Here is a 246297-nt window from a genome sequence, read left to right as displayed (position 1 = left end):
ACGATATGTAGCGCTCTTCTGCAAGGTTTAACTGTCAGTGCAATATGGCGATTTGTAAAAAAGAAAAATAGTTTTTTGTCGCTGAAAGTCTCTTCTGCAGAAAACAATGGTGGACTGTGGCCCCACACCGGCAGGAGTTTGACGGGTAAATTCAGTGACAAACAGGCTGTCCAGTTAGGATCGCAGTGGAATATATTTCTATTGTGCAACCTGTGACGTCAGTATACTGTTGTGAACCTTTTAGATGCTATGCACACATCTCTCTCGGGACTGGACCCACACCATAGCTATGTGTCATTGCGTCAGCAATGGTGCCTAGGTGAACACGTTTTTCGACAGGAATTTCTCACATGTCAAGTATGAAAGGGATGCCGCCACCTCACGCTTGTGGAACTGAAGTGGGCACCTGTGTGTGGCTTGCACATTGGAGCCTCTGATTCATCATGATTGACTGTAGTTCAAAAGCGTTTTTTACCTGCACTGTGTGTTTGTGCAGTGCATTATTTTCGGCTGTTTAAGCGTTGTGCATATGATGACAGAGCATTATATATGCATTATTTCAGTAATTTTCGAGTTGATTACATGTCTGTACATAAGTGCACTGCATTATTTTGCCAATTTACGAGTAGTTTTCATGTTTGTGTGCTGTGTAGTGCATTATTTGGACAGTTTGAATCAGTGAACGTGTCTGCAGAGCGTTTAACATGCGTCATTTCGGTAATTTACGAGTAGTTCGCGGGTCTGTAGGCTGTGAATTGCGACTCCAAGCACGTCAGAGCATGTGTTTTGTATCAGTGTAATAAATACACTACATGAAATCTGTCCCTAAATAAACTGTTCCAAAAATAAGTAAAGCACACTCCTTCCTCTCTCCATTTGCCCATCACAGGTTGAGTCATTTTCGCGCCACTCTTCCCCCTCCTTCTTGGATGACTCACACAAGGGATGACAGCACTCTCTGGTGGCGGTACTGTGTACTAGGTCAGTTGGACTCTGGACCTCGTGGTGAACACACTTGATGGTGGTACTGCCTCTAATTGTTTAAATAAAGACAGCGTGCAAAGTAAAGACTTATGTCCAGCACAGGCTTAGTCTTTTTCCCGACATTTTCCCCCACCCCAGACCGCTATCTTGGATTACATCACAGGAGGGATGACAGCGCCCTCTGGTGGCAGTACTGTGTACTAGGTCAGTTGAACTGCAAACCCCATAGTGAACACTCTTGATTGTGGTACTGCCTATAATTATTTAAATAAAGACTGTAAATAAAGATATGTCCAGCACAGGCCGAGTCCCTTTCCTGCCAGTTCCTAGGAAGAGGTGGTGGTATGGTGACTTAAGTTAGTGGAGGTAGCCCAAGTGCCCTTTTTTCCCATCATTTTCTTAGGTTAGTGGAGGTAGATGTGGTGTGTTGCATTGTCCTGATGGAATTTGAACTTCCTGCCATTTTCTGGGTGGTGGTGGTCGTGGGGGGTTAGGTTAATGCAGGTAGCCCAATTGACCTATCTTTCCGCCAAAAGTAAAACTTCCGTCCAAAAGCCGCCTTCTTGGATAATGGTATCTGCGTCATCAGCTGACATCATGGCCACCATCTTGGATGACATCGCCGCCATCTTGGATACCGGTACTTGGGGTGACATGAACTTTGCCCTACTACTCATGGGAAGGCAAACTGAGTAAAGGCACAGCAATCAAAACAGATGCAACAGGAAAGACTAGCAACAGTTCCACAGTGAGCATCAAGAAAATACACAAAAGGTGAAATGACTCTCAACGAGTCCTTTCCCTATCATCCTTGAAGGAACAGACTGCAGGGAAAGATTCATGTTGTTCAGGTCAAAAGCTGTCCCAGATGCAGTCAGTCACTATTCTGGCACGTCTGACTGATGAGGAGGACATCATGGAGTTAGATGCCTTGGACCTAGGCAGTCCCTCGGCACCTCGGCCCCTCCACTCCCCTTCACTTTACAAGTGCTTCACCTCCCCAGTGCAATGATAGGGGTAAATTAAAACCAAACTAATGAAATTGCTCCCATACTACAGTGGAACATGAATGGGTGGAGAAACTGGAACTCCAAGTACAGGCATGCCCCTTGTGCTTGTGTTTACAAGAAACATATTTTGAAGATACTGTCGCCCCTGTGCTGCAGGGCTATATGCTACACTCAAGGATGTCCTGACTACGGAAAGAACCAAGGGAGGAATCGCTGTGTTTGTCAATAACGCACACCACTCCTCTGCTCTCCCCCTGGCTACCAACCTGCAAGCAGTTGCAGTTGAAATTCATGTGTATCAGAAGATCGCTATTTGCTCGATGTATTTCCCTCTGCAAGATGCAATAGACTGTAAGACTGTCATAGAACTTACAGAACAATTCACCCAGCAATTTCACCTACTGCGAGACTTCAATCCCATTATGCCTTGTGGGGCTCGATCTCTGCTCGCAACCGAGGTCGGGTTTTGGAGAGCCTCATGACGTCTCACGAGCTGTGCATCCTCAACACAGGCACTGCAACTCATTTCTGTGCTGCTGCTAGGTTAAGCTCAGCCATTGACCTCTCTTTTTGCTCTCCAGGCCGCTTTGGCTCTGTTCAGTGGGAAGTTATTCACAGCCTGCATTCCAGTGACCACTTACAACTACACATTCACCCACTGAATAGAAGCTACCAAAATGTATGATCAGCAGGGCAGGCTGGACGGTGTTCTTTAGCTGGCAGCTGACTTTGTTTGAACACCGCAACAACGTGAAGGAATGAGTGGACCACACCACATGAGTGATCCATTAAGCCACTGACTTATCCATTCCGAAGTCTTCAGGTCATCTTAAGAGGCATCTTGTACCTTGGTGGACTGATGGTGCTGTTTAGCTATCTGGGACAGTCGTGCGGCTCTCCGACGGTTTAAATGCCGCCCAACAGCGGACAATCTTACAGCCTTTCGAGTCGCGAGAGCTAAAGTTCGATGAGTAATTAAGGAGAGCGAGAAGAGATCATGGCAATCGTTCCTGGACTCCATCAACCATTTCACTTGTTCTACGAAAGTATGGGAAGCCATCGGAAAGATTTCCGGTAAATCCAGTCGTTTACCAGCAGTGCTGAAACAGGAATGTCTCCAAACGACGCCTGGAGACATCGCTCAGACGCTGGCAGAGCATTTTACAAAAACTACTGACAATGCAAGCCAGGATTCGGCGTGTCGTCGCTACCATGTGACGGTAGAGAGTGGCAAGTATGAATTCAGATGCAACATATCTGAGTCCTACAACTGCCCTTTCACTGTATGGGAGCTGGAATCGGCGCTGTCTGAGACTCATGATACAGCATCCAGTTACGACCAAATCTGGTACTGCATGTTTTGACATTTGCCAGCAGTGTCAAAGGAAATCCTCGTCGAACGTTTTCATTTGACATGGCTGACAGGTCACTTTCCAAACTCATGGAGAGAGGCAATTTTGATACCTCTCCTCAGACCAGAATAGTAGGCACATGTCCCGCTAGTTACCGGAGTATCGCCATAACGAGCTGTGTAAGAAAGACCGTAAAGCGAATGGTTAACCATCGTCTGATCAAGTTGTCAGAGACCAGACAATTCCTTATCCACTTCAGTGTGGTTTCAGAACATTTCTATCCACTGTCAACAACCTGACCCAGCTAGAGGCTGCTGTTGAGCAGTCCCTGACACAGCGGCGGGTTTGCCAACAGTACTTGCATATGAGGGATTACTAGACATCAACAATTTCCTATATTTACTTCTGAAGGGAAAAGGACACACCCTGTGGCCTTTATCAGAGCGTTTCGAAATGTTTTACCTCGTACCTGGACCGAAGCCCAGAAAATTATATTTGTTGTTGGATACACACAGGGTGACGTTCTGCTATGGGCTACGGACATGGCGGAACGTTGCCACTATCATGAACAGTTTGAGAAGGCATTTCTGGATAAGTATTGGTCTGTGGCCGTACAAGAGAGGCTCAGACGTGGAGTATTTAATCCAGCTCCGTTGAATAGCAAGTACGGAAGCTTAAGGGGCTATTTTGAAAAATATTTGAATAAAACTGGGTATTAGACGAACCCGTTATCACAAGTAGACTTACTGAAATTTTAAAGAGTCATTTTCGTGCCAACATTAGAGAAAAACTCATTATCATCCCGGAACATGACACTGAATTCTTTCTGTCTGTACTGGACTCAATAGATTTAATATATGAAGACAGACCAGTAAAGCCGAAGCCTGTTAATACACCGATAGCGACACAGAGATTTATGGACCAACAAGTAAACAACGGATTCGTATTACAACACGGATTGCAACCTTATCCCACAGAGACCTATGGTAATGGTAACGGCAATCACAGCGGCAATGGCTAAAGCCATAAATACAAAGGTGGATATAAAAGAAAAGGGCATAAATTTAGCAAAAACAGTTACACTGGGGGACTTAGCGTATTTGCCAGCCTGTACAATATGTACAGACACAAGCTACCGGCAATAATCAGCCGATCGCTTGGCAAACGCAAAACAATAACAGACAACCGAATAACCCACAGACAGCGGAATTCGACCAGCCGAATAACCCACAGACAGCGGAATTCGGCCAGCAAAGTAACACACATATATAATTCTTCATGCTTTCCCGGCGATCTGTTGACAATCCGGCCGGATGTTCGCGTCGTTCTCTCACGATATTTCAGTAGCGTGCCTCGCTGTCTTCTTCAGGTGCTACCTCAGAGGCAAAGAGAATCTCAGTCGAGAGCCTCTGAGGTCAATAATTGTCGTAACTATACACCAAGGGTCAACGTAGCGGAAGTTACGCCTAACCTAGAGGTCGATGCCACCGCGACGCCAGAAAACTTGAATCGGTCGCGGTAGGACACCGTTCTGTGGCCTTGGAGAGGAATGGGGGCACGAGCTTGAACGAGATTTGCTTTATCATATGCGATGATGGCAATGATGTGAGAGATGATCTGTATCATGGTACCGAGCGAGGTGGCGCAGTGGTTAGCACACTGGACTCGCATTCGGGAGGACGACGGTTCAATCCCGTCTCCGGCCATCCTGATTTAGGTTTTCCGTGATTTCCCTAAATCGTTTCAGGCAAATGCCGGGATGGTTCCTTTGAAAGGGCACGGCCGATTTCCTTCCCAATCCTTCCCTAACCCGAGCTTGCGCTCCGTCTCTAATGACCTCGTTGTCGACGGGACGTTAAACACTAACCACCACCAACACCACCACCAATGTATCATGGTAGTGAGGGTAAGCAGAAAAACTTGACGGAGAACAAGGTACAAGCTACTATTAAATCCAAAATATTTGACCTTGATGCACCCATTGTACTTGACACAGGTGCTACGACTAATTTGATTTCACAGGGATTCTTTCAAGAATTGAAGAAAGGTGGACGTATACCCACAATCCCAGTACAAAACTGCAACGTGTAAACTGCCACTGGTCGTAAATCGAAAGGAATCAAGAAACAAACCTTAATTCTCGTACAATTATGGCAGTTTTCTGTACGAAGCAATTTTTTGATAGTAGAGAAATTAATAGTTGATTGATTAATCGGCATGGACACATTTAGGACATACCAAGTAGAAATTGATATAGGAAAAGGCCAATGTCATTTCACTATAAGTAACCAATTATTCGTAATAGACCTGATCAGGGGAAGTAAAAATAGATGTAAAACTAAAGTTACTCTCGACCTTGAAGTTCAATTGATAAATCCCATAGTTATGTTTGTCAACACATACAATAATGAACCGTCGTCAGCAGAGGAAATAAGCGTGTACACAATAAGAACAAAGGTAAGTGAATCAAAGTGCTTGTCTAAAGAGCAGCAAGCGGAGCTTAAGGAACTGATACTTGCTTATGTACATGTATTTGAAAAAAGAACAGGTATTATTAAGGATTTCGTATACAAAATGGAAGTGTATCCTCACGAAACTTTATGTTGCATCTCATACCCTGAACCGTGGACAAAGAGGGAAGCAATAAGAAAAGAGATTAACACAATGCTTGAATGGAACATAGTACAGCCTTCATTTTCCCCTGATTGTAGTCCTATCTTGGCTGTGATTAAGCCAGATGGCAAGGTGCGCTTGTCCCACGACGCACGTAACATTAATAAGATTATTGTACCAGTCCGAACACATCCAGATAATTGGGAGGAACAGCTTATGAAATTCCACAATGCTAAATTACTTACTATAATCGACCTCTGGTCTTCATACTGACAAATAAAACTACCTGAAGAAAGTCGGAAGTATACCGCCTTCGTATGTGGAGGCAGGAGCTTCGAATTTCAAGTATAACCGTTTGGATTGAACGTAAGTGTAAGTGTATTTATCTCTGCACTTAAAGAGTGCTGGGGCCCGAACAAGAGTAAGGTAACAGTATACGTGGACGACCTTTTAGTCACTAAACCCACTTGGGTAGAACATTTAAGATTAATTGAACAAGTATTGAGCCGTTTTTCCGAATATGGAGTAACAGCAAATCTCAAAAAATCTAATTTCGGACAAGAAAAGGTAAAATTTTTAGGACACACAATTTCGTCGGAAGGCATACTGCCAGATCCTAAAAACCTGATGCCATTAGGAACTGCCCTACTCCGCAAAACAAGAAACAATTAAAGGCCAACTTAGGCCTAGCGTCATGTTTCAGGAAATTCATCCCCAACCAACTTATGAACAGTGATGCCTTACTCAATCTTCTCCGGGAAAACAGACCTTGGGTATGGGACAAGCAATGTCAAACCGTTTTCGAAAACATCAAGCGAGCCTTATTCAATGCTAATATTTTATCTCAACCAGACATGAACAGAGATTTTTGTTTATGCACCGAAAGGAAATCTCATCCCTAAAGTAATTAGCTTCGCCAGTCGCACCTTATCCGAAGCTGATCGTTCATATTCAGTCACGGAGTTAGATGGTTTGGCTGTAATTTGGACTTTTAAAAAGTTTGAATATTTCCTTTGGGGTAAGCACACGAAAGTGTACTGTGACCGTCAGTCCCTGTCGTTTTTGATAACTTGTAAGTCGCTACACCGACGGATAGCCAGATGGTGTATGTATCTTCAAGAATTCGACTTTGAAATAGTATACATAAAAGTAAATCAAAACATAATAGCTGACGCATTTTCTCGACTACCACAAGGCTTAGAGGACTTCGACGATCTTTTAGAGCAGGAAGGTGAAATAAGAGGTATGTTGGTGGAGGGCAAAACACTCCGACCATACTATGTCCACTTGTGCAAACATATGCAACAATTACATCCGGAAGACACATGCTGGAGTAAGGTAAGAGCAAAACTTCCGCCTGACGGCGATGAAAATTTAAAAAAGTTTTTTCACTATTCACAAAGGTGTTGTGTTCCATAGGAAGCCTCCCGAACTAGAGAAATGGCGCGTGTGTTAGCCAGATGAATATGTGGATCATTTTATCTTACACACACACAATACTTGTGGGCCATTATGGTACTGCAAAATGCACTGATAAAATAGCTAAATATTGTTATTTCCCCAACCTTAGACGAAGAGTACTACATGTGGTAAGAAAGTGTATTGTTTGCCAGAAAGCAAAACATTCTATCTCCAGACAGATGGAACTACATCCCATTGTGGCTAAGAAACCTCTAGAGAAGGTATCATTAGATGTGACTGGACCCTATCCCAGAGGAAGAAGAGGAGTAAAATATATAGTAGGCTTGTATGATATTTTCACTAAATATGTAAAACTGTATGCTATACAGAAAGTTACAGCCAGTTCCATTATAAGACGAATTAAAGAGAATTATTTTGCAAGAGTAGGAAAATCAGAAGTCATGTTAACAGATAATGCCTCATACGAGGGAGGACCCAAAAAAACCGGAATTTCTTTCTAGGAAGCATATACTTTATTGTTTTCAAATACAACGTTAATCTCCTTCGAAGTACTCTCCATTAGCAGTAATACACTTGTCCAAACGTTCATTCCAGTGTTCGAAGCACCTTTTAAATTCGTCCTCTTTGATACCTGCTAGCACTTTCATGACATTGCGTTTTACGTCTTCCACATCCGCAAAACGCTTCCCTCTCAAGTCTCTTTTCATCCTCGGGAATGGGAAGAAGTCCGAGGATGCTAAATCCGGCGAATAGTGCGCGTGGGTCAAGGTAGTCGTCTTCGTTGAGGCCAAAAACTGGCGAACGCTGAGAGCCGTGTGCGCGGGAGTGTTGCCGTGATGCAGGAACCACACGCCAGAATCCCACAAACCTGGACGTTTACACTACAAACTCTTGCGAAGCCGTTTCATAACCTCCAAATAGAATTGGTTTATTGTCTGGTTTTCAGGGACAAATTCAGAGTGTACAATCCCTTTGATGTCAAAAAACAGATCAACATCGTTTTCACATTCAGTTTCACTTGTCGAGCTTTTTTTGGTACAGGTGAGCCAGGTGACTTCCATTGTGATGACTGTTGTTTACTTTCTGGATCGTACCCATAGCACCATGACTCATCACCTGTAATGATTTTGTTGAAAAAATGTGGATCATCTTTGAATGCGTCCTTCATTTCGAGACAGGCTTGATCACAACGATCCCTTTGATCTCTGGTAAGAAGCTTCGGCACGAATTTTGCTGCCACTCTTCGCATCCCCAAATCGATGGTCAAGATGCGCTGAACTGAGCTCCAGGACAACCCGGGCAAGTTCTCGAGTTGGTCGACTGTCCTGCGTCGATCTTCACCGATGAGATCACGGATTTTGTCGATGTCGTCTTCGCTTCGAGCAGTTGAAGGTCGACCAGAATGGGGCTGATCTTCAACCACCATTTCTCCCTTTTTAAACCGAGAAAACCATTCGTACACTTGCGTTTTACTAAGAGTATGGTTTTTGTAGGCTGTCTAAATCATCGCAACAGTTTCTGCTGCAGTCTTGCCGAGCAAGAAACCAAACTTCACTGCTGCACGTTGTTCGTAAGAACTAGCCATTTCCTCGTGTCACGTCTGCAATGTAGGCACACTCAAAGAACTGCCAAAGAAACCACACTTCTCACTGTTGGGTGACGCTGCGTGGCAGAATGACTCAGCAGAGCTCCTACTACAGCCCTCTGGCGACGCAAACTCCTACTACAAGTACATGATGCAGCATTACGATTCCGGTTACTTTTGGGCCCCCTCGTATTTTGCAGGATCTAAGTGGAAAGACTTCGTAGATTCCAACCGAATCAAACACATTATAGTATCCTAATTTCATCCCAAAGCGTTCCCCATATAAAGGGCATTTAAGGAATTCAACAGGTTTGTGAGGACCTATATACCTCGTAAACACGCCAAGTGGATTGAATATGTCACTCCTTTCTTATAAGTTTACAAGCTTTCCCATACATCAAATGCATTTGCACCAAATGAGCTATTGTTCAATTACAAACAGGTAGACAAATGGGAAAAACCTTTACCCAAGATACCAATATTGGAATTACCACAGATGATAAAATACGACAAGCAGTAATCGACCTTGAAACCTGGGCTAAATGTAGGAAAGGAATTTACGACAGAAAGCTGAAATGCACAACACGGTTTTACGTAGGACAAAAGGTGTTACTTAGAACACATCCCAAATCCACAAAAATTGGAAAAGTGAACCGTAGGTGGAAATTACTATACACCGGATCATACATAATTACCAAAATTCCCTACCCGGGAGCATCCAGATTGGCACACGTGAACATGGGTAAGGACAAGGGCCTTTACGCACACAAAGACTTGAGAACGTTTATATATTGAAGAAGGGCTGTATACCCTCTTGAGTTGTACATATGTATAGTAATATTAAATTTTGGATGATGGAAAATAAAATTCCGGAATTTATGTTGTTGTTGATAAGGAAAATGTTTGTTCAGTTTTTTTCTCATATGTCAAATGTATAAATGATAAGGTAAGTTGATGTAACAAGGAAGAATTTTACTTTTATGTGTCTAGAGACGACGATACTTTAAACACAACACTTCGATTTGCGCGTAGCCCAGTTGTAAATGAATAAACGAACTTGTGAAACTCGGTAGCAAAACACAACTCGCCGCGACTTTAGTGGTAACAGAACGATGCAGGGTATGCGCATTGGGAGGATAGTTGGTCAACAAACTGCAAGCGCGTGCACGCCAGACACAGCTGAAAGTGTTGGAGCACCCAAAAGAAACAAACTCAATGAGCTACTTCCAGTACTAGTAGTTTTAAAGCCTACTGCATAGAATGAGACATAGAAAATTAAGGGAGAGTCTATACTACAACTACGACTATCTACACAATACACACAAACAAAGATAAGCTAAGGGATTATATAAACGGAAAGGAAATCCTAAACTACGAGATATTTACTGAAGTTACGCTACCTTGTACATTATATCTACATATTTACAAATTTAAATATTGCAAGTACACGCACTAATTATATAATTGAGGACCAGAAAACTCTTGCTGCAGGTAAACAAGCGAGTACAATACGAGTGGCAAAATGATAGGAGTTCGCTTCATGCCTATAATACACCTTATCTTTAAGATTTATAAGTTAAGAAGAGACGCACACATGACTGGAAGTAGCTCATTGAGTTTGTTTCTTTTGGGTGCTCCAACACTTTCAGCTGTGTCTGGCGTGCACGCGCTTGCAGTTTGTTGACCAACTATCACGATGCTGACCTAAGGTGGAGCACTACCAAATAATCAAGGATTCGAAAACTAACTACTGTAAGCGTCGACTACTCATGAACGCGTCAAACAGGTGATTTACATTGAAAATTTTATTCATGTTTGCTACTTATATAAACACTATTTTACGCTCATTGTACATGACATATAGTATTGATGATACATCTCTGTATGCATCAGCATATGAAATGGTTATCCCTTATGTGATGAAAATTTTATTCATGTTTGCTACTTATATAAACACTATTTTACGCTCATTGTACATGACATATAGTATTGATGATACATCTCTGTATGCATCAGCATATGAAATGGTTATCCCTTATGTGATGAAAATATTCAGTAAATATTCAGGTGCACTTTAAACACTGAATAAGGTTTAGTTTTAAGTTAGTATTAAGTTTTTTCTTCCAGGGAACGATGCATCGATAAGTCCTAAAGTGAAGAAAGATAAATGCTTATCGAGTGTGAGGTACTGTACCATATTAACATAAGCAAGGACTGCACCTCAAGTAAATATGGTTGTAAGTTTGTGATATATATGAATGTGATAGTGTGAAAATATGTGTAGAAGAATACAACTACAGTACGTAGCATATCACGATGCTGACCTAAGGTGGAGCACTACCAAATAATCAAGGATTCGAAAACTAACTACTGTAAGCGTCGACTACTCATGAACGCGTCAAACAGGTGATTTACATTGAAAATTTTATTCATGTTTGCTACTTATATAAACACTATTTTACGCTCATTGTACATGACATATAGTATTGATGATACATCTCTGTATGCATCAGCATATGAAATGGTTATCCCTTATGTGATGAAAATATTCAGTAAATATTCAGGTGCACTTTAAACACTGAATAAATATTCGGTACGATTGGTATCGTCAGGTTTGCGTTGTGTTTGTAAACAACAAACTATTTTGTTATTGAGATCATAATTAAGTCTAGTAAAGAGACGTAACTGAACACATAAGTGCCTTTCGTGAAATTTCCTCAACTCTGTAGTTTGTAGATCCTTCCTGGCGAATGCTAGGGAGGCGAGGCCACGCGTAGTTATTTAAGCAGCACGTAGAATCTATTGTAGCGACTATTGTTTACCTCTTTGATTCTTTGAAATTGATAAATATGCTCCGACGAGAAATCACTGTGGTTTGGAAAGAAACGTACGCCAATTTATGCCATAAGGGAAAAACGAATCTATTATTGTATGAAAGTTATGTCAAGAATGTAAAACCAAACGAGAGTAAAAGTGTACTCATATGATTGGAATTTAACAAAGTAACTAAATTATAATTTAACAAAATGTACTAAAAAAAATTACAATCAGACTATAATCTATATAAGCAAATGAATAGGATAAGTTTATTCTTGTGGTTGTATTTTTTTTTTTTTTTTTTTTTTTTGTCATGGCTATAGTGTGTGGAGAGGACACCACAGACATTTTGTGTAATGCAATAGTGTGAAAGACGCTCAAAAACAAAGCGCAAAAACATACGAAACCTACCTGCAAACTGTTAAGTGTGCATGTGAGATATGTGGGTGTGCGCGTAATGAACTAAAAAATGACAATACTTCGTGTAACATGAATTCTCTGTGCTCGACAACGTCGTAAAAACATGAATTTTCTGTGCTCGACGGCGTCGTAAAAACATGAATTTTCTGTGCTCGGCTACGTCTTAGAAGCGGCTAGAAACTTACCTTGTCGGCGGATGTCGGATTTACGGCTGGTGTCCCTACTGAACAAGTGCGAGCGACGAGGTGAAATACTTTCCTCGGACCGTTGGTACGGAAACCAGTTGTCACCGCATAGAATATTTCACAAAGGATCACGCCGCTGAACACGAGCTTCACGAGTTTGTGCAGTCAAGTCTATATGAACGCATGACACGGGCACTCTGACTTTGTATTAAACACGTGAATCGGACGTCGAGCTGCGCGCGCGTGCTTCGGAAGCTAAGCACTGGACAGATAACTGACTGACAATAATGGGACTGTGCGCTTACAGCAAGCACTTCAATATGAAGGAGAATTTATGTACGTATGTGTTAAGGGAGCTGACATAGCTATATAAATTGTTAATCATTGAGGATAGCTCCGATGGCCGAGAAATAAAGACTATGCCCATACCGGCCAGGGTTATCAACCCACATAAAGAGAAATTACTCAGACACTCTGCACCTTCGTCTGACGTCAGTGCACAGTGGGGGTCAATTATAATGTAACATATTATTATTATTATTTCTCTTTTCTTCCTCTCGTTCTTTTCTAAGTTATTCTGTACCAGCGATACTACAGTGTCACAAACAAAACACGGAGATGGATGCTCTTCAATATTTTAATTCCTTTAGATCTTCTGTTCGTCTCTATACGCAATAGTAGGCGGGCGTATTACGAGTTCCGACGATTTTATATTGTTTAAAAATGTGTATTCCAATTGTGCATTAAAAATTGTTATCAAGTTAGCAAAGTTTATTCGCACAGTCATTATTCATTATTAATTATTCATTATTAGTCACAGTTCATTATTCCGCGACGCGCCAAGAATCCTGCATCAAGAGGATCGAAGCTAACAAGAAGAATTCGCGTGAGCAGAGGAGGGACGATCCGGAACAGGTATTCTCATACCAATCCCCATGCACAGTAGCGGTAACAAAAAAAGGATGTACGTAAATTCACGAATGTTAAATGCTGAATATATGTATTAAGTATTGAAGGTCTGTTTATATTAGTACCAGTTAAAGTTCGGCCAGAATATGAGTACTTCCCAATTTTATCAATTATTCTTTCAAAATTTTCCTTTTTAATTATTTAAGCAGCAAATTTTTATCAGGATTTCCAATATATATCACATTTTAGTCGCCCCCGCCACTATTCAGTCAGCGTGTTCTTTGATATCAGTAAGGCGTATGACACTAGTTGGAGACACAATATTCTCGCGCCACTGCATCAATGGGGCTTTCATGGCGACCTCCCCTTCTTCATAGTGTCTCTCCTGTTGTTTTATAGGACTCTAGTTGGTAACTCCTTGTCAGGTCGTTTTGAGCAGGAGAATGGAGTCGCTCAAGGCAGTATTTTAAGTGTTACCTCTTCGCCGTAGTCATAAACGGTAAGGAGTCCTGTACAATGCTCCTTATTTGTGGACGATTTTGCTATTTTCTGTTCCTCCTGTAGTGTTCAACAGTGACCTGTCAGTTGCAACTCACAGTGCAGAGATTAGAAGAGTGAGTTTCAAAGATAGGTTTTCAGTTGTAGATAATTGTGTGTGCATTCATTTTAATCATTCTCGTCAGATATTTAATTTACCTGAGTTGCATATGAGGGACACCACCCTACATTTTAGAGACTTAGTGAGATTTCTGGGCCTCATTTTTGACGCTAGACTGTCGTCGTTACCACACTTGAGAGACCTGAAAACCAGTACCCAGAAGACACTGAATATCACAAAGTGCCTTACCTACAGGTCTTGGGGAGCCGACAGGGTGCGTCTGCTCCAGTTTTATAGGGAATTCGTGCGTTCATAGCCAGATTATGGAAGCACAGCATATGGGTCAGCGAGGCCTTCTTACCCCGAGGTAACTGACGCTGTCCACCATGAGGGGATAAAGCTGACCACAGGTGCTTACAGGCCAGCCCTGTACCCATTTTGTGTGCTGACGCTGGAGAATCATGACTCACCATCCGATGGCAGCTCCTCTTGATGCGTCAGGCATCTAAGTTCCTTGCAGCTCTGACTTCATCTACAGACCATGCTGTTGCTCATCCACCTTTGTAATGCATTCTCTCCAACTGTCCACGAGCAACAAGGCCATTTGGGATCCACGTGCTTCATGTACTGGTGTCACTTGGTATGGGGCAACTACAACCCCAAATCCAGGGTTTTAACCATCTGCCACCATGTTTCCTGCGGAGGCGCAGAGTAATTTTAAATCTGGTGCAGTGCAGGAGAGATTGCACTCCTGCATATGTTTTAATACATTGTTTTGTGACATTTTAAATGAGTACCACAACTCCACAGCAGTCTTTATGGATGAGTCGAAACAGGAAGAGTCTGTTGGTTGCTTTGTTGTTTTACTTGTTGTGTAGAGATACCAATGTTGACAGCCATATGGATCTTGTCGTGGCCCATGGTCACCTTGTTGTTGTTGTTGTTGTTGTTGTGGTCTTCAGTCCTGAGACCGGTTTCATGCAGCTCTCCATGCTACTCTCTCCTGTGCAAGCTGCTTCATCTCCCAGTACCTACTGCAACCTACGTCCTTCTGAATCTGCTTAGTGTATTCATCTCTTGGTCTCCCTCTACGATTTTTACCCTCCACGCTGCCCTCCAATACTAAATTGGTGATCCCTTGATGCCTCAGAACATGTCCTACCAACCAATCACTTCTTCTAGTCAAGTTCTGCCACAAACTTCTCTTCTCCCCAATCCTATTCAATACCTCCTCATTAGTTATATGATCTACCCATCTAATCTTCAGCATTCTACTGTAGCACCACATTTCGAAAGCTTCTAGTCTCTTCTTGTCCAAACTAGTTATCGTCCATGTTTCACTTCCATAAATGGGCTACACTCCATACAAATACCCTCAGAAACGACTTCCTGACACTTAAATCTATACTCGATGTTAACAAAATTCTCTTCTTCAGAAACTCTTTCCTTGCCATTGCCAGTCTACATATTATATCCTCTCTATTTCGACCATCATCAGTTTTTTGCTCCCCAAATAGCAAAACTCCTTTACTACTTTAAGTGTCTCATTCCCTAATCTAGTTCCCTCAGCATCACCCAAGTTAATTCGACTACATTCCATTATCCTCGTTTTGCTTTTATTGATGTTCATCTTATATCCTCCTTTCAAGAAACTGTCCATTCCGTTCAACTGCTCTTTCAAGTCCTTTGCTGTCTCTGACAGAATTACAATGTCATCGGCGAACCTCAAAGTTTTTATTTCTTCTCCATGGATTTTAATACCTACTCCGATTTTTTCTTTTGTTTTCTTTATTGCTTGCTCAATACACACATTGAATAACATTGGGAAGAGGCTACAACCCTCTCTCACTCCCTTCCCAACCGCTGCTTCCCTTTCATGTCCCTCGACTCTTATAACTGCCATCTGGTTTCTGTATTTTACCCCTGCCACCTTTAGAATTTGAAAGAGAGTATTCCAGTCAACATGGTCAAAAGCTTTCTCTAAGTCTACAAATGCTAGAAACATAGGTTTGCCTTTCCTTAATCTTTTTTCTAAGATAAGTCGTAAGGTCCGTATTGCCTCACGCGTTCCAATATTTCTACGGAATCCAAACTGATCTTCCCCAAGGTTGGCTTCTACTAGTTTTTCCATTCGTCTGTAAAGAATTCGCTTTAGTATTTTGCAGCTGTGGCTTATTAAACTGATTGTTCGGTAATTTTCACATCTGTCAACACCTGCTTTCTTTGGGATTGAAGTTATTATATTCATCTTGAAGTCTGAGGCTATTTCGCCTGTCTCATACATCTTGCTCACCAGATGGTAGAGTTTTGTCCGGACCGGCTCTCCCAAGGCCGTCAGAAGTTCTAATGGAATGTTGTCTACTCCCGGGGCCTTGTTTCGACTCAGGTCTTTCAGTGCTCTGTCAAACTCTTCACGCAGTATTGTATCTCCCATTTCGTCTTCATCTACATTCTCTTCCATTTTCAGAATATTGTCCTCAAGTACGTCGCCCTTGTATAGACCCTCTATATACTCTTTCCACCATTCTGCTTTCCCTTCTTTGCTTAGAACTGGGTTTCCATCTGAGCTCTTGATATTCATACAAGTGGTTCTCTTTTCTCCAAAAGTCTCTTTAATTTTCCTGTAGGCAGTATCTATCTTACCCCTAGTGAGATAAGCCTCTACATCTTTACATTTATCCTCTAGCCATCCCTGCTTAGCCATTTTGTACTTCCTGTCGATCTCATTTTTGAGACGTTTGTATTCCTTTTTGCCTGCTTCATTTACTGCATATTTATATTTTCTACTTTCATCAATTAAATTCAATATTTCTTCTGTTACCCAAGGATTTCTACTAGCCCTCGTCGTTTTACCTACTTGATACTCTGCTGCCTTCACTACTTCATCCCTCAGAGCTATCCATTCTTCTTCTACTGTATTTCTTTCCCCCATTTGTGACAATTGTTCCCTTATGCTCTCCCTGAAACTCTGTACAACCTCTGGTTTAATCAGTTTGTCCAGATCCCATCTCCTTAAATTCCCACCTTTTTGCAGTTTCTTCAGTTTTAATCTACAGCTCATAACCAATAGATTGTGGTCAGAGTCCACATCTGCCCCTGGAAATGTCTTACAATTTAATACCTGGTTCCTAAATCTCTGTCTTACCATTATATAATCTATCTGATACCTTCTAGTATTTCCAGGATTCTTCCATGTGTACAACCTTCTTTTATGATTCTTGAACCAAGTGTTAGATATGATTAAGTTATGCTCTGTGCAAAATTCTACCAGACGGCTTCCTCTTTCATATCTTTCCCCCAATCCGTATTCACCTACTATGCTTTCTTCTCTCCCTTCTCCTTCTCTCGAATTCCAGTCACCCATGACTATTAAATTTTCGTCTCCCTTCACTATCTGAATAATTTCTTTTATCTCATCATACATTTCATCAATTTCTTCATCATCTGCAGAGCTAGTTGGCATATAAACTTTTACCACTGTAGTAGGCATGGGCTTCGTGTCTATCTTGGCCACAATAATGCGTTGACTATGCTGTTTGTACTAGCTTACCTGCACTCCTATTTTTTTATTCATTATTAAACCTACTCCTGCATTACCCGTATTTGATTTTGTATTTATAACCCTGTAGTCACCTGACCAAAAGTCTTGTTCCTCCTGCCACCGAACTTCACTAATTCCCACTATATCTAACTTTAACCTATCCATTTCCCTTTTTAAGTTTTCTAACCTACCTGCCCAATTAAGGGATCTGACATTCCACACTCCGATCCGCAGAACGCCAGTTTTCTTTCTCCTGATAACGACGTCCTCTTGAGTAGTCCCCGCCCGGAGATCCGAATGGGGGACTATTTCACCTCCGGAATATTTTACCCAAGAGGACGCCATCATCATTTAACCATACAGTATAGCTGCATGCCCTCGGGAAAAATTACGACTGTAGTTTCCCCTTCCTTTCAGCCGTTCGCAGTACCAGCACAGCAAGGCCGTTTTGGTTAGGGTTACAAGGCCAGATCAGTCAATCATCCAGACTGTTGCCCCTGTAACTACTGAAAAGGCTGCTGCCCCTCTTCAGGAACCACACGTTTGTCTGGCCTCTCAACAGATACCCCTCCGTTGTGGTTGCACCTACGGTACGGCAATCTGTATCGCTGAGGCACGCAAGCCTCCCCACCAACCAGGAACTGGGTGCAACCTATACTTGCAATGATTAAGAATACAAAGAGAATGGACTTTCTCATTCACCATATTGACAGTCAAGCACAGAAATGTTCACTGCAAAATTGAGCACTAAATGTGCTAAGGCATCAGTTTTGTAGCCCTCGCCGCTGCACCCTGAGTATTGGTGTATCTGCCTGCTTGAGACTCGACTGCTCTCTGTCTCCGCCTCCCTTCCCTTACCTGGTTGTGTGCGCCTGAGCGTTAGTGGCATTCTCGAATAGTATGCTTGGCTGACTGAGAATGCAGTTAATAACAGATTATATTGTTATACATGTCTTCTGTTTGGTGGTGAAAAGGAATGATGCAATGAGGGCATTTTTACAATAAAGAAATTTGACAGGAAAGCACAAAAGCATCAGATATCAAAACGTCACCTGCAGAACAAAGAATCATTTCAGTTATTGGGCAAAAGTAGAATTGAGCACGTCCTTTCTGAGGCCGCTCGTCTGACAGCAATAAAATACAACAAACAAGTTGCATCCAGCATAAGAGTATTGGCTCCTCTTATTCAGGCAACTGTATTTCTTTGTAAACAAGAACTAGCCTTTCGCGGCCATCGAGAAGACGAATCCTCCAGCAACAAATGTAACTATCTGAAATTGTTGGATTTACTAGCTCAAGGAGAGCAGGTAATCCGAGACCATCTATCATCATTTTCTACCTTTAAAGGAACTTCTCCAGATATACAGAATAATGTAATAGAAATGATAACTCTGACAGTTAATGAGAAAATAAAATCTGAAATTCAGAACTGCAATTTCATTTCGATGAAGGCTGATGAAACATTAGACGTGTCATGCAAGAGTCAAATGAGTATAATATTCAGGTACTGTATTGCAGACAAAATTGAGGAAAGATTCGTTGGATTTTACGATGTTTCTGGAGATAAAACTGCTGAAGGTTTGTCAAAAATTATTCATGGAGTACTGAAAGAATGGAATGTGGAAGGAAAAGTGGTTAGTCAAACATATGATGGCGCTTCAGTAATGGCTGGCAGAGAAAGAAGACTACAACAATTGGTGAAGCAGTTCTGTCGCTATGCGCTTTTCATTCATTGTTACGCACACCAGCTGAATTTGATACTGTTACATGCCTCCAAAATCATACGACAACTACACATGTTTGTAAGTAATCTTACTGCATTCCATTCGTTTTTCAGCAAATCATCAAATCGAACTGTATTGCTAACTGAGAAAGGATTTAAACTGCCACATGTAAGCAACACTCGCTGGAACTTTCGTTCCAGGGCAGTTTCAAGAATATCTAGTCATTTCTCAGAGCTATACAGTGTTTTTAATTATGTAATTGATGATACAGACTCTCAGTGGGACCCAGAATCTTTGAGTTGTGCTGTGGGAATGAAACGACGGATGGATGATACTACGTTTGTCTACTTGCTTTGCTCCTACCAAGGGTGCTTTGTTTATGTTGATCATCTCTTTAATGTTCTTCAGTCAAAATCTGTCAGTATAACTGCTTACCACGACGAAATAAGAACTGTTTTGAGAAACTTACGACAGTTAAGCACGGAAACATTCGTTGATGAATGTATTAAATGGAGCTTGTGTTTGAATGGCAAATTATCATTCTGTGATAGTCAAAAGACATCTCTCAGGGCACTAACTTACGAGATACTGGATTTGTTCATATGGAAAGAAGGTTTCAAGACATTCCCCAAATTCAGTTTGTTGAACTTTTGACCGTAAAGTGTTTCCCGAACTATCAAAAAGAATTCCCAAAGTTGAAACTGCTTTAATTATTAGAACAGTGCCCTTTTTTCAAACAAGAACAACTTGAAAATGAACTGTGTAACATATACGCTGATGAGAAAAAACACTTATATCCAAGAATTCTCTTAAGGTACATTGTCAACAATGATTTAGACTCCGTTTATGAAGAAACAACGAAGTTCCTGCGTTTGGTTTTGACCCTACCCGCAACTACAGCAAGCAGTGAACGAATCGTTGAGTACTCTTAAACGAGTGAAAAATTATTTAAGGAATTCAATGCCCAACATCCAGCAATCGTGTTCGAGCACGTTAGCAGTAGAAAGGACACCACTTGGAGAGCTATGCAGTGATCAGATCTTTGTAGACCGAGTTATAGACTTAATCGTGGAAAGAAAAGACAGGCGCATTGCACTTGTGTACAAGAAAATATAAGTGCTTCTTCTCTTGCTGCTGGAGTTCTACAAATCTGTTATCATTTCTTGAAAAAGTTAGTTATTATTATTATTAGTGGCGTTGGTAGTGGTTGTGGTAGTAGTAGTTGTTGTTTTACTTGATGCATTTTGTTTCATTTTTTAAATTATTGTTTATTGTACTATTTTGTCTCCCTATAATAACTGCAGAGTCTCCCCAACCTTTACGACCACGCTATGCCACTGGTTAGTAGTACATGAGTATTATTGCGGTATTTGTTAAGTGTATGTATTGCAAGTATATTTTTACCCTGTGTGCTTACCAGAGTGAGCATGCATATCCCACTTGACCGTATCCTGTATTGTTAGTCCCAGGAGTTCTAGACAGTTATCTTTAATTTGAAATATCAGTTCCAAGGCACATTTCCATTAATTCTGATTCCTTAGTGCTGTTACCGAGATGCTCCCACTGAGATACTGAGTATAGAGATTAGCTAGAAAAATGTCTATGCTGGAACATGGAGGTCTGTATACACCAATAACTATAAAATGTGTTGCCCATTGCATATAACGATCATTAAAGAAAGTTCAATAACATCGTCAACTATGAAATAATTTACGTCTAAAGCACTGTGGCATAATTACAGCCACTTTTTGCAACCCTTAAAAAATGACCATCAGGTTTGACCTCTCTACTGATATCTGAGCAAAGTTTTCTATTAATGGGTGCTGAGAATTTTTCTTCAGGATACCATTTGTCAGTAATAACTAGCTGCCTTCTGCGTGTAATGTACGTCTGCCTGTTACTGCAGTGCAAGATAACTCAGCAACCAATATCGTCACATCGTCCGAGCCTCTGGTTTAAACTTTCCACCTGGCGCCAAACAATTGGGGACGATGCTGTAGAATGCTGCAACAGCTTTCACATCTCGTGAGAGGCTAACTGTCTTCACCAATTCAGGCATCCACATGTAGGTACTGCAATTGGCCTCACAAGTCGGGATAGTGAGGAAGTGGGTAAGTCGGGTTTTGGAAACAATATTTTAAGAAATGTCGCGTATTGGGAACTTCACCAGATATTGTGCTATATTTACTTAGGGATAACATGGGACTTTACCAAAATGGTTTTTGCGATTCCAGTTTTTAAATGGAAATCCGCCCATGAAATAGAATGAGTTGTGCAGGAAAAACGATTTTAGGTTAGATTAAAAATTTGCCTTGAAACCTGGTAGACAATTTATGTTATTACATAAATGACCAAAGATTTGTTACTGCATATTGAACTCCTTTCTGAGCCACTGACAGATTTAATAATGGGTAACAAAGTTCATTTTTCCCTTTAGAGCTGCAGGTACAGACCTCGCTGGTCTTCTTAAATTGTGGCGGTTTCTTTCTGACGAAATGCATATGCGAATATACTGTATGTATTATGATGACGCAGTTAAAATGCACAGTTCCTTGAAGAGGTAACTACATGACGTCTGTGGCTAAACGCCACATATTATTCTTACTGCTCACTTTTGTGCGATTAGTATTTTCTTTCTAAGTGGTGAATTACACCAGAAACTTATTTCTTAAGACACTATTGAGTGGAATATATGCAAATGGGTGTACCGTGTTCTAAAGTGGGACAAATATTGAAAAGGAAGAGATTATAGTGATACGAAATTCAAATTTTAATGGAGGTAAAATAGTAATACCACATAATATTTTTAATTTATTTAGCTATATCGTTATGATTTTTGTGGGGGGAGGGTGGATTGGTGTGACACAAAATATTTGCTGTTCCATGACCCAAACGGACCTAAATCCGCCACTGGTTACAACTCAATTAATAAGATGCTTAGATGTCGACTAGTATCAGTTTGCTAAATTTGTTGTGAGAACCAAAAACGTAAGCAACGGCAGTACCGAACATAATTAACCCCTCTACTCGATACTTTACTTGATTTCATCTGATTACTTAATTGCACAGATAGTAGGAAGATACCTGGGCTGGCCGGACTTATAATGCATCTACTCTGTTGGAAATGGTAGTTCTGTGCGTAGTAGGCCTAACAGTAACACAATTGTTGCAGTTTCCACGTCACCCAAGTGGCGTGCAGCTCAGTGCGTTACCCTTTTTGGTAAGCAATGGTTCGCGCCAGTAGCCGTATAACAACTGTTGTAGGCAGATGCAAAAACACAATTTTCACTCAGAAGGAGGTGTGGCGTTGCACACTTTACAAGTGAACTGAAAGTTTTCTGTATTGTTGGGACTGCGAAAAACTTCACAGCATCTGACATGTCATCGCAGCATTTTTTGTCATTTCACAGTTTGGCACTCATTTGATTCTATACCACAGTAAAGATATCTATCGTGAACATTTAGAGACATCTCTAACAGCCTCAGTTGCCAAAACTGTCTTGCACTAGATGGATTTACGCCTTCGGTGAACGACTCTCCTACAACCATGTTATTCAAATAAGTAATGACAAGTAATTCACAGCTCCAACCATATTTTGCCTTGAATGTTCCACATGAACCAACTTAAAGTCCCTGCAGGTCAGTTTATTGAACACAGACACGTAACCCCAAGACCTAAGAAAGTTTTTAAGCATTGATGGACAATCTTCACATTTCCCATTTTGCATACATTGCTACTTGTAGCTTTATGTTCACTGCAAATGGGCACCGGTTATTACCATTTACTTTTCCTGAAATGAAAATTCTTTAAAATCTTCAAGATGCTTGCAATATATAGGATTATTTCTACAATTTCTTCCTTTCCAAATACTGCCATGTATCTGAGAGCCAATGTAGAAATTTTTCTCACGACCCTAAAAGATAATTTCTGCACAATATTCTATAACAACATTTGTCAGCCAGCTGTAATCGAAGAGAGATTTATAATCCTCGCTTTAGAAGAACTGTTTTCTTGACCATCAACCGTGTCACGGAAAACAGCAACTAACAAAATTCACATTGCATCTTTTTTTCATGGTAGTTTGGATACTTGACCAAGCTGTTCTTTAAACATACATTTACACAGACAGGAACGTTATTACTTCAAAAATGGCTCTGAGCACTATGGGACTTAACTTCTGAGGTCATCAGTCCCCTAGAACTTGGAACTACTTAAACCTAACTAACCTAAGGACATCACACGCATCAATGCCCGAGGCAGGATTCGAACCTGCGACCGTAGCGGTCGCGCGGTTCCAGACTGTAGCGCCTAGAACCGCTCGGCCACACGGGCCGGCTAACGTTATTACTTCCTGTGCACTTAATTTCTTTGTAACTGCCACAGAATACTGAACGACCGTGACATCCAAATTCTGTGTGAACTAAGAAGATTTTGTCTTATCTTTTTCTTTGCCATAATTCCTCTGCGTTTGACCTGGCATTATTTTCAGGTGACTTCTGTCTTCTCTTCTCTTTTGATCCTCCTGCAATTTCTTCCGCTGAATGGGAAACACTGATTTTTAACACTCTGAGAACAGATCGTATTTGGGTCTCCATGATCTGTAAGAACCGTCCGACTCCCTGTTTCCTGAAGTTAAGGAGTATTCCCATTTTGATCCACTTGAACCAGTGATCCACTGCTGCACTGGTGCACTCATTGGTGCACCTCTCAATGCCTTCTCCGCCAGGTAGGAGATCTATGGCAGTTCCAGAGCACAAAGGCACAAATGACATATATCTCCTTAAAAAAAAATGCGTAACAAAATCTTCGTCATGGAAAGGATTGTGGACGGTATATTTGTTCAAGCTACATTTGTTCTCTTAATTCTTCTTATTTACAATTTGTACAGAAAGCACATGACAGTTATAAGAGTCGAGAGTATATTATTCAGTCAGTGTCTTGAGAAAGCAGCAGAGGAAATAAAAGAAAAATTCCGATTAGGAATGAAATCCAGGGAGAAGAAATAAAAACTTTTCGGTTTGCTGAAGATGTAATTCTGTCAGGACTTAGGGAGCAGTTGAAAAGAATGGACAGTGACTTGAAAGGAGGATATAAGACAAAAATAAACAAAATTGAAAACAGGGTAATGGCGTGCAGTCGAATTAAATTAGTTGTTGCTGAGTGAATTAGATTTTGAAATTAGACACTTAAAGTAGTAGATGAGTTTTGCTATTTGGGCAGCAAAATAACTGAGGATGGTCGAAGAAGAGAGGATATGAAATGTAGATTGGCGATGGCAAGGAAAGCGTTTCGGAAGAAGAGAAATTTGTTAACGTCGAGTATAGATTTAAGTGTCAGGAAGTCCTTTCTGAAAGTATTTTTATGAAGTGTAGACATGTATGGAAGTGAAACATGGACGATAAGCCGTTTAGACAAGAAGAGAATAAAAGCTTTTGAAACGTGGAGCTACAGAAAAATGTTGAAAATTAGATGGGTAGATCACGTAACTAATGAGGAGATACTGAATAGAATTGGGGAGAAGAGGAACTTGGGACACAGCTTGAGTAGAAGAAGGGATTGGTTGGTAGGACACGTTCTGAGGCATCAAGGGATCACCAATTTAGTCTTGGAGGGAAGCGTGGGGGGTAAAAATCGCAGAGGGAGGCCAAGAGATGAATACACTAAGCAGATTCAGAAGGATGTAGGCTGCAGTAGTTACTCGGAGATGAAGAGGCTTTCACAGGATAGAGCAGCGTGGAGAGCTGCATCAAACCAGTCTTTGCCGGCCGGTGTGGCCGAGCGGTTCTAGGCGCTTCAGTCTGGAACCGCGCGACCGCTACGATCGCAGGTTCGAATCCTGTCTCGGGCATGGGTGTGTGTGATGTCCTTAGTTAGGTTTAAGTAGTTCTAAGTTCTAGGGGACTGATGACCTCAGATGTTAAGTCCCATAGTGCTCAGAGCCTTTTTTTTTTTAACCAGTCTTTGGACTGAAGACCACAACAACAATATTTCTTCTACCTTAGTTTTGGTAAGCCAGTAAAATCTACTTCGTTAATATAACATATAGATGCTGGCATAGGATCATCAGACTCGCTTTCAGAGCTATCTGTTGAGTAGCCGGCCGAAGTGGCCGTGCGGTTAAAGGCGCTGCAGTCTGGAACCGCAAGACCGCTACGGTCGCAGGTTCGAATCCTGCTTCGGGCATGGATGTTTGTGATGTCCTTAGGTTAGTTAGGTTTAACTAGTTCTAAGTTCTAGGGGACTAATGACCTCAGCAGTTGAGTCCCATAGTGCTCAGAGCCATCTGTTGAGTACAGTGAATGGTCATTCATGTGAAACTGACCTAGCACGTTCAACTTCTTTGCAGAAACCATTGTAGCCATATCCATCATAATAAACTTTATGTTGCACTTTGGAAGCCCTCGTTTCTCGAGGTGCACTAATATACTCGTAATCTTCAAGAAATGAGCACAACAAACATGGAGTGTAGCTGAACACTGGTCCTTAAAAATCAGTCAATATCAGTGTACAGGATGATCACGCATACTTCTAAGGTAACACCATAAAATTTTTCTAATACGGCCTATTCACGAGCCCGCCTCCAGTCCACCTCGATCCTAGACACAGGTAACCATTTGGCGCCTCCTGTAACACAATATTGTTTAAAACATCCAAACGAAGATGCAGCTGAACTGGCGTCATGCTCAGCAATTAGCATTGCGAACATCGAATGTCTTCCTAAATATTAATTACTCCTGCGCTGTAATAAATTCTGCTTTCCCTCTCTCTCGGCTGCGAACGAACTACGCATCCTGTTGCGTCGAAGTACAAGTACAAAATTACATTCCTTATTGTTTTAACAAAGTAATCTGTTCGGAGCAACACATGAAGATCTGAAGCGGCACCGCTACAAGCTGAATGCACTTCTCTTCTGCATTTTGATTGAGGCACCGCACTAGCACATGCAGATAATCGCTCTTATCCAACTCAGGATAGCAAAAAGCTTCTGATCTGGTTGTCTGCAAAACACGTAATTCCTGTACATCTTACATATTACCGTTTAAATCAATATTTTCTTTGCAGAAGCAATTTAATTTAAGATATCACTGTCTTGGAGCGACAACTCTTAGAATACTTTTCATTCCTTCTCTGTTGGCACCTCTGGGAGCATAGAATTGTTTATCCTAATTTGTGTAATTTCCATCTTCATTAGCTGTAGTCACATAAACACGCAAGATTCCTTTGTTAAGAATGCAGCCAAACTTGAAAGCCGTATAGTTGCTATATCTGTTCTTTCCATAGCAAACATGATTAAAATACGATTTGTATTGTGCATTCCATTTGTGTAATCCTTTAAAACATATGACACAAGGTAACTTCATCTCAGTAAGCTTTAGTGTCAGGGTGGAAACTTCTCTTCATCAATGTTGTACATGCTTTGTAGACCACAGGTAACAAATTCTAACTCAAATACATTTACTTTATTATTGAATGACGGTGTCTAATTATTTCTTAGTCACTTTCGTGTCAAAGATTGCATTTACTTTACGTAAGTGTTCTTTCGCCAGTATATTTGTAAAGGTCTGTCTTGATCACACAAATTTTACAATTCGATATTACCGGTTTTGGCTACTGCTATCTTCAGATCTGTTACAAATAAAAAACCTACTAAGTTCAATTAGCTGATGCAAAATCTATAACAGGCCTGCTAATACATAATAAAAAAATCTATTTATATCATTAACAGCCATACAGATAATAAGACATTTTGATGTATGTATCAACGTCAAAATCTATACTTGTTGGTACACACTAAGTGCTAGTGATGGCCAAGATGCGTCTGCTATGTATACAAATAACTGAGGCTAGCAGAGGGCACTATAACTAGGGTATAAGAGTAACTAATATTTTATAGTTAAAATGCAGTATGCATAGTCATTAATAAAAATTACTTCGCATGGAATAATGAGCATCTGACAATATAATATGAACTGACATACAATATGTGGAATTACATTCACATTTAAAATCAATATAAGAGGTATAAAGAGTAATAATGGGAAGCTCCTTGCCTGGCATAGTAAATAACATGCAGTTGCGTAAAAGCCAGAACCAAAATTTTAAAAATAACACCACATCTATATCGCAACCTTCCAGTATAACAAAACAATTAAATCATAATTGTAAGTGTAAGGAAATTAACAAAACAGTGACTATTAAATAAAAACTCAATAGCCGGTAACACGTCCATAGTGGGATCTCAATGACGCCACTCGTGGGTTCCATGTCAAGTTCTTGTTCTCCTATGGAAGAGCTTGCGGAAGGAGGCTCATGTAAGAATGGCTGTTAATCATATAAATATTTTTTTTCTTATGTATCACCAGGCCTGTTACAGATTCTGCTTCAGCTCAGTGAACTTCCTTTGTTTACACCACAGTTTTCTTATTTGTAACGGATCTGAATGTGGCAGCAACCAAACCGGTGTTATGGACTGTAAAATTTGTGTGGCCTAGACGCGCCTTTACAAATAAAGTACCACATCATGACCGCGGACTCATTTACAGACTGTATTACTTCAGTTGATACCTTTCACCTGACCGGGTTCAAGGCGCAAACGACAGAAGCCGCCGCTTGCGACAACAGACTGAGGGACGCCAGTGGCGCCGAACTGCAGGACTTGTATACATTTGTATCACACTTACAAGGGAACCTCCCCATTGCACCCCCCTCAGAATTAGTTATAAGTTGGTACAGTGGATAGACCTTGAAAAACTGAACACAGATCAATCGAGAAAACAGGAAGAAGTTGTGTGGAATTATGAAAAATATACAAACTGAGTAGTCCATGTTGAAGATATGCAAAATCCAGGTGCGTGTTAACCAATGAGCCCCGTGGTCCCGTGGTTAGCGTGTGCAGCTGCGGAACGAGATGTCCTTGGTACAAGTTTTCCCTCGGGAGAAAATTTTAATTTTTTATTTTCAGACAATTATCAAAGTTCAGGCACTCACATATAATCAACTTCGCTCTCCAAAATTCCAGGACATGTTCAGATTTGCTTGGACATATGCAGGATTTGACGGTCTACACACGGAAAATTTTGAAAACGTTAAAAACATATGTTTTGACAGAGCACAGACAAAACTGTGCGACTGTGAAACCGTTGCATTCATTTGTTGCGGTTTATGTGACAAACTCTTATGTTTTCACACTTTTTTTGGGTGTGATTATCACATCCACAAGAAAACCTAAATTGGGCAAGGTAGAAGAATCTTTTTCCCGTTTCACCAAGTGTACAAGTTAGGTGGGTCGACAACATATTCCTGTCATGTGACGCACATGCCGTCACCAGTGTCGTATAGAATATATCAGACGTGTTTTCCTGTGGAGGAATCGGTTGACCTATGACCTTGCAATCAAATGTTTTCGGTTTCCATTGGACAGGCACGTCCTTTCGGCTACTAATCGCACGGTTTTGCGGTGCGGTCGCAAAACACAGACACTAAACTTATTACACTGAACAGAGACGTCAATGAACGAACGGACAGATCATAACTTTGCAAAAATAAAGAAAGTAAACTTGTAACTGTAGGGAAGATTTGAACCATGAACCTCTCATTCCGCAGTTGCTCACGCTAACCACGGGACCACGGCGCTCCTGAACTCGGACTCTCCTATATGTTGCCTATCTTGCACGTGGACCACTCAGTTTGTATATTTTGCTTAGTTTTTTCATAGTTCCACACAACGTCTTCCTGTTTTGTCGATTTATCTGTATTCAGTTTTTCAAGGCCTATCCACTGTGCCAACTTATAACTAAATCTGAGGGGGTACGATGGGGAGGTTGCCTTGTTAGTAGCGAAAACTGATACAGCTGAAATGTACACGGGAAAAATGGCGGGAAAAGGGAGACGCCAAGTGATAAGTTGCTTATGTGGAGAAATGTCGTCGGGACGGCCCTGCCTTTCATCATTTGTTGTATTCCGCCAGTATTTTTCTGCTATCATTTATGAAGTCGACGCATAATTACCTTTCTACACTATGTGATCAAAAGTATCCAGTAGCCCAAAAACATACACTAATGGCCATTAAAATTGCTACACCACGAAGATGACGTGCTACAGACGCGAAATTTAACCGACAGGAAGAAGATGCTGTGATATGCAAATGATTAACTTTTCAGAGCATTAACACAAGGTTGGCGCCGGTGGCGACACCTACAATGTGCTGACACGAGGAAAGTTTCCAACCGATTTCTCATACACAAACAGCAGTTGACAGGCGTTGCCTGATGAAACGTTGTTGTGATGCCTCGTGTAAGGAGGAGAAATGCGTACCATCGCGTTTCCGACTTTGATAAAGGTCGGATTGTAGCCTATCGCGATTGCGGTTTATCGTATCGCGATATTACTGCTCGCGTTGGTCGAGATCCAATGACTGTTAGCAGAATACGGAATCGGTGGGTTCAGGAGGGTAATACGGAACGCCGTGCTGGATCCCAACGACATCGTATCACTAGCAGTCGAGATGACAGGCATTTTATCCGCATGGCTGTAACGGATCGTGCAGCCACGTCTCGATCCCTTTATCAACAGATGGGGACGTTTGCAAGACAACAACCATCTGCACGAACAGTTCGACAACGTTTGCAGCAGCTTGGACTATCAGCTCGGAGACCATGGCTGCTGTTACCCTTGACGCTGCTTCACAGACAGGAGCGCCTGCGATGGTGTACTCAACGACGAACCTGGGTGCACGAATGGTAAAACGTCATTTTTTCGGATGAATCCAGGTTCTGTTTACAGCATCATGATGGTCGCATCCGTGTTTGGCGACATCGTTGTGAATGCACATTGGAAGCGTGTATTCATCATCGCCATACTGGCGTAACACCCAGCGTGGTGGTATGGGGTGCGATTGGTTACACGTCTCGGTCACCTCTTGTTCGCATTGACGGCACTTTGAACAGTGGACGTTACATTTCAGATGTGTTTCAACCCGTGGCTCTATCCTACGATCCCTGCGAAACTCTACATTTCAGCAGGATAATGCACGACCGCATGTTGCAGTTCCTGTACGGGCCTTTCTGGATACAGAAAATGTTCGACTGCTGCCCTGGCCAGCACATTCGCCAGATCTCTCACCAATTGAAAACGTCTGGTCAATGGTGGCCGAGCAACTGGCTCGTCACAATACGTCAGTCACTACTCTTGACGAACTGTGGTATCGTGCTGAAGCTGCATGGGCAGCTGTACCTGTACACGCCATCCAAGCTCTGTTTGACTCAATGCCAAGGCATATCAAGGCCATTATTATAGCCAGAGGTGGTTGTTCTGGGTACTGATTTCTCAGGATCTATGCATCCAAATTGCGTGAAAATGTAATCACATGTCAGTTCTAGTATAATATATTTGTCCAATGAATACCCGTTTATCATCTGCATTTCTTCTTGGTGTAGCAATTTTAATGGCCAGTAGTATACATTTTTCATAATTTCTGCATTGTGTTGCCACCTACTGTCAGGTAGGTACTCCATATCAGCGATCTCAGTGGTCATTAGACATCGTGAGAGAGCTGGATGGGGCGCCCCGCGGAACTCACGGACTTCGAACGTGGTCAGGTGATTGGGTGTCACTTGTGTCATTCGTCTGTACGCGAGATTTCCACTCTCATAGACACCCCTAGGTCCACTGTTTCCAATGTGATAGTGAAGTGGAAGCGTGAAGGGACACGTACAGCACAAAAGCGTACAGGCTGATTTGTCTTTTTGTTTACTGATAGAGACTGCCGACAGTTGAAGAGGGTCGTAATGTGTAATAGGCATCATCTATCCAGACCATCACACAGGAATTCCAAACTGCATCAGGATCCACTGCAAGTACTATGACACTTAGGCGGGAGGTCATAAAACTTGAATTCCATGGTCGAGCAGCTACTCATAAGCCACACATCACGCCGGTATATGCCAAACGATGCCTCGCTTGGTGTACGGAGCGTAAAATTGGACGATTGAACAGTGGGAAAACGTTATGTCGAGTAACGAATCATGGTACATAATGTGGCGATCCGATGGCAGGGTGTAGGTATGTCGAATGTCCAGTGAACATCATCTGCCATTGTCTGTAGTGCCAACAGTAAAATTCGGAGTTAGTGGTGTTATAGTGTGGTCGTGTTTTTCATGGAGGGAGCTTGCACCCCTTGTTGTTTTGCGTGGCACTAACACAGCATAGGCCTACATTGTTGTTTTAAGCACTTTCTTGCTTCCCACTGTTGAAGAGCAATTCGGGAATGGCGACCGTATCTTTCAACACGATCGAGCATTTGTTTACGAGGGGTGTTTGAAAAGTCCGTGCAAAGTCCGAGAGGTAGCCCCACCGGCGCGTATCGAAGTCATGTTTAGTTAGTAACATCTTCGGAAAGAACACATACCAAGTTTCAGCCATATTAGTCTATTCCTTTGTGTTTGGCATTCGTGTGAAACAAGGAAGTCGAGTGATTGTTAAAAAATGGACCAAAAAGAATTTCATGTGATGATTAAACATTACTTTATGAAAGGCAAAACGCCTCAGGAGGCTAAAGAGAAGTTTGGTAAACATTACAGTGACTCTGCACCTTCGATTAGAACAGTTTATAAGTGGTTTCAAAATTTTTTGATTGGCCGTATGGGCACAAGTGATGCTGAACGTTCTGGACGCCCTGTGGAGGTTACGACTCTAGAAATCATTGATAAAATCCATCTAATAGTGATGGATGACAAAAGAGTTAAGGTGCGTGAGATTGCTGGTGTTGTGGGCATCTCGAATGAACAGGTCCATAATATTTTCTATAAACATTTGGGCATGAGAAAGCTATCCGCAAGATGGGTTCTGCGATTGCTCACGCTTGACCAAAAACGATATCGTGTGAAGTATTGCAAGGATGGTTTGCAGCTGTTCAGGAAGAATCTGCAGGACTTTAAGCGTCGTTTCGTCACTGTGGATGAAACGTGGATACATTACTATACTCCTGAGACCAAACAACAATTTAAACAACGGGTTACCACGGGAGAATCTGCACCAAAAAAGGCGAAGACCATTCCTTCGGCCAGAAAGGATATGGCGATTGTCTTTAGCAATTTGCAAGGGGCAATCCTCATCGTCTATCTGGGAAAGGATAAAACTATTACAGGTGCATATTATTCATTGTGACTGGACCGTTTGAAAACCGAACTGCAAGAAAAACGCCTGCGATTGGAACGGAAAAAAGTCCTTTTCCATCACGACAATGCACCAGCACACACCTCAGCAGTTGTGGTCGCAAAATTAGTGGAAATAGCATTTCAACTCGTTTCACATCCCCCCTATTATCCAGACTTGGCTCCCTCAGACTACTATTTGTTCCCCAATTTTAAGAAATGGCTGGCGGGACAAAGATTTTATTCAAACGAGGGGGTGATTGCAGCAGCTAATAGCTATTTTGCATACTTGGACAATTCCTATTATTTGGAAGGGATCAACAAATTAGAACATCGTTGGACGAAGTGTATAAGTCTAAAAGGAGACTCTGTCGAAAAATAAAAAAGGTTTACCCCAAACACGTAAATAGTTTTTATTTTTACATGGACTTTTCAAACGCCCCTCGTATAATGCACGGCCTGTGGCAAAGTGGTTACACAACAATAACATCACCGTGACGTAGTGGCCTGCACAGAGTTCTGACCTGAATCCTATAGAACACTTTTGGGATGTTTTGGAACGCCGACTTCGTGCCAGGCCTCGCCGACCGACATAGATACCTCTCCTCAGGGCAGCGCTCCGTGAAGAACGGGCCGCCATTACCCAAGAAACCTTCCAGCACCTGATGGAACGTATGCTTGCGAGAATGGATGCTGTCATCAAGGCTAAGGGTGGGCCAACACCATATTGAATTCCAGCATTACCGATGGAGGGCGCCACGAACTTGTAAGTCTTTTCAGCCAGGTGTCCGGATACTTTTGATCATGTAGTGTATGTTAGACCTAATGGAAACAAATAAACCTGATCTCCCTAAGGATGTTCGTCTCAAAACTGGTATCAGTGACCACAACACAGTTGTAGCAACAATGAATACCAAAACAGAAAGGGCAATTAAAACAAGCAGAAAGATATTTAAATTCAGTAAACTAGACAGCAAAACAACAGTATCGTATCTCCATGAGGAATTTGAAACCCTTAGTTCAGAACAGGAACATCTAGAGAAAACATGGCTCAAGTTTAAAAGAGTAGTTGACTGTACACTGGATAGATATGTACCTTGTAGGAAAGTTCATAATGAGAGGAACCCTCCATGGTATGCAGTCATTGTAGAGGAAATTCTAATGAAACAGAGACTACTGCATATTAGGTATAAAACAAAGGATAGGGCTATAGATGGAGAGTAGTTAAATGAAACACATTTAAATCTCAAGAGGGAAATGCATGAAGCATTCTATGACTACCATAGCAGAATATTGTCAATATATCTTTCACAAAAAGAAAGTGTGCTTTTTGTAAAGGCTTTATTCACATCAATGTTAGTGTTCAGTCACTCACAGGTCAGACAGGAACTGAAATTGAGAGCAGCAGAGCAAAAGCAGAAGCGTTTAACTCCGTTTAGAATTGTTTCTTCACAATAAAAATCCATGAGTATTGTCCCAATTTGATTCTTATACCACCAAAAAGGTGTGTGATGTAGGAATTAGTTTCAGTGGCATTGAGAAAAAATTGAAATTGTTAAAACTGAACAGTTGACTGCCTATCAGATTCTATACCCAATTTTCATCGCGATTAGCCCTTTGTTGTCCTACAACCTCCCCACCATGACATGGGGAAGTCTCCTCACAATGATGCCCACCCCCTCCCTGACCAAGTGCTCTGGGCGAGGGGACCTGTGTGGGAAAATCTCTCTGACCACTGAGTGCATCCTTCGCCCAAAGTGTATCTTTGTAAGATGGATACATTTCGATTTATGGCTGCCAAGTAGAGTGATGTACTTTCGTCTTTGTGCCATATGGTAAATAAAGGGTGTTTTAATAAGCAGCATATCATTATTAATTGTCATCCTTATCTTATACCAGAGTAAGATTCTACAAGCTAAGATCTGCACAAATATATTTACTCCCATTTAATTACTATAGTTGATACCAACTTGCAAACTGCATGTGTGGAAACACTTTTTACTGGTCTTTGAAGCTGTTTGTAGGAGGATGTATATGAAAGTATCTATACCCTGTGGAAATACTCGAGTGGCATACACCACAGAAAGCCACAAAATCTATTTTGTTTATTTATTTCAAATTCCATGAATCCATATAGTGATGAATCACAAGGATGTGGAACAAGTCAGGTTTACATCTTCATAGATGTATAACAAACATTTGTACAATGACAAGAATGTAGCAATCTGGTGAAATAAGCTTAAAGGGTGAACTAAAACTATAAGATACAGTTCAAATAAACAGGACTTAAACTACTGAAAATAGCTTTTGGTACAGTAAAAAGAAAATTCGTACATTGATCAGCTTAGGCAGCAACGGCGAATTACAACTAACATAATATAAACAGAGATTAGAATATAAATAGGAAATACAATAAAAATTACAAAGACAATCACTGATTAGGCCTACTTTTCAGATAATCCCACAGAGAGTAGAAGGACTTATCAATAAGGTATTTTCTTAATTTAAATGTACGTGGGGAATTAATGTGGGCTTTGATAACAGATGGAAGAGAGTTGTGGCAGATTAATGAACACCTTTTTGTACAATACTTAGATGCTATAGATCTCTGTGTAAATCATTTTTAGGCCTCGTATTGCGATCATGGTATGCATTATTGGATGTTAAAAGAGAATGATTATTCAACACAAAAATTAACAAAGAAAATAAGTACTGACATGTGTTGATTAATATTTGGAGCTTTAGAACAGGTTTCTGCAAGAATATCTTAGATGAATCCCTCTCATGATTCTAATTGGTCTCTTTTGTCCAGTAAAGATCGTTTTGGCTCAAGGCTGATTACCCCAAAAAATTATACCATAAGACAAGATGCAGTGAAAATTGCCAAAGTAAGCTGCTTTGATACCATGCATGTCACCAACAGGGTAATTACGTGCAGGGCATAAGTTGCTACACTTAGTCTTTTACAAAGATCTAGAATATGTCCAGACCAGCTTAACTTGTCATCATTTATAATGCCCATAAACTTGACTGTCACACTGTAAGTTGATTGCTCAAACATCGAATACTCATATGAGGAATTCAGTCCCAGCTCGTATAAAACTGCAGGTTTACATGTGACACATATTTCAGAAGCCGAAAACAGAATTTCGAAAACGGTTTCTCGCTCTCGCGTTTACATTTTACGGCCTGAAGTGGATTTGCTAGCACAGTCTGATGTGACATCTGGAAACCTAGTATTCCAGTTTCTGATTCAGTGGACACAATCGCTATGTCTCTTCAGTTAAACATTAGAAGTAGACAGTTTCAGGCTCAGTGTAATACTTCCACTTCTCCTTCACTGACGAAAAAACCTGACAGCCCTAGTATGTTTCAAAGACAGTTGTTCACTTACGTGGTACCGAAAATCGATTGTGAAGTGGAAAACAAGCAGCAAGAAGTGGATTTCCAGAATCGATTTTGAACTGTGTACATGACTAACCAAAAGCGGTATAGGGAGAGTGGTTTATGAAATCCGCTTTTGGGAGTCCCATGTAAATATGGTTAGAGACACAATAGGTATACCAGTACAATAATTGCCGATTCCCTATCACCTCTGCTGTACCATAATACCTACTGTGTCCCCAAGAATACCAATACCGTGTCCTGAACTGTTATTTGAAGATGTGTAATATAATATCCAGGCTGTCGCCAATGTCAGTAGTGAAACCAAATAGTTAAAATTTAACCATGTTATATGTATGTTATTTGAAGGCTGTGGCTGCACTTTAAGATTTTTATGAAGTTATATGTACTGCTGAAGTCACCTGTCACTAATATTTTATTAGTACAACACATTTTGGCAGTATCCTGAGATCATCAGATGCATTTACAGTTACTTTCATATTGTAGTTAATATGAAGTGAGGTTAGGTTGCTCTGTTGTGCGTGCTAGTAAGGTTAAAAAGAGGCCTGTTCAGAAAGATAAATATGTTGTAGTGTGTAAATTATGTGATAAGCATGATAATTATTTTGGTAGTGCGTTCGCCTATATTTTTGCTGGTAAATTCGTAGTCTGGCACACAGAGCACAGTAACAAGAACATCACATCTTAGTTAACACTTTCACAATCATTTGCTTACATCAATCCAAAGAGTCTTAAAGCTAAGATAAACTAGTTTGTATTGCTAAAACAGTAGTATACAGTGCTTTTCAACATTTATATCTAGATCTATTTATGTCATATCAAGTACTAGATGAGTATTTGGTAAAGACAATTTTTTCAATTGAATACCCATTCAACATCAAAGAAGTTTTTAAAGAAGGTAATGTTATTACATTCAAGTTTATCGTTTAATAAAATCTTTCCTTGTATTGTGCTATGAATGAATATTTCCAAGTCTCGATATAAGTCCTTTTGGTGTCCATTGTTCTTTTTATGTAATATATGAAACGATGCACAATATCATGCAATAGGTGGCCTGTTTCTTTCGTGTGGGTCATAAGTGGTGAATTATTGTAGTTTTTGGGGTGGTAGACATTTATGTGCTTGCTGTATCTTTTTTGGAAGTCCCACCTGGTGTGGCCTACACAGAGGGCTCTGCAGATACTACCTCCTGTTTTATAAATGCCTGATTGTGAGTGTTTGTCTGTATGTGTGTTAATAGTGTGTCTCAGTGTGTGTTGCAGTTTGTTATGTGTTGTGAAGGCAATGTCAATGTTGTGTAGTCTGAAAATGTTTGCTATCTTGTAGTGTAGTTTCCTTGTGAAAGGAATGCAAGCAGCGAGCTTCCGTTCATTTCCTGTGTGGAAATTGGTTTGACAATTACATTAACTTCTTTAACAACTGATTAATGGAATGCTAACAGCTCTTAAACACTTGCTCAGTGGATTTTCAGAACAGAGGCAATGAGGTTTCCAGTGTCCAGTATAATTTCATCTTGAGTGTAGGCACTTGAGCCTGAGCATCATATTCCATGAGGATAGCTTTGAGCATGGCATAGGGCGGGAAATTAGGCTCTGATTCCAGGTGCAATTGCTGCATCCTTTGTAGCAGTATGAGCACAGGGTGCTGTAAGACCATTGAATTGTTGGCTGTCGCCATGATGGAACAATCCTAGAAGTCCATAATGGCTACATGGAACAATATGTGTGGAATGAATAAAAGTTCTTTAAACATTAAATACACTGCAATACAGTTGTTTATATCGTTTATTAAAAATGAAATTTTTCTGGAAACCAAACACCTTGCTACTTCCTTTCTCAAATCCAATGAGCAAATGAGCACTTATGTGAACCAAAATCCAAAATTCGTTACAGAATAGCTTTAATATATCATCTTATTTAACTGATGTCACGTGCAAGTTAAAGTCTGGAGTCTTAGGCAGACACTTGGAATTTCATGGTGTCATACTTCGCTGAGGAAGTCCTGACAAGAGAACCAGAGACAGTGTCTAAGTTTGTGCGAGTCCTAACACCACTAAATCTGACACTGTCAAAGTGATGAAGAAGTAGTCCAAGGCCTCTCAGTGAAGTCCAATCTGTCTGTGATGCAGAGTGGAAAGCCGTCCATACTGTAGGGACAGATGTCCTTGGAAAGTCTTTCTGGGGCTGCTCACTGCACTGGAACTGACTTCTGGAGCTGGAGCGTGAGCCAAAATAATTTCCTCACTGAGTGATATCCCATGTGTGATTGGCTCAAGTCAATACCCGTGGAAGTAGGAAATCATTCAACCTGTGTACACTGATTGTAGCTGTGCTCCTGTTTAGGTGTGCTGTTCCTGTATCACACTCTGATGATCGGGTGGTGTTTCTCACTGGTTTAAGTAGCCATGGCCACTTGGCTGTCGGTGTATGGCCCATGGTGCTGCCACCATGATATATGCTGTGTGGGTAACTGTTGGTGCCAGCTGTTCATTTCACCACAGCTATCCTCTACCTCTAGGATGGAGGAGGAGAGGTGGAGACAGTTGTCCAATTCTTGTAAGATGGCCATGTCTGCATTCTCCAGGGAAGGGGGTGGAGTGGCAATCTAGGTCGCTTTCATAGATGAAGGTGAAGGCTTGGATCTCCGTCGAACAGTGTCCTAAGGCCAGGAAATCTCTGCTGTCAGTATAGGGCCCTGAAGCAGCCACATTTGGTAGACATTTTGTGGTATCAGGAACCTACCAGGAGGTCGACTTCGACCATGACACATCCCAGAAGTCGAGTAACTGAGGCTAACAGCCAGCAAATGTGGTCTTGCATGCACATTATGATACAAACTGGCTCGTGAATTGTAAAATGGTGGCTGTGGGACAGCCTGGGATGTGAATTGGCCACCGGGGAGTGAATGAAAGACAACTGGGTTCGAAGGAGAAGGCCATGGAACCATGCAGCAGGGGATGAGTGGATGTCTCCTCTTGAGCTGTTGGACAATAATAAGAAAGAAAGAGACACAGAATTCTGCAGTGGAGTGGTGGTGACTGATCTTACTCATCTGGATCTTGAAGGTATGTACAAATCTTTCTGCCAATCCGTTCGAGACAGGATTAAACGGTGCAGCATGCACAAGGGCGATGCTCTCAGGGACACAGATGTTGGTAAATTCAGCATAAGTGAACTGCAGACCACTTTCTCTAACAACGGTCTGTGGAAGCTCTTATAGAGAAAATAAAATAATGTGGGCAGAGGAAATGGGAAATTGGTTCCTGTGTCAACAGTTATGAGCCATGAAGAGTCAAAGAAGGTGTTGGAGAATTGGAGATGTACATGGGATCAGGATACAGAGGTGATGGGCGAAAAGGAGTAGTGATGGGTAGGGGAGGCCTGCTTGCTTTGAGAGGATGAGCAAGAAGAGGTCAAGGCAGTAATGCCAGTGTCCATACCTCACCAAAAACGTGATGATGAGCTGGTTCTTTGGTGAGCTTAAAATATTACTGTAGGTAAAGGACTAATGCTTATGGAAATTTTCGGTAAAAACCTGTTTTTCGCGTGTATCTGCACCTTTTTTGAATACACGAAAGTCTTTTTGTAAATCTCTGTGCTCAAAAACCATATGATGTGAAACTAATTGCAAAGAAATTACCGATATAAAATCAGCCTGTGGCTGAAAAAAAAACACTTTTACACTTCTCTTTTGTAAAAGTGAAGCTCTGTATGTTTTTTAAACGTCTTTTTGCTCAGACTGCCATTGTGAGCAGATGCACATTTCTAGTTATTCGGTGTTAGCTGGCTGTATACTTAGGATCAAATCTAAAACAGAAATGGAAAACCTTTGCATATTATCCTTAGCCCAGTGTGTATAATTCCACATTTGTGTGCAAATTGAAGTTACTTCACATCTCTCTGGTTGAAATAACTAAGTCAGCACATTATTGTGGTAGGAGGCAATGGCGGAATGCAAATTGTATTTAGTCGTTAGTTTGATATTGCTCTGAGCAAGTTATGGTTCTGAGATTTGATGCCAGTCATTTTTGACTGAGCAGCTTCTCTAGAATAAATGATAATTAATTGAAACCCTCAGCTGCCGACAGGTGTTGTTGATATACCTCGATGGGGACAGCTGAAAATGTGTGCCCCAACTGGGACTCGAACCTAGGCTCTCCTGTTTACATGGCAGACGCTCTATCCATCTGAGCCACTGAGGAACTGCCCATACCTCAACACATGTCCCAGTTACAGTCCGTGCTTTATCAAATAAATTGTTACCATCTCTTCATTCCACATGCCACAGTGCTTTCAGAGACACTCCATTATCCCTTTTACAAGAATGAACACTGGCAGTGTTCCCCAAAAAGTGAGAAAACCTCCAGAGACTTAAAACAGGCTCTGCTTCAGCCCACCTGCGTCACTGTGTGTGCCTTGGCACAAACTCTCCTCTTGGTAGCAGACGCTTCCGATTACAGCACAGGAGTGGTGTTCTGCCCAGAAGAACTACGGCCAAGTCAAGAAAGAGACGTTAGCAACCATTTTTACCATTAAGAAATTCCAAGACTTTGTCTGTGGACTTTCCATTACCTTACTGATTGACCACAAACCCTTATTGCCTATCTTAAAAGCCTCAGCTACAGTCCCTATAAAAACAGAAGACAGCTGCAACGATGGGAATTATTCCCCTCAGAATGCTCCTGTGACATCCGCTACAGATCCACTAAACATCGTGGCAACACTGACATCTTGTCATGCCTACCAGTAGGTCACAACCGGACTTCAGTGCTGACCCAGAAGTGTTTTTCCATATGGACACTTATGTCAAAGACAGTGTCACTAGTGTCCATCTAGATGCCTGCCTGCTTAGCCACCACACCAAAGAAGACTCCATACTCTGGGCCCTTCGTCATCATATCCAATGGCGCTACCCAACAAGAAGAAGACACTGCAGCTTCAGACTTTTGGGGGACGCTAACATAGTCCTCCACCATGCAGAGTGTCGTTCTCATCTAAGGGGACAAACGATGTACATGGATTGTCATTCCTCACTCCTGGCATCAGGTACTTGCAACGTTACATGAAGGACACTGGGAGGGTGGTGCTGATGCGCTACTCTCTTTAGAAATTTATTAATTACTTTGATTGAACTACTACGATTTTCTGAAACCAAATGACGTTGTAGCCTTTATGAGGTGGTCTAATCACGTGCTGAAGATGAGCAAATGTTGGCATACTAGTTGAGGTTGTGTTATGATAAGAACATCAATTTACATATACACGTGTTTAAAGCAGACCATAGTTTTTTTAAGAAAACTGAAATGAATAGAGACACTTGTTATCAACCGCAAATAGCACGTTTTACTTACAACTTACTTGTAATTACTTTCATAATGAGCATGCTATTTGAAGAAACCCAAAGTTGATCAAAACTGTTTAAGAACACATCTATGTCTAATACTAGTTTTATGGAACCCCTAAGACGTACATAAACTATTGAATTATGGCCGATATTTCAGATAAAACAAACAGTAATGCACTTATTTATGGTTACATTCAACACAAAAACAAAAACATGTAAGATGTTTCTAATTATTCTTGCACTGTGACATGTTCCTTTCCTTGTATCTTCCATCTCCTGCATGAGAATTAGAAGCAAACATGAAGCATGTATTAACGATTTTGTCACATCTCTAAAGGTAATGTAGTTAAATCAGTTTATCTCCATTTCTTACGATTATTTTATCAGTAAATGAACAGCTATTTACACCTCCTTTTCAGTCGCCATCATATTGCTATACCAAAGTGCTCCTCTCCTCATGTGTGGTGGAAATGTTCTTGTATGTATGATGACAGCAATATTCATAATTTTCAGACGCAGCTCACAGATCTTTTTTGGTAATGACATTTTTTCTTTGGCTGAAAGAGAAAACTATAATAGTTAAAAGGAATACTTTTTAAGAATGACGTTTATTTCAAAACTAGCTAGTAAGGTGATGCTAGATGGGACTTCTAATTCAAATGACTAAAATATATAAGATTTAAACTCTTTATTCCTTCATAATAATGTCTGTTTGTAAGCTTTTTTCCAACAATTTTGTCATTAGTTTCAAGTGTCATGTATTTAGATATATGTATAACTATTGTATGTGGAAGTGAAAACATAAATGATTAAAACCTGTGAATCAGAAAAAAATCACAATGCAACGAATTAAGCATCCCAAAACTGTTATGATAAAATGTAACACAGTTAAAGTGTTACATACCTCAAATTAGTGAGTCACCTACCCAGTGAAAAATTAATGTGCTGCACATCACTAAAAGTATGCTCTTCGATTGCACAAATTTTATCTGCTAACTAGGAGGAGAAATCCATTTAATGACGACTCCATGCTTTATGAATGGAACAATGACATGTTGTTGGCGAAGGCATGTGGTACTCACTTCTTATACTGGGAATATTGCATTGGCATGGATGTTCTGATGGGTTCTAAAGGTGGTGCTCATCTGTGTTGTCGTCAGAGTCTGTGTATTATGCAGACAAGATTAAGAAGAACTGGTCTTGTACTCCATGCTGTTACAAGAGTAGTTTGTGTGTGAGCTCACACAGTACCATGTATGAGTAAAGACAATGCCACAACTACACAACTATTCAAACAATGAACAATAGCTGGCTATGGCAAGTGATACTGCAAGTGGATGTCAAATCCAGAAGTGTACCCAACCAATGGCGCTAACAAAAACAATCAAATTATTTCTTTCTCCTGCAGTCAATAAAGACCTTATGTATTCCCACAATATTAATCGGAAAGTTTGTAAAACTTAACAACAAAAGATCGAAAAACAAAAATAACTTTTACCCTACTTCTGTATTGGAGAAAGGGAAAGTAAAAATTTTACATGTATACATATGTACATCTACTGTAATATTAGGATTTTCTTCATATTTGTGTATGGTTGGGTGTAAAACTATAAAGAAATATCACAATTCAACAAGAACTGGATAACAGATTTATGTAATTAATACCTATTTCTCTTTTGTTTATTTTTGTCATGATAGTATAAAGCAATAATTAGAGTGAAGTTGTGATCAAAGAGGTTACCATCATAATTAATTAAACATATCATTATATGTTCCCAGAGAGCAGATTAAGATACAAAAGGCTGTATATAAAGTCTCTGCCCATGTGGCCTTACTAATAGTGACACACGGCCTTCCCTCTTATATTTGTATATGTAAATTTTCTGTGATAACCAAAATTGTTATGTACAGGCAATGCTCAATTATGTGTGCTGTATATCTTTGTAAACATCACACAGTAGGGGTAGATGTGGCGGTAATTTTTTAAGTTCATTAAAAGATACACTCTCTGGCCACTATATATTAATTAGTAGCTGTCTGTCTGTGTTGAAATCTGAAAGAGACAAGACACATATGAAGACTTGTGTAAAAAATGTATGCATGCCACGTATTATTAATCTTGGGAATGTGTTACATAAAGGTTGTGTGTGAAAATATATTTGGGACAGTTTTAAAAAGTTGTTTGAATATTTATTTGTTAGTTCATGAAAGTACATTACAATAAATGTTTGGACGATCATAAGGACCTGCAAGGACACCAGTAATAATGGAGGGAAATACCAATGTGTCACAGCAGCTGTGAAGAGGTACAAGAAATCATTTGAAGAAGGGACATAAGTACATTTTTAATTTTTATATCTATTTATTCATAATGAAGTATTATCGTTCAGTCTGCCCCCGGTAGCTGAGTGGTCAGTGTGACAGACTGTCAATCCTAAGGCCCCAGGTTCGATTCCCAGCTGGGTCGGAGATTTTCTCCACTCAGGGACTGAGTGTTGTGTTTTCCTAATCATCATCATTTCATCCTCATCGACGCGAAGGTCGCTGAAGTGGCGTCAACTCGAAAGACCTGCACCAGCAGAACGGTCTACCTGATGGGAGGCCCTAGCCACACGACATTTCATTTTTTTCATTATCGTTCAAGTTTTTCTCCATTAGCTAATGCGACTGTTCGGATAGCCAAAGCCACTCCTTTATTCAATAATATATTTCAGAAAACTTTAAAAAATTATTTAATTCGTTAAATAATATTCCCTTATAATTTCCAAATGCTTTTCCCATAATAAAAAGATAAAACATCGCAGATAAATTGTTATACTAAAGTGAACCATTTAGTTTATACACTGGAAATTCATCAGTTTTAAGAGTTTCTTACATTACAACCAACACATATTGCAACTATGTACACTACTGGCCATTAAAATTGCTACATGAAGACGAAATGCAGATGATAAACGGGTATTCATTGGACAAATATATTATACTAGAACTGACGTGATTACAAAATGGCTCTGAGCACTATGGGACTCAACTGCTGAGGTCATAAGTCCCCTAGAACTTAGAACTACTTAAACCTAACTAACCTAAGGACAACACACACATCCATGCCCGAGGCAGGATTCGAACCTGCGACCGTAGCGGTCGCGCGGTTCCAGACTGTAGCGCCAGGACCGCTCGGCCACCAGCGGCCGGCAGACGTGATTACATTTTCACGCAGTTTGGGTGCATAGATCCTGAGAAATCAGTACCCAGAACAACCACCTCTGGCTGTAATAACGGCCTTGATATGCCTGGGCATTGAGTCAAATAGAGTTTGGATGGCGTGTATAGGTACAGCTGCCCATGCAGCTTCAACAAGATACCACAGTTCATGAAGAGTAGTGACTGGCGTATTGTGACGAGCCAGTTGCTCGGCCACCATTGACCAGACGTTCTCAGTTGGTGAGAGATCTGGAGAATGTGCTGGTCAGAGCAGCAGTCGAACATTTTCTGTATCCAGAAAGGCACATACAGGACATGAAACATGTGGTCGTGCATTATCATGCTGAAATATAGGGTTTCGCAGGGATCAAATGAAGGGTAGAGTCACGGGTCATAACACATCTCAAATGTAACGTCCACTGTTCAAAGTGCCGTCAATGCGAAAAAGAGGTGACCGAGACGTGTAACCAATGGCACCCCATACCATCACGCTGTGTGATACGCCAGTATGGCGATGATGAATACACGCTTCCAATGTGTGTTCACTGCGATGTCGCCATACACTGATGTGACCCTCATGATTCTGTAAACAGAACCCGGATTCATCCGAAAAAATGACGTTTTGCCATTCATGCACCCAGGTTCGTTGTTGATTGAGTACACCATTGCAGACGCTCCTATCTGTGATGCAGCATCAAGGGTAACCACAGCCATGGCCTCCGAGCTTAGATTAGATTAGATTAGATTAGTTTTCGTTCCATAGATCCGTGCTGAGGAGATCCTCGTGGATGTGGAACACGTCTTTTTTTTTTAAAGCTGAAATAACAATACTGATAGTATGAATATATACAATACTTCATTTGTTGCTACTAAAAAATTCGTCAGTGGAGTAGAAGGAGTTGGCTACTAGTAAGTCTTTCAGGCTCCTTTTAAACTGATCTTTATTTGTAACTAAATTTTTTATGTTTACTGGCAAATTATTGAAGATGACTGTTCCTGAGTAGTGGACCCCTTTTTGAACTAAAGTAAGTGCTCTTAAGTCCTTGTGCAGATCATTTTTGTTCCTGGTATTGTATGTATGAACTGAGCTGTTTGTTGGAAAAAGACATATATTATTTAGGACAAATTTCATTAATGAGTAAATATACTGAGAGGCAGTAGTTAGTATACCCAGTTCTTTGAAGAGGTTTCTACAGGACGACCGTGAATTTACTCCACAAATAATACGTATTACAAGCTTTTGGACTCTGAAAACTTTTGTTTGACTTGAAGAATTACCCAAAAATATTATACCATATGACATTATGGAATGAAAGTAGGCAAAGTATGAAAGCTTTTTCATTTTTATGTCGCCAATGTCTACTAACACTCGAATTGAAAATACAGATTTGTTAAGGCGTTTCTGCAGTTCTGTGGTGTGCTCTTCCCAACTGAATTTATTATCAAGTTGTAATCCCAGGAATTTAAGACTGTCAACCTCTTCTGTCTGCTCTTCTTTGTATTTTATGCATATGCTGGGTGGAAACCTCTTACAGGTTCTGAATTGCATATAGTGAGTCTTTTCGAAGTTTAATGTCAGTGAGTTGGCTTTAAACCATTTATTAATATCCATGAAAATATCATTAGCAGATCTTTCTAGAACTACACTTGACATACTATTTATTGCAATACTTGTGTCATCTGCAAACAAAACGAACTCTGCTTCTGGCAGTGTAACTGATGAGAGATCATTAATGTACACAAGAAAAAGCAATGGCCCTAAGATGGATCCTTGTGGGACACCACATGTAATTTCTTCCCATTCTGATGATGACTGATGACTTAATTCACTAGTCCCTTGCACTGGCACCCTTTGTTTCCTGTTAGTGAGGTATGACTTGAACCATTTTGCAGCACTGCCCGTGACACCATAGAATTCTAATTTACTTAAAAGGATGTTGTGGTTCACACAATCAAATGCCTTTGACAAATCACAGAAAATACCTGCTGCTTGTAATTTGTTATTTAATGAATTAAGTACATTTTCACTGTAGGTGTAAATACCCTTCTCGATATCAGAACCCTTCAGAAATCCAAACTGTGTTCTTGATAATATGTTATTTGTGGTCAGATGGTTGAGCAGCTGCCTGTACATTACTTTTTCTAAAATTTTTGAGAATGCTGGCAAAAGTGAAATCGGTCTGTAGTTTGATGGTATCTCTTTATCCCCTTTCTTGAATAGAGGCTTAACATCTGCATATTTTAGCCAGTCAGGAAATGTCCCAGTTATATTTGACTGGTTACACAAGTAACTTAAAATTGTACTAAACTCACAAGAACATGCCTTAATTAAGGTGATAGACCATGCTGCTGCAAACGTCGTCGATCTGTTCGTGCAGATGGTTGTTGTCTTGCAAACGTCCCCATCTGGTGATTCAGGGGTCGAGACGTGGCTGCACGATCCATTACAGCCATGCGGATAAGATGCCTGTCATCTCGACTGCTAGTGATACGAGGTCGTTGGGATCCAGCACTGCATTCCGTATTTCCCTCCTGAACCCACCGATTCCATATTCTGCTAACAGTCATTGGATCTCGACCAACGCGAGCAGCAATGTCGCGGTACGATAAACCGCAATCGCGATAGGCTACAATCCGACCTTTATCAAAGTCGGAAACGTGATGGTACGCATTTCTCCTCCTTACACGAGGCATCACAACAACGTTTCACCAGGCAACGTCGGTCAACTGCTGTTTTGTGTAGGAGAAATCTGTTGGAAGCTTTCCTCATGTCCGCACGTTGTAGGTGTCGCCACCGGCGCCACCCTTGTGTGAATGCTCTGAAAAGCTAATCATTTGCATATCACAGCATCTTCTTCCTGTCGGTTAAATTTCGCGTCTGTAGCACGTCATCTTCGTAGTGTAGCAATTTTAATGGGCAGTAGTGTATTTACAAATATTTGTGATATTTCAAATTTATTTTTGATATATTGCATAGCTTTGACTATTTATTTATCATTTTATGGTGATTACAGAGATATTAGTACCGAGAAGAATATCACTAATCATTTGTTTTGGGTGCTCAGCCCTAGATAACTGTTGATTGTTTTGACCAGGAGGTAGGGTAATTTTGGCTAGTGTTTGGATTTTACCTGTTTTGAATCATGAATTGATATGCTACTCTCATGGGATTGACTAACCTACCTACAATATTGTGAAGTTGTCTGATTGATTGATGGACTGATTTTTATTTGATCCATTTGATTACTTTATATGTGGTGTGTGTACTTATTATATAGGAGTCAATTTGAACCTAATATCTTAAAATATTTAGCCTACATATTACTATATGAGACATCAAATCAACAATAGTGATAATAATGTTGCATAATTTTTTTCTCTATTCATAGTTAGGTCTTAAAGTTATTTACATTACACATGCTACAATATATTTGTGTGATTTCAGTACATAATACAAGGAACAATAGCATTCGTCATTCTTTACACATATACTCCTCTACACTACAACTTTTTTTCCATTAATAATTCCTTAGGAGTATATGGAATGTCTTTTCATTCATACTGTATTGCAGACTCCAGTGGCACACTTTACTAGTTGTACAACTGAGCATCGAAAATTTTTTTTAGCCGGCCGCGGTGGTCTCGCGGTTCTAGGCGCTCAGTCTGGAACCGCGCGCCTGCTACGGTCGCAGGTTCGAATCCTGCCTTGGGCATGAATGTGTGTGATGTCCTTATGTTAGTTAGGTTTAATTAGTTCTAAGTTCTAGGGGACTGATGACCACAGTTGTTAAGTCCCATAGTGCTCAGAGGAATTTGAACCATTTTTTTGAAAATTCTTTTCACTACCTTTCAGTATGTATGGTATTTATTGTGTGATAGGAATGAACATTTGGTTTTTTCCTTGTAATGTATTGCCTTTGATGAATGAAATTATTGTTCTGTATATGTACATTGAAGGAAATTTCAATTTTTTGGATTATTTGATCAATTCTGCATGAGTCTGTTTATTTCATTTTTTAAATCAAGATTGTTCTCATGACCTTTTCCTACAATACAAAAATTCTTTTTATATTATTGCTGATGTAGTTTCCTGAAGCTGTAAATACTCCATACCGTGAGTATGGTTCAAATAGAGTATGGTACATTATACACAAAAGTTGTTTGTTAGCATAATGTAAAACTGTTTCAGCAGACATTACCTACATGTTATCTCCATTGAAGCTTGTCAACTGTAACTCCCAAAACTTTTAAGAGATAACTTCTTCCTGTTTTGTTTCATCTGTGAATACATGTATGTGATCTTGCTTTTCTTTATTCATGGGGACCATAACGTGGTCTACTTACTATCATGGTTAAAGCATTCTGAATAAGCTATTGTACTGTGTTCTTTGTTGACATAGATGCACTTGTTTCCAGTGTTTCAAGATTTTCTTCTTCAGTCACTAATGTCATGACAATAATTTTTATCCTTCTCACTGACTTCACTATTGTTTAAAAATACACTGAACAGAAGTGGACCAAGTGCAGGTCCTTGAAGTACACTGTACACCATACCCCTTATTTCGGATCTACATTGATATTCCGATTTTATACATTGCACTAAGTGTTGTGATATCTAGCTGAGAACTCTTTGGGATACTCTGAGATGAGGGTGTAGAAATGAAGCAAAAATATAATTACTTTTAATTTAGAACACTAATACATGTAACTTGTTGCAGCAGAAGTAGTTGATGCACCGTATTTTTCGGATGATTTCGTCTTTTTCAGCACGTCTTTTATTCTCCTTTTATGAATCTATAAAACACTACGTAAGACAGCTTGTAGTTAAACTCTCACTGTAAGACTGATTCCACAGTCCCTGGCACAAGTTGATTTCTTTCATCAGCCCACTGGGCTGACATCTGCAAAAACATTCTTTCCACAGTGGCGTTGTGTGAGGGAATAGAAAACAAAAACGTGTAATTTTAGCAGTTGGCATTTGTGTTCAGGATCTTTGGTTTCATTGTGAAACCAAATCGACCTTTCTTCCACAAAGTGTTTCGACTCCCATTCGTCTGAGTCACACTTAGTTTCTAAACAGCTCTTCAGATACGTATATTTCTAAAAACAATTGTCGCTTGAGATCTTCACACTGCTTTTAGTCAGGTAAATAATTGTGCTTTCGAGTCATCCAATCAAATACTTGATATTTATTAAATGAAATAGCCTGTTTCTCTAAGTAATCAAATACTGTGGTATAGAAAGCTGTCATCTCTCCCTCATATTTCGAAATCAAATTAATTATTTCTTGGTTAGGGTTCTCATTCTTTAATTTGTTCAAACTCATATTGGCTTGCATGCCAATAAAATTGGCAGTCTACCTTTCATTCAGACTGCCAATAAAATTGTCACTCTTCCTTTCAGTCGGATATCCTTGTGTGTCGATTAATACATTTCTTATTTCAATTATCGAGATTTTGTTCTTCCCCACACTTTTTATTTATTTTTTTCAAGCAGAGCCAAGGTTGACCACAGAAACATGAAGTAACTCATCGGACTACTGACAAAAACCGGAAATTATTTTAAGAGGCCTGTGTTCGATACCAAAAAATCGTTTTAATGGAATCCAAAACTTGAGTATTCTCTCAGCTGCAGGAATTAACGACAGCCATCTTGCTTTTGAATAAGATAGAAGAGTCTGATATTTGACATCAACGCATATGCAGGACTCTTCCAGCTTCTCTGTCCTTACTGTGTATATTGAATAATAAGTAAATATTTTCATGACAATTACTTCAGTCTCGACAATTAAGACCCCCAACAATGCTTGATATAGTATTATGGCAAATATGTGTAGGGCAACGTACCATTCTACATTTGTTCATAGTTCGTCTTTAATTTGATGTAAGACCTTCCGCTGGCTGCATCATTGAAACACTCTGAAGTTGGTATATCTACTTTCTCCACGAAAAGCGATTAATTTATCTAATAAAACTTGCAGTTGTCTCAAAGTGTCTGGACAAAACCTTGCAATTGTCTCCAATGTTTCGTTATTCAGCGAATCAAACTTCAACAGCTTCTGCTGGATTCAGTCAGTTTCAGTGAAGTGTTGAAGTACTGAACAACAAAAGGAACCATCTTTTCAGCTTTGTGGCTGGATGTGTCGGTGCTTGCTTTTGACAAGGAGTGTAGTGAGAGAACATTTTGAACAATCGCTGTAGCTTTGTTCCTAGCTGCAGCCGGCTTTTCGAAGACTTTGGAGTCAGTATACATTGCGGCATTCAGTTTGACGGTACAGTCAAGAGAATTGAAGGATTGATGGTTTTTTACAAATTTATTAGCTGTTGTTAGTTTTGCAGAAGCAATGAGAAATTCTTCCTGGGTATCTTCTTTAATCATTAATGTAGAAGTAGGTTTTGATGTCGACGCTACTGCGACTCTGTTTGTATAGCTCTTCGTAGAAATTTGGTGCCTTACGTCTGCCTTACCTCCATCAGTTACTGGGAAGAAACGTCTACAAATGTCACACAACGCTTCCTGATCTGTACATCCTTTATTGACAAAAGACCACCCTTTTTTGTGTGATCGTCCGAAAAGCGGCACTTTCTCTTTCGATGCTTAGATAGTTTCGTAAGCTATGATACGTTTATTAGAGGGTAAACAGTCGACAATGGAAATGAGCGTATGGCGTCAGTGGCAGGGAGTTCCCAGTCGGGAAGTTCAGCCGCCAAGTGCAGGTCTTATTGAGTGCGACGCCTCATTGGGCGGCCTGCGCGTCGACAATAGGGATGAAATGACGATGAGGACAGCACAACACCCAGCCCCTGAGAGGAGAAAATCTACCTCCAGAGCCGGAAATCGAACACTGACCCCCGTCCGTGGTTGTTGTTCGTATTACATTCAGAAAGAACCGTGTTATCATATCGCTATTCGAATGGAAACTGTCGGATTTTTTAAATTTTTGTATCAATTCACCATCCGGGGCGAGCTGGCAGCAGCATAGGTGCCGCTCTTCAGCCTAGAGTCCGATTCTTCCTCGCGGCACTGCTTAAATAGTTCCATTCCTATACTACTGGAGAATCTAGTATTTTCTCGAACGACGGCGCTAGATCTAGAAGGTGCTTACATCGTTGATACAGGACACGCAACATGCAACGGTATCTGTGAGACGACATCGCCAATACGAACTTGTTGACATAAATAAAACTAGGTCGGGCTGCATTCGCATGCTGTGCTAACAGATGGTGTTACCTCGGCACTTGAGCCAAGCATTCAGTTTGACGGTACAGTCAAGAGAATTGAAGGATTGATGATTTTTTACAAATTTATTAGCTGTTGTTAGTTTTGCAGAAGCAATGAGAAATTCTTCCTGGGTATCTTCTTTAATCATTAATGTAGAAGTAGGTTTTGATGTCGACGCTACTGCGACTCTGTTTGTATAGCTCTTCGTAGAAATTTGGTGCCTTACGTCTGCCTTACCTCCATCAGTTACTGGGAAGAAACGTCTACAAATGTCACACAACGCTTCCTGATCTGTACGTCCTTTATTGACAAAAGACCACCCTTTTTTGTGTGATCGTCCGAAAAGCGGCACTTTCTCTTTCGATGCTTAGATAGATTTTGCAAAATCGGGACAATACTGTGCCTTGTTGGGGTGTCGAAACAAGAAAGTCCATAACGGTGACACTCCCGACTATCGGGATGGATGACGATCCTAATTTTAATTTGATTTCATTATTCATTGGCCCTTTTAATCATTTGTTGTACAAGGTATATAGTATGATATTGAACTGCATGTCCACATTTGCCACAGCTTTCAATTTTTTTTTTCAGTTAGTGCTGAATAGCAGTTTGTGTCGAAAGATTTAGACAAATCCAGAAAAACAGCAGACACAGAGTTTCTTATATCTAATTTACCTATAACAGATATTGTCAGGTAATTTCCCTTTTTGGAAATCATGTTCTGCTGGAAGCATAATACTAGGTTTCTCTTGGAATGTGGTAATTCTAGTATGCATGATCAACCCTAGTAGTTTTGGGAAACCGAAGATATAAGATACTGGTCTGTAGTTATTTGGGTTACCTTTGTCACCTGCCTTATTACCGGTACTATTTCCCTTTTTTAAAATTTTTCTGGAAACGCTCTTTCTCTGATTGAGTAGTACTGTATTTTCTTACTCCATTAACTGAGGTGCAGCCGTTGTCTTGTATGGCAGCTTCCATCGCAGGGTATTGTTTGACATTTGATGACCAGCCAGGTATGTCTAAGATTATACCTTTGGCCGTTTTTGTGGACAACCCCTGTAATGGTAGGTAATGCATAGCCCTACAACTCCCAAGTAGACATTAAACAAAACACAAGAAGTAGATCATGTCTACGTGTATATAAGCTCTTCAGTATATAAAATACACTGTGAAGAGATACAGTTGTAAACATGAGTGGTCACATCGATTTTGGTATTACTATAATCGATGATCTTTCCTTCCAGTTTTAGTCACTCTGTGTTGCGAAATGAAATTATAACATGAAATGAGAACGACTATAATTGAAACTGAATATAATAATAATGCACTACATTAAAGTTTTTTCTAATGTTATAATTGGTTTTTTGGTGTCCGTGACAACGTGAGTACGCTGTTTTATGGCGGATGTCAAATGTGCTCATAATGCAGCTCGACACTGGTGTTGCGCAATGCCCTCTATAAGCAGTTATTCAAATGGATCTTAATCGTCCGAATTTCTTTTCATAAAGTTACTGTGTATTGCCAACGGAAGTCCTTTCGTATATGAATGCGGAACCCCGTTGACATGTGGTGAGATGAGATGGCAGTTTAGTGAACGCTGACTTTCTACGTAGGGGAGGGAAGAATATACTTACGATTGTGACATTGTAGTGTACGTTAGAAATTTCAGTTAAACGTAAATCTTGCTTAGTGCTTTACAGAGTGTGCAAGCGAGTTATCACATAGGTATCGAAATGATTGGTTGGGGGTCGCAATTCGAAACAAAGACCTCGATTTAATTAGTTATCACGAGACAGAATTTCGACAAAACGTGACCATTCTGTTGGATTCAAAAGCCAAGGGGAAATATATATGAATAAAATTTTGTATGCTGAAAATAACTTTGGTCCTCTGCGTTCTGCACAAAGCGTAGGCATCTCTTGCATGTCCTTGCTACAGCGTCGCCAACATAGGCCAGAAATATATCTTCTCTGTGGTTGCCAATGACGTTAATTCATAGTTGTAAACATGGCTGCAACTGTGCAAGTGTTTGATCCACCTAGCTCAGCGAGTTCGGAGAGGTAAACGTAAAACCGCGATGTGGAGTCTTTATTTTTCCACCCATTTCATTTTCTTCTAATGTAGCTTGGCAAAATGTTTAGCACGATGACGTCTAAAATTGTATCCCTTATTGTAAACGAAAATCCCGGTCAAGGGATGAAATTGACCACCCGGCAAAACCAATGCAGAACTTGCCGACTACTGCAAAATGTCAAGGATGCTAAGTAAGAGTATGTTAGAATAATTACACTGCAGCAGAAAGTTAGCGTTTCTTTTTTACATGTCATCGACATTGTGCCTCATGATTAGCAGTGGATTCGTAAATCAGTTCTCTTTTTTGCCTTAGTGATGAGGGTGAAATTGATACAGTGGATCAGGTGTTCCTGCCAGACGATGCAGAGGAGGAAGAAGAGAGAGGCTGCGATTATTATCCTGTACCGAACACACCTCCTCCACAGTCACCCAGACCACCCTCAACAGGTATGTAATTAATGGCTTCACTAAAGATAAAGGCGCATTAAGGTTACAGTACGCATTAATGTCTGACCCAAATCTTATTAACTTTATCCTTAACATCAACAGATGGTGATTACTGGAAGCAGATAAAACTTTATAGATACGAAATCGGAAATATTGTAACTAGTAAGTGCATTGGTGAGACGTGTTTACAACTGATGGCTAATAACATGATACATCTTTGTATTGTGAATCAGTGTTCAGTTATATGTCAAGACTATAGAAATTGGATCTTGTTGGTGTGTGTGTACAAGAAGGCCCGTAAGTGATGGTCCCGATGTATCGAGCTGGATGGCAACCCTAATTTTAATTTCATTTCTGTTAGGTAGGGCATCCTAGTGCAGTATTTCGTGGTTCTTTCAGATTGCTTGTGGCAAATGCTTGGATAGCCCCTTCTGGTTAGGCCCTAGTGTAGTAGTGTGTCTTGGTAGGTCGTTGTGAGTTGTCGAAGTCAATGAGTGTGTGTGTTTGTGTGTGAAATAAAAGTTGTGGTAACAGATAGGACTGTAGCATAGCCTAATGTTTAGGGTTGTGGCATGTACCGCACTTTGTCATATCTTACTCTCGCTTTGTCTTACAAAATATTAAAATTGCAATGTGAAATCAGAAAACCAGTATAAGATAATGGGGGTCGACAGAAGCGTCCGATCCCACGCGTCGGCTTCGACCCGTGACGTAAGCGTGTTGCGTGTGTGACGTCATGACGGCGCGGAGTTTGGTTTGAGTGTGGCTGTCTCCAGTTCTGTTTTATTTTATTTACTTTTCTGATCTGTTCGTTCTATCTCGTGAGATTTATTTATTTTTTTAAATTTAAAAACACTTATTACTTATTTTAATTATCTGTTTCCTCCAATTTCTGTTTTAGTTTATTATATTTATCTTTCTGATCTGTTCGTTCTATCCCGTGAGATTTTTTTTTAAAAAGACAAAAAACACTACTCAGCTACTGAAGCATCTTTATCTTCTATGGGTTGCAGGGGTTACGACCCCTGGGGAGGTGGGTGGGTATTCATGCATGGCTGTCTTCACTTACACTTTGTAGCTACGCAAGGCGTCTAAATTTGTTTATATTTAGTTTGCCCCCCACCCAAAACACCCCATTTCCCACGCTTGTCCCGTTAGTGTCATTAGGCTTCTTGTGGAAAGTGTGTGTGTGTTTGTTTTTGTTTCCGCCATATTTGTGACGTCATGGCTCAAAGCAGACGGGCGGGATCGGACGCTTCCGTATTTCCGGTTCCAATGTGTAATTACCAGTCCTTCCGGTAAGCCAATGGATAATTCCTTTTAGAATCCTAGTATTAATGAGATGGTGTTATATTTGGGACAACACTTGATTAGATGTTCATATATCATATTAAAACTGTAAAGTATGCCGTGGTGTTTAGCTTCTTCTTTTTTAGGGAAAAGAAACTCATTTAAGGGGGTGGTGATTGTGCCAACAAACAAACAAAAATTGTGTGTTGTAGCCCACCTTGACTTTCTAAACAGTCTTATGTGTTTAATTCACACTAAATATTGTTGTTTCTTGTACATGTTTTATTGTTTGCACATGGGGTTCAGGGTGGCAGCAGGAATGGCATCAGGCCACCCCTTCAAACTAATCATGCCAAATCCGATTGTAACAACCCCAACCCTGCCCCAATTGCGGGACAAAGGTGCCAGTGAAAGATTATTTTCTTTTACACAAGTTGTTCGCAAAAATAATTCTTTTTAATGATTGAATTTCGTTCTAAAAATGGAATGCAAGCTTAGTGTGCTCCGATTCAGACATTCAGCGAGGCAAGGTATCTATGATCTTTATGACATGCTGTATCGTGTGATTTAGATGTGTATATGTAGGGCTGTAATCGATGAAAGGTCAAGCTTGATTTGGTAGCATTTTTGGCTTTTTCATCAAGCTAGATATAAGAAATTTCAGGAGTCAGCAAGAGTACCTGATCACAAAATGAATAAACAAATGAATTTGATTCTAACTTCCGACTAGATGAAGTTACTTACTACATTATTTTGCCACTTTAGTGAATTCCTTCCCGTATGACAGATAGTGGCTTGTCAAAATAAGCCACGCCCATTCTCATGAATTTCTGAAATTCCTGCAGATCTTAAAGCCTCAGTTCCTTTATTAATAGGGAATCAATGGCACTGCCTTCGCCCCCTCTTCCCAGCAAGGGCTGAAACCGGCAATGTCTGGCTTTTAATCCTCCTCCTCCAATCCTACTGACCTATCGGGGCAATAATTCCAAAAACAACTCCATCCTCCATGTTCAGAAAGTGGTATAAATGTAAATTTAGGTAAATACATGCTTGTGCTACCAAGTATCATATTATAAAATGAATAGTTGAGCACATATTTCAAAACATTAAAATGTAGTTCTTGATATTTACATGAGGGAACAATAATTACTGAATAAATAATATAATAATAAAAACAGTTACTTATGAAATGGGAACCTGCAGCTCCATCAGTTCCCTTTAAGTTTCACACAGAATGTCATCTGGGGCACATGGGCAGATTTGTGCCAGGGCTGGCTCACTTGTGCTTTGTAATCGGATGGTGTGAACCAGTCTGCAGTTCCAAACATGGATGCCTGGGGTGCTGCTGGTAAGGTTGTACACCTTAGGTCCATTGTGTAATACGGATTTGAGATGGAACTCCTAGCCGGTCCCTTATGTTAAGTCTCATAAACAACTTGGTGATGTATGTGTTACTGCCCCACTCCATAAGAACCCAAACATTGTACAGGGATTAATTTTTCAGTGAGATGTAATCTACAGATCGACTAAGAACTACGCAAACACTTGGAGAGGCAAGGGATGGCCTTCGTGCATCATGTGTATCGAGGCTCATCAGACAACTTGGTAGACGCGAGCTCATTTATCCTTGCTTTTAAGTGGAATTCACTTCCAGAGGTGGTCAAGATCACGTGTTACCAATGCAATGTGATGCGGTATTTCCCATCCTGATTTGATGCATTATGTACCAGACCTTTGAGTGTGTGTCATCCTACCAGACATATGTCACAATTTATGGTGACTGGCCATCCACTTCTAAAAATTCACCATATGTCCTACAACTTGTCTGGCATTTGCAGGGATGACGGCCCTCACTAGTCTGCAAAGAGTACTAACTTGTTCAAGAAATGTGAATTCCATGAATGAAGATCACAGATCACTACTCATCTTTAGAAGTTCGAAAAATGTGTAATCATTGTATCCAGTCTCAGTGCTGTTGACCTTTGCCACTAGCGGCCACATGCACAGCAGTATCTGGTGTACTTATTTCAGTGATGTAGACATCTGATAGTCGCTCAGTTAAAATTGACTATGAGGACAGTAAGCCCTTGCACCCCCCCTCTTGGTTCCTGTGGCACCTTCTTCAGGAACCACTCCTTGCACCTGGATGAAGCAGCTCCTCTTGAGCTGATCAGTGCGAAAACACCAGCTGATGGCTGAGGCAGTCAGACTGTGGTTGCAAGGATTGTCCACTCATTTTCCATTCCTATGTCTGCACCAGAAAAGCCCTTAAAAGACTGTTAATCGTATAAAGTGAAAGAGAAGCATTGTAGGAGGAGGATAGTTTGGTGGACAGGGAGGAGCCAGATCTGTCAAAGCCATTGGTCTCTGAACCGAAGTTTGTTTGTATTGTTCCACTTTTTCTGGTGACAGTGATCATGGCGTGCAACTACTCGTCCTGACCCCTTCATACCTAACCAGGGCGCCCTCAGTATGATGATCCAATAGAAGTTACTGTTATGTGCCAGAACCTCAGATACTAATTTCCTATGGTTCTGTGTGATGTTTTACTCTCAAAGAAACATATTTCACTGATAACTGTTCCCTGCCTTTTAGAAATTACCATTCATTGTGTTGGAACTATTGTGGGCCCAAGGAAGCATCAGGAGTAGTATGCACATTGCACTGATGACTGTTCCCTCCACTTTTACCATTCATCCTGTCGGAACCATACTGACCCCAAGAGAGCGTCTGGAGGGGTATTCACATTGGGTTCACAATTGTCATCAGCGAGTGGCTACCCATCCATATAATTTTGGGAGCAGTGTGTGTGTGTGTGTGTGTGTGTGTGTGTGTGTGTGTGTGTGTGTGTGTGTGTGTGTGTGTGAGCTACACACACACACACACACACACACACACACACACACACACCACCGGGCAGTCTCGTGGCTTCACTAAAATTGTCACTACGTGGTGATCTTTAGCAGTTACCACTTTGTGGTGATCTTGATACATTTCTTGTCATAGCTCGCATTACCAATTACCACGTTGGACTCATTGAAGAACCAACTGGCAGCTGTAACCTTTCCTGCCCTTTGTCGGATTGCATGATTGAGGTTTTGGGGATATCTTCCACACGATCACTCGTGCTGCTGGCTCCCATACGGACCTGGGGATTAGAATAGGCCTGCGGTATTCCTACCTGTTGTAAGAGGCGACTAAAAGGAGTCTTACACCTTTCGGCATTTATGTGATGGACCTCTGTAAGGTTTGACTTCCATTTTTCAAAATTTTCCTGAAGAGTGAGCCAATTTGGGAAGGGCACCTTACATGGTGCATCGTGTCCATTGTGCATTGGGATCATTAGCCCACTTTCTGGTTGTGGCATTGCAGTCCTGCTCATCTTCCGTCTCTTTTGTGAGGACACCTTCCTGGGTCCGTTTTCCTCCACCCACTTTGCAGTGTCTTTTTCTGTACCGATGATGATGGAATTCTTTGCACCTCATATCCAGCACAGTAGCCAGTTTGGTGTGCTGGGGCCGCCATGTACCCTGTTGGTTGTAGCCCCCCGACTACACAGGAATTGCTCTGCTGTTGCCAGCGCCGTTAGCTTCCCACATATGCCAAGGAATAGATGCCAGTCACCATGGGGTATCAGGACTCCCGGCAATGACCATCCTGCTAGGTAACCTTTGCTGCGGCTGGGTGGACCACCTTGGGGAGGGCCTCTGGGTGGAGTGGGTGGCATCAAGGCGGATAACTCGCAATGAAGCATACCACGTCATCACTTGCTGGTGATCATACGCCAGCAGTCTCTAAATGTTTCAAGTTGCAGTACAATGCAAGGAAGTATGTACCTCATGAGAGCTAGTGGGCACTCCTTTGTTTCAATGAAGCCTCAGTTTTTTCTTGAGCATTTAGAGGACAAGTTTTGGGAGGTGGAGGGCTTGTCCAAAGTCAGGGTCAGACTTAATAAAAACGCCATCCTCTGCCCAGTCACGGGCATTACTCGCTTCTGACACTGGGGGATGTTTCCGTTACCATCAAGCCGCATAAGAGCTTAATTATGGTCCAGGATATTATATTCCACAGGGACCTTCATTTGCAGTCTGATGACGAGCTGCCCGCGAACTTACAGTACCGAGGTGTTCATTTCGTCTGGCACGTCAATAGGGGTCCGAGGGATAATCAGGTTGCCACCGGTGCCTTCATCTTGACCTTCTATGGTGACACATTACCCGAGAAGGTCAACGTGATTGTCTATCGCTGTATTGTCAAGCCATATATCCCTCCCCCAATGCGGTGCTTTGTGCTGGAAGTTCGGCCATATGTCTTCCCACTGCACTTCCAGCATCACATGTTGAGATTGTGGGCGTCCATCCCATCTCAATACTCCATGTGCCCCGCCTCATCTGTGTCAACTGCAGAGAGCCCTTTCCCCTTGTTCACCAGACTGTAGGATTTTGTAGCAAGAAAGGAAAATCGTGGAATATAAGTCCCTGGACTGACTGACGTACACTGAGGCTAAGAGGAAATTTGAGCGCCTACATCCTGTGGCTATGACTTTCTCTTATGCCATCGCTACGAGAACAGTTGTAGCCCCCTCAGTTCCATGAATTCCAGTCAGCTCTAATAGCCAGAAGACTACAAAAATGGCTTAAATGGCTCTGAGAACTATGGGACTTAACGTCTCAGGTCGTCAGTCCCCTATAACTTTGAACTAATTAAACCTAACTAACCTAAGGACATCACACACATTCATGCCCGAGGCAGGATTCGAACCTGTGACTGTAGCAGTCACGCGGTTCCAGACTGTAGCACCTAGAACCGCTCGGCCACTCCGGCTGGCCCGGAAGACTACACCTGCCCCCTTGATTGTGGGGCACTTCCCTCCCTGTTGCTCCCCCACCACCTACCTCGGGAGCACTGCCCGCGCCAACCATCGGGGACACCATTCCCCACTTCTCAGCCAGAGAAGCAAGTCTTCTTTGGCTCCTCTCGCTAGGAGGGCGTTCCTTGGGTCACTCGCTTCCCCCTTTCTGCTTGTGGGAAAGATGACACCCACCAATGGCTGAAGTGTCACAAAGCGGCTGGTCGTAGGGCTTCACTATCATTCTTAGTCCCTGGGACTGAATCAGTGAAGCCTCCCAGCCTGAGAAACCCAAAGATCAGAAAGAGAAATCCAGAAAGAAGACTTCAAAGACCAAGGGAATTACTTTCACACACACACACACACACACACACACACACACACACACACACACCACCTCTCCTACAAGCTCTGCGTCGTGAGGATCAGGTGAAGATTCTGGTGTCTGCCGAGGACCTAGATGTTGCCAGACCCTCGGACATATTGGATATAGCTTGTCCAGGAAATAAGTCGGTGGCAGCAGATGACCCTGACTGAGTGTTTCGTGCCTTCCCAGTCTCACGATCACATTATCCTCTAGTGGAATTGTGGCAGTTTTTTCCACCACCTGGCTGAGCTATGGCAACTGTTAAGCTGTACACCTGATTTCTGCATTGCCCTCCAGGAAACCTGGTTCCAGGAAATGCGGACCCTTGCCCTTTGCGGCTACAGGGGATATTACAAGAACTGTAGGGATTATAGTAGAGTCAGGTGGAGTTTGTGTTTATGTCCAGAACTCGATATGTAGTGAGCTTGTGCCCCTTTAAACCCGTATTGAAGGTGTGGCTGTCAGGATATGGACGATGCAGGAAATAACTGTCTGCAATGTGTACCTTCCTCCAGATGGTGCAGTAGCCCTGAACGTATTGGCTGCACTGATTGCTCAACTCTCTAAACCTTTCCTACTTTTGGTAGGTTTTAAAGCCCATAACCCCTTTTGGAGCAGCACCATGCTTACTGACCATGGCAGAGATCTCAAAAATTTACTCTCCCAGCTCAAGCTCTGCCTCTTAAATACTGGTTGCCCTCTGGGGGATAACAGCCGGACGTCATCTATCCTCTCTTATCAACTGACAGGGGTAGAACAGTTCAATTCTCTTTCATCATTGTAACACATTTCAGTGTGACTCATGGTAGATACTCTACTGTTGTTTTATCAATTTGCAGCCCAGGACTTATCCCATCTGTCCACTGGAGAGCACATGATGACCTGTGAGGTAGTGACCACTTCCCCATCTTCGTTTCACTCTCCCGGCATCATGCCCGCAGACACCTACCTGGATGGGCTTTAAACAAGGCAGACTGCATAGCCTTCACCTCTGCTGTCACCAGTGAATCTCCCCCATGTGGTGCCATCGATGTTGTGATTGAGCAGGTCACTAAAATGATAATTTCTGCAGCAGAAAATGCGATACCTCATTCTTTGGGGTGCCCCCGACGAAAGGCAGTCCGTTGGTGGTTGCTGGAAGCTGCTGAGGCAATTAAAGTGTGTTGGTGAACTCTACAGCAACATAAGCGGCACCCTTCCCTAGAGCATCTAATAGCCTTTAAGCGGCTTTCTGCTCGTGTTCGCCTGTTTATAAAATGACGGAAACTGGAGTTGCTGAGTAGCGCCTACAGGGAGCGCAGTCATGGGCTGTAGCCCACAGCTTCCAGTTTTCAGCTGCGAAGTCGTGTGTCATGAACATCTGTAGGTGTCGTACTGTTCATCTGGAACCAGAACTTTATCTTAATGACAATCCACTCACTGTAGTGAGACGTATAGATTCTTAGGACTGGTTTTTGATGCCCAATTTACTTGGCTACCTCACCTTTGTCAGCTTAGGTGGGAGTGCTGGCAGCACCTCAGTGCTCTCCGCTGCCAGAGCAACAGCAACTGGGGTGCAGGTCGCTCTAAGCTGCTGCAGCTCTACAGAGCCCTTGTTCAATCACGCTTTGACTGTGGGAGTCTGGTTGATGGTTCGGCGGCGTCCTCAGCATTGTGTTTACTTGACACAGTGCACCACTGTGACGTTTGCCTAGCGACGGTAGCGTTTAGAAAGAGTTCAGTGACCAGTGTCCTGGTGGAGGCTGGAGTCCCTCCATTGCGGATCTGACGTGCGCAACTGCTCGCCAGTTATGTTGCACACATTCATAGTTCTCCTAAGCATCCAAATTACCGTCTCCTTTTCCCACCCGCAGCAGTTCATATTCCGCATCGGTGGCCCAGGTCAGTGCTCACAACTGCAGTTCGCTTGATCCCTTCTCTCTGAACTGGAGGCCTTCCCTTTACCACCTCTACTTGAGGTCCATTCATGTACACCTTCATGGTGTACACCTCGGACGAAGCTTCGTCTGGACCTTTTGCGTGGCCCTAAGGACTCTGTTAACCCCACCACTCTCTGCTGTCACTTCCTCTTGATTCTTCAAGTGTTCTGGGGCTCTGAAGTTGTTTACATTGATGGCTCAATGGCTGACAGTAATGTTGGCTTCACCTATGTCCACAGAGTCCGTATTGAACAGCATACCTTGCCCGCTGGCTGCAGTGTAATCACTGCAGTGCTTGTGGCCATACTTCGTGCACTTCAGTACATCTGTTCCTGTTCTGGTGAGTTGTTTTTTTACCTGTTCTGTCCTCCTGAGCAGCCTACAAACTATCGACCAGTGCTACCCTTGTCACCCTTTGGTAGCGAACATCCAGGAGTCTCTCTCTGCCCTGGGGCGGTCCAGTCGTTCAGTGGTGTTTGTGTGGACCCCAGGACACATTGGAATCTCGGGCAAAGAACTTGCTGACAGACTGGCCAAACAGGCTACGCGGAAACTGTTCCTGGTGATGGGCATCTCTGAAACTGACCTGCGTTCTGTCTGATGCCACAAGGTTTTTCTCCTTTGGGAGAATGAGTGGCGTCACAGTATGCACAACAAACTGCGTGTCATTAAGGAGACTGCAAATGTGCACAAGCCTTCCCTGCAGCTTCTTGCAGGGAATCAGTTTTCCTTTGTCGGCTCCGCATTGGCCATACGTGGCTCAACACATGGTTACCTCCTCCATCATGAGGACCCACCTCAGTGTCGCTGTGGCTTCCAACTGACAGTCCACCTCTTGCTGGACTGCCCACTTTTAGCTTTTCTGTGGCGGACTTTTAACTTTCCCAGTACCCCACCTTTGGTGTTGGGCGACAATGCCTCAACAGCTGCTTTAGTTTTAAGTTTTATTCATGAGGGTGGGTTTTATCATTTGATCCAAGTTTTTGCACATGTCCTACGTCCCTCTGTCCTTCAGCCTAGCACTTTTAGGAAGGATGTTTTAATGTTGCAGTGTGGATGGCTTCTTTTTATTCTCATGGTCAGCCTGCCATAGTTATCTGCTTTCTTGTTTTTAGTCTCTTCTCTCTGTTTCTTGTGTCTCTCTATGGTTTTCTTGTCTGGTTTTTGTCCATTGTAATGTTGTCCTTCTGTCGTTCTTCTTTTTCTTCCTTTGTCCTGTTATTGTGCCGTGTGTCTTCTTTGTTTTCTTCTTTCCCTTAGGTAATTGTTCTACTGGGAACAAGGGACTGATGAACTCGCAGTTTGGTCCCTGGAGCATCCGGATGTTAGCATTGTTTACAGTGATGCTCATTTGCTTCTCTAGATCCCAAGTCATGTGGGTATCCCAGGTATCTGTTTGGCTAGAGAAGTCATTACTCGCCAAACATTTGCTTTGATGATTCCAGATGTGGATTTGTGGGTGCAATTAGGATATGTCATTGTACAGAGATAAAACATTTGGTGGGCTACTGCCTCCTCTAATGTATTCAGCACTGTGAAGGAGGGTACTGCTACATGCCATTCCACCTTCCATCCCACCAAGAAGGAATCCACTGCCCTATGTTGCCTCTTCATTGGTCGTACCAGATTTACCCATCCTTTTATTTTACGTAATGGATCACACCCAGTGTGGCTTGAGAGCCTGAACAATAGCAGAAAGTTGAAGTGCCCCCTCCTCGTTACTCTTCATGCAAAGCAAGGTATTCTGGATTGTTTGCCTCTAATGTTGATGGATGACTCACTGAAAGTTGAAATGGTTCCAAGTTTTCTCCATGAAAGTGGTTGTTATTCCCAGGTACAACGATTTACACTGTTTTACGGGCGTGGGCAGGGTGGTTGTGATTGGGGAGTCACCTGATGTGTGCTCACTCTGTGGAGCCTCCGATTGACCTCATTTGCCAGCTACCATTCTCACCCTTTATTTTACTCTTTTTTAATTGCTTTTTGATGCGGTTAGCCTCATTTTCTGCCATATCCTATTTTCCGTTTTAGGGGTAGCACTAAAGTGAATAGCAGGTGTTGTTTCCCTCTTGAACAGTGTGGCTGTAATGGATTGGGGGTGAGGTGGCTGTTGGAGAGATGGTCGCCATCACCTGCCAAGCCCCAGGACGTTCACCTGAACACCCCCCCCCCCTTCCCCTCCCCCCACCTACTGACATAATTATTTCTCTTACCTTATTGAAGTACTGTCAGATTTACTGTTGTGAAGTGCATTTTTAGCCTTCTTTCTTTTACTATTTTGAGTCTCCTTGCTAGAAAGCATTTTTTACTCTGAATTGTCTTTGCCCTTAATCGCGTTGGAGGGAATGGGGGGCAGTTGTGGTTGGGGTTACTGTCAACATTGACAAGTCAGGGACTCTTCTGCTCTGGTGTATATACCAGCTTGGCCCATAACTCTTATTTCTCTTAAGTTATTTCTTAGCTCTAGCTTCAATGTTACTCACGGTGTCTCTAATTTCACCACTCCTTCGTACTTCCATAATGTGATTAAATTTCTGGATGATGTCAATAAGTTGAGATGACCTCTCTTTCGACTTGGGGATTGTTGACTTGACTGTTTTTTTTTTTTTTTCCCCGAACCAACCATCATATTGCATTCTTGAAAAGAATGTCTTTTTAGCAGGTACTCTTTAACTGTGTATTTTGATAACTTTGTTTTAGCAATCTTGTTAGGCATAACTGATCTCTTATTAGAAAACATTTTTTGAGTTATGTTTATGGTGCATGGTCATATGTGGAGATGTTTGTGCAGTAATTGTCAATGTTATTTTTGATTACTTAACTGATAGATAAATGTTCTCGCAAGGTGTGAAATTAAAAGCACTGATTTACGACTATTACGCGTGGGGTACTCTACTGTAGTTAGAAAACTGTGTTCATATTTTGTTACTTGTTCCTCAGAAAGAATTCTACAGCTCTAATAACAGAGGGTCTGTGAATGAGTAACTAAGGCACCAGCTGTTTTGCACTGGTGATGGGACACTTCATGGCATTAGATGCTGATGACATTTTGTTTGCAAGTATCTTTGTGGGTTCTCACCACTCTGAAGGAGAATAAATATTCATTCTAACAACTTTTGTGTATGTTAAGCAGTTTGTAGGGGTATTATCTATATCTGTAATTTTCCCTTCTTCAAACTGAGATTTGTGCTATTCGTTATCTTTACGGTAAATATAACTTTGTTGCTTATTGACCAATGCTGAACTACTTTGAGAGTTTAATTTGCATTGTCTGCAATGACTTCTTTTGTTTTCTCAGTGAGTATAATGTAACTGTGATCAGAAATGTTTACTCATGACTAACACTGTCAGTAAAGTCATGTATCCTAAACTTGTCCTAATATGCTACCCCAAGGAATTCGTATGGAAGTATTTTGGGTCCGATAAGTGTCATTTTAGTGTTCCAATCTATAGTCTTAGTAGAAATTTCTTTTTCTACTACTTGCGCTACAGCCTGGAACTGCGCGACTGCTACGGTCGCTGGTTCGAATCCTGCCTCGGGCATGGATGTGTGTGATGTCCTTAGGTTAGTTAGGTTTAAGTAGTTCTAAGTTCTAGGGGACTGATGACCTCAGCAATTAAGTCCCATAGTGCTCAGAGCCATTTGAATCATTCTACTATTTGAATCCCACGTGATAGTTATGATCAGAACCGGCTGTTAGCTATATCTCCTATTCCTAATAATGGTAGCATATTTAGTAGAATCTTATAGTAAAATGTCAAAGTCCGTGGACAGATCTAAGAATATGTCTGACACTTACCCTTGTCAAGTGTGTAAAGTACCTCTTTCGTAAATTCTCCTGTACGGATGTGCCCACTAGCAAGTAAACTTGCTAAAATCAATTGTAGAACCCACTTCTGCAAGTCCTGTGATGTGGAAACCAAAATAAACTTTTGCAAATTTCATCAAATTTCAGATGTAACTTCTGCAAGTTAGTGGAAAGAGTTCCTTGCACTTACTGCAATTACTTGCCAGTCACTGGGACGTTTAGAAAAACTTGCAGAAATTTTGTCATCAATATTGGTACAAAAATATCAATTTCAAAAGGTGAGAAATATTTGTGGACCAGTGAAAGAAAAAAATTGTCAGATCGGGAAGAGTTCTTTCTTGTATTGTATGGGACACAAAAATGTGGATTTTCACACCACACACACACACACACACACACACACACACACCATCAGGTACAAATGTAAGTATGTGTGCCTGTAAAATTATTGTAGGATCAAAGATTGTGAATTAGAGGAGTCTAAAGAGTATCAGTTGGCTTTCAAACATGACAGTTGCTAGTGTCTGATTATGGGCTAAAACAAGGAATTTTTTCAGTACAATTGACATAAAGAAATTATTTTATCTGAGCTAAAAGTGGGCCATATGAATAGAAGGGGCAGTGTACTAAGTGATGTGGATGGGATTGTTAGCAGTACCAGCATGTAGAAGTGGTGAGTAAGGAAACTGTCTGATCATTCAGTACCAAGCTCAGTCAAGTGGACATTGTTGTTGTTGTGGTCTTCAGTCCTGAGACTGGTTTGATGCAGCTCTCCATGCTACTCTATCCTGTGCAAGCTTCTTCATCTCCCAGTACCTACTGCAACCTACATCCTCCTGAATCTGCTTAGTGTATTCATCTCTTGGTCTCCCTCTACGATTTTTACTCTCCACGCTGCCCTCCAATGCTAAATTGGTGATCCCTTGATGCCTCAGAACATGTCCTACCAACCGGCCCCTTCTTCTTGTCAAGTTGTGCCACAATCTCCTCTTCTCCCCAATTCTATTTAATACCTCTCATTAGTTATGTGATCTACCCATCTAATCTTCAGCGTTCTTCTGTAGCACCACATTTCGAAAGCTTCTATTCTCTTCTTGTCTAAACTATTTATTGTCCATGTTTCACTTCCATACATGGCTACACTCCATACAAATACTTTTAGGAATGACTTCCTGACACTTAAATCAATACTCGACGTTAACAAATTTCTCTTCTTCAGTAAAGCTTTCCTTGCCATTGCCAGTCTACATTTTATGTCTTCTCTACTTCGACCATCCTCAGTTATTTTGCTCCTTAAATAACAAAACTCCTTTTCTACTTTGTCTCATTTCCTTTTCTAATTTCGTCAGCATCATCTGACTTAATTCGACTACATTCCATTATCCTCGTTTTGCTTTTGTTGATGTTAATCTTATATCCTCCTTTCAAGACACTGTCCATTCCGTTCAACTGCTCTTCCAAGTCCTTTGCTGTCTCTGACAGAATTACAATTTCATCGGTAAACCTCAAAGTTTTTATTTCTTCTCCCTGGATTTTAATACCTACTCCAAATTTTTCTTTTGTTTCCTTTACTGCTTGCTCAATATACAGATTGAATAACATCGGGGAGAGGCTACAACCCTGTCTCACTCCTTTCCCAACCACTGCTTCCCTTTCATGCCCCTCGACTCTTATAACTGCCATCTGGTTTCTGTACAAATTGTAAATAGTCTTTCGCTCCCTGTATTTTATCCCTGCCACCTTTAGAATTTGAAAGAGAGTATTCCAGTCAACATGGTCAAAAGCTTTCTCTAAGTCTACAAATGCTAGAAACGTAGGTTTGCCTTTCCTTAATCTTTCTTCTAAGATAAGTCGTAAGGTCAATATTGCCTCACATGTTCCAATATTTCTTCGGAATCCAAACTGATCTTCCCTCAGGTCGGCTTCTACCAGTTTTTCCATTCGTCTGTAAAGAATCCACGTTAGTATTTTGCAGCTGTGACTTATTAAACTGAAAGTTCGGTAATTTTCACATCTGTCAACACCTGCTTTCTTTGGGATTGGAATTATTATATTCTTCTGGAAGTCTGGGGGTATTTCGCTTGTCTCATACATCTTGCTCACCAGATGGTGGTTTTTTTGTCAGGATTGGCTCTCCCGAGGCCGTCAGTAGTTCTAATGGAATGTTGTCTACTCCCGGGGCCTTGTTTCGACTCAGGTCTTTCAGTGCTCTGTCAAACTCTTCACGCAGTATTGTATCTCCCATTTCGTCTTCATCTACATTCTCTTCCATTTCCAGAATATTGTCCTCAAGTACGTTGCCCTTGTATAGACCCTCTATATACTCTTTCCACCTTTCTGCTTGCCCTTCTTTGCTTAGAACTGGGTTTCCATCTGAGCTCTTGATATTCATACAAGTGGTTCTCTTTTCTCCAAAACTCTCTTTAATTTTCCTGTAGGCAGTATATATCTTACCCCTAGTGAGATAAGCCTCTATATCTTTACATTTATCCTCTAGCCGTCCCTGCTTAGCCATTTTGCACTTCCTGTCGATCTCATTTTTGAGACGTTTGTATTCCTTTTTGCCTGCATCATTTACTGAATTTTTATATTTTTTCCCGTCATCAATTAAATTCAATATTTCATCTGTTATCCAAGGATTTTTACTAGCCCCCGTCTTTTTACCTACTTGATCCTCTGCTGCCTTCACTACTTCATCCCTCAGAGCTACCCATTCTTCTTCTACTGTACTTCTTTCCCCCATGCCATTTTGTGTTAGGCAAGTGTTTGTTACTAATCTCATGTCATCTTTGGCAACTAGTTAGGTTAACTCTGGATTTATTAATTCTCTCTGAGAGATTGTCTTCGGTGTTACTTTCCTTTACCTTGCCTTAAATGCTCTGGTAAGTTTAAGGGAGCTTGTCTGCTCAGTATACATCATTTCAGTGCTTGTATTGTTTGTACAGTTTTATTGATTGAACGTTCTGTGGTTGGTAATAACATCTTTGTACATATTACATAATTATTTACAGGTGTTACATCTGTTGGTGTGCATTTTTGTTGTAATTTCTCTGCAATACCTGTCAAAAGCTCACCCTCAAAGTATGCTAGCTGGATTGGATAATAAAGCATAGTAAGCATACTATGCTTTTGTTTCTCTCTTTCCGTTTACGGATACCCAGACTGCTTTTTTATTTTCTGCATTGTATATTATTTTGTCATTAAAGAACTTTGTTTGCTGCAGTCAACACCCACTTACAAATTATTTTCTACCTGTGATAGAAATTTAGGGACTGGCTCATGGCACATGCATAGAACTGACATAAGAAGTTAATTCCGAAAGTTACACATTGTTATGGCAGGCCAGTGAACTGTTACTGAATGCTGCACGTAACTTAAAAGTGACATAGATATACGACACTGTTTTCCAACATAGTCACAAAGTCCGCAGCTTGTGGTCTAGAGGCTGGTGTTGTTGTCTTTGGGTCATGGGGTCCCGGGTTCAATTCCCGGCTGAGTTGGGATTTTCTCTGTCCGGGGACTGGGTGTTTGTGTTGTCCTCATCATTTTGCCATCATTGTCATTTGTGAGACAGACTAGATTGGATTGTGAAAAAGGAAATGGACTGTGTAAAAATTGGGACTTTGTACGGGTGTTGATGACCGCACAGTTGAGCACCGCACAAACCAATAATAATTTAATAATAATAATAATATTAATAATAATAATATTAATAATAATAATCACCGTGTCTCTAGGGTGGGGGATGGGGAGAATGTTCTACCAATCATTTAGTTCTTCTTGTTCATGAAGCTATTACAGAACTGCTGTGTGAATGTTCTCATCATTGGAAATCCTCTCCCACCAGATGTTCTTTCAGCTTGCCAAAAAGGTGGAAACTGCTTGGTGCACAGTCTGGATTGTATGATGGGTCAACATTGCTGCCAAAGCTGGACATAACATTTTGTTTGCTCCATATACCACCAGAATTTTATCGTGGTTCAGTGCCCAATTTAGACATTTTGCCTCCCCAAGAATCACAAAGTCTCACGATCTTAAAGTTTGGAGTGCGTTTCCAATTGCTGCTGCACCATTTCACTCAACTCTAATGCACTGTTCGTATGTACTGCAGCAGAATTCTCTGCAGGAAACCGGAACATGTACTCTCTTCTGACAATGCAACAGTGTTGTTGTGCAATCATCTTAGCGTGGGATGACATGTGTGACTTACTTTCAGAAGTCCCTACATACTTAAAAGCTTGGGAGGACTTTCTAGTATCTGCTGTTAACAATTTGTTTTTGTGGTACAGTGCTATTGATAAACTCTCGCCAAAAAAGATTTTGTTAGTCTTTGTTGTTGAGACTTTATTTAGAATTTCTGTAAATGGCATTGACACTACAGCTAGGTGATCTCATGATTTTTCTCCTGAGTGTAGAGTCCTGTTAATTAAATAGCTGATACTGATTTAAATTGTGTTTCTTACATTATATAACTGCATATTCATCCCTCCTTCGATGAAGTCTTGTGGTAAGTTTGCCCCCTAGTGCTCAGGGACAAAAACTGCAGTAAAATCCAAAGACTGAAGTTCAACTTCAAATTGCTGTATTTAATTTCGGGTCTGTTGGACCTATCTCCTTCATTATGTGGTATAATGTCATACACACATAAGCATAAAGAGAACAGAATGCAAACAATATTTATTTGCACCTATATTACTTTTTTGGAATGAGTGGTCTGGTGACATACTAATCTATATATAGATGTCATCAACATGCAATCAAACTGTTGCATTTCAACCTACAAGTAACTCTGGACATCTCACAAACTTAACATACTTTCATCAAAACATACTATGAACAAAAAAATTAAGGATTAACCAAATATTGTATATAGATATTGTAGGCTTCAGTTAACCTTGAGCTGGTGTTCCTTTGTACAAAGTAAGCCAACCACAAATAACATTGTCTTGTACCATTCCATTGTTGCTTTACAACTGCAAGCCCATATCTATGCCTTCATTATTGCTTCAGCTAACCCAGTGCTAAGTTGTGCTGTTTTATGTCCATGTGAACAGCAGTAATATAAAATAAACAGCATGCTAGGTGAGAAAAAAATGTACGATCTGTGCAAGAAAATGACCCAGATTCCAAGCCAGCAGCAACTTTTTCACATTGTGTCAATTGTAGTAGAGACAATCTGATACATGGTTGGCTATAATCGGATGCAACTGCACTGTTTAATGCTTAGTGTGTGTCATCACTGTGGAGTAAGACTTGTACACGGCATCGGAGAGGTATAATGAAAGATTCTTTTACTATTTTTTAATTAAACAGTGATTCATCTCCTTAACGAAAGTTTGTTTTATTGTTTTGAAACTGTGATTTTGCTCATTCATATTTACCTTGGTAACATGAAGACAGCTGTTTAAATGTGTAAAAGTGTGCCATGCGCCTGCTTGTGTTACAAAAATCGGTGTGCCCACTCAAAGGTTAATCCTTAATTTTTTTTATTCATAGTATGTTTTGATGAAGGTATGTTAAGTTTGTGAGATGTCCAGCATTACTTACAAGAATGAAACATGATTGCAGTCTTTTTCCCCACAGTGACATGTAGAACATCTGCAAAAGAGGAGGTGGTAAAGTGAACAGAAATACATGGCTTTAGCGAAAAATTAAAGGTCATGAGTTTTGACTTAGCTGTGCCACCACTTGTTAATATGTAGGTGCTTGAAGAGCGATGGATGGGCTACCATAGTTTATGGAAGGAAAAGTTGTGTGTAATATGAGACATGACACTTTGTGATGGAAAAAATATGGCAAATTGGAGTATGTCACTTGGCGGAAGCAGCGGCCAGTGCCCCTCGCGGCAGGTAGTGCCTAACAAAGGGACAAACCAGTCTGCCACCCTACTCCAGGCTGCTCATCGGAACGCGTCAGAGCTTTTAGCAGCTCACTGCAACATCCAGTCTTTACCTGCACATTACGAAGAACTTAGCCTCCTCTTCAACCAACTAAACTACCACGTAATCCTCTTATCCGAAACGTGGTTGAAACCACACATATCCTCTGCATCTTTTCATCTCCCAGGGTACACATTTCTTAGGGCAGACAGATCAAAAAAGCGAGGTGGCGGGGTCGGCGCGTATATACGAACAGATCTCAAAGCGAAAGTCTTATGTATGTCAAATCCTGCTGAAGAAAAAGAGGCTGAATTCATGTTCATTGAAATAAATATACAAAGTCGGAAATTCTTGACTGGCGTCGTGTACAAGCCGCCAAAAATAAGCTCAATGAGTTCCTTCCAGTCGGAATTACATTCACTTCAGTGTCAATACGAACATGTCATCGTAATGGGTGACTTGAACATAGACCTGCTAAGAAACACTCCCTTCGCAATAAACCTAAGAAGACTGTTTAGTTGCAATAGCATGAACATTCTTCCATTACAACCTACACACCATACGGCGCACAGTCATACTCTTATAGACGTAATCGCAACTAAACAGACTGACAAAGTAAGAGATGTTGGTCAAACATCAGCCCCTGGCCTCTCAGCACATGATGTAATATTCCTGGCCTACTCTGTGCAGCCCCCAAGGATCAAATCGCGTTACACAACTTGTAGGAACATGAAACGTATTGACCTTGATGCTCTAACAGCCGATTGCTCAGAAATCTCATGGCATCAAATAACCAGAAAACCCACAATCGACGGCAAAATTAATGAACTTGGTGATAAACTCACTGCCCTCTATGACAAACATGCACCTGTGCACACAATCCGTGTAAGAAAATCTCCTGCTCCATGGCTGACAACTGAATTACGTCAAATGATGACTAATAGGGATGCTGCCCACAGGCGCTTCAAGGCAGATCCGAAACCCGAGCGTTTCGAAGAATATAGAAAGCTACGGAACAGAGTGAAACAATGCATTCGCAATGCTAAAATCAGGCACGCTCGCTCCCTTGTATGCAGCGATCTGACGCCCACGACTCTATGGAAGAATCTCCGTAGCTTGGGGGTCGGAAAGGCAAAATCGGAAACTACTTTTCATGTGTCAGCTAACGAATTAAATGAATTCTTCTCTGCACCTCTGAATACCAGCACAGCTGATAATTACCGCCCACAAGAATCCCCAAACAGGATAACTAACAACGATACCTTCCATCTAAAACATGTAACAACAAATACGGCAAGAAAAGCAATAATGAGAATCTCTTCTGATGCAATAGGCAACGACAGTATTGGTATAACCATGCTTAAGAATGTTGCCGATATCTTAGTACCTGTCTTAACTGACATATTTAATTTTTCCCTCGTGAACGGAATATATCCCACTGCATGGAAAAGAAGCCTAATTCGACCCATCCCTAAGATCGAAAACCCGCAACTGCCTAGTGATTACCGACCAATTAGCATACTGCCTGCTGTTTCCAAAGCACTTGAATATATTGTTCATGAACAAATCACTGAACACTTGCATGAATTCAGCCTATATTACAAATTTCAATCCGGTTTCCGTAAACATCACAGCACAAATACTGCTCTAATTAAAGTAACTGATGACCTGAAATATGCCATCGACAATCGAAAGGCAACAATATTGACGCTACTGGACTTCAGCAAAGCTTTTGACACTGTTAACTTTGACATATTGCTCAGAAAAATGCAACAGCTTAATTTCTCTGATAGTGCAATGAGATGGTTTGAAAGCTACTTAAGACAGACAGCAATGTGTTGTCTGCGTAAATGAAAAATCTTCCTGGAAACATGTTTCCTCGGGAGTGCCACAAGGATCAGTCTTAGGACCACTTTTGTTTTCTTTATATGTCAACGATATTTCGTCAGTTCTATCCTCCTGTAAATATCATTTCTATGCCGACGACCTCCAGCTCTACCTAAGCGTCAGACCTGAAGATGTAAACACTGCAATCGCTCAGATGAATGATGATCTGTCTTCAGTAGTGACATGGGCAAAAAACCTGGGGCTTAAACTAAATGCAAAAAAGACGCAAGTAATCTTAATAGCCCATCAGAAATTAATAAGTTCAGATTTCCGCGAACGGCTACCTCCTATTCTGCTCGACGGTACTCCAATACCATATCAGAAAACAGTGAAGAACTTGGGTGTAACTTTGGATGAGCATCTCAACTGGGCGGAGAATACAGTCGCAGTGTGCCGAAAGACGTCTGCTTGTCTCTATGCTCTCAAAAAGTTTCGGAACATATTTCCACAGGACTTGAAACGCCAGCTCGTGCAAGCACTCGTTCTACCGAACCTCCACTATTGTGATGTGATTCAACAAGGCATGCGTAGTGAAAACAAACGACGGCTAGAGCTAACCATGAATGCCTGTGTGTGTTACACCTGCAACATTCGCCGATACGATCATGTTAGTGCTTCATACTCCGAGCTAGGGTGGCTGCGGCCGGACAAATTGCGTGACTACCACACTCTATGTCTACTCCACCGACTCCTCGTCGCGCAAGCACCCCAGTACCTTGCTTCAGAGATTAAAAACCTGTCATGTCATCATAATCGAAACACGAGGTCACTCTTATTTGGTATCCTAACTGTGCCCACTCACAAAACAAAAACTTTTGCAAACTCCTTCTCAGTTGCCGCTGTCTGCCTCTGGAACAAACTGCCCCTTACCTTGCGCAAAATTCAATCTCCTGCTGCTTTTAAGAAGAAGTTGAAGCATTTCCTGCTATCATCCTCATAAAGTTCTCCACAAAATTAATGTACAAGGGCAATCCCCTCATCTGTCAAATAGCAAAGCTAGCGTCTCCTATCTTGCTCCTGAGATGCCTTCCTCTTCATCTATCTCTATTAGCCACGCAATCTTCTTTTCCTTTATATTTCCTTAATTATGTTTCATCATGTCTCTCTATTCTTCTCGTCCCTTCACCATGAGTCTCCCTCATACTCCCTGCTGCCAGCACTCCTATCTCAAATCTGTCTGTTCAATAGTGTCTAATTATAACAGTACTTGTGATCTAAGAATATAAACTCTATATGTATGTATTTTTCCAGGTGTACCTTTCAAATTGTTTGTTTCCCTTTTTGTACTAGATGTAGTTTAACATGCCTACTAAAACATATGAATGTAAAATAAGTAGAATGCCAGGTTAAATAAATCAATAAATAAAATAAAGAATAAAATAAAATAATGGATTGGAACATGTTTGCTTTTATAATAAAGGTAGTAGCAGTGTAGGGGCACAGTTGACATGAAATGACTAGTTGTTTGGGGGAGGGGCCAAACAGAAAGGTCATTCATCCCATCGGGTTAGTGAAGGATGGGGAAGGAAGTCGGCCATGCCCTTTTGAAGGAACCATCCTGGCATTTGCGTGAAGTGATTTAGGGAAATCATGGCAAACCTAAATCAGGATGGCCGGAGATGGGTTTCAACCGCCATCCTCCCGAATGAGAGCTCAGTATGCTAACCACTGTGCCACCTCACTTGGTGAAATGACTGGTGCACAGCATTAAGTGGAAGTGAATGATGCATAGTAGAAAAATTGCGAAAAAGTTAACTGAAGTTTTGTTGTTGTAGTACTGAAGGTGCAATAAGAAATGTTTTTGCAGAATTGGTGAAAACACTAATATGGATGAGGGGATAAGATGATGGAACATTTAAGATGTCAGTAAATAACATCTATAGTACCAGAGTAACCAAAGAGGCAAAATTGTAGGGGAGGACACAGATACAGAATATAAAATTTGTACCAAAACCAGGATTCAAATCCGGGACTCCTGATCACTGGGCGGATGTGCTAACTTCTATGTCACCCTGGAACAGTGTCTTTGCACAACTGCATGGACTACTGTACCATGCCTCTCTCCTCAATCCAGTCCATGGATAAACCTTTTCAGTGCTATACCTGAGCTTAAATCAGTTCACAATAGAAGGTTGGGTATTTAAGCAACATGCAAGTTCAGAATTTTATGACTGTCACAGATGTCACTGGAACTGCAATGGTATTCATCTAATAAACAATGCCTCAGTGCAATTCGTACAAGTTGGATCTCCCAGCTACCTCCTCTTGCACTTGCAGCATCAACTGCAGCCGTACTGTCAATAAATGCTGAAGATGCTGTTGTTAATAATGTACAGGGAACGTCTATGGATAGTAACACTAAGATGATAGCATAGGAAATTGTAGTTGCTTTGTTTCGCTTGTGTTGCTGTGGTTTTTGTGAATTGCCCAGATTTTTAAGCACCATATGGCATTGAAAGTCAAAGAATCTGAGAGTGCAATAGATGTGCAACACCATATTAATGTGGAAATCTTATTGTTCGTAAAGTATAAGTTTTGAAAAATTTCTTGTAAGCTACTCGAAACAGTTTAGCACTACAAGCATATTTGTGACACATGTGGGTGTAGATTCAAGAGGTGCAGGATATAAAAGTACAACCTTTAAAAAACTTCAGTGCAAAATTTTTCATCATCATTCTGGCTGCAATGTTACTGGGGTGATTGTGTTAAAGCTTGCCACAATCTGATGGTAGCCCTTGTGTGGTCACCCAGTAGGTGAGGAAGGTTTGTGTAGAAATGTACTGCAAGCATCAACATGCCTTAAGCACGCCAAATCAGATTCATGTTGGCAGGTACTGCAATCCAATCCAGTCCATTCCATTCCATTCAGTTGATTCCTGCCTGCTGGAGGAATCTGTTGAGAGATAGAGATGATGTGCTCTGCCCTATTTTGAAAGAAGGATACACTGCCAAAATGTTGCAATAGGTTGGAAGATTGTCCCAATACTGCACAGCTCTCAAATTACCCTTAGTTGTTAAGAGGCGTCCAATGTCCACATATAATACAGGACGAAAAATTGGTTGACTGACCTCCCTGCCAAGAGGCTGGGACCAAATGTCATAAGATGTGCATTGGTACTTGGTAGACTAAACACCATTCTATGGAGATCACCAAGCAGCAGACAGGTCCTGCACTCATCAGAGAAAAACTGATGCAGTTGATACAGATTTCATTCCATGTATTCCCTTGGCCATTTTCTTCATGCACTTTGTTTGTGGCATGTGCCCAGAGGCCAAAATGATCTAGTGGAGACTGTTGCTTACTGTTTGGGTCAATACATTCCTGCCATTTGCCTTCAGAAAGGCAGCATGCAGTTCTATAAAGTTCTGCTTGGGGCACCTATGGGCCTTAATTTGTGGGTAGCAATCATCAGCTGGTGTTGTTGACTGTGGGAGACCGCTAAAAGGCAGATTTACAGTGTTTTGTCTCACAGGATACTGGTTGAATGTTTGAGTGATATTGCTGCAGTATAAGGGGAATATCCCATGCTGACAATCCTTCTTATCATAAAGTTACAGTGTGCGCACAATCTAAGCTCATAATGGTCCTTAGAGGCATCTTGACAGACTGATGGTACATGAACTGCATGGTCTCGAACACAGTTAGAGACACAGCACATACTGCTGAACTGCACTGTGAGTACTGGTTCACTTTCACCTCATTCCACAGTTGTCTGTATGTAGTGATTTGCTGTGATCAACAGTGCTGAGAAAGAATTTCTGATCAGTAAAACACGAACTACACAAGTTGTGGAGGGTGCAAAACTTCCTAGCAGTTTATTGTGGTGATTATCTTATCAAAGAGGACAGCTTTCACTTTTTTATATAAATATGGTATCTATGGAAATTTTACCAAAGTTGTTAAACTGACATTCAGTTGATGTTTGCAAATTTAACTGTTGAATATGAAAACTGTTGGATTTGGCAAGTTGCATGAGCTTTGTTGAAGTGAATTACCATTTACTATCTGGTGTAACCAGTTTCTTGTTTGATATTTACATATGAAAATTAGGGTACATCTTATCCAGTTGCTGTCACTTATTTTTTCCTACTCTTTTAATTTAGTTCATACCTTCTTGGTTGTAAAACCAATCAGAAATGTAATGTAAAATATTACACATTATTGCTTTACTATCTTCTTGTTTGTTTTAGGCTCCCAGAAGTCGCCACGTTCAAAGCGGCAAAGAACTACTTCACTGTCACAGTCGTCAAAGAAAACGGCATCTGAATCAATACTTCGCAGTCATAGGCGCACTATTTACACTGCAGGCCGGCCACCATGGTACAACTCAGCTGGTCAGCAAGTAGAACCCTTTGTGATTGGTAAGAAATGATGATTAATGTTAGCACTTTGATGGTTTTGTGTGAATACATTTTAACAAGTACACTATCTGACAAAAAGTGTTTGGACACCTGTCAGTGGACATTAATATGGGATGTGTCCACATTTTGCATTTATGGTGGTTCAAATTCTGCTGGGGACATTTCCAATGAGGAGTCTGAATGTCTGTGGAGGAATGGTAGCTTATCCTTCCTCAAGAACTGAAACCAGAAAAGATAATGATGTTGGATGCTGGGGCCTGGTATGAAGTAAACATTCTAACTCATCCAAGTGGTGTTCCACTGGGATCAGGTCAGGACTCAGAGCAGGCACACCATTTCAAAAAAGTTAAGTCCACAAACAATTAGCCCTCTTATGCTGCTTCGGCAGAGTGCATAGTCATACTAATACTGTCATCATCTCTGAACTGTTCCTCTACTGTATGTAGTAAACAATGTTGTAAAACGTGTTCATATCCTTCCAGATACTGTCTTTTCTTAAGTACAGTAAGAGGACCGTGCCCTAACTGAAAGAAACATCCCCTTACTGTAACACCACCACCTCCATATCACACACAGCAGGTATGTTCTCCAGGCTTTTGTCAAACCCAAACCCTTTCATCAGATTGCCTGAGGGTATAGTATGCTACATCACTCCAAATCACTCATTTCCATCATCCACTGTGTAGTGCTGTTTACACATCTCGAGCATCACTTAGTGTCGGCTACAGAAACTTGTAGTTGGAGGGACTGCTTGAGCATTGTACCCCATTCTTTTCTAACTCCCTATGCTACACAGTGATTGTGCTAGCTAGTCTACTGGTGCCACTTTGGTGGCACGAGTGATTCCTTCCATTGATTTCATGTGTTTTTAAATTTTTTATAACCATCCTTCACAATGCTTGATGGTGCCTGTCTGTCATTACACAGGGTGTATATGACCTGGGACAAGTAGGAGATCCAGGAAAAACACTGGAATTTTTTCATCCGGGAGAAAACTGGGAAAAATCCAGGAATTTTTTAGAAATTTGGGAATTTTTTGTTGTTTTAGTTTTCAGTTAAACTTTTGTAATTTTGACTGGTAAGAACTGTTACTCTAACATAGGATATTACTGTGTCCTGCTACTGCAGAATAATACTGCAGCATTAAAACATGGAGAGAAAAAAATGAAAATAAAACTTAAATTGCAAAGGAAATGTGCCATATAAAATAACACAGTGCTCGCACAAGCATCTGCCAACAGCAAAATGTGTCAAAGGCTTTCGGAAAACTATGCAATGCTACATAACAACAAATTACCTTCGATGAGAGATGACGTCACAACTGTTTACATTAGACTCATTTAATCAGTTACGAGCGGGCTCATGCACACGCGCAGTTGAGTCGCGTATGAGTAGTACCTTCTCTGACTTCGGGGTACAGAAATGTGGCTGTTGGCTGTGTAAGCAGCAGTAGCAGCAACCATCCACATGGTACCCGGAAAAATTTTACTGGCACGCCCAAGCTGCCAGATTCACACGTGTGCAGCAGGCCGGATCTAGTGGGGAGAGAGGGCAAACCAGGGTATCTGAACTACTGAACTAGCGGGCAAATTCATATTCTTGAGGAGAGAAAAAAAAACCTTGTTTCACAAAGCACCTAGAATCCAGTGCACGTCGGTCTATCTATTATTCATATGATTTTGAAATGCATCCCTGCTGGTTTTTGAACACATTCTAAGTTGATTTCTGAATGAATTGTAAGTTTATTTTTGAATGTGTGCATAGTGTACGTGATGTCTCTGCCAGGGGAATCCTCATCACTTCTAGAAATAAACTTTTCTGCAGACAAAACGGGATGCGGCTATAGAGCGGAATAAAGCTGAACCAGTGAATGCCAAGTGCTGCTTGTCTATCTGGTTGATTCGGTTTGCGAATGTTCAGCATTGTTATAATTACTAGCGAAATCATAGATTCAGACTACCAGAGTGGAAATAAACGACTAACAGGAGTAACAGGTAAGAAAGATTATGTATTATCTTCTCGGTTTAACCAAGAAAGTGAAATTCTGACAGAAATTTTTTGGCCAGATCACTACATGAGACAGGGCCAGTTGTAGTCCCCGGTTACCAGCCTCTTAAATTCCATTCTGGGAGTAGTGCGGAAAATGCATTGTATGATAACTAAACTGGTGATTGTGGCAGGGTTAGTGAAGTTAACTGGAGAACGAGTTTTGACAGTGGTAGAAATAGTTACAGAATTATTGATGACAAGACTGTTTGTTAGAATGAGGAAGGAGAATAAACGGGGACATCACACAAATTATGGAAGAATATGATGATTCCTAATTTATACAAAAATTTCATTCTACTACTTTTCGGTTTCGTGCAAGAGAAACTGGAGCGTATGAATGAAATGTGAAACTATTTCCTAACGTAAAGCTTTTTGCTTGTAGTAAGCCAAATAGGTGTTTCGTATTGGTACTTCGTGAATTATATTCTGATGTATTAAAAAATGATCATTATTGCCAAAACAGTCTCGCTTATTTTGTGTGTGTTACAATTGCTGAAATATTAGAAAGGCCTATTTTGTTTTCTCCAGCACAGAGTGACAAAATAGACGTAATCAGATCAGAAACCTCACCAGTCTTGGGTACTATTTGTATTAACAGCTTTTTCAGTATTAGACGACGACATTTCTATTTTTCATATAGCAAAATGTTTGACGAACTTTGATAAGGTAATAGTCCTTTCGCAGAAAGGAAAGCATGCCATTTAAAGCTGTAGCAAGATTAGAGAGAAAAATCGCTAGGAACTAAGGATTGAAGAAATGTGTACTGTCTTGCCTGTCTCTTGTCTTTACTGGTTTTAGGTGTCCTAGATTTAATTTTGTCACACAGAAGTGCAAGTTATTAGCTAATAGGCAATGAAGAGTCCAGTTTTTCTGAAGAGTTCTTGTTCTCCTGGTTACAAATAATCTTATCCAGTATTAATTGCGAGGTTTTTTTATGAAAAAAAAAGGGGGGGGGTAGGTCAGGATGTCAAACCGGCTGACTGACTGGGAGCAGGAGAGGCACTACAGGACGTTTTGATTTCCACTGTCCTGAAATAGTTTGATGGCATCCATTACAAAATATACATGTTGGAGTTCCACAGAGCAAAATACAGTGGCGTGCGGTATAACAATGTTGTTCGAAGATGCGTGGCACCTCACTGCACACTTAAGACCAAATAACGTGTCTTAAATTTCCTCAAAGATAAATCTTTTATGTATCAGACTCTTCAGAAAAATGTGCGCTACAAAATGAACTTATTCTTGAAAAGTTTTTTTTTTTCCTCCCCCCCTGGTGTGCAGAGCAGTCTGAGTTATAGTTCGGGGGGGGGGGGGGGTGTAGTCTCCCAGTGACCCGTTTTTTACATTTTGTGATTTTTCTGTTTCCTCTTCGTTTACTGCTCTCACGTCAAATGAAAACAAGACATATTTCTATGGCTGGGAGCTATCAAGTGAATTAAAATACATTCACATAATTACGGAAGGGTAAAATATGTTATTACTTTCAGATTTTATTTCCATCTTTCTGACAGTCAAGCATTAATCGTGTTGCAGAACAATGAAGTTGTTCTTGTCGGTTTGATAAATTTGGCTTTTATTAAGCTTTCCTGCTGAGGCATTCAATTTATCCCACACTATTGGCTAGTTTCAACTCTTTACTGCATTTCAGGTGGACGTTTTCATCTTCTAGCATGTATGGTATTATGCCATAATAAAGAACCAACCATTAGATAATACAGTACTGGTACTCCAAGAAAATTTACGTCCCGAAAACCACACTGTAAAGCTTCATATCTGGTCGAGGCTTACATCATTGGGAATCTGGACATACGAATGTGCATTGTAAGGCGAACTATGCATTTTAGTATGGTTCATGAAATTCTCACTCTCTTGGAGTATCCTCTAATGTCGTATTTCTTTTATAACATAATGTAAGATCTTTTAATGTTTTACATGTACGAACATACGAGCTTCCTGCGTCACTGTAGCTGCGCAAGCGTGGTGACGCCTCTTATCTGGCGCTCTCTGACAACTGCTGAAATGAATCTATTTCTAACAGGTCATGGGAAAATATTGCGAATTGTTGTTCGGAAAGCGTTATTTTCAAAGTAAATTTCCTTTTATGCAAGATGAACTTAAATCATAGTGTGTTTGGTCTCTTTTAAAAATCAACTCTTTGATGACGAGCCATTTAGAAGAATTTCGAGCCCAGAAGATCAGAGATTTACGCCGGTATTAAAAATTTGCTGGCATATTTGTGTGATGTATCTTAAAGTGTAACATGCACTAAACAGATCAACATTATAAGTGAAAGCTTAGCTTCTCTTGTAGCTTATTAATCTTAGAGACAAATATTATATGTGAAAGCTTTGCTTTCTTGTAACAACACTATGTATATTAATTCAAACCATTAACTTATCCTGTTGGTGGATTTCGAATTTATACTTTCGTAATACGAAAATATGCAGTGTAAATGTTGCTGCACATCAAAGATCTTTCCAAAACGTGTTTTCTCCCCCTGATTATTGTTTTTTAAAGTGCCGGGAAATTCTAAGCTGCTGTATTTAACCATATCCTATCAAACGATAAGTTTTACAGTTCTGAGGGAAAGTATACTGTCACTTAACATGGCAAAAGCGTATTTTCATGCGAGAGAAAAGTATTTTTAACTGGGAGAGCAGGGAAAAATCCGGGAATTTTTTCTCCTTGTCCGCGTATACACTCTGTTACAAGAGGTCTCCCTAATCATAATTTGTTGTGACTGTTTCTTTGTGTTTCGCTTCAGACACAAGTCAGCATGGGCAGCCTTGATGGATTTGTTACTCAGGTGACATCCAGTAACTAGTCCATGTTCGAAGTCAGTGAGCTTACCTGATCTAACCATTCTGTTGTTAATGCTTCTCTACTGACAATATTTGAAAATTGATATTTGTCTTAACCACTGTATTTACTTTGTACTACCTTATGTGTTCCAACCTTACACCATTCTCTAAGGCAGTACAAGAGAAATAAATAAAGGGTATGGTGGAAAAAACAAAACTAAACATTGGTACAGTTACCATAAAAATGGAAGAAGCAAGTGCTCAGTGAAAAATGTTAATATTATACATAAAATGCCCATAGTAAAAAAAGAGGTAGAACTCCCCAAAATCTGTATAACACATTCTTAGGCAAAATGAATTTGTCTAACATGGATACAAAGTATCCAATCTATGTTGTTTGATGACGTTCAAGTGCAAACTGACTGACTGTAAAAATTGAAGTATTAGGTAAAGACATCTTCCAGATGGCAGTACAATATGGTGCTAGTGAAAACTGTGTTTTGAAATTTGGAAGTACTGATACAGTTGGTTAATAAAACATAGTTTTGACTAACAAATAATGTTCTATTGTCTGTTATATCACCCAGTTTATTATTTAACAAATATCCATCTGGTTCAAGGAGACTGTCAAAAAATATCACTGCAAGATGGCTTCAATGTTTAGTGTATGTAGCTGTTGCTACAAGAAGTTATTGGAGTCCAATAGATGGCGACTTGATACGGTATTTCCTGACAACTTTTGTTTATAGTAATTTTGTGTTTGGTTAATTTGTGCCAAAAAATGTAACATTTGTGTAGCTTTTCATCTTTTTTATTCATTATTTGTTATCAGATTAGGTACTGCACAGTTTTATTGTATAACTCTTATATGTATTCATAATATTTGCTTTCGTGAGAAGATACTTAAGCTGCTCCTGAGTTCCTGTCTACTTTGTCTATCAGGTGACAGATAGCAGTTTATTCTTACATATCAGTGATCAGTCATAATTCTGCAATGTTTTTGAAAGCACTTAAGTCATTACAGTGGTTTAATAGTTCACTTGTTATCACACAGTGAGCGTGTTTTTGGTATTGTACCTGTTGGAACAACTGCATTTTCAGGGTTAGATTCTCATTAGACAGTGACTAGATTATGTATTATGTGATATGAACATTATTTTGGAAATATTAAAAATAAATTTTAAAAAATATAACTCCTTCCATTGTGCAACGTACTAGTCGCAGCATATTGTCGCTATATTTTATCTGTTGTATCCTACTTTTATGTACTGTTACCTTGGATTTTTGTATTGCTACTTCTATTTCAAGTGAAATACAATATAACTGGATTGAGAAAAAAACTTACTCAACAAGCAGTGGCAGAGGAAAACACAAACAAAGGTTAGAGAAATGTGTAAGCTTTCTGAGCCAGTGGCCCCTTCTTCTGGTGGAAGGGTTGAAGAGGAAGGAAAAGGGATGAAGGAAAAGGACTGGAGAGGTTTATGAAATGAGGAGAGTTCAGAAAAGTCACCCAGAATCTCAGGTCAGGGAGACTTACTGGACGGGATGAGGAGGAGAGACTAACTGTTCGGAACTCCACTGGATGAGAGTTCAAAACCTGATAGTTTAAAGGTGAAAGGTACAATAATAAGCAAGACAGAGTTTCAGCCTGTTCCACCATACATGCCATCTGGATTCTTCCCTTAGACATGAGTTTCTCAGAACTCTACAGATGGGGAATCGGCATTACAACATGTTCTTGGTTCTCGCCACCCACCTGACCATAATTTATGTTAATTATTTTCATTAATTTCCTCAGTCCAGCATTTCTTCTCAGTGACTAGCTCTTTCTTCAATCACTTTTAGTTTTCTCTCATTTATTTCCTGACCTGTGTCTGTTTCCCCCCATCCCACACCTCTTCCACATACACCGATGGGGAAAAAAAAGTCCCAACACGAAGAAGGAGTTGTGCAACATAAGTGAAAGTTGCTAGGCATGTTTCTACATCTGAAAGATGATGATATTCAGATTTTGTACCTGTCTCATACCTGTGGCACTAGTAGTGAAACTACGAAGATGTCGATAAAGTTCACTTTAAATACAGGCTTTAAATGGTCGTGAGCATAAGGTACCTTAGAGACATAGTGTGCTGATGTCAGTCAGGAATGTCTTTAAGATGATGAATATGCCATTAACATCAACTCACTAAGTTTGACTGAGGTCCTGTAACTGGGCTGTGAGAAGCTGGATGTTCGTGTCACAAACTTATTGCAGAGACTTGGCAGGATTTAGCCACTGTACATCATTGTTGGCAGCAGTGGTCATGGGAAGGTATGGTCCCCCCCAGGGGGCTTGCCACTCTTTGGCAGGTTCGTGCTCGGCTACCATGGGGTCCCAGCCTTTTGAGAATCTTTTCCCTCCCGTGCTGCATATCTGTCCTCTTGCTATTCTTTTTCCCCCTCCCTTGGGAACAGGTCTGGTGTGTTATTGGGAATGTTCCGCATTGTCCGTCACTGACATAAGGACAATCTCACCATAGTTTTTTGTTCCCTTTTCCTCTCCTTGTTTACCTTCTCCTATCCTTCCTCCATTTCGGTGTTTGAGGTTCCTCTTTTTCTTTTCCTCCCTGTGCGCTCCAAGGCTGGCCCATGTGTCTGACATGTAACAAGTGACTGGGTAACGAGTAATTCCCAGTCCCAGGTCGACACGTGGGGTTCGCACATACCCTTGGTACAGGCCAGGCCAAGGGAGGAGTGATTGCCTGAGCAGCTACCTTCCCAAATTTCCAATTGGTCCTTCTGTCAGGTGTCTGGGAGGTGTGAACAATCACCTAAGGCGAGTGCGCCCCCTTGTGAAGGGGGCTCCCAGATGGAAGAAGTGCACCATCGGAGATGCTGACAATCGTGGAGATTTTCTTGCAATGAGCCAATCGTCTTCACAGTCAGTGTATACTGTACGTAAACAGATTGAGGCTAATGGTTCAAAGACCCTTCCAAATGCATCACAGTTCCTCATGGTTTCACGTGTTGAAGATGGTCAGTCCTTCGCAATGGAAAATCCGTCTATTATTCAGAAAGGTCTTGGTGCAATTGCCAGCCTTGTGAAATCCTGCTCTTATTTACAGAATAGCACTTTGTTTTTGGAGACTACTTCAGATTCTCAAGCACAACTGCTTGCTGCTTTGTTTCTCCATGGCTATTCTGTTTGTGTCAAAGCCCATAGAACTTTGAATTCTTCTCGTGATGTTATTTACACTAGGCTGCTCGGCAGTCTGAGGCCGAAATCCAAACATACCTCTCTGATCAGGGTGTCGGTGCCATCCATCGGATGATGGAAAATGTAGATTCCTCCTTAGTGCCCACACACCACTCTTCTTCTCACTATTGATAGAGTGGTGCTTCTGTCAAAGATCAAAGCAGGCTATGTCTGACTGTACATTCTGACCCTGGTGCACTGCTATCCATGTCATAGTTTCAACCAAACTCAAATGTCTTGTTGAAACCCGACCAAATGTGTAACCTGTGGTAGGGATGCACCCGAGGGCAATTGTCCGCCTCCTTCTCCTTGCTGTGTCAACTGCAATGGTGATCATGTTGCCTCCTCGAGATCGTCCAGTGTATCTCGATGAGCGGGCTGTCCAGGAGATGCAGGTAAAAGAAAAAGTTCCTTATTTGGTCACTCAAAAGTTCTTGGCTAGTCGCAAACCCTGCGTTCAACCATCTGGCACTTACAGTACTGTTCTTGCTACATCTCACTCCACGAAGGACATGGCCACACAGACATGCGACCTCAAATTAAGCTCTGAGGTTATGAAACCGCCCATTGTCAAGGTAGCATCGCCATCCCCTCGTCCAGCTGTGCAACAAGCCATAAAACTCTTGCCTCAAGGGGTGAAGTCGCCAGCTACACAACTGGCAGGCCAGAAAGTATGGTGAAGACTTCCTACGTCCCACCAGCCAACCAACATCTGAGTCTTCCTCTGCTAACCGGAAAGGCTTGAGGAAGTCCAACAAAGGCAAATGGTCTTCTCCTTTGCTGACTCGAAGATCCTCTTTTGCAGTGTCGCCACGTGACACCTTCGCCCGGCCAGCCTCCGTGTCGCTGATGTGCACCACCAACCGTTTTTCTGGGTAGGACTCCGCAAACCAACAGCACAAAAAATCTGGTGCTTCTGCGGGCCTCATAGAGCAGGATCCTCCTCCCCCTGTGCCCTCTAGCAGTGAGTCTACACAGACTGGCACTTGGAAGCCGCCGAGGTGACACCCCCTTCATTTTTTCCTGACGGTGGGTTGTCTACTCTGGAGAGTAAGAGCAAAAGCACATTCTCAGAGAAAGTTCTCAGTTTCGTATGAATAAAAACTACGAACCACAATCTCTGATCCCCCTGTGGGACCAGGGGGTCAGAATAAGCCCAAGGTATTCCTGCTTGTCCTAAGAGGTGACGAAAAGGAGTCTCACTTGTTTCGGCCTGTATGTGATGGTCGCCTGTCGGGTTTTACCTCCATATTTCCAAATTATCCTTAAGATTGAGCCAATTGGGAAAGGGCGCCTTACATGGTGCATTGTGTTCATGATGTGCCGAGACCTCTTGTATCCTTTGTTGATGTGGATCTGCATTCGGCTCACTCTCCAGCTGCTGGGCGAGGTCACCCTCCTGGGTACGTTTTCCTCTGTCGATTGTGCATTAATGTTTTCTGTGTTGACAATGATAATGGACCTGTTTGCTTGGTTGCACCTGATATCCGGCATGTTAGCCAGTCTGTTGTGGTGGGGCTGCCATGTACCCTGTTGGTTGTAGCTGCCTGACCACACAGGGATCGCTCTGAAGATGCCTGCACCAATAACTCCCCATGTATGCCAAGGAGTAGATGCCTGTCGCCCTGGGGCATCGGGACACTCGACAATGGCCATCTTGACAGGTGGCCTTTGCTGTGGCTGGGTGGTGCCCATGGGGAAGGCCCCTGGTTGGAGTGGGTGGCATCAGAGCGGATGACGCACGATGAAGCGTACCACATCATCACTTGCTGGTGATCACACACCAGCAGTCTCTAAGTGTTCAAAGTTGCAGTACAATGCAAGGAAGTATGACACTAATTCATTCCCCCTTCCTGGCACACCATGGGAGGAACGCCAGGATAAGGATGGCAGCAAACCTTATTTGCGCCGGTACCTCATATGTATGAGAGCTAGTGGACGCTCCTTTGTTTCAATGAAGCGTCAGTTTTTTCTTGAGCATTTAGAGGACAAGTTTGGGGAGGTGGAGGGCTTGTCCAAAATGCAGTCAGGGTCAGACTTGATAAAAACAGCATCCTCTGCCCAGTCACGGGCATTACTAGCTTCTGACAGGCTGGGGGATGTTTCCATTACCATCACGCTGAATAAGAGCTTAAATATGGTCCAGGGTATTATATTCCACAGGGACCTTCTTTTGGAGTCTGACGACGAGCTACCCGCCAACTTAGTGCCGAGGTGTTCATTTCGTCCGGCAGGTCAATAGGGGTCCGAGGGATAATCAGGTTGCCACCGGTGCCTTCATCTTGACCTTCAAGGGTGACAAATTACCCGAGAAGGTCAACGTGATTGTCTATCGCTGTATTGTCAAGCCATATATCCCTCCCCCAATGTGGCGCTTTGTGCTGGAAGTTCGGCCATATGTCTTCCCGCTGCACTTTCAGCATCACATGTTGAGATTGTGGGCGTCCATTCCATCTCAATACTCCATGTGCCCCGCCTCATCTGTGTCAACTGCAGAGAGCCTCTTTCCCCTTGTTCACCAGACTGCAGGATTTCGTAGCAAGAAAGGAAAATCGTGGAATATAAGACCCTGCACTGACTGACGTACACTGAGGCTAAGAGGAAATTTGAGCGTCTACACCCTGTGGCTATGACTTCCTCTTACGCCATCGCTACGAGAACAGTTGTAGCCCCCTCAGTTCCACGAACTCTAGTCAGCTCTAATAGCCAGAAACCTACACCTGCCCCATTGATTGTGGGGGCACTTCCCTCCCTGTTGCTCCCGCACCACCTACCTTGGGAGCACTACCCGCGCCAACCATCGGGGACACCAGTCCCCACTTCTCAGCAGAGAAGTGTAAGTCTTCTTTGGCTCCTCTCGCTAGGAAGGGGTCCCTTGGGTCACTCCCTTCTCCCTTTCTGCTTGTGGGAAAGATGACACCCGCCAATGGCTGAAGTTTCCAAAAGCAGCTGGTCGCGGGGACGACTTGGATGGAGTTTTTATTTGATGCGATGAATGACAGGTTACTCTAAATGTAGAAAAATGTAAGTTAATGCAGATGAGTAGGAAAAGCAATCCTGTAATGCTGGAATACCGTTTGAGTGGTGTGCAGCAGGACAGACATGACTATTGAATATCTAGGTGTAACATTGCAAAAGATTTGAAATGGAATGAGCACGTAAGGATGGTAGTAGGGAAGACGAACAGTTGACAGGTTTATTGGGAGAGTTTTAGGAAAATATAGCTCATCTATAAAGGAGACGGTGTATAGAACACTAGTGTGATCCATTCTTGTGTACTGCCAGTATGTTTGTGATCCCTATCAGGTCGGATTGAAGGAAGACATCAAAGCAATTGAGAAGTGTGATGCTACTTGTGTTACTGGTAGATTCAGTCAAAACACAGTTGTTACAGAGATGCTTTGTGAAGTCAAGTAGGGAAATCCTGGAGGGATGGTGATGATTGAGAAAATTTAGTGAATGAGCATTTGCAGTTGACTGCAGAAAAATTCTACTGCCACCAACGTACATTTTGTGTAAGGACTACAAAGACAAGAAAATAGAAATTGGACCCGCTTGGAGGCATGTAGACAGTCATCCTGTCCCTCACTCCATTTGTGAATGGAAAAGGAATGGAAATGACTAGTAGTAGTGGTACATGGTTCCCTCTGCCATAAACACCTAAAGGGTGGTGACTGCAGCAACAGAGGTCAAATGCAGAAGTGATTATTGTGAACTTATGGGAAATTCTCATCCAATGGTAACAGTAGATAAGCCTCTGCCAGATGAATTTTTGAAAAAATTTTCCTCCTGCCATTTTTGTTCCTCAGGATGAAGAGTAATGCAAAAAAGTAGAGTGGCTGATGGATTTGATTCAATATGTGCCATGTATTTGGTTGCATAATTGAGCCCAGGGTCAAAAAGAAATGAAGACTCCTCACACACCTTGTTGGGTTTTCAGTCATAACAATGTGTCTACAAAACGTGTGATTTGCGATGAAGGTAAAAGGAATTGTGCAAAAATAGAAACCCTGCCACTGCTACCACCAAATTTACATTTCTGATAATCATGATATCTTGGGGTCCTTAGTGTATTTACATTCATTCAAAAATTTTGTAGCTTTAACATTAAGACAGTAGTGAAGCAGATATGTCAAAGTGGCCAGTTTTTGTAGATACGTTTTGATGTCTCTAAACCCCTGCTTTCGAGATTATCTAAAGGGACCACAGATATAAAGAGTGAGATGTGAGACTTTTGAGTAAAGAAAACAAATCTGCACAGAAGTCACAAAAATATACTGAATAATTGAAAGATCATAAGGTAGTTGGTAGTGTACATTTGCATACACTGTTATTGTTGGCATTTGAAACAAACAGCACAAATGATTAGTGAGTACAGCTGTAAGATATCATTGTTGAGTAGACAGCTAAAGTGAGGAAATTATTTCTTGGGTAAAGGGCAATTCAGATCTCACTGGCTGAAATATTTCATTTGTGATCATTCAGGAAACACAGTACACTGGCTTTATGTTTATTTTAAATTTTATGTACTCCCTAAGAAGTCTACGTGTAACCCCAAGTGTGTGTGTACCCCAAGCTGAATTATCAGTCACAACATTGACATTGGTGTAATTTTTGTATCTTGTTGTGCTGTCTGCCCTTCCATAATGTCCCATATAATTTTAATCTTATCACCTGCATTATTAATTTCTGTTGTAACATGCATATTACTGGACATTTTAATGATTTTTCCTAAAAAAATTTACAGTATTTTTCCAGAATAAAATTAACAAAGGATCTTGACATATTCTGGTCTATATATAAATTTCTCCTTTCTTGTCACGATATTTTAATTCCTGTAGTTGTCCATTTTAATTCCTGTAGTTGTCCATTTTAATTCCTGTAGTTGTCCATTTTAATTCCTGTAGTTGTCCATTTTAATTCCTGTAGTTGTCCATGGCTTCCTTGGTTACTTTTTTCCTTGTGGACTTTCTAGATAAATTTTAGGAAAGTTGAAACTTCCTGGCAGATTAAAACTGTGTGACCGACCGAGACTCGAACTCGGGACCTTTGCCTTTCGCGGGCAAGTGCTCTACTATCTGAGCTACCGAAGCACGACTCACGCCCGGTCCTCACAGTTTTACTTCTGCCAGTAACTAGTCTCCTACCTTCCAAACTTTACAGAAGCTCTCCTGCGAACCTTGCGGAACTAGCACTCCTGAAAGAAAGGATATTGCGGAGACATGGCTTAGCCACAGCCTGGGGGATGTTTCCAGAATGAGATTTTCACTTTGCAGCGGAGTGTGCGCTGATATGAAACTTCCTGGCAGATTAAAACTGGCAGAAGTAAAGCTGTGAGGACAGGGCGTGAATCGTGCTTCGGTAGCTCAGATGGAAGAGCACTTGCCCGCGAAAGGCAAAGGTCCCAAGTTCGAGTCTCGGTCGGGCACACAGTTTTAATCTGCCAGGAAGTTTCATATCAGTGCACACTCCGCTGCAGAGTGAAAATCTCATTTAGGAAAGTTATTTTCAAATAATGACACAAATTACTATGGAATATGTTGACTTAGACATTAACATCTCTCTTTCTATACATGCCTTATCCTATACTTCCTCTTTTAACTTACTGTTATAACATTTTACCCCACCTTCATTAATAAGCCTCCCTGCTTTTATGAACGTGCTTCAGAGATGTAAGGTGTACTTTGTTTATGTCTATTAATTGTGCAACATGATCAGATAGTTTATTAACAATTAGGTACAATGTTACCAGTCATGGTCCTGCCATCTTACTGTGTGCGAGTTGGGAATTTCTCTCTGAAAACTGATTGAAACAGCCAAATAATTATTTTGCTTCATTTTTCTGTCAGAATTTTGTAAGAATCTACATCAAAATCTTAACAAACTAAATGTTTATTCATGTCTGACAGGTAGTTAAATAATGCATCAGGATTTCACATAAATAGCTGAAAGTTGCCTAGCGATTATCTGATGACTGTTAAAAATAAAATAGAGGTAATTCTGCCGTAACTCAGAAGTACGTGCCTCTAGAATAGAAACTGATCTACACAAAAACAGCTTGTTTAAATATTTTTGACCTTCTGCACAACTTTTACATATGTTGCAACTCCTTGTCTTTTCATGTTAACTGTACAAGAAAATGATACTAGTCTATAATACTCGATATTTAACTTCTCTATCCCTGTGGTCACATCATGTTCTGAGGGGCACAGAATATTTTTCACTTCAGAATTTTCCACATATTTTAGACGTAAAAGCTGCTCATATACCTTATTCTCGAACTATCTTCTCCCCCCCCCCCTGCCCCCCCTCCCAATAAGAACATTGTTCTTATTAAATAAATTAATTTTACTTTTCTCAAAACTTTTATGTGCCTCTTCTGTTTCAGTTTCTTTGAAGGCTATCTATCTATAACCTTACTGTAATCTAAAAATGTGCCCCTTTGACTCCTGTAATCGTAAAGATGTTGCCTTGTGTGCTTGTGGCCCTGTTTCCACTTTGTGCAAGCTGTTCGGCTATTCTGTCCTTCTCTCTCCTATTCAGTTCTAGGCCACATTTGTGTATCCCCAGCTCTTCGTTGCAGCAACTGTTACAGCACAGATGTGGAACTTCTTCAGCCACATCAATCCACTTAACTCTTTATTTACACAGTTGACAGCTGTGTTAATCCTTGGCTAATGATGGTGCTGCTAGACCTTTGCAAACCCAACACGAGTGTGTGCTGTTGCTGCTCCTATTTCCTTCAGGTCACCTTAAATACCATGCTCAGAGTTGCTAGCCAGACTGTTTCCTGTTCCTCCAACTATAGGTACCTGATCCTCTTCTTCAAAGTCTGGGCTTGAGGCCGTATGTCCTGTCACTGGGCTATGCTTGGTACTGGGTTTCATGATTATTTTTCCTTCCTCCTTTTCTGTGATTCATAGTGGAGTCATGTACTCTGATGCAAAAGAATTAAACAAGTTTCTATCTTAAATAAAACAGGAAATTGGTAATACCTATCAGTTATAAAAAATTAAAAAAAAATCAAAAACACCTCTTTAGCCACTGCTTCTGCAAATAATGTTATTTAGATTCAAAACTGTATAGTTTCTGTAACCAACATGAAAAGCTGAAATGTTCATTGTAGAGGTTGACTGTTAGTAATACAGGGTGATTAGAGTTAAACTTTCAAAGTACTGTAGAAATAACTCCGCTGTTCAGAATGACGTCAAATTGCAGTGGAATATTATTGGAGGAGGGAAAAACGTACGGCAGAAGAAAAAAAATAGTGTGAAAATTGATAAATAGGTGGCACTGTATGTGTCAGAATCCATAAATGAAAACACCTATCATGTGCATGACCCATTGAAGTTGGTATAAACATGCCAGGTACACAGCTTTTCCTCCTTTCACGTCTGCGGCATTTACCATGAGTGTCTCAATGCGGGATCGCGTTGTGCTTGTAAAGCTGTATTTCAAGAATGATGACTGTGCACATGTCGCTCTGCAGAAATTCTGGACACTGAAGTGTTTGAAATAAGGTGTTGGTCCGATGACTGCCATGGGTCTGGAGAAAATGATGCGGAAATTCGAAAAGATGGGTTCTTTTTGTGTGCAACCTGGTAAAGGGAGGAAACTAATTGATTCGACGTCAGTGGAAGCAGTGGCCACAGCAATGCAGGAGTAAATGAATGGTGGTGTGCAAACGTGTAGTGCATGGAGAATTGCCCGAACATTGGATACACTGTGAGCACAGTGTGTAAAATCCTGCAAAACATCCTTCTTTGCTATCCATTCAAAATTCCCCATGTGCACGAGTTGCTTCCTGTTGACCTGCCAGCAAGAGACCTTTTGCATTAGAATTTCTTACTTGCATGGAAGTAGACAACGATTGGCCGTGGAAGATTTTGTGGGCAGACAAAGCCCACGTCCATCTGACAAGATATGTCAACACACAGAATTGTCGAATATGGGCAACGGAAAATCCACACGCAAATCAACCAGTACCAAGTCATCCTGAAAAGGTAACTGTGTGGTGCGTGTTTACGGCATCATTTATCATAGGGCCATATTTTTTCAAAGAGGCAGGTGCTTCTGGTCCTGTTACCTCTATTGTCACCAGTAAGCGCTATGAGTGTCTTTTGCATAAGTGTGTGTTTCCAGGTCTCGAGCAGCGTTGATGTGTGGGTGGGATCATTTTTATGCAAGATGGCGCACCTCCGCCCATTGCAAATCCAGTTAAGCAGCTGCTGAAGCACCATTTCAGAAATACTAGAATTATCAGCTGCCATTTCCCTACAGCCTGGCCGGCCCAATCAACTGATCTTAATCCGTGTGACTGCTGGCTGTAAGGCTATCTGAAAGATGTTGTGGCAGTGATCTGGTTGCAAACTTAGCTGCATTGAAAGCACACATTGTGCAACACATTCTGAACGTCACCCTGGAAACAGTTCGATCAGTTGCGGGACATGCTTTTTCTTGATTTCAACTTGTTGCAGAAAATGGCGGACAGCATATTGAACATGTTTTGCACCAGTCACACGGAAATTAATAATCCAGTTTGAATTTGATTGATGCTTTTTATGTGGTTTTTGGCCTCCTAGGACAGTTAAAAACTGATGTGAGTGATGTTTTTTTATGCGGTTTTGTGCCTCAGCACAATTAAAAACCGATTTTTCCCATCCGATGTGATATGACCTTGCCTTGGTGGATGAGCTTATGTAACTAGCAGCATCACACCTGTACTCCCATGCACACTGAGTAGTACAGTTTAATTTCAAACATACACCTTAGGCATTGTTGTATGATTCATTTGTAGTCAACCACTATTAAATTAGGATACTTACAGCACCCTCTTTTGCTACATTTTGTAACTATTTATTTTTCTTCTGTCATACGTTTTCCCCCTTCTCCAATAATATTCCGTTGCAATTTGACATCATTCTGACCAGTGGTATTATTTCTGCAGTGGTTTGAAAGTTCAACTTTAATTATAATCACCCCGTATATTGTAAACAGGACACTGTATTTACAGATGTGGGTAACTGTTTGGTATGAAAAATAAGTTTAATCAAGCAAATATTAATCTACCAGTAGGAGATAAACAGCAGTTATTTAAGACAATTCTGGAAGCATAACCTTTTTTAAAGTATTGGTATTCTGTGTAACTTAACAGGTTAAATTTATCTGGCAGTGGCACAGTTTAGCACAAATAGTATTAATCAACATGGTGATAATTTATTGTTAATGCAGCATGCAGACCAGAACGTGTGTTTTAGAAACTAATTGTTTTTTTCTTACTTCACTCATAACAAGTCATTGTGCACAGTGCTGAGTGTCATGACCCCATGAATCAAGTGTCTCCATCCCAAATGGTTACCAGCTTCTCATAGGGCCTCTTGAAGAGGTAGACTGGAGATCTTCTTGATTTGATACATACAACTGCTTGCTTGTTACTCTCCCCCTCAGCCTCTTGTGCTCGATCTTCCCTTCCATGATTATTTTCTCTTGATTTTCTCCATCTCTTCTCGTAATATGGCCAAAGAATTGGATAATTTTTTGGCTGGCACAAAGAAAAGATAGGCACTTAGTGATATTGAGTTGCTCAATAATGGAGACATTTGTTCTTCTTTTGGTCCAGTTTGTGTGCAGCCCTCTGCACCACCACCAAAGCTTAAATGAAAAATGCACTGCTTGTCTCTGGCCATCTTTCGTAACCATAAAAGATGAAAGAAAACATGAGTGTTTCAGTGAAACAGACTAAAATAGTAATAGTGAATTTCTGGATGCATTTCACGCTTCCCATTTAAGGCATCTACAGTGTATTTTTCCGTGATAGTATAGTTTTTACTCATATTACTTATAAATTTGAAACGGTTCATTCCATAATTTTTACATAAATCAAATGTTAGAGCTACTTTCTACCTGTCCTAAGAATTTTCACATTTCTACTCATTTGATCGTAGGCTAAGAGGTGCACTTCCATTTCACTTCAGGAACTTTTCAGTTTTTTATTTTTGTCACTTTTACGTTATATTTTCTGCATGACTGATTAAAAACTTCTAATTATTTTCAGGTATTTGTGGTGGGACTGCTTCAGGAAAAACAACTGTGGCAACAAAAATTATAGAGTCATTAGATATTCCTTGGGTCACACTACTTAGCATGGATTCTTTTTATAAAGTAAGTATTGTCAGTTGAAATTTATTGGTGCATTAAAAAATGAAAAATACTTAAACTTTTAAAGTAACTTGTTTTATGTTTAATAGGTTTTAAATGAGAAACAGCATGAACAAGCAGCCAGAAATGAATATAATTTTGACCATCCTGATGCGTTTGACTTTGAGCTATTGATAAACACACTGCAACGATTAAAAGTGGGAAAGAAGGTGGAAGTTCCTATTTATAATTTTGTAACACATTCGAGAGAGAATAGAACGGTGAGTAAACTGAAATGAATAATACTATCTCTTTGTATGACAGTGGAGCTCAGAAATATGTAACAGAAAACCATGGTCACATTAGCTTTCAGAGCACTAGCTCGTATTCTATAAAAACTCAAATTACTTACAGCTGCTTCACTGTGCAGTCTGTTTGGATACTACCTTCCAGCACAAATTTCTTTGAACCATGCAGATGGGAACTCTTCAAGCACATCTTGTGCTCTCGCACCCCTCCTATCGTAAATCTGTGCTAACTTGTCCCCACTGCCACACTGTACCTTCTCTCTTCTTTCCACACCATTCCTTCATCTGTATCATGCTCTGCCTTCTTCCAGCACTCCCCTTTCGCCCCCTCCTCCCCCCCCCCTTTGTGGGCATTCTCCCCCCTCTTCTTCCATTCTCTTTCCTCATCTTTACTTTTCTCTCTTCCCTCCCCCCTCTTATTCTCCTTCCCCCTCCCCCTCCCATCTTCATACATCTCTTTTTGGGCAACCCTCTGTATTCCTTCCATTATATGGTGCAGCTGCTGAGTCACCTGGCAAAAGACCTCATTCTTACCCATTACCCCCTCCTTGCATCCTTCTCTATTTCCTCCTCACCTACGTCAACTTGGGTAGCAGCTTTCAACTGATATCAGTAATCAGTCTTTATGTGGTCACGTGTGTGTGTGTGTGTGTGTGTGTGTGTGTGTGTGTGTTCATGTTAGAAAAAGAAAGTGTTAAAAAGTGTATGTGAAAGCTATTCTTCTGTTGAGTGTTTCTGTGCTTCATAAAGTAATCTGTTACAGGTGAGTGGTTGCCTATCCTTTATTTTACATACCACTAGATAAATGTGTGAGAAGAGTACATAGAATTGGTTTATTTGCCCATAAGCACTTAGTATTTATGGACACAGTTAACATGATGCTATTGAGACAAGATGAGTTATGTTTGTGAAATGTCTTTGGGGTGCCAGTAATAGTGATAATGATGCTAAAGTGCTAACTTCTCGTATTAAGGTGACAAGCAAAGTGGCAGAAAATTACATGAATGTCCAATGGAACTGCACACAATACATTTTCTTTTTCAGTTCACAAATATAATCTGGACTGTAGGATGCTCTCATTCGCCTGTCTGACCAGTAATGTAATAAGCACAGAAGAGTGGCTACACCAACAGCAACAGTTTAAATGAACAGTCATAAAATGTTGTAAAAGCTTGGTTTAACAGTTTGAAAGATGTTTTCCATGATCTGACTTTGAAATCTTCGTCTGAAACACTTGTTGAAGAACTGGTGAAAGGATAAGTGGATTAAAGGTCAAAGGTCTCACAAATGTGTGAACATGTTGATGCAGCAGACTAGTAGGTATATGTAGAAGTTGGAAGTATGTAAAGAATATGAAAAAGAAGTCACTGATTTTTATTTTCAGTTGAATTTAAATTATAGTACATGGTGTAAATTGGATTTATGCAAAGGTTTGTAGTAATTTTTGGCCTTGATGAATGGTCTTATTAGAGATAAAGGACCAGGAATTAATCATGAATAAATGCGCATCTGCATTATTTATTACACTCTGACAGTGCTGGAGGAGCTCCTACGTTTCGTGTCTGAAGAAAATTGCTGGTTTGTAGTTGAATCTTTTCAAGCCAAGATTGGAAATCATTTACAGTTTTAGAAGCACTTCAGAGTCATTGATTAGGAAAGGGACAGATGTCTGAGACTGTAAGATTAGAAGAATATCGAATAAGCATTTGAATTCTTTTTGCCATTTGAGCATATCCAGGAAACCCTACCTTAAGTTGCATACCAAGATTTTACAGAGGGGATGAAATTGCACATCAAAAATAATATGAAAAGTATAGATTACTACTCACCAAAAAGAGGAAATGCTGAATTGCAGACTGCACAACGAAAAGAGTGCTCTATGTTTTGCTGGACTGCCCCTACCTTCTGGCTCTTCACACTAAATTTGCCCTCCCACCTTCCTTGTCCCTGGTGTTAGTGGAAGACGACTGCATGGTTACTTCTGTTCTCGGTTTTCTTTGTAGAAGAAGGTGTAAGTCCTTGAATTGGAGTCCCTCATTTAGTGTTTTGTCTGGTCTTTTGTGCAGTTTTGTTTCACCTTTTCTTGTGTCTTCTTCCCCTGGTGTTTACCCCATTGTGTTGAGATCATAGATTTTTGCTTGGGGATTGGGATGGGCCAGTGGCTGTGCTGGTTTCCCAGTGCATAGTGTTTCTGGGGCACCTCTGTTTTCACAATTTCCCTCCATCCCTGTTTTGTTCTTTCCTCTTCCTCGTGCCCCAACATTCCTTTTACCTCTTTGTTTTCCCACTTTCCCTTCCTCTTGACTGGACTGGACTGCACTGTTTGTGTTGCCCCTCCCTCGGTTTGTCACCTTAGATTATGGAACTGATGACCTCGCTGTTGTCCCCCCCCCCTCCCCCCCCCCCAGCCAACCATCTCGTACATTGACATCATTTTTATTTGTGTAGACTGTAGACTGTGTTGTGTGTCAAATTAAAAAAAAAATTATATAAAAAATTCATCTTACTCATTTCTTGTAACTCGTTGCTCAATATTTTCCATGTGTGTGCCCCATGACTTGCCAGATATATGGTATGCAAGCTTCACTTCATTTAGGTGCAGGTGATCTGAATAGTAGTAGTTATTTTGCTCTTCATCGTCTTATCTTTGTGTTCATTTACTTTTCTTTCTTCTGGAGCTCCATTCTTCCAATTTCATTGTGCTTCTTTTAATTATTTTCTTTTCCTGTATCTATGTTATTACTTATCTCTGGTGTCTTCTTCATATCCTAGTGTTCTTTTTTTTACCTCGTTTACTCTACTTTTTCTTCTTCCACACTTTGTAATTGATTCAGTTTATTAGCTCTGGCATCAGGGATGAGATGTACATTGCCATTCCTTCTATTAACAATGTGTAATACATTGTCGGAAGGACTGTCTGAAGTGTTGGACACTCATAATTCTCAAGTCAACTGCAGCTCATTTGGTCTAAGGAAAATATTATCTGATACAAAATAGTTCAATTAATGACCCACACTTGACATTCGTATACCTTAAGTATTTGATCCTTTGGAAAGACAATGGAATGTTCTCGAAAATTCAGAATGGCCACTGTCATACTTGCAGACTATGTTCTTGTTAACGTATCTTCCAGGTTACTCAGTTTGTTGTCAAACCACTGCCTATTGCTCTTGCCTTATCATTTTCATTTGTAATAATAACTGTACATCTTCATCTCTCTCGTTCTACTCCACTTCACTGCCTGTCCATTAAAATTTGATTTCATCTCAATTTATACTTTTGCTTTAAACTATGCTTCTGGAACTTGATCTTGCGTTTGCTTTTAGTCATCATCTGTTGAGGAACTATACTTTTGAACTAAAGTAAATCCTTGTGTATTTCATCAAGACTATTGTCTGATGTAGACTATGAAGTCTGATTTGATCAGATTTCATGTCCTGTTTGGAGGTAGGTCATATTAAAAATTTCCTTCATTTCTTTCAAATGCTCTTCCATTAGTGTCTCCCCCCCCCCCCCCCCCCACACACACACACATACAAAACAATAAACTTGTTTGCTTTCCCTTTTTCCATTATTTGTCACTGAGGCAGTCACACTTGAAATGATTATATTCCCTGTATCTACTTACTCCAGCATTTGGTGTGGAACTTTACCACTCATGAGCAAGAGATTGTTTTATTTGGCAGTCAGTAAGTCTCTAATATCTCTAGATAAAGCCATTGCCAGATTTTCTGATAGCTAAGACATTTGTGACATCAAATACTTTCTCTGTTACTGGATCTTTCAGGTGTACTTTATTGTCCTAATGATTTTTAAAATGTGTTTAACATGTTTTTGTGACATGAATATTGAGCTAGATTTTACATTTACATCACCCCTATTGGTTAGTTCAGAACCACTTTCAAAGTCTTCATAGTTATTTTACTCTTCTGCAGCATTGACTCCACACACATTCTCATCTTCCCATAAATCTTCCTTTTCTAGGTCAGCAAACAACCGGATGGAACTGTAAAGCTGCTTTACAATTACTACAGTCTGAATGTTATCAAGTGCCTTGGAAGCTTCGAAACAAGTACACATTAAAGTAATCTGTATGAAGCATGTTCAGAATGTGTACTACATATTTTTTTTTAGAAAAAGTGCATTTGAAAAATTACAGGATGTTGTTTTGATGCACTTGTTGACTATTTTTCCACATAATCGACACCATTCAGTGCAGTTGATGAGCCATTGCACAAGATTTTTTAATTCTCTGTAAAGAACTCTCGTACCAGCTCCTTTGCCATTTGAGAACCTCTTCAGTACGTGCTAGTCAATTGAAAATTTAATTCCACTCATGTGTACCTTCAGGGTGGTGAGAAGATTATAATCTGAAGGTGCCAAGTCAGGGGTATATGGGGGTGGTTCAAAATATTCCAACCAAATGAGCCAAAGAGTGTATTAGTGGCTAAGGACGGGTGTTGTCGTGCAACAAGCACACTCCTCTCATCAGCATTCCCCTCCTTTAGTTTTGAATGCTTCTTTTTTTCATTTTCTCACAAGATTGCTGTCATTGATCGACACCCCACAAGGAAGAAATTTGAACAAAATGATGCCATTTCAGTACTCAAAACATTGAGGCTTTGATTCTTTTGCCCGAAATTGTGGTTTGGAGTTTTTTGGCATCGGGGGAATTGGTGGGATGCCACGCTCAGATGTGTAATGAGCCACCTAAGTTTCATCTCCAGTTACATTCTAGCTCAGAAAATCGTTGCCTTCCAACTCAAGTCACTCAAGGAATCCTTGGGTACTGTTGACCTGGTTTTGTGTGTTAGTTGGTTGCGTGTTCCATTGATCAATCGCACGGTATGGTAGCCATTATGATGTGGAATGTGTCAAGTGCACAAGAAATGCACATATGAAACAAGATTTTTTAATATGTGTATATTACAATACAGAGTTAAGGATTAATATTTCTATTATTTACCCCATTACCTTAAATGGCACAAAATGCATATACTATATTTATAGATTTATTTATTCCTGTTCAAGAATTCATCTATGATATAGAAGGAGTTGTCAAGGAGATGTGATTTCAATTTATTTTTGAAGCTATTACTGCTGTCTGTCAAACATTTTATTTCATCTGTTAATTTGTTGAAAATTTTTATAACAGCATATTTCACCCCTTTCTGTGCCAAAGATAGGTTGAGTAAAGGATAGTGGTAGTTTTTCTTTCTTCTGGTATTAATCATGAATATCACTGTTGTTTTTAAACTGGTCCATGTTGTTGAGAACAGATTTCATTGGACTGCTGTCAACTGTTTTAGGACTTACCTTGTGTACAGTTTTCAGCAGCTCAGTGTTTCTGTGAGTGTCTCATATGAGAGAGTCCGGAAGTGTTCTGGAAAAATCACAGAAATTTTGTGCATTGTCAATCAATGGTCTTCATCAACAGTTTCCTCTTTTTTTCCCCCCACCAATTCAGCAGTCAAAATGTAAAGTCTTCCACTCCCTGCACCTCTTACACACACTCATTCTGCACATAGTTTTGATTAGTGAAAACATTTCAGTGAGTGTTATTCCTTCCACATGTGGAAAGGGGATAACAACACTTGCCTCATGCTTCATGGGGTTTGTAATTGAAATCTTTCATGCAATGGACACTGCTACGTGAGTTTATGTACTACCGTGTTGCTGCTATGCTTGCTGTGATCAGGGAACCCTGTCTTCTACACAGTTTTGCCAGCCCTCTAAAAACAAAAAATCATAGCTAGTTACGCTCACAGTACTCTTACTTTCTGAACATGCCTTGTAACTGTGCAACTGGTTGATGATGACATTGAGAGAGCAATGTCACGGTTTTCAGTAAGACCTTACTTTTCCAATGGCAAGTCCTTTCAGACATTGTGCAGTTCTGATGCTGCGAACTGTGGATGCTGCTGTGCTATATCTGTGACTTCAGAAATCTGACCCATTAGTATCTTCTAAAGCCCTCCATCTTTTTCCTACAGTTTCAGCAGCTTTTTATACAGATAGGACCTGTTTATCATCATGCTTATTTTTCCAATTCCCTGTTTTCTCCTTAAGGATATACTTCTGCAGCTCATTTTGAGGCGATCATTTATCCACCGTCTTCTGGTAACTTTGTTTTTGTTCTTGCATTTGCCGTTTAAAGTTATGTAATTCCTTGGCAGTCTCCTATGAATCCTTACTAATTCCCTTAGCTCCTGTTTCTGTTGCAAAATTTTAGCTCCTGATAGCTATCCTTATTCAGTTCCTCTAATTCCTATTTCTTTAAAACTTTCTGGTGCTACTCTTCTTGTTTGTGTTAGAATGCCATAATTGTTTCCCTACAAATGTGCTTTGTCCTTTGCATCTCATTGTTGTTTATAGTTTCTTTGTTGAGCTTGTTTCTTGGCTGCCCATCCCACTCATTGTGATAATTTTGCGCCCTTCTTCCAGTCTTAGACTAGACATAAATATGAAAAAAGTTGTTTTTTCTGGATTTATTATTACCTGTTTATTTTCACCTTTGTGAACTCTGCTTTAATCTTCACTGCTTATTAATCTGCACCCTAATTGTCCTTGTGAAGATTTCCTACAAATCTTGGAGAATTGTACAATAGAAAGTTCTAGTCATAATGTGCTGCAAGCATTACTGCGTCAACATACTCCACTTAGTCATTGTTGTTACTATCCATAAATGTGCCAGTTTCAGGCATAAGTTGTCTGGTGACGTTGACTGCTGGTAACATCTGTCATAGTATCACTCTAGATATACCCAGAGTAATTAGGGTCTCTTGTTGGTTGGAACTGTAGATGAAAATTCTGCTGTCTCAGTTAATGAAACACACCTGTTTCAAAGCTCCTGTGATCAACTAGCATAAACTGAAAACTGTGGTGCACATGCATAGTTTCTCATCTCTGTCCCAACTATCTATCTGCTGTGGCATTACAAGGGAGCTGAGTTGGTGTATGAAAGCAATAGATACCAGTGCCCAGGTTGATGCCGTGTTCTTTGATCTCCAGAAGGCATTCAGAACATTTCCACAGTGCCACCTAGTGAACAAAATATGTGTATTGAATATCAGACCCATTGTGTGGTTAGATGAAAAGTTTGTAGCAAACAGAACACAGTGTGTTATTCTCAATGGAGAGATCTTCCACCAGAACAGTGACCATTCTGATCCAGCCATCTCTTCAGACAGGAATTGAAACTTCAGTGGGAACATTTACAGCCCTACTGTTTTATCTACCCTGGCTACTCTGTGGAAGAGAGACAAGTCAGATGTTTGGGAGCAAAACAATTTATATGTACTCTAACCGATCTGATACTTTCACTGCGATAAAGCCATTATTTTTTGTGGGGCATATCGAAGAAGAATTTGGAGGAATTGAGTCATTAGGAAGACAGTCCTATAGATCACTGTTGATAAAAGCCTTGTCTACTGCTCAACCTACATCTCTTCACACATGTGACGGTCTGGGAGACAAGATACTAGTGAGAATTGCCCAACACAAAACTTTGACTGTGGTCCAAGGAATCATATTCAACTGAGAGCTTGTGCTCCAGACGAGAAGCTACAGGCTAATTGTGAGTGATGAGGCATATATTTTATTAGGTGCATTCAAAAAGGTAGATACGGACACTTTTATCTTAGCATTTGTCCTACTGTAAAAAAGTAAGTCGTGGTGTACAGTTGTGGCAAGAAACCTTGGGTCCCGCTGCCCTTGATCATTCAGTGAAACTGCAATGTGTATTACCTTCACCTGCTAGAACTCTAACACTTTATCTCCTCCTCTCAGCAATTTGCATTGCTCTACAAGAAATGTCTTCACTGATGACCATACCTCAACACTCTGTGGTTATTGTGCATTCTGTCGGAACCATGCTGGTCGTGAGAGGGCATGTGGAGGGAACTGTACATAGATTCACATAGATGGGGCTTTTAAGTGGATACTGTATTGGAAGCAACAATGGTGCTAGTGCAGGTGACCTCAGCACTGTTTACACACCTCCAGGCAGGCAACTTACTTACCTTCAGTTGACCACCTTAATCCGAAAATACAATAATTTTGTCCCCATTTTCTCCTACGTTTGGCTTTCAGTGCATCTACCCCTGTGGGGGGAATATCACTTTCTGGTTGATGCCTTCTACAAGGATACAGGGTACTTATAAATAGTGGAAAAATCGAATTTTTTTATGACTTCATTAAATTCTATGGTCTTTCCTGATTACATTGATATATACATTATAGGGTTTCAAATGGAAAAATGACCTATATATACCAAATTTTAAAGTTACGGTCATTTATGCCACCACACCCCCTTTATTTCTGTTACAGAGACCAGTATTATTTCAAAAAGAACTGTGAACTTTCTGTTTCCAGTGATTATACATGTGATACGTTGTATATGTTGGTCACAGTGCAGGTTTCTAGTGTCTGTAAATGATTGTTTTTGCTAGTATTTACTTCTGTTCTGCTGAAGTAGTTTGTTCATGTGTTACTGAATGTATGTTGCCCAAGTGCTACATATATTTGTGGAAGTAAATATCCTTTGGTGTGCAATAAATACAAACTATGCCACGCTTCAAGAAATTCAATAAAAGGAAATTCTGTGGCAACCAGTTCACAAACAAAGCAAGCCACACTTTTGAAAGTAACCCATGTATCAGGTCCTCAGGGAAGAAACTCCCACGTGGTACATCTCCTGGAGATTGAAATTTTTGTGTTAACAGTGACGCTGTTTGTAGTGGATTTGTTGTTGTTGATGTGGGCATCTTATCATCTTTGATAAAGGAAGTGGCGAAATGGAAACAATGTGATGGTGTAGGCTGTCTGGAAATGACTGAAAAACAAAGTAGCAGGAAGGGTTTAGCATCAAAATTACTTGTTCTGTGTAGATCCTGCAGTAAATCTACCTCAAAAATGACTTCGAACTTTGTGCATAATTCGTATGATGTGAATCTGAAGTTAGTGAGTGTATGGAGTGCGTGCAGTAGAAAAAGGAAAAACGGATGCTCAAATGTTTTGTGGTTTGATGGACGCTACTCCCCCTCCCCCCTCCCCCCTCCCCCCTCCCCATGTGTTCTAGAGCTAATATTCCATGCAGCTGCACCTAACATCACTACCCTAACTGTCTAGTATTAGATTGGTGTATATATTCAGCCTTGCAAATCTTGTGATTTACCTCGAGGCCCAGCTATGCTGTGCCCCATTCTTCCTTGGCATCGGACTTCTTTCTTCCGTGTAGATTTCTGTAAGTGAAGTGGCTAAAAAAAAAAAAAAAAAAAAAAAACATTGCTTCTCTACTTAAATAAAGTTTAGCACTTGACTTTATATATTGTCACAAACTTTCACGAAAGATTGCATGTTAAATGGGAACCAACTAATATTACTGTCTCAAAGACTTCTTGTTAAGGTTCTGTGAATAGTGTGTAACAACAATTGCTTATGTACATCATATTCGTCTTCCTTGGTGCTGGAAATCTGCCATGGTACCAGAGCTCCTGTTTTGTGCTCCATGGGGATTGCAAATGCTTTCCAGCAGGTAGACTCTGTACCTGTTGAGTAATACGTTCCTATAGTATGTGGCTCGATGTTTACAAACTAATTGCACATTGAAGGCTCTCTTTCCAGGGATCCAGTACTCTTTTTCCTCTTATTTTGAAGGCGCGCTTGGTGTGATATACCTCTCCTTTCCTCTAAAGTGGTTGGGGGTCCTCCCTTCCTTGGTTTCACCTGGACCTGACATAAGCTCCCTTCTTTATGGATTACCTACCCATAACTCCCAATTTGAAGTACCTCCCATCCTTTTCTAATCTTTGAGTACTTCAGTGCTTTTTCCCTTTAGTTTACCTCTTCTTAAGGCTGCATTCTCTGTGAAAATCCAGCTGTCTACTTCTTTTCAAACAAGAGTTCTCCAGTCTATTTTTCTCCCTACAAACCTCCTATTCCTTCTTAGTTTTGGCTTGTCATTTCTGTATCAAGCTTATTCGTAGGACACCCTGTCCTATTCCTCCCTCCCCTTGAAACAGCGACAAGCCAAGCAGAATAATACCCACAAATCACAGTCTATAGATATGTGTGTGTGAGCGCGTGATGTTTAGTACACACAAATCTCTCATCTCCCCTGTAAAAGCTAAAAACAAATCCACTCATAACACATCAGATTACTACAAAAGTTAACATAATTGCTAAGGGATGTCCTCGATAATCTTGACATCGTGTCATAAGAACAATTCATTTTTTCATCATATGTGAAATATCCCCAGTGCAATCCTACTGTTGTAGGTTGTAAATTCTCTATATAGACTATAAAAAGAATGGATCCTGTGATAGGATGTTAGCATGTGGAAAGAGGGAAGAGGGAAGAGAGATTTGGTACTCCTGATTGAGAAGTAAGAAAAGGAGATAGACAGGTATGTTAGGATCGAAGAAGAAAAGACAGTACCCCATAGATGGATTCGCTTACCACCCCTACCCCAGAGACACCATCTGCTAAGGTACTTCACTGAGACACTGAAGGGAGAAATTGTTCGGCATGCCCTACAGAATGGACTTGCCACAGCTTCACTATCCCAGAAACCCCAAAAATTGATCCTAACAAACCCCTATGAAATGCAATGGAATATGGAAGTACATTCACATCTTAAATGGTCAGTATAATTTCTGTAGTCAGTTTTACTCATCAATCAATACCCGTGATTAACCTCCCTTAAAAAAAACAAAAACAAATTCAACCCCTGTTTTTACCATATGACTGTAAGTAATATGCTTCTTTGGTCAGCAATCTTACAATAAAGGAATACTTAACAGCCGATTAAATAACAGTTGACATTATTTATTTACACATTTTCACCATTAAGAACGATCTATGTTGTTACTGTGTTTCCTTTACAAGTTTAATTTGTCGTAGTCTTACAATACTTTAACATATCAATATTATATTATCCCTTTTCTTGACCGGCTCTGGATTGACCAAGAAAACTGGTTCGGGTTGTGGTACATTTAAAAATTAGTAAAGACCACTATGTCAAGGTAAAAACTTGTGTGTGCCTTTCTTCAGATTTGAGGTTTGGTGTACTTCCTTAATTAGTACCAAGTCGGCCACATCAAAGGTATGTGTCATATCTTTTTCATTATATTTACACGGTCGAATATCTGCTGCTTCTTGTAAATTTTCTTTTACAACATCGTTTAAGTTGTCTCTGTGTATGTTATCATTGTCTGGCCATTTAGATAATTTAAACAGTGGCTCACCTATGAATTTACGTCTTATTATTTCGATGGGAGATAAACTAGTAGATAAATGTGGAATTTCATAAAGTGTTGTTTGGAATTTTGGTATTTTTTGTGCCCAAGTTGTAAGTCTGTCTGAATAGTAGGTCCTACATAATCTACAGATTTTTTCGTGATACATTCACAAGGGGTAGTTTGTGGACTGTGTTTCAAGATAACAATGTGTCTTAACGTTTTCCCATGCTAAAAGCAAGGCTTTACTCACAAACTGTGGACCATTGTCTGTCAACAATCTGTGGCTTTCTTACCCCCTAGACATCTAACCACCATCTCTGTGTTGGATTGTGTAATAGGATAGAGTTTAACATATATAGACCAACACTCCACTAATACGAATATTTAAGTTAGCCCCTTTACTTGTTGGTAATGAGCCAAAGAAATCAGCAACTGTGAGGTCATGTAATCCTTTAGGTATTGTTGGGTATAATTTACACGTTATCACTTGATTGTTGGCTTTCATCTTTTGGCGAGCTTCACATGTATGTATTACAGACAGTACTTTCTTACTTAAGTTCTTAAAGAAGTAAAATTTCACCATATGTTGGACACATTTTGGTACTGCAAATTGTGTCCATACCCTTGATGAATAAATGTAAGTAAACAAAGTTCTACAGTTTTCAGTATACACAGTCTCCCTTAGTCTAATTTTCTTTACTCTCCAAAATAAATTCACCTTTCTAGAGTCTTCCCACTGTTGTGGCAATGAACTGGAAAACACTTGCAGGGAGTACATTGGATGTACTTCCCCATCTACTTTAAACTTAGGAAAATGCTTAAGAGTTCATTCCAATTCCCACCTGTAACTCGTCTAATAGTGCTGTTACTTCTAAAGATTTACCTTTAACTTGACCTTCTATTAATTCCCATCTAGTTTTTGCCAATTTGTCCCATAGTCTTTTAAACTAATTGGTGGTGTTAGTGACTTCCTCCTGGCCATTTCCTTAAGTATGTGAAGTCTTCTGAAATTTGTGATCTAACAGTGCTCATAAATTTGCCTCCAAACCTGAATGTATATCATGCAAAGATATGGAATCTCTTGTCACTTCTCTGTTCTAAAATGTCTATGCGCATTTGTTTATCTGACATCTGATCTTTTACCAACTTACATTCTGTTTCTGCAAAGTTACGTAAACTATCTACGTTTGTATGTAAATTTTTAGTACGTTCATGTATCTCTTCCCAAACTAAGTCACATTGTTTCAAGACTTTGGTGTGCGTTTCTTCTCTTTAACATGTTGAGGCTTTGATATAGCTTATGTCCTAAATGCACCTCTAATGCTTCATGAGTGTCTTAATCTGAGTTTCTAATTCTTTCCGTTACTTGTTTATGAGTGTCTTTAATCTGAGTTCCTAATTGTTGTCTGTCTATTTTGGTTTTCCATTAATTCCTCATCATTGTCCTTAATCTGATTTTTAAGAGTGAAAACTTTTTGTCCAGTCTTTGTAGTAACATTTCCATATTAACTTCTGTTGGCATTTTCCTTGTTATCACCGGCATAAACAAACACTTAAATATTACCGAATTACTGCACTACACCCACAAAAACAATTTTGAAGTGATATATTGGTGTAGCTCACTGTAGTCATACTGTGTGCTGGCAATGGTCTGGTCATCGATGATTGTGTGATGATGACGCAGTGGTTTAGAGCACATGCTGGGGTCGCTGTGGTGCAGACAGCATGCTGGTGTCATGATGGTGTAGACTACAATCTGGCAGTGGATCAGTCGTCGATGGCTGCATGCTGACTTGATGTCGCTGCTTGTGTGCTCGCTTTTGATGGATCATGTAAGGCTGCATGTATATCAATTTAGATGGATGCTCTTAGCCTAGGTGCATAGATGGTGCTGTTTAAGCTTCCTGTTGCCCTTGGAAACACTTCTTCTCTTTGCTGATTTATTATGGAATTATGTCCTTTCAGTCTGTTATTTGTCACTTTCCACTTACAACCGAATGGTTGCCATGTGGAGTGTTTATTAGTGGCTGATGACTACTGCATTTAGCTAGTATGGCGATGTTTTGAATGCTTGGCCAGCATTTGTTATAGACCTATTACTCTATGCAGCTACACCCAACACTACCGCCTTATCACTCCCTTATTAGATTGGTGTAGATATTCAACCTTGCAACTCTTGTGAGTCACCTCAAGAGTCCAGCTATACTGTGCCCTGTTGTTCCTCGGCATCGAACTTCTTTCTTCTGTGCAGTTCTCTGTAAGTGAAATGGCTAAAAACAAAACACTGCTTCTCTGCTTAAATAAAGTGTAGATTGGTTCCAATTAACTCTGTATATTGTCACAAATTTTCACAAAAGGTTACATTCTACATGCAAACAAACTAGTATTACTGTCTCAAAGACTTGTCGTTAACATTTTATAAGCAGTAGATAATAACAATCGCTTATGTAGGTCATATTTGTCGCCCGTGGTGCTGGTAAATCTTCCACGATACTAGAGCTGCTTCATTTCTCTGTGCTCCATGGAGTTTACAAATGCTCTCCAGCAGGTAGACTCCACACCTATTGAGTAATACTTTCCTGTAGCACGTGGCCCAATGCTTACAAACTAATTGCGATCATGCATATCTTTTCTCTGAGCTCTATATTTGATGTAAGTGATGCATGCCCTTCTGTGAATGGCTTGGATCACTAAAATACTACTACCTACATCAGTGCAGCCCTTGATGCCTTTATAGCTATCAATCTAATGTTCTCTTACCCAGTCTTGTGGCTCCACTGCATTGGTTGCTACCTGATCATCTTCGCGGTCTGACAATGACCATTTTCGGGTGATCGTGTCACTTCCTTACCATCGCGAGATGGACCAACTAGAGCATTGGTTGCTTTGAACAGCCAACTGGCAATTTTGTGCCTCTGCTGTTACCTTTGCCCCCTGTCAGATTGTGTCAAGTTGTGCAAGACATCTCCAATGCAGTCATCCATGCCGCTGGAACAGCTGTTACCCTTTCTACAGGTCCCCTCCGCTGCTGGAAAGTTCTGTTTGGGAACCAAGACCTTGCAATAGCTGTTCAGGATCACCGAAGAGCCCTGCAATGTTTTAAGTGATGTTCTTCACAGACAAACCTTCTCACTTTCAAGTGACTTCATTCTAAGAATTGCTGTCTAATTAAGCAGAGTAATAAAGAACACTGGGAATGGTATGTTTCCTCCCTGGAAACATATGCCTGTTCATTGCAGGTGTGGCCCAAGCTCTGTAGTCTTCTGGGTCTCTAACTATCCACAACTGTTGGGGGGTCTTGTCCTTCAGGGTGGTCTTTGTGCTGCTTTTTGTGTCGTTTTTTGCTGAACATGTTGTGACCCTCTTGGCAACCACATTGGCATCCTCTTCTTATCCAACTACCTCTCTACTACGGAAATGACTAGTCGAAGACTTCCCCGTGTTTCATGGACCACTATGGCAAATCATATAATACACCTTTCACTGACTAGGAATTGTTTCAGGCTCTTGCCTTGTCTCATGATACGACCTCTAATTTAATTCATAATATAATGATTCAACACCTGAATGCAACTCAAAGGTTACACCAATTGAATGTCTTCAACCGTATTTGGCTTGAAATTGTCTTGCCTTCACAGTGGTGAGATAATATTGTTGTCCCAGTCCTTAAGCCAGGAAAAAACTCTGCATCTCTCAACAGCTACTTAGCAGTTAGCCTCACCAATGTTGTCTGCAAACTTCTTGAAAGGATGGTTGCCTGCTGACTATGTTGACTTATTGAGTTGAGAGGCCTTTTGTCACCCTATCATTGTGGTTTCTGGGAGGGACAATCCATAGCTGACCATCTAGCTTGGTTGGAAAAAGCCATCCAACAGGCTTTTTCTAAATGTCAACACCTTACTGCTGTCTCTTTTGACCTACATAAGACATACGACTCTGCTTCACACCATCACATTTTACCTACCCTCCAGGACTGAATCGTTCGAGGCTCCCTTTTTTATTCATCAGTTTTTGTAGCCCACTGTTTGTTGTGGATTCAAGCTCGTACTTCACTCAGCTCTCCACAGGTCTGAGAGCACTCTGTCTTGAGTCACTCTCTTCCTCGTCACCATCAATGGGCTAGTATCTCTGTTGGACTGCTGGTAACCCCTGCACTATATCCCAATGATTTTTGCATTTGGTACAACTCCCACTCGTTAACCTCAGCTGAACACCACCTCCAAGGTGCCCTCTGACAGACCTCTGTATGGACCCTTTCCCACGGTTCCCTGCAAAAATGCAGGTCATGCATTTCTGGCATTTGACCACCATCCATTTTGACCCAGAATTGTACATGGGTACCCAGCACTTGGAAGGAAAGTTGTTGCAGAATCTCACTTTTGGGCATTTCTTTTCAACAAAACGTTCAGTTAGTTGCCCCATATATGTCAGCTAAAGACTAGTTGCCTGTGGAAGCTTAGTACCCTTTTGTTCCACTCTCACACCTCTTGAGGTGCAGATTGTGCTGGTCTTCTCCTTATTCACTGGGTCCTGGTCTCATCATGACTTTAGTATGGTTACCAGGTTTGTGTCTCAGTAGCATCCTCGACTCTGAAGTAGTTAGACCCACTCCATCTTTGTAGCACTGGTGCTTTCTGGGCTTGTACCATGGATATCTTCCTTGCTGAAGCTGGAATCTTCCCTTTCAGTTCCAGTGGCACCAACTGTTAGTCTCCTATGCAATTGCCATTTGACAATTTCCTGATCATCCAATGTATCCCCTTTTTGCGTAGGTGGTACCTCTGCCAGTATCTCCACCTCTCTCCCGGGAATGTACTCCCCATGTTTTCTTGTGCAACCCCCTACTCCTTCTCCCACCAAAGTTGTTGCCGTAGCCATGAATTAGACAATTTATATCAAGGTCTTGAAGTCTGTTGCCCTCAATGATTTTTTGGCATTTGTAACCATCAATTCTTCAGGAATTTCAGTATGCTACCATCTTTTACACACATGGATCTAAAACCACGGATGAGACAGGATATGCTTTTATATCCCCTGTTGGTCAGTGACACCGTCAGTTGTCAGGGTCTTGTTTCTTTACAGTGGATTCTCATTAAGAGAGCCCTACACTTTATTAAATAAACATCTGTTGACTGAAATTTAATATGTAGTGGTTCAGTGAGCACTCTTCAGGCTGTTGGCTGGTGAAAATGTTATTCCCCAGTGGTATCTGTTATTCAAGACCTTCTTGCAGAACTTAGTCATAATGACTATTCACTTGTCTCCATGGGCACGGAGTCATGTAGGTATTGCAGGGAATGAATTGGCTGACCATTTGAATGGAGGAATGATTACTCACACCACATGTGCTTTACTGGTACGAGGTGCAGATTGACGGTGCAATAAAAGACCTCTGCTCACTCAGAAATGAAATGACATGTTGTTTGCTAATGCCCCCTTTAACGAACTCTGTGCTATCAAGGAGACTACTGCTGCACGTGCTCATCCTTCTGTTTCTCCTGGAAGGAATTCATTGACCTATGTCACCTCTACATTGTTCTTATCAGGCTAACCCACAGTATATTTTACATAATGTTTTATGTAACGGGCCATCTCCACATTGTAGTTGTGGAGCTGTACAGGCAGTAGCTCAGATCCTGGTGGAGTGCCCACTTCTTGTGGCCCTCCATGCAGAGCATGGCCTTCAGACTACTTTGCCTCAAATACTAACATTCAGTTCATGGACAGTTGAGCTGGACATCAGTTTTCATGTAAAAGTGGTTTTTATTTTTGGATATAATTTAAGCTAAATTTGGGGCATTGGCGAGATATTTGGAATTATGGTGTCTCAAGCTGTATGCTGTCTGGGGACCCTCACCCCTACCTCCTTGACCAGCTGACTCAGCCCTCTCTTACTGTTTTAATTGCTTTTCAGTGTGGTTTGTCTCATTTTCTGCTGCACCCTATTTCCTATTTTAGAGGTAACCATTTTGATTTAGCAGTAGAATAGCAATATTCATGTTTTCAAGCCTTTTTTGCTTTTGTTGCAGAAAACAATGTATGGTGCAAATGTGATCATATTTGAAGGAATTTTAACTTTCTACAATGCAGAAGTTTTGAAGGTTAGTGTTTTACATTGCTATTGTATTTCATATTTTTTGTTCCACTTTTGTCATCTGTGAGATTTTAAATAATGCAATAGTAATAAATTACCATATGAACTATCTGTTCACTTCATCATTTAGTAATTTTGTAGGGTTTAAAGGAGGACAAATTTCTCTTTTATATGTGGGTTATGTGAATTTACCACAGAAAAATTTGTAGGATTTTGATCTTGTATGTACTTTTGATGCATTCTATGCTTGTCTGATTGAAGAGACAGATATGCCAATACTAAACTGCATTGTGATTTTACATCATTGCATTGGGGGCATAATAGTCAGTGGGAATAATTTAACTGGAAGTATGATGTCCGTAATATTACTTATTGTTAGTTCTATTCAGTTGTTCCTCCCTTCTGTACAATGGGCAGTTGTGGATGATCTCTAGTTCATGAGGTACATTTGTACTTTTGAATTTTATGCTATTACAGTGAAAGCCCACATTTGCGGTTTTCAGGAGGTGAGAAAAATGGTGTAAAGTGCGGGTAAATGTAAAATGTGTGAAATAATGTTTTATCTATTAAATGTTATATATAGGATCTCCCTTGCATTTTCGTACTGTATGTAACATATGTGTACATAATAAGAACCAAAATATTTATCAAAGACTTGTTTATTATCTAATAATAGTTTAGTATCTAATAAAAACCTCCAATGTAACTGGAACTGATAACTGTCTGGCAGGTAGAAACATTTGACTTCATACATAACAATTGATGTTTTTGGAAAGCCTGCAACTGTCATTCAGTAAGCAGATAATGAAATATTGCATCAGTTGTGTACTTTTTCATGCTTAGCATGACCTTTTTTAGAGAATTTGTTCTTGTTGTCAGCTGCAAATATTTACATGAGTATTTTATGTGGTGGTTGCTTATGTGTTGTTCTGTGTCTTTGTGGTACTGTAATCATCATTTTGAGGTTATCAGGTGCTATGCCCCTGAATTATATAGAAAACCACGCTCGCAAAATATCACTCAGATTGTTTGTGAAACATCGTGAAAAAATACTTAAGTATTTGTACTCGACAATGACTAAATTTTCGTAATGCATGTTGCTAAGCGTGAAAAAATACGTAACTGGTGCAGTGCTTAAGCCAAAAACATACGTCTCAGGGTGAACAAATGTGTTGATAGCACTTAAAGTGGCCAGACAATGAAACACATTAAATATGGTTTGAATAACATTATTGTGATCACAATAATTACGAAGGTGCGCAGGCACAATGAAGACAGTTGGAAAATGGTCGAGATTGGTTGTGATACCTCTATTCGAATGTACCTAGTTACTCCCATCAGCTACCACACTGAATAGCACTTGGCGGCAACAGTAGCAGGAGATAAAGCATGAATTTTTCAGGCTTTTACCTATTTACCGATTCAGTTCTGCTGGGTAGAGTGCCGTGGTAACAATTGTAAATACTATTTGACGGCTAGAACCATTCACTGTAATTTAACATCAGTTACATAAGTTGTTTTTTCCATGAACATGTATTCATGAAGTGTAAATTGCAGGAAGATATAAGTATGGTGACGCAAAATTGGCTGCAAATTAACATTGTGAACATAGGAAATTGATGGGAACTATATATGTCATTAACCACGGGAAAACATTAATTCCAGGAATGTAAAAGTGGGGTTTTACTGTACTTGGACCCCTCCTCATATATTTGGTCCTTGACAAATGTAAACTTTCTTATGCAAAATGTGACTTATCTTTCAAAGTAATCCATATATGTTAAAAATGCCATGACACATTCTGGTTTGGATTCAGAGTTAAGCTGTAGGTTCATCTGTGACTGGTTGCAGGAAAGCTAGAGTATCCCACATTCTATAGGAGTTAGCTTGCGAAGCAATTTCATAATATCTAAGATACATAGATATTGGATAATCCATTCAGCTGTTTTCTTGATGGGATTTAACTTATGTGCCTGATTCCAAATTATACAATTTCATCTTCACAAGTGCTTTTGGCAGTGATCTTTTGCTGAAAGTTTGAAGTACCTAAAGTTATTCAAAAACTTAATTTTTTAAACTTCGGTTGCTGTGTGTTTGCCCTTCATATTGGGTACTCACAAAAATGACCAATTTTACGCTTACAGTAGAGTATTGATTATCCTTGTGATTGCTTTTGGATCACTTTATATACTCACTTTATTGGTTAAGTGTGACTGCCACAAGCATGTAGAAAGATGAAATTGATCATGTGAATTAAATACCACCAATAAAATTGCTGAATGGATTATCTAAAAATGGCATGTTGATGAAATATGTCTGAAAACCCCTAATGTTTTATCCATGAATGTGAATTTTACGAAGATAACAGCTTCCCCCCCCCCCCCCCCCCGCCCCCCCTCCCCCCTCCCCATGAATGCAAAGAGGTGGTAGATTTTTGTGACTGGTTGCATGTTCCACTGTTCAGATTTCCCAATGAAACAATCCTCTGCCCCTCCTGACATCCACACCTGTATACATTAATGTGTTATTTCACATGTCATGCTACAATACTGTACCTCCCCCCAGGGGATCCACAACTCTTTTGTGGATACGTGCGTAGCGAGCACGGGACCCCGAGCTAATGTGGCCCTCCTTCCTTTCTGGGCTGCATACCTTCCTTTTCCGCATCCTTCCCTCTCCCCCATCTTCGCCCCCCTCCCCTCACCTCTGGCTCTTTCCTTCCCTTTCTCCCCCTCTGGGAGTATGGTTTGTGCCTACGTCCCGAGACGGACGCTCATAAATGTAACGCATTCTTCGCCTTCTCTGCCTGTATGTCTTCATCCTTCCTTTGTCCTTCTCTTTTCCTTACCTCTTCTCTTTACCCTTTTCTCCGCTGTGGCGTTTGATACCTCTCCTCTTTCCTTTCCCTTTCTTTGTTTTTCCCTTTCTCTTTCTTCCTCCCTGTGCATGTCTGAAGGCCGACCCACGCATTTTTGTGCGTAGCCGGTGACGGGGTAACGCGTAATTTCCCGCCCCGGGTAGACAGGTAGGACACGTACGTACCCCCTGGTAACGGCCAGGCCCAGGGAGGGGTGATTACCCGAGCTGATATCTTCCGAAAGTGCCGATTGGTCCCTCTGTCCGTTTGTCGGGAGGTGTGACCTGAGGTGTGAACAATCACCTAAGGTGGGAGTGCCCTCAGAGAGGGGCCCCACAAGGGAGGAGCGCGCCATCGGAGACGCCGGTAATCATGGAGGATTCTTCCGCAATGGTTTCCTCACCTTCCACTATGTCTGCTCACAAGCGTAAGTTCACTGAGTCTCAGCCACAGACAGTTCTTCCATCGTTGCCACAGTTCCTTGTTGTTTCTCGGTCTGACGAAGGTCACGACTTCTCCACGGTCAACCCTTTCATTATTCAGAAAGGTGTCGACGCAATTGCAGGTCCTGTAAAGTCTTGTTCCAGATTACGGGATGGCACCTTGTTGTTAGAAACAGTCAGTGCCCTCCAGGCACAAAAATTGCTGCGTACTTCACTGCTCCACACCTTCCCTGTCCGGGTTGAAGCGCACCACACTTAAAATTCCTCGCGTGGAGTCGTTTATACACGCTCCCTCGATGGACTGTCTGACGAAGAAATTCAGCACTACCTGTCTGACCAGGGCGTAACGGCTGTTCATAGGGTTATGAAAAGGGTTGACACGAACATCATTCCAACCCGCACTGTCTTCTTGACATTTGACAAAGTTCAACTCCCATCGAAAATCAAAGCAGGCTGTGAGATAATTTCCGTTTGCCCTTACGTCCCAAACCCTACGCATTGCTATCGGTGTCAGCGGTTCAATCACACCAGCCAGTCCTGTTCCAATCGGGCCAAATGTGTTACGTGTGGCAAGGATGCCCATGAGGGTGCTTGTCCACCTCCATCCCCTCACTGCATCAACTGTATGGGTGACCACGCTGCTTCCTCTCAAGATTGCCCCGTTTTTAAAGACGAAAAGCTCATCCAGGAAATCAGAGTGAAGGAAAAGGTGTCGACCTTTGCTGCTCGAAAATTATTCGGCAGTCGACAGCCCACCGTGCCTCAGACAGGAAAATACACCACTGTCTTTGCTTCTCCTCGGCCAACAAAGGAGGCGGCCACGCAGACTTGCGACCTCACCTTTAGCGCCACGGTCGTCAGATCGGCCAGCGCAAAGATCGCCCGTTCAACCTCACCACTTTCGCCTACCCACTCTATGGCTCACCCTTCATCGGGTTCTGCTAAATCTCGAGCCCAAAAGTCAGACACCAAGACTTCAAAAAAAGAGAATACTCGTGAAGATTTTTTACGTACCCCAACTTCACAACCATCGGTTCCTCCTCCATCTAAACATCATATTTCCAAGAAGGCTACAAAGAAACCCAGTTCATCTCCTTCTCCGCCAAGGCGTGTCTCATCTACAGCACCACCTGGAGGAAATCGCCCTCAGCCGTCTTCTGTGTTGTTGAGGCGCACTGCTGACGGCCAATCAACCGGCCGATCGCTGGTGGCAGGAGCTGCTCCTGAACAACCTATGGATCAGGATCTTCTGCCTTCGGCTGAATGCCATTCCATGCTGTCGGTCGCAAGCTCTGAGCAGTCGTTGAGTTGACGGCAACCTTGGTCACATTCCTCCATTTTCTGTTCACCCTATGTCCATTATCCACTGGAATATCCGCGGAATTCGAGCCAATCGGAATGAATTGTCGATCCTCTTGCGATCCTATTCGCCGGTCATCTTCTGTCTTCAGGAAACAAAGCTGCGTTCCCATGACCGCTTTGTTCTCCCTCATTTTCAGTCCGTCCGATATGATCTCCCCTCTGTTGAAGGCACTCCAGCCCATGGAGGACTCATGATTCTTCTCCACGATACTCTCCATTATCACCCAATCCACTTAAACACTTCCTTCCAAGCTGTCGCTGTCCGTCTTTCCCTTTCTGGATACACGTTCTCTCTTTGTACTGTATACATTTCATCTTCTTGGTCAGCTTCCACCCCCCTATTTGCTGGTTGGGGACTTCAATGCCCACCACCCGCTTTGGGGATCTCCACATCCTTGTCCACGTGGCTCACTATTGCAAGACGTCTTCCACCAAGCGGATCTAGTTTGCCTCAACACTGGGGTCCCTACATTTTTGTCTGCCTCCACGACAAATTTATCTCATTTGGACCTTGCGGTTGGTACTGTTCCGCTAGCTCAGTGCTTCGAATGGTTCGCCCTTGATGATACACACTCGAGTGACCCCTTTCCATGTGTCCTTAGACTGCAGCCTCAACTGCCATATATGCGCCCGCAATGCTGGAAGTTTGCCCAAGCCGATTGGACACTTTTCGTCTCTAGCGACATTCGATGACCGTCACTTTCCCAGCGTCGATGATGAGGTCACACATATTACCGACGTTATTCTTACAGCTGCAGAACGTTCAATACCACGCACCTCTGAATTGCCCCGGCGCCCCCCAGTTCCTTGGTGGAACGAGGCATGCCGTGACGCAATACGTGAGCGGCGACGTGCTCTTCGCGTTTTCCTCCACCATCCTACTTTGGCCAACTGTATCCGCTATAAGCAGTTCCGTGCGCGATGCTGTCGTGTCATCCGCGATAGCAAGAAGGCAAGCTGGAAATTCTTTATTAACTCATTTAACACTTTCACTCCCTCCTTGGAAGTTTGGAGTCGGCTTCGACGGTTCTCAGGCGCGCCTAGTTTCTCCCCGGTCTCTGGGCTCACTGTCGCGCATGATACATTAGTGGACCTCGTCGCAATTTCTAACTCATTGGGTCAGCACTTTGCTGAGATTTTGAGCTCTTCAAATTACCCGCCAGCGTTTCTCCCGAAGAAACGTGCAGCGGAAGTGCGATGTCTTGCTTTCTCCTCTCAAAATCGCGAAAGCTACAATACTGTTTTCTCCATGCGGGAACTCCAACATGCACTCTCTTCTTCTCGCTCCTCCGCCCCAGGACCGGATGGTATCCACGTCCAAATGTTGCTGCATTTATCAACCCATAGTCTGCGTTACCTCCTTCGCCTTTATAATCGAATTTGGACCGACAGTACTTTTCCAAGACGATGGCGGGAAGCTATCGTCATTCCTGTTCCGAAACCTGGAAAGGACAAACATCTCCCCTCTAGCTATCGCCCCATTTCTCTCACGAGTAGTGTCTGTAAGGTTTTGGAGTGTATGGTGAATTGCCGTTTAGCTTGGTGGCTGGAATCCCGCAGTCTTTTAACACCTGCCCAATGCGGATTCTGAAAGCATCGTTCTGCAGTTGACCATCTTGTTGCTCTCTCCACTTATATCATGAACAATTTTCTCCGGAAACGCCAAACAGTAGCAATATTTTTTGATCTGGAGAGAGCATACGATACCTGTTGGAGGACAGGCATCCTCGGCACACTGTTCTCTTGGGGCTTTCGAGGTCGGCTGCCCCTTTTTCTTCGCGAATTTATGGCAGAGCGCACATTTAGGGTGCGGGTGAACACTACTCTCTCCCGTACTTTCTCCCAAGAAAATGGGGTACCCCAGGGCTCCGTGCTGAGTGTTGTACTGTTTGCCATTGCCATAAATCCAGTTATGGATTGTCTCCTTCCTGATGTCTCGGGCTCCCTCTTTGTGGACGATTTTGCGATCTACTACAGCTCTCAACGGACCAGCCTTCTTGAACGACGTCTTCAAGGATGTCTCAATCGCCTCCACTCTTGGAGCATCGAAACCGGCTTCGTTTTTTCTCCTAGTAAGACCGTTTGTGTAAATTTTTGGCGACGTATGGAGTTTCTTCCACCCTCCTTACATCTAGGACCTGTCAACCTTCTGTTTTCAGACGTCGCTAAATTCTTGGGTCTTATGTTTGACAGAAAACTGTGCTGGTCCTCCCATGTTTCCTATCTTTCGGCTCGCTGTCTGCGATCCCTCAACACCCTCCGTGTCCTGAATGGTACCTCCTGGGGAGCGGACCGAGTGGTCCTTCTCCGCCTCTATCGCACCTTAGTGCGCTCGAAATTGGACTATGAAAGCATAGTCTACTCCTCTGCTCGGCTGTCTATTCTTCGGCGTCTCGACTCTATCCACCACCGTGGATTACGTTTAGTGTCTGGAGCTTTTTACACCAGCCCTGTGGAAAGCCTTTATGCTGAGACTGCTGAACCTCCGCTGTCCAATCGGCGAGCAGTCCTTCTGAGTCGTTATGCTAGACATCTGTTTTCCATGCCTGCTCATCCAGCCCATGACATTTTTTTCGACGCCTCCTTTGATGTAGGGTATGCAGGCTGCCCCTCCTCCCTACTACCACCGGGAGTCCGCTTCCGTCAACTGCTCCATTCTCTTTCCTTCCGCTTTCCTAAAACCTTCTTGACAACATGGGGTACAGCACCGCCTTGGCTCCGTCCCCGAATCTGCCTGCTCCGTGACCTTTGTCAGTTTCCCAAGGATGGTACCCCTTCACTTGTTTATCGTCGGGCATTTTCTGCTCTATGTGCACAAATGAAGGAAGCCACATTTATTTACACTGATGGCTCAGAAACATCGTTTGGTGTAGGGAGTGCCTGTATTGTTGGCGACACCCCAAATCAATTTCGGCTTCCCGACCAGTGTTCGGTTTATACTGCGGAGCTTTACGCTGTTCTCCAGGCTGTCCACTACATCCGCCGCCATCAGCGGATACAGTATGTTATCTGTTCAGATTCTCTCAGCTCTCTCCTCAGTCTCCAAGCTCTTTACCCTGTCCACCCTCTGGTCCACCGGATTCAGGACTGTCTGCGCATGCTCCACCTGGGGGGCATCTCGGTGGCGTTCCTCTGGCTCCCGGGACACGTTGGTATCTGTGGAAATGAGGCAGCTGATATAGCAGCCAAGGCTGCTGTCTCTCTTCTTCGGCCAGCTATTCAATCGATTCCCTTTGCCGATCTACGGAGCGTTTTATGTCGTTATGTTGTTCTTTTATGGCACGCACATTGGTCGACACTTCCCCATAATAAATTGCGGGACGTGAAAGCTCTTCCTTGTGCTTGGACCTCTTCCTCCCGAACGCGTCGTCGGGAGGAGGTAATTTTAACTAGACTCCGGATAGGGCACTGTCTTTTTAGCCATCAACATTTTTTAAGCGGCGATCCTCCCCCACTCTGTCCCCACTGCTCTCAGGTGTGGACGGTAAGACACCTTTTAATTGAGTGCCCCTATTTTACTCCGTTACGCTCCCGTCTACAACTGTCGCCTGATATATCGTCGATTTTAGCAGATGACACGTGCTCAGCCGATCACGTTCTTGAGTTTATTAGTGCCAGTGAAATGACGTCAGTCATTTGAAGCTTTTTTTGGGGACAACCAACCCCCTTTCTGTAGTGGATTTTTAAGCCTTCCTTCTGCTTTTAGTTTCTCCAATTTTATGACTTTCGTTCCCATTGCTGCTGGTTTCCATTTTCGGTTTTTTACAGTTGCCTAAGTCACGGACCAGGCGCTAATGACCATAGCAGTTTTGCGCCCTAAAAAAAAAAAATAATGCTGTACCTGAGAGTTACACTATGTGATCAAAAGTATCCAGACACCTGGCTGAAAATGACTTAAAAGTTCGTGCACCCTCCATTGGTAATGCCGGAATTCAGTATGGTGTTGGCCCACCCTTAGCCTTCATGACAGCTTCCACTCTTGCAGGCATACGTTCAGTCAGGTGCTGGAAAATTTCTTGGGGAATGGCAGCCCATTTTTCATGGAGTGCTGCACTGAGGAGAGGTATCGATGATGGTCAGTGAGGCTGGCACGAAGTCGGCGTTCCAAAAAAATTCCAAAGGTTTTCTACAAGATTCAGGTCAGGACACTGTGCAGGCCAGTCCATTACATGGATGTTACTGTTGTGTAACCACTTCGCCACGGGCCGTGCATTATGAACAGGTGTTTGATGGTGTTGAAAGATACAATCGCCATACCCGAATTGCTCTTCAACAGTGGGAAGCAAGAAGGTGCTTAAAATGTCAGTGTGGGCTTGTGTTGTGATAGCACCATGTAAAACAACAAGGAGTGCAAGCCCCCTCCATGAAAAACATGACCACACCATAATACCACCACCACCACCTTTAAATTTTACTGTTGGCACTACAGACGCTGGCAGATGACATTCACCAGGCATTTTCCATGTCCACACCATGTCATCGGATCGCCACATTGTGTACTGTGATTAGTCAGTCCACACAACAGTTTTTCCACTGTTCAGTTGTCCAATGTTTATGCTCCTTACACAAAGTGAGTCATCATTTGGCATTTACTGATGTGATGTGTGGCTTATGAGCAGCTGCTCGACCGTAAAATCAGTTTTCTCACTTCCCACCTAACTGTCATAGTACTTGCAATGGATCGTGATGCAGTGTGGAATTCGTGTGTGATTGTCTGGATAAATGTCTGCCCATTACACATTACGACCCTCTTCAGCTGTCAGTGGTCTGTCAGTTATCTTATGAGGTTGGCTTGTACGTTTTGTGCTTCACGTTTCCACTTCACTATCACATCGGAAACAGTGGATTTAGGGATGTTTAGGAATGTGCAAATCTCACGTACAGAAGCATGACACAAGTGACACCCAGTGACCTGACCACATTTGAAGTCTGTGACTTCCGCGGAGCACCCCATTCTGCTCTCTCATTATGTCTAATGACTACTGAGGTCGCTGATATGGAGTACCTGGTAGTAGGTGGCAGCACAATGCAGCTAATATGAAAAACATGTTTTTGGAGGTGTCCGGATACTTTTGATGCTTTCTGGAGGTAAAATTTGTCACTTCAAAAATGTGGAATAATTCAAAGATATAAGAACTGTGATCAGTGAAACAAACAACTCTCACAAAACAAGCTGTTGTATGGTTTATATTGAATTCAGTAGACTATGTTTTTGTTGTTTGGCCTGGTATTAGTTGATGCAGGGCTTGCCTTGTTATTCCTGTGCTTACTCATTGCCAGCAAATGTGCTGTGGTGATAAAAAAAAATTGTTGAAAGTTTTATTACTAGCTTCTGATTAGCATTTCTTATGACCAAATAAAATGGTTGTGGTTGAATGTCCAACTTGATCAAAACTCTACTTACTTCAACCTGTTCAAAATTTGAGCTACTTCTGATCTGCAATAGCATGCAAAACTTTCTTGCCCAGAATTGCTTTTCCATGTCTGCTAGGACCATAATTTACTGTTCATTAAAATGTTACTAATTTTTAGTTCTTTTGAGTGAACATGGTTCTATAAAAAAGACAAAATAAGGAAAGGAACTGTCAAGTATGTCCAAATTCATGAAGTATAATTTATTATCATACAGTCTCATGAATTATTGTTCTCATTTAACATGATCTCTCTTACAGTTGCTCGACATGAAAATTTTTGTGGATACTGATGCTGATGTTCGGTTAGCGCGACGATTACGTCGGGATATTTCACAAAGGGGCCGTGATCTCGAAGGTGTTCTTAAGCAGTACTGCAACCTTGTGCAGCCTGCATTCTTCCATTATATAGCACCTTCCATGGTGCATGCAGATATTATTGTTCCTCGTGGTGGTGACAACCAAGTAGCAATTGAGCTCATAGTTCAACATGTCCATACTCAGCTTCAGCTTGTAAGTAGAACATATTTTTCTGGTATTCACACTACTTCTTACTGTCAATTTTTTTGTTGTTACAATGTTGCAGGAAGGAGTGAGAACCATACCTAAGTACAGTTATTGAAGTTTGGCAGGATGTTAAATTAGCTTTGTGCACAGATAACTTGTTCTCTTAGTAAGAATTAATTTTCTCTCTGTCTGTCTGTCTGTCTGTCTGTCTGTCTGTCTGTCTCTCTGTGCGTGCGTGCGTGATTTCAAATTATAAAAAAGCAATTGTAAATCAATGCATCGACAATAGTATCACATACGTTCAAATATATATATCAGGAATTGTCTGATTATGGATGTATATAAACATTCAGGAGACCTTTTACATTTTGAAAAAGAATTGCATTGAAGGAAAGGTTGGATTTTGCTAATGTGACAAATCATCAGTTCGAAAGTTTTTTTTAAATCTGGACAATCGTGCAACATCTGAAACTAAGGCTGATGTAAAGACTGTGAAAAGGTCGTGTATGTTGTAACGTAAATTGCTGATGCTTATTTTTCACATGCAGGTATCTGTAGAATTGTATTCTGTCAAGCAGCAGCAACTGTATTGCACTCAAAGTAACAGTTAAGAAGTTCATGAACTTTTATGCTGGAATCTTACCTAATGGTACGGCTCATTATGCTTCCAATTGTAGCTAATCACAGTAAGGGCCACCCCTCATCATGAGGGTGCCAGATCAAGTTAGTTACGTGGGCAAATTCTGCTGTGTTGTCAGTGATAGTAGTTCGTCATCGCTGTGCTAATGAGGAGAGCATAAACTTTTGAAATGTGCAAGGGAACAATGTGGAAAACCAATACTGTGCATTACTGGCATACGGAGAGCTATGTTACAATAATTCTACAAATTTGTGTGTTGAGAAAATGTTGAACTCTTTAAGAGTTGTAGGTACCCACATAGTGGTAGCCCCTGACTAAGCAGGGAATACACTATTGCTGCCTGAGCTGGTACCTCCCACAGCACCCTGAGGATTACGTGCCTGGCTTAATGCCCTTTCTCTCAGTAGATTCAGAAGTTACTCAAATTTTCAGTTATAAATTGAAATCTTCTCAATTAATAAATAAGATTGTTTCAAGCCTTATAGGCTTTAGAGCAGGAAACGAAACATTGTGTATCTTCAAGGATACATAAAATAAGGGAATGGCAACAGCAACAACTCGTCTATTGCGGAATGATGTGCAAAATGCAGAAACAGATAATGGAAAATAGTATTCACTGTTGTCTTGCTTAAGCCTACTATGAGTGAGTGGGTTACCTTTCCCTTATTTTTGTATTTTTTCATCCATTTTATAACTTGAAGAATCGATGTTGATGACAGTAACTGATGACAATTGTCATTCTTCTTCATTGAGAAAGTGCTAGTCCAACTTTTTGGACTATTTTATTTTCTTGGTGTGAAAGTGGTGCATTTAAAAATAATTTTGGACACCCAAGATTCATATTTTTTTCATTTATTAATAATTTTCCATTCCAACATGCCAACAAGTGTTGGTACTTAAATGCTTACTGAAACTACCACCAATGTAATGCGTAGCAACTACTTCATAGCAACACTCTTTGTTGCAGTACCCATTCTTATATGATTATTGACAATGGCAACTTCTTACAATATTGTAATTATAACTTTGTATGATTTGCAATGGAGATTGTGAGCATTTTAGTTCCCCACAATAGTAAAAACTGAAATGTTAAAAAGTTCTGTCATTTTATACAGAGTACTTAGTTCTGTAGAAAACTAACATGGTGTTAAATGTTTGGATGTTCAGCACTTGACTGGATCATTTAACTATTTTCTACTGTAGATTATATGTTGCTACAAATGTTTCTGAACAATGTTTAGTGAAAATTGAAACCACACATGATTGTAAATATGCAGCTAAGAAAGTAAAATTATAGTGTATTGTGTCCCTCACCTAAAGCATGTACCAAAAATTTCTATTTGAAACTCTAATTCTTCATATTATACTGTCAGTTTGGGGGCTCTGGGACTCCAAGCAGTAGCCATCAAACCAGGTGATCATTGCTCCAGCTGGATTGTGCCCATTGAGATAGCATCCATCTGGAGTTGCGTTATCATGATGCATATTTGGCACAGTGGAAAATACCTAGATAATCAGCCAGTGGCCAGAGGCTCTGGAAGTCTCTTCAGAAAGACCAACATTTTTAAGTGCAAATCATTATCTTTTGTTCATTGGTCACACTATGAGATGAAAGCAAAACCGGATGAACAGCTGAAATGTACACCACTCACTTCCTGGTTTGCACCCGCACAGCAGGCGGCTCATTTTTATCTACTGAACCAGTGTTTTTTGTTGAGAATATTGAAAATTTGTGTGGATAAATCTCTTCGCTTTACAAATTATGAAATAGTTCTCTTAATTAAAACACTGAATCCTACCTATTCCCAGGTGCTGCTCACTTCTAAGGGATTTGGTGATGCATTTGTTACTGTCACACCCCATAAGAACCTAAACATACTAAAAGAGTTAACTTTTCACTGCACTTAATTCTGCAGGTGGATGAAGAACCATGAGAACCCACAGAGAAATGTGAGAAACAGATTCACCCTGGAACATCCAGTGTCTGTGTCTAGGGGATTAACTCCCTGAGAAAGTTAAGATTGTGGTCTCCCACTGTGAGGTGACGCTGTATTTCCCACTCTTGATGTGATACTTCACATGCCAACACATAGGGTGTGTGTCTTTTTGTTGTATGTGTGACACAATTTGTGAACACTATGATCAGCAATGTGATGAAAATGCACTACCACCTGTTCATGTCAGGTGGTGGAAGTGACCACCATCCCCAAGTCCTGAAGCGTGATACCCTAATTATGAAATACTAAAATCCATAAATGTAATGTCTCTGATTGTCACTTGAATTTTGAAGCTATGAAAAAGTACCATTGTTTCTATCATGCTCAGTGATACTGACTGCTGCAGCTACAATGGCCATGCCAGTGGCAGTACCTAGATGTCAACCTGTGGAAGTTGTGCTACTAAATTAGACCCTAGGGGAGATACACACTCCCCTTTTGTGGTCCCTGCAGCACCAACTTTTGGGACTTCGACTCCTCGCACCTAGTAGCAGTAACATCCTCCTCCAGTTTCTGATGACAGGTTTCCCTTTCAGGAACCCTTTCCCAAGAAATTAACAGACCAGTGACATGATACCAGCTGGGAAGCGGGAGGAGTCATTAACTGCCTGTCTTAGGTCTGCCTACTTCTGTTAAATTCCTCCTATCGTAGCGGATATATCCTTGCAAGAGTCTGACCATCGTAAGTACTCAAGGAGAAAAAGAAGAAAACTCAGGAGGAGGCTATTCTGGAAGCACTAGATCTCTCCCATGCAGTAGGTCTCTGAACTGATGTTCCTTGATATTATTCCACCTCCATCGGTGACCGAGAATGATGCTGGGGCATGCATGAACTGTCATCTTGGACACCTCGCACCTAACCAGGGCGACCTTACATGCTATTTCAATGGGACTGCAGTGGATATCACAGTCATCCACCAACACTATAACTTATAATGTCTTCTTCCGTGACCTGTGTTGCTGCCCAAGAAATAAATTTCACCGATGGTTCAGTTTCTGAGATTACTGTGTATTCTGTTGGAACTGTACTGGCACTGGCACTGAGAGTGTCTGGAGAGATCAGTACAATGGTTCACACAGATGTCATCAGTGAGTGGATTCCCCTCTGTATCACATTGGAAGCAATAGCAGTGAAAGTGCAAACGACCCCAGCAGACGACCATTGTAGCTTTTATTTACCTCCAGGAAGGGAATTTATTTACCTTGAGATGTCCACCTTGACCCAACAACTCCTACTTTGGGATTTCAGTGCACACCATTCCATGGCGGAGTGCCATATCGCCTGTTAGGGGCCTTCCAGTTGACAGATTTCTTTACATTCCTGATCTGTCCCTCTGTGGAGCAATCTCCTTAGTCTGCTGGGACATCAAGCTCAATTACTGTACCAGGTTTTCTTCTTTGCAGTGGTATTTTTATCAGTGTGTTAGTTTTTGCTAAACACCTCATGACCGCTTTGCATTGGCTTTGGTATCTTCTTCTTGTCCGTCTATCAGACTATCTTTTGAGCGCATAAAAGAAAAGTTGGACATACCCTATTCTTTATCCCCATCCCTGTAGTCCTCAATTAATTATAAACATTTATCACTGGAAGCTGCTTCAGGCTATTGACTTCTTGCATAAGGTTCCTGGCCCTGCATTTAGTCGTAATCAGATTATCCAACATCTGACTGTTACTGAGAGGCTCTATTTACTGATGATCTCCAATTATATTTGGCTCAAAGGCATTTTCCCTTCACAAAGGGGAGAGAGTGTCATTATCTCAATCCTTAAGCTAGGCAAAAATCCAGCAGCTAAACACACATTAGCCTCACCAACATGCTTTACAAACTACTTGAAAGGATGGTAGCAAGAGATCTATGCTGGGTTCAAGAAACATTAGACCTCTCTTCCCGATTATCAGTGTAGTTTTTTTTTTTTTTTTTTTTTTTTTTTTTTTTGGGGGGGGGGGGGAAGGAGGGGTGGTATGATCTACATCTAGCAATTTAAAAATGTTGTGATTGCTACCATGAACTGCTGACACAATCTTTATTTAAATAACCAGTTCTGGTCAACTGACAATCAGGTTATTGTATACCGAGCTTAACTATGCCTACATACTGTGGGGCATCATCTCATGAAAATATGTTGGCATCTTTTTATGTTGCGAATAATCATCACACAGGCTTTTGCTAAATTTCAACAACATCGCAGTGTTGATCTACGTAAGTCATATGACAGCGCTTGGCACAGTCACTTCTTACCTTTCCTCCATGACTGGGACTTTTGAGGCTCCCTACAAAATTTTGTTCATCTGTTTTTATCACACCTGTTATTTAGTGCCAGAGTTCATACATTGCTCAGCTCCCATGGATCCAGGAGAATGGCATTTTTCGAGACTCCATGCTGAATGTAAAGTTTTCTAATTGTCATCAACAAACTAGTGACCTTTGTCAGAATAGTAGTTACTCTCATGCTATGTGTGTTTGGTTTAGCTTCAAATCTGTAGCCTTTGCTGAACACCAGCTTCAAGGAGCCATCCAAAGAGTCTCTGCCTGGACCCTTTCCCATGGCTTCCACTTCTCTTCCAGGAAACTATGAGTTGCACATTTCTGTTGTTGTACCATAGTTCATCCTGACCCAGCTTGGCTACCCAAATCTTGGATGTTGTTGCACAGTCTTGATTTATGGTACTTGCCTTCTATAAAAATGTACCATGGCTGCCCCATGTTCCTCGACTAAACACTAGCTGCATGTGGAAGCTTAACTCTTTCTGCTTCCTCGCCCACACCTCTCGAGAAGGGGCTCATGCTACTGTGCTCCATATTGAATGGAGCCTGGTCCCATCCAGACTGGACTATAGTTGCCAGTTTTATGGCTGAGTGACACCTGTGGCTTTGAAATTTTTGGACCTAATACACAGCTGTGTAGTAAGACTGGCTCAGCACCTATTGGATTAGTCCTGTGGACAATGTCCTTGCTGAAGTGAGGATCATATCATTTCATTTCATCTGCTGTCAGCTCTTGCTCTTTTACGCAAGTACCATACAACAATTTTGTAATCATCCAACTTAAAAATATTTTTTTGTACAAGGGCATAGACCCCAATACTAGTCCTGCGGTGGGATTAGTTGTTGGAATGTGCCACGAGACCATCTGCCAAGGACCCCCACCCCTCCTTTTTCTCTCCTTCGTTATGACACAGACCATGAATTAGGACCAATGTATTCCAAGGCTCTAAAAGTTTCAGTTGCCCCCATTGCCTTTGGCATCTTACTCTGTAAATTCATACGGAGTATTAGGGTGCTGCTGTCATTTGCAATAATGGCCCTAAAACCAATCAATTGGATGGGATATACTTTTCAATCTCCTGCCAGTGAGGAACGACATTCACTGCTAGGAAAATGTCGTGTTTTTATAGTGGGGCTGATTGTCATTAAGAGCCCTCAACCACATACTAATTTGTAGTGACTCAATGAGTAGTCTCCAGGCTGTTAATCAATGTTACAATTGTCATTTCAGCCTGTGATATTTGCAAATAATAATCTTTTTCTGATTTCCGTCTTATTAGCTGCTCAACTGTCTTCCTCTGGGTCCCAAGTCATGTGGGTATCTCGGTGAATGAACTGTCCAAACATTTGGCTAGAGAAGAAATTACTCGCCCAAAATTCACTTCGACGATTCCAAGTACAGATTTGCTGGTGCAAAAAAGACTGTCACTCATTCAGAAATAGAACATTTGGTGCATCACTACCCCTATTAAATACTGCCCTCAGGGGCTCATCATTCGTTTGCTGAGTAAGGATTGGTGACACCGGGTTTCCTGACTTGGGGACTGGTAAGTGCTGCCAGTCTTCTGTTATCATAAGCTCTGTGCATGCATCAGCGACCACTGTATGGTGCGGCAGTGGAACATTGTGTGCCACAGGGAATGGGGATCTTCGCTTGACTGCCTGGATAACGAGGGTGGTAAAAACCTTTATAAAAACCCTTCAATCTCAAGGTGTGCTGCGTGCTGATGAGATGCATGGCTTGTTGAGGTGGAACAGTCATTAGTGGGCAATCTCAGGGGAACCTGCTGCACCTCAGTTGTATAAGGCTTACTCAGGCATGCAGGACTCGGTCTGAGTGGACCCTTGTTTCCCTAGGTGCTCGTGGGACTGAGATGGAACCCTTGAAATCATCATCTCCTCTTCCCAGTGGGCACCATGTATCGCCTGGGAGTATTCACACCCAACCCTCCAAACAAATGAGGGAGGCTAGCCCTCTTGGTAACATGCATCTGTTGAATTATAGTAACAGGGCTCAAGGAGTCATAAATCAAAATGTGTTTTTGGCCATGAGAGGAAGGAGGGGAAGTTCAAAAAAGTATATCCATAAAGGCGTGGAAGGACTTGCTGGAACCCTGAAGTCTATTAAGCGGCTGCGAAATGGTTTCCTACTAGTTGAGACTAACAAGGCAAAGCAGGTGCAACTACTTATGAAGACAGAAAAATTGGGGGGGGGGGGGGAGGAAATATGATGTAACTGTTGAACTGCATAACTCCCTTAACTCTAGAAGGGTGTGGTCACATACCGTGACATTGCGGAAATCCACATAGGGGAACTTAAATAGGAATGGGTATTACAGGGGATAGTGGACGTAGAGCAAAGGATGCATAGGAATAATGGAGAAATTGAGAAGACCTTCATTGTGACTTTTAATTCTCCTACGTTGCGTGACCACATCATGGCAGGTTTCCTCAGACTTAGGGTTAGGCCTTATGTACCTAACCCTAAGCGGTGCTGCAAATGCCTGAGTTTTGGTCACACAACGCTGAGTTGCGGGGGTGAAGTGACCGGTGGGAAATGTGGAAAGGTAGCCCATGAAGCTGGGATTGACTGTCCATCTCCAGCAGTCTGCGTTAACCGCTCTGGGAGCTGCCCTGTCTGGAGCTGAGACTGCCCTGTTTTTACACAGGAATAAAAAATTCAGGACCTGAGTCACCCAGCTGATCTCCTAGGCTGAAGCCAAAAAGGAATATAAGGTGACGAAACTTCCTGTATTTACCACTTCTTATGCTTCCATGGTGCAGAAGCTTGTTCCTAAGGTTGATGCCTCAACACAGACATCGTCCAGTGTACCACGTTCTATTACCAGCACCTGTGTACTTGGATGTGTTCATGCCTAGGCAAAACGAGTAAGGATAAAGCAGTCCAAGCAGCTGCCACAGAAAATACCAGCAACAGTTCTGCAGTGAGTGTCAAGAAGGCGCACTAAAAGCAGAGTGCTTCTCAACACCCCTTTTTCCCCTTCATCCTCGAAGGGACAGAGTGCAGGGAAAGGTTCACGACATTTGTGTCAAAAGCCGTCCTGAACGCTGTCAGATGTCATTCTTTCATGTCTGACTGATGAAGAGGACATCATGGAGTTAGATGCCTTGGATCCAGGAGCCCCTCCACTCCCCTCGCTCTAAAAGTGTTTCACCTTCACGGTGCAAAGATAAGGGTAAATTAAAACCACATCGATGAAATGGCTCCCATCCTACAGTGGAACTCGCAGGGGTTTAGAACGCATGTGGAGGAACTCTGTCTCTTATCTCAGGGTAGACCACTGTGTCTGTGTCTCAAAGAGACTCATTTCCATCAATCATACACCCCTGAGCTGCGAGGCTATGTACTCCACAAAAAGGACGACCTGAGTGGAGAGAGAGCTAGAGGAGGTGTATGTATTTTTGTCAGTACCGATTACCATCCTCACCTCTCTCACTTATGACAACTTTACAAGCAGTTGCTGTATCACTGATCGTGTGTCATCCGCTGACAATGTGTTCCCTTTACTTGCCCCCACATGATGTGCTTGATGAAGAGGCCCTAACTGACCTTATTACACAGCTCCCCCTCCCCTCTCTGGTAATTTTAATGCACACAATGTGCTTTGGGGAACTACCTGCCCCAGGGGTAGAGCAATTGAGAGGCTTCTCATGTCACCATGCGTGTACTTACTAATTGCGGGACAGAGCACTCACTTCTGCAGAGCAACTGGGTCGTTCTCTGCAATTGATCCCTCGCTTTGCTCTCCAGCCCTTGCTCACACTGCTCATTGGGAAGTGGTCTATGACTTGCATGTAAGTAATTATGTCCCAATCTGGCTTCATCTGCCAGATGGCTTCGAGTCCGAAAGGAAACTGCTGTGATGTGTGCTCCATAGAGCCAACATGATACTTTGTAGCCAGTTGGCCCAGTTCGAACAATGTGTGAATGTCGAGGCGTGGGTGGATCTTATTACCAAAATGATCCAACATGCTGCTGCAGCATCCATTCCACAGTCCACGTAACAGAAGAGTCAACGTGTCCCTTGATGATGGAGTGCCGAATGCTGCTCTGCAATCAGAACCAGGTGTGCGGCTCTGCGTAGGTTCAAGTGTCTGCCAACTGCAGAGAATCTTTCAGCCTTTTGGGTGATGAGGTCAAAGTGTTGCCAAATTATTCGAGAGAGCAAGAAGAGGTCATAGCAACAGTACCTGAACACCATTAGTCATTCCACAAAAATTTCTGTTGTGTGGGAGACCATCAGGAGAATTTCTGGGAGAGGAGGGAGGGGGGGAGTGGGGTCACTTCAATCCCTGGTTGCTCCCTCACCACCTAGCGCAGGGGCACTGTCCCCCCCCCCCCCCAACCATCGGGGACACCAGTCCCCACTTCTCAGCCAGAGAAGCGTAAGTCTTCTTTGGCTCCTCTCGCTAGGAAGGGGTCCCTTGGGTCACTACCTTCCCAGATGTCTTGCTAGTAGGAAAGATGACACCTGCCTGTGGCTGAAGTGCCCTAAAGCAGCTGGTTGTAGGGATTACGATCATCCTCAGTCCTGAAGATTGAATCAGTGAAGCCCTCCCAGCCAGAGAAACCCAAAGATCAGCGAGAGAAATCCAGAAAGAAGACCTCAAAGACCAAGGGAATTATGGTGGCACACACACACCACCCCTACCTACAAGCTCTGCGTCTGAGGATGAGGTGAAGATTCTGGCATCCACTGAGGACCTAGATCTCACCAGACCCTCAGACATAATGGATATAGCCTGTTCAGGAGATAAGTCAGTGGCAGCAGATGAACCTGACTTAATGTTTCATGCCTTCCCAGTCTCACGATCACGTCATCCTCCAGTGGAATTGCGGCAGTTTTTCCACCACCTGGCTGAGCTACGGCAACTGTTAAGCTGTACACCTGCTTTCTGCATTGCCCTCCAAGAAACCTGGTTCCCAGCAATGTGCACCCCTGCCCTTCACGGCTACAGGGGATATTACAAGAAATGTAGCGAATATAATAGTGTCAGGTGGAGTTTGCGTTTGAGCTGAACTCGGTATGTAGTGAACCTGTGCCCCTTCAAACTCCTCTTGAAGCTGTGGCTGCCAGGATACAGACGACGCAGAAAATAACTGTCTGCAACGTTTATCTCCCTCCAGATGGAGCGGTACCCCTGAACGTATTGGCTGCACTGATTGATCAACCCCCTAAGCCTTTCCTACATTGAGGAGATTTTAACTTGAGCTCTGCCTCTTTAATACTCGAGCTGCCACACATTTCAGTGTGGCTCATTGTAGGTACTCAGCCATTGATTTACCAATTTGCAGCCCAGGACTGCTTCGATCTGTCCACTGGAAAGCACATGACGACCTGCATGGTAGTGACCACTTCTCCATCTTCCTGTCACTCCCCTGGCTTCATGCCAATGGACGCCTACCAGGATCGGATTTCAACAAGGCAGACTGGGTAGCATTCATCTCTGCTGTCACCGTTGAATCTCCTCCACCTGGCGCCATCGATGTTGTGATTGAGCAGCTCACTACAATGATAATTTCTGTGGTGGAAAATGCGATCCCTCATTCTCTAGAGTGCCCTGACGGGAGACAGTCTTTTGGTGTTCGCTGGAAGTTGCTAAGGCAATTAAAGTGTTGGCAAGCTCTACAGGAACATAAGTGGCACCCTTTCGTAGAGCACCTAATAAACTTTAAGTGGCTCTTTGCCCGCGTTCACCTGCTTATAAAACGAAGGAAACAGGAGTGTGGGGAGAGATACATGTCGACCATTGGGTGCCATACGTCACCTCCCCAAGTCTGGACAAACATCAGACGTCTTTTTGGGTACCAGATCCCAACAGGTGTCTCTGGAGTTAACATCAATGGCGTGCTCTCTACCGATGCAAATGCGATTGCTTTGCTAAGCACTACACTTGAGCATCTGCATTGGGGAACTACCCTCCCCCCCCCCCCCCCCTCCCCGAACCCTTCCCCGAACCCCCTGGCCTTTTGCGCCCTCAAATGGAGGATGGAAAGTCCTCTTTCACTACAAGCCACAGTGAACCCTATAACACCCAGTTTACAGAGTGGGAGCTCCTCAGCGCCCTTGCGCATTGCCACAACACAGCCCATGGGCTGTATCGGATCCACAGTCTGATGATTAAACATCTCTTGTCTGACTACAAGCGATATCTCCTCGTGATCTTCAACCGGATCTGGTTCGATGGTGTCTTTCCATCACAATGCTGGGAGAGACCATCATTCTGGTGCTAAAACCCAGTAAAAATCCGTGTGATATGGATAGCCATCGGTCCATCAGCCTCACCAACATTCTCTGTAAGCTGCTGGAATGTATGGTGTGTCGGCGGTTGGGTTGGGACCCGGAGTCATGTGGCCTACTGACTCCATGTCAGTGCGGCTTCCGCCAGGGTCGCTCTATCACTGATAATCTGGTGTCCCTCGAGTCTGCCATCCGAACAGCCTGTTCCAGATGCCAACACCTGGTTGTCATCTTTTCTGACTTGCATAAAGCATCCAACACGACCTGGTGACATCATGTTCTTGCCACATTCTATGAGTGAAGTCTCCAGGCCCTGCTGTAGATTTTTATCCAAAACTTCCTTTCGCTCCATACTTTCTGTGTCCAAGTTGATGCCTTCCATATTTCCCCTGTGTTCAGGAGAATGGCATCCCGCAGGGCTCCGTATTGAGTGTTTCTCTATTTTTAGTGGCCATTAACAGCCTAGCAGCAGCTGTAGGGCCGTCAGTCATCGCTTCTCTGTCTGTATGCAGATGACTTCCGCATTTTGTATTGCTCCTCCAGTACTGGGAGTTGCTGAGTGGCACCTACAGGGAGCCGTCCACAAGGTGCAGTCATGAGCTCTAGCCCGCGGCCTCCAGTTTTCAGCCGCGAAGTCGTGTCTCGTGCACTTCTGTAGGGGTTGTACCGTTCATCTGGAACCGGAACTTTTATCTTAACGATGATACACTCACTGTAGTGGAGACATACCAATTCTTAGGACTGGCTTTTGACACCCGATTGACTTGTCTTCCTCTCCTTCATCAGCCCCCCTTGCGGGTCCGGGTTAAAAATAGGCCCGAGGTATTCCTGCCTGTCATAAGAGGCGACTGAAAGGAGTTTCAACCGTTTCGGCCTTCCATGTGATGGTCCCCCTTGGGGTTTGACCTCCATTTTTCAAAATTCTACAGAAGTACGAGCCTTTTGGGGAAGGACGCCTTACGTGGTGTACCACTGGTCCTCAGTGCACTAAGACCTTGACACTCAGCATTGTAACGGCGTTGTAACCATACTCACTACTCCTCAAATTGGGCCAAAATGCCTGTTGGGTTGTACAAGTTACGCCCATAGTGCGTCCCCATCTGCACCTACGATCATGATGGACTTTCCACCGCACCCGAAATCCAGCGCGGTAGCCAGCCCGTTGTGGTGGGGTCGTCATGTACCCTCTAGGTTGTAGCCCCCTGACAACACAGGGATCGTACTGCCGATACCTGAGCTGCACCCTCCCCACGTCGGCCAAGGAGTAGATGCCCGTCTCCTTGGGGCATCAGGACTCCCGGCAACGGTCATCCTGCCAGGTGGCCCTTGCTGAGGCTGGGTGGTGCCCGTGGGGAGAGCCCCTGGTCGGAGTGGGTGGTATCGGGGCGGACGTTTCGCAGATGAAACGACAACATGTATCAGGTCGCTCTGAGGCAGAGTCTTTTAAAAGGAAAGGTACTGTCTCTGGTTCTGGTTCTCCTGCCCTTTCCCCATTGGCCACTCCCTGGGAGGAAGGACAGGCCCGCCGGCTTGGGGCGAAGTACTTCCCCCGCTATTTGGTCTGTTCCCGAACCGATGGGGGGACGTTTGCCACCTCCAAGCCCATGTTCTTTGTTCAGCATATCGAGGACATCTTCGGGGAAATCGAGGCTCTCAGTAAAATGCGTTCGGGTTCCATTCTTATAAAGACCACCTCCGCCACACAGTCAGTGGCGCTCCAGGCGTGCGACCGACTAGGGGACATCCCAGTGTCCGTTGTCCCACATCTGGCACTGAATAGGATGCAGGGGGTTATTTTTCATTGGGACCTCCTGCTGCAATCTGATGAGGAGCTCAGGGCCAACCTGGAGCGCCGAGGCGTGCAATTCGTCCGGCGAGTCCAGCGCGGCCCCAAAGACTGTCGCATCGACACCGGGGCCTTTATCCTCGCCTTCGAGGGGGACGTTCTCCCGGAGAAGGTAAAGGTGATGTGCTACCGGTGCGACGTGCGACCTTACGTCCCGCCTCCTATGCGCTGTTTTTGGGGTTTGCGCTTTGGGCACATGTCGTCACGGTGTGAGGCTGAGCCCCTTTGTGGCGATTGTGGCCGTCCTCTTCGTGAGGAACATACATGCACCCCACCACCTCGGTGCGTTAATTGTCCTGGCATCCACTCGTCTAGATCCTTAGACTGCCCCGCGTATCAGAAGGAGAAGAAGATTCAAGAACTCAAAACTTTGGATCGTCTCTCTTATTCTGAGGCCAGGAAGAAGTATGACCGCCTCCATCCTGTGACGTTGACCACTTCGTTTGCCTCGGTCGTGTCCACTCCTTCCACGGTATCCTCGCCCCTATCCTGTCCCCCCTCCACCTCCTCCCCCCATCCGGGGTCTATGCCTCCGCCTCCCAAATCCCTCCCTTCCAAATCCTCCTCCCCCGCCCCCTCTGCCCCAGGGGCCACCCTTCACCCCCCCCACCCCCCCACCCCCCCCCGCCACCTGAGAAGCGATCCTCTTCTCAGGCGTCCGTTGGGGAAATGTTCCGGACCCCAGCTTCCGAGGTCCAGCGTTCCAAAACGGACCCCGCGCGTGAGGACCTTCTTCGGGTCCAGCCCACCATCCCTGTGCCTCCTCGGACTTCCAAGAAGGCCTCCAAGAAGAAGTCCCTATCCCCCTCTCCACCCCGGCGCGTTTCATCTGACGCTCCATCCGTGAGTCGCTGCTCCCGGCCGTCCTCAGTTTTGCCGGGACGCTCTGCTGTCAGGCGCTCAGCTGGCCTCTCATCGGCAAATGATGCTGCCCCTCCTACACTACCTGGGACAGCGGCCGCAGCTGGCGACGACTCGATGGAACAGGATCTGCCTCCTGCCGGTTGTAGCGTTGTTCCCTCGAAACCTGGCCCTCCGCGGCCGTCGAGGTGACCAGCTCTTCCCCCGTCTCGTTTCCTCTTTTTTGACTAGCGATGGCCTTGTTACATTGGAACATAAGAGGTATTCGACCTAATCGGGAGGAATTACAACTGCTCCTCCGCCTGCACTGTCCGCTCGTCCTTGGTCTCCAGGAAACCAAGTTGCGCCCGACTGACCCTATTGCCTTTACCCACTATACCTGAGCGGTATGACCTCACCCCTGTGGACGGTATCCCAGCTCATGGTGGGATCATGTTGCTCGTTCGGGACGATGTCTATTACCATCCCATCCCATTGACCACCCCACTCCAAGCATTAGCTGTCCGTATTACTCTTTCTGCTTTTACTTTTTCAGTTTGTACCATCTACACTCCGTCATCCGCTGTTAGTCGGGCTGACATGATGCACCTGATTGTTCAGCTTCCTCCGCCGTTTTTATTGTTTGGCGACTTCAATGCCCATCATCCCCTTTGGGGCTCTCCTGCATCCTGTCAAAGAGGCTCACTCTTGGCGGATGTCTTCAACCATCTCAATCTTGTCTGCCTCAATACTGGCGCCCCGACTTTCCTCTCGGACTCTACTCATACCTACTCCCACTTGGACCTCTCGATCTGTTCTACCACTCTTGCCCGTCGGTTCGAGAAGTATGTCCTTTCTGACACCTATTCGAGCGACCACTTCCCCTGTGTCGTTCGTCTCCTGCACCACGCCCCATCCACACGTCCTTCGAGCTGGAACATACCGAAAGCTGACTGGGGACTTTACTCCTCCCTGGCGACCTTTCCGGACCACGATTTTGTCAGTTGTGACAGTCAGGTCGAATACCTCACGGCTGTTATCGTCAATGCTGCCGAATGTTCCATTCCTCATACTACCTCTTCACGTCGCGTTTCCGTCCCCTGGTGGAATGAGGCTTGTAGAGACTCTATCCGTGCTCGACGACATGCTTTACACACCTTTCGCCGCCATCCTACGTTGGCGAATTGTATTGGATACAAACGACTCAGAGCGCAATGCCGTAGAGTCATCAAAGACAGCAAAAAAGCTTGTTGGGCCTCTTTCACCAGCTCCTTTAACAGTTTTACTCCCTCTTCTGTCGTTTGGGGTGGCCTGCGCTGGCTGTCGGGCATTAAGGCCCACTCCTCGGTACCTGGCCTGACCTCAGGTAATGAGGTCCTTGTTGATCCTGTGGCTGTCTCCAACGCCTTCGGCCGCTTTTTCGTGGAGGTTTCAAGCTCCGCCCATTACCACCCTGCCTTCCTTCCCAGGAAAGAGGCAGAAGAGGCTCGGCGACCTTCCTTCCACTCGCTGAATCTGGAAACTTATAATGCCCCCTTTACTATGCGGGAACTCGAACGTGCGCTTGCACTGTCCCGGTCCTCTGCTCCGGGGCCAGATGCCATTCACATTCAGATGCTGGCACACCTTTCTTCGGCGGGCAAAGGCTTCCTTCTTCGTACCTACAATCGCGTCTGGACTGAAGGTCAGGTCCCCATGCGTTTGCGTGACGCCGTCGTTGTTCCTATACCCAAACCCGGGAAGGATAGACACCTTCCTTCTAGTTACCGTCCCATTTCTCTTACAAGCTGTGTCTGTAAGGTGATGGAGCGCATGGTTAATGCTCGGTTAGTCTGGATTCTTGAATCTCAACGGCTACTTACCAATGTCCAATGCGGCTTTCGTCACCGCCGCTCCGCTGTTGACCACCTTGTGACCTTGTCGACATTCATCATGAACAACTTTTTACGAAGGCGCCAAACGGTAGCCGTGTTCTTCGATTTGGAGAAGGCTTGTGATACCTGTTGGAGAGGAGGTATCCTCCGCCCTATGCACAGGTGGGGTTTACGCGGTCGCCTGCCCCTTTTTATTGATTCCTTTTTAACGGATCAAAAGTTTAGGGTACGTGTGGGTTCCGTATTGCCCGACGTCTTCCTCCAGGAGAACGGAGTGCCTCAGGGCTCCGTCTTGAGCGTAGCCCTTTTTGCCATCGCGATCAATCCAATTATGGATTGCATTCCACCTAATGTCTCAGGTTCTCTCTTTGTCGATGACTTCGCGATCTACTGCAGTGCCCAGAGAACATGCCTGCTGGAGCACTGCCTTCAGCGTTGTCTAGACAGCCTATACTCATGGAGCGTGGCAAATGGCTTCCGGTTCTCTGAAGAGAAGACGGTTTGTATCAACTTTTGGCGATATAAAGCGTTCCTTCCGCCATCCTTACATCTCGGTCCCATTGTTATCCCATTCGTGGAAACAACTAAGTTTCTAGGGCTCACGTTGGACAGGAAACTGTGTTGGTCTCCGCATGTCTCTTATTTGGCGGCCCGTTGTACACGTTCCCTTAATGTCCTCAGAGTTCTTAGTGGTTCATCTTGGGGAGTGGATCGCACTGTCCTGCTTCGCTTGTATCAGTCCATAGTCCGATCGAAGCTGGATTATGGGAGCTTCGTCTACTCGTCTGCTCGGCCATCCCTCTTACGCCGTCTCAACTCCATCCACCATCGGGGGTTACGTCTTGCGACCGGAGCCTTCTACACTAGTCCTGTCGAGAGTCTTTATGCTGAAGCTGCCGAATTACCATTGACCTACCGGCGCGACGTACTGCTGTGTCGGTATGCCTGCCGGCTGTTGTCAATGCCCGACCACCCCTCTTATCAGTCCTTCTTCGCCGATTCTCTCGACCGTCAGTACGGGTTGTATGTGTCTGCCCTGCTGCCCCCTGGAGTCCGCTTCCGTCGCCTGCTTCGACAATTGGATTTTGCCCTCCCTACCACCATCAGAGAGGGTGAGAGCCCGACACCACCTTGGCTCCAGGCTCCGCTTCATATTTATCTCGACCTCAGCTCACTCCCGAACGAGGGTACTCCGGCTGCAGTGTATTGCTCACGGTTTGTCGAACTTCGTGCTCGACTTGCCGGTCACACCTTTATTTACACCGATGGCTCCAAAACTGACGATGGTGTCGGCTGTGCCTTTGTCGTCGGGGCCGCCACCTTTAAATACCGACTCCTCGACCAATGTTCCAGCTTTACGGCCGAGCTTTTTGCTCTCCATCAGGCCGTTCAGTATGCCCGCCGCCAGCGCCATTCATCGTATGTACTCTGCTCTGATTCCCTCAGTGCTCTTCAGAGCCTTGGAGCTCCCTATCCGGTCCATCCCTTGGTGCAACGGATCCAGCAGTCCCTCCATTCTTTCGCTGATAATGGTTCTCCTGCCAGCTTTCTGTGGGTTCCCGGACATGTAGGAGTGCCTGGGAATGAGGCTGCAGATGCTGCAGCCAAGGCTGCAGTCCTCTTGCCTCGTCCAGCCTCCCATTGTGTCCCGTCATCTGACGTTCGTGGGGTTGTTTGTAAGAGGCTTGGGTTGTTGTGGTGGGATGCTTGGTCATCCCTCCAAGGAAACAAGCTCCGGGCAGTAAAACCGCTCCCAACTGCTTGGACAACCTCCTCCCGACCATCTCGGCGAGAAGAGGTCCTTCTGACCAGGTTGGGGATTGGGCATTGCCGGTTTAGCCACCGCTACCTGCTCTCTGGTGACGCAGCCCCGCAGTGCCCTTGTGGTCAAGCATTAACAGTGCGCCATGTTTTATTGTCGTGTCCCTGCTTTAGTCAATCTCGTGTTGTCCTGTCCCTGCCATCTACTTTACCGGATATTTTAGCTGATGACGCTCGAGCAGCTGCTCGTGTTCTGCGTTTTATAACTTTGACTGTCTTGTCCAAAGACAGCTAACTTTTTTACTTATTTTATCTGCATCTTTGTCAGGACTTTCTGGTGTCCCCCCCTCCCCTTGAGTTTTACTAGATTCCATGTGCTCTAACAACTGTTACTGGGCGCTAATGATCTCAGTAGTTCAGCGCCCTTAAACCCCACAAAAAAAAAAAAAAATCCTTCATCATCTTAAGCGGGAGTGCTGGCAGATCCTCAGTGCTCTCCACTGCCTGAGCAACAGCAAGAGGGGTGCAGGTCGCTCTAATCTGCTGCAGCTCTACAGAGCCCTTGTTCAATCCCACCTTGACTATGGGAATCTGGTTTACAGTTCAGCGGCGCCCTCAGCGTTGTTTTTTTTTGACCCAGTGCAACACTGTGGCATTCGCTTAGCGGTGGTAGCCTTTAGAACGAGTCCGGTGACCAGTGTCCTGGTGGAGGCTGGAGTCCCTCCATTGCCAATCCGAAGTGTGCAACTGCTCGCCAGTTACATTGCACACACAGTTCTCCTGAGCATCCGAATTACTGTCTCCTTTTTCCAGCTGCGGCAGTTGATCTCCTGCATTGGCAGCCCGGGTCAGGGCTCATGATTGCGGCTCGCGTGCGATCCTTCTCTCCGAACTCTGTTGCCATCTCTACTTGAGGTCCTTTCACATACACCTCGGCCAAAGCTTCATCTGGAAGTTTTGCATGGCCCTAAGGACTCCGTTAACCCCGCCACTCTCCACTGTCACTTCCTCTCAATTCTTTACATGTTCTGGGCTCTGAAGTTGTTTACACCGACAGCTCGATGGCTGACGGTAATGTTGGCTTCGCCTATGTCCGCAGAGGCCCAATTTAACAGCATTCCTTGTCCGCTGGATGCAGTGTATTTACTACAGAGCTTGTGGACATATCTTGTGCATTTCAGTGCATCTGTTTCTGTTCTGGTGAGTCGTTTCTTCTCTGTTCTGACTCCCTTAGCAACTTACAAGCTATCGACCAGTGCTACCTTTGCCATCCTTTGTTAGTGAACATCCAGGAGTCCATCTCTGCCCTGGAACGGTCCAGTCGTTCAGTGGTGTTTGTCTGGACCCTCAGAACATGTTGTAATCCCGGGCAATGAAATTGCTGACAGACTGGCCAAACAGGCTAAGCGGAAACCGCTCCTGAAGATGGGCATCTCTGAAACTGAATTGCGTTCTGTCTTGTGCCACAAGTTTTTTCGACTTTGGGAGATTGAGTGGTATAACAGTATGCTCAACATACTGCGTGTCATTAAGGAGACTGTGAATGTGTGGAAGGTTTCCCTGTGGGCTCCTCACAGGGAATCAGTTGTCCTTTGTTGGCTCCGCATTGGCCATACGTGGTGAACCCATGGTTACCTCCTTCGCCACGAGGACCCACCTCAGTGTTACTGCGGCTCCCAGCTGACAGTCGTCCACCTCTTGTTGGACTGCCCACTTTTAGCCACTCCTGTGGCAGACTTTTAACTTTCCCAGCACCCTACCTTTGGTGTTGGGTGACAATGCCTCAACAGCAGCTTCAGTTTTATGTTTTATTTGTGAGGTTGGGTTTTATCATTTGATCTGAGTTATAGCGCATGTCCTTTGTCCCTCTGTGTCCTCCACCCTAGTGTTTTTAGAGTGGAAGTTTTAATGTGTTGCGGAGTGGCTGGCTTCTCCTTTTTATTTTCGTGATCGGCCAGCCATGGTCATCTGCTCTCATGTTTCAATCCCTTCTACCTGTTTCTTGCATCTCTCTGTAGTTTTCTTGTCCTTTTTTGTCCATTGTAGTGTTTGTTGTCCTCCTGTCATTCTTCTGGTTCTTCCTTTCTCCTGTTATTGTGCCGCACTTTGTCTTGTTTTCTTCTTTCCCTTGGGTACCGTATTTACTCGAATCTAAGCCGCACTTGAAAAATGAGACTCGAAATAAAGGAAAAAAAAATTTCCCAAATCTAAGCTGCACCTGAAATTTGCGACTCGAAATTCAAGGGGAGAGAAAAGTTTTAGGCCGCACGTCCATATCGAAACAAAGCTGGTCCATTGTAATATGAGACACAATTTATGTCGAATGAATGACGATACAGCGACAGTAGTTTGGTTCGAGTCGAAAGCTTAGCAGTTAAGCTTTACCAGGTAGCAATTGCTATGCGTCAGGCGCTCCGTCCGTATTTATACGAGCACCCTTCCTTTTTCACGTGCTCCGTCTGGTTTGAATTGATTGCTTATTTTGCTTTGATCTCATAAGTGCCGTTCTCTTTGTTATAGATGTTTACGTCACTCTAAGCTGAAAATGCAGTACTGTATTGTGTCATGCATTGTTTGTCGCGCTCTGATAAGGAGTGTTTACGGACTGTCGCCGCTCGCGGCATGACTTGCTTTTGTGCATGCTACCGCCGCTTACAATTTTTTTTTATAAAAGAGAGAGAGGAATCGTCTCATTAGCAAAACAATGGCAAGAGACTGCTATTTGTTGTTACTTACACTGCTGCTTTCTTTGATAATGATCAACAAGAACCAAATAATAGACTGCGTATGATAGAACATGTTCTGAACGAGAGTTGGCGAAAATTTTTCTCCGTTTAAGAATCTGAGGCCGCTTCTTTAGTACAGCAAATTCTGCACAGAAATTAGTCATCTTAGATTTAAAAATCTAGTCAGCTGGCGTGCTTCATTTCTGACTGTATCACTATTAATGATAAGAATAATACGATTATAAACATGACACGATACGTATATTCTTCCGCGTTTGCTGTTGTCTCACTCTAGTTTCGTAGTTTATTAGGCAGACAGGATTTAAATGAGATAGCAGCAAATGCGAAAGAATACATGGCAAAATGTTTATATTCGTATTATTCTTATGGTGAAGAGAATACTGCATGTGATTCACATTTCATCAGGTTCCTATTAGCAACAATCTCTTCTCACAGGTAGGCAAAAATTCAGAATGTAGAGTTGGCCATATTGACAAAAACCCCAAACAGTCTTGCCAGTCGGATTTTCGTAGTACATTGAAATTCTGCTATATTCGAAGATGAACAATACGGAATTTGTATTTACCTCGTTGGAAAATGTACGTATGAAAATGCAGTGGTCGAAACTCGGGGCGGAGAAAAAAAGCTCGTCTTCCACCTTTCTTTTACCAACATTTTTCAGAACTTCCGCTTGCTTTGCACTCGATTCTAAGCCGCTGGGGGCTTTTTGGATTACAAAAACCGGAAAAAAGTGAGGCTTAGATTTGAGTAAATACGGTAATTGTTCTACTGGGAACAAGGGACCGATGACCTCTGTTTGATCCCTTCCCCCCATTTAAACTAACCAACCAACCAACCAACCACCTCTGATGAAGATTACAACTGTCCATTTTCCATATGGGTGCTGGATTCTGCATTGTTTTGGGCTCATGACACATGGCCTTGTCAAGACAGGATCCATTACCGTATGCTGTGGCACCTAACAAAGCAAAACAAAGATATCCTCCTCGCAATTTTTAATGCCATTTGGGCGTGAGGTCACTTTACGAACTTGTGGTGTGAGGCAATTTTAATCTTCTTTTAAAATCTGGGGAAGTCTGTACATGCGAAACAAGTTACTGTAGTGTTGCCCTCACTAGCTGCATGGGGAAGACCTTGGAGCGGATGGTCAATTGCCACCTCGCCTGGATCTTAGAATTCAGGCAACTCAGGCTTTCAGTGTGGGTTCAGGAGGTATTGCTCGACCTTTGATAACCTTGCCCTCCTGGAGGCAGCTATAAAACATGTTTTCCTATGCTGACATCACCTTCTAGGAATTTTTTTTACATTGAGAAGGCCTGCGATACTACATGGAGGCATCATATTCTGGAGCAGCTTCACGAATGGGGTTTTCGTGGTTGTCATCCCATTTTTATGAAGTCCTTCCTCTCACCACGATATTTGATACTGAGTCAGTGATGTCCTGTCTGATGCTTTGAGCGGGAGAACGGTGTCCCTCAAGGTAGTGTCATGAGTGTGACTGTCTTTGCTATAGCATTAAATCTGTAGTGAAAAGTCCTGTCTGTGCTTTTCTCTTCTTCAAGCCTCACAATGACAGCACATGTTACAACTAACTCTTTAACATTTGGATTAATGGTCGCAGAAGAGTGGTTTTCAAGTTTTCCACCATGTTCCTTTCAACCATTCTTGTTACATTGTTAAACTGAGTTGAGGATGAGACACACTGTCCTTACTTTGAAAGACACAGTGAGGTTTCTGGGTCTCATATTTGACTCTAAGCTTATGTGGTTACCACCTGAAAAAAATGGTCGCTTTAGGCTTTAAGTATTTTAAAATGTCTTAGCCACAGTACATGGGGAGCAGACAGGACTTGTCTGTTCCGGTTTCACACGTCATTTGTGCAATATCAGCTCTATTATGAGTGCATGGTGTATGGGTCTGCAAGACCCTCTTATTCAAAGATGTTGGATGTGGTGCACCATGAAGGGATTTGGTTGGCCACTGTGTCATTCAGAACAAGCCCCATGGCAAGCCTCTGCAGAGGCTGGTGAACCACCACATCACTACAGGCAATGAATACATACGGTGCACCAGGTGTATAAACACTGTCCACACCATACACACCCACCTACCATACAGTTGCTCGGTCTCCACTGGAAAGGCTTTATCATAAACAGCAACAAGCAATGAGGCCCTATGTGGTTTGTGCACAGGATTGCCTTCTAGAGATGGGCGAGGCTGGTCTTCATGTTTTACATCGCGGTGGGAGCAGATTTCCACCTTGGCTTCTCCGGACACCCAGGCTTACTTTAGACTTGACGAATTTTAAAAAAGATCGTACGTCAGATTTTACATTTCAATCTCCGTTTTTTAATATTGTAGATATACATCACAGTTTCACAATAGTGTCCACCGATGGCTCCAAGCAAGGAAATTCCCGTGGCTGCTCTTTCGTGTTCCTCGACCATGTCACCAGGATTCGCCTTCATGATGAACATACTGTTTTCTCAGCGGAGTTCCAAGCGATCCCAAAGGCACTGGAGCAGATGTTTCATATTCGGGGCAAACGGTTACTCATTTGTTCCAATTCCCTTAGTGTCTTACCATCGTTACAGAACTTGTACCCAGCTGAGGAGTTCGTCCAGCTGATATATGACCAACTGTACTTACTCCAACAGCAGAGTAAGCAGGTGTCGTTCAGCTGGGTGCCAGGTCATGTAGGGATGTGGGAAAACGAACAGGTCGATCGGACTGCCAAGGAGGCCTGCAGAGGACAGGATGTAGCACAGTGTCCTATTCCCTTGCAGGTTGTCGTTTCTGCACTACACAGAATGTGCATGCAGTTGTGGAATGAGGAATGGCTGGCAGTGATGGGGCACTGCCCTCTCACACTTAGATTTATACTACGGCAAGAGGATCCCCCGTTTTGTGATGCTTGTGGTGTGCACATCTCTATTGTTCATATTTTAATGGAATGCATTTTATATCGTGATGCAAGGGTAGAAGCAAATATTGGTGGGGATCTGCTCTTTATTTTAGCTGATGATGAGTGTGAATAAGGTTTTAATGTTTTGTGATATGTCTAGACTCTAGCCTAAACTTTCAGGCTGGAGGTTGTAGTGTGTTGCAGAGTAGCTGTCTTCTCCACTTTTTTTTATTCTTGTGGTCGGTCAGCCAGCCATGTCCATCTGCTATATTGTTTTAGCTCCTTATAGCACTTTCTTCCTATGTCGTCCCTCCCAGGAGGTCCACAACTCTTTTGTGGTATGTGCATGGTGAGCACGGTGCCCTGAACTAGTGCAGCTATCTTTCCTATCCAGGCTGCATACCTTCCCTTTGCACATCCCTCCCTGTCCCTGTCCCTGTCCCTGTCCCTGTCCCTGATCCTTCCCGCCCATATTCCCCTTCTCCCTCTCTTTGGGAACACGTTTTGTGGCTATGTCTGGAGACAGATGCTTTTGGCTGTTAGATGTGGTTTCTCTTCTTTTATCTCTCTACTGGAAAGTCTCTGTCCTTACTTTGTCCTTCTCTTTTCCGTAATTCTTCTCTTTACCTTTTTCTCCACTGTGGCATTTGAGAATTCTTCTCTTCTTTCCTTTTCTTTGTTCCTCCCTTTTCCTTTTCTTTCCTCCTGTGTGTGTCTGAAGGCTGACCCATGCGTTACCACGCATAGCTGGTGGTGGGATAACGTGTAAGTCCCCGCCCCGGGTAGACAAATAGGACACGTATGTACCCCCTGGTAAAGGCCAGGTCCAGGGAGGGGTGATGACCCGAGCTAGTACCTTCCAAATGTGCCGATTGGTCCCTCCATCCGTTTCTCAGGAGGTGTGACCTGAGGTGTGGACAGTTACCTAAGTTGGGATTGCCCTCAGAGAAGGCCCCCACTAGGATGGAATGTGCCATTGGATACGCTGGTAATCTTTAAGTCTCAGCCATGAACAATTCTTCTGTCAGTGTCAAAGTTCCTAGTTGTTTCTTGGTCTGATGATGGTCAAGACTTCTCCACAGTCAACCCTTTCATTATTTAGAAAGGTGTCAATGCAATTGCTGGTCCTGTAAATTCTTGTTCCTTGTTACGAAATGGCACCTCGTTAGAAACACAGTGCCCTCCAGGAACACAAATTGCTTCGAACTACACTGCTACACACCTTCCCTGTCCGGGAGGAAGTGCACCGTACTTTAAATTCATTGCGCAGGATGGTTTATACGAGATAACTTGGTGGATTATCCTAGAGGATATTCAAAATTACCTGTCTGATCAGGACGTCATTGCCGTTCATAGTCATGAAAAAGGTTGAAAAGAATTGGTACCGACCCACACTCTTTTCTTGACGTTTGACAGAGTTCAACTTCCATTGAACATTGAAGTGGGATATGATATAATTTCAGTTTGCCTTTACATCCCCAACCCTACATGTTGCTATCGGTGTCAGCATTTTAATCGTACCAGCCAGTCATGTTCCAATATGGCCAAATGCGTTACCTGTGGCAGGGATGCCCATGAGGGTGATTGTCCACCTCCATCCCCTTGTTGCATCAACTGTATGGGCAACCACGCTGCTTCCTCTAGAGATTGCCCTATTTTTAAAGATGAATGCACTATTCAAGAAATCAAAGTGAACGAAAAGGTGTCTACCTTTGCTGCTCGCAAATTATTCACCAGTAGAAAGCCCACTGTGCTCCCACTGGGTAAATGTAGCACTGTCCTTGCCTCTCCCTACCTACTAAGAAAGTAGCCATGCAGACTTGTGATCTCACCCTTAGTGCCACAGTTGTCAGATCAGCCAGCTCAAAGATCGCCTGTTCAACCTCCCCCCTATCACCTGCTTTCTCTTAGGCTCAACCTTCATCGGCTCGTGCTAAATCATGGGCCCCAAAATCGGACGCCTGGACTTCCAAAAAAGAGCTTACTTGTGAAAATTTTTTACATACCCAGACCTCTCAACCATTGACTCCTCCCTCATCTCAACATCCTGCTTCCAAGAAGGCTCATAAGAAACAAAGTTCCTCTCCTTCTCTGCCATGGCGTGTCACTTCTACAGCATCGCACAGTGATAGCCACCCCCGGCTGTCTTCAGTGTCGCCGAGATGCACCAATGGCGGCCGATCAACCAGCCGATCACTGGTGGTAGGATCTGCCCCCGAACAGCCTATGGATCAGGATCTTCTGCCTTTGGCTGAATGCCGTTCCACACCATCGGCCGCCACCTCTCAGTGGTCGTTGAGTTGACGGCGGCCGTGATGATATTATCTATTGGAATAGCTGTGGAACTCGCTCCAATTGGGGTGAATTGTCGATCCTCTTAAGATCCTTTTCCCCGGTCGTCTTCTGTCTTCAGGAAACAAAACTACATCCCCATGATTGCTTTGTCTTCCCTCATTTCCAATCAGTCTGTTTTGACCTCCCCTCTGTTGATGGAGCACCGGCACATGGGAACTTATGATTCTTCTTCATGATAATATCCATCATCACCCAATCCCCTTAAACAGTTCCTTCCAAGCTGTTGCTGTAAGTCTTTCTCCTTCTGGATACAACTTCTCTCTCTGTACCATATACATTGCGTCGTCCACAACAATGGCAAGAGCCAATCTCCTTCATCTCCTTGGTCAGCACCCACCCCCCTATTTGCTTGTTGGGGACTTCAACACCCACAACCAGCTTTGGGGATCTCCACGTCCTTGTCTGAGAGGTCCTCTGTTGATTGACATCTTCCACCAAGCAGATCTTGTTTGCCTCAACACTAGGGAACCTAGTTTTTTTGTCTGGCTTCACGTCAACCTACTCTCATTTGGACCTTCTGGTCGGTGCTGTTCAGCTAGTTCGGCACTTTTAATGGTTTGCTCTTGCTGACATACACTCAAGTGACGATTTTACATGTGTCCTTAGATTAGAGCCACAACTACGATATATGTGCCCAAGATGCTGGCAGTTTGCCCAAGCTGATTGGACACTTTTGTCTTCTCTAGCAACATTTGATGAGTCAGTTTCCTAGCATAAACGATCAGGTCAATCATGTTACGGAAATTATTCTTACAGGCGCAGAACGTTCAATACCTCGTACCTTCCCTTTGTCCCAGAATCCACCAGTTCCTTGATGGAACGAGGTGTGCCGTGACGCAATATCTGAGTGGAGACGTGCTCATAGTGTTTTCCATCATCTTACGTTGCCCAATTGTATCTGCTATAAGCAGTCACATGCGTGTTGCCGTCGCATCATCCGCGATAGCAAGAAGGCAGGCTGGGACTTCTTTACCAGCTCCTTTAGCACCTTCACTCCCTCGTCTGTAGGTTGGAGTCGAACTCGGTGGTTATCTGGCACATGTAGTTTCTCCCCCAATCTCTGGGCTAACTGTCACGATAGATACCTTAGTGGATCAAGTTGCAATTTATAACTCATTGGGTTAACACTTTGCTGACATTTTGAGCTCTTCAACTTGCCCACGAGTCTTTCAACTGCAGAAACGAGCAGCAGAAGTGAGACCTCTTGTTTTCTCCTCTCAAAATTGCCAAAGCTATAGTACCATTTTTTCCAAGCGGTAACTCCAACATGCACTCTCTTCCTCTCGATCTTCTGCCCCAGAACCACATGCCATCCGCATCCAAATGTTGCTGCATTTATCAGACCGTAGTCTGCAATACCTCCTTCACCTTTATAATCGAATTTGGACCGACAGTACCTTTCCCAGAAGATAGGAAAACCTGAAAAGGACAAACGTCTCCTCTCTGGCTATCACCCCATCTCTCTCACGAGTAATGTATGTAAGGTTTCGGAATGAATGATAAGTTGCTATTTAGGCTGGTGGCTGGAGTCCCGAAACCTTTCAACTCCTGCCCAATGCGTATTCCAAAAGCATCGTTCTGCATTTGACCAATTTTCTCAGGAAACGCCAAATGGTAGCTATGTTTTTTGATCTGGAGAGGGCATACAATACCTGTTGGAGGACAGGCATCCTCCGCACACTGTTCTCTTTCGAGGTCGGCTACCGTTTTCAGCCATGAATTTATGATAGAGCATACATTTAAGGTGCGGGTGAACACTACTTTCTCCCGTACTATCACCCAAGAAAATGGGGTGCCCCAGGTTTCCATGGTAAGTGTTGTACTGCTTGCCATTGCCATAAATCCAATTATGAATTGTCTCCTTCCTGATGTTTCAGGCTCCCTCTTTGTCAATGATTTTACAATTTACTGCAGATCTCAAAGGACCAGCCTTCTTGAATGATGTCTTCAAGGATGTCTCGATTGCCTCCACTCGTGGAGCATCGAAACCGGCTTTCGATTTTCTTCCAGTACGACCGTCTGTATAAATTTTTGGCATTGTATGGAGTTTTATCCACCTTGCCTACATCTAAACCCTCTTGACCTTCCGTTCATGGATGCTGCCAAATTCTTGCGACTTATGTTTGACAGAAAACTGTCCTGGTCTTCCCATGTTTCGTATCTTTCGGTTTCACTGTCTGCGATCCCTCAACACCCTCTGTGTTCTGAGTGGTGCCTCCTGGGAAGCGGACCGAGTGGTCCTCCTCCACCTATATAGCTCCTTAGTGTACTCAAAATTGGACTATGGAAGCATAGTCTACTCCTCTACATGGCCATCTATCCTTCGGCGTCTAGACCCTGTCCACCACTATGGATTGCGTTTAGAGTCTGGAGCTTTTTGCACCAGACCCGTCGAGAGCCTTTATGCTGAGACTGCTGAAGCCCTGCTGTCCAATTGGCGAGCTGTACTTTTTGAGTTATTACGCTAGTCATCTGTCTTCCATGCCCGCTCATCCGACCCATGCCCTTTTTTCAACGCCTCCTTGAATTTAGGGTATGCAGGCTGCCCTTCCTCTCTACTGCCACCGGGAGGCTGCTTCCGTCAACTGCTACGTTCCCCTTCCTTCCAGTCCCCTAAAACTTTCTTGACAAAAGGGGGATTGGTGCCACCTTGGCTTTGCCCCTGGACCTGCCTTCTCCGTGATCTTTGCCAGCTTCTCAAGGAGAGTACACTCCCCCTCCCCCATAGTTTATCATAAGACATTTGCTGCTCTATGCGCATAAATAGAGGCTGCCACATTTATTTACACTGATAGCTCAGAGACTACCTGCAGTGTTGGGAGTGCCTATATTGTTGGCGACACCCCTATTAGATTTTAGCTTCATGACCAATGTTTTGGTTTTACTGCAGAGCTTTCTGCTGTTCTCCTTGCTGTCCAATACATCCTTCACCATAAGCTGATACTGTATATTATATGCTGGAATTCGCTCAGCTCTCTTCTCAACATCCAAGCTCTTTATGCCGTACACCCTCTGGTCCACTGGATTCAAGACTGCCTCCACGTGCTCCTCTTGAGCGATGTCTCTGTGGCATTCCTCTGAATCCCAGGGCATGTTGGTATCCATGGAAATGAGGCAGCCTATATAGTGGCAATGGCTGCAGTCTCCCTTCCTCGGCTCTCTGCTCGCATGGTTCCCTTTGCTGATCTCCGGAGCATTTTATGCTGCCATGTTGCTCTTTTATCACACAAGCATTGGTCTGCACTTCTTGATAATAAATTACGGGACAGGAAACCTCTTTCCTGTGCTTGGACCTCTTCCTCCCGGCCTCGGCGTCGGGAGGAGGTAATTTTAACTAGACTCCAGATTGGGCACTGTCTTTTTAGCCACTGACATCTTTTAAGTGGTGATCCTCCTCCGCTTTGTCCCCACTGCTCTCAACTGTGGACAGTGAGACACCTTTTACTTCAGTGCCCTTAATTTAATCCGCTATGCTCCCGTTTACAGCTGTTGCCTGATATATATTCCCTTTTAGCAGATGACATGTGCTCAGCTGATCGCGTACTCGAGTTTGTGTCAGTGAGATGACATCAGTATTCAAAGCTCTTTTTGGGAAAACAACCCCCCTTAAATCACAGTTTTCTAAGATTTCCTTCCGTTTTTAGTTTCCCTCCTCCTTGAGTTTAGCTCCCATTGCTGGTGATTTAAATTTTAGTTTTTTGCCCTTCACTAAGCCACAGAATTGGTGCTGACCGTAGCAGTTTTGTGCCCTAAAACAGTATCATAAAAATAATTCCTATGTTGTTAATGTTTTACTATTGACACAATACTTTGTTCCGTGGTTCTGTGCGGGCATGCACATAGTTTTCCCAACTTTTGCTACCTGTGTTTTATGTGCTGTTTTAGCTTCATGTTTTGTATATTTTACTGACACTCGTCTCAATCTGTTTTCACGCAGTCGCTAAAGACCTTGTCGTTGTGCACCCATACAAACATGTCCACTGTCCTCTATTAAATACTGCAACAACAAGATGATTACTTGGTGTTCCTCCTTCCTTTCCTCATGGAAGGAATCCACTATCCTACATCACCTCCACGTAAGTTGAACTAGATTTGCCTATACTTTAATTTTATGTAATGAACTGCCCCAACAATGTGGTTGTGGAGCTTTATATGCATTAGCCCACATACAGGTGGGTACCCCATCTTTCTGGCTCTTCATTCAAAGCTTGGTCTTCTAAATGCCTTGGCTCTAATATTGACAGACAACATACAGAGAGTTGAACTCGTTCTTCATTTGTGCTAAGGAAATGGCTTTTATTCTGAGATATAACATTCTAATCTGCTGTTGGGGTTAGGTCTGGGGTGTCTCTTACCACATGCTGTGTTCAGAGGCCCTCAGTCCTACCTCTTCTGCCCACTGTTTTAGTCATCTTTCTTTTACTGTGTTTTAATTGGATTTTGGCATGGTTTGCTTTTTTTTTTTTTCATCGCATCTTATTGTATGTAGCAATCCAAGAAGAAACAGTGTTAAAAATTCCTTATGATTGTATTAGCTGTTGAAGAGAGAACAATTGCACTGGTTCTTATGCTTCCTCCAGAGAGTGGGTTCTTTTCCTGTTTTCAGAATTCGACTGTAAAGGTTCCATCACAATGCTGAGTCCTGAGGGCTCTGAGCTACCCCCCTCCACTTACTGGTTTCATTTCTTTCACCTTATTTCCCTGTTGTTACTGCACAGCTGGAAAGCATTATTTACAGTTACTGTCTTAGCCGTTCATCAAGTTGGTGGGGATTAGAGGTAGGTGAGGTTTCTCTCACCACAGGTGAGCCATGGAGTAGTCCTTGTCTGCACTCTGATGTGTATACTACCCTGACCCATATACTTTACCTCCTTTTATTTCTCATGTATTGCTTTCAGTGCCTCAATTTTACCATTCCTACGTACTATTGAAATTCAATCAAATTTCTGCCCGACATCACAAACTCAATCATATTTATTGACTGAGGGACTGATGACTCACTGTTTAGTCCCTTAAACAACCAACAGTAGTTACTGGAGTATTGACATAAATGATTCACCAACCAATTATATTACCATACATTTTATGGGTGACATATCAGATCACAGAACTTGTTAAAGCAGGAGTAATATAGTAAACTTGGTTCATTGAAGAATGGTTGCACGTTCCTCACCATTTGCAGCTAGGTATTGGCCAGCTCAGATTGGCATTTGGAGATGTTCAAAGAAGGGGAAATATGATGGTGTCAGAATTGTCCTCATGTGGTTTTGTCAGATTTCCCTTAATATGTTGAAGTAAAGATGACATTTTGAATCGAAAGACACACCACTTTGTCAGCTGTGACATTCATGACCTAAGCTGTTGAACAGAACAGACTGGCCTAATTTTGTCGCTGGTGTAGTGTCAGATATATTCAGTGCATGTTAGAAGGTCCCATACACCTAGATCAATGAAGTAAATTGTATATTGGAGTTCTTATATATAAAAACTATATATTAAACAGATCTGTACATGCGGATCTCCACATTCCTGACACCTTGTAGAACCACTCAGAATTTATGCTTCGAAAGGCTTCCTCAACACTTTTGTGCAATTCTTCATTAGTCTTGTTTGACATCAAACCATATGCCAAGCTTTTTATTCCACATGATGAGTTATCTGCTGTGGTAAGGTCTATGCTTTGTGGTGGCCATTTCAATGAGGCTGCAGGTGCTACTCAACCACTCTTAACCCAGTGGTCTCCAAATTGTTCATCAGGAAACTCACACACCTAAGTAGCAAATTGTGTGGGAGCTCCATCCTCTGCAACTACACATGATCCCCAATTCCCGTGCCTTCAAGCTGATTTGTTAACCATGCCAGCAAAATGTCCAAGTAATTTTCTTCACATTCTCATAAGGGGGGAAAAAATAAATAAAAATGGTCTGTGACGTTATCATGATGAAATCCTGACCTACATTATGTTTCAGTTAATTCAGACCATTTTATGTAGGTGATGCAATTTTAATAATGGTCAGCGTACTCTAGCATAAGGAATTTTGCAGCATTGCAGCACAGTGCATTCTCTTTTCCAAGATTAAGGGGAAAATTTGGAAAGGGAATGAGTAATATGTTGAACAACTCCAACATAGTAGATGAGTAAACATTTAGTCTTCCTGCTTTTAGACAAAAAGTTTCTACATTTTTGTGATTCAATCTTTTCAAATGTAATTACATTCTAATATGTTTCAGAGAGGATTCAAAGTAAGAGAACAGCTGGCACATTCATACATTGGACAGCCACTTCCAGAATCTGTTTTCTTGCTTCCTTCAACACCGCAGGTGAAAGGATTGCATACATTTATTCGTAATAAAGACACACCAAGGGATGAATTTATATTTTATTCAAAGAGGCTCATTCGTCTTGTCATTGAATTTGCATTGTCACTGCTACCATTTAAGGTAAGAAAATGAGAGTTGTGAAATAACATCTGATAATGTGATGTTAAACAGAGGAGTTCTGTTTTCATTCTAAATGTGTAAATGGTTTTTTTTTCCCTGTAGTCTATATGACATGCAGTCACAAACAATGTGAGAGGATTCTTTTACAAGAAGTCTTATGCTGTGGTGAATATTTCTCTTGATATTGGACACATCAGAACAAACTAAGATCTGTCTTTTGTTTAGTTTTCTAGAGCATACGTTCTAAGTAACTAGAAAACAATGTGGTAGAAGGTAGCAAAACTTTGTTGATCTATGTAATGTGTCAACTGGGAATAAGTATAATGGGTTAATCAAACATGCTTATTGGCATGTGTAGAATAAACTGTAAACAGAGAGAAGTTGTGTGTGATATTGTGGTGACTGTTATTGCTGCGTGTGAAGGAAATTGTGTGGGATTTATTTTAACTGGTGAGCATAGTGCTACCTTAAACAGGAGGCAAGGAGATAATTACCCACATCCCAGAGGGCAAGAATACATGCCTGTCACTAATTGTTGTGCAAATAGGGGGGTACGAACGCTTAAATCTTTCCATGTGAGCTCTTATTTTGTTATGATGATCATTTTTGCCTACGTAATGGGATGTAAACAAAATATGTTGATTGAAATTTCGTGAAAAGATCTCATCACAATGAAAAAGACATTGTTTTAATGACTGCCACCGCAATTCATATATCATTTGTAATCCCCCCCCCCCCCCCCCGATATTGCACTAATACAAAATGAGCTGCCCTTCTTTGAACTTTTTCAAGTGTCCTCCATCAATCAAGGGTCCTATACCATGCAGCAATATATCAGAAGAGGACAGACAAGCATAATGTAGGTAGTATGTTTAGTAGACCTGTTGCCTCTGAGTTTTCTGCCAATAAAATTGCCTTAGATTTGTCTTCCCCACAACATTATCTGTGTGATCATTCCAATTTCAGCTCTTTGTAATTGTAATCCGTAGTATCCAGTTGAACTGATAATCTTTAGGTTTGTGTCGTTTATTGTGTAATCAAAATTTAATGGATTCCTTTCAATACTCATGTGGATGACTTCACATTTTTCGTTATTTAGAGTCAGTTGCTGTTTTGTGCACCATATAGATATCTTGTCCAAATCATTTTGCAATTGATTTTGATCTTCTGAAGACTTTACTAGACAGTAAATGACAGCATCTCCAAAAAATCTGAGGGCTGCTCAGATTGTCTGCTAACTCATTTATATTGATTAGGAGTAGCAGAGGGCCTATAACACTTCCTTGGGAACTCCAGATATCATTTCTGTTTTACTCGATCTTACATTGGTTTCTATGAACTCTGACCCCACTGACAGGAAATCACAAATTTGAGACAGTACTCCATAGAGATGCAATTTGATTAGGAGTCGCCTGTGAGGGACTGTCGGAAAGCACCTGGAAATCTAAAAATATGGAATCAATTTCGGATCTCTTGTCAATAGCACTCATTACATGGTGTGAATAAATGGCTTTTGTTGTGCTTCACAGGAAAGATATTTTCTGAATCTGCATTGGCTATTTGTTAATAAATAATTTTCTTCAAGGTAATTCATAATGTTCGAACACAGTATACATATTCCAAAAGCCTACTGCAAATTGACATCAGTGATATGGGCCTGTAATTAAATGGATTACTCCATTTCTTTTCTTGAGTATTCGTATTAGGTGTGTAACCTTCTACTCTTGAAGCATGGATCTTTTGTCAGTTTAGTTGTTTTCTTGGCAGTTAAGTAAGAAGCTCTTCCGTCGCCGTACTCTGAAAGGAACTTAATTAGTATAAAATCTGGACCAGAAGACTTACCTTCATTTAGTGATTTAAGTTGCTTCACAACACCAAGGATATCTAGTTCTAAGTTACTTGTGTTGGCAGCTGTTTTTGATTTGAATTCTGGAATATTTAGTTATATCGACAAATTATTGGTAATATAATATAAAGGAGTCAATAAAAAAATCAACCAACCAAGTGGCAGCAGAGGAACACACACACACACACACACACACACACACACACACACACACACAAACTGATTTAACTTTTAAAAGCTTTTGGAACCAGTGGCTCCTTCTTCTGGCAGAAGAGTTGAAGGGAAAGGAAGAGAGGTGAAGGAAAAGGGCTGGAGAGGTTTTGAGAAAGGGGTACAGTTCAGAAAAGTCACCCAGAACCCCGGGTAAGGGGAGACTTATCGGATGGGATGAGAGAAAGATGATGTATATATACCACATGCTTCCACCCATACAAAGCAGTGATCACATTTACAAAAATGGTAACAAGAGGAAAAGGTTTCCATTTCACAACAAGAACATATTTTTAAAATTAAACATTGATGATTATTTCATCATAATTCAACTTATATGAATAGGCAGCAAGTCTCTATACACCGAATGGCATACAGAGCCATGAGCACAAGACAGCAGCTAAGCAGCGAGATCTAAAAGACAAGTGATAACAAAAAGATAACATGGCTTTTTTTCTTTATATAGTAGTTCCTGGAATCTTCATGTGTCACTGAGAAATCTAAAGTTTCAGTACACTACTTGCAATAAATATTCTTTGTTACGGGTATAACACTGTAATTACTTTTACCACTAATTAGGGGTGTGACAGCGGAAACTGTTGGGTGGAGGGTGTGGGGACAGTAGGGTATCAGAGGTTGAGGTTGGGATGAGTTCATGAGTGGAGAATGTGTTTGAACTTCAGAAAAGCTGGTGTGGGGAGTATTCGGATGAACCAGGAATTATAGGAAGTGAAGGTTTACATACAGCATCATTAGAAAGTTCCAACTGTGATGATCTGAAACCTATTCAGTTGCCGTGAAAGAATGAAATGACAATTTGTTCACTAAGTCTTGCTTTATGCCAGTGGACTACATCAAATTTGCATGCAGCATATATATCACTTAAATGTAATCTTTTCAATAATTGTCATCTTGGAAATATGAGGGTTCTCCAAAAAGTAACCTCCATTAGGATATAAATAAAATACTGTAACAGTCAGTTAAAGCAAATTTACTAGTAAACTCTCAGAACTACATCTTTGTACTACTTCCATACAGTTACTGTTCAGATTCAAGCAAATAAGGTAGGTTATATACTAAATTTTGCTGCTGTAATAAGCCGTGTTTAGACCCTGTATGATTTACTCTATTTTAAAGCTTTATCAGAGGTCACTTTACCAATGTGGTTTTCCTTACAAATCTGTTTGTCAAGATCGTGCATGGTTATGTATTAAATTATTATTATTAAAGTCCAATTATTACTCACAATTTTTTTGTTTCCTGTTTCTTTCCTAATATTCATTGACACATAGGTGGTTGATTTTAGCACACTGCACTTCACTTACACTGAATATATTTTTGTTTTTATGTTCTAAAGATAAATTTATAGGCTGTCTGCTTTGTTTTGATGTTGCGGGATGTGATCATCTTCTGTTTTGTTCTCATGGATGTGGAAGTGTTGGCTACTCCTCTGGGTGGGTCTGTATAGTTTCAATTCTCTCTCTCTCTCTCTCTCTCTCTCTCTCTCTCTCTCTCTGTGTGTGTGTGTGTGTGTGTGTGTGTGTGTGTGTGTGTGTGTGTGTGTGTGTGTGTGTGTGTGTTGGGGGGGGGGGGGGGGAGGGAGAGTGTTTGCATGTGTGCACCCTAAATTCTATGTGCACAAAAGTTATTACTCTGTTAAAGCAAATTTACTAGAAAAGTGTTAAATTTATGGCCTGGTATTGTGTTTCGTTTATCTTATTGCCTCCAGAATTATTTGGAAGTTTTCTTTTAGTGTTAGATGGTTTCTATTACTAACTATGACTATTTTCCTGTCTGTTCCTATAGTGGTAGAGTGGAGGGAAAGTTCCCAATTCAAAAGGCAATCACAAAGAACAAACACACACTGCATGCAAACAAACATTAGCTGTGGAAGGATATTTAAACTAATGAAGCATGTAGTTGATAAGTAGCAACTGCTCTAGTGCCATGTAAAAAGTGCCTCATTAAACAACCAATATACAGCCAGTCACCACAGTACTAGTTTGTGCCAGTTTTCCATTACAACACTCATCTTGAACATGTACTGTAGGTGAATGTGAAACAATGTGGTCGTAAGCATGCTGACATATTGTGCAAGTCATTCTATCAGAATAGTGACTGTTATGCTACAAAATGTATCCTGATGCACATTTTAATGACCTTTCGGCTGCTAGAACTGTATTATCGTACAGAAAAAAAAAAACTGCAAACACGACAGAAAATAAGGGCATAAGACAGTTCCATAGATCTTATTCATCTGTGTGAGACTTCTACATCTACTAAATTTACATATATACTCCACAAGTCACTGCATAATGCGTAACAAAAGGGTACTTCAAGCAAATTTAGCAAGTTGTCATACTTCAGTTATGTATGGGGAAGGGAAACTGATCATCTATATGCTCTCATTCCGATGTTCCTGTGGGATACACAGAGGGTGGTTTGAAAAGTTCTTGGAATGGAATAGAAAAGATTACTTACATCACTGAATTTGTTTTATTTTTCAATGTAGTCTCATTGTAGATTAATGCACTTAGTCCAACGATGTTCCAGTCCTTTGATCCCATCTTGAAAATGAGTTTCCTCCAGGCCTGCAAAGTAGTTGTCAACTCCGTCTATCAATTCTTTGCTTGAAGTTAATCTTCATCCACCAAGGAAAATTTTCAGTTTTGGGAAGAGATGGAAGTCTGATGGAGTCATATCAGGTGAATAACGTGGGTGTGGCAACAATTCATACCTTAGTTTGTGTAATTTGCCATGGAGATGGAACATGTGTGCAGGCACGCATTGTCTTGATGGAAGATGACCTTTTTCCTCGCTAAACCTGGCCTTTTTTCGTGTATCTTTTGTTGCAATTTGTCCAGGAGGTTAGGATAGTATATTCCAGTAACTTTTTGCCCAGTGGGGAGATAACCTTTAAACAGAACCCCTTCACACCCCAGAACATTTGATCCCAGAACATTTGATGCCATGACATTTCCAGCCAAAAGCATTGTCTTTGTCTTCTTCGGTGGCGGAGAATCAGCATGTTCCCACTGCTTTGACTATTATTTTGTCTCTGGGGTATAGTAGTGTACCGAAGTTTCACCTGTGGTCACTAAGTGGTGCAAAAAATCTTGTTCCTTTCTGCTAAAATGGGCCAAACATTGTTCTGATTTGTCAATTCTCATGCGTTTTTGATCCAGCGTCAAGAGTCGCAGCACCCATCTTTCAGATAATTTTTTCATTTCTAATTTTTCAGTTAAAATGTGATATACCCTTTCAGATGACATCTGGCGAGCGTGAGGAATTTCACACACTTTCAATCAGCTATCCTCCATGATCATTTTGTGCACTTTTGCAATGATTTCTGGAGTAGTGACACATCTTGGCCGACCACTGCGCAGATCACCATCTAAACTCTCCTGACCAAATTTAAATTCATTTGTCCACTTGGCAACAGATGGATATGAAGGAGCAGAGTCCCCAGTGTATTCTGGAAAATTGGCATAAATGTCCTTTGCTTTCATACCTTTCTTTACGAAGTACTTAATCAATACTAGAATCTAGATTCCCCCCCCCCCCCCCCCATCTTCTCAAATCAAAATCACTGTGTGGGAACAACAACAGAGCCACATCACTGCCACAGCTCTTCCCCAAGGGCACTGACGTGGCACATGTTTCCAGGCAACAGACCAATGAATTCACGTGAACAACTTGTTGCGCTAATGCTGACCCCTCGTGGTGATTCCGAGAACTTTTTAAACCACCGTGATGTGTGTGATATATATAAAACTGCAAACTAAGACTATTATTTACTCTTAATTTTGTCATTTAATCATATTTGCTGGTTATCAACACCCAGAGTGGTGGAACATTACTGAATGTAGTCAGGAGTGTATTATAGGAACTCTAGTGCTGCTATCTTCAATTTTTCAAGGGGTTTTTGTTTCAGGCCCCTTAGTGCTTTTTCATCAAAGACGAACTATAACAACTTGCATTTTTACTGAACTTTACCACTTGGGATTTAATCCTTTCTTTTTTTAAAGGGTGGAGATGCCTGAATGTTCTTTCAGGGACAGTAGTGGAAGAAATTGAAACTAGCATTCTGCTGCTAGTTAGAAAAAATAGCCAATTGTGATTGGATATCCCATCACATATTAATTTGCTGCTGATAAAATATACATAGGTTTATTAGTTTTAGAATTTTGTATGAATTCTAAGACCAACTGTAAGTGATTATAGAGAAATATACCCTAAATAGAGGTTGGTGAAAATTTTACTCTCTGCATTTCAGGAGCATATAGTTGAGACACCACAAGGAACACAATATACTGGTAAAAAGAGTGCCACTGAAAAGATATGTGGAGTATCAATTTTGAGAGCTGGTGAAACGATGGAACAAGCCGTCTGTGATGTTTGTAAAGACATCCGAATAGGAAAAATACTGATACAGACAAATCTGAACACTGGAGAACCAGAGGTTTGTGTTAAAATTACATGTGTTGGGTTCTTAAAAATATGTTGTTTAATGAAATGTATTACATGGCATGCTCTTATATACACTATGTGATCAAAAGTATCTGGACACCTGGCTGAAAATAACTTAAAAGTTCGTGATGCCCTCCATTGGTAATGCTGGAATTCAGTATGGTGTTGGCCCACTGTTTAGCCTTGATGACAGCTTCCACTCTCACACTCATATGTTCAATCAGGTGCTGGGAGGTTTCTTGGGGAACAGCAGCCCATTCTTCACAGAGAGCTGCACTGAGGAGAGGTATCAATGTCGGTCGGTGACGCCTGGCATGAAGTCAGCGTCCCAAAACATCCCAAAGGTATTCTGTAGGATTCTGGTCAGAACTCTGTGGAGGCCAGACCATTACAGGGATGTTATTGTCGTATAACAACTCCGCCACAGGCTGTGCATTATGAACGGGTGCTCAATCATGTCGAGAGATGCAATCACCATCCCCGAATTGCTCTTAAACAGCGGTAAGCAAGAGGATGCATAAAACATCAATGTAGGCCTGTGCTGTGATAGTGCCACACAAAACAACAAGTGGTGCAAGTCCCCTCCATGAAAAACATCACCATGCCTTAATACCACCACAGCACTACACGCGTTGGCAGATGACATTCACTGGGCATTCGCCATACCCACACCCTGCCATCGGATCACCACATTGTGTACAGTGATTTGTCACTCCACACAACAGTTTTTCCACTGTTCAGTCGTCCAATGTTTACCCTCCTTACACCAAGCGAGGCATCATTTTGCATTTACCAACGTGATGTGTGGCTTACGAGCAACAGCTCGACCATAAAATCAAAGTTCTCTCATGTCCTGCCTAACTAGTCATAGTACGTGCAATGGATTCTGATGCAGTTTTTCCTGTGTGATGGTCTGGATAGATGTCTGCCTATTATACACTAAGACCCTCTTCAACTGTCGGCAGTTGGTCAGTCAACAGATGAGGTCGACCTGTAAGCTTTTGTGCTGTACATGTCCCCCCACATTTCCACTTCACTTTCACATTGGAAACAGTGGACCTAGGGATGTTTAGGAGTGTGGAAATCTCATGTACAGACGTATGACACAAGTGAAACCCAGTTACCTGATCACGTTTGAAGTCCATGAGTTCCGCAAAGCGCCCCATTCTACTCTCTCACGATGTCTAATGACTACTGGGGTCGCTGATATGGAGTGCCTGGCAGTAGGTGGCAGCATGATGCAACTAATATGAAAAACGTATGTTTTTGGGGGTGTCCGGACATTTTGCATCACGTAGTGTATGTTGTTCTTTTTACTTTCATTTGATTCACATCCAAATGCATTTCACAGTGGAATATAGATTATGAATTCGGGTTTCCATATGTTTCTTGGTTTTATGATGACACACATGGAAAAACCTAGTCTTGTTCTTTCACTGTTGCCATTTGTCATTGCTGGTGGTTTGAACATGTTGCTCATTGGTTCTGATACCACCTTCTGGACTTTCAAAATGATATTAACTCTATGCCATCCGGTGACACGACAGTGGTGTCGTGCGCGAAATAGCGGTAAATGGACGGCGACACGACAGTGGTGTCGTCTTCATAGTATCGCGCAGTGGCTGGCGACAGCACCTTAGTATCTTTTGCATTTTGTTGGTGTTTTGTTTAGGTAACAATAAGTTAACCACATCAACAAGTGTTTTCTTTTTATAAGTACTTGTGCCCTTTCATCATGGCGGACGAATGAGACAATAGGATTATTTATGATGAATGCGTGGACGTCTTGTCTGATGTTCTGGACAACTTGGCTGATTGGGAAGAAGACATTGGATATCAAAAAAATGAAAGTGAAGCAGAATCATAGGAAGATAGTGAAATACGTCCAAGAAGAATTCGGCGAACGCTATGATTGCCAACTGATTCGGCTGAATCAGACGAAGAAGACAGTGCACAGTGGTCAGACTTTGATTTACTGAGGACCAACAATAAATTTGAAGGATCCCCAAGTCCAAACATATTTCACAAAGTTGCACAGAGTGTTGAGGGTATATTGTATGATTATATATTGGGAACGATCTCATTGAATATATTAGCAACAAAACCAAAAGGTACTACAGTCAGAATTGCAGTAGAAGGAAACTGGATTTAAAAAATGCCAAATTTCCCGATGTTATGGGACCGGAACTTAGAAAATGGTTTGGGCTTGCTATCCTCATGGGAACTGTATGCTGTCTGATTAGAGTACGGGATACATTTCCTCATTCAAGATATATTCCGGCGCTGGACAGCCTTCAGCAGAAACAGTGACGGAACTATTGACATCTGATGGAAAGTGGCATCACCTCTGTATGGATAATTGTTAAAACATTGTAGGATTCGCAGAGAAGTTACTTGAAAAGAAAATTAGAGTTTGTGGAATGATACGGCAAAGTAGAGGATTTCCGGAAAATTAAAGTGCGCAAAAGTCAACGTGTGTTAAGCTTGTCTTCAACAAAAAGGTGAAAAGCGGCCGGTGATGAGACAAGTAATCTGAATTAGCACTGCTGGTGCCAAGCGAATAAATTTGTATGAGATGTGCGGGCGACAAGGTGTTAATAAAAGTTTCCTTTTATTTTTGACAGCAAGTTCCAGACTGTACAGCAGGTGAGGAAACACCTACTTGAAAGCATCAAGTACTTCCTGATTGTGATTTGCCATGGGTGGTCAAGCATTGGCATACAAGAACAAAATTTTGAAGCTCAGCTTTCCTGTAGACATATTCTGAACTTTTCCAAAGTTTGACAATACCTACCTCTCAGTTTATTTTTGTGCCAAACTCAACAAAATCAACAAGAAGCACACATTTCCTGTCCCAAAGGCAGTCACCACAGTCTTTCTTCGAGGCAACGTTTGCATGCATTTTCATGGGTTATGTTGGGAATTTGTGTCCTTCCTCCCCCCCCCCCCCCTCCCCCCCACGTTTGACCAAAGTCTTGTCTCCAGTTAAGATTCAATCACTTAATGAGTCTCTATCTTTTTTGTGAGACTCCAGAAATGTCAATGACACATCCATTTGCTGGTTCTTGGGTCAAGATTTTTGGTACCAGTGTTGCACAAAATTTGTCATGGTCTAGCTTTTGTGCAGTGATTTGATGCAACATGAAATTTGTTGAAAATTAAACAAGAATTCTGCCATTTTTTTTCTTGAATCGTCTTGTAGACTTATGCAACCAGTTTGTCACAGTGCTTGGTCATCCACCTTTCTCTTCATTGTGAACGTTACTTCAGCCACTTTAAACCTAATGCGCCATTGGTACATTCCACCTTCAGTGATTACATTGTTTCTGCACACTTCGCACATTTACCATTAAATTTCATTTGGTTTATGGCTTTTTGCCAACAAAAGCCTTATTACTGGCTGCACTACAGACAAATGCTCAGACAACAATCAGGATCAATAATTGATAATTGGATCTTAGATAATAAAGTAATATCACAATAGTATTGTCTTGTGGACAAAGTCCAGCAACAGACATTTCTGCACATAGTTCATTCTCCAGTCTTACGTGCTGCTGTAGAGAAAATGTGAGGTGCTGCGGGAAGGCAAGTTGCTGCACATAAACCTCCTGCCTGTACTGTCTTATACTATGAGCTATGCAAAAAGAAAGCAGTCACCTCCTCTGAAATTAGCCCAGCCATGACTGTTGTTGCACATACCTGTGTATTGGCTCAAGGTAAAAACCACTAGAACTGTCATTACATTTGTTATACTGAACACATTGCCAGTGTTTCAAACATTTATTATTCTGAACAGAATTTCTTATTTTGGATTCTTAATTTTTTTTTCTTCACATTAAACATACATTTTATTTTGTCTTTATACAAACTAGAATGTATGTGATTAGTGTATCATCTTTTTGGGAAGATGGAGTTCAGATTTATTGAATAAAACATGTTTGGATCTGTTCCTTTTGATACTGTAGTTATTTGTAGCTTAACCTAGACCAGTGAAGGGGGCAAAAGACATGTCAACTTTTATTTTTGCAATAACTAATTCAGTTTTTAACGTTTGGCCACAAAACTTTCCAGAACATTTCCTCTTTTTTACAGTAGTGTACTTTAGTTTGTTGAATTTTTATGATTTCTTGAATGGTGTGTGCATTGTCAGAAAAGTTTCCATTCTGAAAATTGTATCATATATTTCAGATATATTATGTATGTGTTTGTTGCTCACCTCATCAGAAAATGTTTTTTGCCTGTACAGGCATTTTCATTTATGTTGTCAGTGTGATCTTACTAATAAAGAGATTTTTGGATTTTGGAGAACTCGCATACTGAATTGGAAAGTGGCTTACGGGGTTCATATGATGATTTTTCTACCAAAGGCAACTGAAAAAGATAGTCAGATTGATGAAGTGTTACCTTCAGTAGATGGCTCCCCATCTGAATCCTTTGAAGAGCCAGCAGGCGCAATAGTGAAGATGGTTGTTATAAATTGAATGGAAGATTGTTGACATGCTGTTGCCTTGAGAAGGGGTGGTTTGAACATACTGAAGAAGAGAAGGGACTACTGCATACTCCTACCACAAAGTGCAGATCACTACACAGTGCCTGTGGACTTCTGTCTTATGAGTTGTACATTCTAAAAGATCCATGTAACAATATTTGTTTATTTAGTTGTTCAGCATTTACAAAGGCAATCATCACACGTGTGTGTGTGTGTGTGTGTGTGTGTGTGTGTGTGTGTGTCCGTCCTTGGCCTCCGTCACACTTCATAGACATGTAAATGATCCATTGGCTAGATTTAACCTAACACACATTCAGGGTTGTCTGATAGACTCCATTTGTTCATCAGTTGTTTACATCTATGAACATCTGTTCTGACACAGTTAAAAGTATTCCATGATTTCCAAAAAAGGTTGGATCCATTGATCATCTTGTGGGGGTTGTCCACCAAATTTTGGTTCTTATCTCCACTTACAGCCATAGTTCTTTCCAAGCTGTCTTAGAGTTGAAGTCTTGCAGTTCTTCGCTGATTTTCCATGAAAGTGATCTGAATTTAAGTCTTTTTGTAAGTACTGCATCTTGGTGTACAGGGAATTATAGGTAGTATCAGCCACACTGTAGATAAGGCTAGTACTGAAATCATCAATGTGCTAGCTCCACAACCCCATGCCGTTCCAGTCAGTTCTGACAGGATAGCATTATGGGATTTTTATGTCTATTTTCTATCTTCTAGATGTGAGTTATACATTAGAATGCAATCTGATTTCATTCTCATGTCTTATGCATTGGTCATTCATAGAGAGCTGTGGTTTAGTTTGTGTGTCTGTTGTTGAGGTGTATTATGGCTCTGGTCATTTTGGTAGGGTTTGGATGTAAATGCACTTGGAGTGGTAGGTGTTCCATACTTCCAGGTCTGCATTCAATATTTTGTCAAGATTGTCAAAGTTTTTACTTTGATTATTGATGGCAAGGTCATGTGCATATGACAATTTATGTAATTTGGTTCTTACATATAAACAGTATATGGATTAAAATGAATGGGTGCTAATGCCGAACCCTGTGGCTGGCCATTAATCAGAGCTGTGTTTTTGCTCTTGTGTTATGAAGTAAAATATTGATTGTTATGTCTCTGTAACACATTTTTGAGTAACATTTCATTCTTACTGCATTTAGTTAACTTAAGCAGTTGCCCCTTGATCCATAATCAGGGTTATATGCCCAGGACAACTGTCCCAGAAAAACAACAGAATTTTTTAAAATTCCAGAAATTTTTCATTGCTTTAGTTTTCAGTGGAATTTTTGCAACTTCCATTGGTAAGAACTAATACTCTAGCAAAGAATTTAACTTTAGCCTGCTACTGCAGAATAATACTTCAGCAATAAAACATAATGAGGGAATAACATCAAAGTCACAAAGAAAGTATAGCATTTATGACGACAAAACACAGTGCACACAGAAGTGTCTTCCAAAGCAAAATGTGTCGAAGACTTAAGGACGAAGACTATTTAATACTTCGTAACAACAAACTGCTTTCAGAGTTCTATGCCACTGTATAAAACCGTTACTATTCAAAGGATTGACAAGTTTTACAGCTCCAAAGGGAAGTCTCTGTCAGATAACAAGGGAAAAGTGTGTTTTAACTTGGGAAAAGTGCATTTGTAACTGGGATGTGGGAAAAATTTTTGGGCAGATCGCTACACTAGTAAGCGCCAGTTGTACAGTCCCCGTCTAGCAGCCGCGTAAGTTCTGTTCTGGAAGTAGTGCGGAAAATGGTTTGTACAAACATAACAACACCTAACCGGAGAATAATCAGGGATAACTAATCCGGTGATTCTGGCAGGGTTAGTGGAGTTAACTGGCGAACAAGTTTTGACAAAGGCAGGAATAGTTCCAGAATTATTCATGACAACACTGTTTATTAGAACAAGGAAGGAGAGGAAACGGGGACATCACACAAATTATGGAAGAGTATGACAATTCTAAATTTATATAAAAATATCATACTACTACTATTCGATCTCATGCTCGAGAAACTGGAGTGTATGAATGAAATGTGAAACTATTTTCTAACATAAAGCTTTTTGGTTGTAGTAGGCCTAACGGGTATTTTATGTTGGTCTTCGTGAATTATATTCTGTTGTGTTATAAAAATGACCATTTGTGCCAAAATAGCCTCATTTATTTGGTGTGTGTTACAATTTCTGCAGTGTTAGAAAGGCCTATTTTGTTTTGCCTAGAAGACAGTGACAAAATAGATGTAATCAGATCGAGAAACCACACCAGTCTTGGGTACTATTTGTATTAACAGCTTACGCAGTATTAGACAATGTTATTTCGATTTTTCATATAGCAAAACATTCGATGAACTTCGATGAGGTAATAGATTCTTTCGCAGAAAAGAAAGCACACCATGTAAAGCTGTAGCAAGATTAGAAAGAAAACAATGCTAGGAGCTAAGGGTTGAAGAAATGTGTACTGAATTGCTTGTCTCTTGTCTTTAGTGGTTTTATGTATCCTATATTTAATTTTGTCACCCTAACAAAGTTATTAGCTAACAGGCAATAAAGAGTGCAAATTTTCTGAAGAGTTCTTGTTCTCCCGATTACAATCCCATCCAGTAGTAATTGCGAGATTTTTTTAAAATAGGGGGCAGGATGTCGAACCAGGCAACTGGGAGCAGGAGAGGCGGCACAGGACATTTTAATTTCCACTGTTGTGAATATAGTTTGATAGCATCCAGTACAAAATATACACGTTTCTATTCCATGGAGCGAAATACAGTGACGTGGATAGAAGAATGCTGTGTGAAGTGGGGCGGCATTGCACTCTGGCACACTTAAGACCAAATAACATGTCTTACATTTTCTCGAACATATGTTTTATGTATCAGACTCTTCAGAAAGATGTGCGCTACAAAATGAACATAGTTTAAAAATTCGATTTTTAAAATTTTTGACATATCTCAAACTCACGATGGAGGGGCGCTGGGAGGGGGGGCGCCACTATCATAGTATTCCCCCGGTTCGGAAATATCGTAGATCCAAGGCTGATGCACAGAGCAGTCTGAGTTGTAGTGGGGAAGTGTGTAGTCTCCGTGTGACCCGTGTTTACATTTAGTTATTTTGCTGTTTCCTCTTCGTTTACTGCTCTCATGTCAAATGAAAACAAAATGGATATCTGTTGCCGGGAGCTATCAAGTGAATTAAAATATGTTCAGATAATTACAGACGGTTAATATACGTTATTAGTTCCAGATTTTATTTTATTTCCACTTTTCTGACAGCCATGCATTAATTGCCTTGTAGAACAATGTAATTATTTTTGTCAGTTTTCTAAAGAAATTTGGTTTTTATTAACGTCTTACACTGAGGCAGTCGATGTGTTTGAAACAAAGTGTCTAGTTCCACACTTGTAATCTCCCCACGGAAAATTACCCTCTACCACGCAATAATTAATAATGGTCAATCAAATCTTCCACAATTATTCACTTTTGAAAAGTATCTGATCAGATTTTCTAGTAATATATGCGCCGACAGCTCGTCGACGCCAAGGTATTTTTCTAGTACTTTTATTCTTTGGAATAAGAGAGATACAGATATGTATTTTCCATGGTTGTTATAGAGGGATAAGGGAACAGCTTCGGAAGTATCGGTTGGAAGATTGTCGGGTTGCTAAAAGAGACATTTTCACTCTTCTTCTCGCTAAAGCGAGCTATTAACGTTTGTGCCACTAGCGTGATAGGTAAAGAGAAAGAAAAAACTGTAAAAGCAAATTGCATGAGACTTGGAACCAACAGAAAACGGAACATGTAATGGAGATGGATTGAATCTACAGTTTTCCTCAGAAATAAGGTTCGTGACCATTTTATTGTAGAGTGAATGACGAATGAGTTCTCTGTCTGAATCATTGATGATTGTCTTGGCCCTGTAATTAGTGGGGAAGTTTCAGCTGTGACGAAGAGAGCCTGCAATCTCCGAGTTTTCATAAATCGTCCAAAAAGGCTTCGTCCACATCTGAAATTCTAAATCTGTCGTAAACTGAACGAATTGTTCAAACGATCGATTTTCCCAACTGAATGCAGCGCTTAATAAAAATAACAAATGTAAAGATCTTTTCCAGCAAGCCAGCCGCTGAATATTAAGACGAAGGGCTCCACCAGAGATTCTACTAGGCTGATTCCACGTAAATAATATATTTAAACTGTACAAGTAATAAAGGCGACAGATACACCTCTGTACAGACAAAACATTACACCAAGTTAGCGGCAAGCTGCATTCACATACTTTCATCATTTACAGTAGAGAATTCATTATACACTATTGGCTAATTTCAACTGCTCACTGCATTTCAAGTGCACGTTTTCATGTTCTAGCATGTATGGCATTATGCCATAATAAAGAATCAAAAATAAATTAATACAGTACTGGTACTCCAAGAAAATAGGTAGAGGCCTACTTCATTGGGAATCTGGACATACGAATGTGCTCTTTAAGTATGCACTTTACATGTGCATTTTTAATATGGTTCACGAAATTCCGATGCTTTTGGAGTATCCTCTGATGTCTCTTTTCTTTTATTACATAATGTAAGATCTTTTAATGTACACGTATGACCATATTGGGCTTCTTGCGTCATAGCAACTGCCAAAGCACGGTGGCGCCTGTTATCTGGCGCTATGACGACTACTGAAATGAATCTATTTCTAACAGGTCACTGGAAAATATTGTGAATGTTGGTTTGAAAAGCTTTATTTTCAAAGTAAATTTCCTATTACGTAAGTTGAACTATGTGCGAGAATGTACGATGAATTTCTTAAAACACAGTGCATTTGATGACTAGCCATTTAGAAGTATTTCGAGCCCAGAAGATCAGACATTCATGTCGTTATTACGAGCAAATTGATGTAGTGCTACGGGAAGCTCTCTCTCCTCTGCGGTAGCTAATTTATTTATGGAAAACTTTGAGGACAAGTCACTGGACTCGGCTCAAAATTTTACTGGCACATTTGTGTGATATATCCTAAAGTGTAACACGTGCAAAAAATATCAACTTTATATGTGAAAGCTTAGCTTCTTTTGCAGCTTATTAACCTTAGAGACCAATATTATATGTGAAAGCTTTGCTTTTCTTGTAGCAACACTATTCATATTAATTTAAAACATTAACATTTCCTGTTTGTGTATCCTTGCTACTTAACAGTGATGTTACTATAGCTGACTAGATCACGAGTCTAGTGGTCTGAATAACCGCTGTCATCGGCTGGCGCGATCACGTGACATGGGCTATGACTGGCTTACAAAAGCACATCGCAATCTCGATTACAATGGTTCGGAAAGTAACATGCGGTGTTTGGTGGAATTCGAATTTATACTTTGGTAATACAAAAATCCCCCCCATGAACCATGAACCTTTGGAGAAAAGAGAACCACTTGTATGAATATCAAGAGCTCAGACAGAAACCCAGTTCTAAGCAAAGAAGGGAAAGCAGAAAGGTGGAAGGAGTACATAGAGGGTCTATACAAGGGCGATGTACTTGAGGACAATATTATGGAAATGGAAGAGGATGTAGATGAAGATGAAATGGGAGATATGATACTGCGTGAAGAGTTTGACAGAGCACCGAGAGACCTGAGTCGAAACAAGGCCCCGGGAGTAGACAACATTCCATTAGAACTACTGACAGCCTTGGGAGAGCCAGTCCTGACAAAACTCTACCATCTGGTGAGCAAGATATATGAGACAGGCGAAATACCCTCAGACTTCAAGAAGAATATAATAATTCCAATCCCAAAGAAAGCAGGTGTTGACAGATGTGAAAATTACCGAACTATCAGTTTAATAAGTCACGGCTGCAAAGTACTAACACGAATTCTTTACAGACGAATGGAAAAACTAGTAGAAGCCGACCTCGGGGAAGATCAGTTTGTATTTCGTAGAAATACAGGAACACGTGAGGCAATATTGACCCTATGACTTATCTTAGAAGCTAGATTAAGGAAAGGCAAACCTACGTTTCTAGCATTTGTAGACTTAGAGAAAGCTTTTGACAATGTTGACTGGAATACTCTCTTTCAAATTCTGAAGGTGGCAGGGGTAAAATACAGGGAGCGAAAGGCTATTTACAACTTGTACAGAAACCAGATGGCAGTTACAAGAGTCGAGGGGCATGAAAGGGAAGCAGCGGTTGGGAAGGGAGTGAGACAGGGTTGTAGCCTCTCCCCGATGTTATTCAATCTGTATATTGAGCAAGCAGTAAAGGAAACAAAAGAAAAATTTGGAGTAGGTATTAAAATCCAGTGAGAAGAAATAAAAACTTTGAGGTTTGCCGATGACATTGTAATTCTGTCAGAGACAGCAAAGGAGTTGGAAGAGCAGTTGAACGGAATGGATAGTGTCTTGAAAGGGGGATATAAGATGAACATCAACAAAAGCAAAATGAGGATAGTGGAATGTAGTCTAAGTCGGGTGATGCTGAGGGAATTAGATTAGGAAATGAGACACTTAAAGTAGTAAAAGAGTTTTGCTATTTGGGGAGCAAAATAACTGATGATGGTGAAAGTAGAGAGGATATAAAATGTAGACTGGCAATGGCAAGGAAAGCGTTTCTGAAGAAGAGAAATTTGTTAACATCGAGTATAGATTTAAATGTCAGGAAGTCATTTCTGAAAGTATTTGGATGGAGTGTAGCCATGTATGGAAGTGAAACATGGACGATAAATAGTTTGGACAAGAAGAGAATAGAAGCTTTTGAAATGTGGTGCTACAGAAGAATGCTGAAGATTAGATGGGTAGATCACATAACTAATGAGGAGGTATTGAATAGGATTGGGGAGAAGAGAAATTTGTGGCACAACTTGACAAGAAGAAGGGATCGGTTGGTAGGACATGTTCTGAGGCATCAAGGGATCACCAATTCAGTATTGGAGGGCAGCATGGAGGGTAAAAATCGTAGAGGGAGACCAAGAGATGAATACACTAAGCAGATTCAGAAGGATTGAGGTTGCAGTTGTTAATGGGAGATGAAGCAGCTTGCACAGGATAGAGTAGCATGGAGAGCTGCATGAAACCAGTCTCAGGACTGAAGACGACAACGACAGCAACAACAACAACAACAACAACAACAATACAAAAATATGCAGCATACATGTTGCTGCACATCAAAAATCTTTCCAAGGATATACCCAATGCATATCTTTTTATAATATCCTAGACATGTCAGCTATAAAGGTATGAATATTCTGCAATCAAATAACCAAGAGTAAGCTGCAGGGAAGTGTTCATTCTTCGTGTAGTAAATGAACTCGTAAATGGGAAGCAACATAGAGCAAGAGGACAACAAGAAAGCTAATCAAATGAAGGAGCAATTGTAGAACTGAACAAATCAGTAAAGCAACAGAAGTGCCAGGGCAAATGTGTGCAAAGGATAAAGATGGACGACGACATTGAGAAATGGAAAAAGTTGCCTGCAGAAAATGAGTATGAAAAGTGTTAATAATCTGCACAACGTTTGATTTCAGTGTTAAGAAAAAGCAACTGAAGTAATTAAAGAAATGTTAGGAACTTCGGAACTTGGTCACACATCTGAGTGGTCATGCGAAGTTTTGTATGCAAAGCAGCAATCTAAAAATGTTAGAACTTTGACGTAAAGCTTTATTGAAATGTGTACTTATCATACAGATGAATGGAAAAAATGTGTGTATTATTTTAATCATGTTACAGATTTTTAATGCAAATCTTATTAACGAGCTCTTCCCACTGTTAGTGGTCTACCACATTTCCCACTGTTCTGTTGTTAACTACAGTAATGTTTTCTGCCTATTCCAAACTACAAATTTGAATACATATTTTACATTGGTATGTGTATTGTTTATGATGTAGTTAAGAAATATGTATGTGTATTTCTGAATTTGGAAAACATGGTTAAGAAATTAAAATCAGAACCCATGTTTTTGTTTGATTTTTCTATATGTAGGCGCTCGTTAAAGATGTTGTTTCCCCTGTTTAATTATACATTTTCAGTTTGCGTGAAAGTGGAAAACGTTGCAGCATGTGCACCAATGTTCTGTGTGTTGCATATTTGGAAGAAATCAGTTAGATTAATAAATCTGCTTGCAGTTTGATGATAGGTTTGATGTGAATGCATTATTTCCAATGTGCCTTATCTATTTGACCAGCTTGTTTCCATTCATCTTAGCATGAACTAATGCAGAGTTCTCTTTTTTTACCAGTTGTACTATCTGAGACTTCCAAAGGATATAAAGGATTACAAAGTAATATTAATGGATGCCACAGTAGCTACAGGTGCAGCAGCTATGATGGCGATCAGAGTTCTTCTGGATCATGATGTTCCTGAAGAAAATATCCTCTTGGTGTCATTGCTAATGGCAGAATCAGGTAGCATTTACAGTAACCATTGAAGTATTTTAGTGAAATGATTAGGCTGTATTTATTACATTTTCAGTAAATTCAGTTAAATTAAACACTGGTGTACACCTCCAAAAAAGTTTCCATTTAAGGTAGTCCAATAGTCGTGGTAAAATTTTCTTTCAGAAATATTGGCTGGAAATGAATGTGTCTGTAGAAGTCAATTTAATAACACAGAAAAAAAATGCATGGATATTTAGCTTGTGACTGTTATGTAGTAAGGGTATACTAGTAATTATAGTGTCTTTCAATCATGCCTGTCTGCAACTTGACATGCCTTCTTTATGGTAATTAGCAATCTATCTTTTCCTACATTGTTTGTATAGTAGTAATTATTTACTTTCATCGTCTCTTAAGTAGCATGCTTTACTTTTTGATTCTGCTGCTAAATGATTCGTCTCTGTTCTTTGTTAGAAGAATACTCAAATGAAACAAACAATGTGTGCAGAAGAAAAGTGTCTTTGACCTTTGTAACTGTCCAAGATCAAGACTTCCACCCTGTACTAGTTTCATGATTCAGTGCATGTCCTGCCTTATTTGCTTATCTGGTTTTGAAGATTATATAAGGCAGTGTCCCTTACTCTATCTTTTGTATATGCTGTAGCTGACATGGTTTATTTACTGAGATCTAATTTACCCTTAGCTTTACATTTAATTCTTCTCCTTTGTTTGGGATGCTATCTTAGAGATGATCTTTTGACAGTCCTTAGGAACACCAAAATTTTAACAGCAGAAATTTTGTTCTGATTTTTGGAATGGTCAAAGTCCCAGAACGATATGGCAGTGTTGAAAATGCTGTAACTTAGTAAAAGTTAATTTGCGTGTTTCACATTTTGTGCTATAATGTTTCTATTATTGTTCAAATAGTGAAGAGTCCAGAATGTAATAACAATATGGAAAGGATAGATTGCTCCTTACCACATAGAGGGGACGCTGAATCACAAACAGGCAGAATGAAAAGGCCTGCTAAACATTTACCGTATTTACTCGATCTAAGCTGCACTCGAATCTAAGCCGCACCTGAAAAATGAGACTCGAAATCAAGGAAAAAAATTTTTCCCGAATCTAAGCCGCACCTGAAATATGAGACTCGAAATTCAAGGGGAGAGAAAAGTTTTAGGTCGCACCTCCAAATCGAAACAAAGTTCGTCTAGTTGTAATATGAGACACAATTTAGGTCGAATGAATGATGATACAGCTGCAGTAGTTAGGTTAGAGTCGTAAGCTTAGCAGTTACGGTTTACCAGGTAGCCATTGCTACGCGTCACGCACTCAGTCCGTATTTATACGGATATCCTTCCTTTTTCACGTGCTTCGTCTGGTTTGAATTGATTGCTTATTTTTCTTTGATCTGATAAGTGCCATTCTCTATGTTATAGGTGTTTACGTCACTCCAAGCTGAAAATGCATTACTGCACTGTGTCATGCATTGTTTGTCGCATTCTGATAGTGCGTGTTTACGGCCTGTCGCCGCTCGCGGCGTGGCTTGCTTTTGTGCGCGCTACCGCCGCTTACAAATAAAAAATAGAGAGGAGTCGTCTCATTAGCGAAACATTTGTTGTTACTTACACTACTGCTTTCTTTGATAATGATCAACAAGAACCAAATAACAGACTGCATATGATAGATGATGTTCTGAACGAAATTTTAGCGAAAATTTTTATCCGTTCCAAAATCTTTGCAGGCGCCTCTTTAGTTCATTACATTCTGCACAGAAATTAGTCATTTTAGATTTAAAAATCTAGTCAGTTGCCGTGCTTCATTTCTGACTGTATCACTATCAGGCATAAGAATAATACGAATATAAACATGACATGATATGTATATTCTTTCCCGTTTGCTGTTGTCTCACTCTAGTTTCATAGTTTATTAGGCAGACAGGATTTAAATGAGATAGTAGCAAACACGAAACAATACATGGCAAAATGTTTATATTCCTATTAATGTTATGGCGAAGAGAATACTACATGTGATTCACAATTCATAAAAGCTCCTATTAGCAACCATCTCTTCTCACAGGTAGGAAAAAATTCAGAACGTAGAGTTGGCCATATTGACAAACATCCCAAACAGTCTTGCCAGTCGGATTTTCGTAGTACATTGAAATGCTGCTACATTCGAAGATCAACAATACAGAATTTGTATTTACTTCGTTGGATAATGTACCAAAATGCAGTGGTCGAAACTCTGGGCGGAGGAAAAAGGCTCGTCTTCCACTTTTTTTTTTACTGACGCAGAGATCTTGGTGCCAGTATGTATCTTTGTGCCTACAAAGCATGCCTGTGTGGCGCTACATATATTCGACGGTAGAAGTTAGTTGTGGCGGCACCCACCAACATTTTTCAGAACTCCCGCTTGCTTTGCACTCGATTCTAAGCCGCAGGCGGTTTTTTGGATTACAAAAACTGGAAAAAAAGTGCGGCTTAGATTTGAGTAATACGGTAAGCTTTCAATAACAAAAGGCCCTGTGAACTGGTAAACAAATTCATACAAACACAACTTATACACACACGACCACTGTCTCCAGATGCTGGGACCCAACTGCGAACTGCTGCGTTGCCTGATGAGGGCAGTAATTTGCGAGAGTGGGTGGTGGTGGTGGTGGTGGTGGTGGTGGTGGTAAGGAGGCAGCATTGGGCAGGGAGGGAGAGGTATGGCAGGGTAAGGATAGAGATGGCTGAAGAGGCTGTGCTGCCTTTGGGGTCATGCAGGGACACAATGGGGACAGGATGGGCTGCTAGTTGCAGAGTTGTAGGGCTATGCACTCACTCTATGCCGTGCAAATCTCCCATCATATTTGAGCATTCTGCAGTGTTTCACATGTGCAAAACTGAGTGATACCTGTGGTATTCTGTGAGTTTTGTCTTAATAGCTGAAACCCCTAGACAACACTGTGTTTCACAAACAGACGAGAAACCTTATTTTTAAAGTGCTGTTGTTCTTAAAATGTGTAGCAGATTCAGATGAGTTGGTCTGCAGGTTTGCCAAGAGGCAGCAATGCAGTGCAGTGGTCTGTGGTGATATTGATTTACGAGCTGTCAGGCGCATTGGGCAGGATGCCAAATTGTCTCGGCAGGCAATTGGAAAAGAGGAGTTTGTCTCCAGGAAAGAAACATAGCATGCCTAGGTGGGTAATAGGAATCAGGGACTTCAGTTGAGAGGGGAGTTCACTATGGCAGTGAAATTGCTCGCTGTTACGCCTGTAGCAGCTGGATTTGAAGGCAGTGCAATATCAGTGGAGAATATAGGAAAACATCAAATTTAAACATGTAAAATCCAGTGACTGATGCTGCTCCTGGGATGACATTTCGAAGAACAATGCATGAAGTATTATTAGGGTGAGACTTGGGAAAATTAAATCCACACTAGAAATTGTCTTTGGCAAACAGATGGAAATTCTTATGGAAAGAAAGTAAACTAATCTAATATTCAGAGCAAAATCAAAAACAATCTCTACCATGCCAAAATGGAGAAGAAACATGTTGAGAATGGTTTCAGAATCAGCTGTTGCCTTATTTGGATCCAGGCTGTGTCATTATGGTCAGTGCAAGCTATCACTCTGTAGTTCTTGCCAGGCCTCCCACTACAAAAATAAGAAAAGGTGATACAGTTTCATGACAGGGCAGTAATGGCATATCACATATTGAAACACAAACAAGAGCAGAGCTGCTGGACATCATGAAGATTTCAAATGGCAGTGGTAAATGATACAAAATTGATTTCGTAGCTCTGCAACATGGTCACAAAATGAGAGGAGTAACTCCTCATTATTGCCTTTATAATCCTGCACACCATTGAAGAGATACATGACAGATAGAAATTCTACGTTCAAAGTAGCTGACACTCTAAAACTGATCCATGAGGCAGTAGACAAAATCCCCATTGCTAGTTGGGAAGCTTGAGTACATAAGTGACAATCAACAGGAAGAAGATTATTGAAAAGAAGTTGTTCCAGAGAAATAATTAAATTGATAATCATTAGTCTGGCACCCACATGTGATGATTCCAGTTCTCAAAACAGTGACTATGAAAGATCAGAATAAAAAGATATGTGAGTAAACTAAATTTATTTTCTAATTTCCATGGAACATTTACTTTCTTGATGAAATTAAATAATTTCTGATATAGGCCACAGTTGGACACTGAAATGAATTCAGTGATGGAGTGAAAATTTGTTCCAGACCGGGACTTAAACCTGGATTTCTCGCTTCACACTAGTGGTCGCCTAACCGCTTCAGCTATCCAAGCACACTTTACTCCCAAATTCCCAACCTGTTGCACACTACTTATGTAGCGCCCCCCGTCCATCATACTCATTGCTCACTGCATCATGCCGGATTCCCGCAAGAGTTCAGAAGAGTGTTTGCATCCACACTGAAGTGATCTGAATAGCCGTGTCCCACTTTCGAAAGAACAGACACCACTCTTGACCACTCAGCTGTATGTATACAGAACACCCACCACACATGTGTAAATATATATGGCTTGATGGCCATTAAGATTGTTCCGGTGCAGATGCACTCTGTTGTCTGAACTGTTGCGAGAATCCAGCATGATGCAGCAAGTAATGTTTACATTGGAGAGGGCACACTATGTAAATAATGTGTGACAAGTTGGGAATTTTGGTGATATGGAAAGCATGCTCAGTGGTTGAAGTGATTGCACCCTTAAAGCGGGAAATCTGGGTGAGAGGCCAGGTCTGGCACAAATTTTCACTTGTCACTATTGAATTCACTACAGTGCCCAATTGTGGGCAATGTCAGAATTTATTCCATTTCATCATGTATACGTATGGCTGAGGGATCAGTAATGATGTGTGTTCTTTCAGACATGTCCGAAAGAACATACCATTTAATCTGTGCAGTAGAGAAGTTAAATGCATGATATGTTTTGCAACAGGGATTTTATTTTACTTATCTCACTATTCTCTCTGCCAATATAATTCTTTTCTCGTTTTGGTAGTAAAATAAGGGGCAGCAGATGGTGTGATTCAATCCGTAAGGTGCAATTTATTATAGAATCCATTCTGTAGTGCAAGACTGTATAGCTGGTTTTTCTTAATGTCATCATGGCTGGGAAAGATTGAATATGTGTACTGCTGGAGTGGGAGCAGAGAATAGGTGACACACATTAGTGAACATTGAGGCCATATGGTTTTAGGGTAATAAAAGATATGTTGCAGGGAGAGTTACTGCCAACGCAGTTCAGAAAAACTGGTTTTGATAGGAAGAATCCAGATGGTGAGTGCTGTGAAATAGCCATTGAAGTGCGGCACATGTATTGGGTGGTATGTTCAGCAACTGCATGGTCCAGTTGTCTCTAGGCCACAGTTTCCTGTGCATAGACAGCTCGTTATGCATCGTGCCCATGTAGAAAGTGACACAATTGTTGCAGCGAAGTTTGTAGATCACATGTCTACTTTAACAAATAGTTCTGCCTTTGATAGGGTAGGAAAGGCTTATGATTAGACTTCAGTAGGTGGTAGTGGAAGGGTGTATGGGACAGGTCCTGCATCTAAGTTTATTGCAAGAGCCATGGACCAAGGGGTTGGAAGCAGGGATTGATAAGGATATTTGGTAGATTCATTGGGCGGTAGTATATTACTAGGTGTATAGTTATGAAATGAGCGTTCTTTTTTTTGTGAAAATGAAACACTTAATTTTGAATTGAAAATTAAAAACATTTTATTCAAAGTTCTGACCATTGCTTTCTATACATTTTGACCACCTTTCTGGCAATTTTTGGACACCACGCCAATAGAAATGTTTGTCTTTTGAAGCAAACCAATCACACACAATTTTTGACTTCTTCGTTGGAATCGAAGTGTTCCTCAGCCAGTGCGTGTCCCATTGATGAAAACAAATGGTAGTCGGAAGGGGCCAAGTCTGGTAAATACGGCGGGTGGGGTAGCAGCTCCCAGCCAAGTGTTTTGATTGTATCCTGAACCACTTTTGCTTTGTGTGCAGGTGCATTGTCGTGTAAAAAAATTACTTTGCCATGTCTTCTGACCCATTCTGGTCTTTTTTTGATCAATGCATAGTTCAAATTGAGCATTTGCTGTCTGTAGTGATTGGTATTCACAGTTTCACCGGGTTTTAGAAGCTCATGATACACCACACTTTTCTGATCCCACCAAACACAGAGCATTGTCTTCTTGCCGAATTGATCTGGTTTTGCAGTCGATGTTGATGGTTGTCCTGGATTAACCTATGATTTTTCCCATTTAGAAAATCTTAAAATAAATCCATTTTTTATCGCCAGTAACAATTCGATGCAAAGTTGATTTTCTTTCATGTCTTTGAAGCAAGATCTGTCCTGCATTCAACTTATGTGGCACCCATTTTCCACTCTTTTGGATCTTTCCCATAGCTTTCAAACGGTCAGGAATTGTTTGTTGTGCAACATTTAGCATTGCTGCCATTTGCTTCTGACTCAAAGTATCATCTTCATCCAATATTGCTTGCAATTCGGCATCTTCGAACTTTTTTGGTGGTCTTCCATGTTCTTAATTTCTTACATCAAAATCATTATTTCAGAACCATTGAAACCATCTTTTGCATGTTGCTTCTAATAGAGCATGATCACCATATGCCTCGACAAACATTTGATGCGACTCTGCAGCACTGTTTTTCAAATGAAAACAAAAAATTAATGCTCTCCGCAAATAATCCCTTTCTGGTACAAAATTCGACATTGTTAACACGATGAAAACCTATGATGTTGTTTGTTCCTTGACTTGATGTCTACTAAATATCTTTGACAGATGTCATACCAACCAAACAAAAAAAAATTAAGGCTCGTTAACAACAACTGTTCCCTATTGACACACATGTATCTTAACGCTCATTTCATACTGGTACACCTGGTATATTAAGAGGGGTGGAAAGGGTATTCCTCATTTCAGGGCATGACAAGAGGTAGTCAAAACCCTGGCAGAGAAAGTGATTCAGTTTCTGCAGATATGATTGGTACTGTGTTTTGAGAAGAGTGCTCCTTCTTGGTTGTACAGTGGGTATGTTGGATGTGGTAGGTGACCGGAAAGACAAGGCACAGCAGCCCTGGTTTTGGACAAGCTTGGGAGGACAATTTTGGCCTATGAAGGCCTCAGTGGTCCCTTGGTATATTTGGAGAGGGACTACAAAAGTGACAGCCTTGAGTGGTAAGCTGCATGGAAGTACAGAGACAGTGGTCGTGTGTACATGTATGTGTGCGTGCGTGCATGATGTAGAAGTGTTTGTGGATTCTCTTCTGAATACTTAAAAAAAACTTGCAGTCTCCCTGCTTCATCAAGATTACTTTGACACAGTTTTCACATTGTTGTTCTTCAGTGTAAATTATTTACAGCTTAAATGTGATGTTAAAACAGATGACATAAACATCTTAAAATGTACATTGCAACAGTTTTATTGTTGTATTTGTTGTTACAGGTGTTCATTCTATAGCATACGCGTTCCCCCATGTCCGTATAGTCACATCTGCTTTGGATAAAGAAATTAATGAAAAATTTTATGTTGTTCCTGGTATTGGCAATTTTGGTGACCGTTATTTTGGAACTGAGCCATCAGAGGAGGCCTTCTGATATTGTGTATGAAATTGTTGCAGTTTGAAGTAAACAGTATTGCTGTAACAGTCAGCGACAGATAGTTAACTGCAACAAAAGAAAATGTGCTCTCCAGAATTGTTCAGTGGAACAGTGTTTAATGATACAGGGTTTTTGTAATTGTTTTCAGTACTTATGCTTTTACCACGGAAGTGAGAAGCTGTGTGTGTGTGTGTGTGTGTGTGTGTGTGTGTGTGTGTGTGTCATGTAATTAGATGTTATGTTACTGGTTATTTTGTCCCTCACCGTGCTTTCACCTGTGTATAATATCATTATTTATTTATTTACTTTTTGAAAGAAAATGGAATGAATTTTGCAATGTCAATTTGTTGTTGAAATGTGTACAAATATGCAATGCAGTGTTACCAAGTGAATCGTGTGCCTGTTGAGGGGAACACAGTGCCATGTTATACTGTGGTATGAAATATTGGAAGCTATTTTGGTACTTGGCATAAGGCAGAAATATAATGGTGACAATCTTTAGTAGTTGGCATTTTTTCTGCTTCCCTATAAAGAATGCTAATGTGTAAGAAACACAGACAGCTTGGGATTAAATACTGAACACCTCAATTTATTTGAAAAAGCAAAATCTTCATTTGCAATACTACTGTACAAGCAGTTACTTTACTGTTCAATCACTCTTTATTGTGTTGGATACGTACATTTCTAGTTTGTCACAACTACCTGTATATACTCTGCAGAAATGTTTGATCAGAGAGTGTGCCACTTATTCCAGGCTCACGCTTTGCTTGATGGGGCTGGCACTGCATCTTTTTGACACTGAGTCAAATCCGAAAAATGTGAAAAGTGGTATTTTATTAAGGGCAGTGTTTCTGTTGAATAAAGAAGTATTGTTACTAAAGTTTCGAATTTAAAATTTATTTAGCATGTACAAAGCATTTTATTTCATTTTCAAGGAAACTTAACTTCTGGTAAGATAACTTTTTGTTGAATATTAATTGATGTATTTTGTCTGACAGATAAAGTGAAGGGTGTCTTTTTTTTTAATGTATGATTGCATCAAGAATAGAGCCATCCTTAAAGAACATCAAAGACATAAAGGAGTTGAACATTACATTCAGTTCTGTTAGTGATACCACCACCTCCTCCTCCTCCTCCTTTATCATTAAGAATTTGTCTCCGCCCCCCCCCCCTCAAAAAAAAAAAAAAAAAAAAATTGCTTGTAATACTGTTGATTCCTCATCACATGAAATTTCTATTTGTTCGTACTTTACTGATCTGAATACTTTGCTGCTTTCGTGAACAACAGTTCTATCACAGTTGATGTTAAATTCAAACAGTGTGAAAGATGTAATTGCTTGTATATGGAATTACCACATATGAATATAATAGATAATATAATAGATATACAATTACCACATATTTTATACTCAGTTATTCTATCATTATAAAACAGCCAAAAGGCAACTACCCCCTATAGCAGAATGACATGTGGCACATGCACGTGTAGCAGAACAGTGTTCACTACCTTTTGAGCTGTAGCTCATTTTATAGTGGAAAGTGTCACACACACACACACACACACACACACACACACACACACACACACACACACACACACCACCCTAGCTGCGGTGACACTCAATGACATAGTGTCACTACAGCTGTGGTAGTGTGCATTTAGATGTCTGTGTGGTAGATTGTTTGAGTGTGTGCACTTTCTACAAGAAAAAGAGCCCGAGCTCGAAAGCTAGTGAACGCTTTCTGTCTGTATGTGTGTACCACATCAGTCTGCTGTATGTAAGTAGTTGCCTTTCCCTTATTTGATGTATTATTCCATCCAGCAGTTTCCAGTATTGCTATTCTGTCATTGTTTTAAGTATAGTATTTGTTTAAATGCCATTGCCATGGCCCTCACTAGTTCCTCACGATTATGGGTTTTATTATAATTATGTTAAATGCTAATATCAGACATTCTTGCTACAGTTTCCTAGTTTTATAAAATATTATTGTAAAAACTGCTGAGTGTAGTAAAGAGGTCTGCAAATTGGACATTTTGCTCACTCTCACTCGCTTAAGTGCACTGTGCTCATGCATGGCGTGTAGAAGTAGGAATGCTTGGACCAGGCAGGCTAAGGCACAGTGGGAAGGAGAAGGCAGAAGCCCCCTGGTCTGGTGCACTCGCCGATTTGTGTGTCTGGAGGTTGGTGTTACTTCTGACATACTCCCACCAGATGATGGAATTAAACTTGCATTAACTTGGCGATGCAGTAGACGTGTACTGCTGCATAGTAGTGTCTAATCGTGACATTGGTCGATAAGAGAAAATAGCGTGTTTTAAAGAATAATAAAAATTTGGAAAGAGTTTAAAGTTTCACCAGACAACTGAGTAAATATCAACTTTTGTAATCGTGGTCACACTCAGAATGAAAAATCATATTGCTGTCTTTCACGACGACGTCTGCTTTATCAATTCAAAATTACGTACGTGAATTTTATCACCTAATCATTTGAAAATCTAGCAGGAACAAAATTGTCTCCTAATTGTGTTCTGTTAGTGTTGCAGTTTCAAAGAACTGTCTGGATGTCATCTGTTTGTTTCCAGTCAAGTCTGCTTCGTCTGTCTGAGATAAGGTTCTGTGCCAACTGAAATGTCCTTCACTAGCCACATTTGAGACTGAAACTCAAAACATTCTTCTGGCTAAATTAGATACCGTGGGAAATACAGTAGTGTTCTGCTTGCACCTCAAGTAGATCGTCGTCATTATGACTATTCATTCAGACGGAATAAAAGTCAATATGAGCAGGTTTTGTATGCACGGTCTACAGTCTAGTCACTCTGGAAACAGGAAGTACATTTTTTTTTGGCTGGTGACTGGCTGACAGTCTCTCAGCAGTGCTAAATATATATTTACAGATATCTCACAGACAGAGTAATATTACTGTCATATTATAATTTTGTTCTAGCTTACCTGAATTAATATTTCATTACAAATTTGACACTCTTTAAGTTTCAAAGGTGTTTTAATTTATTTAAATTTGGTTATTAATGCTTTGATTGTTAATTGGTTTGAGCCTGTTTAGTAGAAGGTAGGTTTGGGATGGTTGTGCAGAGGTATTCTTTATCAGATAAACTACAGTTTATTTAATCGTATTCTATAAGTCCACAAATAATCCAGCTAGTTTTTTGCAAGATAATCTCAGGGCTTGGAAAAACTCAGACACAAATGTTGTTATTATTCATAAACTTTCTTAACATGCCTCAAGCACGGTTGTAATTGAAATTATTTGCATGATGCGTAAGCAAATGGGGTACTCAGTCCAGCTAAAATTAAAGTAATGTTATGCACCTTATTGAGGTACACTGCTTTCTGTCAGGACTACACTTTAGCCGAAATGAAATAAATTAATGCAGCAGTGCTCCTCTGCAACGTGATGCTGTGAAAGAAAATCTGTAAATTGAAATGCTCTTATTGCGGCTGTTAGCCACAGAAACGGGTCAAGATTGTTTTTCTTCTCTGCAGTGCTAAAAGCTGAAATCTTAAAGGATTTGACACAGGGAATGCTAATCTTATAGATAACATGTGCTGTCATTTAACCATAATAATAATAATATATATTCTGAAAATGACTGAATGAAACATTAGTACTTTAACTACGGATCTGAATACAGAGCTGTTCATCGAATCTTTATACCAAGGAGGACAAAGATTATACCCTAGGCTAGGACATCACATATATTCTTTCTTTTTATACATTATCCTTTTTTCTCCACACAAATAATTAAAGAAATAATTTTCTAATAAAATTATGGAAAAACACAACACACAGAATTTAACATCCCATCTCTGCCAGAAATGGACACAATTTTAATAATCTGAAGAGCCACCTGAGAAATGTTACTATTCTGTGCATCATCCAAATTTAGACTTTCTCCTGTGTGAGAAGAAGATAGAATTCTTTCAGCACTCGTAGTTTCTATAGTTGTCAGACGATAATATGGCAGTTCTAGTATACTGCCAGAATACCAGTGACATGGAAACTAGTGTTCTGCAATTAAGTGAAAATTTAATTTTATGCACGTGCAGCGTGTATTGTACAAGGAAATTGGGTCTGCAGTAATTTAAATGTGCCTCGGTATCTACCAGCAATGCATTAGTGTGTCTTTTTTGTTTATACACCTGTAATAAAACGAACTGAATTGTTGGATACCTCTCGCCATCACACCATAATCCTGTAGCAGGCAACTTAGTGGTGATCAGGTAACTAGTGGAAATCATGGAATTCTCAAACGAGTATGAAGAAAGTAGAATGTAATAATATTATGAAAAGGATAGTTGCTATTCACTATATAGTGGAGATGCCGAGTCACAGAGAGGAATGACAAAAAGGCTGTCACAAAACAAGCTTTTGGCCAACAAGGCCTTTCTCCAAAAATACATGAACACGTAAATCGTAAATGCAACTCTCACACACACGACTGTAGTCTTTGGCAGCTGAAGCCATTTGTTGTGCCTATCTGTGCCTCAGCATCTCTGCTGTATGGTGAATAGCAACTATCCTTTTCATAATTGTTACATTCCATCTTGGAGTTTCCATTGTTTGATTTTGGAAGTAGAATGTAGTTGCTCACCAAGTTCAAAGCATCTGTATTTACATCTGTCAGACTTTCACAGAACTACGTGCACCAAGCAATGAGACTGAGCATAAATGCCACATGCTAACCTCAAGTGTGTAGCAGTCTAGATATCAAAATGAGAAAAATTATTCTTGCTAGCCAGTAAAACTGTCTGAGTCAAGGCAAATTTAAATCATTGAAATAGTGTATTGATTGTTTGGAATGTATAGTTTGTTGTCTTCATTTATGTCGATCAAGGAGAGCATTTAAAGCTATATTATACTAGGTATAATAGGAAAGGGATGCATCAGGTGAGAGTAAATTTTCTTAATGTTAGGAACAGTAGTGGGTGCACATTTTAAATTTGTACAAGATCCAGCCATTTTGTTAACATTTTGCATCAGTCATTAAGGAAGAGTGAAACTTTATTCATTTAAAGGACACGAGAAAGAAAGAAATTTCTCTGATGCCTTTGAATCAGTGGAAAACACTTTAACTACTTAGTTTCATGTACACCATCTTTGAGAAAAGGGCTTTGAATTTTCATCCGCATCCTGCATCCCTTGACATGAAGTGACAGTGTCATCTATCAGTTACTATAATATAGTTATTCAGTGGAAGAGAGCAACTAATTAGTTCTGCAAGATGAGGATAAAACTTGTTTCATTTTGCTGGGTGAGTACTGTAATAGAATCACGAAGCTGTTATTGTTCAACCTTATTCCAACATTTGACATCTCCCATGTTTTGCTTCAAATTAATCTGTGAAAAGAAGTATTTTAATGTATAGGAGAAAAGGGAACCACTCACTTGCCACTCTTTAATGTGTGGCACATAGATTTTTGTAACTGCTAGGTTGTTGTTGTCTTCAGTCCGAAGACTGGTTTGATGCAGCTCTCCATGCTAATCTATCTTGTGCAAGCCCCTTCATTGCCAAATAAGTAATGCGACCTACATCTTTCTGAATCTGCTTACTGTATTCATGTTTTGTCTATATCTCTGATTTTTACCATCCACACTTCCCTCCAGTACTAAATTGGTGGTCCCTTGATATCACGGAAAGCTTCCTATCAACCAGTCCCTTCTTTTGTCAAGTTGTGCCCTAAATTCCTTGTCCCCCCAATTCTATTTAGTACCTCCTCATTAGTTACATGATTGATTGAACATCTATAATCTTCAGCATTCTTCTGTAATCTGTAACACCCTATTTAGAAAGCTTCTATTCTCTCTTTAGATAAACTGTTGATCGTCCATGTTTCACTTCCATACGTGGCTACACTCCAGACAAAAACCTTCAGAAAAGGCTTAAAACTAGAAGATATTCATTTGAAAATCTTGTATGTCTGTTGCTTTGCAGCTTGTGTGTGTGTGTGTGTGTGTGTGTGTGTGTGTGTGTGTGTGTGTGTCTTGTCGTACACAGGAAGCTGCACTTCAACAGTATTCATTCACCAGACCAGTATTCAGGCATATACCCAATCCTCAGTGACATATGATACAGGGAAGAAACAGGCAAATGTGTATATATATCACTGTTGATAACACTGGAACGTTCTGTGTGCACTGGAGCATAAACATAGTACTTGCATATTGTGTGCATTTACATTTACATTCATTGGGTTTATATGTTCATGTCAGTTGTTTCTCTTGAATTCTTATTATGCTTTCAGCACCTTTCGTTACAGAAGTATTTAGATTTCTCCTTTTTCATAAAGCGAATATCCTTTTGACCTGATACAAAATAATTATAGTAATTTTCCATTTTCGCAACTGGCTTGTTGCTATCAGAATGAGAAATTTGGTTTCAAATCAGCAGCACTCCCGAGAGGGGAAAAAGGTAGACCATTATCTTTCCTTTTGGCGTTTTATACTACCATGAAATATGCATGCTTGTGGCAAAATGATATTCTCATGGAAAACATATGTAGGCATTGGTGTGGAACTTTGCTACTAAAGATTTGTTTTTTAATTTGAACAAGGCTTTGTCAGTGTGGATGAGCAAGAAACTCTTTAAGTGCATGTGCTGGGAACAACTTTTGATATTTCACTAAATATTGATTGTGACAATAATAGTACACACACAAACACTGGATAGGATTAGGAAAATGCACTTTAATTCAGTTGACTCCAGTGAAAGTGTAGTATATGCTACTCTTTCAGTTGGGGAAAATGGAGGAGCCTGATTTCACTTTTTCTTGTTCAGAAATCATCTGTTCATGTATTGATATGTTAAGATATTTGTTTTATCCACTGTTGACTATTTATTATTGTAATTAAACTATAAGGACATGGGAAAAATTGTAATACATTTGCAAGACAAGTGCATCATACCAGTCACACGTAAATGAATTTTTAATAAACCATTATGAATATTTCATACTTCCATGATTCATATTAGAATTGAGCTACAAAGTTACTCTTTACGACAAACTGCACCAGAGTTATTTTTGTGATATTTTTTCTGCAAGAGGTGTAATTTAAACTTTATGTAAGAGGTATTTGATACTGCATATAGCTCATAGACTTGAGAGGTAAGCAGCATTAGCAGATCGCGGAGAACTAAAACAGAGATTTTCATGAGATAGCCCACTGTGCTAGTAAGTTCATTGTAGGATATACCATTTTGTCAATATTGTTCCGATAAAAGTAGCAATTATTGGTACATTTGTTTCAGAAAATTGCTGTTGATTTAGTTATAAACATTGTGTGGCAGCCACAGTTGCTTCTGTTTAGTGAGCTTCCACTAAAAAGAATGGTAGTGTAACACTAATTAATATGAACAGTATACCACAAAATGTATCACACTTTTAAATGTTGTGATGTGTACTTGAATAAGAGGTATAACTTTCATGAGACAATGCAGTTTAGGTGGAGAAAATGCTCTTATCAGAACACTACTTTTTATTTGAATTTTGTTTGCAAATGCAGTTACATCATAAATAGTTCATAACAGTAATCTATATTGGTGCTCATTATTGAAGGATTAGTGTTATTGTAAAATTGATTGTAATTGCCCACCGTTTTTGTTGTAGTGCTGAACATTTATATGTAACCTCTGTGTGTGGTGTTTTACATTTAACTGCTCCAAGTATTAATATCTTAACTGCAAATTGTCAGTTTTACGGAAGCAGCAAAAAAGTTTAAATAAACAGTATAAATCAAAATTTATTTCAATTTCATTGAAATCTCTTATATTAACAGTTAAAATAGAGGTTTAAATGTCCTATACTAATGTTCTCTACCAGTTTTGAAAAATGGATTTTGCAGACAGTGTTTCTCTGCAGAAAAATCTGCAGTATGTCTCTGTTGTAAGTTGCACAACAATAGCTTTTTGATAACAGAAACTGACAAAATAATGTATTATATCCTTTTGCACTTTTCGCAACAAATCCTCATTCATCAACACTTGATACATCATCTGTAGGTTGAGAGGAAAATGTGATATGCGTATTTGAGAATGTCATTGTATGATAGCTGCCTTCCTCTAGATTGCTTCTGGACAAATATACACTTTCCTTTTACCTGGTAAGTGTACGTTAAGTACACTTTGTATGATCATTCTTCTAAGGCAGCATTTTCCTGTACTTTACTCCACATCACCTTATTTTTACTGGTGTCACACATCCACTGTTGCTTGTGCACAGCTTTCTTGAAGTTGTGTATTAAGCCCTGACTTGTTTTGTTAACTGTGTATTGTTTACCAATTACCTTACTCCTAATAATTAAGGTGATCAACTGATCCGGAATGTACACAGATAGGTTCTTCTTTTGCTCAGTGTGTGCATTGAGTAACCCTCATTTTGGGAGTGCCCCTGTTCCTGAAAGCAATGTGTGATTGATGTTACAAAGTTATTGATGCAGTGACGAATATTGAAAATAGGAATCTGTTTGTATTTACCCTCCACAGCTATCTGAGTAGAGTTTTAATATTTTGCTACCTTTACCAGCTTGCAACTATAAGAAATGGTAGACAACTGGCTCTTTCATTTAGACTGTGATGGCTAATGGCCTCGTGCAAAACATAGCATTGCCGTTCCTTGTTTCCCATGTCGTATACCACGACACTGAATGTGGAATATTTTCTTTTGTAGTAATAAAGGCTCGCATCAAACAGAGTACTGGCCAACATATTCTGCATATTGAAACATGCGCTGATAATGAACTGTCTGAGATTGAAGTCATTTCATATTTTTCTTTCAATTCGGTTTCAATAGCTTTATTTGCATTGTGGGAGGGATACTTGTTTGCCAACTTTGCTTTCTCCTTTCCAGAACAACTAGTGTAAAGTTTGCATATTTCACTCTTAACCTTTTTAAGCTGAAAGAGTGACAAATTATATTGTTGGTTGAATATATCGGTATATTGCGTTAATGTGGCAGGATTCAAGGAGACATACTTACATTCCTTGATTCATTTGTGGTACATTCTGTGCATATTTGCAATGCTCACTTTGCCATCAAGGTATCTGCTGCATGTTTCTTTCCTTGTGTGATGTAATTCTACACAAGGAATGCTACTGTATTTATATGCTCTCGCACTGTCTGCTTTGTCAGATTGTTTTGTATTCCCACTTTTGGAATGCTTTCCTCTTATATCAGGTAACAAAATTCCATGTGCTCCTACTTTTTTCATTGTAATACTCACCAACATATCTGAAATAGAGTGGATATGCAGCTTTCATTGGGTTGAGAACCATACTAATTGTCGTTAATGTTCGAATTGAATACATAATTAGTTAATAACTTAATCATTGATACCAATAATAAAAGTAGTAGACTTGGAACCTGTTCATACAGCAGATTATTTATTATTATTATTATTATTATTATTATTATTATTATTATTATATGTGAAATCACTGGTTACACTCTTACTTACGACCATGTTTACAGTAAGTATAGCTATTATTGGCTACAATTAATCTTAGATGAGAATGCTTTTAACGTAATAGTGAGGACGGTAAACAACACACACTTTCAAGCAGTTAACATTCTCTGTAAAACCATTGTTACTACAGCTATGATTTTAATTATGCTACTATTTTCCTACGGTTAAATAGTTCCTCCGATGACTCTCAATATTCTGGAGATTTCTATTCCAGTTAAGTTGCAGTGTTAGGCATAATGTTTTTATGCAGGAGTAAAATAGTGAAGTAACAATTCTGGAGAACATTGTAACTCAGTTTGGCCATTTTCGGACTTATGATGTTAATTCTCAGTGCTGTTGATTTATTACAAGAAGTATATTTGTTTTTCTTCCTCCAAATGATTATCAGTTACAGTGTTTTGTAATTCTTCAGTTTTTAAAGTAACATGCTTGATGGAATGTCAGAATTATTTTTAAAATATATATGTATATCTGTCCCATACCATGCTTTGTGCCTTGAGGGAGAGATGTTGCGAAAGATTGAGATGGAAGGGCAGTAAACTCGCACCACAATGAGGATGTGTAGTGGTTAATAAAAAAGAAAAGAAAAGAAAATGTGGGAAGAAATCGTGAGTAAAAAAGAGGTTTTTTAAAATCGTTAAGGACCGTGAAAAAAGGGAAAGAAAGAAATGCAAATCGCACTTCGTATTACAGAAAAAGTTATTGGACTTCGTGATTCGTAAAAGCTATTGTTGGGGTGGTCCTTGTGGCGTTTCTGAGCAAAGTCAAACCAATTTCCACTACAAAAATTATTGAAAAAGAACAGAGAATTACAAAATGTAACTGAAAGGGGGAAATGGCGTAGATAAGTGTTCATTCTTTATCATGTTAACATGTCTTCTTTCATGTGGCGTCCAGGTCTTCGAAAATCTCCTACTACATTTCTGCGTGAAAAGTAGTTTCATCGTCCAGGAATTTCTAATGTATACAAAACAGTCTTCATATTAAATGCAATTTATTTTACGTTGCTTCCCTCCTCCAAATGTCATAACTTCCACAATATGTCTACACATTAATAAGGTAACCCCCCCCACTTCAGATCACGTCTGCATTAAGCTTCCGCTCTCGAGAGACCAAAAAAAAAAAAAGGATAGGGAAAAAAAGTTACAATTTTAGTATTTTCTCTGCCGTCGAGCGCTTATACCGCTGCCACGGTATAATTTATGTCTGAGGGAACGAGTGTAGCGCGGCGAAATTCAAAGTCCCGCTACAGATGACTCACCTGTTGTGAGACCAAGGCAAGACAAAGACAAAGGTGAAGGGGAAGTGGCAGAGACACTATCCCTGGTGCTTCCGCCTCTGCCTTACAACATGTATCACAACTCTCTCTCTCTCTCTCTCTCTCTCTCTCTCTCTCTCTCTCTCTCTCTCTCTCTCTCTGGGTGAAGGCTGTGTCCAAAAGCTATACGTAAGTGTCTTTTAATTGTGCCTGTCTGCAACTTGATGCCTCTTCTTTATGGTAAGTTGCAAAGTGGCAGCCATTTGATTCACAAAAATTCGCATTCTAATCTCAGCTGCAACACTGGTTGCCCAGTCAATAGCATCACAAAACTAAGTTTGAAAAATGTAATGAATCAACATGTTAGGAGCTGTTACTCAGCTGCTATTGGTGATTAACACATTCCAGTCACTGTTTGAAGAGACTGAGCATGTTGTGATTTCCATAGTAGTCACTATTCAAAGAATCTCATAGCATGGCATTTCAAATTTTTACTTCACGATGCATTATTTTCAAGCAATGATGGCTTAAACACTTGTTTACTCTTTAAAACTTTCGAGAGCTGCGAAATGTATATTCCTGCTTCCACAATTTACTACGTGACTTGTAAAACATATTACAGGTGTAATCAGTTCTTGCACATTCATTGTAGCAGCGTGCTTCCATAGTCATCTTGATCACAAAAGTTTGTCGTAAAATGGCAAAGAGTTTGACTAATGAAGAAATTCTGAGGCTGCTTGAAGAATCTGGTTCGGAAATTGACGATAATGGTTTTGAAATTTGTGATAGTAATCCTGAAACACATGGTAATTTGCTTGAATTGTTCCTTTTAGGAACAGGAGTGATACAAAGAAGTAAAAAAAAAAGTTTGATGTCTGGGGGCTGGAGCAGTCACTGTGGCCTGGCAGGATTGTGTTACAATCAAGAGGTTCTTGCAATGTCAATACCCTAATTTTACAAGCGGGCAGGCAACGACACCATCGGGCAAGTGTGTTCTTTTTTTTTTTTTTTTTTTTTTTTCTTCTTCTTTCTCTCTACTGATCAGTTATCATTCAGCCATTTCTCTTTCTTCAAGTATACCTTGTGCAAATATGAATAAAAGTTATCCATTGTTAATGATACAGTTATGTATGAAATAATTACCTGTTGTTGTTGTTGTGGTCTTCAGTCCTGAGACTGGTTTGATGCAGCTCTCCATGCTACTCTATCCTGTGCAAGCTTCTTCATCTCCCAGTACCTACTGCAGCCTACATCCTTCTGAATCTGCTTAGTGTATTCATCTCTTGGTCTCCCGCTATGATTTTTACCCTCCACGCTGCCCTCCAGTACTAAATTGGTGATCCCTCGATGTCTCAGAACATGTCCTACTAACCGATCCCTTCTTCTAGTCAAGTTGTGCCACAAGCTCCTCTTCTCCCCAATTCTATGCAATACCTCCTCGTTAGTTATGTGATCTAGCCATCTAATCTTCAGCATTCTTCTGTAGCACCACATTTCGAAAGCTTCTATTCTCTTCTTGTCTAAACTATTTATCGTCCACGTTTCACTTCCATACATGGCTACACTCCATACAGATACTTTCAGAAACGACTTCCTGACACTTAAATCTACACTCGATGTTAACAAATTTTTCGTCTTCAGAAACGCTTTCCTTGTCATTGCCAGTCTACATTTTATATCCTCTCTACTTCGACCAACATCAGTTATTTTGCTCCCCAAATAGCAAAACTCCTTTCCTACTTTAAGTGTCTCATTTCCTAATCTAATTCCCTCAGCATCACCCGGTTTAATTTTACTACATTCCATTATCCTCGTTTTGCTTTTGTTGATATTAATCCTATAACCTCCTTTCAAAACACTGTCCATTCTGTTCAACTGGTCTTCCAAGTCCTTTGCTGTCTCTTACAGAATTAAAATGTCATTAACCTCAAAGTTTTTATTTCTTCTCCGGTAATTTTCACATCTGTCAACACCTGCTTTCTTTGGGATTGGAATTATTATATTCTTCTTGAAGTCTGAGGGTATTTCGCCTGTCTCATACATCTTGCTCACCAGATGGTAGTTTTGTCAGGACTGACTCTCCCAAGGCCGTGAGTAGTTCTAATGGAATGTTGTCTACTCCCGGGGCCTTGTTTCGACTCAGGTGTTTCAGTGCTCTGTCAAACTCTTCACGCAGTATCATATCTCCCATTTCATCTTCATCTACATCCTCTTCCATTTCCATAACATTGTCCTCAAGTACATCGCCCTTGTATAGACCCTCTATATACTCCTTCCACCTTTCTGCTTTCCCTTCTTTGCTTAGAACTGGGCTTCCATCAAAGCTCTTGATATTCATGCAAGTGGTTCTCCTTCCTCCAAAGGTCTCTTTAATTTTCCTTTACGCAGTATCTATCTTACCCCTCGTGAGATAAGCCTCTACATCCATACCTTTGTCCTCTAGCCATCCCTGCTTAGCCATTTTGCACTTCCTGTCGATCTCATTTTTGAGACGTTTGTATTCCTTTTTGCCTGCTTCACAGACTGCATTTTTATATTTTCTCCTTTCATCTATTAAATTCAATATTTCTTCTGTTACCCAAGGATTTCTACTAACCCTCGTCTTTTTACCTACTTGATCCTTGCTGCCTTCACTACTTCATCTCTCAGAGCTACCCATTCTTCTTCTACTGTATTTCTTTCCCCCCATTCCTGTCAATTGTTCTCTTATGCTCTCCCTGAAACTCTGTACAACCTCTGGTTTAGTCAGTTTATCCAGGTCCCATCTCCTTAAATTCCCACCTTTTTGCAGTTTCTTCCATTTTAATCTACAGTCCATAACCAATAGATTGTGGTCAGTCCACATCTGCCCCTGGAAATGTCTTACAGTTTAAAACCTGGTTCCTAAATCTCTGTCTTACCATTATATAATCTATCTGATACCTTTTAATATCTCCAGGGTTCTTCCATGTATACAATCTTCTTTCATGATTCTTAAACCAAGTGTTAGCTATGATTAAGTTATGCTCTGCGCAAAATTCTACCAGGTGGCTTTCTCTTTCATTTCTTAGCCCCAATCCATATTCACCTACTATAATTACTTATCCTACTGAATATCCCAAAGTGGTGACCCTGCAAAAATGAAGGAAAAACATTGTGAAATCCAGGATGGAATGTAACAATATTATGAAAAATCTGGCTTCAGCTGCCTGCCTGCATTTGTGTGTGTGTGTGTGTGTGTGTGTGTGTGTGTGTGTGTGTGTGTGTGTGTGTGTGTGTGCTTTTACAAAGTGCTTTTACAAAGTGCTTGTTGGCCAAAAGCTCATTTTCTGACGATATTTTTATTGTATCTATCTGCGACTCGGCATCTCCGCTATATGATGAATATCAACTACCTGTTTCATAATATTGGAAAACATTGTGAATATTACAAGTTAATGTATTGTCACAAAAACAATGGATGTGCCACCTCGGGCATCTGAAATTCTAAACTAGATTGTCTCTCAACTTTGGATTGCCAACTACTACTATCAATTCGCCACCAAATGGAGCAACAGGTGACAACCTATAAGATGAGTGTGCACACACTTGATGTACACTCCTGGAAATGGAAAAAAGAACACATTGACACCGGTGTGTCAGACCCACCATACTTGCTCCGGACACTGCGAGAGGTCTGTACAAGCAATGATCACACGCACGGCACAGCGGACACACCAGGAACCTCGGTGTTGGCCGTCGAATGGCGCTAGCTGCGCAGCATTTGTGCACCGCCGCCGTCAGTGTCAGCCAGTTTGCCGTGGCACACGGAGCTCCATCGCAGTCTTTAACACTGGTAGCATGCCGCGACAGCGTGGACGTGAACCGTATGTGCAGTTGACGGACTTTGAGCGAGGGCGTATAGTGGGCATGCGGGCGGCCGGGTGGACGTACCGCCGAATTGCTCAACACGTGGGGCATGAGGTCTCCACAGTACATCGATGTTGTCGCCAGTGGTCGGCGGAAGGTGCACGTGCCCGTCGACCTGGGACCGGACCGCAGCGACGCACGGATGCACGCCAAGACCGTAGGATCCTACGCAGTGCCATAGGGGACCGCACCGCCACTTCCAGGCAAATTAGGGACACTGTTGCTCCTGGGGTATCGGCGAGGACCATTCGCAACCGTCTCCATGAAGCTGGGCTACGGTCCTGCACACCGTTAGGCCGTCTTCCGCTCACGCCCCAACATCGTGCAGCCCGCCTCCAATGGTGTCGCGACAGGCGTGAATGGAGGGACGAATGGAGACGTGTCGTCTTCAGCGATGAGAGTCGCTTCTGCCTTGGTGCCAATGATGGTCGTATGCGTGTTTGGCGTCGTGCAGGTGAGCGCCACAATCAGGACTGCATACGACCGAGGCACACAGGGCCAACACCCAGCATCATGGTGTGGGGAGCGATCTCCTACACTGGCCGTACACCACTGGTGATCGTCGAGGGGACACTGAATAGTGCACGGTACATCCAAACCGTCATCGAACCCATCGTTCTACCATTCCTAGACCGGCAAGGGAACTTGCTGTTCCAGCAGGACAATGCACGTCCGCATGTATCCCGTGCCACCCAACGTGCTCTAGAAGGTGTAAGTCAACTACCCTGGCCAGCAAGATCTCCGGATCTGTCCCCCATTGAGCATATTTGGGACTGGATGAAGCGTCGTCTCATGCGGTCTGCACGTCCAGCACGAACGCTGGTCCAACTGAGGCGCCAGGTGGAAATGGCATGGCAAGCCATTCCACAGGACTACATCCAGCATCTCTACGATCGTCTCCATGGGAGAATGGCAGCCTGCATTGCTGCGAAAGGTGGATATACACTGTACTAGTGCCGACATTGTGCATGCTCTGTTGCCTGTGTCTATGTGCCTGTGGTTCTGTCAGTGTGATCATGTGATGTATCTGACCCCAGGAATGTGTCAATAAAGTTTCCCCTTCCTGGGACAATGAATTCACGGTGTTCTTATTTCAATTTCCAGGAGTGTAGATGCAGGAATAGCATTAAAAACATGAATGAAGACTCAACAGTGCAATGGTTCTGGTTCCACAGGCATTTTGGCAACTCTGCTCTTAGATGTACTAAGTCCTGCAACAACCCAAACTTAAAAGATGGTTGTTACAGGGCGCTAATGCCTATCAGCAACACCAAAGGAAATTGGTACAAAGATGGCCAAGTGCCACAGTATCTGCAGTCAACCAATCACACCGACTTGGTATGCAGGACCATACATTAGGTGAGGTGTTTCTGATTGACTCAGCTTCAGAAATCAGTTTCTATCCAAAAAGGCCCAGTGATACACTGACAAGAGCAAAGCAGCATGTGCTTATTGTGACCTATAACTCCAGCATCCCCATCTACAGTGAAACGTAGGTAACATTATTCTTGGATTCAAACTTCCAACACAAAATGGACCTTTGTGTTTACAGATGTGAATGGTCCTATGGTTGGTGCGGACTTTGTACGTAAATTGTGATATGTGCCTGACCTCTTCAGCCATTAGTTGCTGCCAGTACCCACAGGAAAGATATCCCCTGCTGTGCCTTTTGCGTTTGATCAAGTGAAATAGTGTATCCATAGCTTCCCGCACAAAGATGTCTTATCACATGATCTATGCCAGGGTATTATGATTAAGTTTCACATTCGCTGCTTCCCGCAAGAACTGTTCCACGAGTTTTAACAGGTCAACCAGTAGCCATCCCTCCGTGTTAGCTGCCTCCGGAGAAGATCCTTGTAGTGCAAGCAGCATTTGACTGACTTTTGAATGCAGGTATTGTGACCAGGTCTTATAGTCATTAGGCTTCCCCACTCCACATGGTTGGTAAAAAAATAAAATAAAAATCATGCTGATTTTCTGAAGGCAACATGGTGCTTAATTCCTGAACAATTCCAGGCTGTGATCCCATACCCAATATGGCTGATTTTTAACAGTACCATTACCTATGCTAAAATATTGTTATATATTGTATCAATGCATTTTCCCTAATTCACATGGCTCCATGCACTATCGAACGGACGGCAGTGATCATACCATTCAGCTTGTTACTGTAAAATTTTACCCATATAGCCAAAGAAAGACCACCAAAACTTTGCAACAATTTATGCACGAGTTGCTTTGTGAATTACCATTTGTATCCTGCTACATAAATGACATTCTAGTAGTCTCCACTTCAGTAGAATAGCAGGTCAGACACCTGTGACAATGTTTATGCTGCTGATAAGAATATGGCATAATCATTGTCACAAATTGCACATTAGGGAAGCATTACCAACATCACTTCCCTAATTTAGGGCTGACTGCACCACGTGTCAATTAAAAAGCAAGTCTCCGGGATCCCTTAACCATGATTAAAGCTTAATTGTGATTAAGTCTTCTCTGTTCTGCTCCCCCCCCCCCCCCCCCCCAACTCCATTAGCAGAATACATTCAGCTGGCTGGGAATTTGACCGTGGTTAACTTGGCATGTTACAAAGGAAGGCACCCATTAGACATGTAGAGTAAATGGTGAGTGCTGTCTGTGGTACATACCTCTAACCACCTTGGTATTTACACCCACTTTTCAGTTTATAGTAAGTATGGAGTTGTCGTAAAATACAGTAAAACAGTTTAGTTCCCTTCCAGGCCACCCAGTAGCAATGTTCTGTATTATTAAATTTTGATCACTGATGGTAAATGGAAAAAATATGATTTTTGTTGTGGATAAGACCTGCATTGTGTCTCAGAGGAGAGTGAATCCTTAGGTGAATATAATCCCCGGTACCAATGACTCCAGGAAATCCACTCAGTATGCTGAAACCATCATTCATGGAGTTTAATACTGCTTGAGAAAAAAACTTTGTGAACTGCGGAGACATTGTGTATATGACCCTCGAAATATCAAAGATAATTCTTTGCACTGTTGTACAATGTACATTAGCACTGTCACCAATAACTGTATTAAATGTTTTAGTTGCCTGTGCTCTTAATGTCATCAGGAGTCAGATCTTGGGTGAGACAGGGTTCTACCAATAAGTACGAAATTCCAACCTCTTGTTGATGTGGCCTAATAAACACCACTAAATCTCTCTTCAAATTTTGTTTCCTGATATTCTTTGAAAGGATTTCCCCTTTCCACAAGTACACCAATATGGTTGTCATTTTAACCACGATCAGTTCAAAATTAATGAACCTCTGACGTTGGTAAGCTCTAACCTTGCTTAACTCCCTCATTTAACCAAGGTTGGTGTAGTTGAATTTGGTGTTTACCACAGTCGAATGCCAACTTAACTGCAGTTAACTTTTGATTAACATTGGTGTAGTCAGCCCTTAGGTGGTGTCCAGGAGCCACTCATTACACTACTCACCAGTAAATATACTACAGGAAATTGTAAAATACCATGGAGTCCAGCTTTCCAAGACCTCAACAAAATGATGGCAAACAGCTGCTGCCCGCATTCTTTCCTGAAAACTTATGGCAAAGCAGCAAAAACAGGGTGTTAATGATCATGAGTAGTGTGTTATCTACTCAGCTTTCGAGCTTTTCTGGCCATCTGTTGAAGGGAGATAAAAGCCACTAGCAGCTACCTTTCAGCAAGGCACAAACCTCTGTTTACCACATCAATGCAGGCATGTGGAGTATACAGGGTGTTACAGAAAGGTACGGCCAAACTTTCCGGAAACGTTCCTCACACACAAATAAAGAAAAAATGTTATGTGGACATGTGTCCGGAAACACTTAATTTCCATGTTAGAGCTCCTTTTAGTTTCGTCAGTATGTACTGTACTTCCTCGATTCACTGCCAGTTGGCCCAATTGAAGGAAGGTAATGTTGACTTCAGTGCTTGTGTTGACATGTGACTTATTGCTCTACAGTACTAGCATCAAGCACATCAGTACGTAGCATCAACAGGTTAGTGTTCATCACAAACGTGGTTTTGCAGTCAGTGCAATGTTTACAAATGCAGAGTTGGCAGATGCCCGTTTGATGTATGGATTAGCACGGGGCAATAGCCGTGGCGCGGTACGTTTGTATCGAGACAGATTTGCAGAATGAAGGTGTCCCGACAGGAAGACGTTGAAAGCAATTGATTGGTGTCTTAGGGAGCACGGAACATTCCAGCCTATGACTCGCAACTGGGGAGGACCTAGAACGACAAGGACACCTGCAATGGACGAGGCAATTCTTCATGAAGTTGACGATAACCCTAATGTCAGCGTCAGAGAAGTTGCTGCTGTACAAGGTAACGTTGACCATGTCACTGTATGGAGAGTGCTACGGGAGAACCAGCTGATTGGCCTCCATGGGTACACTTCTGCGAATGGTTCATCCAACAATGTGTCAATCCTCATTTCAGTGCAAATGTTCTCTTTATGGATGAGGCTTCATTCCAACGTGATCAAATTGTAAATTTTCACAATCAACATGTGTGGGCTGACAAGAATCTGCACGCAATTGTGCAATCACGTCATCAACACAGATTTTCTGTGAACGTTTGGGCGGGCATTGTTGGTGATGTCTTGATTGGGCCCCATGATCTTCCACCTACGCTCAATGGAGCACGTTATCATGATTTCATACGGGATACTCTACCTGTGCTGCTAGAACATGTGCCTTTACAAGTACGACACAACATGTGGTTCATGCACATTTCAGTCGAAGTGTTCGTACGCTTCTCAACAACAGATTTGGTGACCGATGGATTGGTAGAGGCGGACCAATTCCATGGCCTCCACGCTCACCTGACCTCAACCCTCTTGACTTCCATTTCTGGGGGCATTTGAAAGCTCTTGTCTACGCAACCCCGGTACCAAATGTAGAGACTCTTCGTGCTCGTATTGTGGACAGCTGTGATACAATACGCCATTCTCCAGGGCTGCACCAGTGCATCAGGGATTCCATGCGACGGAGGGTGGATGCATGTATCCTCGCTAACGGAGGACATTTTGAACATTTCCTGTAACAAAGTGTTTGAAGTCACGCTGGTACGTTCTGTTGCTGTGTGTTTCCATTCCATGATTAATGTGATTTGAAGAGAAGTAATAAAATGAGCTCTAACATGGAAAGTAAGCGTTTCCGGACACATGTCCACATAACATATTTTCTTTCTTTGTGTGTGAGGAATGTTTCCTGAAAGTATGGCCGTACCTTTTTGTAACACCCTGTATAGCACAGTTCATAACTGATGTGGACCTCATAGCAGGCAAAAACAACCTCATTGCTGACTGCTTCTCTTGGAACTGTGACAGGTGCTACCTAAGCTATGGGAAGATTCTATTTTGCGCCTTCTTATACAGGAGCAGCAAACAGCATTGCAGATGAGATGAGTAAAACTACTAATGTGCTGGCCAGATTTAGTGTGATTTAGTAAAGGGAAAGCAGTGACCCTACGAGCCAGAATAGCACCATGTTGTTTTCAATGCACCACATAACCTAGTCCACCCAGGAATTGAAGCCACAGCCAAGTTTGTCTCCAACAGTCCTGTGGCCTAAAGTAGAAAAAGACTGTCACATGTGGGCATAAGCAGCGTAACGAGATTGGCATGCACGTTTTTGTGTTGATCGCTCACTTCCTAAAGTCAAGAGCAAGATTTCTGTGTTATATGTGGACACTTTGGGCCCACTACCATACTCTTCATGGAAACCATTGGATAGCCAAGTTTTCCGCAGATTACTTCTACTGTGCAGCTGTCATCACCTCCGTCCACAGTATAACCTGCCATTCCACCAGCAACAGAATGGTAGTGATTACATTTGTAATGCCCCTCTGCCCTTGGTCCTACTCAGATTGCGAATGATAGTGAAGGAAGACTTACAGTGCTTCAGGTCTTATTGGTCTCTGCTGAGCAGCTGCAAGTTCCAGCAGATTTTATCCTCCTATCTTCCTTGCAGCTAGCTGTCCCTGAGCTATGTACACAGGGTGTGCAACAATTCTGTACCAGAATGGGGAACATCCAGCCTATAAACCCTGTCAGACGTGGCGATGGAGGTTTTTGTGCAAAATGATCTGCAGGAAAGTTCTCTTGTGTGGCTTAGGGATGATGTGCTTCATCCACCACTTGTTTTGATGTGGTCTGGACTTACAGGGTAATATCAAGAGAAAGTCACAATTTTAAAATTGACAAATGGGAGACAGTTTTAATAGTGGCTCACCACATACGCCTATGAGATTACACTTGTTCCTCAGACCACAACACCGCACTCCAGTGTTTGAAGCTGACACTTCTGCAGATAGCTTAGCTCAACCCCCGGCACCAACGGAACCTTCAGAAAAGGAGCTGTCTGTTATCTGCACTATTGTGAAAACTGGCAGACAAGTCAAGTGCCAGTTCCCCCATGCACTAGGGCACGTGTTGGTTGTTGTTATTATTATTATTATTAATAATAATAATAATAATAATAATTTCTGGTTCTGCCTTGCTCTGAACCCACTATCCAACATGCTAAATAATACAAATTATGGATACAATATTACTGGAACATACCCACACAAAATCACACATTTGCTATACATGGATGATCTAAAACTACTGGCAGCAACAAATCAACAACTCAACCAATTACTAAAGATAACAGAAGTATTCAGCAATGATATAAGTATGGCGTTTGGAACAGACAAATGTAAGAAAAATAGCATAGTCAAGGGAAAACACACTAAACAAGATTATTACATATTGGTTAACCACAGCGACTGCATAGAAGCGATGGAAAAAACAGATGTCTATAAATATCTAGGATACAGACAAAAAATAGGAATAGATAAGACAAATATTAAAGAAGAACTAAAAGAAAAATATAGACAAAGACTAACAAAAATACTGAAAACAGAATTGACAGCAAGAAACAAGACAAAAGCTATAAATACTTATGCCATACCAATATTGACCTACTCATTTGGAGTAGTGAAATGGAGTAACACAGACCTAGAAGCACTCAATACACTTACACGATCACAATGCCACAAATATAGAATACATCACATACATTCAGCAACAGAAAGATTCACATTAAGCAGAAAGGAAGGAGGAAGGGGATTTATCGACATAAAAAACCTACACTATGGACAGGTAGACAATTTAAGAAAATTCTTTCTAGAACGAGCAGAAACTAGCAAAATACACAAGGCAATCACTCATATAAATACATCGGCTACACCACTGCAACTTCATAACCACTTCTACAACCCTTTAGATAACATAACATCAACAAATACGAAGAAAGTAAATTGGAAAAAGAAAACACTACATGGCAAGCACCCGTATCATCTAACACAGCCACACATCGATCAAGACGCATCCAACACATGGCTAAGAAAAGGCAATATATACAGTGAGACAGAAGGATTCATGATTGCAATACAGGATCAAACAATAAACACCAGGTATTACAGCAAGCATATTATTAAAGATCCCAATACCACGACAGATAAATGCAGACTTTGCAAACAACAAATAGAAACAGTAGATCACATCACAAGCGGATGTACAATACTAGCAAATACAGAATACCCCAGAAGACATGACAATGTCGCAAAAATAATACATCAACAGCTTGCCTTACAACATAAACTTATAAAACAACACGTTCCTACATACAAGTATGCACCACAAAATGTACTGGAGAATGATGAATACAAATTATACTGGAACAGAACCATTATAACAGATAAAACAACGCCACATAACAAACCTGACATCATACTCACCAATAAAAAGAAGAAATTAACACAATTAATCGAAATATCCATACCCAATACAACAAATATACAAAAGAAAACAGGAGAAAAAAATTGAAAAATACATCCAACTGGCTGAGGAAGTCAAAGACATGTGGCATCAGGATAAAGTTGACATCATACCAATTATACTATCAACTACAGGAGTCATACCACACAATATCCACCAATACATCAATGCAATACAGCTACATCCAAACATATATATACAATTACAGAAATCCGTAATTATTGATACATGTTCAATTACCCGAAAGTTCCTAAATGCAATATAACATGTACCGTACAGCAAAAAGGAAGTGACGCTTGATAAAGGTCCGCGTCACTCCATTCTTAACCAGACTTCTAAAAAGTCTGAGAAAGTAAAGAAATAATAATAATAATAATAATAATAATAATAATAATAATAATAATGTGGCATCATGGATTGACTTCAGTGGTACTGACCCCAAGTGAGTGGGCTTGTCTTTGCTTCACTCTGCATGTGTTAAGTTTCTCTCTCCATGAGAGTATCTAGTGCAGTTGTGAATAAATGTTACCCATGCAGTTATTTATAATGAAATTGCTTACTGTGCTGAATTTCCTGTACTGTATTGTAGCTGAGACTGGACCAGCAAAACATAACATTTGCATGGAAGAATAACTGTGTGTCTACCTGTTTTGTGAGGTCAAGGAATTTGCTGCCTTCCTAGCTGATAAAGGTAGTGTGATTGTAGTATCCAATACTGAAGATTACCAGCACAAATTCTTACTGCTACTCAATGATGAGACATGACCCTGTTCAAAGAGAGGTAGCCTCTTTAAGGAGTCTGTTATGCCAGATTAGGTTGTTAAATTGATGCATGCCACCCAACTACCCAAGTTAGATGGCATATTCAAGATTAGTGCAGCCCGACACTGTCAGGAAGGAGACAGCAGTCCCAACATAATTTATTAAATAAAAAAAATTAACATAAAAAGCTTTTAATGCCTATATTGCTTGTTTCATTAAATAATTAAAGCATGAGGGCTAGTTTCTGTTGCTTTCTACAGCCTTCTTCAGATCTGTAAACAAGTTGAGGCAACGTAGCCTAAGAAAATTTTATACAATAAAGTAGGATGCAAAACAGTGTATAGCCACTGAATAAAATATGTAAGGAGAGGCAACTCCAGTAGTAAAAGTGAACAAGTAACAAATCGACCTTGCTGTTACTGCTTTTAAAATGCCTTACCATTCAAATCATACTCCTCCCCCCAAGGGGAGCTCATATCTCTTTTGTGAGTATATGCTTAGCCACCATGGGGCCCCAGCCCATGCAGTGATACTTTCCTTTATGACCTGCAAGCTATATTCCTCCCATTTCTTGGTGCTGACTGTGCTTGGATCAAGTTTGTGTTTTGGAAACTTTTGTTCTTACTTTCCGGCCTTCTAAAACTTTTTGTTATAAATCCTATAGCCCCTTCTTGGGCTTGATTTGCTAGTCCTTTTCTAAATTTTACAGAACTGTGGATCATGTGGGGAAGACCACCTATCCAACTTTGGGCCTTTCTTTCTTTGCACCCTACTTTCTGTCAACAGTACAATGCCCAAAACCCGGAAACTCCACATGCATGCCAAGGAGTATGTGCCCATCATGGCTGGGGCATGGGGACTCTGAGCAACAGTTCACTGGCTGCTGTGGTCAGGTAGCACTCATAGTGAGAGCCCCCATTCAGAATGGGTGGTACTAAGGCAGAAGATTTTCCAATGAAGTGAATTAAACTTTATTCTGCTGGTGGCCACATGGCTCCAGCAGTCTCTTCTGGAGCTGACATATTATATTATGGAGAGGTATGACCCCAAAATGTTCCCTTCCCTGGCTACACCAGTGGAGGAACATAGGGCAAAAAGAAAACACAAGAATTACACCCACTAATACTTGGTTTGTTCCAGAGTAGGCAGGGATTCCTCTTTGACTACAAAGTGATTGTTCTTGATCGAACACCGTAAGGACAGGTTTGGGGAAGTGACAGTGATTTCAAAAATGAAAAGTGGCTCCGTTCTGCTTAAAATGGCCTCTCCTGCTCAGTCACAGGCATTGCTTGCTTGCTTGCGATAAGCTGGATGACATTTCTGCCAGTGTAACCCACTTAAATATGTGAATACGGTGAAGGGTATATTTTCCACAGAGATCTCCTTTCACGAACTGATGACAAGTTTCTAGCTAATATGGAGTAACGATGTGTGCATTTTGTGTCATGCTCAGTGGGTACCAAATGACAACAGAGGTGGGTACTGGAGCCTTCTTGTTGACCTTTGACAAGGTGACTCGTTGCCTGATAAGGTCAAGGTGACTGTGTACACTGTGAAATAAAGCTGTATGTTCCTCCTTCCACGCGATACTACAAATGCATGCGATTTGGACACGTATTTGTGTTTCAACACCAGTCCTGTTTATAAGGATTATGGCCGTCAGTTGCACGAGAATGCTCCTTGTGCCTCCCCTCATCTGTGTCAACTGTGAGGAGCACTGTTTCCCTTCTGTTTACCAGACTGTATCATTTTCAAATGAGAAAAGAAAATCAAAGAATACTAAATCTTATAGGCGTCTCACATACCAAGAGGCCAAGAAGAAATATGATTGCCTACATTCTACACATACAATGATGTCTTATACTACTGCTATGATGATGTCATCATCTTGAGTGACTTTTCCGTCACTTTCTGTGTCTTCTAAGTCTGGCCGTTGGGGCCAATTGACTACACCTGCCCCTCTAGTGGTTGGGGGGTCCTCCTCCTCATTCCCCCATAGCCCTTTTGGAAGTATAGACTCATTTGCCAGGCTCATCAGTCCGCAACCCCCCACCTGAGAAGCAATAACCTCCTCCAGCACTTATTATCAGAAAGGGATGCTCCCTGCACAGGACATTGCTGACCTGCAACCAGATGCCAGCCAGGTGCTGAAGGAGCTACAGATTGCAGTTCATAGACTTCATGTTCCTCATCTGTTCCAGAATCTGGGGCAGACAAGCTTTTGCAGAAGTCTAAATTTTCCAAAGACGAGTAATAGTTCTCCAAAAAAAAGGGAGATTCTGGTGGCCCCCTTGCTGCCAGACCCCACATCTACCCCCTCTGCATCCAAGGCAGTGTTCCTGGTGGCCCCTCTGGCCCTGAACCCCTCATGCATCCTGATTTGGAACAAATGTGTGTTGATAATCTTCACAACCAGTAGCAGCAGGTGGCCCTGACACATGACCTGCCTCCTTGTTCCCTTCACGCCCCCACAGGAAACTGATAGCATGATCCTCCAGTGGAACTGTAGCAGTTGTTTCTGCCACTTGGCTTAACTGCGACATCTATTGTGCCTTTCCTCTGGTTTTCTTTCTTCACCCTATTGGAAACTTGTGTCCCTGCAATGTGGACACCTACCGTCCGTGGCTATTGGAGCTAGGAATCACACTGACTATGAAAGAGCATTGGTTGGTGTTTGCACATACTTTCGTACTCTGTCTACAGCAAACAAATGTCACTCAATACGTCCTAGGAGGCTGCCGCTGTTCACATGAAGACATCTCTGGGATTTACCATCTATAATGTGTATCTCCCTTCTGATTATGAAGTGTCCCAGAATGCATTGTCTGCACTGCTCCTCCGCTCCCACCACCCTTCATAATACTGGGTGACTTCAGTGGCCACAACCCTTTGTGGTGTGGAGCTATGACCACTGGCCATAGCAAAGCTGTCAAAAAATTGCTCGCAGAGCTCAATCTTTGCCTCTTCAATACTGGAGGTCCCACACACTTTGGTGTGGCATATGTGTCTTTATTTGGCCATTTGCAGGCCAGGTCTTCTCCCATCCATTCATTGGAGAGTCCGTGATGATGTTTGTGACAGTGATAACATTCTGATTGTTTTGGCCCTCCTTTGGTGGCCTTGCCTGGGCATCCACCCAGATGGACTCACTCTCCATAGGTGACTGGGATGCTTTCACCACTGTCATTGCCCTTCACAACCCACCACATGTAGGTACTAATGTGGTTGTCCAGCCCTCAACTGCAGCCAGTCTTTCAGCAGCTGACTCTTCCTTGGGATCCCCCTTTGAAAGACAATGCTGTGGTGGAACCCCCCCCCCCCCCCAAAAAAAAAAAAAGAAAAAAGTGCCATGGCCATTATAGATTGCAGTCAGTCTCTCCAATGCCATAAGAGATATACATCAATGGAGCACCTCGTTGCCTTCATATGGCTACGTGCCCAGGTCCACCACCTCATAAAATAACTAAAATGAGAATGCTGGGCATCGCATGTTTCTACCATTGGACCACGTACCCCTCTCCCCCACCCCCCCACCCTCTTCGCAGATTTTGGCGAAGATTCAATGCCCGTATGGACACCAATACCCTGAGATACTTGGCATCTCTGTGACTGGTGATGTCGACACTGATTCAACTCTGTTGCCAAACATATTGCTCCCCAGAGGGTGCACAATTCTTTTATGAGTTGGTGTGCAATGCCCATGGGCCCCCCGATCTGTTGCAGCCCATTCTCCCTTCTTGGGCTGCATTTCCTTCCCCGTGCCCCTCCCTTCCCATCTTCTCTCCTTTCCCACAGTCTCCGTCTTTCCTCTATCGGTGTTTATACTTATGTCAACCTGGTTATCCACCTGGTTTCCTGTTTTTCTTGCAGTTTAGTTCCTCTTGCCTTTTATCTTTCATCCTTCTTATTGATGTTTTTGGTTCCCCTTTGGGGTTTGACCTCCACTTCTAAATTTTCTGTCTGTAGTGTTGTAAGCTACTGCTTCTGTTTTGCTCTTTTCTGCTGATGGTTAAGCCTTAGAGCCGAACGTATAAGTGAAAAATTTTGCACAACGGATTTTATAACTCTAATTTGTCGCCCTGACACTTATACGCTCTCCAGAAGGGTAAGCTTATCCCTTGCTCTATATGTGACGTTAACTAGTCGTATGCAAATCTGATTAGTTTCTAACCATATCCTCAGTATACGCTAGAATGTTCAGATGTGCTGACCTACAAACACTGCCTCCTCTAGGTGGTTGCAAACATGAAATACACAAATAAGGACATAATAAAATGACAAAGGAAAGAACTAGCTATGAAATGATACACTCAGCAGTGTTAAATTCTTTACTCTTCTGCAATTCACTCTATTCAAGATTACACAGTACGAGCAACATTATAGTTCTGCCTATTCACATTTGATAATCTCTCTGTCTGGCACTGCTCTGTGGTATATAATCGCGGTCGTTAATTCAAGCGCGGAATACTGACATAATCTATGGCAATTGCAGTTGTATTTAGAACTACACTCGCGACTAGCAACGTGAAGCCTCAGCATAGAATGAAAAAGACACGTGATCAGCAATTTACTTTACTTCCCTCGCACGACCACTACAGTGATCTGACGCTTATCGCTACAAAGGTTCTCGGCTCAGCGAGATAACATAAATTCTACTTCACCAAAAGCTTCCGTGGGCACCTCCACGGCTGCCGTGGAACACCAGACGATCCTCAGGCTCTCGCTATAAGTACTCTGTCCCAGTAACGAGGTCGCACACCTCGCCAGGACCAACCTCTCTCCTCGACGCTCCAGGAACAAGTGTTTCTCAGTCGCTGCGCTTTTTCGTAGCTCCTGTTCTTTTTTCTTCCCTTTTTTAATGTGTGTGGCCAATCATGTTGCTGGAAGGCGTTCGTTTCTGAGCGCCGACCAATCTCATTTTTTCAACCGACCAAAGCTTCTAGAAGCTTCCAGACTGTTCCAGAAGCTTCCACTCTGGCCGTTGGGAAAACCACCTACACGCTGCCACGCATTTTGTGAGTGAGCCCTTGTGTCTTCTCCTTGTCCTCAGCCACGTGGCTCCTGCTAAGCCACGGTCCACCCGCCTGGGGTTTCCAGAGTAGCTTACGGGTGCTGTTGTCTTCAACTCTCAGGCCTGCCTGCCACGCTTGTGTCTTTCCCATTCTCCTGCCAGCCTCCCGTCTCCGTCTGCTTCACTATCGCCCAACGTGCAGACATTCTGCTACAAATTAAGATCCCTAGCTGATGTCAGTATCGTTAATGGTTTCCTGTCTCAATGTTTATACTTCCAGTTGGTAGTTGTAATGTCGCTCAAAATGATGCCACCTTACAGTGTGAGCCATTTGAGGAAGAACTGCCTCCATAGTGTCTACCCCCTTTCTTGCCCTCTTCCTTCCACACCTTAGCACCCTTCTGCCCCACTAGGTCACAAGCACATGTAGCCAGTCTATGTGGTGGGGCTGTTATGTACCCACTTGGTGGAGCCCCTGACAACACAGGTTTCATACTTCTGAGTCCAGAACTATTGTCTTCCCCTGTATGCCTAGGAGTGGTTGCTTGTCACTGCAGGGCATTGGAACTCTCGGCAAAGGCTGCTGTACCAGATGGCCCTTGCTGTGGCCGGGTGGTGCACCTGGGTAGAGTTCCTGATCAGGGTGGATGATATCAGGATGCATGCTTTGCATATGAAACATATCAAGCTCCAAAAATCTGACTTCTTCTACGGCTGTCTGTTCAAGTGGTAACAGATTATTGAATGCTTCTTCTTATGATCCTGAAGCCTTCCATTCCCTTCCCTTCCCTTCCCTGGCTACACTTTGCGAGGAGGGCCAGGACTGCCTGCTTGGGGTGAAACACTTTCCCCACTACCTGCTCTGTATTAGGTCAGACGGGGACACATTCATGACAAAGCCTTTATTTTTTTGTGAAAAATATGAAAAGCAAGTTTGGCAAAGTGGAATCCCACAGTAAGATGCGGTCAGGTTCCCTACTGATCAAAACTACTTCTGCCATCAATCTGCAGCGCTTTGTGCTTGTGATCATCTTAGAGAAGTTGTGGTGTCCATTACACTTCACTAGTCTCTGAATATGGTCCAGGGAGTTATTTTTCATAGGGACCTTGTACTTTATCACATCAATACCAGCACCTTCATTTTGGCTTCTGAGGGAGATACCCTCCCAGAGATGGTCAAGGTTATGTGTTACTGGTATCATGTGAAGCCATACATCCCGCTCCCCTTGTGATGCTTTTGGTTTTTGGTGCCTGTGTGTTGGGCATGTGTCTTCAAGAAGATACAAGAGTCCCCGTATCATTTGTCTTATACTGAGGCTTGTCAGAAATTTGACTGACTTCTTGTTGTGTCGATGGCTTCTACTTTTGCCATTTTTACATCTTTTCCCCCCTCCTACCCATTCCTTACACAGTCATGTCCCCCTCTCCTCTCCCACTCCCCTATGGTTCCCACACCCTCCCCTCCAGGTGCCGCTTCCCCTCCCCAGTGGAAAAAGTGAGCCCTAGTTTGGTGCCTGCCAGTGATGGGGCTTCCTCCCGGGACCACTGCCCCCCTCCCCCCGGCGTCTTTCAGGCTGAAGGCCTTCTACCACAACTTGGCCACGGGACACACACAGTCTGTGCGTCTCGAGGTCACCCACTTTCTTTCGGTTCTGGATCTTGCAGAAGCCTGCTCTCCTTCTGTGCCCTCCCTTCCTCAACCTATGAAAGGAAGAAGAAGAAGAAACGTAAGTCTCTGGACAAGGACTCCCACCCCCTCCATCCCCCTGGTGCCCCCAGATGTGCTGTCTCTCTCCTCGCAACCTGAGTCTGACATTTTATATATGGGTATCACCCCAGCCTTGTTGGTGACGGATAATGACCTGGCGCCTTGACTGGCTCCAGCACTTTTACCTTCCATCTGGATAACCACTCCGTGCTTATTCACTGGAACTGTAATGGGCACTATCGTCACCTCCCAGATTCACAGTCTCATATTTCCTTTTACTCAGCAGCTTGTGTCATTCTTGAGAAATTTAATTTTATTGATGATGCTCACTTACTGGCCCTTCATGGGCTTTGGGCTTTATTGGAACTGGGTCAGCCCTTTGAGGGTTTCCAGTGGTGTCTGTGCATTGAGGTGTATGGATATTGTTTGTACATGGATCCTTCTCCGTACCTCAATGGAAGCAGTTACCATCTGAGTCCACTTGGACTCTGTGGTCATGGTTTGCAGTCTCTTATCTCCCTCCTGACAGACCACCTACATCTGCTGGCCTAACCGCCTTCCTTCGGCAACTCCCCCTTCCCTTCCTCCTCCTTGGAGAATTAAATGCCCATCATCCTTTGTGGGGCAGCACTTTTTCACCTAGTCCAGGGATCCTCATTGACCATTTTCTTACGGACGATGACCTGTGCCTTCTTAATGATGGTTCCCATAATCATTTTAGTTCCACACATGGCACTTTCTCTGTCATTGATCTTTTGCTCTCTTCCCGTCCCCTTCTTCCTTCCATACACTGGTTGCCAAACAATAACCCCTGTGTTAATGATCATTTTCCATTGATTCTCTTGTTCCCTTCTAGCGGCCTGAAGCCCAGGTTACCCCATTAGGCTTTCCATCATGCTGATTGGCCTCTATAGGTCCCAGATCATTTTTCCACCCTGGTTATCAGGTTGCATTGATGAAGTCATCTGTGAGTTATCCAATAAGATAATCTACACTGGTGGTTTTGACGTGCCCCACTTTACAGGCCTCGTTCACCATCAACCAGTTCCTTGGTGAAGTACGGCCATTGTCGGTGCTATCTGTGATCGGTGTTGCACCTTGCAATATCTTAAGTGGCACCCATCCTCCTGTTGTCTTATTACCTGTAAAACATCTTCCCACCAAACCCCATTACTTAATTAAATAGAACATACAGGTCAGTGGCAGCTTCCATTCCAGGCCTTGCCCTTCCAGGTGACCTTGTACAGACCAATCAGTTGTCGTGGAATACCTTGCAACCCATTTTGCGATGGCATCATCATCAGTCTCCTATCCAGCTGCCTTCCTCCTCTGGAAACATCTGGCTCATGTTCCCCCCCTTATATTTTACCCCTCGTCAGCCAAAATCCTGCTGTGGACCTTTTACTGAATGAGAGGTTCCTCTGGCCCTCTCTTCTTCCCACGACTCAGCTCCTGTCCCTGATTCCATCCATAATCAATTGCTTCAACATCTCAATGCCCCACAATGACAATATCTTCTCCAGGTGTTTAACCATGCCTGGTGCCAAGGCATTTTCCCCTCTCAGTGGAGGAACAGTATTGTGGTTCCTGTCCTTAAGTCTGCCAAGTATCTGTCATCCCTTGATAGTTAATGGTCAGTCAGCTTGACCAGCGTCCCCTGTAGTTACTAGAATAGTTGGTGGCTTGTCGGCTCAGTTGGGTCCTCGAATCTTGGCTCCTTTTATTTGCTTACCAGTGCAGCTTTCAGGAGAGACAGTCTCCAATCAAGCAACTGCTTCAATTGGAAACTGCAGTTCGGCAGGCCTTTTCTGAGCACCACTATCTTGTTGCTGTTTTCTTCTCTCTTAGAAACTGCAGTTTGGCAGCCCTTTTCTCAGTGCCACCGTCTTGTCACAGTTTTCTTTGACCTTCATAAGGCCTACAACACAGCTTGGCACCATGATGTGCTCCTTACGATCAGATTGTGGTCTTCGGGACCCCCTACTGATTTTCATTCACAAGTTTCTGTCATATCAGTCATTCAGAGTGTGGTTTGGTCCTGTTGTTAGCTTTCAATGGACCCAGGAGTATGGCATTCCACGGGGCTCTATATTAAACGCCCTTTTTCTTGTCACCGTTAATGGACTTGTAGCCACTGTTGGACCATTGGTCACACCTGCTTTGTATGTGGATGATTTCTGTATTTAGACTAGCTCCTACTCGGTGCCCATTGCAGAATGACAGTTCCAGGGTGCCATCCGATCCGCTTCTATATGGAAAGTCTCACATAGTTTTCAATTCTCTCCTCTTAAGTCGAGGGTGGTGCGTTTCTGTTGCTGTACTACAGTCCATCCTGGTCCAGAGCTCTATCTCAATGCCCAACACCTAACCAATGTCCCCCAATCCATTTATTGGGTCTTCTTTTTTGCTAACAAGCTTACTTGGCTGCCCCATAGCTATCATCGGAAGGTTGGCTGTTTTCGGAAAGTCAGTGTTCTCCGCTTCCTTGCCCACACCTCTTTTATCATAGATCATTTGAACCTTCTCTGTTTTTACTGGACATTAGTTCTATCTCATCCGGACTATGGTTGTCAAGTTTATGGGTCAGCTGCCCCTTCCACACTGCTCCTCTTGGACCCGGTTCACCACTTTGGTATTTGCTTAACCATCATTGCCTTTCACACCAGCTCTGTCTTCTGATTGACACTTGGGTCCCTCCCCTTTCAGTTTGGTTTCTGGTTTCTATCCAATTGTCTCCTGTTCACCCCTCCTATTCTATTCTTTTCACAGCTTCAGGCCGTCACCCGCCCACTGGCCACCCCCAGGTGGGTCTACCAGATAGGTTCTGCCTTGCTGCTCTCCACCGTGACTTCCATCTCCCCTCCTTGTTCTCTTCCAAATGTTCTGTCTTGACCGACCCCCATAGGTTAATTCCTCTGAACCGGATTTGGATGGATCTCTTCTGGGATCAAGAAGGCTCCATCGCTCCAGTGGTGTTCTGTTGTTTGTTCTGAATACTCTTATGGGAGTTTCAGGGTGCCATTGTTTTTTACACTGATGGCTCTAAATCCACCTGTCATATGGGATATACCTCAATGCCTTCTATTGGCACGGAACACCATTACTTGTGTCCCATGTGTGGGCTGTTTCCTATGGAACTGATAGCCACCCATCAGGCCCTCTGCTGTATTAAACAGTCCTTCCTCACATGAGTTTTGTTATGTACAGACCCAACGAATGGCCTTCAGGCTATTGCCACCCCCTTCGTCTCTGCACTCCACGACCTAGTCACTGGTATTGGCAGTGCTGCTTGTTCAATCGGTTTCCTTTGGGCTCCTGGCCATGTTCGTATCCCAGGTAATGAACTTCCTGATTGTCTGGCTGGGGGGAGGAGAGGAGGCAGGGTGGCCATCTACCTAGTGTTCTCCATGTGTGTCCCCTCCCGGGCAGATTTGCTGCTTTACGTCAAATTCGTTTTTGCTGAGTCGTGGACAGACAGCTGGGAGGCTATCCCCCTGTCTAATAAACTTTCCACAATCAAGGAGACACCCACCACATGGTGTTCTTTCCTCTGTCTCTCCCTGTCATCCTCTGCCACCTTTGTATTGGCCGTGCTATGTTGAACTAACGTTTTTTACTCTGCAATGAGCTGTTCCCACTTTGTAATTGTGGGGCTTCCCTGACAGTGATACACATTTTGCTGGATTTCCTTGACTTTTGACCTTTCTCACTAAATATGGCCTCCCACCTTCCTTGTCTTAGATGTTAGCGGACGACCCTCACATGGTTACTTCTATCCTCAATGCTCTTCATGAAAGTGGTTTGTACTCTCGAGTGGTTTGTACTCTCGGATGGAAGTTATTGAATTTTCCTCTGGAAAGTGAATCCCTCAGTTAGTATAGGCATTGGTTATGGAGGCCTTGACCTTACTCCATATTGACCGTGTTTTTCCCACCATTTACCTACATTTTATCTAGTCTGTTGTGCTGTTTTGTTTCACGTTTCCTTGCGTCTTCTTCCCCTAGTGTTGCCCCAGTTGTATCATGATAATTGTATTGTGTGGGTGACAGTTCGGGTTGTTGTTGGTGGTGGTGGTGCCCCATCATGTGTAGCATTTCTGGGGCACCCCTGCTCTCCTCCTTTCCATCTGCTCCCATCCTGTTCCTTCCTCTTCTTGCTGCCCTGACATTCCTTTTCCCTCTTTGTTTGCATGTTGTCCCTTTCCCTTGACTGGACCTTGCTTTTTGTGTTGTTCTTTCCTCGATTTCTACCATCCTAGATCAAGGGCTGATGACCTCGCTGTTTGGTCCCCTCCCCCAAATCAACCAACCAACATTTTTCTTTTACTTATGCTCGAGCCTCTGCATCTGAATGTCACCAGTGTGGATTTTGTGCCCTCAAACAGTGCCTTCAACATTTATTGCACATCACCTGGAACATTATAATGCTATGTGAGTGGGAATTTCTCAGTGCCCTAGCCTTTTGCCCCAACACGGCTCCAGGGCCAGACCATATCCACAGCTCAGTGCTCAAAAACGTTATCAGTGGATTGGCAATATCACATACTTGTCATTTTCAATTGTTTCTGGAATGGGGTAGATTACCATCTCAATGGTGAGAAACTGTGATATCCCAGTACTAAACTACATGAACACCCCCTTGGAATGGACAGTTATGACCCAACTGGCCTCACTAACATTCTCTCCACGTTTCTTGAATGTATGGTGAGCCGATAACTGTGTTGGTACCTTGTATCTTAATGTCTTTTTGCTCCATTTCAGGGCGATTTTCACCAAGACCTTTCTATTGCTGACAATTTGGTCTGCCTGGAGTCTGCTATTCGTTCAGCTTTTGCCCAGTGTCAACATTTTATCGCTGGCTTTTTCAACTTGCGTACAGTTTCACCCACAAAGCTTCACCACATTCTCATTTACCCACCATGAGTGGGATCTCTGTGGCCAAATCCCAATTTTTGTCCACAACTTCTTGTCTAGCCGTACTTTCTGGGTTCAAGTTGGTGCTTCTCGCAGTACTTCCCATCTACATGACAATGGAGTCCCACAGGGCTCTGTAGTGAGTATTCCCATTTATCTAGTGTCTAGCTTCACCTGTGGCGTCTACTGTGTTACCCTCCCTGACAACTTTTGAATTTACTGTTGCTCCTCAACTGTAAGTATTGCTGAACACTGACTGTAAGGTCCCTTGGGAAAGACACAGCTGTGGGCTCTCAACCATGTCTTCCAGTTTCCTGGTGCCAAGATGTGGGTCATGCACTTCTCTCACCATGATACTGTACATCCCCAAGCAGATCAAATTCTCGAAGACCAAATTCTCAGTGTGGTGGGGTCTTATAGTTTTTTTGGGATTGGTTGTCGATGCCCACTTGACGTGGCTTCTCTATCTTTGCCAACTTAAGTGAGTGCGCTGGCCATGCCTTAATACTCTTTAATGTCTCAGTAACACCAGCTAGGATACAGAGCTCTACATTTTTGTGGCTCTACAAAGCTCTGACTGGTAGCCTGACGTATGGCTCAGCATCACTTTCAGCATTGCAAACACTGGACTCCATACACCGTTGTGGGATCTGACTTGTGACAGGTGCCTTTCAGACCAGCCCTGTGAACAGCCTACTCGTGGAGTCTGGCGTTCCTCCCCAACAGATCAGGTGCCAACAACTGCTGCTCAGCTATGCAATACACATTTGTTGCTCCTATGAGCATCTAAACTACCATGTCTTTTTTCCTGGTATGGAGATCTACCTGCCACAACAGAGACACGGTCTGGAGTGGAGTCATGATCACAGTTGACATGTAGAGTCTCAACTCTGAGCTCCACCTTCTCATATTGTTGCCTCTTGTCAGGGAGAAATCACGAGCACCCCCATGGTGTGCATCCTGTCTCGGATCTGCTTCAACATCTCCTTTGAACTGAAAGACTCAATAGACCTTATGGTTTTTCACTGCCTGTTCTTGGAAATTTTAAAACATTTCTGGATTCTGGCATGGTATACACTGACATCTGTACAGTTGATGAACGAACCAGTTTTGCTTCATGCTCATGCAACATGCATTGAACTATGCTTCCTGGTGAATGGATGCAATGTATTCACTCCAGAATTAATGGCCATTGCTCGAGATGTCAGCCACCTTCACTCTTGGACTTTTGAGTTATTCTTAATTGTCAGTGATTTCTTAAGTAATCTACATCTACATATATACTCTGCTAGCCAACAAGCAGTGTGTGGCAGGGGACACTATTCACACACCAAAGTCATATTCCCCCTCCCCCTCTGTTCTACTCGCGGATCGCACAAGGGAAAAATGACTGTCTGAATGCCTCATTACAAGCACTAATTTCCCTTATCTTTGAATGGTGATCATTGCACGATATGAAAGTTGGTGGTAATAATATATGCTCTCCATCCTCGGTGAAGATTGGATTTTGGAATTTAATGAGCAACCCCTTCCATTTAGCATGTCGTCTATCTGCAAGTGTGTCACACTTCAAACTTTCTATGAGATATGTAACGCTTTTGAGATGGCTAACTGTACCAGTCTAGAATCTTGCTGCTCTTCTTTGGACCTTCTCAGTCTCTTGAATCAGACCCAACTGGTAAGGGTCCCATACAGACGAACAATACTCTAAGACTGGATGAACTAAAGAATTGTAAGCAATTTCCTTTGTTGAAGGACTGCATTGCTTCAGGATTCTACCTATAAACTGCAATCTAGAGTTCGCCTTACCTGTTACTTGTGTAATCTGATCGTTCCATTTGAGATCATTTCAAATAGTCACACCCAGATACTTGATGGATGTTACCTCTTCCAAAGACTGGGCATTTATTTTGTACTCGTACATTAATGGGGATTTTTGCTTTGTTATACACAGTAGGTTCCACTTACTAATATTGAGAGATAACTGCCAGTCATTACACCACGCATTTGTTTTCTGCAAATCCTCATTGTTTACAAATTTTGTGTGATACTACTTTCCTGTAGACTACAGCAACATCGGCAAACAGTCTAATGCCACTGTCAATACCATCAACCAGATCGTTTATGTAAATTGTAAAAAGCAGCGGACCTATTACGCTGCCCTGAGGCACACCTGATGTTAAGCTTGTTTCTGTTGATGTCTCCCCATTCAGGACGACATACTGCTTTCTGCCTGTTAGAAAACTTTCTATCCAACCGCGTATGTCATCGGATAGACCGTAAGCACACACTTTTTGGAGCAAGTGACAGTGCAGAACTGAGTCGAACGCCTTTCGAAAGTCGAGGAATGTGGCATCAACTATGGAGCCGGTATCTAGAGCCTCTTGTATATTATGCACAAGAAGGGCCAACTGTGTCTCACATGACCGCTGTTTCCTAAAACTGTGCTGGTTGCTGCAGATGAGCTTCTCAGAGTCTAGAAAGGTCATTATGTCTGAACACACAATATGTTCCATAATTCTACAACAAATCGATGTCAGTGAAATTGGCCGGTAATTGTGTGCATCGGATTTTCTACCATTTTTATAGATTGCTATGAGCTGGGCCATTTTCCAGTCCCATGGAACTTTATGCTCTTCCAATGATCTCTGATAGATGATGGATAAGAATGGTGCTATATTTGTAGCATAGTTAACATAAAATCTTATGGGGGTACCGTCTGGGCCAGATGCCTTCCTGGTATCTATGGATATTAACTGTTTTACAATCCCAGATACACTAAACACTGTCAGCCATCCTTGCGTTTGTTAAATAATTGAAAGGGGGAATGATGCTGCAGTCCTCTACCATAAACGAGTTTTTGAAAGCTAGGTTTAGAATTTTGACCTTCTGTTTATCACCGTCTGTTCATTACCCACACGGTAAGCAAGAGAATATATTGAATTATTTGTAGCGTTCATAGTTTACGTACAACCAAAATTTTTTGGGCTTATTTTTAAAATCTGCAGATAAAATATTGCTTTCAAATTCGTTAAAAGACTCTCTCATTGACCTTTTGAGAGATGCTTTCATTTCATATAATTTCTGTTTGTCAGCAGGGCAGTGAATATCTTTAAAGTGACTGTGCAAAATTCTCTGCTTTCTCAGCAACTTCCTAATGTGTTTGTTGAACCAAGATGAATCATCTCCCTCCCCTATATTTTTGCTAGGCACATATTTCTCTAGCATGTGGTGGACAGTACCTTTAAATTCCGATCAAAGATGCTCAATATCATTGTGTCCTGTGGTGAATGCTTGGAGCTGACTATGAAGATATTCATTAATGACACTTTTATTTGCTTTCCCAGACAAGAAAACTCTACACTGTTTCTTTGATTTTTTTGCAGCTTCCACTGACATAGAAGCCACAATGACATTATGGTCACTAATACTTTCTTCTAGATTAACTTCCTCAAAAAGATCTGGTCTGTTTGTTGCCAAGATATCTAGTATGTTCCCATCTTGAGATGGTTTTCTAACCAATTGCTCAAGGTTGTATGTTGAGAGCACTCCTAGAATAACTTCGCACACGTCTTTGCTTGTGCCCCCTGTGATAATTATGTAATTTTCCCAGTCTATGGACACCAGATTAGTCCTATAACTAATGGATAATTTGGATATTTATTTCCTGTGTTCTCAAGACTTTCCCTGAAACATTCTCTGACATTTGTTGCGGATGCTGTTGGTCTATAAAAACATCCTAATACAATGGTCGCTCCTTATCTGATTGACAGCTTTATCCGGACTATTTTACAGTCCGACCCAGTATCGATCAGACTCTTGGCTGTCGAGCGGCGTTACCCTTGACCCCCATTGTTTGTGACTAACCAGAATCTCCTGTACGAGCTTCACAGTGCTGAACAGGTGGTGATATTCTTATGGACCCCTGGTCACATTGGGATCCCAGGGAATAAACATGCTGATCGACTAGCCAAGTTGGCTAGCAGGACGATGACTTTGGAGATGGGGATACCAGAACTGGACCTCAGTTGACTCTATGCTGACAGTTGTTAGAGACTTGGAGTGCTGGTGGTATGACCTGGTTTCTCTCAATATACTGCAAACCATAAAGGAGACCACGACCATGAGGCAATCTTCCCTTTGTGCTTCTTGTAGGGAATAAATTGGCTTCGCATTGGCCGCACTTGGGTGACCCACAACCATATCCATTGATGTGAGGATCCACCCCACTGTCAGTCTGGTACCCATCTCACAGTGGCCCATATTCTACTGGACTACCTTAATTTCGCCACCTTATGGGGAAACCTTAAAGTTGCTGACATGCTCCCCCTGATGCTAGCAGACGACATCAAAGCAGCTGATTTGGTTTTATGTTTTAGCTGTGAAAATGGATTTTACTCCTCTCTGTGACATAGGGAACATTAGCCTTGTCTGCCACATAAGGGGTTGGAGGAGTGCCCCATCACCTGCTCTGACTCAAGGGGCCATTGGCTGCCCTCATTTGGTGGTCTGGCCTGGCTGCTGCCCTTCCCACAATTTTAATTCTTCTTAGTCTTTTACTTTTGCTTCTGGGTGACAGACTCATCATTGTTCTCTTTCCTGAGATTTTATCTTGTCTGTGTAGCTAGTTTTCTTGTGTCTAACAGGTTGGATCCAGAGAATGTGTCTCCAGTTGCATAATGTGTCCCAGAGCCTCTAGCTGCTCTCTGGGTGGGGCAAATCTCCCACCTTCAACCTTTTGCCCCTCTCTCACTTCTACTTGTTTCTGTCTCTTGGTTTTCCTGATTTTCGGGTACAGTCGAGTCCTCAGGGATTTATCTTTTGTGTCCATCGTCTCTGGAGACTGTTCCTACCTTGACACGAAAATAATTAAGGGACTGATGACCATGTGGTATTGTCCCTTTAATACCATCAATACACCCATTCATTATTGAAATCATACAACAAGAGTTGAATATGCATTTAAAAACATCGTCATTAGCTTGAGGCATGTAATAATATGCATTTGTATTATGAGCCAACAAGACTGTGGGAGTATGTAATTAAAAGATTCATTGTGAGCGAACCAGTTTGTAAACCTGATGAAAAAATTTAAGACCAAAAGTCTTAAAAAGCATCTACCTATACCCAAGTAATTTTAAAATTATGAAAATAACAGGAGAATGAAGTTAAAATTACAGAAGGAGGGGAGGTGTGTTATATAGTTAACTGGCAATGTGCCATATGTAAAAGACAAATCCTACATAACTATCAAATGATAAAAAACATGAAGTTAAAGCGTACTGCTAGTAATACCAACCTGATGCCATAATATAGGAATATGCAGGTAATAAAGAAGGAAAAATGCCAGTTGCTCAAAAATGTGGCGCAAGAATAATATGTGGTGCTCACCTACAATCATCTTTGAGACATCTGTTTAAGGAGTGTGGCACTTTCACCCCTGCTTCACAGTATATTTGAGGTGCTCTGGGCTAGATAATGGTACACCACAAAATGAGCAAAATGGACATTTTTGTATTTGCTAGAGATGTCAGCCACTGGTCGAGTAGTATTTGAATAAATCAAGAGATGGCAGCACACACTTTGTTGTTTTGTATTGTCCCAAGACACAGCACACCATATTTTTGCTTTAGTATGGTAACTCATAGCCAAGACGGTGACTTGCAGAGGAAACAGTGTGACTTGTTTGGATCAGGAAATACATTGTGGAACTGATAGTGGAACATGTGATTTTGAGAGTGAATCTTCATGGTCTGACAGTGTTGCAGATGTGGATTATCAGCAAGATACATGTGATATCTCATCAGCATCAGAGGTAAGCATCACAAACTGTAATTATGTGTCATGCCATATTATATCATGTGGCAAAGCGGGTTATCATGACAGTGGCACCATGAACTGTGGGACACTTTCTAAGATGGAGGCCATTAAACATAAATGATTATCATACTTGCGATGGGTATCACTAGGTGCCTGCTATAGGGTTTGTTGTGGCTTGTCATTATAAAACTGTTAAATTTCTGTATTGTTGTAGGGGTTATTGTAGCTTGCCACTATACAGCTGTTAAATTTCAGTATTGTTCAGTGTAGATACATAGGATCATACTATTAGCAACTTTTGCATTCTTTTTGTCTTCCGTAAGGAGGGAGACTTAACACCTGTAGTTAGAGAGGTGTCCATCTCCCTGCTAAGGATGGAAGGTGTTGATGGCAACAGTGGACACCAGAGTCACGTAAAAGCTCTAAACATAAAAACCAGTGTAATCTAGTATATACTAAAACGTAGCTATTGAACAGAATCAAAAAATGATATAATTTTACTTAGATAATACCAATTATTATTACTGTTATTTTGGAGATCTGGAAGAGAATAATATTATGTTAATATTATTGTAAGTAATGCGATTTTTTCATAAACAAGTTGCAACATCAACACCATTTTTATTTTTAAGTATCAAGAGTATAAGAGTGATGCAACCAAAAGAAAAGTAACTGCCAGAGAAACGGAACCTCCATGTGACTGCCGTTGGAAATGCATGACAAAGATAGAAGCAGCTTCCATGATATTCCATGGCTTCTGGGATGTAGGGAATTTTGATGCACAAAACAACTATTGTACATCTTTTCATGTGTCTCAACAGCACCTCCAAAATACTCATACCCAAGAAAAAGGAAAAAGGATTTCGAAAGATCATTGGTACGTACTCCATTAAGATTCAAGGTGAAGTCATCAGTGTCTGTAAGAAGGCATATCTCTCTGTTCGTGGACTACACAGATCAAGAGGAAGAGTGCAAACATCTTATAACAACTAGGTAGTGGTAAAGAGTTTTTAAAGAAAGATCAAATGGGGTACCATAAAAATCACCAGAGATATCCAGCTGAAGTGACAGAAGATGATCTCGAGCATATATGAAGCATACCCACTTACTTAAGTCACTACAGCAAGTACAAGAATCCCAGAAAGGTTTATTTTGACTGTGAGATGACAATCAGTTCCCTATAATGGGATCATTATCTACCCTACAGTGAAGAAAAGAAAATTTCCATTGTTACAGAAGATAAGTACAGATAACTTTTCTGCTCAGAATACAACATAGGCTCCAAGATGCTACTTTTTGACACTTGTAAAGTATGTGATGAGCTTGATACTGAGATTAAATCTTGCAACCTACCCAATGAGCAACAAAAAGCTGATGACCTGTGGAAGAAAAGAGAAATACATCTCCAGAAAGCAGAGACATTGCAGGCTACTATGACAGCAGATATCACCAGTGTCCAGTATCTTGCTCATCTCAATTGACTTACAGCAAGCTGTCCCTGTTCCAGAAATTACTGCTGGTTCCATCTTTTACAAGTGAAAACTATGGGTTTACAATGTGGGTATACATTTCTGTGGAACAGGCATTGTACACTGTACATGTGGACTGAGGATGTTGCAAAATGCGGCAGTGATGAGGTATGTACCTGTATATTTAAATTTCTCCAGACAAACAGCAGTGCTTCCAAAATAATATGCTATTCAGATAATTGTGACATACAAAGTAAGAACTGGATGGTTATGTGCATGTGGTTGTCAATAATACATGGTGACAAATTCAAAGAAATTGAACACAGATTTTCGATACCTGGTGACACATGACTCCTATCAGATAGAGATTTTGCATCCATTGAGAAATACCAAAAGCACCACACAAGCCTAGTTTTCTTGCCCACTGAGTAGGTTGATATTGTCAGGAAAAGCAGAGTGTGACAGTTATGAAACAAGATGATTTTCAAGAGTTCAGCAAGGTGCCCTCTCTGCACATAACAAAAAGAATAACAGCGACAAATAGCCACCATATAAACTTCTCTAAAGCTACAATGTTCACATTTTTGGCTGCAAGTTCTGATTCAGTTTTCCTGAAGCACACTGTTCATGGAGACTTCTGTGAAATTAATGTCAAGAAGCATGGCCGTTGAATACAGACATCTCGCATTGTGACCTTACGATCATAATATCGTAGACCTATTCCCATACAGCATAAGAAACTATCTGACCTCATGGACCTGCTTCCCTATACATCTGTGGTGCATCATGGATATAATTTATCCCTGACACACAACCAAGTCACAGAGCAAGTTAATGAACCAGAAGTAATTGATGGCAGTGTCTTAGATTATACTGAGAGTGACAGGAATTGTGATCAGTGAAGCCAAATGTTGACACTCAAACTTTGGTGATATACAATGATAATCCAAAGAATTATATGTATTCCCTATACTTAATATTGTTTTTCCATAAGTGCAGTAGTTAAAAAAATGTCCTGTTTCATATGAGAGAAATACCTTAATGTATGTAGTATATCACAATACAATAAACATGTCTCTTATGTTCAACACCTGATTTAATAAATTTTCTGAACTTTCAAATGTCTCTCATGTAAAATTTACTTAATGTGGTTTACCATTATCTAGCCCCATGTGCCTCATTTATTTTTTCCTAAAGTTTGTTGTAAATAATCCACTCAATTTGAAAAAGAACAATGATGTGCATAATTACAATACTAGAAGGAAAAATGGTGTTAATCACTCCTCATTAAGGTTGTCTTTGGCGCTAAAATGAGTGCAGAATGCTGCAACAAAATTTTTTGATCACTTACCTAGGGATATAAAATGCCTGATACACCAAAGTAGAATTTGAAAATAAACTGGAAAAAGTTTCTCCTTGACAACTCCTATTTCATAGAAGAATCAGTATTATTGTAACATGTAAAAGATGGTAAGTAAGAATTACTATCTCACATCTGTATACTGAAATAAATAAAATGAAATAAAAAATTGAAAAAATAACTCATAAAATTTCAGGATGTAACCATACTCACAGATTAATTTTCATCGTAATGTAAAATGATTCATCAACATCATTATGATTTATTGTGAAAAAGATCCATGGAACACACAACTAACATTAGTAAAAATTGCATCAAATGCTCATTTTTGCAACTGTACAGCATGTAATATAGAGAGAAGAGTATACGCAATGGTAACAAAAATTGTCAGCTGTCCCTTCGTTGTGAACATAGAGTACAACAGTGTATATGTAACATTAGAGAGAGATACCGTCCCCAGGCTTTAAAAGGAATGATCCAGCAGAATGTATTAAATAATCATCCTTATATAATGTGCAGAAACTGAAGGCTAAAAATAAACTGCCAATCAACCTAGCAAGACACTTCAAAACTAACTGAGATATGGAAGGGCTCCTGCTGGTTAATGGGAACAAGGCTAATATTAATAACTCTGTACCATTAATTAACACCATATGTCCAAAAATCAATTTCACATTGAAAACAAAACAGGAGTGTGAAGTCAGTTACTTAGACTATTCTATTACCAGGTAAAACAACAAGCAGATATTTGGTATTTACAAGAAACTTACTGATGAAGTTATTCATGCTACTTGTCACAGACAGTGGTATAAAGTGTCTTCATTCCAGTCCATGATTCATTGTCTATTGTGGCTTCCTTTACAACAATGTGGATAAAGAAATTGCCATCCTTAAGCAAATTGCAGTGGCCAATGGCTATAAAACATCTGACATCGTGAATTGTTCAGTAAGATAAAAAGAAAAAAAAATGTCAGTTCACAATAAGAACTTCCCTAAAGTCAATAACAAAGTAAAGTTAAATTTACAGCTATGGCCTACACTGAAGAGCCAAAGAAACTGGTACACCTGCTTAATATGGTGTAGTGCCCCCGTGAGCACACACAAGTGCTGCAACATGACGTGGCACGGACTCGACTAATGTCTGAAGTAGTGCTGGAGGGAACTGACACCACGAATATCCTGCAGGGCTCTCACATAAATCCGTAATAGTATGCGGGGTGGATATCTCTACTGAACAGCACATTGCAAGGCATCCCAGATGTGCTCATTAATGTTCGTGTCTGGGGAGCTGGTGTCCAGCAGAAGTGTTTACACTCAGAATCGTGTTCCTGGAGCCACTCTTTAGCAATTCTGGATGTGTGGGGTGTTGCTTTGTCCTACTGGAATTGCCCAAGTCTGTCGGAATGCACAATGAACATGAATGAGTGCAGGTGATCAGACAGGATGCTTACATATGTGTCACCTGTCAGTCATGTCTAGACATATCAGGTGTCCCATATCATTCCAACTGCACATGCCCCACACCATCACAGAGCCTCCATGAGCTTGAACAGTCGTCCCCTGCTGACATGCAGGGTCTATGGATTCATGAGATTGTCTCCATACCCATACACGTCCATCCCCTCGATACAATTTGAAACGTGATTTGTCCGACCAGGCAACACATTTCCAGTCATCGACAGTCCAATGTCAGTGTTGATGAGCCCAGGTGAGGTGTAAAGCTTTGTGTTGTGCAGTCATCAAGGGAACATGTGTGGGCCTCTGGCTCCAAAAGCTCATATGGGTGATGTGTCATTGAACGGTTTGCATGCTGACACTTGTTGATGGCCCAGCACTGAAATCTGCAGCAATTTCCAGAAGGACTGCACTTCTGCCACAATGAACAGTTTTCCTCAGTTGTCAATGGTCCCATTCTTGCAGGATCTTTTTCTGAACACAGCTGGAGATTTGACGTTTTACTGGATTCCTGATATTCACGGTACACGTGTGAAATGGTTGTATGGGAAAAATCCCCACTTCATCGCTACATCAGAGATGCTGTGTCCCATCAGTCATGTGCTGACTATAACACTGTGTTCAACTCACTTAAATCTTGATAAGCTGTCATTGTATCACTAGTAAGAAATCTAACAACTACACCAAATGCTTCTTGTCTTACATAGGCATTGCTGACCACAGGGCCTTATTCTGCCTGTTTACATATCTCTGTATTTGAATACACGACTATACCAATTTCTTTGACACTTCAGTGTATAATGGTTATGTGTCATAAAAAATTGAGCGATGCTTCTGCAAGACAGTTGTTGGGACTGGTATACAGACTACTAAGTTGCATGACACCAGATAGGCCCAAAGCTCAATAAGTTCCATAAACCAGGTGTTCAGTTGCAGTGACTGTCCCGGCTATTATGCAGGCTGGATTGGCTGCTTTTTTGATATCGTTTTAGGAAGCGTAACTATTCTCAAAATAAAACAGCTTTTGGTTTACACATTAGCACTGGAAGACATACGGCGCAGGATGTTGATCAATGGCTAGAAATATTACATTGTGCTCCAGACGGAAGAAAACTTGATTTGCTCAAAGAATTAGAAAAATATTCCAGTATGAACAACGTTGCTGATAAGGTTTTGAATGAGCAAATGGAGTTCAGCCAGAACTATTTTTTTTAGTGTTTTTGGTGAAATGTTGTAAAGAATTTAGTCATTACTAATCTGCAACTGGACATCTTCTGGCCTGGACTGTGAGTATGTTGCCACCAACAGCCATCTAGCGACACTTCCCTGTAAGGGTGATAGCAAAACTAATCCTGTTTTATGCAAGGTGGTGCCTATCATCATCAGCCGTCATATATTTTTGAAAGATAGTTTTACCTTTCATTGTTAAATTTTATGAAAAATAACATTGTAATACCTGCTATTTATAGCCTTATGACTGTTTGGGGATTTTGCTTTATACACACAACAACAAAAGTTTTGCATCACCTTGGTTCAGAGAGTTCCGGAACCTGTACAGAAAATTGGAATAGAGATCATCATAAACATCATTTCCGCCCTTTTATTGCTCATGAAAACCACACGTTGCTTGTTGTACTATCATAAAGCGCGACCTTCAGCGGTGGTGGTCCACATTGCTGTGCACACTGGTACCTCTAATACCCAGTAGCACATCCTCTTGCATTGATGCAATCCTGTATTCATTGTGGCATACTATCCACAAGTTCATCAAGACACTGTTGGTCTATATTGTCCCACTACTCAATGGCAGTTCGGTGTAGATCCCTCAGAGTGGTTGGTGGGGCACGTCGTTCATAAACAGCCCTTTTATTCTATCCCAGGCATTTTCGATAGGGTTCATGTCTGCAGAACATGCTGGCCACTCTAGTCGAGTGATGTCATTATCCTGAAGTAAGTCAGTCACAAGATGTGCACAATGGGGGCGCAAATTGTCATCCATGAAGATGAATGCCACGCCAATTTGCTGCCGATATGGTTGCACTATCGGTCAGAGGATGGCATTCACGTATCGTACAGCTGTTATGGCATCTTCCATGATGACCAGCGGCGTACATCGGCCCCACATAATGCCACCCCAAAACAGCAGGGAACCTCCACCTTGCTGCACTCCCTGGACAGTGTATCTAGGCATGTCTCCAATGATTGTCTGGTTGAAGGCATATGCGACGCTCATCGGTGATGCCAATCCTGAGCGGTCCATTCGGTGTGTTGTGGGCCCATCTGTACCGTGCTGCATGGTGTTGTGGTTACTGAGATGGACCTTGTCGTAGTTGTCGGGAATGAAGTTGCGCATCATGCAGCCTAATGCGCACAGTTTGAGTTGTAACACGACATCCTGTGGCTGCAGGAAAAGCATTATTCAACATGGTGGCGTTGCTGTCAGTGTTCCTCCAAGCCATAATCCATAGGTAATGGTCATACACTACAGTAGTAGCCCTTGGGCAGCCTGAGTGAGGCATGACATCGAAAGCTGCAGTCTCTCTGGGTCTCCTCCATGTCCGAACAACACCGCTTTGGTTCACTCCGAGACGCCTGGACACTTCTCTTGTTGAGAGCCCTTCCTGGCGCAGAATAACAATGCAGATGTGATCAAATCACGTTATTGACCGTCTAGGCATGGTTGAACTATAGGCAACATGAGCAGTGTACCTCCTTCCTGGCGGAATGGCTGGAACTGTTTGGCTGTCGGACCCACTCTGTCTAATAGGCACTCCTCATTCATGGCTGTTTACATCTTTTGGCTGGTTTAGTGATATCTTTGAACAGTAAAAGGGACTGTATCTGTATTACAATATCCATAGTCAATGTCTATCTTCAGGAGTTCTGGGAACTGGGGTGATGCAAAACTTTTTTGATGTGTGTGTATATACACTTTTATTTCATTAGTGGTGATTCAGTCTCTGGTTTTTTTAATAATTATTCCCTTGTGGTATTGCATTAAGTATACATTAAATATTAACTTCATTTTTATTTGTCATTACTATGTTCTTGTGTGCAAACATTACGCATATGATACAATTTGTTATTCATTGTGTAAACCTTCGTAAATGCAAGCTCTCCTATGCCACATATCAGCCTTGTGGGCTACTTTGGTTGGCCAGCAGGAACCCTTGCATAATTCAGATAGTTTTAATGTGTCTTGCCAGGATGGTTGGGCTTTTAGCATTTTACTTTTAATCTTCAGTTTGTGCGAATTGTGTAAGGATGACTACTTTATATGCCATCATGGAGCTCTCCTTTTTAAGCCACGGTATAGTATTTCTCTTTAATTTCATCACTTTCTTCACATAGCTTCATTTATAAAATTACAAATTAAAAAAATGCACCATGAAGCAATTATCTGAATGAGATTGAAATTGGTAGATGTGATGTACGTGTGCAGACAAACAAATGATTACAATTTCAGAAATATTAGATGATTTATTAAAGAGAAAGAGTTCACAATTAGAGCAAGTCAGTAATGCATTGGTCCATCTCTGGCCATCATGAAAGCAGCGACGTGCCATGAATCCTGCATCAAGAGGTTCGAACCTAACGAGAAGAATTCATGTGACCAATGGAGGGGTGATCCAGAACCAGTATTTTCCATACCAATATCCAAGCACAATTGCGGTAACAAGAAAATGATGTACATAAATTTATGAATGTTAAATGCTGACTATATGTATTGAATATTGAAGGTCTGTTTATATTTGACCAGTTAAAGTTTACTCAGGATAGGTGTACCTTCCAATTTTTTTTCAATCATTCTTTCAAAATTTTCCTTTTAATTATTTAAGCAGCAAATTTTTATTCAATTTCCAATACATAACATTTTAGTCCCCCCCACCCCTATCCAGTGGTGACCATTCAAAGGATGGTGTCGAGCAGAATATAAACAGACCTTTCAATTGTTGAGAAAAAAAAATTTTTTTCATGCAAATGATCCATTTTATCATTTCAAGAAACTAAAAAGGCCTTTGCTGCATTTGTTACATCTCTCTGAGATTGAAACTATTAACAACTTTAAGAAGCAAATTAAAAATTAAATACTGCCTACAAATGAGACATGCAGGGAATGCAGATTTCAGCAGTTAAGGTAGGAAGCTGCTATGCTGTATGCTTATATGGCTGTACTTGGCACAGTCTCCCTCGCAGTAGATAATCTCTTTTCCTTCCAATTAATATCCTTCATGGAAAATGCATTTCTCTATAAAAGACAAAGATCTGTTTAAAGTCTACATTAAGGTGCAAAATAATTCTTTCAAATTCTGTTAGACTGTATCAATAGGACTGTATCAGAGAATAATTATGCCCATTAATGGAAACGCACATAAAACAGGTTTAATTGAAAGGTATGGATACTAACAGATTTCATGTTTAAATTTTTTTCTTTTCATAATTTTGTTAAACACTGTTCACATTGAAGTCAAAGGAAATGGTCATTGCTGAAAATTCATTGCAAAATGCAATATGCCAAGATGGTGGAAATCCAAACTTGGCAACAGTTGAAGGTAACACACCAACTTGTGAACTGGCCAATGGCTGCCAAAACAACCAGGTTGGCGTCCCATTATTAAAAAAACGACGACACTGGTAATATAACTAGTTATGATGCCACTTTTATGATGATCAATGAGACAGTTTCTCGGGGCTCACCGGGAAACATTTTCTCAAATAGTGAAACTAAAGCATGTGACAACAAAAACTCTTTTGATTATTTGCTCATGATGTTGCGAACGCAAGCACGTGAAACAGTTCACAAAAGCAATGCAAATACTAGTGAGACACACACTTTGACACAGCTCATGCAACTAATAACACAACGGTTTGCACGTCAAAACCCATCGTTTAACGATTTAAAGAGTAGTGTTAGTCAACAGTTCAGTGAGGTGAGCAGAACTATACCCACTGAATTATCTGACGAATTATCTGGTAAGTTCACAGAGCTCGGTAAACAACTAAAGTAAGAACATGTCCTGCAATATAAATACATTAATGGAAAAGGTAACATGCATAGACTATAAACAGGAATAACTTGCATGTGAGTTACAAAACCTTAGTGAAGCATATTCTCAAATTCAGGAGACGCTATTCCAAGTGGATGCATTGGTAAAAAATATGACGAATGCAGTCAGCGAACTGCAAGATGTATGCAAAAACCTAACTTCAGAAATACACAAGTTGAGTCAAGAGAGTAGATCAGTTAAGTTTAGTCAGAATTTGCCATAAAACACAGAGATAAGTTACGTGCAGATGTAAAGGAAATAACTGAAAAAGCTGAAGCTGGGATGCTGGATAAGGACAGCACCCTTGCTGAAGAGGCAGTGTCAGAATGCAGAATTTATATAGATACTGTAGAAGAAGCTCTAAAAGAGAAGGAAAGTCAACTTATAGCTAAAATAGACTCGGGTTTAAAGGAAGCAGAGGAAAGGTTATGAGGCAGTGTTGCTAAAACTACTGACATTACAAAACAACGTTAGATACCTTCACTGGTTACCCACAATACGGGGATAGCCTGTCGAAGGAAAATACCAAAGGCTGCACAATGCAACAACACTTGCCAGCAGTTGCACCTGTCAGGCAAGCGCAGTTGCCATGCACTACCCCACAAGTCAACATAAACACACATGTCCCTGACAGCGCGGCATGTTTGTCAACATTACTTGCAATGAGAGATTACTTAGGCATCGACTATTCCTGATATTTACTTCTGAAGGGAAAAGAACACACCCTGTGGTCTTTATCACAGCATTTTGAAATGTTTTACCTCTTATCTGGACCAAAGCCCAGAAAATTAGATTTGTTGTTGGATACATAGGGTGATGTTCTGCTATGGGCTATGGACATGGCGGAATGTTACCACTATCATGAACAGTTTGAGAGAGCATTTCTGGATAAGTATTGGTCTGAGACCATACAAGAGAGGCTCAGACATGAAGTATTCAACCCAGCTCTGTTCAACAGCAAGTAGGAAAGCCTAAGAGGCTATTTTGAAAAATATTTGAATAAAAACAAATACTGGACAAACCCGGTGTATAAAGTAGATGTGCTGAAAATTATAAAGAGCCGTCTTCCTGCCCACATTAGGGAAAAACTCATTACCATCCTGGAACATGACACCAAATACTTTCTATCTGTACTGGACTCAATAGGTTTCATATATGAAGAGAGACCAGTACAACAGAGGCCTGATAATAAGCTGATAGCGACACAGAGATTTATGGACCAACAAGTAAACAACAGATTCATAGTGCAACACAGATGGCAACCTTACCCCACACAGACCTATGATAATGGTAACGGTAATCACAACAGCAATGGAGAAAGCTGTAAATACAAAGGTGGATATAAAAAAATTTGGGAAACACAATTACAATGGGCGAGTAGCATATGGCCAGCCTGTACAATATGTACAGACACAAGCTACCGGCAATAATCAGCTGATAGATTGGCAAATGCAAAACCATAACAGACAACTGATTAACCCACAGACAGCAGAATTTGGCCAGCAAAGTAACTTACACACGCTGAATAACACACAGAGGCAAAGAAAATTTCAGTCGAGAGCCTCTCAGGACAATAATTGGCATAACCAAACACCAAGGGTCAACACAGTGGAAGTTACAACTAACCTAGAGACTGATGCCACCATGACACAGGAAAACTTAAACCAGTCACAGTAGGCCCCTGTTCTGTGACCTTGGAGGGGAGTGGGGGAACGAGCTAGATCAAGACTTGCTTTATCAGGTATAATCATGGTAATGATATGAGAAATGATCTGTATCAAGGTAATGACAGAGAGCAAGGTACAAGCTACTATTAGAACCAAAATATTTGACCTTGATATATCCATTGTGCTTAACACAGACGCTATGACTAATTTGGCGTCACAGGGATTCTTTCAAGAACTGAAGAAACATGGGCGTATACCTACACTGCCAGTGCGAAGTTGCAAGGGACAAACTACCACCAGCCAGAAATCGAAAGGAGTCAAGATACAAGCCTTAATTCCCATGCTATTAGGACAGTTTTCTGTACAATGCAATTTTTTGATAGTAGAGAAATTAATAATTGATTGTTTAATCAGTATGGATACACTTAGGACATGTTGTTGTTGTTGTTATGGTCTTCAGTCCTGAGACTGGTTTGATGCAGCTCTCCATGCTACTCTATCCTGTGCAAGCTGCTTCATCTCCCATTAACAACTGCAACCTCAATCCTTCTGGATCTGCTTAGTGTATTCATCTCTTGGTCTCCCTCTACGATTTTTACCCTCCACGCTGCCCTCCAATACTGAATTGGTGATCCCTTGATGCCTCAGAACATGTCCTACCAACCGATCCCTTCTTCTTGTCAAGTTGTGCCACAAATTTCTCTTCTCCCCAATCCTATTCAATACCTCCTCATTAGTTATGTGATCTACCCATCTAATCTTCAGCATTCTTCTGTAGCACCACATTTCAAAAGCTTCTAGTCTCTTCTTGTCCAAACTATTTATCGTCCATATTTCATTTCCATACATGGCTACACTCCATACAAACACTTTCAGAAATGACTTCCTGACACTTAAATCTATACTCGATGTTAACAAATTTCTCTTCTTCAGAAACGCTTTCCTTGCCATTGCCAGTCTACATTTTATATCCTCTCTACTTTCACCATCATCAGTTATTTTGCTCCCCAAATAGCAAAACTCTTTTACTACTTTAAGTGTCTCATTTCCTAATCTAATTCCCTCAGCATCACCCGACTTAATTTGACTACATTCCATTATCCTCGTTTTGCTTTTGTTGATGTTCATCTTATATCCTCCTTTCAAGACACTATCCTATCCATTCCATTCAACTGCTCTTCCAAGTCCTTTGCTGTCTCTGACAGAATTACAATGTCATCGGTGAACCTCAAAGTTTTTATTTCTTCTCACTGGATTTTAATACCTACTCCAAATTTTTCTTTTGTTTCCTTTACTGCTTGCTCAATATACAGATTGAATAACATCGGGGAGAGGCTACAACCCTGTCTCACTCCCTTCCCAACCACTGCTTCCCTTTCATGCCCCTCGACTCTTATAACTGCCATCTGGTTTCTGTACAAATTGTAAATAGCCTTTCGCTCCCTGTATTTTACCCCTGCCACCTTTAGAATTTGAAAGAGAGTATTCCAGTCAACATTGTCAAAAGCTTTCTCTAAGTCTACAAATGCTAGAAACGTAGGTTTGCCTTTCCTTAATCTTTCTTCTAAGATAAGTCGTAAGGTCAGTATTGCCTCACGTGTTCCAACATTTCTACGGAATCCAAACTGATCTTCCCCAAGGTCGGCTTCTACCAATTTTTCCATTCGTCTGTAAATAATTCACGTTAGTATTTTGCAGCTGTGACTTATTAAACTGATAGTTTGATAATTTTCACATCTGTCAGCACCTGCTTTCTTTGGGATTGGAATTATTATATTCTTCTTGAAGTCTGAGGGTATTTCGCCTGTCTCGTACATCTTGCTCACCAGATGGTAGAGTTTTGTCAGGACTGGCTCTCCCAAGGCCGTCAGTAGTTCTAATGGAATGTTGTCTACTCCCGGGGCCTTGTTTCGACTCAGGTCTTTCAGTGCCCTGTCAAACTCTTCATGCAGTATCGTATCTCCCATTTCATCTTCATCTACATCCTCTTCCATTTCCATAATATTGTCCTCAAGTACATCACCCTTGTATAGACCCTCTATATACTCCTTCCACCTTTCTGCTTTCCCCTCTTTACTTAGAACTGGGTTTCCATCTGAGCTCTTGATATTCATACAAGTGGCTCTCTTTTCTCCAAAGGTCTCTTTAATTTTCCTGTAGGCTGTATATATCTTACCCCTAGTGAGATAAGCCTCTACATTCTTACATTTGTCCTCTAGCCATGCCTGCTTAGCCATTTTGCACTTACTGTCAATCTCATTTTTGAGACGTTTGTATTCCTTTTTGCCTGCTTCATTTACTGCATTTTTATATTTTCTCCTTTCATCAATTAAATTCAATATTTCTTCTGTTACCCAAGGATTTCTACTACCCCTCATCTTTTTACCTACTTGATACTCTGCTGCCTTCACTACTTCATCCCTCAGAGCTACCCGTTCTTCTTCTACTGTATTTCTTTCCCCAATTCCTGTCAATTGTTCCCTTATGCTCTCCCTGGAACTCTGTACAACCTCTGGTTTACTCAATTTATCCAGGTCCCACATCCTTAAATTCCCACCTTTTTGCAGTTTCTTCAGTTTTAATCTACAGTTCATAACCAATAGATTGTGATCATAGTCCACATCTACCCCTGGAAATGTCTTACAATTTAAAACCTGGTTCCTAAATCTCTGTCTTACCATTATATAATCTATCTGATACCTTTTAGTATCTCCAAGGTTCTTCCATGTATCTAACCTTCTTTTATGATTCTTGAACCAAGTGTTAGCTATGATTAAGTTATGATATGTGCAAAATTCTACCAGACGGCTTCCTCTTTCATTTCTTAGCCCCAATCCATATTCATCTACTATGTTTCCTTCTCTCCCTTTTCCTACTGTTGAATTCCAGTCACCCATGACTATTAAATTTTCCTCTCACTTCACTCCCTGAATAATTTCTTTTATCTCATCATACATTTCTTCAATTTCTTCATCATCTGCAGAGCTAGTTGGCATATTAACTTGTACTACTGTAGTGGGCATGGGCTTCGTGTCTATCTTGGCCACTATAATACGTTCACTATGCTGTTTGTAGTAGCTTACCCTCACTCCTATTCTTTTATCCATTATTGAACCTACTCCTGCATGCATTTAGGACATACCAAGTGCAAATTTATATAGGAAAAGACCAATGTCATTTCACTATCAATAACCAATTATTTATAATAAACCTGATCAGGGGAAGTACTATTAGATGTAAAACTGAAGTTATTCACGACCTCAAAGTTCAATTGATAAATCCCATAGTTACGTTTGTCGACACATAGAGTAACGAACAGTTGTCAGCAGAAGAAATAAACATCGACACAATAAGCATAAAGGTAAGTGAATCAAAAAGTGCCCGTCTAAGGAACAGCAAGCGGAACTTAGGCTACTGATACTTGCTTACGTATAGGTATTTGAAAAAATACCAGGTATTATTAAGGATTTCGTATGCAAAATGGAAGTGTATCCGCACGAAACTTTTTGTTCTACCTCATACTCTATACCATGGACAAAGAGGGAAGCAGTAAGAAAAGAGATTAACAGTATGCTTGAATGGAACATTTTCCCCTTATTGTAGTCCTATCTTGGCTGTGAGTAAGCCAGATATCAAGGTATGCTTAGCCCTCGACGCATGTAACATTAATAAGATTATTGTACCAGTCCGAACACATCCAGATAATTTAGAGGAATAGCTTATGAAATTCCACAATGTAAAATTTTTTACTATAATAGACCTCCAGTCTTCATACTGTCAAATAAAACTACATGGAGAAAGTCGGAAGTATACTGCTTTTGTATGTGGGGGCAGGAGATTCGAATTTCAAGTATTACCATTTGGATTGAATGCAAGTGCAGGTGTATTTATCTCTGCACTTGACACAGAGCTAGGGGTGAAACTTTTGAGTAAGGTAACAGTATACTTGGACAACCTTTTAGTCGCTACATCCACCCGGGTAGAACATTTAAGATTAATTTAACAAGTATTGAGCCATTTTTCTGAATATGGAGGAACAGAAAATCTCAAGAAATCTAATTTCCGACAAGAAAAGGAAAATTTTTAGGACACATACTCTCTTCAGAAGGCATTCTGCCAGATCCTAAAAAACTTGATGCCATTAGGAACTGTCCTATTCCGCAAAACAAGAAACAATTAAAGGTATACTTAGGCCTAGTGTCATTTTTCAGGAAAGTCATCCACAACCAACTTATGAAGAGTGAAGAGTGATGCTTTACTCAATCTTCTCTGGAGAAACAGACCTTGGGTATGGGACAAGCAATGTCAGACCGATTTTGAAAACATTAAGTGAGCCTTATTAAATGCTTGTATTTTATCTCAATCAGACACGAAAAAAGATTTTTGTTTATGCACTGGTGCATCTTCTCATGGTCTGGGTGCATGCCTTTTTAATATGGTAGAAGAAGAATGAAATTTCATCCCTAAAGTAATTAGCTTCACCAGTCGCACCTTATCCAAAGCTGAATGCTCATCCTCAGCCATGGAGTTAGAGGGTTTGGCTGTAATTTGGTCCTTTAAAAAGTTTGAATATTTCCTTTGGGGTAACCACACAAAAGTGTACCATGACCATCAGTCCCTGTCATTTTATTTAACTTGTAAGTTGCTCCACCGACAAATAGCCAGATGGTGTATGTATCTTCAAGAATTTGACTTTGAAATAGTATACGAGGGCTATCCACAAAGTACATTACGTTTTGGAATTAAAAATAAATAAAGTATTGGAAATTTTTTTTATTATATACAGATGAAAGCCACACTTAAATACGACTTTTCTACATAGTTGCCATTTAAATTAAGGCACTTATCGTAGCGATGTACGAGCTTGGAAATTCCTTCGTCATAAAATTCGGCCGCCTGCGCCTTCAGCCACGTAATGACTGTCTTTTGGGACAGAAAAGGTGTGATTTTTGTGGATTTCCTGGAAAGAGGCACTACAATAAACTCTCAAAGGTATTGCCAAACTCTGCACAACCTCAGAAGAGCAATACAAAACAAGTGCAGGGGAAAGTTGGGCTCAAAGATCTTGCTGATTCACGACAATGCCCGGGCCCACACGGCAAATGCCACTCGTGAAGTTCTCGAATCTTTTAAGTGGGAGTTGTTTCCTCATCCACCGTACAGTCCCGACCTGGCACCGAGCGACTTCCACTTATTCCCAGCAATGAAGAAGTGGTTGGCTATGCAGCGTTTCGATGACGACTCACAGCTTCAAGAAGAGGTAACCACGTGGTTGAAGGCGCAGGCGACCGAATTTTACGACGAAGGAATTTCCAAGCTCATCCATCACTACGATAAGTGCCTTAATTTAAATGGCAACTATGTAGAAAAGTCTTATTTAAGTGTGGCTTTCATCTGTATATAATAAAAAAATTTCCAATACTTTATTTATTTTTAATTCCAAAACGTAATGTACTTTGTGGATAGCCCTCGTACATAAAAGGAAATCGAAACATAATAGCTGATGCCAGTTACCAAAAGGCTTAGAGGAATTCAATGATCTTTTAAAGCAGGAAGGTGAAGTGAGAGCTATGTTGATGGAGGACAAAACGCTCCGACGATACTATGTCCACATGTGTAAATATATGGAGCAATTACAGCAGGAAAACTCACACTGGAGTATGGTAAGAGCAAAACTGACACACAACGGCAATGAAAAATTGAAAAGGTTTTTTAATATTCACAAAGATGTTCTGTTCCATAGAAACCCTCCCAAACCAGAACAATGATGCATGTGTTTGCCAGAGGAATATGTAGATGATTTTATCTTATACACACACAATACTTGGGGCCATTATGGCACTGCAAAAGGCACTGATAAAATAGCTAAATATTGTTATTTCCCCAATCTTAGACGAAGAGTACCACAGGTGATAAGAAAGTGTATTGTTTGCCAGAAAGCAAAACATTCTAACATCTGCAAACAGATAGAACTACATGCCATTGTGTCTAAGAAACCTTTAGAAAAGGTATCATTAGATGTGGCTGGACCCTATCCCAAAGGTAAAGGGGGAGTTAAATAAATAGTAGGCCTGTATGATATTTTCACTAAATACGTAAAACTGTATGTTATACAGAAAGTTACAGCCTGTTCAATTATAAGACGAATTGAAGAGGATTATTTTGCAAGAGTAGGAAAACCAGAAGTCATGTTAACAGATAATGCCTCATATTTTGTGGGATGGAAATGGAAAGAGTTTGTAGATTCCAACTGAATCAATAACATTTTAGTATCAAAATTTCACCCGAAGTATTCCCTATAGAAAGGGTGTTTATGGAATTCAACAGGTTTGTGAGGACCTATATACCTCGTAAACATTCCAGGTGGATTGAATGTGTCACTCCTTTCTTGCAAGTTGTTAACAACTTTCCTTATACATCAACTGGATTTACACCAAGTGAGCTTATGTTCAATTGCAAAAAGGCAGACAAATGGGAAAAACATTTACCCAAGATACCATACCAGAATTATCATCGGATGATAAAATATGGCAAGCAGTAGGTTAGTGAAGTTAATCACTGGATAAGTTTTGCTAGTGGCAGGAATAATTACAGAATTAGTGATGACAAGATTGTTTGTTAGAAGTAGATGAAATGGAGAAATCACACAAATTATATAGAAAAATATGACAATTCCAAATTTATATAAAAATTTCATACTACTACTGCTACCACCACCACCACTACTACTACTACTTTTCAGTCTCATGCTTGAGAAAGTAACGTATATGAATGAGATGTGACACTATTTCCCAATGTAAAACTTTTTGCTTGTACTAAACCTAAGAGGTATTTGATGTTGGTACTTTGTGAATTGTACTCTGTCATGTTATTTAAGTAAATGAGGTAGATAAAAATTATCGTTTGTGCCAAAACAGTCTAGCTTATTTGGCAATTGCTGCAATATTAGAAATACATATTTCATTTCATCTAGCAGACAGTGACAAAACAGACGTAATCAAATCAAGAAACCACACCCGTTTTGGGTACTATTCGTATTAACAGCTTTTTCAGTATTAGACAATGACATATTGATTTTTCATGCAGCAAACCATTTAATGAACTCTGATGAGGAAATAGATTCTTTTGCAGAAAGGAAAGCACACCATGTAAAGCTGTAGCAAGATTAGAGAGAAGAAAATGCTGGGACCCAAGCATTGAAGAAATATGTACTGTCTTGCTTGTCTCTTGTCTTTACTGCTTTTATGTTTCCTGTATTTGATTTTATGTCACACAAAAGAGAAATTTATTAGCTAATAGGCAATAAAGAGTGCAAATTTTCTGATGAGTTCTTATTCTCCCTGTCAGAAAAAACCTCTCCCAGGAGTTTTTCAATGGGGTGGGGGTAGGACGTCAAACCAGCTGACTGGGAGCAAGAGAGTACCACATGACATTTTAATTTCCACTGACCTGAGTATAGGTTGATGGCATCCAGTACAAAATATACACGTTTCAATTCCATGGAGCAAAATATAGTGACATGGTGATACAAGAATGCTGTGTGAAGAGGTGTAGCATTGCACTTCGGCACTCTTAAGACCAAATAACATGTCTCACGTTTCCTCGAACATATATGTTTTATATACCAAACTCTTCTGAAAAATGTGTGCTACAACATGAAATTTTTGAAAAATAGTTCTCTCTCTCTTTTTTTTATGTCCTGTCTCAAACACTCAAGTGTGTGTGTGGGGAGGGGGTCGCCACTGACGGGTTTTTGTCCCGGTTTCACAAATATCATAGATGTGGGGCTGAGAGCTGTTACTGTACATGTTTTCTTTGGGCTTGGAAGCTACTGTATTTTTGTTTGAACCACAATTTATGGAACTGTCAGAGTTATTTCCTGTTTCTTCTAACCTTTACACAATTTCTAACGAAATGTGTACATCATTAAAATGAATTTCCAAGAAATTAACAAATAAATAACACATGTGTAGGTCTTCAGAAGTAGGTGGTTTTGATTGCATTCCATGTTCTTCATATTTGATCTTTGCAAGGTTTAAAACATTATTGGATTCCACATTGCTGGGAAACAATGGAACCTGCATGGAGGTAGATGTTATTAGCAAGTATATACAAAGAAACACACACAAAATTATTTCATTTTCATCTTCATTATTAATACTTAGTGATATCACAAAGGGAACTGCTAGTTGTTATGGGTAATACATGGGTTGTGAATTCTAGTGAACGGTAACCGTGAACAACTGTAGAGACAAACTATCAATGAAAACTAAAATTCGCTTTACAAATTACAATTGCATCATGCCGTGTTACATGTTTACCAATGGGTTAGCAACCAAGGATATGTGCCCGCTGTGTTGTGCATGTGCAGCTCCAACTATGGTAGGGGTGAACAATTTTCCAGCCACCTGGTGAGCTATGAATTTAGTGGCAGCTAAAATTTTGACACTGTGTTTCGTTTTCTGTATTCTTCCTCTACGAAAAATTTCAGGGCTGGTTTCAACATTTTGGATTGAACCATTTCCTTGAGAGAAGCGTCAAATTTTTACACACATATGTACAGACAGACAGATGGACAACAAAGTGATCCTGTAAGGTTCGTGTTTTGTACTGATTGAGATACAGCCCTCTTAAAAATGAAAAAGAATTATATATCTGTAATTTACAATGTTGTGCTGTAGCACTGACGTACGTTTGAGATTTGGTAGAGTTCACATACAATGTTCTTAAAAGCTAAGTATATATGCATATGTATCTGTGACAACAATAAATTGTGTTGCACTGACAAAGGTTTTCTCCTACCCAATGCTGGTAGTTCCTATACAGAATGAAATAATTTTATGTAAGACATGTTATTCAGTCTTAAGAGTGGTGTCAAAGTGCAGTGGCATACCTCTTTGCACAGCATTCTTGCATCACGTGTCACTATCTATGGTTACAGTAAAAGAGATTGAAAGAATTATTACCTCATTAAAAAATAAAAAGCCTGTAGGTGTGGGCAGTATTTCCTGTAAAATATTGAAATGTTGCTATCAATATATAAGTCCAGTCTTATGCAACATATTCAATGCTTCGCTGCAAGAAGGAATTGTCCCTGACAGGCTAAAACTAGCTGTAGTGATACCACTCTTTAAAAAAGGTGAGAAAGACAATGTTACAAATTATCGCCCAATCTCCCTTTTAACAATCTTTTCAAAAATTCTTTAAAAACTGATGCACAGGTTGACTGTCAATCATCTCAACTTCCACAATATCCTAAACAAAAGTCAGTTTGGTTTTCATGCAAGTCTTTGTACAGAACAAGCAATATTCTCATTCACCAATCAAGTTCTGGAAGCCATGAACAAAAATATGTCTCCAGTAGGTATTTTTTGTGACCTCTCTAAAGTCTTTGATTGTGTGAACCATCTTAGTTCTTTTGAAAAAAAAAAAAAAAAAAAAACAGAATATTATGGTTTGGGTGGTACCGTTGGTTCGTGTCTCCAGTCATCCCTAAAGGACCGAAAGCAGACTGTAATGCTGAATGGCACATCCGGAGAACATGCCTCATCTGAGTGAAGAACAGTAAGTTGTGGTGTGCCACAAGGCTCATTTTTGGGTCCACTGCTGTTTGTCATCTTCATTAATGATCTCCCACTTTGTTCTGATACAAAGAGTAAATTTACTCTTTTTGCAGATGACACTACAATTCTGATTGATGATTTTACAGACAACAATCTTGAACAAACTACAAACAAAGTTTTCAATGATATAGTAAATTGGTTTTCTTCAATTGGTCTCTCACTCAATACAGATAAAACCCTTTATATGAGCTTCCATACTCCCAAAGAAATCTGGAAGAAATTAACATAAAGTGTAGAGATCAAGCAATACCAAAGTTGAGGTTACAAAATTCCTGGATGCTTATATAGACAACAAATGTAATTGGTTGACACACATTCTTCATCTTTACAAAACACTTAACTCAGCAATATTTGCACTACGGGTTATTGACCTTTGTCTGTAATAACCCTTCTATCTACAAAGATAACAGCCAATTTCATGACTATAATACAAGGACCAAAAACAGTCTGCACACTGAATTGAAAAGTCTCACTATGGTTCAAAAAGGAGCTTACTACTCCAGTATTAAGGTGTTTAATGCTCTCCCACCACACATCAAATGCCTTAACAATAGATTGACAGCATTCAAACAAACTCTCAAGGAGTACCCGATAGAGAAATCTTTTTATAAAATTGATGAATATGTGAAAGAAAATGTATATAATCACTAAACTTGCAAGTGTTGCATAAATTTATCTATATCCGAATCCCGCCCCAGCTACTGCCGGGTCTGGGTGCTGACGAGTCCTCTCCATTTGGCTCGGCCCTCCCACCACTTTTCTTCCTCTACTTGCTGCCAGGTCACACCTCTCCTTTCAACAGATATTCTCACTCCCATTGTCCACCGTGTTCTTGGTCACCCTCGAAGTCTTTTTCAAAACAAAAAAAATGGTTCTGAGCACTATGGGACTCAACTGCTGAGGTCATTAGTCCCCTAGAACTTAGAACTAGTTAAACCTAACTAACCTAATGACATCACAAACATCCATGCCCGAGGCAGGATTCGAACCTGCGACCGTAGCGGTCTCGCGGTTCCAGGCTGCAGCGCCTTTAACCGCACGGCCATTTCGGATGGCGAAGTCTTTTCCCATCCATCTTTAGTTCTTCCATAATTTTGGGGAGTCTCTACCCATGCATCCTCTTAACATGCCCATACCATCTTAATCTCTTTCTTTCAGTTTCTTCTCTCATACTTTCTTGTTTGAGGTCCTTTCTAATCTCTACATTCCTTACTCTGTCCAT

General features: G+C 41.5%; 1 protein-coding gene across 2 annotated transcripts; it reads left to right on the top strand.

Annotated features, from left to right (window-relative positions):
* The first annotated feature begins 53395 nt into the window (after window positions 1-53395).
* LOC126252538 (uridine-cytidine kinase-like 1) lies at window positions 53396-184649 on the top strand. Of its 2 annotated transcripts, none has more exons than XM_049953434.1 (11): window positions 53396-53545; window positions 53872-54005; window positions 78197-78367; window positions 96507-96613; window positions 96700-96870; window positions 114168-114239; window positions 124567-124818; window positions 156539-156748; window positions 163081-163266; window positions 175992-176157; window positions 183615-184649. In XM_049953434.1, exons 1-11 carry the CDS (start codon window positions 53493-53495, stop codon window positions 183764-183766), a joined length of 1674 nt encoding a protein of 557 aa, XP_049809391.1. In that variant the 5' UTR covers window positions 53396-53492; the 3' UTR covers window positions 183767-184649. The 2 variants fall into 2 exon arrangements, with proteins under 2 accessions (XP_049809391.1, XP_049809390.1); XM_049953433.1 differs by lacking the exon at window positions 53396-53545 and adding an exon at window positions 53552-53749.
* Window positions 184650-246297: the final 61648 nt, after the last annotated feature.

Source organism: Schistocerca nitens, chromosome 4 (genome assembly GCF_023898315.1).
Source record: "Schistocerca nitens isolate TAMUIC-IGC-003100 chromosome 4, iqSchNite1.1, whole genome shotgun sequence".
In the NCBI taxonomy this organism is placed as follows: Eukaryota; Metazoa; Arthropoda; class Insecta; order Orthoptera; family Acrididae; genus Schistocerca; species Schistocerca nitens.
The sequence above is the reverse complement of the archived record's forward strand: the minus strand, read 5'-3'. Positions and strand labels throughout refer to the sequence as shown.

Excerpts from the sequence above, each read along its gene's own strand:
- LOC126252538 (XM_049953433.1), top strand. The coding sequence starts at position 53,619 with ATGTTTAGCACGATGACGTCTAAAATTGTATCCCTTATTGTAAACGAA. Across the intron at positions 54,006-78,196 it reads ACCCAGACCACCCTCAACAG|GCTCCCAGAAGTCGCCACGT; the intron begins GTATGTAATTAA and ends TGTTTGTTTTAG. Across the intron at positions 96,614-96,699 it reads GCATGGATTCTTTTTATAAA|GTTTTAAATGAGAAACAGCA; the intron begins GTAAGTATTGTC and ends TATGTTTAATAG.